We start from the raw sequence: 275,689 nt of genomic DNA on the forward strand, positions 1-275,689 counted from the left end.
AGCATTTTTTTCTGAAAGAAATAAAGGAATTATATGACAGCTCTCACGCTGGTCGGCTTACTGAATGTTTAAATCACCACCCACCACCCTCAGCCCCCCCTCTCTCTCTCATGTAGCCACATGTGGTTCAAACAGCAGCTCGGCTCCACAAACATGTGGTTTCATTTAGTGCTGTGGAAAGATTAAATAGGAAACTTGGAGAAGTGAAAAGAGCTGTGTCCTGTCACATTATGATATTGAACTGTGTCTCTGTGAAGCCCTTATCAAAGCTACAGCACAGTTTAGGCCTGAATACCTCCGGAGTCCGATCAGTCTCCTTAATCTGGACCATGACCTGGTTTATGTGGTGTTCAGGAGGCCTGGCCAGGATTAGCTGGGCAGAGTTTTCCTCTGTTTTAAGTGCATGATGCAATCGTCCATGAACAGTATATTCCAGTATACACTATTCCTGAGTAGTAAAATGTACTCAACATCATTTTTCATATTTGAATTGAAAATACATGGTGCACAACATTTGGTAATTTATAGAAAACGAGACTGGGAAGAGACGGTGGAGCTGGTGGAGGGAGAAGCAGAGCAACATGTGGTGGAGTAAACGTCATGTTCATGATGAAAATGTCTTATTGCCACACAGAAACAGGTATAAAATGGTTTAAGGAGGAGTTTCAATGTGGAACTAACTCTACTTAGTGTCAACATACTTTATTCTCTGCTACTAAACTGCATGTGAGCATATAACTTGTATAATTTCTGATTAGAAATGCCTGGCCAGTATTTTATGGGAAGCTGGAAACACAATCTAGGTAATGTTACTTTCACTTGGTCTACTATTAATCAATGAGAGAATGAGTGCAGGAAGCATTCTAGTCTTCTTCTATACGTTCACTGAAAGAATTCAGCGTCACTGAGTTGATGAACAGTGAATGCACATAATAGTTGTCGAGTTAAGAAAGTACAAATTCCTTTGTTGCATACGTTACACAGCGCAAGTCTGCTGTGAACAATACGACCTGCTCACATGGAAACAGCTGAAAACAGGACACGTGAAAATGCATAAGGAAATGATTCATAAATGAGGTGAATTGACTCAAACCACGTCGATGACAAGGAGAAGGACTTAAAATGACGCCCAACAATCAGTGGTTAAGAAAGAAAATATTTATTGGTTAAAATAGCTTTTCACAGATACAATTAATGGGTTTTTGTTTTTGCTATCATGCACTTACACTGTACAACAGTGGATCCCCATGGATTAGCATTGTCTGAATAACGGCAGCGAAAGACTGTAGAAGACATCTCTCACAGTACCAGACAATGAAACCACAGGTCGGATGTCTGATATTATGCACTGTAGGGATTTCTGTGTTATAAAATAAATTAGTAACATGTGTATCAGAAAACTCTTAACACTTACTGTGTGCATCATATTACATCTCTATCACCAACATTTCAGTGCAAATGCCATTGTAGCCGAAGGATCCATGACATATGTAAGTACCGACAAAATGATGGAAAGTTTTAAAATGACAATGAAAGTAAAAGAAGCCCAAATTTAGATTCATCCTAGTGTTGTGTAGTTGTGGAGCTACATTGGCATACATTTTAATATAACTGACTAAATATTAGTCCAGATCTATAAGCAGTCTTCTAAAAACTCACAGTTAGCTTGATGTACAGTACTAAATATCTATTTCTCAAGCAGCAATGGTTACATCAGAAAAAATGAAATCAAAACATGACCTACAGAACAAAGAAATCATTCACTCAAATATGTAAAACATCATTCTACTGTTCTTCTCTACCGTCAACAAAAGATGAAAAAAGAGAACGCAAAAGTGGAATGAATAACATAATAAAGCCGTTCTTTATGGAACCACGTACAAGCAGATCAGCCTGAACCCTCGGCCCCTCCCCCTCACACACCCAACAAGAGACATATAAAACTACATAAGACCACATAAATTCAAAGTTTATCAGGAAACACAGCCCATGTTACTAATGAAAAAAAACATACATTTGTTTACTGTCAATAAATATACAGTTGTTGGGGAGTTGATTTTGCTGTTTTCTGTCAGTAAGAAACTGGATAGTAGTCAATTCTTCTTCTTAGTGGTAGGGTGTTCTACAGATGCCAATAAATATTCACTACAACTGATATGAAGCGCTTTCCTCACAACCCTAACTGTTTCATTCTTCACTCAACGCGACGAGTCCAGGCTTGGTTGCGACTCAGAGACTACAATGTGATTCAAATTGAGAACTGGGTTAAGAAAGTTAGGACCTAAGTTCAAACAAACAAAAAAATATGACTTGTAATATTGATTTATACATAAACATCTCTTAATAACATAAAACAAACTGTAAGAACAACTGTAAGTGTGGTCGAGTTCATCGGACAGTGTCAGTTGAGATGGAATGTTAATTGAATGACGTTGCAATCGATCACACGGGTTCATATTAGAGCGAGGGACAGTCCTGACCCTGACCTGTTCACTAGAGGAATCCTATACTGGACACTAACCCTCCTGTCTGTTACATACAGAAGATCTGAACTAGATTGAGTTACCTTAACCACGGGCTGGGAGACAGAGCGCAAAGCTTTCACATGGGTCATTTTGGAAAGCACAGAAAAACAGTATGGGACTTGGGACGTTGGGGTATGGGGATGTCATGCAGAGGTGTTTCTTGCCCCACTGGACTTTATGTTTATGAATACGTTTATTTGACACGGACAATGTTCATTGAGAAAAAAGATGTGAATAAACTAGAGATAGAATTTCTATCTGACGTCCCTGTCCAGTTGTCAAACACATTTATGAAGGCACCCTGATGTCAGGCCGTCACCATGACTGCAGATCTTTGACCAGTGTGGCCCTGTGGGGTTAAAGTGATTAGTGGTTATAATTCATGTAGCTGTTCTGTTCTGTTCTGTACGGGTTAGCTCCACTCAGAAGTTATGGTAAATGTCATTGGAAAAAAACGACATGGAATTTGTACCTCTGATGTGTAACATAATACGTTTGGATGTCTCTTTCTTTGACTAAGAGTGCTAGGCTAGTCCCACCTCTTAAATGAACCTGTGTGATGGAGTGTTTCCTGATTCTCTGGCTGCAGCCATACATCCCATCAGCCAGGCAAAGGTGGGAGGAGGAAGAACCGGGGCTCACACGTCCAGGTCGTCAGGCCTGGCTCGGCTGCTCATCCGGCTGCTGGCCCGGCTGCAGGGCCGGGCGTCCATCAACGCCAGCGGCTGAAGCTCATGTCCTGCGGACGAGGACAGTTTCTTATGCTCGGTGGTATCATCGGGGAAGTCAAAGGCTTGTGCGTGGGAATTTGAAATAGTGCTTCCTCCCCCGGTCTGGCCAAGCCGGTTCTGCTCTGTTGAGTAGTTGGCCCAGTTCTGCTCAGTGGCCTGCTTATTGTAGTTACGACATGAGCCCGTTCCCCTCTCTCCTGTGGCCAGTTTGTAGCCTGGAGGGGACATGGGTGAGAGTGGGGCAGTCGGGGAGGAACAGCCATTATAGTAGGCATACTTGGTGGTGGACAGGTCTTTGGCGGTGTGGCTCAAGGTGCCTCCACTTGGGTAGAGAGTGGGTGGTTGTCTGCCCTTGACACGATCTTTGATCCTCTTATAAAACACATAGAAAAGCTCAATGATGTTGAGCAGCAGGGACACCAGTGACACCACCAGCATGAAGATGATGAAGACGGTCTTCTCTGTGGGTCGGGACAGGAAACACTCCACCTTCTGTGGGCATGGGGACCTCTCGCAGGTGTAGACTGCAGAGAGGGTGAAACCATACATGTACCACTGGATAAGCAGGAAGCCCACCTCGAACGTGGACTTGAAGAAAATACTGAAGATATAGGTTCTGAGCAGAGCCCCCTTCATCTTCACTTTGCCGTGCTCCTCAATGCCGTACTTGAGCTTTTTCATCTCAATTTTCTTCAGCGGGATGTCAACATCCCCTCCATCGTTTTGCACAGCTTTGAGCTCCTCCTCCTTCCTGTTGAGTTTCTGTTCCTTCCTATTCAGATAGAAGACGTGAGCTAGGTAAAGGAGCGTGGGCGTCGAGACAAAGATGATCTGGAGGACCCAGAGGCGAACGTGGGAGATGGGGAAGGACTTGTCATAGCAGACGTTGTCACAACCAGGCTGGAGGGTGTTACATCTGAAGGCAGACTGCTCATCCCCCCAGGCGGACTCCACTGCGGTACCCAGGACCAGGATCCTGAAGATGAAGAGGACCGACAGCCACACCTTCCCCCCAGCAGTAGAGTAGGCCTGGACCTTGTCCAGCAGACGACCCAGAGCACTCCAGTCACCCATTCTCAGGGGGCGTCAGCTGGAGAAAAAAAAGGGAACTGTTTACACAATTTAGATTATCTCAAGGCACTTTGCATACCGACCATTCAAACGTGTTCAGTATTAAACTGTATGCTGAACCTCAGCAGTCAGTCCCGTGATTACGCAGCATCGTTATAGGAGGAGAGCAAACTAGATATTTCAGGCTAATCCATTTACTGAGTGCAGCGACAGAGAACACATTTTAGTTAGTTCATGCAACTCTGCCCTTTATATGAAGGACACATTACGCAAATTTGAAACGAAAAACAAAAGGCTTAGACTGAAGTGACAGAACAATTCCAAAAAAAGAACTCTAAATCCCATCAGCAAAATCGTGGATACAAGTCAGTTCTCCAGTAAAGACTGACGGCAAAATAGTGACATGGAGGAGAAATGAATAATCAAATGCTGATAATGAATAGTGAATTATGTAAATGCCTGCAACACTCAACATCTTATAAGAACTTATAATCTTTGGGCCTTCATCTTTGTCCCATGAGAGGTTCCACCTACAGTCTGGTTCCGCTGCTGCTCAACCTCAGAATACCTGCTAACTTATACGCCATTTTATTTATCATCAGAGTTTATACATATCAACAACTTCTATGCTCCTGTTCTCATTGAGCAGAAGAACGTCTCTGCTTCAAATACCAACCGTCCTCAACTCAGTTCCCAGCAGACACAGAGCTGCTGGGCAGAAACCCAACCGGGCTCCAGAGAACCCCAGAGAGTCTACTGAATGCTGCTGCCCTAACCGAGCTGTTCAGAGTGAGGTTGCTGGAAATACGCCACTATGCTGTGTGTGATTGTGTGTACCCGATCTGATAAGTGTTTGTGGCAACACTCAGTGAGGCCTGTGGTGAGCCCTCTTTCCTCGGCGCTCACAGAGACGTCCTGCAGATCCACAGAACATTTCCTGTGGGAAAATCAGCCCATTAACTTCAGTATGGAATCAGCTGAGTTCCTGTTGACACCGTGTGACGCAGTTCAGTCCAAAGCTCCGGCGACTGGCTCCCCGGGACATTCCGCTTTCATCTCACAGCCATTAATGACCGTTTTCTCTGCAACACTGATCTCATCTGGACTTGTCTGATGAAAGGTACCCCAAACCATTCCCCTCCCCCCTTGGTCTTAATTAACTATGACAGCCTGGTGAAAATGCAGTGTCTGCAGAACAATAAAACCAAATTACTGCTGAGTTATAAAACTAAAAGAAATCACCCTGTACGACACTTGGAAATGAAGTGAACGTGTTATCAGTACAGATTTGAAAGTAAAGCTTCTTGAAGAGGTCCTCTGAGTCTCTTTGTGACTTCCTGGCCCATCTCTAAACGGAGACACGAGACCGATTTTCGAAAAAATAACCAGATTGTAAAACAGATTTTGAATCTAGTTTTAATCTACTCTCACCTTCGGAGCCCGACAATCCAATCCGAAATCTCATGAGGAATCTGATGACGTGTTGGGATTTTTTTTAAACTTCAAAGAGCCGTGACAAGGTTGGAAGAGGAAAAGGCGTGAAGACTTTATATGAACACGACCCACATGCTGCCAAACCAACTGCATGTGCTCCCACTTAGCTCATGATAAACTACATACACTGAATCCTGTGATCTGAGAAACACACACACACACAGAAATAACCTGCAGTGTGTGTGTGTGGATCTCCTGCCTCCAATGGTCCAACACAGTGAATAATAGATAGTTGTTATCAGACAGAGACTATCCCGCCACTTTCTACATGAGTGAGTTGGTGTGGATGGAAGATGAACAATGAGTCCAGCCTAACGCGCCTCTCAGCAGACCTCTCACTGAGGAGACGGAACGCGTCCTGCTCACATGGAACCTGGGACATGACTTTGGAACAAGTTCCAGAGTTTAGAGAGAAGAGGCGGCGCGGCGGCGCCAGGACGCGTCGGATGGAGAAGGGACGCGCATTACGCGCTTCAGGGGTTCATCCTTCATTTGATACGTGAGGCAGCAACAACTCGGCTGTCACACAGATGAGAGCCTCGACTCGTCTCTGACAAACTAGACAACTTCAGGAAAAAGTTCAGGGAACTTTTTTGTAAGTTTGCACCACACGCAGTCTGGAGCGCCCTGTCCCGCAGAGAGAGCGTGTCACTTACCCGCGGACTGAGAGGCGGCGGCAGCAGCAGCAGCAGCGGGGGCCCGAGGAGACTCTGGCGGGTTCAAATCCAGGGTCGGGACCAGCGGGTGGACTGAGTCACACTCCTCAAACTTCCCTTATAAGAGTGCCGGCGGAGAACTTCCAGTCACCTGATCCCTACGTCAAGACCAGAGCCCCCGTGCGCCCGTGCGCCCCCCCGCGCGCGCGCGCGTGTGAGAGAGAGAGAGAGAGAGAGAGAGAGAGAGAGAGAACCACACCAACTGTCTTAAAACCTACAAGACCTCATCACTTTTTTCATGGTTCCAAAAACGGCAGTTGGTATTATGGCTTATGATGAGTTATAACGACTCCTTACACTTTCTGTTACTTTACATGTGGTCGAGCTGGACTCGCTCTGTGTGATTCGCCAGTGAATGAGTCTGTTCAACAGTCATAACGTGCTCATAATGCTACGAGCAGATCTTTATGTTTTATTCATTAGTTTGATTAATGGTAATAATCATTATCCTTGGGTGTATTAGAGTAGGCTGCTCATGTGTTGAGTGATTTCCTCTGTTTCATTAATAATAAGTATGATATGCTCTATATAAAAGTCTTGTCGATCACAATCACGATTAAAAAGTTGGTTGATGTTATTATTATTATGAATGGATCTAAATACGTTCACCAAGCAACGAAGATGAGGTCAACATAAAATGCCCTTATGTCTTTTGTAACTTTCCACGAGGCCGCTCGTCCACGACACACTGCAGTTCACGGGCACACGGCGACACCTAGCGGCGCGAGTCATGTACTGCCGGTGTTTGTGAAGGGACAGCTGCATGGACGTCGTACCGTTACATGGTATTAAACAGGTTTAACAGATCATTGATTTAACAGGGGGAACACACACACACACACACACACACACACACACACACAGAGTCATCGAGTGACCTACTTGTTGTGCTGTGCAGTGTGTGTTCTTTGTGTGTATTTTGTGATGGCAGGCAAGTCAGGTGGTGCATCCGGTAAATGGCGTTATAGAGAGTTAAGCAAACCTGTAGCTCAAGGAGAAATGTGTCTGAGATGCCCGCATGTACATTGAAAAGATTTTTGTAATTGAAAGCACGGACCGGTGGTCTCTCAGTGTACAGCATTGATACCAGGAACTATTGTGTGGGACAATCAAATAACCATCCGTCGACCTGCTCTCCAAATTTGGATAACTGAGTCAAATTTTGATTTATAACTTCTAGGTTAGTTCAAGTGCTTTAGGGGCTCATCTGTGCTTACTGTCATCACACTGTACAACAGGATCTGTGACAGCAGGTGTTGTATCTTGTATGTACTCTTATACTTCTATACCTATAAACATATTATCTTTACGTTATATAAGCGTCAGCCCCACGATACACTAACCAGCCCCAAGCAAACCCTCAAAGGATAAGCAGTATAGATAATGAAAAAATGAATGGATGGATACTGTGGATATCCTTTTGTTTGACTCCTCATAAGTCACTAGAAAGCCTGAGGAGCTGCACACAGAGCATGTGTATGTACAGTATAGTTTATCCTTTTTACTTCTCTGAATTATTTGAACAGCAAATCTGTTAATTCACTCAAGAACATATGAAGCACCCAGAACACAGATCATGAACAGGAAGAGGACAGTGAGACCAGTCCCCATGGCTGGAAACAAACGTCTAAAGTCTTTTAGTTCTTTTATTCCACTGTTAGCAGTACCTTAACACAGACAGCAACTTTTTAATTGTGGGTTGACAATGAAGCAATTGCTATATATAAAAAACCTGAGAGTAACCTGTAAGCAAAAGAACAACAGGGGCAAACATCTACATCTGAAATGTATGAAGATAATGTATCAGTTGTCCTTTTCCTTGCTGACGGAGTCGACGTGTTGATCGTCATTGCAGACGTCTGTCAGACCCTGAGCAGGCGGAGGCAACAGTGGGATGCCTCCGTACTGTCTGCTCCTGCTCTCCCAGCCTGGGTTGTTGGGGTGCTGCTGAAAACCGGGCAAAAGCTTCTGAGCTAGAAACTGTTTCCTGCTGTCCCTCCTCTTGTTGCAGACTAGGTAGATGATCTCGATGATGTTCAGAAGCACCGAGACGCCTGAGACCACGAGCATGAAGATGATGAAGATCGTCTTCTCTGTGGGACGAGAAATGTAACACTGGGCGCCAGTAAAGCGGGCACAAGGTGGAGTCATAGTGCAGTGGAAAAAGGAGACCATGAATATGGGGCCATAGATGTAGAACTGGCCCACAGTGAATCCCACCTCTAAGAGGATCTTGAGCACCAGTTGGGTTATGTAGGTACAGAAGAGGATTCCTTTTATCTTCACTTTCCCTTTGTCATCTGTATACCTTGGTTTCTTCACTGCACCTCCATTAGAGAAGTCCTGCAGCTGTGCCATCTTCCTCTTCTCATTGTGGATGATGTGGATGGCATGGCCCACGTAGACCAACGTGGGTGTTGACACGAAGGTGATCTGCAGGACCCAGTAGTGAATGTAGGATATCGGGAACATCCAGTTGTAGCAGGCGTGCTCGCATCCTGGCTCCAGGGAGTCACAGTAGAACTCGGACACTTCGTCCCCCCAGACTTTGTCCGCGGCAGCGCCCAGAACGAAGATCCTGAACAGGAAGAGGACACTCATCCAGATCTTCCCCACCACGGTGGAGTGAGACTGGACCTTGTCTATCAGTGAGGACAAGTAAGACCAGTCCCCCATGGCTGGAAGCAAACGTCTGAATGAAGGAGAAACACACGGACAGCAAACATTCATTTGTGGGTTGACAAAGATCCTATTTTTCAAACTTGAAATATTAAAGTGTTTGTAGACAAAATGAACTCAAGTACATTCTGTCAGTAAGGTCTGTGTAAAAGAAATAAATAAATACAGTGGATGAGCTTAAATCTTCTTTAGACTTCCTTGTCTACCTTCAAGAAGCCAAACGTCTGAGAGCACTACAAATTCTCTTACATCAAGAAGTGTGTCACCTGTCAGAGGGCTCGATGGCAGCCCGATGCTCATACAGGGTTTATTGATTGGTCAGAACATCATTTTACATCAAGCCCACGTGTCATTATGTGTATCTATGAAGCCACTTACACCTACGTACAGTGAACCACAGGAGTATGCTTGAAGAGCATTTACCATGATTAATGACATATATGGCCTCCGAAGTTTCAAGTTCAAGTTCAATGCAAGTTCCAAGGGACAAAGAAGTGTGAAAAGAAATTGTAAACAACATGAATCCCAAATGCAAATAAAAACCCTTTTATTTGCAGCCAAAATGTAAAAGTGTTGATACAACTTTGAAAAAACAAAGAAGCAGCAGCTGTACCTGTTAAGATATTGCTTCAGATAAGTATATTATCATATTATTATAGACATAATAGCAGGTTACTCAAGATTTGCACCAACCGACACATGGTGAGACACTGACATACAGACACAACAACACAAGTGTTCTCATTCAAACTTTCAGAAACAGAGCATGTACTCGCCTGGCAGGCTTCAGATATTAGAACTCGTTTGCCATGAGAAGAGCCACAGTGCAGACAGGAGAAGGTGCGACGCAGTCACCAGAAGAAGACTTAAATACGGCCCAGCTCTGTGGGTTTGGCCTGAATGACTCCACACACACTCACAGCTCTCGTTTCTCTTTTTTGAGGATTTTGAGGAGCCTGATGAAAAGATTTCCTCACCCTCAGTTCCTGTAAAGGAAGCCTTCATGACCCTTAGCAGCACATTTTGATATCATTAACTGACACATCATGCCCTGCCTAACCTCCCACTTAGGCATGAGAAAGACTCATTGAGCTTACACCCAGAATATACGTCTGTGTTCATTTCATAGACAAGTTCATGTGCAGAAATGTGTCCAAAAGGGAATTTGATAGATCTGAATTCTCAGGCTATGCTAAAGTCTATACACATACTTTAGACATAAGTGATCTATTAGATATATACTGTTTTGTGAAATGTCTTACAATCAGATCAGGTACCACAGCCAGCTGTCCTCCATGTTTGTTTTTACCTGCTGACTCCAGCCAGCTCAGAATTGTGATGAATGTCCACCTTAACTTAAGTCTCATGAATTCTGATATGAGCTTGTCTTCCAAAAAAAATAAATCAAACCTTTGTCTATTTAAAGATCATATATGGACGTTTTGATTCCATGTGATCTGTGGTCTTAACATATTAATATTAATGATAATAATAATAATAATAATATGTGTAATGTGGTCTAGCTGCAGCTTTCTGAACCAGTTGAATACTCTTAGCACGAGCATGAGCAGGCCTGAAAATATGAAGCATTAAGTCTGGGATAAGTTTCTCAGTCTGTGCTAAAGATAGAAAAGAAACAATTTTAGCTGTTACAAAAGTGAACAAAGGTATTCGTGATGTGTTTAATATGCAAAATACTTCACAGTTATTGTCTGTGGCGATTCTCATTCATCTGGGGTCATCGAGGTATTTAACCTCTTTGGAGTGTGGGCGGAGCTTGTTAATGCTCCAGACTGTTGGAACCACTGTGGGTGAGACTGTTATAGCGAGGTCGTTGGAGTCACAGTACATTACATCACCCTACATTCATGAAGCAGACACTGTTGTCCCAAAAGACTTACAATAAGTGCATTCAACCATGAAGATATATCCCAAAATAGAGCACATGAACATTTATCAAATAGGCAAAAACAGCTTCAAGTGCTCATTTTAGTTTTTTTTTGTTATACATATAAATTCAGGGAGTAAGGTGCAGTCTGAACAGATGCGTTTTCAGTCTGCGACGGAAGCATTGATGGGATTCTGCTGTCCTGATGTCAATGGGGAGCTTGTTCCACCATTGATGAACCAGGACAGATAACAGACGGGATGTAGATGAGCGGTGGCTGCCTGCCCCTCGCAATGAGGGAGTAGCAGAGCGGAGTGGACGGGCTGGGGTGTAAAGTTTGACCATGTTCTAGATGTAGGAAGGGCCTGAGTCATCTGCAGCATGGTAGGCAAGTAGCTGTGCCTTGAATCGGATTCGAGCCACAACCGAAAGCCTTTGCAGGATGAGGAGGAGCGGTGTAGTGTGGGAGGATTTTGGTAGGTTGAAGACCAACAGGGCTGCTGCATTCTGGATGAGATGCAGAGGTCGGATGGCACAAGCTGGCGGACCAGCTAGGAGGGAATTGCAGTAGTCCAGGCGTGAGATGACAAGAGCCTGCACCAATACCTACGTCGGCTTCTTGGTGAGGAACGGGCTTATCCTCCTGATGTTGTGGACGATGAATCTGCAGGAGCCGGTCATCACTGCGATGTTGTCATTGAAGGACAGCTGGTCGTCCAGTGTCGGACCCAGGTTCCTTGCAGTTTGAGTAGTGGTCACCACCGAGTTCTCAATGGTGATGGAGAGGTTGTTGGTGGGAGGCGCCTTCCCTGGGAGGAAAAGCCAGAGGTTCAAGTCACAGGCGTTGTGGTCACAAGAGGTCTTGTGACCACAACGCCTGTGTGGACACAAGACCTCTTGTGACCACAACCCAACCACTCTAAAGACTGTCCTTACAACAGTTTCACCAACAGTCATTAAAAACAGTCTGGAGCATCAACAAGCTCACAGTTATTGAGAAATGTTACTAAGTATTACTTGATCATACCGGTTTCATTGCATCTCAATTTTAGCTGAATTTAGCAGCAGGATATTATGTGACATCCATCTATTCATAGCAGACAAAGGCCTCAGATTGGATGATGAGAAGAGCTGTATGTGTTGAGCTGATACTAGATGATGTGTGATACTGTGGGTAGAAGATTTGTGTGGCCTGCATACACTGCAGTGTGAAGATTTTAGATTATCTTGAGAGTTTTGTTTTAGGGAATTGACTATTCATCAGGGAATGTGAATAGTCAATTCAATTCAATTCAATTTTATTTGTATAGCGCCATATCACAACATACATTGTCTCAAGGCACTTTACATAGTGAGGTCAATATTACAATATTACAGGGAAAACCCAACAAATCCCACAATGAGCAAAGCACTTGGCGACGGTGGAGAGAAAAAACTCCCTTTTAACAGGAAGAAATCTCTGACAGAACCAGACTCAGTTGTGGGCGGTCATCTGTCTCGACCGGTTGGGGTGAGGAGAGAGAGGAGGAAGAGAGGAGAGGTGGGCAGAAAGAGGGTGGGAGGAGAGACAGTAGGAGAGAAGAGAGAGAGAGGACAGTTGTACAACCGCCGCTGTAATCTCTACCAGACTGATACTTATAATTAAAAAATACAATTATGTTGTTGTCATTATATAGTGATGATATTAATATTAATATTAATAATAGCAATAATAATAATAATGACGGGTTTGGGTCCTGCAGCTCTGGGGTCAGAGATACACTAGGAGAGATAGAAAACACAAACAGGGTTAGTGACATGTACTGTAAACATATCGGGGGATGGGGGGGGTAGTATAACAGTTGCTTTAATTTCTACCAGACTGATACTTATAATTAGTGAAAACTGATACTTATAAATACAATGATGTTATTAATAATAATGATAGTAATAATAATAATGACGGGTTTGGATCCTGCAGATCTGGGGTCAGATCTACTAGGGGAGAGAGAAAACAGAGTCAGTGTTTCAGCCCTGTGTACCAGTCAGTGCTTGGAGTTCAGAGGTTACTTCATAACTGAGTATGATAAATACGGATGGGACGATACCACTTTTTCATGTCCAATCGGATACCGATCCTGCAACCTTGAGTATCTGCCGATACTGATCCGATACTAATCTGATACAATCTTTTCCCCATTCGTAAAATAAAATATTAATAATCCATTGTTCAGAATGCACTTTGCTTAAACTAGCCATCTAAAACCTCATACTAAACTGTGAAACAAATAATCCACTCCCTTAAAGGAAGACATACATAGCCAACAACATTACTGAGTTATGGAATACTGGTGTTTTATTTCTCACAGAACTTTTGGCAGCATGTTTTATAGTCAGCACCATTCAAACGAGCAAAAAACGAATTGAGCTGTAAACTGTTAATTAAATAATAATAAATTAGCATAAAAATATGATGCTGGAATGTCATTCAAGGATTAGTAGATGTAAACAGGCATTTATGACCTGAGATGAAATTCTACCTGTTTTTTTGTCTTGGACATTGTGTTTGGTCACGTACACATGTCCCCACACGTTTCAATTAAACTAGCTCAAAGCGGTTGACAAAGAGGAGTGAGGTTTATTCAACATATTGGAACAGCTGATGGGGTGTCAGTTATTGTCAACAGTGTGTAACTAAGCTGTGATTTCCCAACATCTGTCTATTTCAAAACCGCTGAATGTCAGACAGTCATGCTGACGTTGGGGAGTGTTGGTGGCTCACTTAGACCCAGCTGAAATCTGATGATTATGCAATCTTGGCATGAATTATAAGAAGGAAGTGCGAGAATGCAAGCCATGGTGAAGGGACTGACTGATCAAGGCAGTGCTCCTCATTAAGGTAGGAACAGTTGTTACGCTGTGGAGACTTAATATTGTACAAATGCAATATCAGTTATTCATGTCAATTAAGAAAAGCCTGATGGGGAGCTGAATTATTTTTATTTTACTTCACAGCCAGAGAATGTTACATGTACACACAACATGCAACATGTACTGGAGGTGTTGTGTGTCCTGATGTGGTCTGAAATCTGATTTATTATGTGCCTCAACAACCCAGGGATATTAGCATCAATGCCAGCCAATCATGTAAAATTAAAAATCGATAGGGAATAGGAATATATGGCATTATGGAAAAATACTTTTTTTAAAAATTCACAATATGAACTATTTAGGATTTCTTGTATCCTTCAGTCTAAACTGCCATTTACTTTTTCAATGTGTTAGGCAGTCAGGATCTAACGTTTTAGAATAGGTGTCTTTCACGTGTGGTTTGTTTGACTCGTTCTGAATTATTTGTATGTATCTGGCAAGTTAGATGGGATGGGATGTATATCTGCATGGCTGCTGCTTTTACTTGCAGGACTAAAAAAAAAAGCTCCTCCATCTCTGCACTGGCTGCTCAGGTCCAGTCAGCTTAAATGATACAATGTTTTTTTTCGATACGAACCTCTCCCATGATGATCGATTGCTTTGGGGTTTCTTTGCTCCCCTGTGAGAGTAAACTAAATATATTTAGTGTGTGGACAAAACAAAACATCGTCTTGGAGTAACTAATTGAAAAGCGCTTTGAGTGGTCTATATGACTAAAAAAGCGCGATATAAATACAGTCCATTTACCATTAATCGAGAAAATAATCGACAGAATACTCAATTATGAAAATAATCGTTAGTTGCAGCCCTAGTGTGTTGGCATAAGAATGACTGTCAACAACAGTCCAGCAAAGTCTCGCTGCTTCTGTCCTCTCGTCATATGATTAATAAATCACTGGTTTGGTCTATAAAATGTCAGAAAATATGGAGTTCTTAGTATTTTTCCAAATGCATTAAATTCATATGTCGTGCAAAAAAACCCGTGACAGGTCTAGTTAATAGTGAGTTCTAGAACGTGTTTTCTGTTTTGGTGCAGCCTGTGCTGTGGGTTCATAAATGTGACTGTATTTGCACTGCCAGCTGACAGAACCATGGATGCTCTGTGCGCAGGGCTGCATCAAGGTACTTTGCCCTGATGTGTACACCAAAACATGTCTGTCTTAACAAAGTTTCTCCTCATCTGAATCAAGGGTCTTGGGGTATGGTGGGGTTGTGTATGTTGTAAAGGTGTTGTAAATGTGTGGCTGTCAAAGTACATACAAAAGTACATACAAAACGACGCTGTTAGAGGAAAACACACGATCAAAGCATTTGCCATCACCCAGCTGCCAGTGACAGGTTGATGAAAGCCATTCTGTCTTCTCTGGTGAAAACAGTCTCATCAAAACATGGTCAATCTGCTTTTATTAACTGTCAAGAATAATATTACAAACTGTTATTCAGAATACCAGATTCATATACCCAAAGCCTTACTCATTTTAGCGATCTATATGCATGGATTCCGATGCCATTGCCAATACAATTTTCTATCATATGACCCTGAGAATACATGCGATACGACACACTTTAATGTCCCTGTGGGGAAATTTGTCTTGGACTCAAATGCTGCACACATATAGCTGCCTCCATGCTAGTAGTAGTGGTAAACCCCCAAGTCACACATACTGAACACATTCAAAACCCAGCCATAACTTACACATATTGCACATTACGCATATTTAACATGACCCATATTGTACATTACACATACTGCACACTATGCATACTGCACGTATTGCACAACCAGTGATAGGAGTCAGCATGTCAAAGTGTCCTTAGGCAACACACGTAACCCTAAATTTCATCCGACAGCTATCGGACGTCAATAAATGGCGGCGCTGTATGAATGTGTGACTTTTGAGTGGTCGATAAGACAAGAAAAGCTCCATATTAATACAGTCTTTTTACTTAATCTGACAGTATCTGAACTATTCATCAGTGCTTTCTGTTTTCTCCCTCACAGGCTTTCATCATGGGGGAATGGTCAATCCTGTCTGATTTGTTGGACAAGGTACAGTCCCACTCCACGGTGGTGGGGAAGGTTTGGAGGAGCGTTCTCTTCCTCTTCAGGATCTTTATCCTGGCTGCTGGCGTGGATAAGATATGGGGAGATGAACAAGGAAACATGGACTGCAACACCAAGAGCCCTGGCTGCAAAAACGCCTGCTACGATCAGTCCTTCCCTTTGTCTCACACACGCTTCTGGGTCCTCCAGATCCTCATTGTCTCCACACCGACACTCATCTACTTGGGCCACGTCCTGCTGGTGATTCGCAGGGAAAACAAGCTGAGGAGACGCCTGGGGCAGAAATTTGGTAAGAATGGGATGATCAAAACTCCAAAGTATTCGGATGAAAATGGCAAAGTGGAGCTCAAGGGCGCCCTGCTGGTCAGTTACATAATTCAGCTGCTGGTCAAGATCCTGCTTGAAGTGGGATTCATCGTTGGCCAGTACTACCTCTATGGCTTCATATTCATGCCTGCTAAGATTTCATTTCCGCACTACCCCTGTCCAGCACCGGTGGACTGCTTCATAAGTCGTCCCACAGAGAAAACCATCTTCATTGTCTTCATGTTGTCGATTGCTGTCCTCTCTGTGATCCTCAACATTGTGGAGGTGTTTCACCTGATCATCTCAAAGATGAAAGGGAGGAAAAGACGGAGCAGCGGCTCTTTTTCTGCGGAGGTGCAAAGCCTCAACAAATCAGACCTCAGTGACAGAGTGACTTTCTGCTGAAGGACCGTAAATCGAGATGGGGACCCTGCAACCTCACTTTGCTTCTTTTACATAGATATTACATAGATATTACATAGATATACCAATGAGTCATATCCAGTTTTAAATTTGAAAGAGTCCTACACATCATGTACCTTGTGTATCTACAGTATTACTTGACATATTTTACATTTTACTTATGGGTTTGAATAAATGAGGTATGAGTAGCAGCAGGATGAATTGTATTCAACCCTTGTGGTTGATGTATACTGGACATTATCTGATACAAAAACTATTGAAGAAAGTTGTGCTTGTGTGAAACTTTAATACATGTCAGAGTTTTACAGTAAAAGCTGAGTAATATTAAATCCCTGATAAAATCAATTATTTCAAATGTAAATACGATAGAAGGGTTCATTTGGTCAGTCAGTGGTTTTGAATGGTTCTTTCCACATAAAATCAACCATTTTGCTGAAAGGAAATACACATTCTGACATAAGTCCCCTCTACATGTCCTGGCTGAAGCACTTTGGTTTCAATTTATTCTAAACTTCATCTGTAAATAAATGTTGTTTTTAGCTAAGCTTAATTAAAAGCGGATTACCTTATTAGGACTTTCTTTCTTAAAGTTTTTATTTGTTAAATTGTACTTGTGTATTTGTGTGATTTTTACATATTAAAGACATCTGTTGTACAACAAGGTAACACTGTTTCACTCAAGATTTTCTTGGGTGCAAACATACTTGTTTAGTCTGTACAGAGGAAAATTTGGAGATAGCTTGAAACCATAAAGCACAGTGCATGAGCTAGTCATCACAATTAATCCTAATGTTGAGAAAACATGAATTAGATTAAACCACTCTTTACTATGACTCTATTCATCAAAGACATCACAGTTACTACATCTAATATTTATTTTATATCTTTTGTAAAAATAAAAAGTTAGGGGAGTTCAAATGTTATGCCAGGAGCCCTGCATCATGAGCTTTTAAGAGATTATTTGAATGAGTTAGTGTAGGAGACCGAGGTGAGTGTCAGTCTGCTCTGGTCCACTGTCATCACATTGAATGTTTGCTCATATACAGTGTGTATGTGGAGCCAAATAAAGTGAGTGTGCTTAAGTGAGAGTCTCATGTGGGGTCTTGTGAACTCCTGCAGAACTCTAATAGTCAAGATGCTGGTGGAGTTAAATGAGCTCCGGCTTCTCGTCCTCCAGTGAGACAGAACCTAAGCTTCACTGGTTAATCCTCTCCATCAAACCAGATTAAGAGTTTTCACTACAGTACACCTCACATCAGCAGCAGGACGACCTGGATCATGATGCCTAGCATTCACAGTGGGAACTGCATCTGAGTATAGTAAGTGGCCCAAATGTAATTTTCATTTTAAAGCAACACAATGTTTTAAAATAACGGCTTCAAGATCACCTCCACGTGCAACCATGCGCCGATTGGACGGTACCAGCTATCAATTACATCGGCTTCAATTTCCGACCCAGTGACCATGTTCATCTTTATATCCAGTTTATGGCTGACACCTGCTGCCCACTCTACTTGTGCACCTAAAATGGAGACCTTTTGGAAACAATGACACATACATTCTTATCAGTCATTCGTCTGAGGTGACTTGAGTTTGCATTGCAAACTGTTTCTAACACTGTCTGGCTTGAGTTGATTGAAGCTGCTGTCTGAGAGAACAGAATAAACTCTTTGTAAGTGACTCAATCCGACTACAGTGAACTTCTTTGCATATTTTCTGACTCTTCAGAACTATTGAGGAACCCACTATTGATAGTGTTAGCACAGGAACCAGACCTGTATAGGACACATCTAGATTTCCATGGATTACAATGTGAATAGGCACATGATACTGTGGGTTTTCAGGATGGACTGGGTGATGAAATACTAGTGGCGATGTAGCATTTGTGTTGAATTTTTTGCTACTAAAATGTGTAATTATTGGCAACCAGGGAATGATGTACCTTTCCTGATGAGAAAGTGGTCTCAGACTTTTGGAGACCATCTGGATCTGGATACCCAATATTCTGAGAAATAAAAAACAACATGAACACCCGGACTCCTGGAGTAATTAATAAAGAGGTTTATTTTCAGGTTGGGGGGGGGGTAACATCAGACAAACAATTCAAATCATGTGCCTCACCACAAAATGTAACATCATGTACAATACTGCGGTGTACTTCATCCCTGAACACATTTTGACAGGAACATATGATATTAAACTTTGGTTTTCTTTAAAACCTCTTGATCCCAGTCAGTGTCAAGAACGTCATTACTGAATTCAACAGAGCCGAAGAGGGGCAGTCCAGAGAATGGACCCTTGGAACCACGGCCCAGTTCAAAACACTTTCTCTTCTTCAGATTCACAGTGCTCACAGAGTCACCAGGACAGATGGTTTTACTTGGTGACTGTGTCTCTGGTCCTGGTGTGAGCCCTGTGGCCGGAGACAGTAATACATCCATTACTTTGTCCATCATTACAGCATTTTTTATTGTCTTTCCCAAGGGACTGTGTTTAGGGGAATCTCCACTTTTCATGACTTCAGAATTTGTTATCGAGCGTTCAGCAACGGTTCTCCTAAAGGAACATTTTTCCACCTTCTTCTGAGCTGTGGTCGTGGCTTCAGGCCCGCAGGTAAACGAGAATCTTGAGAGTTTAGCCAAGGTCGAGGAGTCTATAATGGACTTTGTGTGGCCTGGTCGGAACGGTGCTGAATCATTGATCTGAGTGTTGGAATTTAAAGCCGGGGTGCCACTAAATCCATCTGCTATAGTCTCATCACCTTTGGTTTTTTGTTGCCGACACAGATTTTCTGTATCATTAATCCTCTTTATTCTACCTACAGTTTTTCCTTGTGCTGGTTTTTCCTTACCTGAGGAAAAATCCTCTGTATCCAGCTCGACTGATGTGAAACAAGGACGAGATCCATGCTCTCCCGCCTCACTGACACAGCTCACCGGTTTCCTTCTGCACCCAACTTCCACTGGGTTTCGGTACTGGTTCTGGTTGTTGTTCTTCTCTGAGTCTGTAGGTGGGCTGACGGACTCATCATGACTGACCAACATCTGTTTATCTACTCTGCTTTCTGTGGACATGTGAAGATCTCTGCTGCCTGGGATACAATCAGTTTGGAGCTCTGCACTGACACCCGAGCTGGCACTGAAGTCGTGGTTGTGGAGTAAAGGTCTCATCTTCCTTGGTTTGAATGTAAATTCTAACAACTTAGCATGTAACTCTTTATTTGTGTGAAATTCAGCTGCCATTTTTTCCTTTAGCAAAGTACTAATATTCCTATCCTCAGCCTGGTTCCTCTCGTCTTCTTTCTCAAATCTCCTTTCTTTGCAACAGGACTGGTCCTCCTGTATCAGTTTATTCGATTTGCAGTTTTTATCTAAGGACAGTGTGCTGCGACTTGTCACATTTCCACCTGCACCACCCGTAGACATCGCCCTGTCTCCTGCCTCTCGGTCACCCTGCTGATCATTGAGCTCCAGCTGCCGGATTCTTCTGTCTCTCAGATTCCTGGAGACTTTCTGGACCACACACCCTAACATCTCTGAATGTTGGTCATCTATCTGTCCCTCCAGCTGATTGACCTCCTCTTGGGTTACAGAGCTTTTTTCTTGCATGATTTCATTTTTCTTGTTTTGTTCTTCTAAGGAAACGGTAACTGTTCCACCATGGTTTAATGTTGAGCCTGTGTTACCTTGAATGCCCTCTTCAGTTTGACAGTTCGGCTTATCAATCGCTGGGACTGTTTTCGACCCACTGGAGTTTGGTTTTGTGGTTGTGTTGAGGTTTTGAGTCGATGTAATGACTGGTGAAGTCATATCACCTGGTGACGTGATGGAGTGGAACCAGTCCAGGCCACTCTCCACCGTGACATTAGCCCTGAAGTCACCGGTGATTTCTCCGAGAGGATGCTGGTTATGAGCAGTTGTTGGATCAAACTGGGAGGTGTTGCTCTTTAGCCTGGCAAACAGAGAGAACTCAGAGGTTATACAAAAACACATTCAACAAGCCCAGATGCATGAATAAGCGTCATTCTCCAGTTTGCTGTAAACGTTTGATCTATGTTTGAGCTCAGTCACATTGTAAAGTAAATGTCAAAACATGCTATGAGCAGTTTGATTTGTGTGTTTGCTACTAGGAGAGACACTGAACAAACTGAGAGAGAACTCAGAGGTTATACAAAAACACATTCAACAAGCCCAGATGCATGAATAAGCGTCATTCTCCAGTTTACTGTAAACGTTTGATCTATGTTTGAGCTCAGTCACATTGTAAAGTAAATGTCAAAACATGCTATGAGCAGTTTGATTTGTGTGTTTGCTACTAGGAGAGACACTGAACAAACTGAGAAAGCAGTCAGTTACCGACCTGGCCAGTCTGTCCATCTCCTTCTGAAGGAGCAGTGGTAGGCTCAGTCCTTCCAGCAGAACCTGACACTGAGCTTCATACTGCTGACCGGGCTCAGACGGAAAAGAGGTGAGCAGAGCGTTTACATTTCCCAGCAGAGCACCGCCCTGTAAGAGTAGAGGAGAGCCATTACTGATTGGCACAAAGGACAATTGCAGTACTTGAAGTCCTAGCCCCACTACAAGAACATGACTCAGTCACATCACATCACTGAGAACACCTGATCAACATCCCTCTCTGATCACAAGTGGACAGCTGGAAGTAAACGCCGACCCTATGGATCGTGGACGACCGCCTCTACCTGCTGAGCCACAGCCACCCACAGGTATGAATTTGCCAAAGACACATCGAAACATTTGTGGTCTGGGATACGTGGCCACTACATACAGTCTCATGTGCGTATTCTTATCCTAAATTCCTGACGTTCGTACGGACATGCCACATCAGATTGCAGGGTTAAACAGAATAATGTCAAAATAATGAGGTGAAATGTATATATTATCCACATCAATTTAATTTAATTTATATACCTATAATTCCTTCAAAGTGATGAAAAAAGGAACAGAAAGTAAAAAAGAAAAACTTGGTTTGATTAACAGCCGAGCAATACGTGACTGCTATGACAGGTCAGGACCACTCGTAAAATCTGTGCGTATTTAAAAGAAATCTAAAAAAATTGGTGTATGAAGGAAAAGTTTTCCTAAACCATTCGTAAGCACGGTTTAAGAAGAAATCTGTTTATACGAACGGTTCCTGCATGAGGCCCACTGGTTTATTTGTGGCCACCACCACAATATTAACACTGACCACCACAAACTAATTTTCAAATGGGCCAAATCTTAGAAACTGGAGACAAAACTTTTCCTTCATGTAGACCTGGCCTGGTCCACTGTGGTGGACACCCTGGTGCATCACAGCAATGGGCAGAAGCAGCCAGTGCAGCATCTATGTATGTAAGACTACAGTGCGGCTGTGGCTCAGGGGTAGAGTTGGTCGTCCACTAACCCAAAGGTCAGTGGTTCGACACCAAAGGCTCTTCCAGCAGAGTTGGAATGTGAAAGAAGAAACGTGATAAACAGCAGTGCGGTGTGAATGTGACTTGTGCTGTAAAGAGATGTTCAATAAGACTAGAAAAATTGATATATAAATATAGTTCATAGTATTGGTGATCATTATTTGTTTTTTCTCCTTACCTGCATGGAGCACTCCATGACAGAGACGGCCATGACGGCGTCCTGTACCGTCACCGTCTCTCTGTACATGAGCCTGGCATGTGCTGCAAAGTTAAAACAAGTCTTTATGAGTCATACTATGCTATTATGTTAAAATAAATACAACTAGTCGATTTAGGTTAGGTCCCTTGTTAAATAACAAAAATGTAGTGATGTGTGGATCCCAATGGATCTGAAACACAGAACACCACTGTGCATTCAACAACAGATGAGAGACAGTCAAACTACAGTATCCATCCTGAGAGCGACAGCCTCTTCACACCTTGAATGTGTCCTATGACCACTGACCAACATCTCACTTCCCTACTCTATATGCAATACATCTTTTTTTGGTTTTGGTGTTTTGCTTTTTTGTTGAACAAAAACGAAAACTGTGACGAAAAATGAGACATTGACGAGCTAAAAATAGATCTACGATTGTAAAAATTATGACAAAATGCTTGTTTTCAATGACGAGACAGGATGGGACCAAAAATGTCAAGTGTTAAGATAGAATTAGATTTTTCCCTGGCATGTATCTAGTGCAGCCCACGGCTCATATTACTTCAGCAGAGCAGCTCTCAGACAGCAGCCTCGCTCCGCTCATGTACGTGCACTGATGCGTTCACACGCGTGAATAGCAAACTGTTTTGGGGAAATATCGACTCAGTACACAGAACCTGAACAGGAGAATCAGTTGTTGTTGTGAACACACCATTGTCGCGGTTGATAAAGTCTTTACTGTCGCTGCTCCACATCGCTGATCAGCTTTTTATTTAACATGTATTAACACTGAACTTAACGCATGTCCAAATTCAACACTGCGCTTTCTTGGTCCCTAAACAACACACATGACAAGTGTGTGACAGATAAGATGAATGCTTCTTGAGATATGACAAACATGTAGTATGAAATTGTCTCCAGCAGTGGAGAGCAGTCTCTCTACTGCACTTATATATATATATATATATAATATATGAAATTACCTTCATTTCTTTGAAGAGGAAGACTAAGGAAATGAATCCAGATATTACATAAGTAAGTAGTGAAATAGAGTGAAATGTTATTTTATGAATTTCAACACTTGATACAAACTGTCACTTTGATTTCCATTTCTGACTTTTCGTTGACTAAAACTATGAAAGATAAACATGACAAAAATTTGACTAAAACTTATAAGCATTTTCGTCTAAAGACGAAGTCTAAATCTAATATAGCTGCCAAAAGGAACACAGGATGCAAGTGAGAGATGGATAGAACGGAAAGCGTAAGTGAATCAGTGCTCTGCGCGCAGCTGTACTATGGAATAAGATTTTACCCATTTGAAAAAAAAGAAGAAATCATTATGTGGTGGTCAGTGTTGGGAGGTGTTCGCACCTGTACTGAGAGCACTGGGTGCTCAAGGATGCATAGGGCCACAGTCTTACAATATTTTAGCAATGTTCATGCAAATGTCTCCTGGGCCACATCCAATTCATCAGTCAAAGACAGAAAGAGTCCTACCTGATTCAGAGAGTCTTTGTAGATTTGGTTTAAAATAAAGTGAGATGTGGTTTTATGGATGAGTTGATACGATGTACTACTCCAGGCTCTCCATGGTGTAATTTCACTTAATAACTGCTGAACCTTATATTATTTTGAACCATTTTAGCTAAAGAGAAGAGAATGTGATCCACCCTGACCTTCAGCCAGCCTGCTCAGACTCTCTAGCATGCGGATGGTGGTGCGAGCAGCATTGCGTCCATCACTTTGTCTCTGCAACTGGTAGTAACGTGTCAGGATGCTGTTGGCCTCCTCGGACACCTGCGGCTGCAGACGTTTGATCACACTGAAATACGCCTTCATCTTCTCCATGGGCCACAGGCTGGAAGAGTCGGTAGGCAGGCCTGACAGCAGAACAACAACAATGATATTTCATGACATTGAATATCACACCGAAGAAAAAACAATATGAATCATTAACGAATTATTCATTCCTGAACCAACATTCTTCAAATTTCAATTGATCTCAATTCATGGGTATTCAATGTAGATTCTTTTAAAACTGTATTCATAAATAATATTTATTTACTGATATACTAATAGCTATACACTGACTTCTACCTAGTATGATAATGTATATAATTTTCAGTCTGATTAAAGATACCCTCCAGTCACGTTTTAAAGAATATAAAAATAATCTGCTATGCCTAATATTTTGTTTCACATTGTTTACCCCCGAAAAAAAGTAAAAAAAAACAACAACAACCTCTGAAATGTGTCTTGAAACCATCCATTCTCTCTCCCTCATTGAGGAATTCTGAGACTATGAATATTCATGATATGCTAATAACACAGGCCCCGCCCACCACAGCTGCACGCGCTAGATTGACAGGTGGAAGAATTAGCGCAACAAAATGACTAGAGGCCACATCGGAGAGATTCAGCCATAAAACTCTCACAAACTGCTAATGCCGACGCTAACTGTCTGCTGACACCTGTCGTCCTCTCGTGATGCTAACTGCTAATGCTGACGCTAACAGTCTGCTGACACACCTATCGTCCTCTCGTGATGCTAACTGCTAATGCTGATGCTAACTGTCTGGTGATACACCTGTCGTCCTATCGTGATGCTAACTGCTAATGCTGATGCTAACTGTCTGCTGACACACCTGCCATCCTCTTGTGGATGCTAACTGCTATGCTAACGCTAACTGTCCTCTAACAAAACTGCCGTCGTCTTGTGAATGCTAGCTGCTAATGCTAATGCTAACTGTCTCCTGACACACCTGCTGTCCTCTCGTGGATGCTAACTGCTAATGTTATCGCTAACTGTGTGCTGACACCTGCCGTCCTCTCGTGGATGCGCTGCCTCTGCTGCACTGAGATTTTTCAGGTTTCTTTGCCTACAATTGCATATTCAACAGCGATTGTTTTCTGTTTTTGTGACGTACCAAATCTAGTTCGCCAGGATTTGTTTGAATTTCAAATTGCAGAGAAGTGACACAGAAATCTCCTCCTCCAGGAGAGGAATGTGAAAACACCCCTATAGTGACAAAATGTGCTCAGATAAAAGTCCCTACAGCTGTACCTCTGTCTTCCAGTATAAAAGAGGAGATGACACGGTCCCACTCAGCATTCCTGGTGTCCAGCAGAACCAGGACCAGGTCAAAGCGACTGAGCAGAGGACTGGCCAGGGCTACATTCACAGACAGCGGCTCATTTGGATCGTACTGGCCTTTGGGGTTGGTCGCTGCCAGGATGGTGCAGCGAGTGTTTAGCTTACAAACCATACTGCCGAGAGATGAGACGGAAAGATAAGTCAACATCTTCACCTTTCTCACCAACGAGAACATTGTGTGTGCATGATTTTATATATGAACCTTTTTTCGTTAAAAATGTTATTTCATTTTTTACTTTCTAGAATACTGTTGTAGAGGACTGGCTGAAGAATCTAGCCACATAATGCTGAACTTAATTACTATCATCGCTTCTTTCCACAAGACTATGTTGTTGAATGTAGAACGTTGAACTCAACTTTGTGGAAGACTGGCTGTAAAGAGAATGTGTGCATTCCTTTTTGATAAAGATTATAGTTAGAGCTGCTCAGGTGTTTACTGAACCATCTCTTAGTGATGCTGCTATAGGCCTAGACCGCTGGGGGAACTCCCATCATGCCTCTCTCTCTCAATGTCTCTATGTATTTACATTACATGTCACTAACTCTGTGTTTTCTTTCTCTCCTAGTGTATCTCTGACTCCAGAGCTGCAGGATCCAAATCCATTATTATTATTATTATTATTAACAATGTTATTGCAAGTGTCAGTATAAATATTGTAATCATAGGAATCAATCTGATACAGCCTTCTCTCTCTCCTCTTGCCCACAACTGACCCGGTTCTGTTAGTTAATAATAGCAGAAGATAATTTCTTCCTGTTAAAAGTTTTTTCTCTCCACAGTCCCAGAGCGGCTCATTATGGGAACTTTTGTTTCTCTGTAATATTGTGAGGTCTCCACCTCACTATGTAGGTGCAATGAGATAATGTATGCTATGATTTGGTGGTATACAAATTGAATTGCATGCAAGAGGAAAGCATATCAACGTGGGCATGGAAGTGGTGTGACTCTACAGATGAGAATCAGTTAACCACATTGGTCCAGACAAAAAAACATTTAAAAAACCATCAGATGGATTGCTTTTATATTTTTTTCACACACCTACAGACTTTAGGGATGAGCAAGTTTCAATGGGAAAAATATGTAAATTACATTGATAATCTGTTGAACTCATCCCAAATGAGAATCAGTGATGACCACATGGTTCAGGTCCTACTGCTCCGCTGCAACAAACAGTACAGTCCCAGCGTGCAGTAGGACTTGGTGTGAAACCAAACTTGGAACAACACGCAGAGAACACACCAATCCAACAAGCAGAACACAGTGCACACACACTCCCAACTACACTCTTCCACAATAATTGCTTTATTTGATGGTTAATGATGGGTATCACTTAGTTATTTTATGCTATTTATTTATTCCAAGGCTCTGTTATCAGTGCTTTGCTGATCAGTTTGACATGTTTTTGAGTTTCAGTGAGGGGCTTGGTGACAGCCAATAGAACTGCAGACAGAGCTCTGGATGAAAAAAGGCATCATGTGGTCATGACGTTTAAGAGAAAAAACATCAAATAAATGTGTTCAGAGCCTTTTCTTTTCTTCTGTTCTATGTTTTACTTATCTCTCAAGCCAGTGCGAGCTGCTGTGGCTCAGGAGGTGGAGACGGTCGATCGATCCCTGCTTCCCCCAGTCAGACACCTAACCATTAATTCCCTCTGACGCCTCTCCAGACAGTGTATGAATGTGACAGAAGTAGTGTGATAATGAATGCTGTATGAATATATGAATATGTGGCTTTATTAGTTGTACAAACATGAAAAGCTTCTTAACTACACCAGCTGCTTTCTGTACAGGGTGACCACCTTATTAGTGTTAACCATATTTCAGTCTCTTTAATCTGATAAGGGTAAACCCCGTTATAAATAGATGCTGGATTATTTGCTAAGACTAGAATACTTAGGAATGCACAAGTTTCTTACCCAGCTTTGGCCACACTGATAGACTGTTGCTCCATGGCTTCATGGATGCTGATACGGTCGTGTTCCTTGATGCTGTTGAATTCATCGATGCAGCACAAACCACCATCTGACAGGACCAGGGCACCGGCTTCAAGGTGCCAGTCACCTCCATCTTTCACTGCCGCCACGGTCAGTCCTTCATCAAATCACATCACGTGTCACCAAATCCAACAAAACATAAACTGATTGGTTAAGATTATACGTACAGAACGTGTGTTTAACTCCTTGTCTGATAAACTCAATGAAAACAGACTCTTTGAGACTGTGAGCTGACAGTGAACAGGGCTTACCTGCACTAGTTGACCCAATTCCAGCTGTGAGTACGGAGCGAGGCGTGATCTTAGCAGCGTACTTCAAGAACTGAGACTTCCCTGTGCCTGGGTCACCAACCAGCAGCATGTGACACTCCCCTAGAAAGGACACATGGAAGTGAGATAGCATTTCACAAAAGACCAGTTTAAGTTATGACAAAAAGGTGCTGCAATGCTTCCTTTCCTATCTCCTTTAGCATAGGGTACACTGGACCTTCCTATGCAAAAGGAAAGGAGATGTAGACGCCCCACAATTCATTTCGGCAGCGATATTTAACGTGACATCACACGCACCAACGTAAATGATTCCATCCAATTAGAAGAAAAATTGTATGAATATGACCCAGAAGAGACGCACATCATCATATAAGTTACTGTTACATATGAATAATTTACATCTGATGTGGTAAAACATGCTGATGGAGCCACTGCGTTTTTTGCAGTTCATCTTCAAAATTTGTAGTTTCACCACGACAGACACATCAATAATATCCGCCGTCGCATATTGACGTAGTTTAGTGAAAGTCGAGTCGGATTCTCTGAGCAGTGCTTTTCCTGAGTCCTATCAGTCCTCCTTTACACCTTTCCTTGACCTCATGACGTTTTCCACTGAGGTCAAGGAATAGTACATAGGAAAAGATGATAGGAAGGACATTTTGACCGTACCCCAGGCCTGCATCCTTTACTTATCTTATGCTGTGGCAGTGGCTGGTACAGCCATAGGGCTCAGTTACCTTAAAAAAAAATGTAACCAGTACTTCCTGAGCCATGACCTTTGCCCTAACGAAGATACAAACTTAATGGCTTGGAGGGTAATAAAAAGTGTGCCGAGATTAATTAAAAAGATTAAATTATAGCAATTTTTATCATTAAAAATGGAAAAGAAAACACAGAGGAATAGGTGACCTTTCTAAGGTGCTTCATTTTAACAGATAAGAAACAAGAGCCTTACCCCTGATCTTGGTCCCAGAAGAATCTATCCTCTGCACCCCACCGGCCAACACCATGGCCACTGCCAGTTTGATCAAATACATGCCAAAGACCTGTGGGCACAGGCTCAATAAGATCTGGTTCCTACCTACAGAGAGAGAAAAAAGAACTAAAATAAAACATGATACGAATTTTTGGTGTTAAGAGCCAAATTCTTACATACCAGCTACGGGATCATGTTTGTAATGATTCCAGAAGACTTCAAATTCTTGCTGAATGTCTTTCATGAGCACAGAAGCTGCTGCGTGCTGGTTGTTCACTTCTATGTTGTTGGCTTTGAGGACCAGCTCCACGTCACAGCGAGTAGCGTCACTAAAGGGCTTCCAGCGCTGGCACATCACCCCGTAGACGGTCACGTCATCTCCTGGGAGCACACAATACGTGAACATTGCACTGGACATTGTGGTTTCTTGATCAAACTGTGTTTTTTACTGGATTTAACTCAAGAGGCAATTCATCAGCCATCACACTGCAGACACAGTCTCTAATTCACTACATAGAAGACCTTCACTGTTCTGCCTCTGGTTACAGTCCTCACCAGATTTACAACTGTCAACCAGGTCATCCTCAAGGACCACCACCATAGAACGAGGAATACTACCCACCGACAGCCTCTGCACCTGTGATGAGCGGACAAGATTAGCAGTGACCAAAAGTACAATCCAGATTTTAGACTTGTTATCTCCACAAACAATAACAATACTAAGATAGACACATTATTTGATTATTTGCAGGGCTGCCCTACTTGTTCTTGTATCTTGATCTCCTGATAGTCCCTGCAGGCGGCCGGCTCAGATCCTCTCGACAGACAGCTGAATTTGTACGAGTTACACGCATCAGGATTAGGGCAGGCCACCGGCAGGACAAAGACATTGAACTGGTCGAAATCCGCCTGCATCGCAAAAACATGGCGACACTTTGTGCACATGTAGTCGCGCTCGTATTCCAGAACCTAGGGGAAGTGGAGAAGGCACTTATTGAATTTATGATTCAACAACAAAACAAATGAAGACATGGAACACTCACATGTCAGCCACAGGTTACACTCGAAAGTTCCTATTTGAAGTGGACCATCTGAATTACCAGTGATTTTTGGTTTCTATGGTAAGGAATTGAAGGAACCCTGCTAAGCTAAAAAACTGATATATAAATGAAATCTTCATTTTGTCAAAAGCTTTTTTTAAATCTAGATCCATATCAGCCAATACTATCGGGATAAAACATGCGCAAACACTACTGTGCAAACAAAACAAAACCAACTTGGCCTGCAACACTGCAACAAAATTGACAACACTTACTTTTTTCATTTCCAATTATGGCTAACTGCATGGCCCTTTTAAAATTTTGGCAGAGACTACAACTTTCTCAGTTTTGGCCTGGGTTGAATCTAATGCAACAAGGCTCCACGTGGTAAGGTAAGTGCCAGAACAACTAAGAAACCTAATGGTGTGACAGGCTTAAACACAGTTGCAGCAGTAGTTTGGAGAAAACCACTCTACCAATAACAGAAAGCAGAGTGGCCATCCAAAAAATTATGCCCTGCCTCCTGCCTCGAAGGAAGGCACGCGGGCGAAGGGTGTAAGTGTTGCTCACCCTGGCCCAATCGGCGATTGTAACATGTGACAGTCAACATTCACCAATGATGTGCCATGCTTTTACCTTTGCAACACTGGTGCGGATGACAGTACCAGTGACAGACAAAAAGTGCCCTACATCCCTGGACCTGGGAATGGTGTCTCTGGTCAGTTCTGGACAAACTGGCAGACCTGGACACATAAGGGTCAGGGGTTCAGGAGACGACATCAATTGGTTTAGCAGGCAATTCAGCACAAAGACTTGCAGTCTCCAATGAATTTTGAAATGTTTACTCTATACTCCTTTGTATAGTATGAGCTATGTACTATGTTGAGGTGACCCACCCCAAATGTAGCCATACATATATATATATACATATACAGTATACATACATATATATATATACATACATATATATATAAAAAATTAATTCCCCACTTGTCCCATCTGGACAGTCTTGTGTCTCCTCCCTCAAGCTTGGGTCCTCAACCAGAGGGAGCCTGAGAGTTTTGCACACATGGGCTGTGCCAGGGGGTAGTTTTGTATCCGATCACAATTCTGTCACCTTAAAAATGTAACTAAAATCACAAGAGAAAAAAACAACCTGGAGACTAAATGTTGGATTATTAAATAATAAAAAGTCTGTGGAAGAGATTAAAAGAATATTACGACATGATAATGATAATGGAGAGGTTAACCTCTTTTCTCAAAAAAGTCCAAGAGGCAGCATAAAAGGAAGAAAAGGGAAATCTGATAAAAATTAAGCAACAACATAAGGCGACACAACATTCAACACTATAGAAATATTAGAAATATACTATAGGTATAGAGAAAGCAATAGGCAGACTTAAAACAAACAAATCACCTGGCAGTGACGGTCGACTATCGGAATGGTATAAAACATTCAGTGAACAGCTTATACTACTTATACTTACCAAAACAGAAACACATTAAGAAAACATCTCCATCAAATTGACAACACGTGCAGCATTTCGAAAACGCACTGCAAACAGACCTAAACGAAACGGAAGTGTTTCGGGAGGACACGTAAAAGTGTTGACACGTTATTAAATCAAAATCACATACTTTTTATCTCATTTTCCAACACCACTGACGGATAGAGAACCTTAATTAGCGCTGCGAGTCAAAATCCGCAACAACAAGAAGCGTGTCCAGACTTGTGCATCACTGTTAAGTGAGATCTGGAAACATTTCTGTTTCGTTGCAGGCTATATGCAGCGCTTTATCTTGTGTTGTGGTCTTTGCAGCGCTTTTTGTAAATGCTGTGCATGTGTTGTGAAATTTGATGAAGAAGTTTTCTTAATTTACTTGTGTTTTGTCTATTTGCATTTGTTTTCTCAAGTTGCAGTGCTGTGAGCTCTCAGGGCCAACGTACTTATGTCTAAGCAGGACTTGGAAAAACTCGAGCAGCGGCTCGAGTCCTCACCAAGTCCAAAAAAGTAGATCATCCAGGCCTTAGATCTTTTCACTGGCTTCCTGTTGGTCAAATAATTGACTTCAAAATACTACTGTTGGTATACAAGGCCAAAATACATTTCTGAACTTCTGCTCTGCTACGAACCATCCAGACGTCAAAGGTCGTCTGGGACAGGTCTGCAGAGAAAGCATTCAGTTTTTATGCTCCACAGATCTGGAACAAAAAGCTGCAACTCTCAGTTCTTTCAAATCAAGGCTGAAGACTTTTGTGTTTCAGTAAATAAACTATGTTTAATTTCTTGTACTGCACTGTAACTTTTATCAACCGTCTTATTCTACTTTAGCATGTTTTTATTTTCTCTTTTTATTGATTGTATTATAATGTGATTTTCTAGTGTTTCTTCGCAATGCTGTCAATGTTTTATGTAAAGCACTTTAATTGCCTTGTAGTTGAAATGTGCTATAGACTAAAGTTTTCTTCTCCAATTTTTTTACCCCAGTATTGTTAAGTCTCAAAACTGGGTGGTTCTTTTCTCGTCTTACTACCCTGCCACTGAGAGTACACTTCGGATCATTCAGAGGAGATCATCCTATTAATTATTATTATTATTATTATTTATATAATCATAAAAGAGCAACATGAGTATCACCAGTGCAACAGGGACAATAACTTTGCTTATTGCCATTGTTGCCAAATAGCACTTTGATGCTTTCATGATATTTCATGGTGAGCATATAAAATACAATGTCCCCGGAAACGAGTCCCTGCACCGCCAACATCAGCAGCATGTCCTGTGTCGACAGCTGCATTATATCCAGGTTTGTCATTTGAGCAATAACCCTGTGATATCACGGGAGGCACTGGTGATCCAGCGGTCTGGGGAGCGACCATGGACCACAAGGTCCCCAGTTCACGTTTGTTGTGTCGAGAGAAATTTGTACAAATGAAAATTAAGATTTACAAATGTGTACAACAATTTGTTTGTACTTTTGGGTTCTCATAATGTCATCTTCCGTCATCATTTTCACTTTCAAATAAAACTTTACATAAATATTTGCGAAATGTTTCTGTATTAATTTACAGATAATTAAATGGGTGTGAAAATGTTGGTGGAAAATGGGAGACATTTGCACATTCAGTGAGTTTGTGTGTAGTTTCAAAGTGGGCAAGACGTTTTTCTAGATAGACAAAATTGCTCAAAACTCCTTGATTAGAACAAATACATTTACCATTTTAGGGTTAGGGTTAGGGTTAGTCTAGTCTAGGGTTAGGCTAGTCTAATTTATCTCAATAGTTGAATGTCAATCCTCATCATTCCCACCTCACTTGCTATCATTCATGTCTGCAATCTAATAAATGTTTAGAAAAAAGATGATGAGAACTATGAAAGGAGTCATTTATACAGTATGAGGTCCCATTTAAGTTCACTCTTGAACTGTCTTTGTCATGATCCAGCCAACTGTGAATAATCTATACTTCAGCAGGTTTGGGTTAAGAGGCAGACCTTTCTATTTAGTCCACTTTCCACGGTGGATGACCTACCTGTAATGCGGGCATGGAGAGTGTGTCTCATTCTCTGCTCTTTTGTTCTTTGTCCTCCACAGTGTTTGGGAGAAGCATCCTGTGATAAGTCCATTGCTGTTCTGTGTAACACTTTATCAAAAATCGCCAGGACATCATTGGGATAGGCGTTGAAATAGTCTCCAACCTGTGGACAAACATTTTACAGATATAGATGTCATTAATGAAAAACATATCAAATAATGGTGTGGACCGAGAATGGCACTTTCTCTCTTGTTTTGATCGAAGGTTCTTAATTACGATTCAGAATTATTGGCAATGACGTCTCAAAAAAGAGAACCTGAGAATACCTTAAAACTGTCACGGTTAATAATTGTGATTTCCTTGTGAAAAAGGGCAGCAATTATCAAAATATTAACAATGTAAACAGTCCTGTTGCAGCCTGTACACAGCTGTTCCAGTGTCAGAGCCCATTAAAACCCTCAGATTGAATGATGATGTCAATACTGTGGCTGTAGTCTGTTGATCTTTTGCTGGTCTTCTAAGAACTGTGCACCCTCCCTCTGTCTGTGCCCCCCCCCATCTAATAACTGCCACCAATCATCCAAAAATAAGATCTAGATAGGATCTAAACAAAATAATAGAAAGTGCCAACAACAATATAAATGCCTCATTTTTTTTATTTTTTATTTATTTAATTTAGTAGAGCAAGACACATCAAGTGGGACAAGATACATTGAAACATTTGGTGAAAAACATACAGGGCGAACTACAACAAGCACAGTGAGACAGGATCGAAACAAATAAGCAAACAAACAAAAAAAGAAAAGTAAAACTGATAGTAAATAAAGTTATGATAAATAACTAAATAAATATGATGGGCCATGTGAAGAGACATGGCCCATCAGGATCAAAAAACGGCCCTGCTATTTGCAACACACTCTGGTCCTATTTTTAAACCCAACAACACCAACCCCACCAAACCATACAGACTGACAAGAATACAGAAATTCACAGCACATTCAAATGACACGCACTAGCGCTACAGCCAGTCCCTGGTGACTAGGTTGAAAAAACACAAACAGAACCGACAGCTAGCGGACCGTGAGGAGATATTCGCAGATTTTTTCAAAAAGGGAATTGGATTAAAATCGCTTACTGCTCCATTAAAGCACAGTAGGCTACAGGCAACAGGCTGTGTCAGTCTGACTGTGTTTTCACTAGTGTTCGACCGATTTATCGGCCAGCCGATAATATCGGCCGATGTTTGCGTTTTTTACGTGTATCGGCATCGGCCAATGTGCGGCTGCTACGTTCGCCGATAGTTTTTTTTGGGAGGGCAGATCCGGTCGCCTATCGGGCCCGGCCGCGATCTCTCCGGAACCATTTACCAAGTGCCATCGCGGTGCCTCTGTCCTAGGCTGCCGCGCTGCACGCCCGCCGGGGACCCAACTCTCCCTTCTCCTCCGAAGAGCGGGAGGGGGATTCCCTCTGTGCTTCAGCAGGCTGGGACTGGCGGCGCCCCCCGTCAGGCCCCGCACAGAGTCGGGCGCGGCTGCCGGTGGACTTTTGTAGTCTCTGCGCTGACCGCGCCGCAGGCTTTGCGCAGGGGATCCCGTTCGCGGGCGGACGAGTCCCGGTGCGGTGGGAACTCCCGAGATGCTCCAGAGCGTGGCTTGCCTCCCTCTACCCAGGGAGGCCTTGGCCATAACCCCACTTTGACTAAGACCTCAGATCAGACGAGACAACCCGCTGAATTTAATTCTATTTAACTATTAAATTGAGGGAGCAAAAGTAGTATCGGCTCCAAATATCGGATCAAGAAAATCGGTAGTCCGTATCGGTCATTGACTAAGGCTGATGAAAAAAAATCGGTATCGGTCGATCCCTAGAGTGGAGACTTTTTTAAACGGTCCCAGTCTCAGACTTTACAGTGTCAACTCTTGCATCTTCATTAAGTGTAAAGCTGGAGGCATTTACTTATGTTCTGAAGTCCATTTGGGTGAACCATACGTTGGCTTTGACCAGTGGGAAATTACGAGGATCCACGCACGTTAGATCAGCATAAAGTTTCCCGTGCAGCAGGAACTGACGATGATACTGATGCTGTATGGAGAATGACATTGTGGATATTGCTTATATAGATTGCCAATGAGTCTGTAGCTGTTTCGGCTGACTCCCCTGGCATAGCGTTTCTTTTCTTGGTGTGTTTTGCTGCAGTTCTATTTCACATTCCTCACTAAGAAATCTTGTGTTTGCCCAGTTCACAAAATTGTCTGCCGCCTCTTTCACGGTGTCAAAATCTCTCACATAGTTTTTCAGTGGCTGGTATGTTTCTTCACCCATCTGATGGACACAGGAGATCATCTCGCTGCTCTGAGGAACTTTGACGACTCGAGGGCGAAGTCAGTGCCACAATGCACAGGAACACACGCACAGTCTCACAGTCACATACTTTAAAAGTGACTCCATGAAGTCGAGTGCACGCCAGCTTAGCTGGCGTGTGTTTGTGTGGCTGCATGCATAAAATAACTTTTTGAAATAATCAAATACAAAAAAAAATGTATTTTTTTTTTTTTATCAATACAATGACCCATTCTGAACGGACCATATAGCGGGTGGCCCTTCTGGCATTAACCCAGATGGCCAGTCTATCACTGACTATGTGTGACAATATTTAACGTGGGCGGCGGACTATTGTGTAAAGTTCTAAAAATGTCTGTGCGTGTGCGTGTGCGTGTGCGTGTGTGTGTGTGTAAATGGGGAGGACGGGTTTACCTTTCCACAGTCGCTCCCAGACCCTGGGGAGGGAGCTTGCTGTGGAGGGATGTGCTCCATTGTCCTCTCTTCCCTTTTAGAAAAGCCCTCAAGGGGGAGAGCCTGGTCAAGGTCTGACAGGTTTTATTTTACATTTTACTTTGTTTATACATAAATACATATATATATTTTTTTTGTTTCCTATTTCCCCCACCCCAACCAGGAGAGAGAAATAAATAAAAATAAAATACATTGTTTTTTGATGAAATTGAATTGTGGTATCCTGTCATTACTTTATGATGATATGATTTTATTTGAACTAAGATCATTTCACATGTGATTATATGTGCCATACAGTGATATATATGTGTACTGAAAACAGCCCTATTCTCTGGGCTTTAGTTCAACTGTACTCCATATCCAAGACTGACTTCTATTCATTTTCAATACAACAGATTGTGTTTTGAATTGTGTTGACATTACCTCCATATTGGCTTCAAACAACGTCATGGCGTTCACAACAACCGCTTGATGGGTCTCTTCGCTGGCATATGCAATGAGTTGGAGAATGTCACCATGATGATGCTCCGTCAGATAGGTCTCAAATACTCGGCCAATCAGGGCCTCCTGTTCTGGGCTTATCAGCATAGTGAAGTGATGTGACCTGGAAGAAGAGAAATGAATAATAACATTTATTTAGCTGGAGGGTCAGACACATGATCTATAAACTGTGATGACACTGTCCACCCTGTGTGCCTATTACTTGGGCTGCGGTCGAAAAGTCAATTTTGCTTAGGAAGTTTCCAAACTGAGTGAAATGATCTGGAAGTATTTCATAAGCAGCCATGATAACTTTACTAAATAATAAGGAAAGGTGTTTCAATGCTTCCCATCTTATCAGCTATAGCATTAGAAACACTGAACTATCCTTAAAGAAAAGGAAGGGAGGTAATGCCATCCGACAATTCATTGCAGGTAGCAACATTTAAAATGTTGCAACATCGTCGTTGTTCTAAAAGAGACGTTTTATTCTCCTGACATTGCCTGAGCTCCAAATTCATACCTATAGGTTTGTTATCTTTCATATCTGTGCAATCAGGAGGGATGATGAACAAGCATATTGAACTTGTAGTTCACAATATCATTCAGAACTAAATACGAATATAAATGTCATTTCAATTCCCTGATCGTGGAATGCACAAAAAATAACTTTCGCATCAAATATATAGAAAAGATAAAAAGGGTTGGGTGTCCCATTTCTGTCGAAGGTCAAGGGGTCAAACACCTGTTACGTAACGTAGGGCGGTCGGATGGGAGACGGGTCGGGCCAAGTGGGGAAAACGTGACAGACCCTTATTCTGCTCAGTTCTTTTTTTATTGTTCCTCCAGTCGTTACTTTCTCTTTCTGTATATTCCATCCAGTTTTTTTGTCTGTTTTTTATTTTCAACATCTATATTGTTGATACGTTCTAGAAGTAATTGACAGTTAAATGTACTAAGATGTTGTCTTAGGTGGTGTACTTCTGTTTAGAACACAAAACTTTCCTTGCATTGGAGCCATGCAGCCTGGTCACTGTACGTCTACCCTTTTGCAAATAAACTTTGGATTTCCCAAACTCCTTGTGATGTTTTCCATCGCGGGAAAGAAAAAAAAAAAGGAAAAACTTGTTTCAGCCCCCTGATATGAACTAGACTGTCAGCTTCCTGGGGGAGAGAGCTAACTTTTAGCTTCCTGGGGGAGAGAGCTAACTGTTAGCTTCCTGGGGGAGAGAGCTAACTGTTAGCTTCCTGAGGGAGAGAGCTAACTGTTAGCTTCCAAGGCAACATGCTACGTATAGCCACCATGGACAGTATATAAACATGGTTCGCCACAGACACGGACGCTGCTGCACGCTACGCTCAGTTCAGCTCAGCTCAGCTCAGCTCACCTCGCTGTCCGCACACATTACTTGAGCCTTATCCTACTCACCGAAAAGTTTACGCCATAGACATTCGTTTACTGCCTACCCCTCCCCGGTGTACACAACCCGTTTGAGTTGCGCGGGCAGCCACTTTGGAAACTGTAACAGTGTTCAACGGGCGCATTAGCGCCCCCTGGTGCTCCGGAGTGTGGACCTTTAGAACTGAACGGCGCCGCCATTTTCCATTCGCCATCCAGTTCTTACAATACATACAATACATGGAGTTCTTCTTCTTGACACCTCTCCTTGACCTCGTGAAGTATTGCGCAATTATTATACTTATTTTACTTCTTGACCGACCGTCACCATATTCAAATAATTTCCGGTCAGTCGGACTGAAGTGAAAAAATTCTTCCTGTGAGAATTTTCAAAATTAAATCCTCGAGGTTTTACTTTGAAAGGCAGTACGACTACTTCCCTGCAGCGATCGCACTGTCGCTTGTTTACGTCCTAACGTCCCACGTCATTGCGTTCGATAGATTAGTGCGTACTGCGCGTTGCGTTGCGTGGCGTGGCGCGCGGGAACTTTGGTTATCGAACGGCAGAGTGCAGAGGGAAACAAGAGGTAGCTGGCGAGCAGCACATCGGACAGAAGCCTGTTCAAGCTCAACAGTACACGACAATACAGTAGAGTACATTAGACAACAGTAGACAGGTGAGTGGTCGGTGCGACTTGGTGTTGACTGCGACGCTAACAGGCTAAAGCTAACAGAGCGCCAGTAGAAGAAGTGTTGTAAGGAGCACCTTCTCATTTCAGAGGGGGCTCCCAGACACTAAACGACTCATGTTCATGTGTGAGATCGTTCACGGCGGCCTTGTTTTGCACGTTGTGTTATTGGAAACCGAGTTTGGAGTTTAGATTCGTTTATGTCTCCAGACAGTAGCCTGGTGTTGTGTTCAGGGCCCCTAAAGTCCCGGTTCCGTCCGTCAGGTCTGCAGAGCAAATGTCTGGTCGTGACGTCACTTTGCTCTTGCAGTCAACAGAACCTGGTCCACTTCCTGTACGGCCTGTGGAGCAGACCTCACGTCGGGACCATGGCCATGAGGAGCGAGGCCAGGGCGGACACACAGGTGGAGGAGGAGGAGGACAACTTTGGGCCGCAGCCTCTGTGCAGACTGGAGGTGAGTCATCACGGTCCTGGCAACTATTCAACAAAAGAACCTGACAGTTGGCGTTGTCCTGCCCCGGGTCCTCATCTGGTCCTCGAAGTTGAACAGATGATTGGACACGTGTTGGATGAGGCTGCTGCAGGTTGACAGTTGTAGTGCAGAGGGACAGGGTTCCTACGCAGTATGGGAAAAGTATGGAATTATTTGATTATTGTAATTCCAGGTATGTATGGGAAAAAAGAAAAGCGTTTATGGGAAAAATATTTGTGTTTCAAGACTGAAGTCTAAACAGACCTATGATCCCTGATCCTAACGATCAGTGATGAACGTCGCCATGGCGACACCCTCTCTGTACCTTCTACTGTCGCGACTGTATCTACAGAGCCGGAGTTCACTTGTGACTAAGAGGCGGAAGGGAAAGTAGTGCCTACCAACCAAGCGTTATTCAGATTCCCCTGGTGACAACTAGTTACTTTGTACTGTTGATGATAAAATACACACTGATCCAAAATTGCTGATTGGAGATATCATCTTTTAATATGACAATTAGTCCTAAAAAAGATAACTGAAGGTATTGGAAGTATCAATATTTCAATATCAAAATTGCACATCACAATAACTTCCTGGAGAAACTGTGACTTTGTGTGGATGAAGTGCAACATGATAGCTACACAGTCAGAATGTAATGTCACAGTTTGATTTTAAAATGATTTATTTACACCATAATATTTACTTATAATAATATTATATAAAATAACTAATGATATAAATGTATATAATAATATTTACTTAATAAACATCTAGCTACTTGTAGTCAGATGTCAAATACGGTCTGAAAAATGTACAGAGAAGAAGGAAATTTGAGTCTGGAAAAAGTCTGGGGTTTAAAAATGGAACCCGGAGAGGGAGGAGGCTGGGACCTGCCTTTTCTTTATCAACTGGTGCAGTTCCTGTTGAAAACCAGCATTTATAGTCAAGTATTTCGTACAGTCAGTCACTGCTGTTTAAGATAATAATAATAGTAATAACAGACCCCACGTGTAATTTAAAATGATTGCTGTGACACAAACACTCACTTTGCCAGGTCAAGGCCTGTCACGATAACTACTTTTTGTTGCATGATATATTGTGCCAGAAATTATTGCGATAAACAATATTATCGTCATTTTAAGACAATTTATTGATACTGAATCGTGTGAGCTTGGCTTACACGAGTTGTGTCACTGCTGAGAGAAATGTTATCCAAAGTTTACACTTGCGTTTAGGCCTCAGACAAAACAAGCAATTTGAAGACATGCATTTGGAAAAATACTAAGAAATCTATATTGTCTGACATTTTATAGACCAAACCGCTGATTTATTAATCATACGACGAGAACAGATGAGAGGACAGAAGCAGCGAGACTTTGCTGGACTGTTGTTGACAGTCATTCTTATGCCAACACACCAGGGCTGCATCTAACGATTATTTTCATTATCGATTAATCCGTTGATTGTTTTCTCGATTAATCAATTAGTAATTTGGTCCATAAAATGTTGAAAAAAAAGGCTCTTGTGTTTCCCAAAACCCCAAGATGATGTTTTGTTTTGTCCATACACCAAATGTATTCAGTTTACTGTCACAGAGGAACAAAGACACAAGAAAATATTCACATTTCAGAAGCTGAAATCAGAGAATTTTGACTTTTTTCATAAAAACTAATTGAACCGATTAATTGATTATCAAAATAATTAGCAACTAATTAAGTAACCAATAACTGTTGCAGCTCTTCAACACACATGCATGGAGACACAACGGCTGTTATTGAGGTCAATAAAAATGATTGAGTTCATATTCATTTATCGTACGATAAGTTGATAATGTAATTATCGTGACAGGCCTAGCCAGGTTCTCATGTACACATAGATGAAACTGTTAAAGGTGTTGCTATGATTGACATTGCGTTTTTCATCATTCATTCATACTGTGGATGGTTTGATCATTAAACGTCTTTATAAACGTTGTTATAGTCTCACAAGCTGTCATCCCAACGTTTCCCGTTGCAGCAATGTGGCATCAGTGCGAGTGACATCAAGAAGCTGGAGGAGGCGGGCTTCCACACGATCGAGGCCGTGGCCTACGCCCCCAAGAAGGAGCTGCTCAACATCAAGGGCATCAGTGAGGCCAAGGCCGACAAGGTTCTGGTAAGAAACCAGTTTCCCACAGTCATCCATGACCCGGCAGCAAACTGGTTCTTTTTAGAATGTTCATGCCGACTTGAGTGACTGTGGACAACGTTCACGTCCGGGTCTGTAAACGAGGGCCTCACCCTCACTTACCATCCACTAATCCGAGATTCTGTGGTCTGATTCCCGGTCATCAGTGGGCAAAACTCTGAACCCCACATTGCCCCTGACGGATGTGCCAGCAGTGTCTGAATGAGAGGCTGTATGAATGTGTTTGAATAGAAACGCCTACATGAATGCAGTCCATTTCCCATTCACTCGATTCGTTAGACTATATCTACCATGCCAAGTAATAGTAGTGAGAAGTGTGTGCTCTTGAGACCTTTATTCATCTTGTCCAGACTGAAGCTGCCAAACTGGTGCCCATGGGCTTCACCACGGCCACGGAGTTCCACCAGAGGAGGGCAGAGATCATCCAGGTCTCCACGGGCTCCAAGGAGCTCGACAAACTACTCCAAGGTCTGCACGCAAATCCCGAAATCCTCCTGGTCCTTAGTTTGTTAAAAAAAGAATCCCCATGCCCGGGTGGTGTTAGTGAACCGCTGTGTCCCTTGCAGGTGGGATTGAGACGGGCTCCATCACAGAGATGTTCGGAGAGTTCCGGACGGGGAAGACTCAGCTGTGCCACACGCTGGCAGTCACCTGTCAGGTGAGGAGGCGTTTTATTTTCAAAATGGAAACAAACCACTTGATTCAATGTGTTTTGAAGATGGTGTGAACATTCAACACGACTCGTTGTTGCGCAGCTTCCCATCGACCAGGGGGGTGGAGAAGGTAAAGCCATGTACATCGACACCGAGGGAACGTTCCGACCAGAGAGGCTCCTGGCCGTGGCGGAGAGGTGAGTGGAACGTGACGGCGCTGCTGCTGGAGAGTCCTGGCTCTGATGCGTCACGTGACCCGGGATCTGTCTGTGTTCAGGTACGGGCTGGTGGGCAGCGACGTCCTGGACAACGTGGCCTACGCCCGAGCCTTCAACACAGACCATCAGACCCAGCTGCTGTACCAAGCATCTGCCATGATGGCAGAATCCAGGTATACAATATAAACTGTATATATATCTATATACACAAGTATTAGCCATTGTACAACAAAATATGGAAAAAAATTAGCCAGAACAAATTAAGCAGAATATAACTGCAGAGAAAGTAGAGCAGCACTTTCTAATCAACTACTATGACGAGGCTTTTATCTGCATCTTGAATATGTCCTGGGTCTGGTGTGTATACCTGCAGCTCATACACACACTCCTCCCCCTCCCCCGGTGTGTCAGGTATGCTCTGCTGATCGTGGACAGCGCCACTGCTCTGTACAGAACAGACTACTCCGGGAGAGGAGAGCTTTCGGCGAGACAGGGACACCTGGGACGTTTCCTCCGCATGCTGCTCAGGCTGGCAGACGAGGTAAGACTCGCCTGGGACACTCATTTAGACTAACTGCTCGGTTCATCACTTTCATGATGAACTGGAATGATTTTGTGGCACGCACACACACAGATAGATCTTGTGTCTTTGGTGTTCACAGTGGTCCCCTGAGAGACACATTATCGACTCATAGCTTCGTACCCTCTAAACAGGACCTGTGATGTCATGTGCTGTAACTGTATTTGGACCCATTCATTCGTTTTATGAATTTATACCAAACAATGTTTTAAATGATGCGATCAAAAAGCTGCCAGCGCGGGATGAGGTGCGCACTACAACATGTCTGCAGTGTCGAAGCGTTGACGATGTAGGGCTGGTATATTGTGTCTGCTGGAATGTAAAAACGAATGTTGAGTGTTTATTCATCATACTTTTGTAATTGATTTTTGTCCTTGAAAATCAAGATAAGAAAGTAAAAAGCACATTGAGGCTATTTAATTCATGCAATGGTGAAAAAAAACCCTGTAAAATACCGGTTGTTGGGTTTTGGCCAACACTTTTAATTTCGGTGCATCCCTAGCAAAAGTTAGAACTCATCGCACTTTTTCCAGAGTAAGGTCGAGACTGTCAGACTCACCAAGGTCGTTTCTGTACCGAGTATTTCTTGTCTGATATGTCCCAACAGTTTGGCGTTGCCGTGGTGATCACCAACCAGGTGGTAGCGCAGGTGGACGGGGCAGCCATGTTCTCGGCGGATCCCAAGAAACCAATCGGTGGCAACATTATGGCTCATGCCTCCACCACACGGTGAGTGATGGTGTGTTTGTCTCCATCATCAGGAGATGGCTCGTCTCCCCAGCAACCACCGAAGATAGATATAGATATATATGGAAAAGCACCACTACCCAATTAACATGATATGAATAGACATACTGACCACTTCTGAATGTCTGGTTAAAGCCGGTTTATGCTCGATGGATCATGCAATACTTCTTGCTCTTACAGTCTGTACCTGAGGAAAGGCCGAGGAGAGACGAGGATCTGCAAGATCTACGACTCGCCCTGTCTGCCCGAGTCTGAAGCCATGTTTGCCATCAACGCTGACGGAGTGGGCGATGCCAAGGACTGAGTGGGCAGACGGGGGTCCACGTCTGGTGGTCCACGGCGTTTAATGATGACGGCCCTCAAACCAAGCCACAGACTGATGTTGATGATGGGCTTTTGGGATTTTGAGTTGCTTCACTGAGGCTGAGTCGATGAGACGGTCCAGGCTGCACATCTGGACCTCGTGCTGCAGCTGCGACGTGTGAAGATTTGTTTCGTGCTCAAGAAAGTTATGACATAGACTCTCATAATTGTGAGATGCATTATAATTATGATGCAATATCTCACGAGTTCTTCAAACCTTTAATGTCACATCTCATAATTATGAGATGCTACGTCATGATGACGGAAAATGTATTTTCTTTGTTGAAACTGATGCAGTTTCATAAGTGGAGTGGTAGAAAAGAAACTATTATAAAAAACTATTTGAAAGATATATTTTCTTTTGTTAATTTGATAAGAGTTTCTGTCGAGTGGTGTCTCTTTTGGACGTCCGGTGGTGAAGCTTCTTCGAGAAGGCAGTCGAAACATAATTGACTCACATTTCTCTGCAGCCACTCCAACACTGTTAGTTCCCTTCTGTTTGTCTGTACCAGAACCTATTTAAATTCCTTTTATTATTAAATTCATCTGTTAACATCATCATGGGAGGAGTTGACACTGTGAGCCGTCACACGTTAGACAAACCAGAGGAAGGGGAGGGTTTGGTAGTTAAATACACACAACTACGAATTTATAAGAAATGCAGAAACAGATCTCCTGAGGTCTTATTTTTGTTATCAGTATATTGTGGAAACAATCACTTCTGATATCCACTTGTCACAGCAAAGAGTAAATTCCTCAGAATAGAAAAGTCATTAGTGCTACGGAAGTGAATCTAGATGACCGCATTAGGATACTTTTCACAACCAAACAGAAAACTGTACACATTATTTTACTGACACTGCACCTGGTCCAAGTCTGGTGCGTCACTTCACTGGCTCAATCATCATGTGATCTGAAGTTTGAGCTTCACTGACAGTTGATGAAGATACCAAACGGACACTACACCAATGGAGTGTCAATAATCACTGACCAGTGTACGAATGAAAAATGTACAATACAAATAAAACTTCATTTATTAAGTGTTAAGTGCAATACATGTATTTATTGTATCAATTTCTGTAGCGTGGGTTTATTCTAAATGACCGAAATAATAGTTGGGTGCCAGACCTGAGAATGAAAAAAAAACAACAACCCAATCTGGCACTTTAAAATATTGGATGTAAACAATTTGGCCCAACAACCAACCTCGCTACGAGAATACACAACACAAAGCTCAAAACATCGAGGGGAATCATTAATTCAATTACAAACTAAATACTACAATCAAACAGGTGAATCAACTTCAAATGACTCCATTCACAGAGCGGCAATCATTCAACTAAAAATAAGTCCGAACATTAATGCCTTGATTTGAAAAAATTATAAATACATTTAAATAGAGAGCTTAAATATTGACCAGTGTTAGATATTGATCAGCTTTAAAAAAAAATCCTGCCTCTAGATCATTTTGTGTGTAATCGTCGGTGTCACCACGTCTTCAGTGTCTGTGGTGGCAAGATTCCAGATGTGTTCCACTGGAAATCTTTTTTCTTGTGGCATACTACAGACGGTCCTGTTGATCCCCACGACAGGTACCGTGACAGACTTGTTGGACACGTTTTCCAAAACTCAACTCATAAAAGAATGAATAAATTAAAATTATCTCCCCTCTGGTATCTAGACATGCAGATACATAACGAATTATTTGTCATCTCTAAAGGGAAGTTCAAATATATTTGCTTGTATTGTTTTTATGGGCTGAACTGATCCCGTTAGATTCACCTGTTGCTGCTGGATAATAAATGCCCGTGTTTAATCAATGATTTTTAGTTAAAAAGAAATTGTTTTCAAAGAATAGACACTACACTACAATCTATATTACTCACTGATACTGACTCAAAGCCTGCAAAAAATAAACAACCAGTTTCATTTCACAGTGACAGAATAGCAAAGATATCCACCAATGAGGGGAAATAAAATTTGTCTTCCGTACAGTACATCTGATTGGACGACCACATATCAGTGTCCTGACTAGCCAGTCAGTGCCCTCCAATGAATGACTCCATCTTCCAGACCTCGGTCGAAATTAATTCTTCACTTTGTTCTGACAGGTAAGACCAGAATTTAAGCCTCCAGTGTAGATGTTTCTTCCTCCTTGGAAACAAAGAAAATACAATAAATAGGAATCATTTATCTATGTGTATTTAGTGTTGTGTATTCTGAATATTTCACTATCATCAACTTGTTGTTTAGATCCTACTCCATCAAGGCTGTTTAAGGATGGGACCAACATATCTCTATTGACAGGCTACGTACCAAAGGCCTTTAAGGTGGCAGTAGTTAAACCTCTGCTCAACAACCGTACTCTGGACCCTGATATTTGAGCTAACTCAGGATTTAGAAAACATCATAGTACAGAAACAGAACTGCTGAAGGTTACCAACGACCTTCTCATGGCCTCAGGCAGTGGACATGTTTCTATCCTCGTCCTTTTAGATCTTAGTGCTGCATTTGATACCATTGATCACCAGATTCTGTTACAGAGACTAGAACACATTGGGATTAAAGGAACAGTACTAGAATAGTTTAAGTCCTACTCATCTGATAGATTTCAGTTTGTTAACGTTAACAACAAAACTTCCATTCATACAAAAGCTAGTCATGGAGTTCCACACAGTTCTGTGCCAGGACCGATACTTTTGACTTTATATATGCTTCCCTTCAGTCGATATTATCAGAAAGTACCAAATAAATTTCTATTGTTACGCAGATGATATCCAGCTGTATTTGGGCACATTCAGTATTTTTTGTACTGTAATTCATTACTGTTAGGATGTTTCCCAACAAGTCTGTGAAAAGACTCCAGTTAATCCAAAATGCAGCAGCACGAGTTCTGACAGGAGCCAGAAAAAGAGATCATATTTCTCATGTTAGCATATCTGCATTTGCTTCCTATAAAATTCAGAATAGAATTGAAAATCCTGCTCCTCACCAACAAAGCCCTTAATAATCAAGCTCCATCATATCTTACAGAGCTCATAGTTCCATATTATCCCAATAGATCAAAGTGTGTAAAAGGAGAATGTGAGTCAGAGCCTTCAGCCACCAGGCTCCTCTCCTCTGGAATCAGGGAGGCAGACTCCCTCTCTACATTTAAAGTTAGACGTGAAACCTTCCTCTTTATAAGGATTATAGTTAGAGCTGCTCAGGGGTTTACTCAACCATCTCTTAGTGATGTTGCTATAGGCCGAGACTGCTGGGGGAAGGTCAATCAGTCTGTCTCCAACTATTATTATTAACAAGATTCATTACATCTATAAGTTTCAGTATAATTATTATTATCATTATAAGGATCGGTCTGACAGAGCTTAAAACAACGGTTACACAACTATTGCTGGTCTCGCTCGTCTGTCCCCCATTTCTCTCTTCTTGTTCCACTCACAACTGAGACCTCAGTTTCCTGTTAAAAGGGAGTTTTTTCTCTCCAGTCTCAGAGCTGCTCATTGTGGGAACTGTTGGGGTTTCTCTTTAACATTGTGAGGTCTCCACCTCACTATGTAAAGTGCCTTGAGGTGATGTATGTTGAAATTTGGCGCTTTACAAATAAAATTGAGTTTGAATATTCAAAAATAAATATTTTTTACCTTAAACAAGTCTATATATTATGTAGTTTCATAAAATATCTGAAAAAATGTATTATCTGCTTTCAATGTTACACTGTCAATATTGGACAGCTACTGTAGAAAAAGAAGCATTTGGATGAATATCCTGTATCTGGGACATGATTATGAATCAGAGTTCATGAAGTGGGTGAGGTGTGCTCTCACATCATCACTGCCCGTTGACATGTTCAGAGCCAGCTCAGTCCAGTTTGTGGCCTCAGATGTGTTTCCCAGCTCCCTGTGACACTGTTGGCAAGACATTATGATGGTTAGTTTCATTGGGCATCATGCGAGAACTGTTCGTACGAACAGCTTTGGTCTTAAATCGAGCGTACGAGTGATTTAGGAGAACTTCCCCGCATTCACCATTTTTTTCATATTTTGAGATTTCTTAATTTACACTTTTCTGATAGATAGAAGCGTTTGATGAATCTGACGTGGCCTGTTTGTACGAACTCACGGTACGAGCAGATGTCGGAGAAATTAAGGATAAGAATACGAACATGTTCTTGCATGAGGCCCATTGTCTTCATAACAACAACAACACACTTGACAGTGAAGTAAAAAGAAAGATAACACCCTGATATGTTGGTCTATATCTTTTCTTATCGTTTTCCTAGAATTGCAGGTCGGTGATGGTCATGTGATATTGTATGTTCAGAACTGACTGAATCTTGTCTTAAAAAAGAAGGGGTACCAGTTATTCTACCATGGGTCAGTTGTGTTCAAATAGTCACAGTTCACCTCCCCGTGTGGTGTAGTGAATGAGTGCAGAGCGTCAGTGAGCGGCTCATGTACCTTTGCAATGTAAAGTCTCATCGTCTTGGAGAAACCTGGACTGAGTTCCTCTGCCTGGAAGTTACAACAACAAACAAGATAGTGTCATGTCGAATATGAATACAAGTGAAAAGCAGAATAACAGTTTAGATCCACTGAACACTAAGCAAAGTTCACCTTTGCATTGTGGGTGATTTGAGGGTTTTAGGACAACTACCATGTCACCACCACGTCTCTGATTATATTCCTGCCACAGAACCTTTGTTACAGGCTGAATATATCACAAATGATATTTTAAAAGGACACAATTAGGACTGCATTTTTATTCCCCAAGAAGAACATTGCAGCTGACAATAGAAGAGTACTGCACTCTTCTACCAGCTGGATGTCTCATGTTCATCCCTCAGCTCCAACTACAGATTGTAGCACGAAGTCACATTCCTTGTTGTTTATCTAATCATCAACTTCAAACTTGGCGGGTGTATTTCTAAGGACACCGGGAAATGCAGTGTTTAGGACTTTGGTTTCTCCACTTGGTGATGAGTTTGGGCAGATGTGAACACAGCCATCGTTCTCCTTCGTAGACTGCATCAACACTCTTACAGGAAGTGGTGTATGTCGGGTCAGAAACATATTCTGTGTGGTTCATTTGTGGTGGGAACACACAACTAAACACATATATATTGATCATCTTGTTACAGTGGCACCTGTCAATTGGGGGGATATATTGGATATCAAGTGAATGTTGATGTGTTGGAAGTGACAGGGGTCAGATGGTGGTGGCTGGTCGAATGGGTCAAAGCATCTGTAAACCTGCAGGTCCTGTTGGGCATTCCCAGTCTGGACAACCAGTGAACCGCAACACGTTCATGGGCGCACGGGACTCATCGATGTGCGTCGGGAATTGTCAGATCCCACTGGAGCACAAATTGGTGAAAGAGTGAAAGCTTCTTCTGATAGGAAGGTCTTTGGACAACGTGCCCATGCTGACCCCTGACCACCACCAACAGCGCCTACAATGGACATTAGTGGTGCAACGGATCATCATTGATCCGTGATCCGTTCGGATCAATATCTTCGGTTCGGCGCACATGTGATCCACGGATTGATTTATGAAAAAAAAAAAAATTGTGCGCATGTTCAGTCCACACACAGCGTGGTCATGGCGAGCGGAGGAACGGAGGAGCTTGAACGCCCCGCGTCATTTAAATCCCCTGTGTGGGAGCATTTTGGCTTCCCTGTCAAATATAATGAAGGAAAAGGGTTAGTGGATAAAACCGTGACGTGTGTAGGCACTGTGGCACAAGAAAGCCATATGACAGTGGAAACACATCAAGCATGGCCATGCATTTGAAGCGACATCACCCTGTTGTGCCCGCAGATAGGGTGCTTTGCACATGTAGTGAATTTGGCATCACAGAAGGGAATCTCAGTCAATAGGATGGAACGCCTCCTTGGGAGGATCAGGAAGGTGGTTTCCTACTTCCACCGAAGCACAACAGCTGCTCATGTGCTTGAGACAAAGCAATAAAATGCTTAAGCTGCCTACTCATAAGCTCATACATGATGTCCCAACAAGGTGGAACTCCACTTATATGTTGGAGCGTCTCTTTTTGGAGAGACCTTTGCCAGCAAAGACATGGACAGCAAGACTCCTGCTGACATCATCAAAGAGGAGGTGGCATCCTACCTGGCAGCAAGCGGCATTACAGTGGATGGTGATCCACTTACATGGTGGAAAAGCAATGAGTGTAAATATCCTCATATTGCCAAGATGGCAAGATGTTATCTCGCTGTGCCAGGCTCTTCAGTTCCTTCCGAGAGAGTGTTCTCAACAGCAGGGGACATAGTGACTGCAAAGAGGTCCACACTCTCCCCAGACAATGTAGACATCCTTGTCTTTTTGAAAAAGAATTTGAAATTATAAGCTCAGGTATGCTTTGCTTTCTTTCTTTTATTCTTCTTTGATGATGTGGACATAGGCTTTATTTCACTATCCATGTTTCAAGGAAGATGATGTGCCTTCATATGTTGCACTTTAAGTTGTTTTTTATCAATGGTCATTGGTCCATGTTTAAAGGAAGGAGATATGCATTTTTATGTTGCACTTTAAGTTGATTTTATATATTTTAATTTAATAATTTTAAAAAGTGTTAATAAACGAAAAGACACAACTTATGTTTATTTGTCTTGTCTTTTTTTTTTTTTTTTTTTGCTGATCCAAAAAATGATCCGATCCGTGACTCTGATCCAAGAAACGATCCGAACCGTGAGTTTTTTGATCCGTTGCACCCCTAATGGACATGTGAGCAATGGAACTGGACCATGGACCAGTGGAATAAGGTGGCCTGGTCTGATGAATCAAGTCTGTTGCGTGTGTGTCGCTTGCCACCAGGATGTACTATTGGAAAATGGTTGTGTGATGCTTTGGACAACGTTCTGCTGGGAAACCTTGTGTCCTGCCTTTCATGCGGAGGTTCGTTTGACCGTGGCAGAGTTCACCCCTTCATGGAAACAGTATTCCCTAATGGCTGTGGCCTCTTTCAGCAGGATGATGAGTCCTGCCACACTGATATAACGCTTCAGGAACGGTTTGAGGAACACAACGAGTTCATGGTGTTGACTGGGCCTCCAGTTTTCCATGATTTCAATCCACTGGGGCATCTGTAGGACGGACTGATCTGATCAATGGAGGGATCACCTCCCAACTTACAGGACTTAAAGGGGCAGTAAGCAATCTTAATCCAATACCCTTTTTGTAAAAATCTGCAAATATTTCCTCGCGGTCCGCTAGCTGTCGGTTCTGCGTGCGTCAGAAAAAAAAATCAGTTTTTTCGGCTCAGCGCTGGTTCCTTGAAATTGAACACAAAACAGATGGTGCGGACCTCACCACACAACACTGCGAGTGTAGTCTGTAAACATCACTCGCTGACACCTTAACAGACCTGCTAGCAGGTGGGGCTACGATTAAGGGGGTTTGGTCTACTGGTCAGTGTTGTTAGAGGTCGGGAGTTTGAGGCCCGGTCAGTGCAGTAAAATAATCAGCAACGACAAAGAGACAAGCTTCCTCCAAAATCACTTATTGCCTCTTTAAACGATCTGCTGCTAACGTCCTGGTGCCAGATACCACTGAGTCCATGCCTACAGAGCAGGACTACAGGTTTGACCTGGATCGACACTGAAGCAAGTCTTCTTGTTGTTATTTGGGCCACACACATCTGACCAATGAATGAATTAATTATTCTCAGTGAGGCATTTTATTTTACCTGAATTCTTTTGGAAAATGCAACAGGTTAATTGCAGTCTGTGGACCTGTACCTTGAGGAAGTTCTCGAGGGCTTCATGTAGTGTGGAGGAGGGGGGGCTCTGGTAGAGGGCAGCAGCCGCCTTCCTCTCCAACCAGTCCAGAGTTGCTACCTGCAGAGACACAAACAGCTGAAACACTGACTTCAGACGTATTAGATGTGTTTACAGTTGGATATTAGGATGAGCAAATTACTCCTGGTAAGAGCAGTCAACGGATCAGCAACAGCACCGCCCTCTGTCTCACCTCATAGCACCATCGACCCAGCAGGTAGAAACACATGGGGTCATCATCTCTCAGTGCCATAGCACGGTCTAGATGCTCCTGGGGGGGAAACATATCAGTCAACTAAACAATAATGCCAAAGTTTAAACATTAAGATGATCATTCATCCTACAAATAAATCCAGATATCTCCACCCATCCATCCTGTCCGGGGTTTAGCTTGTTTAATGACAACTCGTCCAAAGTTAATCGGAGGACAGACCCGTTTCTGGATTCATTAGAAGGATGTGCACCACATTAACAGCCTGGATTCTGGATTGTTTTAGTGTCTGTTGATAAAAGTCACATCTTCAGGGAAGGTATAGATGGAGAGTGCACGTCAGACACCCAAAATGACAAACCCAGCACATGTGGTGCTGTTATCAAGGTGAGAGCATTCGGGCCAGTAACTCCCACATCGAACATCACACATTTCAAAAATGTACATCATGTGCTCCCTAAGTTGAGCTCAAACTCTTGATAAGCACACATCTGCCTTGTTTTTTTTTTTGCAAAATTGTGAAAAGTACTAAACCCCTTTCAAACTCTTCCCAGGCTGTTAGTCCACTCTACATGACTCATGATCAAAAATGATTTAGACTATTGTGTGAACAGTTAGGAACCTTCTTGACCTTTTATTGTGGCCAGCCTAAGGCACACCTGTGCAATAATCATGCTGTCTAATCAGCATCTTCATATGCCACACCTCTGAGGTGGATGGATTATCTTGTGCTCACTAACAGATTTAGACAGATTTGTGAACAATAATTGAAAGAAATAAGCCTTTTGTGTACGTAGAAAAAGTCTTAGATCTTTGAGTTCAGCTCATGAAAAATGGGGGCAAAAACGAAAGTGTTGCATTTATAATTTTGTTCAGTAGATATATACATATACACTGCGTGCACGATTATTAGGCAAGTTTTTTTTTTGAGGATTATTTTATTATTGAACAACTACAGCGCTTTCGCTCAATCCAACTGTTAATAAAGCTCAAACCTTAATATTTAAGAAAGTAAAAGTGAAGTTTTGTCTTTCTTAAGAGAATATCTCAGTGTGCAGAATTATTAGGCAAATACTGGTGCGCAGAATTATTACGCAACTAAATGAAAAATGAATATTTTCCCATCTCACTTGTTTATTTTCATCTGTTAAAGTGAAAATAATGAACAAACAACTCTAAACATACAAATAAACATTTCTAACATTTCCAAAAAAGAAATCAGTGACCAATATAGCCACCCTTCTTTTCAATAACCGTCACAAGCCTTCCATCCATGGAGTCTGTCAATTTCTTTATCTGATCTGACGATTAACTTTTCGTGCAGCAGCAACCACAGCCTCCCAGACACTGTTCAGAGAGGTGTGCTGTTTTCCTTCATGGTAAATCTCCCGTTTAAGAAGAGCCCACAAGTTCTCAATATGGTTTAAGTCAGGTGAGGAAGGGGGCCATGTCACGTTCCTGTCATCTTTAAGGCCTTTACTGGCAAGCCATGCAGTGGAGTACTTTGATGCATGTGATGGAGCATTGTCCTGCATAAAAATCATGGTCTTCTTGAAAGATGCAGGCTTTTTTCTGTACCACTGCGTGAAGAAAGTGTCCTCTAAAAACTGGCAGTAGTTCTGGGAATTGATTTTTAGTCCATCTTCAACCCGAAAAGGTCCAACTAGCTCATCTTTAATGATACCAGCCCATACCAGAAGCCCAACTCCACCTTGCTGGCGTCTGAATCGAAGTGGAGCTTTGTGCCCATTACTGATCCAGCCACGGGCCCATCCATCTGGTCCATCAAGAGTCACTCTCATTTCATCAGTCCATAAAACCTTTGAAAAATCTGTCTTCAGGTATTTCTTGGCCCAGTCTTGACGTTTCAACTTATGTGTCTTGTTCAATGGTGGTCGTTTTTCAGCCTTCCTTACCTTGGCCATGTCTCTGAGCACTGAACACCCTGTACTTCTGGGTACTCCAGGTGGGTTACAGTTCCGGAATATGCCAGCACTGGAGGACGATGGGTTCCTAGTAGCTTAACGCTTGACTCTTCGTAAATCTTTGGCAGTTAATTTGCGTCTTTTTTTCTCTACACGTTCCTTTCGACCCTGTTGACTTTATGCAACAAAACGTTTGATAGTTCTGTGATCACGCCCCAATATCTTAGCAATGCCAAGCGTGCTGCATCCACCTGAAAGATTTTTTACAATTGTTGACTTTTCAGAGTCAGTCAAATCTCTTTTTGGGACCATTTTGCCTAGGGAAAAGAAGCTGCCTAATAATTATGCACACCTTGATATAGGGTGTTGATCTCCTTAGGGCACACCCTCCCTCATTACACAAATACACATCACCTGATTTGCTCAAATCCATTAAGCACTCAAGTTTATACAGGTTGGAGTTGGAAAATATGCATAAAAATTATGATATGGTCAAAATACTCACTTGCCTAATAATTGTGAACGCAGTGTATATATGAACACTAGGGATGGGACGATACAGTGATCTCACGATTATTTTTTTTATATACAATGTGAGGTTTGCGATGTGATATCAACACGATTCGATATTAACAGTTCAGTTACGTATGAATATTCCGAACTGATATTTAATATTCAGCCATTTCTAACACAAAATAAATTCAAAGCCTAAATTAAACTGGCAGGAAACGGCCAGGGGCGAACCCATGGGCTCCAAGTGAGCTAACTGACGCCCCAGCATCGCGCTTATTTTTGTAGAGAAAAATCAAATAATCCACATTTTCTGGAGACAGCAGACCCTACCCTTGGGAGGTTACAATTTCCTCTGCGGTTGTGAAGATGCGCTCGCTGGGCACAGATGTTGCAGAGATCGAAAGGTTTATGGCTTTGGCTGTAGCGGCGAGCACAAGAAAGCTAACCAGAGTCACGTCTGCATACAGCTCGCCAGAATACCGACCGATGTCTTTCAGTATGGCGCGCTTCAAACTCGCTATGACGGGGGAATCCCCCACATGGGGGGTGAAGGCTCTGTTGCATACAATGCCAACTGCGCCCTCTGATGTCTAAAGTGTGTAATAATGACAGGGATATTTTTTTTATCGTCACCCCAGATCAGCTTGTTATACCAGGAAATATCGCTTTATCCTTTTCTGACTGACGAAATGGATCGTAACATTTTTGAATTGAACTTCGATTGTTTTTCCTATCCCTAATATACACAATTTTAGATTCTTGAAGGAGGGTCACAACGTTGTGTCCATCTGAATGAGGCACAAATGACTGTGCCGGATTTTACCTTCAGTATGTGGCTGCTCTTCAGTTTGCCATGCATGCTGTCATTCTGGGAGCTCAGTCCTGTCAGCACCGCAAACCTGGAGCCAAAAACACAAGAAGCGACACACCAAAACCCGAACCCCTGACCTCTATCCACATGGGCACTGGTGGGACAAGATCTACACAGAGCTAAATCCCAGAAAGTGTGACTTCATTATCATCTTACCACTTGTGACAGTCCGCGTTCAGGCCGTTTTTCTTCAGGGCCAGCTCCGCCTCCTCACGACCTGCAACACCAGCTCACAGTTTAATCCCAAACTCTATTGAAGGTGTCGTATTTCCCTCTTCAGTAGGGTCCCTGTGTTCTAGCAGGGTCTGCAAGCAGTTATGCACTTCGTAATGTGTTTTTTCTCAAATGTCTTGAGTGTTTTTTTTATCTACGTTTGTTTTACTCTATTTGAGTAAACAGTTTTTATAATAATCTTTATCAGGTTGTGTTAGTATGTGTGTGTGTGTGTATGTCAATTACCTTGTTGTGCATAGGTCCTCTTCTTTTGTTTGTCCTCAGTGGCCCCGTACATATCACTGTAGGCCCGAGCCAGTCTCCATAGAAACTCCCTGCTGTCTCCATACTGCAAACACGGAATCAGAAAACCATCCGTCACTTTCTCTGTGTGCGCGCTGGTGTGTGTATTACTATGATTGTAATGATAACAACCAGTCTGACACTGTCACTATGTCTGCTCATTGTGGTAACTGTGATACAGGACTACACCTTTTATTAGAGTGCCTTGAGATGATGCATGTTGTGATTTGAAAGTATTTAATAATCAATGATTCTAATTTCTATATAAACAATCATTCTTTGATCATGATTTTTTTCCCCATCACGTCAACAGTGAGTCAGGGTCCCGTTACTGACCTCCGTTCTGTTGTCCAGCAACAGTCGAAACCCCTCTGCCTTCAAACTGGCGTCTCCTGTGTGGAGGATGTCACTCTGAGCCAGGAGGAGAGCCAGCTCTCCACTTGGAACTGTGGTCGCCAGCTGCATCCTCCCTTCCACCTCCTCCTCTTCTTCCTCCTGCAGCTCCCTGTCTTCATCCACCTCCTCTTCCTGAGAGTCTTCCTGGCGGAGGGTCAGGACTGTGGCACAGCTCCGGTCTTCCTCCTCCTCATCAGACTCCTGCTCTGGCCCCGGCTCGCCCTCCTCTCTGTCTGTGTCCTGGTCTGTGTAGTCGGACTCAGCATACGCTGTGGAGTACCTGGAACATAAACGGACCGTCATCTGGTATTTATGGAGTATTCTTTTAGCTGGGGGAAAGATGGAAATGTTTTCATGACACCACATTTACCATGTCACACTTCAGATAATTGACAACGTTAGAAATGTGTGAAAAACATATATTTTTTATTTTCAAAAGATTCGACAAACAATGAATGCTGCTTTTAAAATCATACTGGTGATCAATCGTATACAATAAGCACTATCAATGCCAGCTCATACCCTCCTTCGCTGGTCTCCTCGTGTGCGCTGGCCTGGCCCTGGCTGGCAGTGAAGTAGAGGGAGCTGGAGCTGGTGGACTCGGTGCGCTCTCTGTGGACAAGATGGCGGCGCCTCCGTACCCGCTGACTGTCCTCCACTCCCTTTCTGAATGTGCATTACAGATGGAACATGAACGGACTGATCGAAAGACTCAAATACAAGCGAAAGACTTTTGATACCTACTTTAACACAATTTGTATATGAATATACATGATCATAACACGTGCACGTGTTTCCTCCTTATGTTGTTGTGTCTTCATTGTCTGGATAAATCTGAGTGTTTTGATGCAGAGCTTTATCTTTTAATCATCAAAAATAACTGGACAGACCTTGAATGAAGACATACTGTATGTCATTCATACTCTACATGTCATTCAAATAGCATTGAAAAACTGTTTCAATGTAAAAACGACAACATGCCAGCCTATAATTCAGCCTGAAACTGAACCACTGGAGATCATAAGAAGTGAGTAGTCTACTGTTTTAAAGAGAAACACTCTGGGTGCAGTTTTTGGATTTGAACCATGTAGTGAAAACTAAATATGATTTTGTTTTAATGATCTGTTAGTATGACATGCTCAGGAGGCTCAGTGAGGCAGGTTCTGTCCGGTTCATGACACGGTCTCTCACTTCACGTCCTGGATGATCTGCAGGGCGATGCCGTGCAGGCCGCCCCTCAGCTCGGCCACCTCGGAGCGCAGCGAGGCCACGCAGCTCAGCACCTGGTCCAGCTGGTTCCTGAGCTCCAGCTGCTGTTCTGGGGACAGGCCCTGCACCACCGCCTCCACCGCGGCCAGAGCCTGCTGCTGGGCCTCCGCCTCTGGAGACCGAGAGAGGGAACACATGTTCCTCTTACATATATATATATATATCTACAAGCACTCTGATCCCCAAACGTTCACCCACCCTCTTCACATGAACATCCATATGGAGGCAGTGGAAGCAGACTGAGAAGGTGCATTCAGACCCACTCACCTTTTCTCCACAATTTGTTGTGTTGCAGCCATGTGCTGACAAAGTATGGAGTTCAAAGTCTGAATACTGATGTGATATTACAGTTGTTCTTTTTTTAATATATTAAAATATAACGATGTCTAACGTTCTGTTTTGGCTCTGTCATCGTGGGGCGTTGTGAGAAGATTGGTGAAAGGGAAATGTAATTAAACAATTTGAGGCTGCAACATAACAAAATGTGCCAAATGTTAACTTGCTGACATAAACGAGCATTCATTAGTACATTTGACAGAAGCCATTACCAATCTTAATCAAGCATCTCACACACACGCACACCAGAGCTGCAACAGTTAATCGATAAGTAATCAATTACTAAATTAATTGCCAACTATTTTGATAATCGATTCAAGTAGTTTTTATGGGGGTTTTTTATGTTAAATGTGAATATGTTCTGGTTTCTTTGCTCCTCTGTGACAGTAAACTGAATTTATTTGGTGTGTAAACGAAACAAAACATCATCTTGGGGTTTTGGGGAAACACGACAGACATGTTTCACCAGTTTATCACATTTTATGGACCAAACAACTAATAGATTAATCGAGAAAATAATCGACACACACACACACACACACACACACACAGACTCTCTCTCTCTCTCTCTCTCTCTCTCTCTCTATCACACACACACACACACTCTCTCTATCTATCTCTCACACACACACACACACACACACACACACACACACACACACACACACACACACACACACACACACACACACACACACACACACACACACACACACACACACACACACACACACACACACACACACACACACACACACACACACACACAATCTCTCTCTCTCTCTCTATCAGTGGTGGGACCGGGGGAAAACTCCCATCAAGCAGCTTTGTCAACAGTACACTCTCAATGTTTCTCGGGACATTACCAAGTCTTTGCAAAATCTAGAAAAGACCATAGTGGACCAGCAGAGTTCTTCTGAGTCCGCGGGGAATCAGGGGTGTGTTGACGACAGTAGGAAGGGAAAGGCCGTCTTGGCAAACCTACTGGGTTTGAAGGCACAGGGGGCTCTGATTCGGTCCCGTTTCCAGAGCGCTGCGCTGATGGACTGACCGACAAAGTTTTTCTTCAGCCTGGAGAAGAAGAATGGACAGAGCAGAATGATCCACGCGCTGCGTTCGGCGGGGGGACAGCAGCTCACCACGGCGACGCAGATCAGGGAGAGAGCCATGGAGTTCTACTCCGACCTGTTCAGTACAGAGTACACAGAAGATGACGAGGCCTTCAGCGTGGGCAGGGGGCCTGCCCACAGTTTCTGGGGACGACAACCGGGAGCTGGAGGGGCCCCTGACTGAAGAGGAGGTTTTCAGAGCACTACAGAGCATGCAGGGGGGTAAAGCCCCTGGCATCGATGGTCTCCCGCCAGAGTTCTACAAGACTTTCTGGGAGGAACTGAAAACAGACATTATGGATGTGTTCACCGAAAGTTTTGGGGACTGCTCGCTTCCGCAGAGCAGCAGGAGGGCAGTGTTAACCCTCCTCCCTAAGAAAGGCGACCTGATGGACATAAAGAACTGGAGGCCGGTCTCTCTGCTGTGTTCGGATTAAAAACTGCTGTCCAAGGTCCTGTACTCCCGGCTGAAAAAGGTGATGGACCGGGTCATCCACAGGACCCAGACCTACTGTGTGCCCGGCAGGTCCATTGTTGACAATGTGTCTTTAGTCCGGGATCTTTTGACCGTCTCTGGTTCATTGGGTTTAGATGCTGGGCTAGTTTCATTGGATCAGGAAAAGGCTTTTGACCGGGTTGAGCACCAGTACCTGTGGAAAGTGCTTGAAAGGTTCGGCCTCAGCCCTGGGTTCATCCCCAAGATAAAGTTGATGTATGGGAACATTGAGAGTGTGCTGAAAATTAATGGTGGTTTGTGTGAACCTTTCAAAGTGACCAGGGGGATAAGGCAGGGCTGCTCGATGTCGGGTATGTTATACGTTTTGTCTATTGAACCAATGTTGCCCAATGTCCGCTCATCCATCAATGGCCTGGCTTTACCTGGGTTTGATACGCCTTTTACTGTGTCAGCCTATGCAGACGACATTATAGTTTTTACGAAGAGTCAAAACGATGTGGATAGCTTAGGACACATTGTTGAGGCTTTTCAGAAGATCTCAGAGGCCAAAGTGAACTGGGCCAAGAGTGACGCCTTGGCTGTGGGGAAATGGGCGGGAGGTCTCCCTCAACTTCCGGGTGGGTTGGCCTGGCAGAGAGGGGGTTTAAAGTACCTGGGGGTTTATCTAGGGGATCAGGGAACCACAGCAATGAACTGGGAAGGGGTGGTGGGCAAAGTGGAGGGAAAGTTGAATAAATGGAGGTGGCTGCTTCCCCACATGTCTTACAGAGGCAGGGTGCTTATCATAAACAACTTGGTAGCATCCAGCCTCTGGCACAAACTGAAATGTATGGAGCCCCCTGCTGGTCTTTTAAAGAGTATCCAGTCGATCATCCTAAAGTTTTTTTGGGACGATCTACACTGGACTCCTCAATGTGTTTTGTACCTGCCAAAGGAGGAGGGTGGGCAGGGATTGGTGGACTTAGTGAGCCGGACTGCTGCTTTTAGACTCCAGTTCGTACAGAGGTTTTTATTTGGGACTGATGATGTTGTATGGAAGCCAGTGGCCAGCACCATTTTGAGGGGGGTAGCAAGTCTGAACTCGATGCTTCATTGTTCTTAGTGGACTGTAGTTTTGTCCCTTTGTGTAAACTGCCTCACTTTTATCAAGGACTTTTTACAGTGTGGAGACTTTTTAAGTGGTCCAGACTAGGACCTGCAGCGTCTCTGTTCTGGCTCCTGGAGGAGCCCCTGGTGTGGGGGGCCCGGCTGGATCTCCACGATGGCAGCAGACCCGGACTCACCGACAGGCTAACGGGAGCTGGAGTGACGAAACTTGGGGGGATTGTGGAGGCTGCTGGTCCTGGTCTCCAGAACACGGAGGGAGTGGCCTCCCTGCTGGGCCTGAGGTCGGCTCGCCACACCAGGACAATTCTGAACGAGTGGAACAACAGACTGGACAGTGGGGAGAAGGAGATGCTGCAGGACTATTCTGAGGGAACTGAACCCCCCGACTCGGGGGACCCTTTTCCAGACATTGGTTTTTCCGTACGTCATGCTGACCCACCGGACACTGCTGCTGACTTTCACATGCAAACTGGGAAAGGTTTGTACAGACACTGTGTTCTGGCCACTCACAGGAAGTCGCTGGGTGGGAGGAAGGACATGGTCTGGAAGGACAGACTTCCACGGGAAAGAGCCGGTGTGGAGACTCTTGTGAACAAGAGATCTGGAGACCTGCAGTGGAGGATCCTCCACGGGGCTCTGGCGGTGAATCTCTTTCTGTCCAAGATAAATCCCACCGTGTCCTCCACATGTCCATTCTGTCCACACACGGAGACCATCGTTCACTGTTATCTGGACTGTCACAGACTCAAACCTCTTTTTAACATGTTAAAAACCGTGTTTTTCGACTGTGGGGAAATGTTTACGGAGACTGCATTTATTTTTGGTTCTCTCTCTCTCTCTCTCTCTCTGGCTACAGAAAACAAGATGCTGCAAAGTGGCAGTTGCTGAATTTTGTGGTTGGTCAGGCCAAGTTGTCGATTTATAAAAGCAGGAAAAACAAGATAGGAAATGTGTCCGGACACGAGTTGACACACATGTACGTGTCTCTGGTGAGAGCCAGAGTGAGAGTGGACTTCAGGTTCCTCTCTGATGAACGACATGCAAGAGTTTTTGAATCAGTGGTGTTTCACCACGTCTGTGTTCAGTGAAGGAGGGAGAGCTCATCTTTCACTCTGTGTTTATGACCTGATTTATTCTGGTTTTCTGTTATTTCATTTGTAGAGGACCGTGATGTTCTCTGGTAAATTTTAAATAAACATTGTGTTTTAAAAATCTCTCTCTCTCTCTCTCTCTCTCTCTATCACACTCACACACACTCACACACACACACGGTGACAGGCAGAGCCAACCCACCCTGATCATCCAGCGGCTCCTCCCGAGGCGGCCCGTCCCACAGAGGCGGCCCGTCCCCGTCCAGCTCCACTCTCTGTCTCTGTCTCTGCCATCGTCTCTTGATGAGCTCTCTGTAAACGATAAAGGCGATCAGGCCGACGCCGGCTGTGGCTCCGACAGCCAGCCCGACCAGCCCGCTCCTGCCGAGCGGCGTGTTCATCCCTCCCGGCCAAGCGGACACGTTAATGTGGCTCACTGGCAGACGCCACCGACATGCCTCCCGCCCTGACCGCCCGCGACAAGCTTCGGGCTAACGTGCATGCCCGCGGCCGGACTGCAGCCTCTGTCGACCAGGCCGACACACCGGGCCCGTTAGCCTAGCGTCATTAGCCTGTCGGTGTTCGGGTTAGAATACGGCACACGGACCACGGACCACCTTTAATCCGACGGACGATGTCAGCGATGCTACCCGTGATACCAGAGCTCCAAACTCCGAGGCGCGTGTCCACAAAACGAAACGAGCTTGTCTCGATCTATCGAAGTCACGTGACCAACGACGTCTGACGCTTCGCTCCACACACACCCACGTGACTGCCTCGAATTCAAATGTCTACAAATGCGCCCTCGTGCGTTTGTTGAGGTGTACTGCGTTGTGTTGACGTGTGTAGCGCGGCGTGAGTCAGGAGCTACAGTTCACCGCGGAGGACTTGCGGTGGTTGAGCTAACTGCAGCTTTAACTCTGCTTTTCCGTCCTACGAAGCTGCTTATCCTCTTACCGGGGTAAATCACCATGGTAACTGATGCTGAACGGCGAACCCGCTCCGGAACTGGTCCAGTTCCAGATAAGAGATCAAAGAAACCAGACCGACTACCGACCAATCAGAACACTGGAAACCAGAGTCAGCATTCTACGGAATCCCCACTGGGACAAAAGAGTTTAGACTAACGTCACAAATAATAAAGCGCAGCAGATATTGAACTCAACTCCGTTTCCGGTGTCGCGCCAATGTACAGCTGAATCTCAATGTCCCCCTAACCCCTGAGGCAGAGGTGCCCAAATTCTTTCCTATGAAGGGCCAAAAATATATCTGGATGGAAGGCCACAGGCCAAAAAGAAATGTTGATGTGATGTGAAATTACATTACATTAAAATGGATTATATATATATATTATCATTATTATTTTAGAAAATTAACACTATCTAAAATAAAATTTCAAAATTATACACTACTCTTTAATCTGCTCTACAGTATTTTGTATTAATTTGCAGAGATGATCCATATGCAACTCAAGGTGCTTTTCGAAAATTAACTGGAAGCAGCTGTATTGTCCACCTCTGTAATGAAGAGTGACTTCAGGTTGGGAAAAAACTCAGATTACAGTTTTTTTCAGAAGCGGGCGAAATGGAGAATAAGCATGAGCTTGTCAAGTGCCATGGCGAGCCAAAACAAATGGAGTACGGGCCAAATGTGGCCCGTGGGCCCCAAATTTGGCGGCCTTGCCCTACGGGAATATAAGTCATGGCGCGTTGGATTCTGGGTAGTGGTCGCCGTACTTTAGGACACGCAAAACAACAACAAAAGACTCTGGCGATGACGACCAGTGCAAGAAATGGTGCAGCTGTCAGAGCTGAGAGCTGATGGAGAAAAGCAAATCACAAATCAAAAGAGAAAATAAACACGCAGAAGATTAAGTGCAAGACCCCTTTGCATGCATTCATCGAAGGTGGAGCTACATTACTAGGCTTCGATTTCACATTAAGTAAATGAAAAATAGCAACATGTGGATTGTTTATCTCATCATTTTAGTATTGTATTTCTATCACAAAGGTTTTGCAAAGCAACACGTGGCTCATCCATCAAAATTAACACTTTTATTCTTCTGTACATGAACTTTGTATTATTCATTGCACTGAATTGTCTACTGAGAAACCAAGGAAATCATATATTTCTCCTCCTATAATTTGACAATGTTATAATGTAATAATGTTGTTGTACTATGTTACTGTTTGGAAGCTAGATCCAAACACGCTGTAATTCAACAATTGGTAAGGAATTTGTTCATTCTAATACCCGTACTGCCAGGATCATGAGCTCTCATACTTTTGGACTTGGTTTTTCTTCATGAACACTTTAGTTTTCTAGTGGACTTGTATTTATTTCCGATTTCCTTGTGTTTCTCTGTTAAGTTACTTTTATTATCCCTTTTGTGTCTTGTATTAAGTTTTCTATTTCCTGTTTTACTTTGTAGCCCCTTTCCTCGTGTTGCATCACTTCCTTTACCTATCTTCCGCATCTTTCGCAGGACCTAGCCCACGCGGACGAGGTGATACTCCGTCGTCGGCCAAGTAGATCGCGACGGGCGAACCGAAATGAGACGGTCTGGTCTACGGCAGAGTTCCTTCTTCTTCCTGTTTCACTGGCGAGTCGCATAATCATCACCAACTGATTTAATTAGGTATTACATATATCCTTGAGAGGAAAGCATGGCTAAAATACACAGGTTAATCTTTATAATATTAATTTACAGATTAATTCATTTCACTTTGATGAAATAATTCCACATCTAATATTTAATTTCAAATTCAAGTTACTTGTACTTTTACATTAGTTTCCATTTAATGCAAAGTTATACTTCTATTCCACTACATGCAAGACAAATGCACTCAAATTACAGTTTTTCTTACCCTTCATGTCCACTGAAACTTAATATGATGATTTTATAGAATATGTTGCATTGCTGTAGGATTAAGTACCAACAGAGTAGAAAGTAGTTAAAATCAGCTAAACTTCTAAACAGCAGCACCAGTAAATTGCAACATGATCATGAATGTATAAATAATATTATTAAAAAAACAATATATATTTAAACACTGAAAGGGACCATTAGAACAAGATGAGACTTTATTAATCCCACGACGGGGAAATCCACTTGTTACAGCAGCAGCAAGAGTCAAACGCTTCAGGGAAGAGGTGGATAATAAAACATAGCAAAAACAATAACCAACAAAAATAGATAAGAGCTATAAAGACTAAGAAGCTAAATACATTAATATTGGAAAAGAGGCTAAAATGTGCAGTCTGTTTAAAAATATGACTAATAGGGAGACTTCCGCTTCCGGCTGCATGGAGTAAAAACTTTTCTTTAAAATAGTTTCCTAGACCATCTTAAGACAAAAAATTTGGGGGGCGTTTGAGGAAGATATACGCAGAAACTTTTAACGCCACCGACCACGGCTGAGAAAGAGCAAAAGATGGCGGACGATAAGCAAGATTCACCTATTTCAGTGAAGACCCTGAGAAGCGAGCTATATTCGTACCAAAAGGGGATGAGGACCGACATTAAAGCACAGATAGAAAGCATGCACCGAGAGATAAGGAATGACATCTCCTCTCTCCGTGAAGAAGCCAGGGCGGATGTCGGCGTGCTTCGGGACGAGATCCTGCAGAAGATGGAGGCCTTACGTAACACACACACACACACACACACAGACGGCGAACGAACAGAAAGAAATGGGCAATTCACTCAGTGACGCAACTGACAGGATAGTGGTCTTGGAAAAAAGCCATGACAGGTTGACGAAGGAATATAAAAAGTTGCAAGAAAAATGCACAGATCTGGAGAACAGAAGCCGTAGACAAAACCTCCGTATCGTCGGAGTCACAGAAGGCAGTGAAGCGGGGAACCCGAGCCGCTTTGTAGCAGAGTTTTTCTCCACCGTGCTGGGGGAGGAAAACTTTGACGCACCGTTAGTAATATATCGGGCACACAGGAGCCTTGCCTCGAAACCACAGAACGGAGAGAGACCACAGGCGCTTATTGTGAGGCTGCACTATTATTCTGATGAAGAAAAGATCTTGAAACTATCCAGAAATAAAGGCCGCCTGATCTACAACGGTTCCCCCGTGCCCATCTTCCCTGACATAAGCCCTGAGGCTCCGAGCATTGTTCAACCAAGTGAAGGGAGTCCCCTACAGCATGTTTTACCCTGCGAGGCTGACGTTCACCCTGGACAACACCAGGCACTCCTTCACTGATCCCCGGGATGCAGAAAAGTTTATTAAGACAAACATCACACACCCACCTGAGGACAATTGAAGAGAGGATTTTCTTCTACACGCCTCCCTGAAACAACTCTGAGTAACTATAAATCATTACAAACAACAGTGTCAAAGATTAATGTTTGGCTGCTCCACACAGTCTTATTATCTTTAGGCATACTGTAAAATGTATTATTATTTGTTTGACTAATATTACGTTCATGTTATTTTATTCTTATTTGGGTAGAACCTCTTAATTTCTGGTTAATTCTGTTATACCTACCGGTACATGAATGCGTAGAAGGAGAAAAAAAAAGGGAAAACATTTATATACAAAGAGGGATTATCGGAGATGCAATAAGAATTATCATCATTCTACTTTAATCATTTATTTTCATCTAATTCAGATAAAGTGGGGCAAACCTTTGTAACCGAACCCTAAAGGAAAATAAGGTTAAAATGGAAATGAATAATACAATTTCTGGCTCTCTCGTTTTAGTTTGACCTTTTAAAGGAAAGAAAAAAAGAGGGAGAAGTCAAAATTACAACTAGCAGTGTGTCTCACTTTAAGAGAGCCTCCTAAGTGTAGCTAACAGTAATACTATTTATAATGCTTAGCTTTATTTCTGTTTCTTGTTTTTTTCTGTTTGGCTCATTCCTACATACTTCTCTACATGCAAAGGGGAGATACTGATGCTTAAAAAGGGATATATGGAGATGTATTTCCTCATGATCATTGCATACTTCTTTTTTTTAGTATTTCTCAGGAAAAATAGTACAAACCTTTGTATCTAATCTAGATTTTCCCCTCTTATCCAAAACTTTTTATTATTATTATTGTTATAATTATTATTATTATTTGTCGTAATTACCATATACTTGTTCATTTTATTCTGTTTAATTCTATTTAATTAATTTATTTATTTTCTAAGTTACACACTCATATTTTCTAAGTTACACACTCATACTCCTCCTTCTGCACAGGGTGCAGAAGGAGGAAATGAACAAAAACAGTCTAGGAAAAAACAAACATACTTAACACAGGAGCTTAGTGGAATGTCAAGAGACGAAGGTTTTTCTCGCTTATGTTTAAGGAAGCATGTCTCCTGGCACAGGAAGGACAGCAAGGGGTTTGTGTATAGTTTTAAAGGGAAAGTTCTGTTCCTAAAACAAGATTTTTTTTTGTATTATTTGTGTGAAGGGATGCCACAAAAGAAACATAATGTGTTGAAACACCAAGAATTTGATTTTCAAACAACACAATAATGGTTGATAAGGTCAATAACTCTGATGAAGCTACACCAAAAAAAATGGTTCAGTTTGTCTCATGGAACTGTAAAGGATTAAATGGAGCTGTAAAGTGAGGCAATGTACTAGCTCATCTTAAAAAGCTGAGAACAGATATTGCATTCTTGCAAGAAACACACTTAAGAAATCCAGATCATCATAGATTACGCTGCAAATGGAAAGGACATATATTCCATTCTTCATTTAATTTTAAAAGTAGAGGCACTGCAATAATAATCACAAACTCAATACCTTTCACAATGTCTGAGGTTATATCTGAGCCCAGGGGAGATTTGTGATGGTGACGGGAAATCTCCATGGTTACCCGATTGCTCTGGCTAACATATATGCGCCCAGTGTCGATGATGAGCAATTTATATCAACTTTTCTAGCCAAATTACCTAATATCAACTCTCACGACTAGTAATAGGTGGAGATTTTAATTTGGTTTTAGACCCCAACCTTGATAGGTCTTCGAATAAGCCTACAGCTTTATCTAAATCTGCAAGGAGAATTCACACGTTTCTTAACACATATAAATTAGCAGACCCATGAAGAACCCTGTTCTCCAACGCATGGCAGTATTCTTACTTTTCATCAGTCCATCACACTTATTCCAGGATAGATCTTTTTTTTAATAGATAAGGGACTTTTGCCTCTGATGAAGAACTGTGAACACAAGCCAATTGTAATATCTGACCATGCCCACTAACACTTCAATGGGCATTTGGACGGGAATGCGCTTCAAAGGTATGGCATTTCGTTAATAGCCTATTATCAGATAAAAAAGTGGTTGAGAAACTGAAAATTGAAATAGATCTCTATCTTTCATTTAATGACACACCAGATACCTCAAGATCTACATTATGGGAGGCATTGAAGGCTTACGTAAGTGGGCATATTATTTCTTAAAGCAGTGCAATTAATAAGCAACTTAGAGAGAGAGAAAACAGGATAACAGATGATATTAAGGCGATAGACCAACAATATACAATTAATCCCTCCCCGGACCTTCAGAAAAGAAAGCTATCCCTTCAGACTGAACTCAAGCAAAACATAAATACTATGAACATGGGGAAAAAGCTGGTAGAACTTTAGCATGCCATATTAAAGAACAAGCTGCATCAAGAACAATTACAGAAATAAGAACTGACTCAGGTCAGACTACCATTGACCCAAAAGAGATAAACAATATTGAAAAAAAAATTTACACTAAATTATACACCTCAGAATCTCTAGGAGATATATCATTGATTGAAACATTTTTTGAAAAATTAAAGGTCCAGACTATTAGTGTAAGTCATAAAGAGTTATTAGATAAACCCATAACTAGATCAGAGGTAGAACAAGCTATACAAAACATGCAAAGCTCAAAAGCCCCGGGCCCAGACGGCTACACCTCTGAATTTTACAAAGCATTTAAAAACCAAGTCTCACCTCTCCCACCTACTTGATGTACTTAACGATGCACTTATTAAGGGTCACCCACCACCAACTTTCTATCTGGCAAGTATCTCTTTATTACATAAAAAGGATAAGGACCTCCTGGATCCGGGGTCTTATAGACCAGTGAGCCTACTGAATGTAGATTTCAAAATATTTGCGAAACTTTTGGCAACACGTTTGGAGGGAATCCTCCCGACTGTAATATCTCAGGATCAGACAGGATTCATCAAGGACAGGCAGCTATTTTTTAACATACGGAGACTACTTAACATTATCTACACGCAATCCGCAAATAATGAACATCCTGAAATACTAATCTCTCTAGATGCAGAGAAGGCCTTTGAAAGGGTCCAGTGGGATTATCTCTTCTCGACCCTGTCAAAGTTTGGAATTGGCTCTGAATTCATCTCCGTTGTTAATTATTGTATGCTCGGGTGCCCCCTGTCACCGCTGTTATTTGCGCTTTCCATTGAACCCCTCGCTATTTCGCTGCGTACGGCAAAAGAATATGAAGGTATTGAAAGGGGAGGGTCAGAACACAAAGTGGCTTTATACGCAGATGATTTATTGTTGTTTATCTCTATACCCTTCAAAATCGGTGCCTGCCATAATGTCAACCTTGGGAAATTTTGGCATAGTATCTGGATACAAGCCTCAACCTTTCAAAAAGTACATTGTTCCCGATTAATCCAAAAGCCAGACAGAGCATACATACTCTCCACTCTCTGCCATTTGCAATGGGCAAATCTTCCAATCTCCCTTGTGGGTCGAATTAATATTGTGAGAATGACTATCTTGCCAAATATTTATTTCTCTTTCAGTGTATCCCTATTCTCATTAACAAAGCCTTCTTTGACAAATTAGATGCAGCCATATCTCAATTAATCTGGAATAAAAAACGTCAGAGAATTAAGAAAGCGTTTCTGCAAAGACCTAAAACACTTGGGGATATGGGGTTGCCTTGCTTTCGGCTCTATTACTGGTCTTGTAACATTAGATCTATGTCATTCTGGTTCCACACACAGGGGGCTGGTGGGGAAGGATGGAAAACCGAAATAGCTTTCCTTCCTCTTTAGCAGCATTACTTTTTTCTTTTACTTTACCTTCCCAAACAAACCTCTGGTTTCTTCAATGGGCACACTGTTTTTGCTTGACCCACAGACAAAAAGAGCTATTTCCAAGATCCATGATGATTTGACACAAATGGACTGCACAATCACACTGAATCATCTAAGAGAGGCCTGGATGGAGGATATAGGAGTGGAAATCACGGAGAGTCAATGGAAAAAAGCCCAAGAATTTGTCCACTCCTCTTCTGTATGTGCCAGACATGGACTGATACAATTCAAAATTCTACACAGACTACACTTATCAAAACTACAGCTGTCCAAGATGTTTCCTACAGTCGACCCCCTATTCGACCGGTGTGGACAAGCTCCGGCCTCTATAGCACATATGTTCTGCCCAAGACTAATTATTGGGTCAATATCTTCAAAACTCTGTCTGAAGTTCTTAAAATTCAACTCAAACCAGATCCAGGTTTTGGCTTTGTTTGGGGTGAAAGCGGCCACAACAGTTTTGTCAAATAACCAATATAATATGATACGTTACCTGACACTGTTGGCACGAAGGTTGATATTACTAAATTGGAAACAGAAAAACCCACCGGCCCATCCAACATTACTGAAAGAAGTGATGAATCTTTTACAATTGGAAAAGCTTAAATTCTCGCTCAGAGGGAATGTAAACAAATATATGGCAACCCTTTATATTTGAGAACACAGAACCATGACTGAGAGTCACATAACTAGTGGCTCCCTTATTCCTTTCCTTTTTTCATACGACAACCTGTAAGTTATTCATTCATTCATCGTCTACCGCTTTATCCATTTAAGGGTCGCGGGGGGGCTAATCACATTCCGAAAAACCATTTCGGATGTGAAATCTGCCAAGAGCCACCTCCAGAGCTTGAAAACAAAACACCAGAGACACCACGGACGATTAGAGGAGTCAATTGAGGGAGAGATTGTCCAATGTCAAGTTTATCTCTGTGATGTCAGATGGTTCCATGAATAGTTCAGTGATGGAGGAAGTGCCACTGCAGGGCAAGTCAAGGTTGATTTTACCGGCTTATAACCAGTCACAAAGCCAGATGCCAACCACATTACAGAAGCAGTGTACAGGAAGCAGTGAAGACAGCAATCACTGGAAGAATAAGCTTGTCGCTTTAACAACAGACAGAGCAGCAGTCATGACTTGTCTCAAGAATGGCTTAGTCAAGATTCTTGTGTTCCTTGTGTGTATGCTTTCCTCCTTATGTGTATATGGTTTTTACATTTTTATTTTATTCTGGCTATTATTGCATCTTGTGGTCTTGTTTGTTTTTTTGTTTTTTGTTTTGTACACTCCTACTGGTCTGTACATACTGTTGTCATCATCATCATCATCATCATCAACCGCTTATCCGGGGTCGCGGGGGCAGCAGCTTCAGTAGGCGGCCCCAAACTTCCCTTTCCTGGGCCACATTAACCAGCTCTGACTGGGGGATCCCGAGGCGTTCCCAGGCCAGTGTGGAGATATAATCTCTCCACCTAGTCCTGGGTCTACCCCGAGGTCTCTTCCCAGCTGGACGTGCCTGGAACACCTCCCAGGGGAGGCGCCCAGGGGGCATCCTTACCAGATGCCCGAACCACCTCAACTGGCTCCTTTCTATGCAAAGGAGCAGCGGCTCTACTCTGAGTTCCTCACGGATGACTGAGCTTCTCACCCTTTCTCTAAGGGAGAGTTAAGGCTTTTTTTTCTGGTTACACCGCCTAACAGCTGAATCATTATCGCAAACCGAGGTGGTTTCACCGGTTCACAGTGAGCTTGAATGCCTTTACTCTATCTGTGACGAATATCCATTTCTGAATCTCTCCTCGGATATCTTCAAGGCCTCTTTACAGCACAATCCATTATTTGGATGAAAAATGAAAATGGGGCTCAGAGCTACATTTGGCTGAGTAGGGTACTGATTAGCGTACTGTGGTGGTTATGATGTTGGGTTTGAAAAGGGTACGGTTTTGAGTGTGGTTAGAGAAACCTCACCCAACTCCATCCTTGTGGAAATCAACTACAGAAATTTGGACTTTGCAAAGGGGCTTGTGGAATAGATACTGGTGCTGATTCAGCACCGAGCGGCTGTTTCTGTAGTGTAAAAGGCCATCCTGTCCCCATTCGATTGATTCAAACAACTTTGGTCCATCTCTCGGGGTTTGCTCAAACAAAGTGGTGTCAAACTTTGTGTACCGTTGATTCGACGTATATATCAAAAGTTTCTATTTTTCAAGGCATAGTTGTGAGCAAGACAAATCAATCTCCATCGCAATGAATATCATTTTCAGAGAGTGGGGCTTTGCAGATGGGGTGGTGAACAGAGCCTGTGTAAGACTATTAGCTCACTTTTAAGCTTATTCATCTGATGTGCATATGAAAGCTCTAAAATCTCATAGCCCCCAGCGTAGAGTCCGATGCGGGCATTGTCTGATATGGCCGTACGCTAGCGTATTGGCTACTACTCTCCCTGAGAAGTCCTCATTAGTATAGTGGACAGTATCTCCGGCTGTCAAGCTGAAGACCGGGGTTTGATTCCCCAAAGGGGAGTTAGACAGTCTTCTTGACCTTTAATTTTCATGTCATATGCTGGTGTATAGTTGTGAATGTGTATAAATGCTTTGGGTATCGAAAGGTAAAGTTGTGACTGTGTATAAAGATACTTCATGCTCAGACACACTTTATATAGATGTCAACTTCATAAGTGAGGCGTAGAAGTTGGGGGTGGTGACCAGTATAGTGGCCTGAATCTCTGCTTATGCACAAGTTTTGTTTTTTTGCATAACTGCTGAACTGTCACTGTAGGCCTGCATTTTTAGCTGGGGGCAGGGTCACTGGTTCACCATGAGCTAGAATGCCTTTACTCTATCAGTGATTAATATCTTTGTAATTAAATTGCCTCTTTAGGTCACAATCTAGTTCTGCTTTACGCTGTGTCAGGCGCTGATTCAGCACACACCAGCTGTTTCCGTAGTGTAGTGGTCACCACGTTCGCCTAACACGCGGAAGGTCCCCAGCTCGAAACTGGGCAGAAACAACTATGGTCTGTCTCTGGATTCGCTCAAATGAAAGAAGAGTCAAACTTTGCTCATAGTGTCCTCCACCCGTAACCCTTTACATTTCAATTTGATATGTTGGGGTTGGAAAAGGAATACTTTTGAGTGTGGACAAAGAAACCTCATCCTCAGACTCCATCCTTGTGAATGTTGACTTCAGAAAGGGGGTCTTTGCAGAGGGGTTTGGGGATTAGAGACTGCTGAAAGGTAGCTGCTGATTCTGTATCATCGTCTTTTACTGCAGTTTGAACATTTACGGGTCATGGCGTTCGCCAAACTGACCTAGTGTGGATGGATGAGCCAGACTGGGTCAAAAGCTGTAAGACATGACAGGAACAAAGGCCAAGGGGAGATCCGTTCTTCCTTTGCAATGAAAGCAGCCGCTCGGTTTGATGGGGAGATCCACTCAGGATCAGGGATGACCAGCAGAGGTCAGTCTTCAATCCCACCCGGGGTGTACTCTGATAATATTGCACCTTTTGTAATATCAGCCAGTAGGCTTGACATTTACAACCAGAAAGGAATGCACAAAGACACAAACAAGGGCTGCTATTTGAAAAGGACATTAATGTCCTTGTCCTCTCGCTTACGGTTCAGAATTCAGATATTGATTAATAAGTAACTGTATGCCGCCAAATGGCTGCTAGGCATACTGAAATGTCCTTGGCAGTATAGTGGCCAGTACCTATGCCTGCACTTTTAAGCTTATTAATCTGATGTGCATATGAAAGCTCTAAAATGTCATAGTCCCCCAGCGTAGAGTCAGATGCGGGCATTGTCTGATATGGCCGTACGCTGGCGTCTTGGCTACTACTTGCCCTGAGAAGTCCTTGTTTTATTATCTCCCATAATCCACCTGCTCCATCAGCCATGTATTTTGGATTCAGTGGTAATGTTGGTATAGTGGTGAGCATAGCTTCCTTCCAAGCATAGCCGGGATTCAATTCCCGGCCATTGCAGTTGTCCTTTGTCCCCACCTTTTAAGTTTTATTTCCACAAAAGCATAGAGGGTTGACTTACCGGCGTCCTACCTTTGATGACAAAGTGGGTCTGACGTGGTTGGCGTGGCTAGGTGGTCAAGGCGATATACTAGAAATCCATTGGGGTCTCCCTGTGCAGGTTCGAATCCTGATGATAACGTGAGGCTGCTTTTCATGTGACATGTGGTTTGACAATTTACACACGATCCAAGACAACATTGCAGTACAATCCTTGCAACAAAAAGTTATTACCAGGGGAAAAGTTAATTTCTGAGTCCTATGTTTCGAGGACAAAGGTATTTGCTCTGTCCTTTGTCATATCAAGCTCTAAGTTACAAGCTACGAAATGGACTTGAGATCCCTAAGTGTCTCCCCACGCAGGTTAAAATCCTCTCAACAACGGCAGGTTGCTTATCATGTGCTTGATAGTTTGAGAATTTAGAACCAACCACGTTGGAGCCAACAAGACAATACCGCAGTGCAACCCCTGCTGAAATCACTATGTTTTGAGAGTATAGAGACTGACCAAGCCATCAGTGCAGCCAACAAGAGAATACCGCAGTACAAACTTGGCAATAGAACGTAATACCACCATCTTGTTTTCTTTGGGCACTCTTTTCATGGGATCCTCCTTCATTATATCCCATAATCCACCTGCTCCATCAGCCATTTGTGTTCAGTGGCGATAATGGTATAGTGGTGCGCATAGCTACCTTCTAAGCAGTTGACCCGCGTTCGATTCCCGGCCATCGCAGGTATCCTTTGTCCCCACCTTTTTAATTGAATGCCACAGAAGCACATAGGGTTGACTTACCGCCGCCCTGACTTTGATGACAAGTCCTAATATATCCGAACGAGGTCCTAACACAGATCCCAACATTGCTAACACAAGGGGTAAAACAGCCAATCAGTTCCTAAGAAACGATGTTGCGACGCATCCAATCAACAATTGCTGCCTTGACGCACGGTTGTCTGATTGGTGAGTGACATTAGCCATCATACAGTGTAAGTTTGTCATGCGAATCTTGTCACTTATTGGATGGCCACCGTTTAGTCACAGGTTACAACCTTTTCAGAGGGACAGAGAGACTTTTCTCGATGCTCAGGTATCATTCTACTTTACGTACGTGTTATGATAATAGTAGACTTCAGGGTGAATGTTTAAGTCTATGAGGCAGTAGGTTTTCCTAGCTCCTTAAGATTAACTCGGGAAACGATGTTGAAAGGGTAACGACTGAGATAACGTTAACGTTAGCCCCATACGTTAAGATGACCACTGTTGTGAACTTTTCTAATTAAACTGCAATACATTTAGTCTCTTTCTTTCTGTTACATTAACACATTTGGATTGTACTATGACATTGATTTGTGTAAGGTTAATTATTTTCAGTATAAATTAGATGTAAACCGTTTTTAGGTAGGCTAACGTAAGCTAGCCGTTAGTTTGTTTTTGTATGTTTGGTCTGTTAATGTCGTCGTTGTTTAAGAGATTTTTCTACGATAAGTGGTGGTCATCTTAAGCTATGTTTTGTGTCGTTGACCTGACGTGAAAACCGTTAACGCCTGTGGTGATTTTGTGTGCTTTTATAATAATCGAGTGACGTCAGCACGATGACCCTAGTTGAAGAGCTAGCCTATGCACTGTGTGACCTATGGATTAACTTTCTGACTAAAATAAATTGTGAAATGAATTACTGTTACCAATCAACATATTTGTCATTTGATAGGGTAGTATTTCCATCTGTTACCGTTCATTTTTGTTGCTTTCCATATCTTGTCCCTAATATCTGCAGAAATGACAAAGACTGGGAAACCAGATGCCTACTGGGCAGGTGTGATGTCCCTGTATGCCCAGGGAAAGTACAAATTTACAACTGGCAAGAGTCCAGGGGCCAGGAGATGGAGGGCGGTAATGCAGCGGATTGCTGATTGTCCTCTGACCCCCCTGAAAGGTCAAACTGCTGTCCCCAAACAATACATATTTGGGAAAAGGATCCCCTGCAAGTGTGGATACCACCAGGTAAGCGATCATTAAACCTGTGATGTAATGCAAATATACTGGAAAATGTAATGGAAAATGGTTTCTCCTCAGTTCTATTGTTTGTTTTTTTCAGTGTTAAACAGTGTGAGTATGTAATTATTTGAGTGCAGAGTATTGTTAGGCTAGTTATGTTTTTCCCAGTCAGCAGAGAAGGCAGGGACAGCAGCATCCAGTGCAGGTCAGCTGAGTGCTCCACAAGCCAGTGCTGCAGCTGGAACAAATGAGAGTTCACAGGCCAGTGCAGGCGCAGCAGCTCCAGGTTCGCAGGCCAGTGCAGCAGCTGGGGAAGCTCCTTCTCCACAGACCAGTGCTGCAGCTGGAACAAATGAGAGTTCACAGGCCAGTGCAGCAGCTGGGAAAGTTGTTAAAGTTCCAGGACCACAGACAGGTGTAGGTCAGAAAGCAGGATGAGCGAGGGGAAGTTTGTCACGTGCTCGCTCTGTAGTCGGAAGGTGATGTGCGAGGACTTCATGCAGCACCTGTCAGACTACCACGTCCAGGAGCAGTGTGAGCAGTGTGGTGCAAGGAGCTGGGGGGCTGTTGGATTGTTTCAACACATAGAGGAATGTCACCTTTTGACCTGTCCAACAGACCTCCCAGATGTTGCTGCTCCTACCACTCCCATAGCCCAAGAGACGACACTGGCGACAGAGCAACACCCACCTGATGTTCCTGCCCCTGTTCCTGCTCCTCCCACAGCCCATGAGACATCACCGGCACCACCATGACACCCACTCACTCTGCAGCCTCCTGAGGTAAACTGGGTGAGTTTTCTACCAAAGCAGTTCACTAGAGTCATCCAGCCAGCTGACCAGGAGTGGATTGCCAACATTTTATATTACAGTACTGGAGAGCTGAAACAAAACCTGTCTCAGAACTGGTTTCATCCCCCCAGCCCCACCAAATCCATTTCAATGAATTTGGGCAAGTGCTGAATTCTGTGCTGACCACTGGTGAGGGGGCTGGCCTTGATGACCTTTGTCAAGGCATTGTCCAAAGGTACAGAGATGCTGGTGAGCCACAGCCAGATGCCATATATGTGGACAGAGACTGCAGCAGTGAGACAGGTGTGTTGCCTTCCATTTGTGTTGTGATGTGTCTTATGAATTAGAGGCATTTATTTACTGGCTGTTGCTTATTGTATAGGGGTTGGTCCAGTTCTCACTTGGTTTCGGCCATGGACGTCAACGGTGAGACTGGATATATTCCATTTTATGAGGCGGTTCACCAAGGGCCTTTCGACAGAGCACCATCCACTGTATGGCACGTTCTGCTCAAAGTTATCCACTTGTATCTTTGAGTGGGACAAAGAGGACATTCACCTGTCTGCTAGCCACTCCCTCCTCATCAGGCCAACTCCATATCGGCTCTTGTTTCGAACCACCTGCTCTCCTGACTACGTCTCCGGCCTGTTGCCTAACGGAACCTTCGCTCTACCCTGAGCCGCTTACTGAGTACGGCGATTCCTCTCCTGATCTATTGCCACGTGTACTACCATTCGACTCGGCTGAGTCGACTCCCCGACTCACCTTGGAGGCTCCAGAGACTCATCGCCTGCAGCGTGCTCTGAACTCTATCCTGTGCTGCTTAACTGCTTTGATTCCTGTGTGTGACGTAAATAAAGGTCATTACCAACTATACCTGTATTCTCAAGGTACTGCAATTGGGTCCTAAACACACCCGTTACACTTATGGCAGGAGAGCGTATTGCTGTTGAATATTTGCTGGCGCAGTCTAACAGGGGAGATCTGCTGAGTGCACAGAAGGAAATTGGTGCCATTCTGCCAGAGATGCTGGATGAAGCTCAGGAGGATCAATGTCCTGATGTGACAGTACCCCAGGCCACCAATATATCTTTCCAGTCTTCATCTTAGGTAATGATGTGATAACAATTTGGAGGACGCTGGCACTGACTGTTGCAGCTTTTCCCTCTGAAATCCAATTTTTTTTTGTGTGTGTTTCTCTTTACACCCTAGAAAACTACTTTGCGACTAGTCATATTGTCTGATATGTACTATCCACCTTTTTTTTTTAGTTTTTTGCACGGATTTGTCCTGCCGTTTTTGCCATCATCCACCGACACCAGTACCAATACCGGCTTCTTCCCGGACAACACTCCGCTGCCCGGTTAGTCCGTGGTAAACACACACGGCTATAAACTCTGCATCCGCCCTGACCCGGCATGACATTAAAGTACTCCGTCCAGCAACTGCTCAAATTAAGAAACTACAGCACTCCAACATGTATCTCAGCCATTAAACAACTTGGACTTCTACGCCGACCCCGCTACATCCATAGAAGCTTCCGCAGAAAGTTTGTTTATTCCCAGTCTGGTGACTCCATCCCATCTTTTGTCTCACTACCACATCATCTGAACCTCCCATCTGGGACTAGTAGTATCGATGCAAACACCGCGAGACCTGGTCACACGAAGAGGGACAGAAAACGTGGAGTCGATTTCAGTCTACGACCCCATCCTCAAGCCTCAATATTGAACTGTTAAACAGTCTCTTACAAATAAATCCAGTGTCATACATGATCAGATCTTAGACAACAAAATGTACTTCATGTGTCTTACTGAGACCTGGCATCAGCCAGAGCACTATTTTGAACTAAATGAAGCCTGTCCTCCAGGCTATCATCATTTGGAAAAGCCTGCACTGATTGTGGGGGTGGCTTAGCAGTAATACACCCCTGTGACTTGCTACTCTCCCCTCTGTCTCTCCCTGAACTGTCCTCCTTTGAATGCCTTGCTTTCAAATGCAAACCCCCCTCCCCAGTGACTATTCTTCTCATTTACCGGCCACCCAGATCAAACCCAGCTTTCATCCCAGAGATAAGTGAACTTCTCACCTCTGAACTCCTACAATTATTGAACTGTCTCAACCTCAAACAGCATATCGACGTCCCCACACACAACAGAGGGCAAGCGCTCGACCTGGTCATTACTGCCCCCATCAAAAATCTGCTGGTGTACGATCTGGGAGTGCCGGATCACAAAGCCATTTCATTGGAGTTGAACTTATCTCACCACACCAAGCCAAAATGCCAAATTAATTTCAGAAACCTAAAAAACATCAACCTGGACAATTATTTTGGACCTCCAGCAATTACCCTCCGCAAAATTCACATCAGCAAATGAATCGGTGGATTTTTACAACAACACCCTGAGCAGTATCCTGGACCTCCACGTCCCTGTGAAAACACAAACAGTCACCTTCTCACGCTCAGCCCCCTGGTTCACTTCAGCTCTACGGAACAAGAAAGCAGCTGGGCGTGTACTCGATCGGCGAAAGTTACTCGAGTTGCAAAAACCGGATCACTGTGCACAAATTTGCTTATCAAGAACACCCAAAGGCCTACTCAAAGTACCTTAGAAAAGCACGGTCACAGTTCTACTCAAACATAATAAATACAAGTCCTGGAAACTCCAAGCAGCTTTTTTCTACTATAAATTATCTCCTCAAGCCTCAAATTCTCTCACACACCGATACCACAGAAGACCAGTGCAATAACTTCATCATCTTCTTCAGCCAAAAAGTCGACATCATCCGCTCTCTTCTCTCCGGCTCTCCTCCTCTGTCCCTACTGCCGACCCACTTCCTGATTTTTTTCAGCCTCTCTGCTGCTTCCCCAAGATCTCTCAGCGACAGATTGAGGACATCATCCGCAGAATGAAACCCTCCACCTGTACCCTGGACCCTTTTCCACCCTTGTAAAATCCAATGTCTGCGATCTAAGTCCCTTAATCACCCAAATCGTCAACCACTCACTTCAGGTTGGATATGTTCCATCTGCTCTCAAAACTGCTGTCATCAGACCCCTCCTCAAAAAACCCACCTTAGACCCAGAAATCCTCGCCCACTACAGGCCCATTTCGAACCTCCCATTTCTGTCCAAAGTGCTGGAAAAAGTAGTTGCCGCACATCTTCAGGACCCCCTAAATTCTCCCTCCCTATGTGAGAAGTTCCAGTCTGGCTTCCATTCCGCCCACAGCACCGAAACAGCCCTGGTCAGGGTCACAAACGACCTGCTGATGGCGGCTGACACTGGATCACTATCGCTCCTCATCCTTCTGGATCTGTCTGCAGCTTTCGACACGGTTGACCATAACATCCTCCTTCAGTTCCTCCAACACACCATCGGACTCTCTGACTCCGCTCTGAGCGTGTTCCAGTCCTACCTGTCTGGAATAACAGAATATGTCTCCTTGGGAGGAGCAAAATCGCAAACACTCACTGTCACTTGTGGAGTCCCCCAAGGGTCGGTTCTTGGCCCCACTCTGTCCACCCTCTACACTCTTCCCCTTGGCCGCATCATCAGTCAGCATGGAATGTCATTCCATTGCTACGCTGATGACACGCAGCTCTACATAAAAACCGACCCTATCTCATCTGCAGCTTCACTGTCATGGTCATCTTCATAACTGAGCTCCTGCCTTGAGGAGATAAAGGCGTGGATGGCAGAAAACTTCCTACAGCTAAATAATTCCAAAACAGAAGCTATTTTAGTTGGCACACTACACCAGGTCCAGTCGTCCCCCATAACCCAAATCACCTTCTCTGGTCAAAATATACCCCTGTCATCAACAGTCACCAACCTGGGTGTAATATTTGACCCTCATCTTACATTTGACACCCACATTAAACATCTGTAGAACTCCTTCTATCACCTCAGGAACATTGCCAAACACCGTCCCACACTCTGTCTGTCAGATGCCGAAAACCTTGTCCTCGCCTTCGTCTCCTCAAGGCTGGACTACTGCGACGCTCTCCTCATCGGGACTCCTGGCAAGAGCATTCAAAAGCTTCAATACGTCCAAAACAGCGCCGCTAGGATCCTGATGAGGATACGAAAATATGACCACATCACAGCCGGCCTTCACTCACTCCACTGGCTTCCTGTCTCTTTCAGGATTGATTACAAAATCTCCCTACTCACCTATCAGTGCATCCATGGCAATGCCCCTCCCTACCTGAAAGATCTAGTCTCACCACCAAACTCCAGGACCAGGCTGCGCACCATGGGGGATCGAGCCTTCTGCTCAGCCACTCCTTGCCTGTGAAATTCCCCTCCAGAACACCTGATGGCTCCACAAAGCACTCTCTCTTTGAAGAAGCGCCTGAAAACCTTTCTTTTTAAACAATCATTCCCCTAAAATTTTGTACTATTTCTTCCACCAATGTTTTTTTCTTTTTAAATCTTTATCTTGTTTCTACTCTGTAGCACTTTGAGATTGCTTTTAGCAATGAAAAGTGCTCTATAAAGAAATGTATTATTATTATTATAATTATTAACAATTTGATGATAAATCAAAACATTTTTACTGTAAACCTAGTTTGCAGAGGTTAAAAAAAAACAAAAAAAACACAACTCTTGTGGTGTAATAGTAACACATCCATCCTTTGGGTGGAAGATCCAGGTGCAAATCCTGGCAAGACTTGTGCACCTATCAGTATTTAATTAAAAATGAATTTATAACATAATTATAACATAAATAACATAAACTGTATTTTCTCCTTCTTTTCTCATATTATTATTATTATCATTATTATTATCATTATTATAGCAACAAAGCATTATTATTCTTACCAATCCTATTTATATCTGTTTTAAGCGATATTTGATAAATTCATAGCACTTTGTAAGAGTTTGCATTAATCTTTCCAGTCTTCATCTCAGGTTTATTACATATTAATACAAGATAAATTCCACACAAATAATGACTGAAAAAAATGTGTTCTTCTGATTTTTATTATCTCTAGGCTGCAGGATTGGCAGAAGAGAACCGACTGCGTTACTGCAAGGGGTGCAGCTTCCTCAGCAGGTCCATTTGGCAGAGGAATCCCTCCTGGAGGCCCGGGACCTACCATCCGAGCCTGTTCAACACGGTAATACAGTTATGGAGTTCCAGGAACCATGCTGTATTCCCTGCTTCGTCGGACCTTGCCTACTGCCAGCAGGGTCAACACTCAGCTCCAGCGTCTCACTCTCAGGGCTGGTCCCCTTACCCATCATCACCAGCTCCAGCATCTCACTCTCAGGGCTGGTCCCCTTACCTGCCATCACCTCAACCCCAGGGTGGGCTTCCTTACCAGCCAGCCCCAGCACCACTAGCTTCTCTCAATCAGTTCCGAGAATGGAGATTGCGAAAGGCATCGCTGGAGGATAAGGAGCGAGAGATGAGAGGTGAGCCCCCCAAGAAACAGCAAACCAAAGAAAGCTACCGCTATACGTGTAAAATATGTGGTCAGTCAAAGAGCAAACTTACTGGTCATACACTGTTACATGTACTCGCCATATGCTTGAAGCTAAAAGGAAAACTGCATGTGAAGGCATACCTATGTTTAGGTTAAAAAACTGCTAGGGACCGCATGTGGAGATCTGGCCATGTATAGGCGAGGATATGGGGAATGCAACATGTTCATGTAAAATTATGTTATTAAAGTATTGCCCCCGTCACACCAAGCCCCAAGGAGAAGGGAGGCGGCTGGGTGTGGCGCCTATAGGCTTTTAAAAAAAATACAACCACTAATGGTCAAGACAGGGGTATGTCTGATATTAGAAAGGTAATAGTGGAATGTCAAACCAATCACAATGTATGGAAAGAGGTCCAAGGGGTGTGGAAAACCCCTGGACCAAAAGAATATAAACTGGAAGATCAGAATGTGTATTTCAGTCTACCCTGGTGTAACTTATGGTGTTTGTATCCTATTTTGTGAAATAAACACCACTTGACTCGAAGACCGTCTGTTTCACCTCTGATTTGTGACTCCATTCGTGAGTTCTGTTTCTACCATAGTTAGTGAGTACCAGCACCGAACGGAAAAAAGTAGTTTAGCCCACTACACTCTTTATTGGAGGTGTTTGTGTTCTTTAAAAAAGAAATTTAAAAACACACCTTTGGTGTAACAAAAAAACAAAAGAACTCTTGTGGTGTAATAGTAACACATCCATCCTTTGGGTGGAAGATCCAGGTGCAAATCCTGGCAAGACTTGTGCACCTTGTTGGCCCAATCAGTAAAAATTAATTTATAACGTAATTTAATCTGCCTTTTCTCCTTCTTTTCTCATATTATTATTATTATTACTATCATTATCACAACAAAACATTATTATTCTTGCAAATCCTATTTGTATCTGTTTTTAAGTGATATTTGATAAATTCATAGCACAAAAAATTCGAATTTTTCCTCTCTTAGTTTCTTCCCTTACCCCCTTTTCCCCCCTTTTTTCTTTTTCGTTCCACCCTCCTACCAGTTACTTTTGCCCCATGAAAGGACGAGGTGGCCGAGTGGTTAAGGCGATGGACTGCTAATCCATTGTGCTCTGCACGCGTGGGTTCGAATCCCATCCTCGTCGGCATGGAGACTACTCTTGTCTGTCAAGTTCCCTTGACGGCTTCCTGTCAGATAACTGAACAGATCTGTTAAGTTGTTGTAAATGTTGTTGTCATTCACCCCTCTGGGCCACTAGATGGTGATGTTGACAATTTACAGAAGAATTTGGTTTGTACTCCAAAACAATGCAAAACCACTCTGTAGCAATATCGTTGCGGCGCTTAGACTTATGGTATCGAATCGTTAACTAATTACTATGGAATTTACAATTGTGAAATTTATCCATGGCTCCATCGTAACAGCTATCTTTGAATCAGTTTCATTGGCAAAAACATTGACTGCCCTACCTTTGCAAACTGATCTGTTAATTTTTTCTGAAAATGTTCTCCTTACATAAACGCAGCACTTTGTCAGCGCCATTTACTTGCTACATTGCTATAATGAAAACAATATGGGGAATCAGCTGAAATGGTAGAGCGCTCGCTTAGCATGCAGCGGGGAAGTGGGATTGATGCCCACATTCTCCAAGGGACATTTCATCAAATCAGACTTGGACTTTATCCTGAGTCCAAGAAATACCAAACAAACGGCTCCAGGCAACTCTGACTCGACAAGGTAAAAATGAAATATAAATTGCTGCACACGGCAAAGGGCAATTTAATCTTCCATTATTAAACTACCATTTTTCTGTCTCTAAGGCCACATTAAATTCCTGAATGTCCTGAATGCACCCACGTTCACGAGCACAGGTAGTGGGATCGATGCCCACATTCTCCACAAAATCTTTAATCCTTTGTCTGTCCTCATCACTGAAGTCCAATGTCTTCTACCTGAACAAGAAACCCATCACATCCCAGTATTGTAACTGCGTTAAAACCAACATCATTAATGACCTGGATTCCTTCACTTTTTAAAGTTGTACCCCAATTATTTCGATTTTAAAATCCATCCCATATCATCAATGATACGACGAGGTGGCCGAGTGGTTAAGGCGATGGACTGCTGTTCGAATCCCATCCTCGTCGGCATGCAGACTACTCTTGTCTGTCAAATTCCCTTGAATTTGACGACTTCCTGTCTGATAACTGATCACATCGGTTAAGTTGTTGTAAAAGTTCTTGTCCTCATTCTGAATGAGGACACTAGATGGTGATGTTGACAATTTGTACTCCAAAACTCCATTGGTTTGTACTCCAAAACAATGCAAAACCACTCTGAAGCAATATCGCTGCGCTTAGACTGATGGGATCGAATCGTTAACTTGTTACTATGGAATTTACAATTGTGAAATGTTTCCATGGGTACTTCGTACCATCGTAACAACTATCTTTGAATCAGTTTCATTGGCAAAAAAACATTGACTGCCCTACCTTTGCAAACTGATCTGTTATTTTTTTCTGGAAATGTTCTCTTCCTTATTGGGCCTTACATAAATGCGGCACTTTGTCCGCGCCACTGACTTCCTACATTGCTATATTGAAAAAAACATGGGGAATTAGCTCAAATGGTAGATCGCTCGCTTAGCAGGTAGTGGGATTGATGCCCACATTCTCCAAGGGACATTTTATCTGATCAGCACTCTTTGAGTGCTTTATCCTGAATCGAAGAGTTAGCAAGGAAACGGCTCCAGAAAACTTGACGACGGTTGTCTGATTGGTGAGTGACCTTATCCATCATACAGCGTAAGGTTGTCATGCGAATCTCGTCGCTGATTGGATGGCCACCGTTTAGTCACACACAGAGAGAGACCCAGAGAGACTTTTATCGACCCTCAGGTATCATTATACGGTAACGTACGTGTTATTATAATAGTAGACTTCAGGGTGAATGTTTAAGTCTATGAGACAGTAGGTTTTCCTAGCTCCTTTAGATTAACGTGGGAAACGATGTTGAAAGGGTAACGTAATGAGTGAGATAACGTTAATGTGAGAGAAGCTACTGGTGCTGGGGCTGGCTGGTAAGGAAGCCCGCCCTGGGGTTGAGGTGTTGGAGCTGGTGGCAGTTGATCAGGATGGCCACCCTGAGAGTGAGACGCTGGAGCTGGTTGTTGACCCCGCTGGCAGTAGGCAAGGTTCGACGAAGCAGGGAAGACAGCATCCCTAGCCAAGTGTTCTGCTCTAGGCCAGGCCTGATCTGCATTGGTTGAGCTGGCACCAGTTCCAGTGTCTGTGTGCACAGTGGGAAACACTGCTCTGGCACAGCGACGTTGACTAATCACTGCATCACCCTCAAGGTTTTCTGGTTCCTGGAACTCCATAACTGTATTACCGTGTTGAACAGGCTCGGATGGTATGTCCCGGGCCTCCAGGAGGGATTCCTCTGCCAAATGGACCTGCTGAGGAAGCTACAACCCCTTGCAGTAATGAATCACGGTCGGTTCTCTTCTGCCGATCCTGCAGCCTAGAGAAAATGGTGGAATTTATCTTCTATGAATATGTAAGTTTTCATATTGAAGTGAATGTGTCATGATCTTGTGTTTTCATTTCCTGTTTTATTTTGAATTAGTTCCTTGTCTTGCTTCACTTCCTGTCCTGAGTCTAGTTTCTGGTGTCTTGTTTTTCCTGTGTCTCCTGCCCCTGTGATTGTCTGCACCTGTTCCTAATGTGTCTCACCTGTGTTCTATTTGCCCCGCCCACCTTGTATGTATTTAGTCTCTGTGCTTCCCTTTGTCTGTGTGGGATCGTCTGTTTTTCTTGTTGTCTGACCCGGTCTGGTCTGGTCTGTTCTGTTCCTGTCTGTCGTGTTTTCCCCAGTCTGTCGTGTTTTCCCCAGTCTGTCCTGAGACGTCTGTTCCTGTTGTCTTCCTGGTCATCTTCCCCCGGTCTGTGTCTGCATTTTCCCCCGGTCTGTTTCTGTGCTTTTCCCCCTGGCTCCAGTATTTGGATTATCGTTTTTTGCTACATCTCGTGGACACCCTTGGTTTGACTCTGTTTTTGTTTTATTATTAAATATCCTTTTTTTCATCACCTCTGCATTTGGGTCCTGCTTCCTGCTCGGTCCTGACAGAATGATCCAACCACAAAATGGACCCAGCAGGTGATTTTTTTTTAAATTTAGATCTTTGTGAGTTAATTTACACCCTTACTTGTATTCATGGACAATTTAAAAAGGCCTGGCTAGCTCAAGGACTTTTTGAATACTCTGGACTCCCACCCAGTCTTCCAGTGTGCCTTCCAGCCATCACCCCAGTTGGCTAGCATCAGGCCTGTTAGCATCCAGCCAGCACCCCAGGTGGCTAGCGTCAGGCCTGCTAGCATCATGGTTCCGTGTGTACAGCCGGTCTCCACGTCGTCAGTCGGAGGACCAATCGTCACGTTCCCCGTCAGTGGTTGGCCGACGTCTGCTCCTCCTCGTCCTCAGTTGGTAGAGCAAAGAGTGGCGTTTCCGTTGAGGAGCTTTATGACATGATACGAGAACTCCAGGGATCTTTGGATTATTCGGCTCGAGCTAAGAACAGGCCATTAATGTCGGCAGGCCTGCGGCTTGCTTGCCTCCAGCCGTCCTCCACGTCTCCAGTCGGTGGTCCAGCTGAACCCTCCTCGTCCCCAGTCGGTGGGCTGATCGACATGTTCCCAGTCGGTGGTTCGACCAACGTCTGCTCCTCGTCACCGGTCAGTGGACCGATCGACACGTTCTCCGTTGGTGGTCCGGCCGACGTCTGCTCCTCGTCCCCAGTTGGTGGGCTGATTGACATGTTCTCCGTCGGTGGTCCGACCGACGCCTGCTCCACGTCTCCAGTCAGTGGGTCGATCGACACGTTCCCCATCGGTGGTCCGGGTGGTCCGACCGATGTCTGCTCCAAGTCTCCAGTCGGTGGGCCGATCGACACGTCACTCGGAGGTGGTCCAGCTGAACCCTCCTCGCCCCCAGTCGATGGACCGATCGACACGTTCTCCGTTGGTGGTCCGTCTGATGTCTGCTCCTCGTCCCCAGTCGGTGGGCTGATCGACATGTTCCCTGTCGGTGGTCCGGCTGACGTCTGCTCCTCATCTTCAGTTGATGGACCGATCGACACGTTCTTCGTCGGTGGTCCAGTCGACATCTGCTCCTCCTCGTCGCCCGTCGGAGGACCGGTCGACACATTCCCCGTCGATGCTTTCCTCTCTTTTTTTTCTTCTTTTCCCCCTTTCCCCCTTTTCTTTATTTTTCCCTCCCCCCTCCTAGCAGTCCCTTTAGCCCCATCTTTGGCCGAGTGGTCAAGGCGATGGACTAGAAAATCCTTTGTGGTCTCCCCTCGCAGGTTAGAATCCTGCCGATAACATCAGGCAGCTTTTCATGTGTGGTTTTCATGTGGTTTGACAATTTACAAACGGTCCAAGTCAACATTGCAGTACAATCCCTGCAGGAAAAAGTTATTACCAGCTGGAAAAGTGAATTCCTAAGTCCTATGTTTCAAGGACAAAGGTATTTGCTGTCTCCTGTCCTTTGTCATATCAAGCTCTACGCTACAAGCTACGTAATGGACTAAAGTCCCTAAGGGTCTCCCCGCACAGGTTAAAATCCTGCCAACAATGCTAGGTTTGCTTTTCATGTTCTTCATAGTATGAGAATTTAGAACCAACCAGGCCCATGTTGGAACCATCAAGACAATTCTGCAGTACAACCCTTGCTGAGGTCACTAGGTTTTGTGATGTTTTGAGAGTATAGAGACCGACCAAGCCATCGTTGGCGCCAACATGAGAATACAGCAGTAACCTTTGCTGCAGAAAGTAATACCAGGTGGAACATTGAAATGATAAGTCCTGTGTTTCAAAGACAGATTTATACAAAGGTATTTGCTCTATTGCCATGTCCTTTGTCACAACAAGCCCTGTGTGCATGTACTCAAAGGTTATGTAGAGACATTTATGAATTTGAACGCTTTTCTTCATGTGTTACAATACATTGTGTTAAACTGCTTCTTCTACTCTGTTCTCGCGTGAGACGACGTTGATGATCTGCCACTGATCTGGGAGAAGGTCCCTGACAAGATCCTCAAACACATTAATGACAGGTTTGATAAGTTGGAGCAGACTCTTGAACTGTTGGAGAAGGTAAAGTCTATCAAGGAGCAGGTGCTGGAGCAGAAAAGTCGTATTAGCTCCCTGGACAAGTCACTCTCTGGCCTGAAGGATGAGAACAGCGCACTCAACCTCAAGGTGGATGACCTCAAGGGTCGGTCACGCCGCAATATTATAAAAACTATCAGCATACCTGAGCTGGAGGAAGGGGGTAAACCAAAGGAATTCCCCAAGGGTCTGATACTGAAATCCATTTTTATCGGGAGAAGGAGCTCATACTGCGTCTCTGGAAGGCACGAGAGCTGGAGTATGAAGGCAACAAGGTTCTTATCTGCGGGAGCTCAAGGTGGAGCATAGTCTCCTCTTTCCAGCAACATTCTGCATCAAACATAAGGGCCACTTCAAGGTTTTCACTACACCAGGTGACGCAACATCATTTCTGAACACTGAGCTAAATGACATATCTTAAAATCTCTAATGTCACTCTGTGTGTTCAGAGGGTTGATGATGTTTCAACGTGACTCTTTGTAGTTCAGAGAATTCATTTGGTCTGTATGAGACTGTGAATAGATATTATTTAATCTAATTCAGCCGTGTCAGGCGGCGGAGTTGAGCTATCTGCTTGTAGCTTCATTCAGCTAGCTATTTCTCTTTTTTTTTTTTTTTTTAAGGGGTAGTCACCGCGTGCGTTTACCGGTCCAAGGCTTAGAGGGATACCCCTGCTTCGTTTGGAGAAGCACTCGATGTGTGGGTGGGTTGTTTGAGTGTGTTGTTTCACACCGCAATATGTGGTGCTTATGTGTCTTTCGCTGTATTTCTCAGGTTTTTCAAGCTCCTTTTACTCGTCAGGCCAGAGGGGTTGCTATTCTTTTTTGTAAAAATATTACATTTCACGTTTACTCTATGACAGCAGACCTTTATGGCAAATACTTAATGATTTTAGGTCACATAAATTAATTTCCAATAGCAATGCTTAATATCTATGCCCCAAATGTTGATAATCCAGATTTTTTTCGTAAACCTTTTGCTATGATACCAGCCTCTAGTTCCAATGTCATTATTGGAGGTGATTTCAACTGTTATTTAGACCTAATCCTGGACAGACTCTCAACAAAACTGGCTCGTACCATAGCCTCCGTGCAAACTGTTAATGATTTATCTAAGACTAGGATGGTTGATATTTGGCAGCACCCTACTAAAATGCTTCCACTGCTTGAGGAGACGTTTAGATCCTCCCTCTTACAGTCTGACTACAATAAGATCTTAAAATTAAAATATTAATATAATACTAACAACCAACCAAACCAATTACTGAAGCTCAAACAGAAATATTTTGAACTCGGTGATAAACCAGAGAAAATATTAGCAAGTCAACTTAGAGGTGAGCAAGCTCATCGTGCCATCCATTGGATTAAATCAGAGTCAGATATATTGGTTACCAGGGTCCAAAATTAACTTTTGGCTTTTGCACGGTTTGATGACTAACGGAATTACGTCCTAAGCATGTTACGTGCAGTGTGGCGGATCCAGCAGATTGAAGTGACAGCTTACGCCTGGGTGATATGGAAAAAATCTTATCTCGATATAAGTCAAATCACTATTTCTGTCAACCTCAAAGGTTGTGAGATGTAAATATATAATATTGAAACCAAAGTTAATTTTGGTTTAAGTATTATTTATTTTCTGAGAAGTTGAACATGACAAATGTATTGAAGAACATTATGCAACTGCTGCTGTATAATACAGTTATATAAATACAACTGCTGCTACTGCTACAAATGCTTTCGACACACTTTGCAGCGCACGCTCCTACTCTGCTTCTTGTCTGACTTTAAATATTCCTCAGACGCTTCTTTTAAACAATTTCCTTGTCTTTTGAGCCTCGTGTCCGTCGGGATGTCTTCTTCAAGTGCTCTCACTTTCTGGCAGTGATGCCACTCAAAAACCATGAAGAAGATTCTGGAAGTGAAAAAAGAAAGAAGAAAAAAGAGAAGAGGAGACAAAAAAGCAAGACAGTGGAAAATTGAACCGATAATAATGATTAAATATAACACTGCATGACTAAATGCTGCTAGTCTAGCCTGAACTCTGGAGGAGAGACACTTGAATAACTTAACTTCCACCAGCATCACATTCATTCTTTTGTTTACTTTGATGTTTGGTGAGTGTATTTAAATGTATTTTTCACGTCTGTGAGGAGGCCTGTGGTTTTATGAAACTGAAATCTTCGTTACACTGTAAATGTAAAAACCTTAGTAGCCATCGTGAAGGCTCCAGCAGCAGTTTAATCATCTGTATTGGAACTATGTTAAATGACATTGTCCCTGAAATGTAAATATTAAACAATGAATAGTTTTGAAATAGATAGATTATTCCTAACATAATGGTGATGAATGCTGGTTCGAGGGGCCCCAGGGCCCCATCACACTTCAGAATCGCCTCTGGCTGGACCAATGGGCTGGACCAATGGACTGGACCAGTGGGCTGGACCAATGGGTTGGACCAGTGGGCTGGACCAATGGGCTGGACCAGTGGGCTGGACCGGTCGGGTCAGTCCGCCCTCCTCTCTTCTCTCCGCCCTCTGCTGCTCATAAACCGCCGGAGCGGAGCGGAGCAGCGCTGCCATCCCGGAGCCGTCATCCCGGAGCCGCCGTCCCGGAGCCGTCATCCCGGAGCTCCGGTCGCAGCACGGTGGACCTGAGCTGGACCGACTGTCCGTCCAGAGGAGCCCGAGATGAGCCGACACGCCGCAGGTAGCAGACAAGAGACACACTCCTGTAGTGACGAAGTCTGTGAAAGGCGGCGAGGAGTTGGAGTCCGACCGGTTCCTCCGGCGGTGACACGACCCGGCCTCCTCCTGAAGAATAATACTTTCCTCTGTTTCAGACGCTCGGCCCCCTCCGCCGGACGGTGTCGCCCCCCCCGCGCTGCCCGGGGCCCACGTGCTCGACTCTGGAGCCGTGTTATTCCCTGGTATTTATCCACCCACCTCTCCTCCCGGTGCCTTCGGGGACCAGTTACAGTCTGAAGAGCAGGCCTTTGGGGACTTGTTCAGTCACGTACTAAATCTCTGTCCCCACTTGGGAAAAAGTTCATTTCATTTTGGAGTCAGTTTGGTAAGGTTAGGTCAAAGGGGAAATGGACATGGCCAGCTGTTTGTCTTAAACTTGTCATTATGATGTCAAAACTGATTGCCCATTTGTGATGGCAATAGACATCACTCCTTGGTTTGTGAGCGGCCCTCTCGAAGCCTCCAGTTTCTCATTCTGACCTGCGCCGCGTTGCTTTGTTTGAATGTGGACATTGAATTCAATCAAGCTGGCTTCAGGCACTTCTGCACTGGCTTCATTTTTATATTTAAAGACGGGGACGCGGCTTTCGCAGAAAAATTACTTGACTTCTTCTCCGTTATCGCCAACGTGGAGTTGACAACTTTCTGAGGACAAGTTTCTGCGCCCTTACCGGTCCTTTTAATGACGGTGACCAAACAACACTACCACCTGGAACCATCCGGGGTACCAAAGTTGTCTGTTGCCTCTTTAAGGAAAGGGTCATGGTTCGAGTGAGTCCCCAGGAAATGAATGTAAAGTCCTCAAAGGTGTGTTTGTGTGGTCTGTATAAATGTATGTATTTGAGCTTAGGTATGAATTCGAAGCATAAGCAGATGCGGACGGCACCTCACAACACTGCGAGTACAGTTCGTAAACATCACTCGTCGTCACCTTGAGAGACTCTGGGGTTTTGGCCTAGTTGTGAGTGCGTCGGTCTCCCGCACCATGGTCGCGGGTTTCCGGCCCGGCCAGAGCAGTAAAATCACAACAACAACAAAGAGGGGAAAAAAGCTTTCTCCGAAATCACCTACCGCCCCTTTAATGGTTGCGCTTCAGGTACGCGTGACACAGTCTTCACCTAAACGAAAGGTGTCGCTGCTGACAAAGGAATTTCCACACTGCTGGAATTTGTGCAGTGCGACTAAAATGTTTCCTTGGCCAATGCGACTAACAATCAGTGCATTCAACCATGAAGGTATTACACCTGACATTTAGCTGGTCAGTCTGTGTTTAGAGTGTTATGTTTCTTTTTCCCACCAGCATCCAGCGAAGAAGAAAAACGGTAGACGGTCTGTTGGACGCTGTCATAGTTGACGGTGGGCTGAAAAAAATTTAATTGCCAAAAATATTAGAATCTGAACAGAGATTCGAATCAGAATCGTTAAAAGGGAAACGATCCCTAGCTCTTCTTCTGGCAACATTGAGACCAAAACTTACTGCATCAAACACCAGTCCATGTGCTGTATGGTAACCAGATGGAACTGTTTGAACAGCCATTTTCTCCTATGAACCATGTGAAGTGTGTAAAGTTTGTGCTACATGTCTTTACAGGTGCTTTTGATCAACATGGCTGCCCTTTGATCGTGTTCCCAGTAGATGGACAAGCCAGACTCTGCTCGGAACTCAGCAAAGCAGAAGTGGTGGACTTCATAAATTACTTTCTGTGTCTGCACAAGTATGTGGGGTCAGACATACTTGTCATTCATATGTGCATGTGTGAGTGGGAGTACTTGATGTACTGATGGTTGGATTGTTCTCAACAGCAAGAAACAGGAGAAGGAGAGTTTGGTGTCAGTGGTGGCTGATATGCGTCATGCTTCGCTCCTTACGACCAGGCTCATCGCTGAGACCCTGCTTCTGCTTGAGGTACTGTTGTGGTAGATTGCTCTGTGTGGTGCTTTGGTTACTGGCCTGCAACACTTTAATTTTCACAACATTTCCAATGATTGTTCTGAAGCTAATTTTCCACCACATGCACAAAGCGACCACGCTGATGGCTGAAAAAATAGGTGGCCCGTGGACTCTGATATGGTGCTTGTTCACGTCAGTGAAAGCTGTTCACCAAGCACATCAAGCAAAACCTTTCTCTCCTCCAGGTGCGCTCACAGTGCTTGTGTCTCTGTAAGATGTCACACCGTAGAAGAGGGGCGAAAATTAGTAGTTCCTTCACTCCATAACTATTAATCTTGTTGTTTATTGGCTGGGTTCCAAGGCTCTTTGTATAAGCAATTTGAGCAGTTCAAAAAAGTGGCCAGTCACTGTTGGACTCAATATATGCTGCGCTTTATTGTTTGTCATGTTACTCTAAAGTCTTTTGTCCCAGTGAGGATCCTGTAGAATGATGACTCTGGTTCCCAGTGATCTGATTGGTCAGTAGTTTGGCTGGTGAGAGGTTTTGATATGTTATCTGGAACATAACCTGCTTCAGAGCAGGTTAGACGTTCAGCATCAGTTACCATGGTGATTAACCCCGGTAAGACGTGAACCAGCTTTCTAGCACAGGCCTCTGGAGTCAGAACTTGAGTATATTTTATGTGGTTAGGGAAGTAGTGTTTGCTCTAGCCATATTATCCATTGTTAGCAATACCAGCTCATACCAAAGCTTTATGCGATATTTTGTGCATCCAAACCCTGTAGCTCTGTATGTCCACAGATGGACAGTAGAGGACTCAACCAGGTGAAGAGTGCAGTGGGGTCTGTTTGAATTATACATAAACAGGAATTATGTTTGGTCCTTAGCACCAAGCAACGTGACATGCTCAGGTTGTAATTGGTTGACGGAATATAAGTACAATACTAAGTGTATCATGTCGGTGCTGCTCGTAGTGGAATGTCGGGAGAGAAGGGGGCATGTGGGGTCACATGCATGACTGGTCACATGTTGGGTTATTCAATAGAAAAGCCTCAATGAAATTACATTAAATTAGCAGAATTATATGGTGGATTTTTTTCCAGATCACTTACTCCCCACAAAAATTGTATTTGGTCGTAGTTGCAGGCCTGATCTCATTATGCATACTGACCGATTTAAACATTTAGTTATAAACTGCTGGGAGAAGGAAAACCTAACTCATACTTGGTATTTGTCTTAATCTATGTGTGGTGGTCTGCTGGAGCATAATGAAACTCTAATTTTTCTCAGTTTTGATTATCTTTAAAGATGCATTCATTAATGGCAATCTTTTTGACATGGTGTATTACAAAGTTAGAATTGCAGAATTTTTCACCGAGCATGACCAATACCCAGAATATTTATTTATTTATTTGAATCTGAATTTGGTTCATGAGTTGCAACAAGATTTTGAATGTCTCGCATGTGTGGGGAGTCAGCAAAAAGCCAGCTAGCAAATGTAAGAAACGACTTGAAAAACATGACAAAAGAAAACGTGGAAGCCAGAAAAAAATTTATTTTTATGTAAATGAACATCTTGGAACATTACATGCAGTCTGAGTTACCTGGTCAAGGATTTGGAGATCAGGGTAAAGAACAAGGGATCTGGAGTCTGAAAGATGTATCAACTATATAATTTATCAAGCAGGAGGGGTCAAATCAAAAGATGTTAATAATTTCCTTTTCGGTAATGTAGGGTTTTGTGGCTTGACCCATACAAAGGACTAAAATTGGCATGTCACCACTGCGTGAGCAGTGTGAGCAAACTAAATGAAAAAAAAAAAAATTGTCACTAATTTTTCTGTTGGCCTTTCTTTGTAGATGCACAAGCGGACAGTCCACAGTGTGTACGTAGTTCAGCCCAAAAAGAAAGATGTTGTCAAGCTCTGGCTAAAGCTCCTGGCTCCAGCAAAAGCTCACACCGCCTCTTTCAAGGTGAGTGAAAAACAGAAACACATCCTGTGTTGGTTTTTAGACTTTACTTCAGTGAGTAATGCTGATTTCCTTTTTTGCAGAAAGTCTTCTTGAAAGAAATCTCGGAGCTCTCCAACTACATTGATCGAAGCCAGCTAACTGCATCGTTGGGTGGCTACTTTATTTACTGTCATCAGAGCTGGGTAGCCTTCATTAAGGTAATTTATGTTTGGAAACTTTCCAACATTTTTACTATAGCTCAAGGAAACCATACTTCTATGAAATTGTTAAGTGTATGGGTTCAACGGATCACACAACTTTTAGAAATTTTAGAGGACAGACACAGAGACACAAGAAAAACATTTCTTTTGGGTGGAGGGGATCTTTAAGTGTTGCTTCAGCTTGTGTAATAAGAGAAAATATTCCTTTATTCTTCCCACAATGGGGAAATTCAGATGTCACTGCAGCAAATTGGATACTAGAATATAAAAAAGCAAGCAATGGCTTGAGCTCTGCCACTCCTTTAAGGATGTTCCTCTGTACTAATGCACATTCACACGGCTGTAGTCATTTGGGCACGTGGTCCATATGCACATTATTATTTATTATTTAGTATTTATTAAATATTATCCACCTGGTAAATAATGCAGGGGGTTATGGTGATGCATTTCTCAGTCTGTATTCAATGTTGTTTTCAGAGCAGTAATAGAAAAGCATGGATTTTATTTTATTTTTTTACATGAAACTGAGGTTAATCAGGGAGTGAAGTGGTGCCTTTTGATGTTTTCTGTTTCTTGAAATTTTAATTTCACCAGTAAGAAACAGACACCACACAGTGTTCTATTTTCAGTGCATTTCAGCTCTGCATTCAGGGCATATAGAGCAGTGAGCTAGTGGGTATAATTTGCCAGTTGGGGGGGTCTGGCAACATTTCCTCCCAGAGAAAAGAATTGTCTATAAAATTCAATGACCGGTGCACCACTATTCCATCATATACACTGATCTCAATTAGTGCTTGTTTTAATGAGTTTGTGTACCTATTCAGAAATATATAGTGAATTGTTGTTGATGAGAATTATGAATAGTCTGCAAGTACTGCTAGTAGAGTTTACAGGAATAAATATAACAGAGGGCTGAACACAAATTGTCATTGTTCTGCTCCCCTCAGCTGTGTGTGCACTCAAAAATTCAGTTATTCTGCCTATGTCTGAAGCAGCACACGCATGTGCTGCTCTCTGTTTATCTATTCATCTTTCTCAATATTGCCTCTTTGTGATGGGGAGTAAGCTCAGCTCACTCAGTCAAGAGAGGTTCAAACAGCCTGCATCTTTTGTTTGTTACCTTGGTGAAGCTTGTGCCAATGCCTCGTGAAATCAGCTGGCCTTATTAGCAAGTGAAAGGAGCCCCTCTTTCCATTAGATTATACATTCGCACATGTTTAACTGGGGCACTTGGCCATGATGACATTAGTCATTTACCATGGCAGCTCTCTATCTATAAGAGACCTGTTTTGGATGCAACTGCACAACCTCCAATAGATCAGATCACTTTTAGGTTAGGGGGATTGGGAAACAAATGTCCATAATCACTTGAATTTCTATTGAACTATAAAACATGTTAAAGGGGCAATAACCTTTTTTGGAGAAAGTTTATCTCTCTTTGTTGTTGTTGTTGTGATTTTACTGGTCTGGCTGGGCCGAGAACCCACAGCCTCAGGTATGGGAGGCCGACGGCTAACCACGAGGCCAAAACCCCTGGTTAACTTAATTTGCTAGCACGTGTCTTAAGGTGTCGGGACTGTGAGTGATGTTTACAAACTGCACACGCAGTGTTGTGAGGTGCAGTCAGCACCATTTTTGCTTGTTATTGATTTACAGACCTTGGACTGGATATTTTGTGAGGAAATATTTGCTGATTTTTACAAAACGTGTATTGCTTATAAATCCCTTGCTGCCCCTTTAACAGCAAGTATTGGGAAATTATGGCCTTGTTTACAATGTAAAAAAATTCTTTAACATTAAAACTGAACACAGTGTTGATCACACTGTCATGTACGTCGGGGGGTGCAGACAGGATGTTGGTTAATGCATCAGTGCACTTCTGATTATTGGAAACAAGTGAGGGTTAGGGTTACTTTAACTATTTCCCGTGTGGAGTGCGAGGCGGCACACATGACATAATGCACGTTTAGAAAAATTCTGAAGTATGAATACTATCAATCCTTTCATCTTTAAGGGGACACATCCTCTAGTGCAGAGGATGTAGTCTGAGGCGTCTCCCCTGGGGGGCGCAGTGACTAAAACGCTGTGAGAAAATCTGTCAAAAACAAGGAATGCTGTTACACAATAGTCATTTAAGAAGCCTTCAGAAGTTTGGCCCTGCAAAAAAAGTTTGAGAAACACTCCTCTTGTGGGACCTGTGCTCACAGCCCAGCACCGTTCAGCTCGACTGGCATTCAGGAGAGAAAACCAGATTGGCAGGTCTGCCATTGGCACCCTGTAATCATCACAGATGAGAGCAGGTTCACGCTGAGCACATGTGAAAGAGTGTGATTGTCAGACCTTACATTGGTGCAGTGGGCCCTGGGTTCCTCCTGGTGCAGGTCAATGCCCAGCCTCATGGGACCAGATTGTGCAGGCAGTTCCTGGATGACGAAGATATTGATGCCATTGACTGGCCCTCCAGTTCCCTTGACCCAAATCCAATTGGACCCCTATGGGACATTTAACATCGGTGCATCCGACTTCACCACAGACTGTCCAGGACCTCAGTGATGCCCTGATCCAGGTCTGGGAGGAGATCCCCCAGGAAACCATCCACCGACTCATCAGCAGAATGCCCAGATGTTGTCAGGAGTCCATACAGGCACGATGGGGCCGTACAAGCAAAAGAACAGCTGCCTTGGCAACAAACCCATGCGATTCACCATTGCATAATTAAATAGCCTCAATGTGCTTTTTCTTTTTATGTGTTGATTTTCAAGGAAAAAAACTAATTACAATTTATAAATATTTATATCACTGAACCTTTTCTTTTAACATTCCATAAAACATTATACCATTTGTGCCCCCTGCACAACACAGACACACAAATCGCTCCCCAGGATTGGGAATAGAATTGGAATCTTTCATAATTCAACGCCGTGGCCCATTTAATACCGGGTTTCTGTTCCCGTACATAGAAAAGACACAGCTCAATCTCCTCTTAAAATATAATAATTCAGCAGCGGATGTCACAATCCTGTAACAGTGTACCGCAGCTGCTGAATGCATGTAGGGGAAACACTGAGCTGTGTTGGAAGGTTCTGGTGGATGAATAGTTTCAGCGGATGCCACATAACCAAAATGTCAATGGTATGAATCTGGCCATGGAAATTTTGTTGCATTTCATACTTGTTTGTTTCCCTAATTTTCCTGTCTGCTTTCATTGATAAGTGTCCAGTCTTAAAATAAACCGTTTCAAGAAGGTCCCTGCACTGGCCGATTCTCAGGCCCTGCTAAACTCTTTCTTATGATGATGATGATGTGATTTCAAAGTGACTCTGGCTTTTATGCTATTCCCTGCAGGAGATTGATGTGTTCGTCCAGGAGTTCCTGTCTGTGGTCCAGCAGCTTCCCTCATATACCTTCACCTTGCAGGCCCTGTCCAGGCTGCCGCTGCCCACCACTCTCAGAGAGCTCCAAAATTTCTGCTACATCAACGAGGCCAAGTTCCAACAGCTCAGAAGGTCAGACTCACAACTGCAATTATTGAATTGTTATGATATAAGAATCAAAAAGGTTTTGTTTTTACTTAGCCTGAAAAATTCAACAGATCGTTCGTGTAGAGCTGAGCCTGAGCAGCTGAGTCTTGAAATGTTCTGAAATGGCTACAGGTGCCACTTTGATTTTTTAAAAACAACTTTTATTAAAATTTACCAGAAAACATCACGGTCCTCTACAAATGCACTAAAAAATTTAAAAATAAATAAATGAATCACAAAAACACAGAGTGAAAGATGAACACACAGCCGTGGTGAAGTGAACTGGGCCAAGAGTGAAGCCTTGGCTGTGGGGAGATGGGCGGGAGGTCTCCCTCAGCTTCCAGGTGGGTTGACCTGGAAGAGAGGGGGTTTAGAGTACCTGGGGGTTTACCTGGGGGATCAGGGAACCACGGCAATGAACTGGGAAGGGGTTGTTGGCAAAGTGGAGGGAAAGTTGAGTAAATGGAGGTGGCTGCTTCCCCACATGTCATACAACATTTGTGTCAGCTCTTGTCAGCACACATTTTCTATCTTGTTTTTCCTGCTTTTATAAATCGACAGTTTGGCCTGACCAACAACGAAATTCAACAACTGCCACTTCGTCACATCTTGTTTTCTGTAGCCAGCACCAACAATAAAAGCAGTCTCCGTAAAAACCTCCCCACAGTCGAAAAACACCGCCTGTAAAATGTTAAAAAGAGGTTTCAGTCTGTGACAGTCCAGATAACAGTGAATGATGGTCTCTGTGTGTGGACAGAAGAGATTTTTGAAAACAACTTTATTTAAAAAATTCTCTTGAAAAACCAGGGTCCTTTTTACAAATGCACTTAAAAAGAAAACTAAAAAAAATCAAAGAATGCATTAAATTAAAAAAAGTCATAACAACACAGAGTAAAAGATGAGCTCAATGTCCGGAAAAGGGTCTCCCGAAATGAAGATGGTCCCGCAGCATCCCTTTTTCTTCTCTGTCCAGTCTGTTGTTCCTCTCGTTCAGAATGGTCCTGGTGTGGCGGGCCGACCTCAGGCCCAGCAGGGAGGCCACTTCCTCCGTGTTCTGGAGACCAGGACCAGCAGCCGCCACGATTCCCCTCAATTTTGTCACTCAAGCTCCCGTAAGTCTCCCGGTGAGTCCGGGTCTGCTGCCATCGTGGAGATCCAGCCGGGCCCCCCACACCAGAGGCTCCTCCAGGAGCCAGAACAGAGAGAGAGAGAGAGATGCATGATGGGAGTTCCACCCCAGCAGTCTTGGCCTATAGCAGCATCACTAAGAGATGGTTCAGCTCTGACTGTAATATTTGTCAAACAGGAATGTTTTAAGTCTAACTTTAAATGTAGAGAGGGAGTCTGCCACCCTGGTTCCAGAGGAGAGGAGCCTGGTGGCTGAAGGCTCTGCCCCCCATTCTACTCTTACACACTCTGGGAACCACAAGTAGTCCTGAGTTCACAGAGACAAGTGATCTATTGAGATAATATGGAACTATGAGATCTGTGAGATATGTTGTATGCTATGTATGCTTGTTGTTTTATATTTAAACGGTCAAATATTTAGCGAGAAGTTTTTCACATTTGGTGCTATGGATGCATTTTTGTCAGTACCAGTCTCACTTTTTGTTGTCTACTCTTGTTATACCAAAGGATAACGGTGAAAGATGGCAAACACAATCATTCATCACTGTTACCAGTTTTGTAGCAATGATTTTCTCAGGGGTTTTAACCATTTGAATGCCAAACATATTTTGAACTTGAATGTTCTTGTGAAACAGAAAGTTCATTCAGAGCAGCTCTGAATTATATTCAAATGATAACCTACAGGTTTAGACCTCACTATGGCTTCTGTGATACACGGATGTGAAATCGAAATGAAGCCAATGTTTCACAGGAATAACATGGAGTATTGTTAGTGACATCACAAAGAAACAAAACTCTGAATTGTCTTAGATAATGTTTTATTTGACCAACTATGCCATCTTTAACTAATCTATATTGCTATTCATATGTACTGTGTGTTGATGTGCAGGGAGTTGGGGCTGGGTGAGCTGCTGAGGCACTGTGAGAGTGTGGTGGAGAAGCTGCGTTACCCTGAGAAAGAGCCGTGCTTCCAGGCAATGGCTGGCACTGCCCTCTTCATCCACACCAACTTTGACATGCTGCAGAAGCACAGCAGGTACTCTAGGCTGCCAGCTCGGTCCCAGGGGAATGCTGCTCTGAAAGGCCTTAATCCTAATCCTTATTAGAGCTGCAACTAACAATTATTTTCATTATTAAGGGTTCTGGCTATTCTTTTTCTCGATTAGTTGTTTTGTCCATAAAATGTTGAAAAATGTTGATCGTGTTTCCCAAACCACAAGATGATGTTTTGTTTTGTCAACACACCAAATCAGAGCTGAAATCAGAGAAATGTGACTTTATTTTCATAAAAACTACTTGAAACCATTAATGGACTATCAAAATAGTTGCCAATTGATATTAGTTGTCTTTTACTAATTGATTAATCGATTAACTGTTAGAGATCTACTTCCCGTGCCTACCATGCAAATGAATACATATACAGAATTACACCTACAGTTGATGTTAATTAAATTCTTCAGGTTTTTACAAATGTGACTGCTTATCAACATTTCCTAAAGAAAGGTACTTTTTATATTTTGTGGGATTTCTCCTTTCAGGTCTATGCTGATTTATTACAAAATGTATCCCCCCTCAAAGTGACCAATGCTACCTCACCAATAGACCCTATAAAATACCTAAAATAGAAATGTTTAAACTAAGTAAAACATTGTAATGTGAACAGTCTATAGTGCCACTGAACTTGATAAAATCCTAAATGGACCACCCACTGTCAGCATTCGTGTTCTTGAAACAACAGATGACATAGCGCCTAATTACCTAATGATCCTGGTTCCATCAGCCTCAATCAATGCTCGGCTTTTCAGAATTTCACCAAGCACAAATATTTGCAACGGGGAATTAATTCTTGCATGGTTTGTTTGGTTGTGCATATGTAACGTGGTCAGCCAGCGTGTGTCTCTTACTCACCGACACCTTAACAGACGTGCTAGAGACGGTCACTGTTGCTCATCGGTTTAGCGTCTGTCTCACATACCGGAGGTCGTGAGTTCGAGGTAACCACATGTTCCAATCATCCCCCTCCATTTATTCCACAAATCGCACCCTGGAAAGCTGTACGCTGAGAGTGATGGATTATTCCCATTTTCATTTATAATCTTTGTGAAATACACATCATTTTATTTTCAACCATTCTACATTGTCCTGCTACAGTCAACATTTTTTGAAAATTAGTATGGTATCCAAACTAGTAGTCCACTATATAGAGACAATCTGACCATTAGTTTAGCTTGGTGAGATCTAAATTCTAATGTCATGAAATGATTCTGAAAGTAAAGTCTTAAACAGAGTTTTAAACAGCCTTATTCTTCATCTATTAGATATGTAAATGACTCTGTGATCTGGATTGGTCTAAAAGGTACAGTTCTTAACTGGTTTAACACATTCTCAAACTGGCAGAAGATACTTTCTCAGACTCTGGAAAGCATGATGGCCTTTTTGGTATTCTCCAAGGTTCAATTCTCGGCCCTTACCATTATGTTTATATATCATGCCACTTGCAAAGATGATTTGGCAATTTAATGCTGATGGAAATCAGTTCATTTACCTGTAACAGCAGTTTGCCTAAAATTGCCTCCTCACCGTGGAACAGCGGATGAGCAACAATTTTCCAAAATGAAGTGAAGCCGAAACAAAAGTTGTCACTGCTAATGAATTTATAGTGCCAGCTATTGGTTAAAGGTCCTTCTTCCATTTTGCAGGATAACTGCAGCTGTGGAAACAGTGGAGCTGCTTTGGCAGCAGGCCTTTTCTCCGGCCCGTCTGCAGCTGCAGGCGTTCCAGCTGCGGGAGGAAGCACGGAAGGTGATACAGCTGACGACGACTCTCACTCCTAACCTGCTCGGTTTGCTTTCTCAATGAACTGTTAAAGATTCACCCCGTCATGTCCGGTGTGAAAGATGTCAATTTAATTGTGGTGAACAATAGAACCGTAGTGTCATGGTCAGCTTCCAAGTGGAAAACGAAAAAAATGTGCTGTTGACATTTCGTTAAACTTCAGGGTCTTTGCCAAGCAGCACAATTTGTAATTGGATGGTGGTTTTCCAGGTCACTTGGATCTCCACCTTTAAAATTCTGTGCTGCCCTTTAAACTTGTGTGATTTTATCAGATACATACATTGGGAATGTGAGCTAGAGGTGCAGTAAGTAGGTGAGGCACAGCAGGAAAATATGATTATTCTCCCCTGTAGTTTTCTTTAAAACACCAGTTTTCCGTTGACATAATGACTTTTGGGTCTCAGAGAAAATGTATTGCCTGAATATTATTTCATGAGAAACCGTGTGTAATATTGCTGTGACATGCTACTGTATTTGATTCTTGTACTTCCCATGAGGATTTTAACACTGCGGTTCTTCTCTTAAAGGAGACATAGTATGCATTTTCGGTTCATCCATTTCCTCTAGTGTGTTATATAGTTTTTTCGTGTATGTAAAAGGTCTGCAAAGTTAAAAGTCAGTGGTAAAGGGAGGTCCTCCCCTGACAGAAAACACTGCTCCTGAAGATCCTGACACTCCTGAAGATTCCGAAGATCCTGACACTCATGAAGATCCTGACGCTCCTGACAATCCTGATGCTACTGAAGCTCCTGAAGGTCCTGACGGTCTGAAGACCCTAAAGCTCCTGAAGCTCCTGACGCTCTGAAGATCCTGACGCTGCTGAAATTCCTGATGTGCTGAAGATCCTGAAGCTCCTGACGCTCTGAAGATCCTGACGCTGCTGAAAATCCTGACGCTCCTGAAGATCCTGACGCTCCTGAAGATCCTGATGTGCTGAAGATCCTGACGCTGTGAAGATCCTGACGCTCCTGAAGATCCTGACGCTCCTGAAGATCCTGATGTGCTGAAGATCCTGACGCTGTGAAGATCCTGACGCTCCTGAAGATCCTGATGTGCTGAAGATCCTGACGCTCCTGAAGATCCTGATGTGCTGAAGATCCTGATGTGCTGAAGATCCTGACGCTCCTGAAGATCCTGACGCTGCTGAAGATTCCGAAGATCCTGACACTCCTGAAGATCCTGACGCTCCTGACAATCCTGATGCTACTGAAGATCCTGACACTCCTGACGCTCCTGAAGATCCTGACGCTGCTGAAGATCCTAAAGATCCTGACGCTGCTGAAGATCCTTACACTCCTGATGCTCCTTGTAAAAAGTCTGGCCAATACTTCTGTATCCTTATTACGGACGTGCATAAAGCATGTCTTGTGGCTAGTCTGGCACGCCCCAACAAAGTTGGGTAGAACGAAAGTACTTCCTAAACGTCCTGGAACGGGTTGAACAATCGCAACAGAGTGGGCCAGTTGGCCAATCAGAGCAGACTGGGCTTCGTTGGGATGGAGGGGCCTTAAAGAGACAGTAGCATAAACCAAGTGTTACAGACAGAGAATGAAAAGAGGAGATGCAGGAGATGTTTTCGAACATTAGAGCATGTAAAACTTTTCAAGTAATGACCCGAATTTAAATTATGAATCGGAATATGAGCATGATATGCCTTTCATATTTGAGATGACCTTATTAGTATGATAGTTTGAGATCTTTTAAAATGTTGTCTTGGCAAGGCGTAATATAAGCAGCTGTGTTTAAAATGTCAGTCATCCTCCATTGAATGTGTTTGCTTGTGCCTGCAGATCACAGAGCAGATGGAAACGCTTCATCGAGAGAAGCTCCAATCTTACAAAATGGAGATTGCAAAGGATGCTGCAAATGCAGAGATGTCGGTGTCCCATTTTGAGGCATCCATTCACACTCCTGCAATGGTACTTATTAAGCAGATGTGTTCTGTTGTGTTGCTTTGTTTAACATGTAGCCTGTTTTCTTTCACTTTTTGGCAATGCTTCAGAAGTCTCTTTCCAGACTAATCAAATATCTAATCAGTCACATGGCCTCTCTCCTTCATACTTTCTTCCTCTAACTATTTTAATCAGTAGTTAAAATCACACTGCCATATTCCTTTTAATTTAATTCATGTCTAGTTCACTTGTATATTTAAATAACTTGAAAATAACTTCTCACCTTCCCCCTTTGAGGCCCTTGTTCGCAGTGCTGAAGATTTGATCCACACAGTAGCCGAGATCCTGCCATCGGATGGTCAGAGCAGGGAGTGTTGGGTTCTGGATCTTGAGAGGCTGAAGGACAAACTACGCTCTGCTGTGCACTTCATTCTCCAAACCCTCAGAGCGTTTTCCAACTACCATCATCTCTTCAACAAGGCAAGAGAAAAAAATATCTGTTACAATTCTTCTTAGCAACTAAGTAGGATAATCACATTTTGGAGGTGGATTAAGCTTTTTCTGAAGACATTTTTAAGTGTGCCCATAGTCTGGATATTGCAGGTGTAAACACTTAAAGGGGCTGTAAGCGATTTGGAGAAAGATTGTTTGTGGTTTTTCCTGACTAAACTGGTCGGGGCTCGAACCAGCAGCCTCGGGCATCGGAGAAGGAAGGACTAGCAAGGAGGCCAAAGCCCATGAGTTGTAGTGTCTGACGTTAGCATGTCTCTTAAGGTGTCGGGGAGTGAGGTTTACACACTACCCACATGGCGTTGTGTGGTGAGGTCTGCGCCATTTTTTTGTTTGAGGAAATATTCACTGAATTTAACAAAAAATGTATCGTGTTGAAATTGCTTACAGCCTTACCCTTTAGTTAAAATATTTTGAAATGTGAATAATTTGCTTGTTAGACGTAATTTGAGTTGCCATCTGACCTGAACTAAAAGCAGATGAAACGTGAAAAGAAAAGAGGTGAGGTGTCAATTGTGAAACAGCCACTAATTGATTAAGGAGTAAGTAGTAAAAGTGTTAGAAATGTTAAGCTTCAGATTTAAGCCTTGCTGGGTGTTTATTTGTCCTTAGAGCTCAGTTGTTGAGTAAGAACTGAAAGCAGATGAACTGTTTGTTAAAGGATATGCAATTGGTTTTATGAGTTTAGTCAGCTGGTATACAAGCAGTGGCAGCAGGTGAACTCTCAGTTCAAGCGTAGACCAGTTGGTGCAGTTGATTTGTACAGGCTGAAACCTTGGCATTATTTTTGTCTTTTTTCCTGACCGAGGTAATTGAGAAACGGAGCACAGGAAAATAAATTTTGCAAGCACAAAATTATATTTTGCAAGAGAAAATATATGCAAGCAAAAAACAATTACATTTGAGCAAAAAAAAAATCTATTCTGTGCTCAATAAATATATTAACATGTAACCATTATCCATATTGATGTGCAATAATAACCCCTCTCATGCAGTTTTATTCATGTACTCTCACACAAATCGTGGCTCTGAGCGTCTGAGCTGTGGTCAGACGCTCATGAGGTCAAGGAGATGTGTAAAGGAGGACTGATAGGACTTAGGAAAAGCTGACAACGCTGCTCAGAGAATCTGACTCGACTTTCACTAAACTACATTATCACGCGACAGCGGATGTTATTGACGTGCCTCTGCCGTGGTGAAACTATAAAATATTGTGGGGCGTCTATATCTCCTTTCCTTTCGCATAGGAAGCTTCAATGTACCCTATGCTAAAGGAGATAGGAAAGGAAGCATTGAAGCTCCTTTCCTATGCATTTAGAGAATCCAAACAGGTCTTATCATTACTGTGGATCAAATACTTCCCAGTCACCTCAAGATTTAGGAAACTTACTATGCAAATTTGACAATTCGACCAGGGTGAAGGAGCCAAAGGGCAGGGGTCGTCACATCATGCTCATTATGTTCGGATCAACATTTTGCTTTGGCCCAGCTAAAGTTCTTGAATTTGTAAACACTACTGTACGTAATTTGAACTGTTCCACTTACAGGCAAGCAGCTGGTACAGTCTGGTCCTCTGTGAGAACTTCCTCCAGGAGCTGGTTTCTGGTGTGAATGTGGCGCAGCAGCACAGGAGGATTTATGGATCGATTCCCGCATGGAGGCACAATCTGTCCACGTTCCTAAAGAAGAATCCCCCACCAGATATGGAGGAGCTGGTTCATCTGGCTCATCTGTCCAATGTCATCCCAGATGATGCAGTCCAACAGGCGGGCAAGCAGATGTCTCGGCGGTGAGAGAGAATTCATCTCTGTTTCAGTCTTAGTCTTTGTATAGTCTATATGTATGTATATTCTTATGGATATGTGAAATATTACATCTTGCATACAACCTTTTGCACCTTGTTTTCCACATGTAATTAACATCCTTTTAAATAGGCATCTGTACGGTTTGCCATGTCATTGTGCCTCCTACGTTTGTGCATAATAATTCAAATGAAGAATCATACAAACGCAGACCATGTACAATCTACATCTCTATCAGAGACTCTATATTCTCTCCCCTTTTCTGTGCTGTGACATCTTTCATAAGATGGCGGGGGTTAGGGATAGGGTTAAGTTTCACAAATCACGTTAAGTTTCATCCACAATCTTTTGTACAGGAATGTGGAAAAAGGAAAGTGACCTTAAATGACTTCTGCTTGGCATTATATGTTACAATACAAAAACAAAAAAGGGGGAGCGCCCCCCCCAATTCAATGGTAGGGGAAACACTGGATATTATTATTATTGTTATTATTGTTGTTAAATATTCCTTTACCACAAAAATCCCAATGGACAAGAAAACTTAATCGAAGTACATCGCTACTCTTGTCTAACACTGGGACAATTCTGGCAAGATGATGAAAAAGTCAAGCTTCTGAAATGACTATTTTGGAGGTCACCTCCACAGAAAGCTGAGATCTGACAGAGGAAACTAGAACATCCCAAATCGACGAGTTTAGCTCATCTCAGCCCTTATCTTCTGGTTGGTGCTCCTGTCAGTGTCTTAGCAAGCATACATGGACGAGCTAGTTACCATGGCGAGCACCGCTAGCACAAAGCCCATGGTCTGTACAACAATAAGGTGGTGGTGTTTGTCATTTAACATCTTTGTGGTGGGCAGGTGACCAGTGTGCCCTATGGTCCACTTCTCTAGCTTTTTATTCCCTGGATATTTCAACTGTATCACCTGGGGCCTGTTCCAGGATTATTTGAACCCTGAAAAGAGGGAATCTCTGAATTTCTGTTCCAGAAAGCGAGTGAACTTAAACTGTAGGTACCTGACGCTGTGAACCTAACCTGCTCGCTGGCAGGTTTTCTAGAAGAAAAAAAAGCAGAGTTTCTCGATAAGGTTTAAGTTTAAAGTTTTTTTAAACCCTGCTTCCTGGGATAGGCCCCTGGTCTTCATCAGCAGTTTGCCCAGTTGTCATGGATATAAAAATTTTGACATGCAACCTCAGTCTCTGTTATGTTTTTGCCCAAAGCTATTTATGCTTTTTGATACTACAACATGATCATCTCTTTTTTTTTTGTCAGGTGCATGACTCTGAGGAACCTTGTAATGTCTTCAGGGCCTGTGGCTGTGGGTCACCTCCAGCAGGCGTTACAGTGGCAGTATGAGTTGTTGCGGGGCAGCAATGTAAATAATTCCTGTGCTGACAGTGTTGCAGACAGAACGGTCAAGGATATTCATGACGGCACTACAGAGTGCAACCTCATTAAACGTGAAGTGTCTCCTTCGACTGCAGGGATCGTGTCAGCAGAGGGCAAACCCCCTGCCCTCAGCTCATTTGACTCAGGCATTGATGGAGTGGGGAGCAGCCACCTGGAGGCCTGGGGCGGGAGGGAAGGAGTGGAAGGTCTGTCTAGATTAGCTGGCAACAGGAACTCCGTGAAACAGGGCATGAGCCATCCTCAAATCCACAAAGAGAACATCTCCAGTGTTTCAAATCCTGAGAATCTCCGAGAGGAGGGTGACTTTGGCTCTGTGGGAAACTCCTCCAGGGCCTGCATCCAGATCGTCCCCGAAGTAACCAAGGATTCCCTCAACTTTGAGATCAAAGTGAAGCGCTCAGCTGCGCTGCCTAATAATCCTTGGCTGAGCTTGCCAGTAGACGACCTGGAAAGCTCTTATACTGTCACCATCACGCACAACCCAACACCACAACGGACAGACCTACAGTTCCACCATCCCTCAGACCCCTACTCCCACAGGTCTCAACATGAGCCCACAGGGACGGACATGTTGAGCAGTCCACAGAGCACGAACTGGATATTACATTCACAAAGCAGTTTTGAAGATTTTGAATTAAGTCCCATCTGCAACATACTCTCCAGCACTAATACAGAAGTAAGAGAGAAGTCCATCTGCACCACAGAGGGGATTCCTACTCTTCTCTGGGATTCATATGACCTCCATGACCAGGATCAGGATGCTGGGGACAGGTAATGACTATGTTTGGACATTGAATTACATTATGCATTTTATTTAATGAGACCCAAGTCATTCTTGCTGAGCAGAAGCCACTCTGGTCACGTGATGTGAAGTTCCCAGGTTACTTTTGCTACACCTCAGGCTGTACACTCCAATTCTTTCACCAGTATCCAGTGAAAGTAACTACATGTTCCATCATCGACTGTTGATTTTGGCAGAATACTATGAAAAATGTGCCAGGCAACACAGTGGTTGGATTTGTATGGATAAGGAATAATCTTAACTAAATTACTAAATTAACCTGTAACTCCGTCTTTGGCCCTTGACATGTCACAGCTGTGGGTAGGAAGCTAGATAGGCTAATTCATTCATTCTCAGTTTTTTGGCCTTTCTTACTTGAGCGCCATGTTTATCCCTGTAAATGCTGACACCCCTAAAGGTTGACAGGGCTGGCAGCTGTTCAGTCTGTATTCAGGGATGGTGTTTTAACAAATGGTCAATTATGAGATCGTAGCTCAAGAAGAGAAGAAATGAAGTTGGCATATTTTTAGTTTTCTATTTTTCTATTTATTTTCATTTATTCAATTCAATTTTATTTATATAGCGCCAAATCACAACATACATTGTCTCAAGGCACTTTACATAGTGAGGTCAATATTACAATATTACCTGGAAAACCCAACATTTTAAGTGGAACTGACTTAAGTCAGCAACAGATTGACATTACAGGGGATGATTTTTGAGTGTGGATTCTTAGATTTTTGATCATCTTTGTATTTGGAGATTGGTTTGTTTATTATAAATGCCACTTTTCTTGCTTTTCCACAGTTTGATTGATATCTCCCAAAAGGACTGGGATGAGAAGGAGCAGGAGGGTTTGATGGAGGTGGAGAAGATCCTGGGCCGGGCTGATGAAATTCTGGAGGTTAGAGATGCACACTAATACAACGGTCCGATGATGAGTCTTCATTTATCACTTCATCTGACCAGGAGTCACATGTCTGTCTCTACAGGAAGAAGAAAATGTTTTGGCCCAGGAGGCTGTGCTGGAGGCCCTGTTGAGGTCAGAGGACAGGCCCATTTGTTTGCCACAGTGGGACAGTGAGGACCAGCTTCCAATGGTATCAATCGAGGATTCAAACTATGATGTTCCCATCAGTGAACTTGAGTTTCATATTGCAAACAGAATTCACTCTTTAAAACAAGGTGTTGCTCTTTTGTTTCTCTATGTGGTTGGAACACAACAGTGTGGTCAGTCCTATAAGTCTGATTCTGACTGAGTCATGAAGTTCCAAGTCTGGCCAACTGTTGGATATTCTCGGTGATCATTTTACAAAAATATCTTCACTCACACACAGATGATTTCTGATGTGTTATAATATCTGGATATAGCAGAGCAGTTGTTAGGGGACTGCTGGTTGACATGTTGTCTGATGGACTGCTTTTCAGACTCTATTTCATACTTGCACAGTACTTGAAACCAGCTGACACTAGGCAGAATATAAATATGGCACATTGACGTGAACATGCTAATTGGTGTATTAAGCGATATAGTGACATGTAGTGAGTTTTTGGCAGGATTAAGACGTTTTTCACTGAAAGCTGTTTTTTACTGTAAATATAGTATTAAGTAAATAAGTATTTTCTGTCATTCCGAGACAGTTTCCTCTACACTAGGATTAGTCAGTGTCCCTAACCCAACTGCCATCGCCTCCTGGTTGGGACCTTTTTAACTCTGGCCTCTCTCCCCTGACTTCCAGTGCAGTTCAGGATTGAGCTCAAGTTGATTTTGTTAGTTTTTGAACCCCTAAATGGGCAGATCCCCTTCTTTTTCTTACCTTTCGAACCCTTAATCCAGCTCCAGGACCCTCAGTTTGTCCTGACTGTCCAATGATTTAAATCTTAGCTCAGGGGTGTCAGTGCCGCTGCTGTTGCAGCACATCAGATGTCAGACCGCCACCTCTATTGATTCCTTTGGGTCCAGACTCAATGCGCTTTTATTTTTTAGTATTTGCATCCACTTGTGTTTTTTTAATATTTTATGACTTTGAGTATGTTTGAAGATTTGTTCTGTGTGAAACTCTCCTGTATTTTATTTTATGTTAAATCTTTATTTCATGTTAAATCTTTATTGAATCTGCATTTACCAGCAGTTTGATTTATAATAATATTAGCTGGTGACAAGCAAGACATTTAATCTGAAAGTTAATCAGTGCGGTAGAAGATAATTTAGTTCATTCATGGTGACTGCAGCTTTTCTATTGTTTAGAGGCGAAAATAAATGATGAATGTACTTGGCAAAGAGTCAAACAAGTAACCGTGTGACAACAAACAGTCCCACTTGGCATCACATTTGAGTCATCTGCTTTCATAACCAAAGGTGGTGTGCTGTGTTCCTACACTCATATTTACCTACTGGATCACTGTCTTTTTTATTTTGTACTTTTAGGATCTTTTATAGATTTTTATCTTAATTAGGGGGGAAATCTCTTCTGTCCTAATAGACTGAATTAATATCATTTATTGTTTCTCACATATTCATACAGTATAATTATGGTGGCCCTTAACTTAATGGACTGCAACTTAAGAAAACAGACACAACACGCAAATTGATGAAACATTCATTGGAGAACAATGTCAGACTGTATGTATTTTGTGTATTTGCTGTTGGTGTGTTGTCAAATTTACATAGAATTTTCTGAATTTGCCTGTTTTCTGAGCTCAGTGCCACCATAGTATAGACTTTTGTTTTCAGTACTTTGGAAATGTGTGTTCCCATGCATCTTGTACAGAACAAATGTCTACCTTCGGTGACCCTGCTTTATCTGCTTCTTTTAAAGATGTCATCAGGTGAGTTGACTGACGCTGGTGTTCTTGGCCGTGAAGACTATCTGGACCTTGCAGAATCTGACAGCCTCATCAAACCCAGATCAGCTGGATCTGCAAGAAGAACTTCTGGAGTTAATGGGCACCTCACTGAAGATATAGGAGCATTTCCCAGCAGGCTGGATCTGCTGACGAAGCTAAGAACAGTCCACATTCTGGATGAGCTGATCATGGAGGAGAACCTGAAGATCCGTGAACTTAGATGCTGTGAAGAAAACCCCAACAATGAACTGCTGGGGAGGAACCCCTCAGATACAAACGAGTCGTCGAATGTGAGTAAAGAGAGGGAGGCTTTCCGGTTACAGGTGGAAAAGGAGAAAAGGGAGGTGGAGGAGCTTGAGAGGAGTGTGGTCAAAGAGAAGAAGCATAGAAACACGGCTCGAAAGGTTGTAAAATGTTCTATAATGAGCATTGCTAGAACTGAGAACATGGATGACCTGGCACTCTGTGATGAGCTTTTATCAAGGGGCTGTAACAGAGCACAGAGAGCACAATACACATCTGTGTGCCAGAATGAGGACACGTGTAAGACTGAAAAGATTCAAGCTGAAGTGGTTCCTGGTGTTGCTCAAGATTTTACAGCACATGACGGTGCGCCTCAATGTCAGGATGTTGCATCGTCTGTGGCTGATCCATGTGGATCTAACACAAGTACCTCAAAGCATTTGTCTGAAGGCTTGGTAATCCAACCTGAGGGACGTGTCTTTGAGAAAGAATTAGATGAGTCTGGGGAAAATGCTACAATATGTAAACCAGGAGCTTCTTTAACCCCTGAAATGAGGCCAGATGACGGAGCGTCGAACCCTGGTGGAAAATCATTTCTTTCTCCTGTGCCTGAGCCAAGAAGAGCTTCACTTCCTGCCGAGCAGGAAACTCTGCATTCCACAGAGCAGTTGAATACAGCTTTGTCTTCAGGAGCTCAACATTCTGGTTTGGTGCAACTTGAGCTACAAGATGAATCAGTGCCAGAGAATACGACTGCAAAGACCTGCCACGTGTTTCTCAATCCAAATGTGAAGGACCACAGCAACAACAATAACAATAACCAGGGGACATGCAGGCATACTCTGGGTGACTTGTCTGAAATAACCACTAAAGATGAAGAGGAAACAGCAGTGGTACCTGCTTGTTCACTACAGATACATTTACTCCCAACAATGGACATCCAGGCTTTACCTCCTACTGATGAGTGCCCATGCCAACAGTCTGCACCACAGCTGCCTCCTGACCAGCCTCAGGAGTTTCACCCTGGTGGAGGTGATGGGCCGAATGAGACCTTGAGGATATCAGGCACCGGGTCGCCTGGGATTCAGATGAGAGAGGTGCAGTATGATGCAGCCATGTTTTAATTTAAAGGGGCAGTAAGCAATTTTGGAGGAAGATTGTTTGTTGTTGTTTTCCTGACTGCACTGGCCGGGTCTGTTGCTTAGCAATACTGTTGCTAGGCAATACTCCAACAGCGCAAAAAACAACATCAACATCACAAGCTTTACCTATAAACCCGATGACTTCGCCGTGGCAGCTGACGTTACTGAAGCATAGTGATTTTGACAAAAGTAAACCGGGAGAAAAAGCCTTATTCCGATCATTTCCCCCGCTCATTTATACAGAGGAACGGGCATAACCATACCCCAGTTACTACTGTGCATGTAAACACACTGACTGTTATTATTATTTTTCGTTATCGAACAGAGCCAGGGCTGTGTAGAAAAATCGGAATATTTTCAGCGCACACACCGAATCGACAGCTAGTGGACTATAAGGAAAAATTTGCTTAATTTTACAAAAAGAATATTGGATTAAATTCGCTTACTGTCCCTTTAAGCCCATATTCTAGAGACAACATTAAGACCTGTCAGAGTCAACTAGTCCTCATCATTCATAAGAGTGCATATTTCGTTATGAAATGGGCATCACTCAGATTTAGCCAGGCCAGCTCTTTCTCATTTGGTGGCTGTCTTCATGTGAAGATGGACTTGTCATGTCCAGACTCCTTCCCTGTACTGTTCTTTTCACTATTTGTTTGCAGATGATGGATTATAAGACCCCCATAGTTCTGGACACAGGGTCTGGTTTGATGAAAGCAGGATTTTCAGATGAAGAACATCCAAATGTTATTTTCCCAACAATTATTGGGATGCCAAAATATGAGGTAAGCGTTCTTATTTCATTTATTAGCCCCAGATCATGTGGCATTTCCTTAAGCCAGCCTCTCTTATGTATTTTCAGGAAATAATGAATGGTTACCTTGAGAGGGATGTCTACATTGGACATGAGGCTCAGCACATGAGAGGGGTCCTGGCCCTGATGCACCCCATAAAGAATGGGATCATTCGTAACTGGGATGAAATGGAAAAGGTCTAGTATTGTGGATTGTTGGAAAAAAATGATCCATACAAGGAAGAGAAGGCACAACCCAATTGCTTTCATTTCTTAAACTGCACTTGCCTTTAGCAAGGCAACCATGTTTGAGATGACACTTTGATGATTTTTTTAAAAGAACAAATACACTCATCAGGTTGTGACTCAGGAGGTAGAGAGGGTCGTCCACTAACCCGAAGGTTGGCAGTTCGATCCCCTTTCTCCTGTCTGCATGCCAACGTGTCCTTGGGCAAGACACTTGACCCTAAATTGCTTAAATTGGTGTTTCTGACATTTTATGAATGTGACAGAAAAAAGTGGCAAATAGTAGCGCTGGATGAATGTGTTAGTAGTAGAAACTTGGGTTCCTGTGTTTGTCAATGCAGGTCCTGTTTCTTTCTGTGCGTTTGTGTATGAAGATCAAAAGACCATTGGAGAGAGGCACGGTTAGTTAAACATGCTTCCCTGGTTAAAACCAAGTGTCTTGATTTTAGATCTGGCATCACACATTCCAGCAGCTGTGTGTGGAACCAGAGGACCACCCTGTTCTCCTGACCGAGGCGGCCATGAACCCCCTGGAGAACCGAGAGCGCATGGTGGAGATCATGTTCGAGTGTTTCAACGTTCCCTTCACCTACGTTGCCATGCAGGCAGTGCTGGTGCTGTATGCCGCCGGCAGAACCACTGGTAACTTTTTGTTTGTTTGTTTGTTTGTTTGTGTGTGTGTGTGTGTGTGTGTGTGTGTGTGTGTGTGTGTGTGTGTGTGTGTGTGTGTGTGTGTGTGTGTGTGTGTGTGTGTGTGTGTGTGTGTGTGTGTGTGTGTGTGTGTGTGTGTGTGTGTGTGTGTGTGTGTGTGTGTGTGTGTGTGTGTGTGTGTGTGTGTGTGTGTGGGGGGGGGGTGTAAGAGACAGATTTAAAATGAAACCTCAATCTCTTCCTTGTAGGCGTGGTGTTTGACTCTGGAGATGGCGTGAGCCACAGCGTGCCCGTATTTGAGGGATACTGTCTACCTCACGCAGTGCATCGCTTCCCTCTGGCTGGTGTGGATGTGACAATGCAGCTTACAAAGGTATTCAACAACTCACTGCTTGTTCTTTTCACATTGTATATGCATTGGTGGGAATGATCTGGACAGAGATATTCCTGATCAGTAAAAGAACAGTATAAGCCTGGTGATTTTTTCTTTTCTTTTCTTGTTGGCAAATCCCGAGTGCAGAGGCGAACAGCCTGTAGATCCTGCTAACAAGAAGTTTGTGTATCAGAGCCTGATTAACTGTGTTTCATTCTTCTGAGCCATAGAGCTTCACTGTTTTCCCAAAAACAAATTTCAAAAAGTTTTCAGTGGGTGACATGGTCACACACACTTGAGGCTTATTCAACCACACGCACTGTCCTGCTAACCCAAATACTCACCAGAGTACCCAACGTATTGGATTCATCCGCAGCTACACATCTACATTTAATGTTTGGAGCTACACGGGGCAGTTGTCATTTAAAAAATGAAACCATATATTTGTCCTCAGTATGAAACCAACGGGGAAGACAAAATTATTGACAGATAGTAGATACTTTGTTTTTAGTTTTTTTCCATACATTCCTGACACTGAAGAAAATAGAGATGGCCTTATTCTTAAGAGAACATTCGACAGACCTGTTCCTCGGGAAGCTCACAGTAACAGTTGCATTTTGTGAGTAGAAGGGACATGCTGTTAAACATATCTGACAAGTACATAACAACATCCTGTTAAAATACAATAGCCTATAATATTATGCAGTGAGAAAACATGTAGGTTAATTCTGTGTTAGTTAAGTGTTTGTTACTCTAGATTATTTTCTTTGTGTTGAAATCTGATGTGCTCGAAGCTTCTGCAGGAACAGGGGGTGAGCATGCGCTCCACCGCAGAGCTGGAGATAGTGAGGGAGATGAAGGAGAAGTGCTGCTGCGTGGCCCTCAACTATGAAGCAGAGCTGAGTCGTGGGGGGTTGTCCTGCGGGGAGACGCATTACACCATGCCAGACGGACAGATAGTCACCCTCTGCACAGAGCGCTTCAGGTAACAGCACATCGTATCCGGCTTTATATGGACATTCAATCCACCGAATGGGTCGTAAAGGCAATCAATATTAACACGGGGAATTAGAGAACTTTAAATTTTCTCTCTTGTCATGTTTAACAATAAATCTGACGAGCTGTATGGATGGGAAATGACTCGCGAAATATAAAAATACATACAAAAGTGGTCTTCATCGAGCATGAGACCTTCACTAGACTGTCAGTCATTAACAACCATGGACTGTGTATAAATGAAGCCAATGCGAAATTGTCTGATGCCTGTATTCTCTGTGATGACCAACAGAGGGCGACTCCACTGGTTGTTTCAATAGAAGTCTATGAGAAAGTGACTCTGCTTCTCACTTGATTTTTAACGTCAGTAAACATTTTCCTGAGGAGTTCGTGGTTCAATCTCTAGTTTCAAGTCTTCTTCAACACAACATGATGTTCATTTTTGTAACTTGTGGTCTGCATTGGAGCATGGATACATCGTGATTGACAGCTGGTACCGTCCAATCAGTGCATGCTTGCAGGTGTAGGTGAGCGTGCAGTGGACAAGCTCTCAGACAAAAACAACATGCGTGGGTCAAAATGCTAAACTCGAGGCTTTGAAATGGCAAAACGGCAGTTCACAAAACCAATGGGTGATGTTATGGTGCCCTGTGTTAACAACATGTCAATGAATAAGCTTTTACATGTTATTTGTCTTTGCCTTGTACAGAAACCAATAATAAAGTCTTCTTGGCGTATGTGCTAGCAGTAACTGTGATGTAACTGCAGGTTTTAACTGAAGGTGCAGATGCTTGTCAAACTGTTTCTTTAAGGGCAAACAAGCAGAGATATTTGACATTCACCATATCGTGTTAGAGAGCTGCCCCCGCAATGCTATACACTTTTACTATTATGTTACTATTAGTCCATACTCCAAAGGATACCAAGCTCCTAACACCTGCAAGGAAAGGTTGTTTCAGTCGAGTGGAGTTTGTGGAAACCAGATTGAAATCTATCAGACACCCTGTGCAATTCTAATACTTGGGTCAGCTGCTTTTCAACAGCGCTTTCTAGAATTTTAGAGAGGAAAGGTAGTTTAGAGATAGGCCTGGGTTCAGATTTTTGAAGTAGCTGGGAACACATCCTGACAAAAGGGGGGAATTTATGACGTTGACTATACAGGAGACAGTGAAGTCAAAAATCTGTAAAAAGAGAGGTTGGAAGGACATCTAGTGTCCTAGAGGATGGTTTCAGCAGGGCTGTGACGTCATCCAGAGTCACAGGACAGAAGGAGTCCAAGATCGATGGTTTAGGGGAGTCACCAATGAGTCGACTGGAAGAGGGTGAAATGTTTGCTCTGATGTTGGCAGCCTTTTCTATAAAATAATGAAGAAACTTATTACAGTCACTGTTTGAGAAGATTTGTGAGTCAGGAGTGCTGGGAGAGACAGTGGGACTCATTGTGTCAAATAGGAGTTTTGGGATTTCTCTTAATGAAAGATATGAGATTGGTGATAAGTATGAGAATCAAGCCTTTGGGGCAGGGAAATCATTTCACGCTGCAGTCTCATTGGTTGGTTAGTAGATGATGGTCATAGCAGCAGTCACATTGTGAGAAGGTTATTCTGAAGTTATGACACTGTCAGAAAATTGTGTCTGGATATCTTTGCTAGCCAGACCGTTACAACGGTCGTCGCTGACCCTCTCACAGTGCGCCTTAGGTAGGACCATCTTTGTCGAGCCTCGACCAGCACAAAATCACAGTGTACACTTGCCAAAAGACACAATGAGAAGAAGTAAGTAAGACAAATTGGACATTTGAGACACTTCCGTCGTGTTGAATCATGTTAAATGCTGACTTCTTGTCCAGGGGCTGCTCATGTGTCAGACAGGTCAGTTGTCTCTTGTACTGACTCATCAGACAGCAGACTGCAGTTACATGAATGAGTCTCCACTTCTCCACTCATCCAGGGCCCCGGAGATTCTGTTTAAACCCGAGCTGATTGGACAGGACCATTATGGGATACATGAGAGCATATTCAAGTCAATCCTCAGCTCAGACATTGACTTGCGGCGCTGCTTGCTGGGAAACATTGTACTGTCAGGTAACAGTTGCTTTTTGTTAAGGTGTCCTACATCTGCTTTGGATTTGCTTTGGTCTTGTTCCAGTTAACTCTATGATCTTGCTCTTGCTGAAGGCGGGAATACTCTGCTGCCTGGGCTGCCTGAGCGGCTCCAGGCTGAAATCAAGAGCCTGGTACCTGCTGACATGGGGGAGAGTGTTCGCATCACCAGCCCCAAGGACAGGGACTTCTCGGTGTGGAGTGGGGGAGCAGTGCTGGCCAACCTGCCCACCTTCAGCTCTGCATGGATCAGTCAGGAAGAATACGAGGAGTTCGGCCCACAAATTGTCTTCAGGAAGTGTTTCTGAGATGGATTTCTGCGAGTCTGTCTTATGTGTAATCGACCACTTACACTTATTTCACCAAGTGCAATACACTGCTGTGTCTGAGCCTTTATGACCTCTGTATGTTTTTCTGTGAAGTCATCAGTCTGGATCTTGTGAGCTCCTATTGGCCCCTACTATTTACTTGCTGCTTGCTCTATGCCTTAATCAATAGAGAACCACCAATAAGCCAAAGGACGAGTGGCATATCGTTTCTGTCATTCTTAAATCCTCTTTAGCTGCCTTAACTTTCACGATTTGATAAAGGAGTTTTGTGTCCTGAGAATTTAAGCATGGGTATATTAATTGATTTAGGGCTGGCCTTTAATCGATGTCTGTCGACTCTGTTTCCAAACTGACGGCTGACAGTTAAATGACTGTGTATTTATATTACAAAAGTCAATTTGGTAACAAATGATCATTTTATGTGTCAGACATGACAGTTGCATAAATTTTTTTATACTTGGGGAAAAGCATCTGGTCACTTTGTTAATTAATAGCAGCAGTGAATTACCTGTATGATGGGGCATAAAGGACATTGTTAAAGAAATAAATAGTGATCCTAATAAATTTGTGATATTGTCATATTATGGCTGTCTCCAAGATATTTATTTCAGTTTTGTTACAATTAGGTTTGAGGAAGTTGTGAGGGAACCAGGTTTTAACTTCATCTACACAGTCAGAGAGGAAATACTGAGGAAGCATGGAAGTAGGTTTGGTGGACAGGTAGAGCTTGGTGTCATCCACGTAGCAGTGAAAATGAATATTATATTTCCTGAAAATATAACCAAGGGGAAATCATGTAATAATTATTAAAAAAGGAGGGGCCCCAGGACTGAGCCCTGGAGAACACAACTGGTGACTGGGGAGGGTTTTGACTGGATATTTTTAAGATGTACAAACTGCCGGAGAGGTAAGATGAGAACCAGGTGAGTGATGTGTTGATGATACCGATGGAGGCTAGAGGGTCAAGGAGGATGTTATGGGAGATGGTGTCGAAGGCAGCAGTCAGGTCAAGGAGGATGAGTATGGAGAAAAAACCATACAGCAGCTAACAGCAGGTCATTGGTGACTTTGACTAGTGCTGTTCCTGTGCTGTGGAGAGGACGGAAACCAGATTGAAACTTTTCATACTAGAGGTCATTGTTGGGATGAGTTGGGAACTGTTTTTTTCCAAGATTTTAGAAATGAATGGCAGGTTGGAGATCAGTCAGAAATCCGTTAGATCTGGGTGTTTTGCACCAGGTTTGTTATTGGAGTTACTGGAGTTATTGCAGTGGTTTTGACAGAGGAAGGAACATGAGCTGAAATAAGGGAGGAGGAGTGGATGATTTGGATTTTCGGATGAGATCAGATATTTTAGTGACAGTTGGGAGATGTAAACTAGAAAATAAAGAAAAGGGGGGGGCGCAGAAGAAAGGTGGATGAAGTGCACTATTGTCTGTATTATGTGAGGAGGGGAGTTGGTGGTGAATGTTTTCAATTTTGGTTTTGAAAAATTATTTTTAATACTCATTAGATACTGTGATTGGATGTTTGATGTTGTAATGATAACTGGAGGAAAGTACAGTAAGGATTTCTAGAAAACAGAAGCTGAGTCACGTCTCATCTGTTTATTTTCCTACATGTTTTTTCTTCAGCCACGGTAATGAATGTGAAGTACAGGAGTGGTCTGGTAATGCTTATCACTTACAGGTACAGTGTTTTTCTAAAGTTGAATGCAGTGTCTATCTTCTCATTTCAGTTGCCTGTGTGGGATTTGTGTCACTTGCACAGTGGCATTGGGCACTGTTTTCATCTAATGACCATGACCCTCTGAAAATCCTTCTGTCAACCCTCTGTACAGTATTTATACTTTTCCTGTGCCTGAAATTATTTGTAGGGACTTTTTGCATGTGTTTCAATGTATTTTTTGTAATATGATGGGGTCGTCATGTGACCTAAAGCTCTTAAGTGGCAAGAAGAGTCGAATGTGACAGAAGTGTCGTGGGGACGAGCAGACAGGAGCTGTTCAGGCTTTGTCTGGCTGTAGTTTGTAGTGAATAGGCCCTTTGTCTGGGCCGCCTCCTGTGAATATGTTTCATCTCAACCATGTTATTTATGTCATGTCTGTTTTTATAATAAATATTTTAATCATGATTTTTTGTGTGTGCCCTCTTGTTCATGTCATGTCCTTAGTATTCTTAGTATTTTTCACTGCAGTAGCTGAAGGGAAGGAGGATAAATACCTGTTAGAATGGATTTTTTAATGGTCCATTCACGTACATCTACTGTCAATCATTGGAAATGTTGCTAATTGTATTTGAAGCAATGGACCATGTGTTAAACGAAAACTGTTACATTCGAAGGCCTTCTCTTCATATGTGGCTTAATAATGGTGCCTTTGTGATAATTAGTGTAATATTAATATAATGTAACTGCAAGTAATACAGGCTGGCAAGAGTTGGCTCTGATGTGACAAAAAAGCAACACTATGGACTCTGCAGTCAAACTGTAGAGCTGTTTATAAAAAAGGTTCAAAGTTCACAACAAGTCGTACAGTAAAGATGTTTAAACACTATCCATATGTACAGAAGCATGTTGCTGCTATAGCAGAAAAAGAGAAACAGATCAGTATCACGTTACAATGTGAAAAGTTTGTAGTGTAAGAAAATATATTTTCATGTGATTTCGACATAAAAAACTCATCACGTTATAACAAACATTTCTGTTTATAACAAGAGATTATTCATCTTGTTATAACATGAAAACGTATTATCATAACATAAAATGTTTCACGTTATAACATGAAAATGTAATATGAAACGTTCCTGTTATAATGAGATAGATTGGCCAATGAGGACTGCCGTGATGTCGGAAAGATAATCACAGATTCAGATTTTCCGGCTCAATAACTAAAAAACCAAACATTGTTGAAGCACAAGCACAGCCTCTTCCCAATCAGAGTTAGGTACACAATGAGCTACAGCACCATTTTCATCCATGAGCAGTGGGCAGGGAGGTGAGGGAGCGTCTACAAAGTGTAACACCCGAAAGAGGGACTGCAAAAAAAATTCAACAAGCTCACTGTTATGCACTGTAGTGTAACCAACATCACCTCACACATGGATTGGTCTCCTCTTGGTCAGACTACATTTCTTATTGAGGAAAAAATATGTTTCAGATAATTTTTGTAATTTTTTTATCAGGAACAATATTGAATAATAATTTTTTTTAAACATAAAATTACATGACATTCATTTAGTAGATGCTTTTGTCTGAAGCGACTTACAATAAGTGCATTTAACCATGATGATATTAACCAGAAAGTGCAAGAATCAAGAGTCATAAATATTATTCAAATAGGCAAACGGCTTCAAGGGCTTCATTTTAGCTGCGTGTTTTTGAAAATTTTTTTTCCTGTTTTAATGATTCATGTAAGGTGCAGCTGAACAGGTGAGTTCTAAGTCTGAAGTGTTTCTGTCATGATGTTGATGGGAGCTTGTTCCACCATTGAGGAACCAGGACAGAAAAGAGTGAAAGAGGGCAGTAAGAAGAACAACTGACTGTCTGGATCATGTATTTACATTACATTAGTCTTTGAGGGTTCAGGATTCAGGGGTTAGGGGGCACATTGAGATCAGGGGTGAGGTTGAATTGTCAAATTGGCTTAAGAATGTTGTTTTTTGAACTGGTGACCCAATATAATAGATGTGTGGTGTATTTCTGATTCTTATGCTGCTGAACCAGCAGCGACATTACATCGATCGCTTCGATCTCAGCGCCTCTCCCTCCCCCTCCTGTCAGCCCGACAGGTCGAGGCAGACGCCCCGCACCCTGAATCGGCTTCTCTCCACTGTCGTAAAGTGTCAGGGCAACTGTTGGGTTTCTCTAAACCTCACTATGCAGAGTGAGGTTTCTCTAAACCTCACTATGCAGAGTGGCTTGAGGTAATGTATGTTGAGATTTGTCACCGTTTCGATCAAACTAGATTTCATTTGGTTTTGAAAGTTAAGATATCGAGAAAGATATCTATAGTAGCCATGGCAACCTGTGATCTTAAGAGAGCTGCTGCGTTGTTTGTAGTCCATCTTACGAAATTTGTAGTTTCACCACGACAGACACGCATCAATAACATCCTAGTCCTATGAGTTCTCCTTTCCACCTTTTATTGAGCTCATGGCGCTTTTTCACTGAGGTCAAGGAATAGTATAGAAAGGTAATTTCGATCGCACCCCGGGCCTGATTCTCTGAGCAGCGCTGTTGGCTTTTCCTATGAAGTCCTATGAATCCTTAAATCCTTTCCTTGACATCACGACGATTTCCCTTGAGGTCAAGGAGAAGTTGTTAGGACTTTCCGAATCCATCCACAGCTTCCAACTTCTGCTTCAACTTGCCTACGTCGACCGCCGCCCACTCATGGTGCGTTCCAGAGAACTCGGAAAAACGATCGCCGACTCAGAAATGAATTAAACGGTTGTCCAACTTGGGATCAAAGGTCGGGAAAGTGCAGGGGGGCAGGTGGGACAGATACCCCCGCGTCCAGAAGGAAGCGGTAATGCAAACCGCACTGAAGAATCATCACCATCAGAGGAGGAGGAGGCACTGTTATCCACTGCTCTCCCCTGCGCGCAGGCAGGCAGGAGTAGCTGCCTCAGATGCAGTCGGGTATCTGATGTAGTCACTTCCTGGTTAGACTGTTTTACCCGAGAATCGGGAAGCGCTTTTTTGTCAGACTTCGCTCCGCGAACCCGTTCCGCAGACCACTCGTCGGGTCCCGGTGATATGCCGAGTGTCTTTTGAGCGGCGGTCAACGGGCGGGAGATTCATTCACGGTAGTCGCCATCTAAGTTAGCTAACAAGCTAACGCTGACGGTAGGGCTGCGCTGCGCTTTAGCTATGTCCGCCTCGGCTGGATGCTCCCCCGCGGGCCACAGCTCGGGCCTGGGCCCCGGGATGTCCATGTTTCGCTGGCTGGAGGTGCTGGAGAAAGAGTTCGACAAGGCGTTCGTGGACGTGGACCTGCTGCTCGGAGAAATCGACCCGGACCAGGTCGACATCACGTACGAGGGGCGACAGAAGATGACCAGCCTCAGCTCGTGTTTTGCTCAGCTGTGTCACAAAACCCAGACGGTTTTCCAACTCAACCACAAACTAGAGGTCAGTAGTCCGCGGGTGTGCTGCGAGGTGGACGCTGGTGAGGATCACAGCCGCTCCTAAGATAACAGGTTGCCGTGGCTACTATAGACATCTATCTCAAGATCTTAGCTTTCAAAACCCAGGGTGAGCTTCTTGTCCTTACAATGGTATATTTGAACATGAAATCTCGTTTGATCGAAACGGTGACAAATCACAACATACATTACCTCAAGCCACTCTGCATAGTGAGGTTTAGAGAAACCCAACAGTTGCCATGACGCTTTATGACAGTGGAGAGAAGCCGACTCAGGGTGCGGGGCGACTGCCTCGACCGGTCGGGCTGACAGGAGGGGGAGAGAGAGACGCTGAGATTGAAAAGTGATCAATGGAATGTCGCAGCATAAGAATCAGAAATACACCACAAAACTATTATATTGTGTCATCAGTTCAAAAAACATTACATCACAGCAGCAAAACACACGAGAGAAACATAGACATTCATTTATTAACAGGGCTATACACATTGGACTTCACATTGGAAGCTCATTTACATATTCATCAGGCTATGGCTACATCTGAATGTCAGAGCATTCCGTTTTTCCTCTAAATGTAGTGGCTAGAGCTAGAAAGGCCGTCAGATGATCCCAACTGCAGAACAAATCCATAATTCAGAGCATCGTCACACAGCCAGTGTCAGGCAACGAGGCCATGGCTGCGGGCTGCATGCAGCTATAAGTATTATTGCAGCTTACATGTTCAGTTCTGTTAGATATATGTGAGTGAAACCATGAAAGCCGTCCCTTGTATACCAATGTAATTTTACAGGTGGCTTAAACGTATGCTGTGGTGTACACTGTCAAAAGCTGCACTCAGGTCAGAGTCGACAGGAATCAATATATCATTTACTGTACATATCTGGTCAAGGCAGTTTCAGTTGAGTGACAGGACCGGAAGCCAGACTGAAATGTATTGAAAAGGCCCTTTCAAGCAGTTTTGACATGAAAGGCAGATCGAGATTGGACTTTGGAGTCAGTATTTGTTTTTTTAAGCAGCGGGTTGATAACTTCGATTTGAAAGCTGAGGGAAAGGGACAAATTACTCAAATTAAAAATAGATCACGTTAAAATAGGAAACAGTTCTTCAAAAGGGTTAGAAGTATTGGATCTAAAAAACGAGAAAGGAGGGTTCATACAACAAGCGTACATCTGTACAAACAGATGTAGGACAAATTTAGGATTTAGAATACGATCATGTTCTTGCATGAGGCCCAATGATTTTTGGGAGTAACACTGAATGTAAATAGAACTTGTGAGAGGCCCCTCAAAGGGACTCCTGCTGGGACTATTCTGTATTTTCTGAAGCCAGGGCAATGTTGCTTCTGACCTGCCTATCGCCGGTGTCCTTCTACCACACTTCTTTCCCTCCATTCATCCATCCCACTCTTTTCTCCAGGCTCAGCTGGTGGACCTGCGTTCTGAGCTGACGGAGGCTAAAGCAGAGCGGGTGGTGGTGGAAAGGGAGGTCCATGACCAGCTTCTGCAGCTTCACACTCTCCAGCTGCAGCTTCATGCCAAGCGAGGCCAAGCTGAGGACTCTGACACCATCAAAGTTAGGCTGGTAGGTGGGAGGGGGGATGCTGTGCCAGTCTGCTACCTGCAAAATTAGTTCATTAAAGTTTTACATTCGGGCAAACAAATGTTTGGACTTTTGCTTTTTTTTAAGACAAATTGAAACCAATGCTGTACTAAATTGAATTGTGGGGAGAGCTTTTTAATGCAATTCAAATGCATTACGCATATTCAGCATTTACAAAACATACAAAAACTCTAAGACTTAAGGAAAGTCTTAAGAAATGACATTGTTCAAAAACAAAGTACAAAGAGTTCTCTCATCACTTTAATGGTGTCTTATACCAAACAGACCAACACTTATTTATTATTTATATATGTGCACATTACACAGCAGAATTTTTCATGATGGTAATGAAATGGACACCATTGCAGGAAACTGTATGCTACCTAGGTATACTGTGTCTCATTTGTCTGTATATAAAATCTGATGCGTATCAATGAGTGCTTGAAATAGGGAGGACATTTTTATGACATTTTTTTGCAAACAGACTTTTTTTACAGTGAAGTCACTTTTACAGGGCTGCTGCTACTTTGGTGCTACTGCTTTGTCATTACTTCCAATGTTTTCAATTCCATTTTTTCCAGATTTGATGTAATATTTCTTCTTATATGTCTGCCACTTGTATTAGATAATTAAGCTACTCATAATCTCTGTCGCCTGAATTTCTATAATCTCTGACTTCTCTCTGCTCTTCATCTGCCTCTTTTGCCCCAAAGCCTGCACCAACATTTGAAGAGATGGTAAGTTGATGTATGGGTGTTGCAGCAAATCCAATCTTCTGAGTTAGTAAAGTTTGGATTTACTATAGGTTGTGTAGCCTCATTTGACAGACTGTGATACTTAAAGGCGTAACATAGCCAGACACTTGTCTGTGCATCATCCTTGCAGTATTTGCAATTACGATGTGCCCTCTTTTATGATGTGCCCTCTTTTGTGAGTGCACATTGAGTCTACACTCTACAGTCTTTGAATTAGAAATCACCTGTAAACCTCCTGGTAATGGCCAGATTCGGGACGGTGGAAAGCATCTCTCTGACTATTTGCATCTTTAAGAACTTCACTGTCTTCTAACATGACATCCAGTGACATTGTATTATATGCTGCTTGACAACTCGGCGATTAAAATTTATACAAAGTCAGAAAAACAAACAAAAATAGTTCCACACACTGCTGATCTTGTCTGCTCATCTATTTCAATTCATTTTCTTAGTTTAATAAAAAATTGTCGATAGAGCACAAATAGTTCCTGCTGAAAGTGAGTTTTTAGGGCACCAGCTTCATCTCAGCCCTTCGGAAAAATGAAGTCTGTTTCATGTAGGGCTTCAACTAACGATTATTTTCATAATCAATTAATCTCTCGATTATTTTCTCGATTAGTTGCCAAATAATGGTCTGTTACAGTAATATACCTGCACCATCTTTCTTCTCATTACTTTTCCCAAACAGGAACACACTCAGCTCCAACTATTAATGGATTAGAATTTCTCAATGTATGTTAGATTTACTTGTCAAGCGTGTCTAGTGTTTTATCTCGTGTGAAAAACTTCTCTGCTGTGTTTGATAAGTTTCACTCATCCACTCATCTTGTGCTTCTCCTAGGAACAGGAGCTGGGCGCCAGTAAGAAGGAGAAAATAGTGGAGGCCAGGCTGGAGACAGAAATGAGACTATATAAGAAGGAAAACGAGGCCCTTCGAAGGCACATGGCAGTGCTGCAGGCCGAAGTGTACGGAGCCAGATTGGCTGCCAAATACCTGGACAAGGAACTGGCTGGCAGGTGAGTTGTAGTAACTGATTGTTAATAACTGATGATATTAATACCAAGTAGTGAGGTTGTGTACTGTACTTTTAGAAAAACAAGGGTTCATTAGTTATGTTGGGGCTGTTGTCCACCCATTGAGTGTTAACTACCCTTTTCAGTACACTCACTGGTAGGTTAAATCACATGATCACAGATGATCACTCTCTTTGTCCCTCAAACAAGCCTTGATACTTGGTAAGACTTACGTCAACTGTTCTAGGAGTTTGGTCTGGTACCTGTGCTTTTGTGAAATAAATGTTATGCCATGAGTACTGTCATGAAAACTAGATGAGAAGGAAAAAATGGATGGAATGCCTGAATTGAGGAGCAAAGTCGTTTGGTTTTGTCTTGTAGGGTACAGCAGATCCAGTTACTAGGCCGTGACATGAAAGGGCCAGCACACGACAAGCTGTGGAACCAGCTGGAGGCCGAGATCCACCTTCACCGCCACAAGACCGTCATTCGAGCGTGCAGAGGTCGCAACGATCCAAAGAAACCTCTCCCCTCTCCTCTGGGGCACGTAAGTGTACAGCTACAACGCAGGTGAAACAGTTGATACCCTTTTTATTTGTGCTTTCAAGGTTGCGCTCATGTAATTACAGCACCAAGACCTGCTGAAGAAAACCCAGGGAGTGGGCCCCATCAGGAAGGTGGTGCTAGTCAAAGATGACCATGAGGGGCTGGGAATCTCCATTACAGTAAGAAGTTTTCTTCCTTTAAGTGGCTGTGGCAGCCTCATGAAGTCACATCCAGGATGTATTTCATACAAGGAGTGAAGCAGCAGGGTATAAACGATGCTTCTTACCTGAATGTTGTGCTGCATTATAAAGTCTCTTGAGAATAGGTGGCAGTGAATGTTTCATTCAAGTAGCTGCTCCATTCAGATCATGTGAAAGGCTTTACTGCACAACACCAGCTACACTGACTTTTCTAATCCTTTAAGGATGTGCTTGAAAATCTGAGATCCTTTAAGAAGCTAGCTAACGGTGTGAGGGAGGTGAACTTCAGGAGGAGGTCACACACCACAGTCACCACCATGTTTCAATCAAGTAAAGTAGCAATGTTATAACATTTGAAAATTGTTGTATTTACCTCATTTCAATTCAAAAGTCATGTTATGTGATTTGCCTGTGGGTGCCCAAACTTTTGCATACATCTGTATGGTTATCTTAATCTACTTCCTGTAATGCAGGCATGAAATTCACTCACCTTTCGGCCAAATTCGCCGTATTTTTTTCCAAAAAAAGGCTGCCAGATCTTAAAGAATTTAGCTGAGGATCCACGTAGCATGTGCTTAATTTTTTCTAGCCTACTAAAATGGAGAGCATCTCTGATCCAGGATTCATATGAGGGAGATGAAGGAGACTTCCAGCGAAGTGAGATCAATCGTCTTGCTAGTAACATTAGGAAGGCTACAAAATCTGCTTTGATCCTTTGCAGGGTCACTGTGGTTGGCATGACTCCAAAGAGGGCTATCAGTACATTTGGGTCCAAGGTCACACAGAGAACCCCTGATAGTGTCCCAAAAATGTTTGACCAGTAACACTGTAGAGACGGGCACGACCAAAACATTGGAATAAGAGAGGCTGGAGCTAGTTTACACCGACAAACAGGGTCAATGGCGGGATTTATTTTAGAAAGCCTGAGTTTTGTCCAGTAAGTGCGGTGTATTAACTTACACTGGATCAGGCCATGTTTGGCACACAGGGATGAAGAGTGTACTCTAAGAGGAATATGCTCCCAGAGGTCCTGGTTAAGTTCTTCACCTATGTCCTCTTCCCATTGTGCTTTGATAACTGAAAGTTGGCTACTCCTGAGAGAGATGATTTTATCATAGCCATATGAGATGGCACCTTTTGATATCGGGGGTGGCCATAGCAACCCCATAGCTGGGGTCCTTGGTTGGAAGGGAAAATGCGAGCTAATATTTTTTACAAAGCTACCGATTTGTAAATATCTGGCAAAGATGCCCTCAATATATAAGTCCTTAAAGGATTTTATGCCATGATTAGACCATAGGGTAAATACTCCATCTCTCAGCGAGGGCTTGAAAGTGTGATTTTTACTTATGAGGGCCTTCATTGAAAAGGAGTTGAGCCCAAAATGGCGTCTAAACTGGTTCCACATCTTGAGAGTAGTCTTAACTAGGATATTTTTACAGTAATCTGTGCAGATTGAACCATTAGATGTGTAAACCAGAGCTGCCAGCGAGCATGGCGAACAAGAGGCCGCCTCCAATCTCAACCACGCTGGGGCATTGTGTGAACTGTCAGCATGCAGCCACTAGTGGAGTATACGGAGGTTGGTTGCTCAATAGTAATAGTTCAAATTAGGTAAAGCCATTCCCCCCAGCACTTTTGGCCTCTGAAGAAATACATTACGGATTCTCTGGGTCCTGTTGTTCCAGATAAACGCCGAAATAGCCCTTTCAAGTTTCCTGACGAACGATTTTGGAATAAAGATTGGGATACATTGAAATAAGAAAGAATTTCGGTAAAATATTCATCTTTACTGAGTTTATTCGGCCAGCCACAGATAAAGGAAGTAGTGACCACGTCTCAAATCTCAATCTTCCCGTGTTCTAGTACAGAGAGGAGTGAAATTATACTTAAAAAGATTTTAAAATTTTTTTGTCACTTGGACCCCCAGATATGTAAATTTGTCGTGGACTAACTTGAACGGAATTGTTTGGTGTGGGAATTTGTGGGCGGCAGCGTTTACCGGAAATAGTTCGCTCTTAAATTTAGCTTGTAAACAGAGATTGAACCAAATGAGTTAAGGAGCGAGAGTGCCGTTGGGATAGAAGTATTAGGCCTGGAAATATAAAGAAGCAAATCATCCGCATAAAGCGATACTCTCTGCTCAAGGCCGCCCCTACTCACCCCGGTAATGTTAGGATTAGATCGAAGCGCGATAGCGAGGGGCTCAATAGCAACAGCAAAGAGCATAGGGGACAGTGGGCATCCCTGTCTAGTGCCTCTAAAGAGGGCGAAATAGGTTTAATGATCGTTATTGGTTCGGACCGACGCAAGTGGGATGAATACAACAGGCTAATCCATGCAATCATTTTCTCACCAAGGCCAAACTTCCCTAGAGTACGGAAAAGATAGCCCCACTCGACTCTGTCGAAAGCCTTCTCGGCATCCAAAGAGATTACAAATTCAGGCTCAGTGGAGTTCGACGGGTTATACATAACATGAAATAGGCGTCTAACATTTGAAAAAGCATACCTATTCTTAATAAATCCAGTCTGGTCAGGGGAGATTATAGATGGCAAAACTGTTTCCAGACGCATGGCCAGTAACTTAGCTAGGATTTTGTAGTCCAGATTCAGTAATGAAATTGTTCGATAGGATCCACAACAAAGGGGGTCTTTATTCTTTTTTAATATTAATGAAATAGAGGCCTGTGACATGGTCTGGGGAAGAGAGGCAGTATCCACTGAATATTAAAACATTTTAAGAAGAAGAGGGGCTATCTTATCCATAAACTTCTTGTAGAATTCAATAGGAAACCTGTCCGGGCCGGGACATTTACAGCACTGCATTTTACCCGCCACTCGTCGAATTTCCTCCAGTGATATAGGCTCCTCCAGCTGAAGGTTGGAGGCAGGGTCAATACTAGGGACAGTAAGGGAGCTGAAAAAAGAATCAAAATCTGAGGGGTCAGTTGACTGTTCAGATACATACAATTAATGACGAATTTAAGCGCTTAAATTCGTCATTAATTAGCTTAGGATCAGTCGTTACCCCAGTGGGAGTTTGAATTTGGGTGATTTGGTGTGTTGAACAAGCCTGACGTAGTTGGTGAGAAAGCAACTTACTTGGTTTGTCTCCGTATTCATAGTGGGCATATCGTGACTGTAGTAGCATGTCCTCAGTTTGAGCTGATGACAAATTGTCAAACTCAGCCTGTAAAGACAAGCGGTCCTTATATACATTAGGGGAAGGTGATGTTGCATATACATTATCCAATTGTGATATTTGAGTCATCAGATCAGATATTTTCTTTTTTCGTTGTTTCCTCTCGTAGCTCGCATATGACATAATTTGTCCCCTAATATAGACCTTAAAAGTCTCCCAGAGAAGAGATGGTGAGACATTAGGTGCTTCATTTGTTTCTATAAAAAGATCGATCTGAGCATTCAGAAAAGAGACAAATTTGTCATCGGACAGCAAACGTGTGTTAAAGCGCCATGGAGACCGGGAATTCCGTTCTCCACCTACCGCGAGATATAAGGTCAGGGGGGCATGATCGGATATGACAATGGAGTTATAAGAACATGAGCGAACTAAGGGTATAAGTCTATTGTCTAAGAATAAATAGTCAATGCTGGTGTAAGTATGGCGAACAGGTGAGAAGTAAGAATATTCCCTATCTGTGGGGTTAAAGAAGCGCCAGGAATCGGTGACTGAGAATAGTAAGTTTCTAATAATTTCAGAAGATTTGAAGGAGTAGTAGGTTTAGTGGAAGACCGATCTAATGAGCCCAACCAGCAATTAAAATCCCCCCTGAGCACAGGCAGATGTGAAGACATATCAGGGATTCTAGCAAACAGATTACGAAAAAAGTTTGCATCATCCCAATTTGGTGCATATATATTAGCGAGAATCAACCTGGTACTATGAATGTGTCCTGTGACAATGGCATATCTACCATTAGGGTCTACAATAATACTGGAAGAGACAAAAGGTACGGATTTGTGGATCAGAATGGCGGCCCCTCTGGCTTTGCTATGAAAGGTGGAATGATAAAGTTGACCAACCCAGCCCCTCCTAAGTCGATAATGGTCAGAGACTTTTAAATGAGTCTCCTGAAGGAATGCAATCTGGGCGCCCAAGTGACGGAGATGGTGGAGTACCTTGCTACGCTTTATTGGATGGTTCAAACCTTTACAGTTCCAACTGCAGATTCTGAGCGTGTTCCCAGCTGGCTGCCCCATTGGACTAGTCTGAGTCATACTTGGAAACACAGAGAGAAAGGAGGATGAAATGAGTGTGGGACTTTGAGCATTAGAAGACCGGTTGTAGTGAACCTAAAAACAAACAAAAAAACTGATGAACATTTACCCACCCACTGAAGCATCTTCCCAAACAAGATGCGGGTGTCCCCCCCATTACAAGCCCCTGGGCTCTTCCTAAAAAACATAGAAGACCTAGTGGCTAACAAAGGCTCCATTACAGGCCAAGGAGGTGGCAATTTTCAAGCCGCATATGAAATAATTGAAAAAAATTTAAATAAAAAGAAAGAAAGGCACAGCAAACCAATATGTAATGCAATCGTCTACTGTAAAAGTCTACTAATAAAGAAGGGGGATATACAAATGAAATAAGTGGCTAAGTAAGAACTGACTTTTTGCATGGCATTGGGAATGTTAATTAGTTAGTAAATCAGAAAGGATGAAATATTACTTAACCATGACAGTGAAATAATAAGTTCTTTGAAGTGAATGTATCTGATCCCCTCACTCTGGGTCTGGAGAAGCAGACTTCCTCAAGTCTCTGTTAATAAAGTCGATTGCGAGAGCTCCACCCGGCAAAGTGATCCTCAGCTCAGCCGGATAGTAGAGGCTAAATTTGACGCCTGGCCAGGTGTGCAGGCGTCGCTTGGCATCCACAAACTCTAAGCGTTTCTTGGCCACAGAGGGGGAGAAATCAGGGAAGATTGATAGCCTCTTGCCATGGAGTAGCAGAGGGCTGGCTTCCCCCGCTCGACGCGGAATCTGGTCTCTGATGGGGAGATAGTGGACTCTGAGGATGATAGGTCGTGGTGGGGCCCCTTCGTTGGGCCTCTGTCGTAGTGACCTGTGGGCATGGTCAAGAAGAGGTGCCTCATCCAGATGTAGCATTGTCCTGTAGAAGTGTAGAAATGAATTCTCTGGGACATGGACCTTCCAGACCCTCTGGGTTACCCACCAGGCGCACATTGTAATCTTGATCTTCCCTCAAGGTCATCACATTTAGCTTTGAGTATGTTAATTTCACCTTTGAGTAAGTTCACTGTTCCACTGAGATTGGCTAAATGTCACTGCAGGTGGTAGCAGACCGTTCGAGGTCTTTTATGGTAGATCCATGTGAGTCCACTGTTGTCTGCAGTGTAGCCACGGATGATTACAGCTCCTCTTTAAACAGAGTAATTTCAGACTGCAGTGTACTGGAAAATGAGTCAATCTTTGAGCCCAGTGTATCATATATGTCTTCTTTCAATCCATCAAGGGCCTTAACAAACATTTCTAAAGTGAGTGGTGAGCCCACGGGTGCGGTCGAGGTCAGGGCCACACTGGGGGCCTGCTCTGTAGGATTTCTTATAGCCCGATGCTTGGCGGGACCTTTTTTGTCACACAACAGCGAGTTACCAAGCATGCAAGGGCTCAAATAAAAATATATATATAAGTGCCTGAAGGGAACCTTGAATTCGATAAAAACATTCACTCTACAACCGCGAGAGCATGGAAATATTAGCGCGAAGGGCCTCGCATCACCAGTTTTTTTTCTCTGGGAAGGTAGGGGAATACTGCTGAGGCGAGGGGACCGACTGGAGGATGAAGGTAAAGTTAGCGCGAGCTAACGACGTTCGCTTTTCGTGCTAGCTAGCTTTCCGAGACTGATTACCTAGCTAACTTTAACGTTGGGCGGGTCAGGGTCCTCAACAATGTTAATGTACAAGACAGTGTGAATGGTCAGGGTCCTCAACGATGTTAATGTACAAGACATTGTGAATGGTCAGGGTCCTCAACGATGTTAATGTACAAGACAGTATGAATATATAATAAAGTATCTATCTATAGATAGATACTTTATTATACATTCATACTGTCCTGTAATCCTGCTTGAATTTTCTCAAAATGCATCAGATTGATGCTTTTAAATATGAAATATTCAAAATTTTCTTACGGGGGAGCATGCCCTGACCCATTTTCATGCCTGGTAATGTGACTATGGCAGTGGTTGTCAAATTTGTTCCATCGTTCCCCATCTCAACAAAATGGTAACGAAATAGGCCAGTTTAAGTTCTAAATAAAGTAATAACATCAAATAACACAGTTCAAAAATAGAGAAAATAAAAGTGCAATCGTCTTATCACTGCTTCACTTTGCAATCTGTGCAAAAAAAAAAAAGAGCAAATGTATTTGGCAATCAATACGTAAGTCTTATCACTGCATCAGTGGCTACAATGAGCCGGTTCTGCACGGCACATCTTTTCAAAACACGGTTGCAGGCTTGACACGGCCTATCTCAAATAGTACTTGATGAAGCTCATCTCTCTGGGAAGTATTTTTGAAATAATCCTCTCAGGGAAGCGATGTGCTGGATCACTGGTTTCAGTAGCTTCACTGAGATTCTCAAAGACATCAGTATTTCCTTGATTGAGGCTCAAGGATCGGGGCGAATGCAGTGATCTTGTTTGAGAGGTAAGGGAGGGGCTTGTCTCCGTCTTGCAGCTGAAGATTTAATTCATTCAGCTATTTCCAAATAAATCACTGAGATGGGCCTTTTAAGAAATTATTGAAAAACAAAATGAAAAGTATTGACATTTTATTGCTGTTTTGAACATACCAAAACAGTTATATTGTGACAAAGGAAAACACCAAACTCTTAGGGAAGAGGAAAGAAAAAAACACGGGCATGTGTAGGGCTACTTTGAAATAAAAAGGAACTGCAGTCTTATTTTGTGGAAAATGAATCAAATAAAAAGCTTTCCGCGCCTTACTATCTCCTGAGCTGCCACAAAACTAGCAGCAGTAGTCGAGTTTGGAGACTTGATCCACTAATTGAACATATGTTTGCTCTGCTCAGCTTCCGGAGCAGTTCCGAAATCGCTCTTTTACGTTCATCTCCATCTTAGTACTTTTCAGCAAATGCTGTGTGCTTGTTCTGGAAATCTCTTTCAACATTACATTTTTTGTTGTTTGCTAATTTTTCTCCACATATCAAGCACACAGGTAAGCCAGCATCATTGGTAGTAAAAGCGAATGTATCTGTCCACGCAGAATTAAACTCTATGTTCCTCCAAGACTTTTCTTTTTTTGGATTTATCCATAGCTTACCGGGGCTCGGAAACTCAAGATTAGCCACCTGCAGGTGGCGGTGGGCTGTTGTCATGTATGAGTGGCGTAACTCCGGTTGTGAACGGGGCAGTGTGTGTGTGTGTGTGTGTGTGTGTGTGTGTGTGTGTGTGTGTGTGTGTGTGTGTGTGTGTGTGTGTGTGTGTGTGTGTGTGTGTGTGTGTGTGTGTGTGTGTGTGTGTGTGTGTGTGTGTGTGTGTGTGTGTGTGTGTGTGTGTGTGTGTGTGTGTGTGTGTGTGTGTGTGTGTGTGTGTGTGTGTGTGTGGAGCGACAGAGTGAGAGAGAGTGTAGCATGCTCGCAGCTGATCAGTAAAGGTTGCTGTTGATATTCAATAATACACTGTATGCAGCAACTCGTCGGTTCAGGAGTCTCTGTTAACCGCACTGTTGGTCCCGGAGCAGACAGCTTCGGACCTGGAGAAGCTGTCTCCCTGCTACCCGACTACGGTCCGGACGACGGGCAGGATTAAGGATCAACACTATGGATGAGACGCATTGATATATTAAAACGCTTTTGAGTTCAGTGTCACTGTATCACCCCGATCCCCCAAAGAAGAGGTGTTTCCTTTGAAATAAAAAATTAAAATAGCCGTTATTTTTTTCTATAGTACATTTTTCTTTAAATTCACAGGGAGCCACTGGAGAGGGGAGCCGCATGTTGCCGACCCCTGGCCTATACTTTAAGTTTTTTTTATTTGTTCCATGTCCCATCTGCTAATGTGGAGGGCGTTGAGCTTACACTATCCATTATCATGAAGAGGAACTATGAAGACATTGTCACGTCCATTTCAGAGTTTATGACCTATAGTGCAGAAAAGCCACTAGGGGGCGATCCAGATGTTTTGCGAGCTGTCATGTCATCATCTTTATAATCATTGGTCATCACATCTCTCACATTACTAAAATATTGCTGACATCATCATAAACGAGCCTAAAAGAAGGAGCAGACATTGAGTTAACTGTGTTGTTCTTTTCAGGGTGGGAAGGAGCACGGTGTTCCCATTCTCATTTCAGAGATCCACTCAAGTCAGCCCGCGGACAGATGTGGTGGTCTGCACGTCGGAGATGCCATCCTCGCCGTCAACAGCATCAATCTGCGCGATACTAAACACAAGGAGGCCGTCACCATCCTGTCCCAGCAGGTAAAACAGGCAAGCACACAAGTCCACTCCACACCACCGTGTCTCACAACGTTGCTCATCCTACATGTCTCTGTCAGCGAGGACAGATCGAGTTCGAGGTGGTTTACGTGGCTCCGGAGGTGGACAGCGACGATGAGAACGTGGAGTATGAAGATGACAGTGGCCATCGCTACCGCCTCTACCTGGATGAACTGGAGGACAGCAGCACGGCGCCCACTAGCAACAGCTCGGCATCACTGCACGGTATGAACGGTAGACAGACTGTATTTATACAGCACCATAATCAGACAGGCCACACAGAAACTGTCCATTTCACTCTCCTCCTGCTTTTTTTCACTGCTGTTGCTCTGGTTTCAAACTGACTTCCATTCAAAGGTAATGTGGTCAGTGTGCTGCCGAGTCACCATCTCTACTAGCGAATATTAGGACAAGTAGTTGGTCTAATGTAGTTAATTTTATTCTAATAAAATCATGTGTACTTGTCCAGGGCATCCACTTGAAAACGTACCTATACAACATACTTTCTGTTAGCACAACTCGCCTGTTCTCATGTGTCACCTGTCCAAACTGGGTTTCCAGATTTCACATGGAAAAGTCTCTCCTGCACAGAGTGTAATCTTTTTCCATTTTTTTGGGTGGAGCGAGTAGACGTCTCACTGTTTTTCCATCCACTACTTGGTCTAATGGCATCTGCCATCGTAGTAGTCCATCTTTGCCATGGAGTTCCAGCATCAGGGAGCTTCCCTCCGGCTGAACCAATGAGTCTTAGAGCTTGGAAAGTGATGGTTATATCAGAGTTAGTCCATTTAGTTGTTAGGGAGGATGTAGAACAACATGGTACCTAGTATACATGTATATCTGTGTCTGTGCCCCCCCTGTAGGTCTGGAGAAGATGTCACTGAGCAACGGAGCAGAGAACAGAGACACTGGGATCTCCAGTGAGACGGCTTCAGAGGAAACCCCTTCAAAGCCCCCCGAGACGGACTGCTCTCTCTAGAGGCTCGGCAAAACCATGGGTATCTGGAGGGATGAGAGAAGGATTGGTGGGTAATCCCTCTCAAAGAACTGAATCAAAGAATCCTGTCAACAGAAATGTCCGTTTTCTCTTTTTCCTCTCAGTTCTGGGGTGGGTGGGGGGGTTAAGCCTTGGCTTGTTGCAATGATTTGCCGTAAAAAGTCCAGCAGAGGTATGAGATGAGTAGACGAGGGAGTGATACTGAACAATGTGTGACGTTTTCTGTGATATTTTATTGAGAAAGTTTAATTTGTGTATGTAAAAAGAGCAGGAGGTGGTAGTTACGGAGCTGAGCTGCCTTAAAGGCGCCGTGACGTCTGGGAGGCCGAGGAAAAACGAAGAGTGTTTTGCTTCGGCTTGTCAACACTATTACAAGACTGTTGTGATGTCGGGACCCCACCCAAGAGAGGCAAGGAAACATTTAAAAGACTGTTTTCCAAAAAGAGAATACATTTGTTAACTAGTACTTCAGATGTACCAATGTACCAAGGCCATTCAGTCACATTGAAATGAGACGTTAACATATCCAGTATAGTATCAAATTACCCAATACACCTTTTTTTAAATTTTGACAGTTAATAAATCACATTAGTATTCTTTTTTTATCCCTCTTATCTAACAGAACTCATAAAAAGAAGTGTAGTTCCTTCATCACATCAGTTTAAGCACTTTTGTCCTCTGTCTTCTATCTGCTGTACTTCAACACTATCCATTATCATGAAGAGGAACTATGAAGACATTGTCACATTTCAGAGCTTATGTGAATGGAAAACAAAACATGCGGACCGCACGTCATTTCGACGAGTGATGGTTATGATGCCCAGTCAGAGCAGTGACATCACAAAAACCACAAAGAATGGCTCACTGCCCCTTTAATAAGGAGCTGAGTATAGGGAGTGGGTCCCACTGACCCATTATCCTGTTCATCACTTACATGTCACTGTATGTTGGATATACAGCGGGTGGGCACTATATCACTTGTATGAAATAATGTAAGTGAATACAGTCAGTTTTTAAAAATGGGGTCTTTCTTAGCGTGTGTGTGTTGCTGCATACTTTGTTACTGTTTTTTGTGAATCACACCAATGTTCTATTGTCAGAAACACCTCACAATATCTTACAGAAAACAAAACACAGTATTTTAAACTGGGTAAAGAGTAGAACCAGTCTCTCCCTGACCCCTGCCTCACCAGTGTAATGTTTCATGTAACATGTTCAGTTGAATATTTTCTCTGGTCCAAAGGAACAAGGAGCTGGAACCCGTAGTATGTTTCCTTTGTGTCTCTAAACTGTGCATCTTTATGTTCAAGATAATCATTTTATTTAGCCTTTAAATAAAGTTTGTTTTCAATCTGGTTTGTCTGTAATTCTTCAGGGTCCTTGCTCTCCCATGCTGATCTGAGAACAATCAGCAGCTCTGAATCAAGCTTTAAAGGTGACATATTATGCTCATATTCAGGTTCATACTTTCATCAGGTTCATAAGAGGTTTACATGCTCTAATGTTCAGAAAAGGCATCAGTGTTCTCATACTGCCGATTCCTGCAGCTCCTCTCTTCACCCTCTATCTAAAACACCTGGATTTATTTTAGCCCCGCCCCCCGTTAACCCCAGTCTGCTCTGATTGGTCAGCTGGCCCAGTCTGTTGTGATTGGTCAATCGGTTTCACAATGTGTAGGAAATGTCACGCCCCTTCACCAGAAAAGTGGAGATTCTCAGATTGCAGGCAGGGTTACCCCAAAAGAGTCCAACTGTGACATCACAGTGGGAGAGAAATCTGAACCAGTGGTTCAGAGCCAGGCTGTAAGTTTCAGGCAGCTCACAAAAAACTACAGGATGTCTTCGTTCACAGATACACATTAATGTGCACAAACACTGAGAAAGTGATTTTTGCATAATAGGTCACCTTTAAAAGGCAATTTAAGAAATCAGAGGAATCAGACGGAGCACACGAATGTGACTCAGTTATATGTTTGATGTGACTCAGTCATATGTTTAAATAAAATCCATAACAAAATGTGTTAAACATAAATATTCATTATACATTATAGATATGAATAAACAGATATATGCAGATACAGAATGTGGGAGAAACTGGCCACACTGCACCAGGACCTGGTTATTCCACAGACACTGGACCTCAGATGGATTGTTATGCCTTCAATTGATTGTGTTTTTGATATGAAACTAAATCTGTCATGAGGTAGACACGCCCCCTCACGACGGTACAGGTTTACATGGGAATACATTGAGTTCAGTGAATGCCCCAGGTACAAGTCTTCTCAAATTAGTCAGCTGATTTGACAGACGGACAAACGGACAGAGATTTAATTAATTCTTTTCATGATAAGTAATGTATGACTCACTGTATGTGTCAGCAGGCTGCCATTATAGTAGCACAAGAAGACATGGATGCATATAGAGGACAGAGCTTCCGTCATGAAGTCGTCCAATTTCTTTGTTTTGTTGTTTCATTCTTTATTCTGTTTGTTTCTTCTTTCATCCAACATTGGAGTTGTGATAGAAAGCCTGTGACAGAGTTGAACGTGACCGTCAGGTGTCCGTCTACAACATCAACAACACTATTTCTTCCAGTGGTTTGATCAGAAGGTCAAGATTTCTTGTTACAGACGACTGGCACCAGATTAGAGATATTACATTTGTGATGGATGCAATTCTTTTCACTGGCTCCATCTGTGAATGAAGTCAAACCCATACTCTCACAAACCCCCCGCAACACACAAGAGCCGGAACGCTCCCCTGACATCCGAATGTCCGACGTTGAATCAGTGTGTGGACACATTCAGCATCTGTTCCTCTGAACAACTGAAGAAGAGCCTTGTTCCCCCGACTGTTACTTCTCCATGACCTGTGTTTTGTTTGGTTAATTGTTTTTCAATCAGCTCATCGAGTGTTGTTCTACTGCGTGTAATCTTTTCACATTACACTTGGTGGAACCTGCTCCTCGTTCTCGAACGACTTAGTGCACACATTGAACTGCTGACATACGTACATGAGAAACAATTCTTTAGAAAAATATTTTATTTGCCATCTGAACATGATCAAACGTCCGTATTATCAAAATCATTTGTTTTCTAGGAGCATGACTTTTAATGAACAATCCTTTGGCATTCATAGATTCTGACAGTAAAACTGAAAGAGTATCAGAATGAGAACGGAGGAAGAAAACATCGGCGGGCTGGTTGAATCCGGCAGCAGCGTCCTGATCTCACAGTAAGTTACACATCTGATAAATCATGCATCATGCTGTCGGACTTCCAGCTTCTTTGGCTGCATGACTCAAGAATAACTGGAAACAATGAGAAGATGAGGAATAGAAATCATAAATGGCATGATTGAATACCTGATGAGAGTATACACTGATCAGTCTGAATTGTCTTCCCTCAGGTAGATATTGAATATGAAGATACAGAGATGAAAGTTTATAGCAGTTATCTAACAGTTTATTTACACTTCTAACCTCATTGCTGAGGTCGGAACTTGTGCTTGATATAGTTTCCCTTAGTTGTTTCATACTGCGTTGCATATTCATTACCATAGCACTGTATATGTCTGAATGTGCCCTTTCTCTTCTTATTCAGTCAAATAACATCTAATAATAATAATATTTCAAACCATTAAATAAACATACTTTGGGTCAGCTGACATACAACACTGACATGTAACCTTAAAAAGTTATGATACAGACACATCTGGCCAATACTTCATGCAGCTATAAGCATGTGGTGTTAGTAAAAGTGATACATGTATCTGTCACATCAGATCAGATACTAAACGAGGCTCTTTCTCCACAGGTTTCCCTTCAGGTTTGTTTATTCACTCTGTGTTTGGAGAGGACTTCACACTTTCTTTCTGCTATCAGGACAGTATGTTACAGTATGTGACACAGAAGACTGAGTGTCCCTGTGGTCGAGCTCTGGTGACATCCATCATCACGTTCAAACAACGCCACGATGGTGACAAAGCCTGAATCGGTCCGAACCTTATGATTCTAGTTATAATGAATATGAATCTCCATGTGGTCTTTAAATCTCTGAGGCATAGAGAGGTGCCGTCAGAGCTGCAGGTCACTGGGAGACGCAGCGTAGCGCTCAGAGATGCTCCTCCTCAGATCGTCGATGTCTCTCCTCAGCTGGCCGACCTCCAGCAGCTGGAACCGGAGCTCTTCTCTCACCTCCTCCCTGCAGTCGCTCTCCTCCGCTGAGGCGCTCAGTGCTGCAGGGACACACGGGATACACTCAGGAGTCATTTATAGACATGGAGACATTACAAGTGGGACTGACAGCTAACCTCAGCTCGCTCAGTCATAAATATAATGCTCGCTAATTCATATGTCGTGTCAATGTGTACACACATGGAAATGTAAAAACATCTCTTTTCACTTCATAGCCTTGCTCAAAGCATGTACAGTGTGTGTGTGTGTGTGTGTGTGTGTGTGTGCGTGCTCCCCACATACATTTCATGCCCAGGAGCAGCGACAGGTTGGGCTCCTTCCCCTGAGCCCTCTGAGCCAGGATGCTGCACAGAGCCTGGAGGTCCAGCAGACAACGGGACATCTCTCGCAGCAGCTGGTCCACTCCTGGCATCTCCACGTGGGACAGAGGCTGCACCAACGGGCCTTCGTTCACCTGCCGAGGCGTCTCAATGACAAACAAGAGGATGAATCGTTATAGGAACTCCACACCTTCCTCTGACACAGACGGTTCTGTCAGTAGGACAACTGGCTGAGCCGGGTCTCTAAGAATGAAATGTGAAACTGCAGTCAGTGATGCTGATCAGTAGCCAGCCCATAATCAGAGACAGATAAACAGAGAGGCATGAAGCACTGATACCTGCATCTCCTGGCCTCTTTTCTTTTGCATCTTTGTTCTGGTCACCTAACAGAGCACAGAGGGAGACAGGTTTATTCTTCAGCATGTCAATGATGTGAACATTTCTCCAGTGAGGTGAAGGTTGAGCGAAATATAGAATAATAAATGTAGGTCGCTAGATGAATGATGAAGCTGAATTGTCTTACAATATGGACAAATAATGAATAAAAATGTGCCGTTCAAGATGAAAGAAATTGTGAGACACAGAATCCAGACTTGTCATGTCACTGGAGACACAACAGAAAGAAACGCTGACAGCAGTGAGCTGTGAAACCAAAAGAATCTAAAAGAGGCTCCTCAGAAGTGCAGACCAGTGTGTGTCACCACAGGTAGCCCCTTTAACATCAACATTTTTTATCAACATATTGATTAGTAATGCAAAGTACACGGACTTTATTGATACGACTAAGGTCAACACCACTCGTATGCATGTGTTAAATGTCAGAAGCTGCAGGTGAGACTGGTCTGTAAACAGAAGATGTGAACAACATGTATCTTTTTATAACTTTTTAAATATGAGTTAATAAAGAAATGAAATGAAAATGAAAACAATGACTTGATGATGAGACACCTCACTGAGAATAAAGACTTTGCTGAGAATCGCCACCTGCTTTGTCAAACATGCACATAAAAGACATTTTACACTTTCTCTTCAGCAGTCATCTTGCACAGTAGCACTGGGTGGTCACATGGTGCAGTTGACTGAGAGTTTAGAGAAGCTGTTTTTCACCATACCGTCAGTTGCAGGGTCAGTTGCTCAATCTTGTCCTTCTGAAGCTCTATCAACTGTTGGGAAGCAGGATGACATGTTAATGGCTTTCTGACTTGACTTGAGTACATACAGTACAGTACAGTATAGTATAGCTCATGTCCGTTTGTGTGGGATGCTACCTTGCTGCTGTGGTCTTGCTGCTCCAGAAGTTGAGTATTTTCCACCTCAAGCTGCTTCAGGTCTTGCACGGGCAGCCTCACCCCGTCATCCAGACACTGCTGCACCTTCTGCTGCAGCCTTCAGCCAGAGAGACACAAGACATGGGACCTCGTTAGCAGCTCTGTTGTCATCTCATGAAGAAAGAGAATTCTATTGACAGCACAAGAGCAGAGGAACTGAAGTTCCTGGAAGTCCCAGCAGATATCTTCCCATGCTGCACACTAAACAACACTAACACACCATGAAGAAACAAAACACACCACCTGGTGATGTGGTGCAGGCAGAAAAACCTGGAGCTCCATGCTCTGAAGACCCTCCCCCATGCCCCTGTGTGACTCCCCATCAACACTGTGGAGTTCTTCCTCTTCTTGGACACCAGCATCTACCCGGGACCTCAAGTGGGAGCAAGATCACAGCTGACCCCTCCCAGCACCAGGTAAGATCGCAGCTGACCCCTCCCACCACCAGGTAAGATTTCAGCTGACCCCTCCCACCACCAGGTAAGATCCCAGCTGACCCCTCCCACCACCAGGTAAGATCGCAGCTGACCCCTCCCAGCACCAGGTAAGATCCCAGCTGACCCCTCCCACCACCAGGTCAGATCACAGCTGACCCCTCCCAGCACCAGGTAAGATCCCAGCTGACCCCTCCCACCACCAGGTAAGATCCCAGCTGACCCCTCCCACCACCAGGTAAGATCGCAGCTGACCCTCCCACCACCAGTTAAGATCCCAGCTGACCCCTCCCAGCACCCGGTAAGATCCCAGCTGACCCCTCCCACCACCAGTTCAGATCACAGCTGACCCCTCCCAGCACCAGATAAGATCCCAGCTGACCCCTCCCACCACCAGGTAAGATCGCAGCTGACCCTCCCACCACCAGGTAAGATCGCAGCTGACCCTCCCACCACCAGGTAAGATCGCAGCTGACCCTCCCACCACCAGGTAAGATCCCAGCTGACCCCTCCCACCACCAGGTAAGATCACAGCTGACCCCTCCCACCACCAGGTAAGATCACAGCTGACCCTTACCACCACCAGGTAAGATCCCAGCTGACCCTCCCACCACCAGGTAAGATCCCAGCTGACCCCTCCCACCACCAGGTAAGATCGCAGCTGACCCTCCCACCACCAGGTAAGATTGCAGCTGACCCTCCCACTACCAGGTCAGATCGCAGCTGACCCCTCCCACCACCAGGTAAGATCGCAGCTGACCCTTACCACCACCAGGTAAGATCGCAGCTGACCCCTCCCACCACCAGGTAAGATCGTAGCTGACCCCTCCCACCCCAGACACAATTTTGAGTTTTAATATGCTTGATATGCTCCGCTCTGGCAGAAGGCTGTGGTCCATTAGGACCAAAACCACTGGCCATAAGAACAGTTTCTTCCCAATTTGTCATATTGCACATATTCTTATATATCTTTTTTCTATATTTAATTTTCATTGTAGAGTTTGCTTCTATTATTGCTCTTCTCTTTGTACTTGCGGAACTTGCTTCTTCATGTGTTTTAACTGTGTTTGTTATGCACCAAATCACCAAAGCTTATTCCTTGTATGTGAGAACCTACTTGGCAATAAACACGATTATGATTGTGACTGATTGCTGCTCATCAGGGAATGATGTGTGAGTGGATGATGTACCTGTGGACAGATGCAATCAGCTCCTTCTCTCTCTTGGCCTGCATCTGAATCTTGACGTCTCTTTCCTTCATCGAGGCACAACCCTCCTGCAGGCTCTTCTGTAACTGACGCACTGTCTTCTCCAAACCCTTGGCTTTCTGCTCTACCTCCTCCTGCTGAGCACACACACACACACACAGTGATCACTACAGTTGAGCAAACTTCCTTCACAATGTGCGACACATCAGTGCTTGTAGACCCCGACAGGTACATAATACCACACACACCACATTTTTTTTTTCAGAAGTAGAATCTTTAAACTGACTCTACTCCTATAATGATAAATATCCAATTAAATTCTTTTTGAAGTGTACTTCGGCCATGTATTACTACACCAACTCGCGCGGGTGCAGAGAATCAGCGTATCACTCGGCAAATCAGCTGTTCGACGGTCTGGCAGCAAACTAAAGCAGTGAAAAAAATACATAGTTTAGCGTGTAATTGAACATATTTTTTTGCAGGTAAAAAAGTGGCGAAAAAGACGTTTTTTCGGTGGTCCCCTCTACTGCAGTAGAGCTCCGACTTTCGTTACATCCACTTCTCCTCCAAACTCCGTAAAATGATATCGCTGATCACCATTTCCATAAGGTATCATATTAACTATGCATAAGTAACTCATACAACCCCACTTCAAAATCAGTGAACTATCCCTTTAAGCTCTGTCAGAATTGGTTCTTATAATGACAACAATAATAATGACAGGTTTTAGAGATGTGGTCTGCCTCCCTGGGTCCAGAGGGGAGGAGCCTGGTGGCTGAAGGCTCTGCCTCACATTCTCCTTTTACACACTCTGGGAAACACAGAGACACGTGATCTATTGGGATAATATGAAACTATGAGCTCTGTAAGATATGATGGAGCTTTATTATTAAGGGGTTTGTAGGTGAGGAGCAGGATTTTTAATTATATTCTGAATTTTACAGGAAGCCAATGCAGAGATGCTAACACTGGAGAAATATGATCTCTTTTTCTGGTTCCTGTAAGAACTCATGCTGCACCATTTTGGATTAACTGGAAGCTTTTCACAGATTTATTGGTAAACATCCTAAGACTGATAACTATTCATTTTGGATTAGCTCATACTGTCCCTGTCTGCCCTCACCTGACTCCTCCTGCCTCTGCCACAGACACTCTTCTCTCTACCTTGTCCTCTTCCCTGGACTCCCTCTGTCCTCTGACCTCTAAACCCATCCAGCTCTGTGGTTGTCTGACTCAGTGCGGTCTCACAGAACCTCCCTGCGAGCAGCTGAAAGATAATGAGCCCTTAGGATCTTCTTGCCTCATTCTCTGCTTCCTCATCTGCTGCTAAATGCTCTTTCTTTGAATCTAAAATTCAATCTTCCTTCTCCAACCCCAAGAAACGTTTTTCTATTTCTCTACCCTCCTCGACCCCCCTGCTCCCCCACCTCCCTCCTCCCTTCTTCCAAAAGACTTTGTAAACTACTTTGCAAAAGAGATGGGCCCAACCTGTCCTATACCCTCCTCCTCATCTCCTTCTCTATCCTCTTATTCACCACAGTGAGGTTCTATCCTTGGTCACTTCCAAAATATTTTTGCATGGTGACGATTCTCTTGGTCCAGTTTTCCTCTTTGGCCGCTCGTGTCTCTCTTCGTCGGGAGTCGTTGGCATGACCAGACGAGGATGCGGTTGCTTGGCAGTAAGCCTCTTTCATTTCAAGGGAGCGCCCTCTAACAGTGGGGATTTGGCTCAAATGTGGTCAAATGGGCCGCTTGCTCCCAACGCCTGTGAAACCAACAATTTATCCATATTTGGAAATTGAGTCATGGCCCGCACTAAGTGACGACGGGGGCCGCATGCAGTCCGGGGGCAGCCAGTTGCCCATCCCTGCTCAAGTGTGTCTCAGTTTTGCCTTGTATTTCTCTTTGTTCTGCACTGTTTTATTTAGTTAGTGCCTCTGATATACTCACCGTTATCACATGTCGTGTAGTCCTGTGGAAAACCATTAGCACTGTGCCAGTACAGTGTATCTTCCCCCATAACGAAGCCAGACACACACCAGAAATACCTCTTCGTTGCAATGTGTGTGTGTGTGTGTGTGTGTATTTGTGAGTGTGTACCTGCTGGGCCTGGGCCTGCACCTCATCCAGCGTAGGCAGGTCAGAAAGGTATTTCTCCAGAGTCTCTATTCGTTGCTGTTTACCGTGGCTCTGTTCGCTCTCTCTCTGACACTTCTTTTTCAGACTAGTGATGTAGCGATCCCTTGTTTTTATCTGCGAAGAAACACACACACACACACACACACACACACAACTTCATAACACAGATGAATGTATGAGATCAAACTCATGATTCCATTAAGATGTCATCAAGATTATTTTGTGCAGCCGACATGGTAACTGATGTGACAGTTACCATGTCGGCTGCACAAAATAATCTTGAGATGAAATAATAGCTAAAGTGATTATAGTTTTGCTTTTATGGTCAGATGCATCACTATTCCCCCTTGTACCTTCTCCTCCAGTTTTCGGACGTCCTCGGAGTGCTTCTGTGTGACTTGCTTAAGTAACTGGTTCAGGTGGAGGACTTCCAGTTCGGCCACTGCCAGCTTCCTACCAAGTTCCTCATCACAGCACAGCCGCTCAGAAGGCTGGATGCACGGCATCCTCACCGCTGACTCCTGTTGGACAAACACAACTTGTGCTGTTCGTTTCATTAAGACAGTATTTCTTGTGTGATTTCAAATCGTTCATCAGAGATGGGTTACCTTGGTGTTTAGGATGTGGTCGTCCTCAGACCATCCTCTGTGGCTCTGCAGGACCTGTTGTGCTCTGAGCTCATTCTCTCTGATCCGGGCGTGGAGCTGCAAGATCTGCTGCTTCTGTCTGAAACACACAGTACCCTCCTGCTTACAACCACTGTCGTCCGTAGATATATATGTGTCAATGCATTTGTTGGGAATATACTGCAGCTTTTTATGGAGAAAGGACAACCAGCCAAAGTATGCAGGGCAAATATCAGCGCATTCTAACAATGGTGACATAAAGGGAACGAATGGAGGCATCTGTGTTTGGCACGTTTGACATTTTCATACTTTCATTTCTATCCATAGCTGAAAATACACCCTAATTTTAAACTCCGGAAAAAAGCAGGCATCCGCAGAGAAGGTGACTTGTACATGGACGTCTCCTTTGCAAAAAGAGAACATGTAAGGAAACATCTGCAACATTTTGTATATTGCAGTATATTTTGTACTGTATTGAAATATTCATCCAACCAACATCATGCTCGGAAAAATTCATTTCCTATATGATTCTTTACAATCTATCCCATAGGAAATGGGCATGAAAATGTCTGACAATGGGAGGAAGTATTTTCTTATTTTTCTTTTATTCTGATCGTATTTCCTGTTTTCAACTTTTTTCATTTTCAATTATTGCCATTATTTAATATTTTTATGTTCTGAAATCAAAAAGAGGAGGGTAGGATTTTGATGATGTAATAATTTGATTCATCTGAGTTTTTGTTTCTAAAAAATTGTTAAATGAAGATTAGTGCCTCCTGGGCTGTCTCTGTAGAGAAAACACTCACAACGTTTCTGAAGATTCTGAAGTCATGTCCCCTCAGTGATAAGGAAATGGTTCTGTTAAGCAGCAGAAAACTGTGATGTGTAAAAATTGTAAAACGTCTGGCTCACTTCGTCTTAATCCTTAAGGAGCCGGAGGCTTAAGTCCTCCTGCAGCGGCTGTGGGTTCGACCCCGGCCCTTTGCTGTGCCTCTTCCCCCACTCTCTCCCCCTTCACACTGAATACTGTCCTATCATTAAAGTACACACACAAAAATATATCTTTTTTTTGTAAAACCTCTATAAAACTCAAAGTAGCCTGCATGACAAACCTGAAACAGAAGCATGGGAGCAACGTGAAGTTCTCATAACTGTTTCTCCGGCTGAAGCGTCTACTTTTTAAACTGTCTCAATCTACTCTCATTATTTCTTCATGTCATTGTGTTTTTTGAGCCGTCATCAGTAATGAAGGTGCGTTGGTTGATGATTATAATGCAGTAGAGATATTTGGAGGCCATCTGTTAGGAAGGTCTTCCTCTACTCAATATCCCAATCCACCCTCTGTGTCATCGACTGTCGCTGTAATCATCTGCCAGAATGTTTTTATGTGGATATACAAAAAAGATGGTGACTTTTTTTTAATTAATTAATAAAAAATGGAGAAAAGTGAAGGGATCTGATTAGTTTCTGTTTCTGATTAGTTTCTAACCGCTGAATGCTTAAAAAGGAGAGCAGAGTGTGATGTCACTGTATTCCAGCCAATCAGAAAAATGGCTATTGGCAGAGAGATACAACAGTCCTGTATTCAATCCTCCAGCTCAGGTTGTGTTGACACTGTTTTCCAGGTGTTCATTCAAATGGACTGGGATGTTCGAGGATGGACTTTGTGGGGGGTTTGTACCTGTTGATCTCCAGCTCTCTCTGCCCCAGCAGCCCCTCTTTAACCTTCACCAGAGTGTTTATAGGAAGGGACATCGCCGTCAGCATCTGGTCGTTTACACAAATGCAGAATCATTTAATACATAGCATAATGACTTCCTACTGTTAAGAATGATGATTTCTTTTCATTTCATGGTGCGCACAGATTCCTGGAATTAGAGTAAAATACTACTCTCACCTGGTTAAGTCCTGGTTCCTGCTGATGTCCCTGTTGCCATGACAACGACCCATCTCCACCACAGCCCTCTATTCCAGGACCACAGGTCTGATGCTCTGCTTTGGGCCTGTACTCCATCTGCTCAGTCAGCCACATCTGGGTGCGGACAGCCGGCTGAATTGGGGAGGCTCTGTCAGGCTGATGACCCAGCGGTGAGTCTCCGTGTTTGGGTAAGCTGAGGCCATAAACCTGCCCACCTCCCGGACCCAGTTTAGCCTCTGGTAAAGCGCCATAGCTCATGTCCAGACTGTTGTGTTTGACGGGTGAGGACAGAGTTGAGGACAGGGACAGGCCTATTTCCAAAGCGCTGGATCTAGTACTGTGGTTGTACCGGTAGCAGGGGCCAGCACCTGGTGAGCGCTGCAGCAGGCTATGGCAGTGCATGGTAGAAGACAGCGGTAGATAAAGGTCCACATTTGTACCAAGGGGCTCCTTTCTGTACGCATGTAGCAGACCTCTGTCCAGGGAGCCTTGTGAATCTGGGTTGTACTTATAGCCTGAGGTGCTATTGGAACCCTTATCTGTCCCGGAGGACAACTTGGTGAGAGAGGACCACCTCCGGATTGGCTGATGGTCCTTCATGTCAAGATAGCTTGGAGCGCCCAGGTGAGAGACGGCTGGCCTCAGCAGCTGGGAGGGCCTGCTCCAGTGACCTGTGCTGCTGGGGGACGGAGGTTTTTTCACAGCGGTGCTGGATGAGGAGGACGGGGACGGCAAGACGTGGACAATGGGGATACCATCATCATCGTGGGTGAACACACGCTGAGACAGTGGGTGGAAAGACAAAGGTGTGGGACTAGAGCCGGAGTCGTCTGCAGGAAGGCACACAGATGGAGACTCATCATCATCATCATCATCATCAGTATCAAATTACTCAACATCCAAGTATGAAGTGTTTCATAGTCAGTGTGGTTTAACAGGTTTAATGTTAAGCATGATAAGCATGATTGCACTTTCCTCCCATTGCTTCCTGTTCTGTGCTGTTTTTGTCACTCAACTTTGTGGAGGTGCACCGACATTTTCTAAAAAACCATTAAACACTGCTTCCATCTTACCTATGGATGTACTGAAGAGAAAAATCCAGTATCTCAAAATATTTGAATATTTCCCAAGATCAAATTTTTTTTTTGTTGAGAAGTATGTTAATTTATGCGCTCAATACTTGGTCGTGGCTCCTTAAAGGGGCAGAAAGCGATTAGGAGAAAGCTTGTTTCTCTCAGTGTTGTTATGATTTCACTGCTCTCAAGCACTGTAATATCATGGTCAGCAAACCAGTTGGTGGCAGTTTTGTTACTGTGGGTAAGGAAGTCCTGCTGGAAAAGAAAATCGGCGTCTCATGAAGTTCCCTGAACCTCCTGGTTGACTGCTGTTGACTTATGACTTGATAAAACACGGTGGACATGGCACCTCAAACCATCCCCAACTGTGGAAACTTCACACTGGACTTGAACTTGGATTCTGTTTCTCTTCACATATTCTCCAGACTCTGGGACATTGATTTGCAAAAGTTACTTTGGACCAGTGAACAACTGTCCAGTCTTCTCCATAGCTCAGGTCAGACGCTTCTGACAGTTGTTGCTCGTTTCCTGAAGACATCTGTGCTGGGGGCTCTTGGTGCTCTGACTCCAGCCTCAGTCCTCGTGAAGCTCTCCCAAGTTCTTGAATCGACTATGCTTGACAATCTTCAGAAGGCTGTGGTTGTCCCTGTTGCTTGAGCACAGGTCAACTGCCATGAATATGCTTGGACACAGCTCTGTGAACAGCCAACCCTTTCAGCGGTGACCTTCTGTGGCTCCCCCTCCTGGTGGTGCGTGTCGATGATCGTCTTCTGGACAACTGTCAAGTCAGCAGTCTTCACTGGGATTTGTGGTTCCGTGTACTGAACCAGACAGAGAGTTATTTATATTGTATGAATAGTAATTTACTCGAAATACATTTTAAAAATAATTTCAGATCCAATTTTTGGGGCGGAGCTTTCGGCCATACTTATTGAAATTAAAACAAATAAAATGCTTGAAACATGCTTTCATGTCTGTCTGTCTGCCTGTCTGTATCTCCGTCTTTCTGTATGTTTGTCTTTCTGTCTGTCTGTCTGTCTCTCTGTCTGTCTGCCTGTCTGTCTGCCTCTCTGTCTGTCTGTCTGTCTGTCTGCCTGTATATCTGTCTGCCTCCCTGTCTGTCTGTCTGTCTGTCTGTATGTCCGCCTTCTGTCTGTCTCTCTCTCTGTCTGTCTGTCTGCCTATCTGTCTGTCTGCCTCTCTGTCTGTCTCTCTGTCTGTCTGTCTATCTGCCTATCTGTCTCTCTGTCTGTCTGCCTCTCTGTCTGTCTGTCTGTCTGCCTGTCTCTCTGTCTGTCTGTCTGTCTGTCTGCCTGCCTGTCTGTCTGTCTGTCTGTCTGTCTGTCTGTCTGCCTCTCTGTCTGTATGTCTGTCTCACTGTCTGTCTGTCTGTATGTCTGTCTGCCTCTCTGTCTGTCTGTCTGCCTGTCTGTCTGCCTGCCTGTCTCTCTCTCTCTCTCTGTCTGTCTGCCTGTCTGTCTGTCAGGAGAACAGGACCATCTTCCCTGTCATCTGTTATCATCCTCAGGACCCCCTGCCTGATTGAGTGCTGACATTTCGACCGGACTCTCCAACGTGTCCATTTATGGTTTTAGAAGAATGAAAACACTTAATGTATGGAGTTGTCAACATGTCCCACCTCTGTTTTTACTTCCCACCATATATTTTAATGTTCTTTATCATTGGTTTCTTGGGGGCAAGGCGACGACGTGTATGAACAGTTCCATGATCCAAGACATTCAGTCAAAAGAACTTTTCTTATACTGACTCTGAGAGCCCCTGACACACCTTGACACAGTTTGTCAGAGTTTGTTTTTCATAGAGCAGTATGACATGATCCAAGGGTCCAAAGCTGAACTGAATACCACCCTCACCTTGGCATCACTGTCAGAGAATATGGATAAGAAACAGAGGATGTGTGTACAGTGCGGAGCTGATGCAGCAGCAATGGAAGTGATGTTGTAATGAACCAGCAGAACTTCTTACCTTCCACACTGTCAGAGTAGTAGGTGCCAATGCCAGTGTCACAGCTGTCAGACAAGGTGCTGTGGCGGCGCCCACCACAGATACTGTTCCCAGGACCAGGGGGCTGATTGTGCCAGGCCGACTCGTGGCCAGGGACCCATGACGGAGAGCCACCACTGCTGGAGCCTGAACAAGAATTTGTGCTAATGTTATTCAGCTTGAAAAAAACTGGGCTCATCAGGTTTGAGTTACACCAAGAGAGCATGAAATCACTTCTGCTGGACGGTCACCAGTTTTCTTTCAGAGAAAGACATTAACATTTTTTGTTAATGTTCAGAACCTGGACTATCAGACACTTGTTCAAACAACACATCAAGCGTCATGTATTTCATTTATCAATGGCAATCTACCCAGCAGGAAGTGAAAGCCTGAGCTTCATTCATGTTGTTGTTATCAAAGTCACACACACACAATATCTACCTTATCTAGGAGATACGATCCTGCCCGAAGCCTTACAAGAAGATAGTAAAGACTTACGTTATGCCTGAGCTGAAGTTAGGGTGAACGTTGTAGTTCTGATAGTTACGTTGCACCAACTTAAAGCAATGTTTATGTATTATTATTCATTAGTTTAACTTATGCCGTAGTTTTATGTTGTGTTTAGGGTAAATTAATCTGATATTACTATTGTTTGTTTGTTTTTGCAATACTGAAAAATGTTTCTTTAAAACTCAGAATGTAATATGACACTTCAATGAACTGACTAGGTTCAGTTTCGACTGATAATATTATAATATGGAATTTAATTGCAATAAAGACATGTCTTTTCTATTTTGTATATTTACTTTCTCTTTAATAAGCAGAAAGTATTTTAGTTATCCGATTACTCCATTAATGGATGGAATAAACGGTAGTGTATACGTGATTACTAAAAGAATCGATAGCTGCAGCCCTAATGTACAGGAATGGAAAGTATACACATATAATATGAGGAAATAAGATCCGACAAAGTGAGGAGATGCTCAGTTTTATTAAAGTTGAATCTTTCCACTTGTTCTCCCTCGACAGACTAGAAAGACTCTTTGTCTTCATCTGATGAAGCTGAAGCTGCTGCTTTGAACTAATGGTGACTTTAGCCCCACAGTTAATTAGGGAATGAAACAACCTGAAGGTTGAGCAATAGAAACTGTCCCAGCAGCAGCAGAGTGTTACTGTAGCAGGAGCACAGTGTTACTGTAGCAGCAGCAGGAGCAGCCCATTGTTACTGTAGCAGCAGCAGGGGCAGCACAGTGTTACTGTAGCAGGAGCAGCACAGTGTTACTGTAGCAGGAGCACAGTGTTACTGTAGCAGGAGAAGAGTGTTACTGTAGCAGGAGAAGAGTGTTACTGTAGCAGGAGCAGTACAGTGTTACTGTAGCAGGAGCAGCACAGTGTTACTGTAGCAGGAGCAGCACAGTGTTACTGTAGCAGGAGCACAGTGCTACTGTAGCAGGAGCAGCACAGTGTTACTGTAGCAGGAGCAGATCGTTACTGTAGCAGGAGCAGCACAGTGTTAATGTAGCAGCAGCACAGTGTTACTGTAGCAGGAGCACAGTGCTACTGTAGCAGGAGCAACACAGTGTTACTGTAGCAGGAGCAGCACAGTGCTACTGTAGCAGCAGCAGCAGTGTTACTATAGCAGGAGCACAGTGTTACTGTAGCAGGAGCAGCAAAGTGTTACTGTAGCAGGAGCACAGTGCTACTGTAGCAGCAGCACAGTGTTACTGTAGCAGGAGCAGATCATTACTGTAGCAGCAGCAGCAGTGTTACTGTAGCAGGAGCACAGTGTTACTGTAGCAGGAGCAGCACAGTGTTACTGTAGCAGCAGCACAGTTTTACTGTAACAGGAGCAGCACAGTGTTACTGTAGCAGCATCAGCAGTGTTACTGTAGCAGGAGCACAGTGCTACTGTAGCAGCAGCACAGTGTTACTGTAGCAGGAGCAGATCGTTACTGTAGCAGCAGCAGCAGCAGCAGTGTTACTGTAGCAGAAGCAATACAGTGTTAATGTAGCAGCAGCAGGAGCAGCACAGTGTTACTGTAGCAGCAGCAGGAGCAGCACAGTGTTACTGTAGCAGGAGCAGATCGTTACTGTAGCAGCAGCAGCACAGTGTTACTGTAGCAGGAGCAGATCGTTACTGTAGCAGCAGCAGCAGCACAGTGTTACTGTAGCAGGAGCAGATCGTTACTGTAGCAGCAGCAGCAGCACAATGTTACTGTAGCAGGAGCAGCAGATCGTTACTGTAGCAGCAGCAGCAGCACAGTGTTACTGTAGCAGGAGCAGATCGTTACTGTAGCAGCAGCAGCAGCACAGTGTTACTGTAGCAGGAGCAGATCGTTACTGTAGCAGCAGCAGCAGCACAATGTTACTGTAGCAGGAGCAGCAGATCGTTACTGTAGCAGCAGCAGCAGCACAGTGTTACTGTAGCAGCAGCAGCACAGTGTTACTGTAGCAGGAGCATCAGAGTGTTACTGTAGCAGCAGCAGCACAGTGTTACTGTAGCAGGAGCAGATCGTTACTGTAGCAGCAGCACAGTGTTACTGTAGCAGGAGCAGCACAGTGTTACTGTAGCAGGAGCATCAGAGTGTTACTGTAGCTGGGCTCATCAGGTTTGAGTTACACCAAGAGAGCATGAAATCACTTCTGCTGGACGGTCACCAGTTTTCTTTCAGAGAAAGACATTAACATTTTTTGTTAATGTTCAGAACCTGGACTATCAGACACTTGTTCAAACAACACATCAAGCGTCATGTATTTCATTTATCAATGGCAATCTACCCAGCAGGAAGTGAAAGCCTGAGCTTCATTCATGTTGTTGTTATCAAAGTCACACACACACAATATCTACCTTATCTAGGAGATACGATCCTGCCCGAAGCCTTACAAGAAGATAGTAAAGACTTACGTTATGCCTGAGCTGAAGTTAGGGTGAACGTTGTAGTTCTGATAGTTACGTTGCACCAACTTAAAGCAATGTTTATGTATTATTATTCATTAGTTTAACTTATGCCGTAGTTTTATGTTGTGTTTAGGGTAAATTAATCTGATATTACTATTGTTTGTTTGTTTTTGCAATACTGAAAAATGTTTCTTTAAAACTCAGAATGTAATATGACACTTCAATGAACTGACTAGGTTCAGTTTCGACTGATAATATTATAATATGGAATTTAATTGCAATAAAGACATGTCTTTTCTATTTTGTATATTTACTTTCTCTTTAATAAGCAGAAAGTATTTTAGTTATCCGATTACTCCATTAATGGATGGAATAAACGGTAGTGTATACGTGATTACTAAAAGAATCGATAGCTGCAGCCCTAATGTACAGGAATGGAAAGTATACACATATAATATGAGGAAATAAGATCCGACAAAGTGAGGAGATGCTCAGTTTTATTAAAGTTGAATCTTTCCACTTGTTCTCCCTCGACAGACTAGAAAGACTCTTTGTCTTCATCTGATGAAGCTGAAGCTGCTGCTTTGAACTAATGGTGACTTTAGCCCCACAGTTAATTAGGGAATGAAACAACCTGAAGGTTGAGCAATAGAAACTGTCCCAGCAGCAGCAGAGTGTTACTGTAGCAGGAGCACAGTGTTACTGTAGCAGCAGCAGGAGCAGCCCATTGTTACTGTAGCAGCAGCAGGGGCAGCACAGTGTTACTGTAGCAGGAGCAGCACAGTGTTACTGTAGCAGGAGCACAGTGTTACTGTAGCAGGAGAAGAGTGTTACTGTAGCAGGAGAAGAGTGTTACTGTAGCAGGAGCAGTACAGTGTTACTGTAGCAGGAGCAGCACAGTGTTACTGTAGCAGCAGCACAGTGTTACTGTAGCAGGAGCACAGTGCTACTGTAGCAGCAGCAGCAGCAGCACAGTGTTACTGTAGCAGGAGCATCAGAGTGTTACTGTAGCAGCAGCAGCACAGTGTTACTGTAGCAGGAGCAGAGTGTTACTGTAGCAGCAGCAGCAGCACAGTGTTAATGTAGCAGCAGCACAGTGTTACGTATAGGACAGTATACAGCTCACTCGCCCGGAGTCACCTCAGACTCGGACCGTTACCTGTCTTATTGGGGTCGTATCCAGTCTCAGTGTCTCCTCTGGGCCACATCGTTACCGAGGCGGGCGTGACGTCACGGCCGGACGCAGGCAGTCCGACCTTAGGACAGAAGCGTCTCAGGAACGAGGGGGGTCCAGAGCTCTCACGAAACCATGGCTGAAGAGAGAAGACACAGGTAGTGGAACGTCTCCGGATTCCGATCGGCTCGTCAGATAACGGAACCACTACTCACGTCCGGAGCCCGACGTCGTCTGAGTGGAAGTGACTTCAGCAAACTCCTCCTCCGGCGCTCAGCCGCAGTGCTGCCAACACGGCACAAGGACCGAGGACGTCATAATATATATATATATATATATATATATATATATATAGAATATATATTATATGTATATATATTTATACACACACACATATATATATATACACACACACATATACATATTACATGTATATATATTTATACACACACACACACACACACACACACACGCACATACATATATATACACATATTATATGTATATATATACATATACATATATACGTTTATATATATATACACACACATAATACATGTATATATATTTATATATACACACACACACATATATATATATATACACCTATACATATTACATGTATATATATTCATACACACACACACACACACACACATATATATATATACATATGATATGTATATATACATATATATACACACATATACATATTAGATGTATATATATTTATACACACACATATATATACACATATTATATGTATATATATACATATATACATATACATATTACATGTATATATATTTATACACACACACACACACACATATATACATGTTATATGTATATATATTTTTATATATGTATATATATACACATATATATATATATACACACATATACATATTACATGTATATATATTTATATACACACACATATACATACAAATTACATGTATATATATTTATATACACACACACATATATATACATATTATATGTATATATTTATATACACACATATATATATATATACACAAATTATATGTATATATATTTATATACGCACACATATATACATATTATATGTATATTAGTTATATACAGACACATATATATACATATATGTAAATATATTTATACACACACACACACATATATATGTATACACACACACATATACATATTACATGTATATATATTTATACACACACACACACACACACACATACATATATATACACATATTATATGTATATATATACATATACATATATATGTTTATATATATACACACACATAATACATGTATACATATTTATATATACACACACACACATATATATATATATACACCTATACATATTACATGTATATATATTTATACACACACACACACATATATATATATACATATGATATGTATATATACATATATATATATACACACATATACATATTAGATGTATATATATTTATACACACACATATATGTACACATATTATATGTATATATATACATATATACATATACATATTACATGTATATATATTTATACACACACACACACACACATATATACATGTTATATGTATATATATATTTATATATGTATATATATACACATATATATATACACACATATACATATTACATGTATATATATTTATATACACACACATGTACATACAAATTACATGTATATATATTTATATACACACACACATATATATACATATTATATGTATATATTTATATACACACATATATATATATATACACAAATTATATGTATATATATTTATATACGCACACATATATACATATTATATGTATATTAGTTATATACAGACACATATATATACATATATGTAAATATATTTATACACACACACATATATATGTATACATATTATATGTAAATATATTTATACACACACATATATACATATATATCTATATATATACATATTATATGTATATATATTTATACACACACACGGCCCACCACGACAGGTCAGACAGCACCTACACAGTACCAGTACATCCTTGTGGTTCCCATATGTGCACCTACTGTACACACCTACTGTACACAACTACCATCAACCACTAGATTCCTCCAAACCACTACAGAGCCGAGTAGTAAGGTAAAGGTTTAAACAGGACCAAAAGTCAGGACTATGATGGAATATAATTCTTTATTATGGAAAAGTATATTTTGGTTAGATTAACATGGTCTAACAATATACAGATGGGCGACTAATGGACGGACAGACTCACCCAGTGACAGATGTCACGCCCCTTCGCCAGAGAAATGGAGATTCTCAGATTGTAGGCTGGACGGTGACATCACAGTGGGTGAGAAATCTGAACCAGTTGTTCAGAGCCAGGCTGCAGGGTTTAGCCAGCTCACAAAAAAAAACACAGAATAGTCTTTTTTCAGTTTGTGGGCCGTCAGGCTCCGCAGATACACACATTAATGTACAAAGACACTGAGAAAGTGACTTTTTGCATAATATGTCATCTTTAAGGCTGCCATAGCTGCCATGTCTGCCCAAAACGTCCGCACAGCGGGTTAATCCTCGGAGCTGCCTGGTCTTCGCTGCCTTGGACGACCCTGAACTTAGCTTCCCATTCGGCAGCTAAAGGGAAAGTTAAGAGAAACTCATCTTACAATGCTGAGCGACCCGTCCTCCGTATTGGACCAGCTCCAGATAGAAAACCACCACGTCAAATCTGGACTGGACCATCAGCTAAATGACTGAAATGTCAGTTTTTGCAAACAATAGAAATGAAAACAATACATTCAATTACATTCATGTAGCAGACGCTTTTGTCCAACGCGATTTACAATATGTGCATTCAACCATGAACACATTAAGTGCAAGAATCATGAGACATATACATTTATCAAAAAGGCAAAACTGCTTCAAGTGCTTGATGTTAGTTTTGTATTTATTTATTGAATGATTCAGGGAGTAAAGTGCAGTCTGAACAGGTGACTTCTCAGTCTGCGACAGAAGAAGTTTGACCATGTTCTGGACGCAGGAAGGGCCTGAGACATTCAAGCACCTTGAATCAGATTCAAACCACGACCTGTGTCCTACCAGAAATCTTCTCAAATTGAGCTCCTGTAATAAAGACCTCTGCTTGAAGCTCGATCTATGCTCGACGCGTTGGTCCGGCCGCACGGCGGCGTTGACGTCACTTCCGGTGTTGTCGGGAGCGCATTGGTGTATTGCGCGTTTGCATCGTGGTGCTTTCAAACGCCCCTTGGAAATTCATAAACCTGTACTCCATTTGCAAAAGAATTAAACGTATACATTTCTATATATTGATTTTCCTTCATTGAAATACATATATCTACGAGTATTTAAGGAGCTACCATCATATAAACTCATGATTTATCTACCTTGGAAAGCACTTTAATAAATCACTGCTGAAATCATAGTCTGCATATGTTTCTATGCAGGCGGAGATGAAAAATTCCATGAAAATATTAGATCAAATTTTTTTCAGTAAAATCCATGGTCAATAAGGATCACCTCTCTCTCTCCCTGTTCCTCTGCACCTCTCATCAGGCTAGGTTTTACATTCCTGCATGATTTCAGGTTTGCATGTATATGAAGTAAGTAAGAAAATATATAGAAACGTATGAGTTTAATACTTTTGCAAGTAAGAGTACAGATTTATGCATTTCTGAGGTGCATTTGAAGACACAGGATTTTAAGAGGAGATGGCGAGACCATATTTGAGCGTGTATTTGTTCTTTTAAACCAAGTGTTTAAATTGGAGACATCTGATCACCTTTGGCATTTCTATCATTTGTAATTTTGAAAGGAATGACTAGATTCTAACTTTTGTTTGTATCACACCAAATCACCTCACACGATCTCAGAGCACTTTACATGCGAGGTCGAGATTTTTTTTGATTGCATTTCATCCAATCCACTGTACTCTGTTGTGCTGCTGCAGACCAGAGGAAGCGTTTTGTGTATAAGTGGTTTTTGAGAAAGTAAAAATATATACAGTAAATATTCACAGGCATCCAAACGTGAGGCTTGTGACATCACGGATTGTTACACTGTGGGACATGTCAAAGTCCCGTGACTTCTATGGTTATCAAACCTGTCTGGCAAACTTTATTCATTACAGTATATATATGTATGATTACAGTCAGTGTCTTTTATAATAAGCCAGTTCCCATAAACCCTCTGAGGTATGACAAACGAACATGTGACAGTATTGTCCAAGAGATGTTTAGCCTTCAGTCTGTTTCTGCTTCATCAATCAAACCATATCAATAGCGGAAGGAAGTATTCAGCTATAGTGTCTCGTGTCTATTTTCTATTCGTGTTCATTAGAATTTAAAGTCACTGGACTGACATGTGAAGGAGACAGAGTTTATTAGTAATACGTTTAATATTCAAAGTGAAAAATGGAAAAGACAAAACAAAAACACAAGATGATAAAGGAAACAGAAGTATTGACAAGACAAACCATTTAAAAACATGGAAATATTTTACTGGGTTTTACACATGTCCTCTTGTTTGGGAGACTGAGGACACCACTCGTCTTTTCTGGCTGCGCCTGCAGCTGCATCTGCAACACAACACAATCTTATCAGACTCTCTGGCTTCTTTAGTACATTCAACCCAGTTCACAAACACCCACACGTGTGGTTCTCCTGACTCCAGTAATAGCTGCTGAACTCCTCGTTTATAATCACCTCAATCACTCCAGTGCAGGTTACCAGTCTGACACTAAGTAAGAGTGAAGCCTAAATGTTAGGACATTTCAGAAGCCGATGATTTTGATGTGCTGCCACAAGACATCGATCAGGGATCAAACCTCAGAGCAGTAATGATTGTAATGTGGAAGTCTATTCACAGCAGGACGAGTACACAAGAATATTGAGAAAAGAACTGATGAGCCTTAATAAACAATGTTAGATTCATTCAGATAGTCCGTTGATGATCTTGTAAACTGACCATGTCAAACTTCTGACTTGTCATAATTATATTTTGTATTTTTTAGTTCATCCTGTTTGAGCAACAGAGCAAATATCACAAACGCCTCCATTTAATAAAATGAGCATTCAACACATTGGCGTCTCCAATCTGTCTCACCGCGTGTCTTCACGTATGTTTAATATTTGTCAATGCGCTCATTTACAGTAGTCACTGAGCTGCTGCTCTGCAGACACGGTCACAGTTTGTTCAGGTAAATTCAAAAGAGAAAAGTAAAACCCCGTCACCCCGTGCTTCTGTTAGTACAACCCCAGTGATCCCACTGATGTTAAGACATTGTCCAGAACTTTTCCTGTCAGCCCCCCGTGAAACATCCTTGTGAGCACATGTGACAAGGCAGCAGGAAAGTCTCCAGAAGATTGACAGTGAGCGAGCGAGCGTGTTGATTACTAATCCATATCCAGAGTTATCTTCCTGCACGCTCCACCCAGACGCCACAGAATGATCTGAAAACATTCCTACTGTTGTGAAAATGTCTGGCTCCTGCTGCGCTTGTCACACGTGAACGGGAAAATATCTGGGTTGTCTCAAAACAGCTACAAAGTGATGTTCCATCATTTACCCTTCTCTGTGTCTGGAGAATCAGGAACGTGGGAAACCTCTGGCAAAACAAACGGCTGGAGTCTTTATAATGTTCAGAAACTCTTGGCAGTGACAGAAAAGCTACACGACGATGATTAGGGTGAACTCCACCTACCTGGAATGGTGCCGAGGCTAGAGTTGTCAAAGAACTGCCTGGGACAGCTTTGGGAGAGCAGCTCGGAGGTCCCGCCCACATCGAAGAATCGGCTTTTGGGGGAGTGGAGCAGAGAGACCTTGGGAGAGTCGGGCAGCTTCCTGGGAGAGTCCAGCAGCTTCCTGGGAGAGTCCAGGACATTCCTGGGAGAGTCCAGGAGATTCCTGGGAGTAACCAGGAATCTCTTGGGTGAGCAGAGGAAGCTGGAGGGGTCGGAGGTCAATGGAGGGCCCCTCTTGGTCGGAGTGCAGGGTGATAAAGGCTTGTCCACTTCATGTTTGCTCCTCGCCTTCAGCTTGATGGCTCGGTTCTTCCACTTGCCGATCTCCGTGTGCTGAGCGGACAGCGAGCTGTGGAGACGTGGACACAGATGTCAAGCAGGACTGAAGAATCATAGAAAACCACGGAGCAGTTCCGGCCTCGGACTGGTTCACTTTACCGTTCCAGCTCAGTTATTTTGAGGTGAAGCCGTTTGACCTCCTCCTCCAGTTTGGCCTTGTCCAGAAGAATGCTGCTCTTGATCACTAAACCTCTGGGGTTGGTCAGTTTATCATGAAGCTCCTGCCCCTGCAAGACTAGAGATTGTGTACAGTATGAAAATTTAACATCACAGTTATAGCAGCGATTAAAGCAAAAACAATAGTTAAATCCATCAATCTTCATGCTCTTGTAAACAATTGTGTGCTGTAGTAAAGAATTTAATCATAAACATAGATTTTAAGGATATGAATGATGATCACCACCATTCATATCCATACAATCTGCAGAAAAAAATAACAGCACAGAACAATTAACTGTAAAACGAACAGAAATTGTGAACTTGATACCTGCAGGAATTTTTAGTAGAAGTATTAATTTGTATACAAATATGAGCAGAGTATTTCCTGAGCGTATTGTAATGTATCAGATAAATTGTCCTCAGCCATAATTCTGTCTGTATTATGATTTTCATCTAATTCCGACTATCATACGTGTTTTGTGTTCTTTGAAGAAATTATGTTCAGACATATATTTTATATATTAGGGCAGCAGAGAGGCTACTCTCCACTACTGAACTACCTAAGAAACATTCTCAATCACAACAACAGCGCGTTCATGACAACAACAGCTGATTCTCCTGTTCAGGGATCAGTGAACTGAGTGGAGCTTCAGGTGAGAAGCTCTTTGATCAGAGGCTTCAGAGCTCTGAATCCGGCAGGTCTTCATTCCACAGACGCACTTTACTTGCTGTGGCTCAATTACTGCATGTCACTTTGGCAATGATAACACAGCAGAGGGATCACTCCGCACCCCCCTCCCACCCCGTGTTCCGCCTTTACTGGCAAAACATTTGTTACACTTGTGGCAAGAGCGTCATCTCCATTCATTTTGGTTAAGTACAACCAGACTTCTGACTGGTTCACTCTCTGCCAACGTCACATGGACCAGCTCTCTGTCTGCACTAGGGATTCGGCGATGGCTTATTTTGCCGTTACTGGTTCTCGGAAGAACTTCTATACCAACACCGGTAATCAAGCATTTAACAGTCCAAAAGTGAGTTGACTTTTATTTCGAAGGAACGTAACGTGTTACAGCCTTGCAGCGTTAGTGAGTCACGTTACCGGTGCTGCTGAGGTATTAAAGAAATTAATTCATTCGTCTATGATGAATTTTCACTATTCCGGATCCTGAGTCTGTGTGTCGAGGCGTGCGCTGTGCAGGGGGCGTGGCCAGATCTCACTGCGCCGATTGAAGACAGGATGGCAGAGTGCGAACGACTCTTACTTGGAAAAAACCAAATGGAGACAACAGTCGTTTCCACAAGTGAAGCAAATGTTTTGCAAATAAAGTCAAAACTCTACTTCTGCTGGTCCCAGTCAGAGACAACAGCTGCAGTTAGTGGGAGGAGCCTGAGGAGAAGTGACCGGTTCACAGAGAAAGACCTACTGCCCTTTTCAACAGTAAAGTCCGAACGGTCTGTCTATGTATATATATATATCTGCTACTACAACTCCATCCTAGGGGAAACACTGTAGTCTGTTATTTATTTTAGACTACATCAACGGTAACATTTTAAAAAGTTTTACTAATATTCATACTCATTTATTTTATACATGTCATGTTTTATAGTTTGGTTCAATAAAGAAAGAAAAGTTCCAAGAATGTTTGTGTACGCTGTGAATTATAATTTGTGTGTGTGAGAGAGACAGAGAGCTAGCCACGCCCCTTTCCCCGCATACACTTTGACACAGAGACACGGATCTCAGCTGTTGTCAGAGTCAGACCGCAAATAACCAACAACAAAATCAATGCGACATCGGTGGATGTTATCTTATTTGACGATAGCTGAGGGCAGTCAACAAGGTGACTACCTACCGAAACCGATGTACCGCCGATAAATCAGTGCATCCCTAGTTTTATCATCAACAGTACAAAGTAACTACTTGTCACCAGGAGAATCTGAATAACGCCCGGTTGATAGGAACTACTTCAGCCTCATAGTCACATGTGAACTACAGCTCTGTAGAAATTGTAGTGACAGTGGCAGGTACAGAAAGTGTGTCGCTATGGCGACGTTCATCACTGATACACTAGACCAGAGATGGAGGCGGTTCATTAGTCTGCTCAGACTTCAGTCTGGAAACACAAATACTTTTTTCATACCCTCTCTTTTTCCCCCCCATACAGACCTGGAAATTACTAAAATCAAATTCCATACTTTTCCTTACTGCGTAGGAAATAAGTGATCATTTTGTGTTGCAGGCTGAACTGAGGAATTGATAGAGGTTTCATCTTAATCATCCATTTTGTGATGACACAAAAACATGAAGTGACTCACATGACTCCTCTCCCTGCTGCTGTGATCTCCTCACGGTCTCCTTCAGCTTCCTCAACGAATCCTCTTTCTCATTCAGTGCCGTGGTCATCCTCTGGACCCTGAGAGGAAACAGAGTCTTGATGACCTGAGCCCGACTCTCAACAGCCATGTTAACGTGAGGGGAAAGATCCTCCTCCACCTGATGACACCTTTCGAAAAATACAGCTAAAGGTTTTTTTAATAAATGTTCAGCCGATAAATACGGAGACAGAGACAGAAGAAGAACAAAACAAAGGGCTCTTACTGTTGGTGGTGTTTATCAGATGCTGAACTCAACTCAGCCTCCATTTTGAACAGTCTAGTCTTGAGTTTCTCCAGCTCCGCAGCACTGGGTGAAGCTTTTTTCTGATATGGAAAGAAACAGTATTACAACATGAGCTGCTCAATGCGAGTCAAAGAACCAACATTTAAACAAAGTCAAACGAGTGCGAGACTTTAGCTCAGAGTCGGATATAACGATGAACAGGGTCAACCATCTTGTCTTGAGACCAACCTCAGACTCGCGCAGTTTGCTCCGGAGCGTCTGGATGGTGTTTTCCTTCTCCTCGCTCTGAGCCTGGCAGTTCTGCAGCTCGGTCTGCAGCAGCTGGGTGGCCTGTTTGTGGTTGGACACCATGTTGTGGGCTCTGACCTGAGCCTCTTCCAGCTGCTCACTGTGTTCACGCAGAGCCTGGAACAGGAAACACACCTGGGAGATCAGCTGGCCTGTATGTTACTCGCACAGGGGCATCATACATGTTTGGTACTCAAGTGAGTTTTTGGGGCAGCAGAGCAGTGTGTTGGAGTTAAGATAAACTACAATGTGTGTTCATGGTAAAGATGGTACACTGTGGCTCAGAGGAACAGGAGAAGACCTGACATAGACTCTGGAAACACTTATTACTTATGATTTCACATATCAAACAGACATACTTTGACTGTTTCCTCAGTCTGTTGGAGCTGGAGCAGGAGCTGCTGGTGGTCCTTCAGCAGCGAGAGCTCTGTCTTCAGAGCGGCTCCGTCTCGAACCTGCAGCAGAGTGGAAGTCCTGCTCTCCTCCGCTCGGAGCTGAGAGTGAGCCTGAGCCTCCAGCAGCTTCAGCTCCTCACTGAGGCCACTCTGCTCATCAGCGATGCCCTGCAGGACATCCGTCACACAGACGAGGAAGAGCTTTGTCATGAATACGTCACGGAACGCTGACATTTAAAACTACTGTAAAAGTTAACTTGGAATCATTCTGGATCAGGAACTTTATTGTTGTTTCAGAGGTAGCATTGACTGTGATGAGCTGCTGAACTTTTTAAATCAATATATAATATGTTCACAGGGCAGATGGTTCTGAAATACATGGATACCATCGCCTAAAAAAAAATCTGGGTCACTGGAGACATCCTGGACAATGTCAAGTTTCCCTAACATTTGATAATGAGGTGTGATCATTTGTGATGATGAGTGTGTGTCAGAATGAAACAATATGCAGGGAGCGAGCTCTGCTCCGTCAGGTCTGTCGCTCATGGCTTTAATCTGGGACATTTGAGATTCAAGAACCCACACAGTTCTGCTTCAGCCATCCATGACACATCTTCCACATTGTGTCACATCCTGTTGACTAACAGACTAAACAGAGGTGGATGTTGAACAATACCTGCAGAGTCAGAGTCTTGCTGTGTGCCAACGCGGCTCTGCGCTGCAGCTCGCAGCTCAGGATGCTGTTGAACCGACTGTAGCTGATTGGCTGGGTGGCGAACACGTCTTGGAGCTGCTCCTTGAAACACTTCCTCTCTGTGACCTCGGCAGACAGCCCACTGGGATGAGGAGCCACGTTGGCCCAGAGCTGCTCCAAAATGCTGGACATTTTCTACAAAGCCAGCAGAGTGGTCACAAGGTGAGGAGTAACAGTCACAGATCCTTATGAAGCAGTGTGTCACTGAATCCTTCTCCTGACGGTTTCTACATGAAATATTTCCTCACCTGCTGGTAGAGCTGCCTCTTGTCCAGCAGCTCCGTCAGTCTGGTTGCCCACACTGTGTGGAGGTCTGCGTCGCTGACGGAGAGGCTGGGCGCTTGCACTCTGCACAGCAGCACGTCCTGCAGCCGCCGCTCCTCGAACACAGCCAAGTCTTTCTTCACCAACTCCTCAAAGCAATTCCTGTAGTTCTGGGCCTGCACCCGTAGGCGAACCTGAGGAGGCAGAGAGGGGTTTTCAGGTTACAACCTGATCAAAAGAGTAAGAGCCTGGAGGATTTTTCAAAGGGAAAGACGGATACTCACCATTATGTATCCCAGAGTCTGAACAGTCTGCAGTCCCAGCTTACAGATAGAAGTGTAGGTGTCCTTGTTGGTTTCAGGAAGAGAGGGCAGATGAAAATACTTCATGGAACCCGGCACTCTCAGAATCTCGTCCATGGGTGTGGAGATGTGTTTGGAACAAGTGTCTATAAGTTGCTGGAACCCTACGAAGGTCTCCTGCAATCACGTCGGTTCAGCAGAGTTACATTCACTTCATTTGTTCTAATTTCAGAGAGAACATTCAGAGGTGAGCTTACCTGCAGCTGCTCAGTGGAGCGGAGCAGCCGCGATGAGGCGAAGCCGCCGTCCAAATTGCTCAGCTGCTCTCTGAGGGCTGAGATGGTCGTGTTGGCTTCACTGAGCAACTGAAAGCACGTGAGAAAAAACAATAAAGTTCACCCCTTATCCTCGCTCTTATAAATGTCTCCAACTACATTTTGTCTTCTCCAATTCAACACTGGTTCATCAGAGTAAATGCAGGTCCGTTCCCAGGTTTAGTCAATACTGACCTCAACGTTGTATTGTAATAAGAAATGTCAAAGGACTGTTAAACGTATTTTTCGCCACACTTTTAAATGCTTACCTGAAAAAAACCTTCAATTGTATGCTAAAGGATGTATTTTTTCTACTGCTTTAGTTTGCTGCCAGACAGTCGTTTAAGTTTGCACTTTTTTTTCAAGCGTACTTACTGTGCCAACTCGCGCCAAAGTACCCTTGAAAAAAAGGTGCAAACTTAAACGGCTGTGTGAAAATACATCCTGTAGCGTAGAATTGAACGGATATTTAATTTTTTTAGGTAAGCATTTAAAAATGTGGGGGAAAAGACCCTTTTCGGTGGTCCCCTCTGCAACAGTGAGACTCAGACTTACACTTATACCACTTCTCCTCCAAACTCCGTAAAATGACATCACTGATCACTATCACCATAAGGTAACATATTAACTATGCATAAGTAACTCATACAACCCCACTTCAAAATCACTGAACTATCCTTTAAGTTCTGAAAACCTAAGGAGTAAATCTCACGAGCATCAGAGAGCAAATGAGCGGCCTGCAGTATTAGTACTTTTACTAGGATCTAGTGATTGGTTATGTAAAATAACACATCGTAGAAGCAGGTAAAACTCTTGAACATGGAATAAACTGAAGAGGAGAGTACAGATCCTCTATGAAACTCTCCCCCATCAGATTTCCCCTCACCTGATATCAGTGCTATGACTAGGATTTAAGCAAACATGACATTTTGGCCAACTTGTTCATGGTTGTTTTGTTTTTTAACATTTTCGATTCGGATCATCGTTGCTCCAAATAAATGCAAAGCATAATGTTGCTGCTTTATCAGGTCTGATCCACGGAAATTGGACAAGGCATTCCTTCCAAATAGGGATGAGTATCGTTAACTTTAAAGATATATTACTCTTATCTATCCGTTAATTTAACGGTACTCTTATTGGTTCTTTTTAGATAAAAAAATTAAACAAAATGAACAAATATCTTGTTTCTCGTACTGTACACAGTACATTGTTGAACACTGAACAGCACTATTTTGAACAAATAACTAATATAAAGTACATGAAGTTGTGTGTTGAGTGATGGGACTAACATAAATGCCCATCAGAGGAAAAAAGTAACAACTCATATGTACAGACAGACTGTTGGACTCTACTGTTGTAAAGGGTTGTAGGCCTTTCACTTTGAACTGGGTCACTTTTCCTCAGTCTCCTCACATTAGCTGCAGCTGTTGTCTCACTTAATGTTAAACCAGGCCAGGAAAAACATTTGTTACACTTGTGGCAACAAGCGTGGTCTCCATTTGATTTTGATAAAGTACAACCAGACCGGTGTGTGGTTACCGGTTCACGCTCTGCACCATCGCCACTCGGATCAGGTTTGGAGTAGCTGTTTGGATGTCTTATATTCCATTAACTTAACTATAAATGTATCAATGGTCAGATCCAGTTACTTTCCAAATAATGTCTCATGATAAAAGACAGAGTCACATCACTTTCCAGGTTTAACCAAGCGGAGTTCACACCATCAGGTCCCATAAACAAAGTGTCATTGTTCCACTCCAATGTTTGTACAGATACAGATTAATGGAAGGATTGAATGAGCTTCAGAGGAGTGGGGGACAGACAACAACAGTCAATGAGCCTGTTATTCACTAATGTGGAACTAATCCTTCAAGACTTACTTCCTGTTGCAGCTTGGCCTCTTGTTCTACTCTCTCAGGTTGCTGCTGCTGTTCCCTCAGTTTCTCTTGAATGGCAGAGATCTGCAGTAGGAAAAGAGAGAGAGGATCAATTCAAGTGCTGCTTTAAGAAACTGCAGTCGGATGACCGATGACTAGAACAGCAGAACTGTACCGTCTCCATCTTGTCCTCCAGCTCTGCTCTGAGCTGCAGCAGTGTCTCCTGCAGCTCATCCCTCTCCTCGCTGACACATGTCACTCTCTGACAGCTGGCTTCCTCCTCGCACAGCAGACCGTCTCTCTCTGACTCAATGATCTCCAGCTTCTCTGTTAGAGTCTTTATCTGTGAAGAGAGGAGAAGTTTAAGTGTTTTCCTGCTCTGAAAATAAATGTTTCATAAAACGATCCCTCCAGGATTTCAAAGGCTTTTTGGGGATTGCTGATAACAAAGTGAGTGATCAGACACCAACCTGTTGATCTAGAGAACTCTCCTTCTCCTCATTCAGTCTCTGCAGGTCAGAGTTCAGCTGCTGCTGTTCACACAGCTCCTCTTGGACTGACTGTAGAAGCTCTTGTGTTGTAGAGGCCTGAAACAAAACGGTGACTGTCGTCAGCCTGACATACAAACTTCGACTGATGCACACCCACCAGGAAAATAAGAGCAAAACATCTGCTACCGTCACTGTGGTCACCATCTGCTGCAGACCATTTTATCAAAGACCAAAATGAAATACATTTCCCACCATCACTGTACATGTGCAGATATGGAAGGTGGTTGAAAATACGCTTTAATGAGCTGTGTATGAAAATACATGCAGCTCAGTGACAGACCTCAGTCTGCAGTGTCTCCAGCTCTGCTCTGAGCTGCAGCAGTGTCTCCTGCAGCTGATCCCTCTCCTCACTGAGACACGTCACTCTCTGACAGCTGGCTTCCTCCTCACACAGCAGACGGTCTCTCTCTGACTCACTGAGCTCCAGCTTCTCTGTTAGAGTCTTCATCTGTGAAGAGAGGAGAAGTTCAAGTGTCTCATTAACTTCAACTTTAAATATGTTATCATAACAGTTTTTAGACATACTGTAGATTAGGGTTGCAACAGTATGAGATTTCCACGGTACGATAACTGTCTCAGCAAAATCACGATTATCGCAGTATAAGGTAATTCACCATTATTATTATAATTGGGTATTAACAGTTGACACCTAAATGAATGAAAACAAAAGGTCTTTTTTGGTTTGGTCAAACAAATATTCTCTTTTTTGGAGGTATGTGTAAGTCTGCCTTTTGAAAATGAATCCATCATAAGATGTCCACCATTTGAACAAAAGAAATTAGGACATTTAAAAGTCATCTCTTTTTAAAAATTAATAAATCAGTGCATTTTTTGTAGTTCATCTTCAGCAATTTGTAGTTTCACCACAGAAGACACGTCAATAACATCCGCTGTGGCATAATGACATAGCAGAGTCGGATTCTCTGAGCAGCACTGTCCGCTTTTCCTAAGTCTTATGACTCCTCCTTTCCTTGACCTCATGACATTTTCCACTGAGGTCAAGGAATAGTAGGTAGGAAGGATATTTCAACCCATAGAGTCGGGATGCGCCCATAGAGTCGGGATGCGGAATCATATTTCGATAGCGCATGTTTTCTTCGTGATCAGTTGAAGTTATACACTGGACACATACTTTGATCTGCACGGAGGGATGTGTTCAAGAAGATGGGCCAACATGTTGGGTGTGTTCCTCCTTGAGCAGCCACATATCTCACATGTTGGAATTCCATCCTCCAGGAAAATATCATGTTCATTTTTTGGATATCCAAAGTAATCCCAAGCTCATGATTTTACTTTTATTGAGGGGGAGTGGAGATCAGTAGAGACGCCTCTCTCTGCCAAGTCTCTGATTGCTGGGTGAGATTCTCCTTTAGTTTTTTTTATTTTTTATAAAACAGGTAATTGGCAAATGTTTATGGTATGATAACCGTCAAATTTCATACCGTGGTATACCCTGAAACCGGATATTGCTGCAACCCTTCTTTAGATGCTGTTTTATAGACAGACCTCAGTGTGCAGTGTCTCCAGCTCTGCTCGGAGCTGCTGCAGTGTCCCCTGCAGCTGATCCCTCTCCTCACTGAGACACGTCACTCTCTGACAGCTGGCTTCCTCCTCACACAGCAGACTGTCTCTCTCTGACTCACTGAGCTCCAGCTTCTCTGTTAGAGTCTTCATCTGTGAAGAGAGGAGAAGTTACAGAGTCTCATTAACTTCAACTTTAAATGTGTTCTCATAACTGTTTCTACTCTGTTGCTGAGCTGCAACTGGAACTCACACTGTGCTGCTCTCTTCCTGCCCTGCAGATGCAGTGTGACCTCACTGTGTTCTGGGATGTAACTTTGATTACATAGACACACGTGCTAACAATACCAGAAGGACCAGGTTATTACCGTCTCTATCTTGTCCTCCAGCTCTGCTCGGAGCTGCTGCAGTGTCTCCTGCAGCTGATCCCTCTCCTCACTGAGACGCGTCACTCTCTGACAGCTGGCTTCCTCCTCACACAGCAGACTGTCTCTCTCTGACTCACTGAGCTCCAGCTTCTCTGTTAGAGTCTTCATCTGTGAAGAGAGGAGAAGTTCAAGAGTCTCATTAACTTCAACTTTAAATATGTTATCATAACTGTTCTCATAACTGTTTCTACTCTGTTGCTGAGCTGCAACTGGAAGTCACACTGCATCTGCAGGGCAGGAAGAGAACAGCACAGTGTGACCTCACTGTGTTCTGGGATGGAACTTTGATTATACAGACACGTGCTAACAATACCAGAAGGACCAGGTTATTACCGTCTCTATCTTGTCCTCCAGCTCTGCTCTGAGCTGCTGCAGTGTCTCCTGCAGCTGATCCCTCTCTTCACTGAGACGCGTCACTCTCTGACAGCTGGCTTCCTCCTCACACAGCAGACGGTCTCTCTCTGACTCACTGAGCTCCAGCTTCTCTGTTAGAGTCTTCATCTGTGAAGAGAGGAGAAGTTCAAGAGTCTCATTAACTCCAACTTTAAATATGTTATCATAACTGTTCTCATAACTGTTTCTACTCTGTTGCTGAGCTGCAACTGGAAGTCACACTGCATCTGCAGGACAGGAAGAGAACAGCACAGTGTGACCTCACTGTGTTCTGGGATGGAACTTTGATTATACAGACACACGTGCTAACAATACCAGAAGGACCAGGTTATTACCGTCTCTATCTTGTCCTCCAGCTCTGCTCTGAGCTGCTGCCTATCCTGCCTCAGTCCCTGCAGGGTCTCCTGCAGCTGATCGCTCTCCTCGCAGAGAGATGTCACTCTGCTCAGCAGCTGCTGCTGCTGCTGCTGCTGCTGCTGCTTCTCCTCCGAGGAGCCCCGGCAGCCAGCGTCCTTCTCACAGAGCAGGCTGTCCCTCTCTGCTCGAGCACTCTCCAGCTGTTCGCTGAGAGACTTTGTCTGTTTAAATGGCAACATAGCAACCAACAGTGAGAACACTCACAGATCAGTTTTAAACATACCCTTCCTTTACTTTCTCACTTTACTCACTTGCTGCTGTGAGTCACGTTCCCTCTCCTCACACTGTTTCAGCAGATCAGAGTGTTTGTGCTTCTGCTGGTTCAGCTCCTCCTGGAGAGACTGTAGAAGACACTGCTTCTCTGCAACCTTAGAGTAAGAAAAGCACATCAGAGGGTGTGATATTACTTCTTAAAAGGTTTACTGAATCAAGAGAATACTGGCTCAAGGTTGGTTGACTAACTGCACAGCTACGGTGAAACATGCTCAAACCTCTTGTTGGAGCTGAGCTCGCCTCTCCTCGCTTTGTCTTTCCAGCTCAATGCTGCTCTGATTTTGCTCCTGGAGCAGTTGTAGAAGACTTTGAGTCTCCGCAGCCTGAAAACGGGAAAGAAACATTTACACAGTTTCCATTCGCCCTCTTCAACATCACTGATTGTGTGATCTCACACAACTTCTCCCCACCATCTCCATATGATGCTGCAGCTCACGTTCCAGCTGGCTCCTCTGCTCACCCACTTCCTGGAGAGTCGCCTGCAGCTGCATTATCTGTGCAGGAAAATGTTTGTTGTATAATTGTTTTTGGAATATATTGTATATTTTGTAAGGTGTGAAGTGTGATACCCTGCTGCTGTTACATTCAATAAAGTACCTATCTTATCTTATTTACCATTAAAATGTAAAAAAAAAAAGTTAACAAAAAAAAGTTAATGTTTGTCTAAATGTGAAGAATGAGATGGAGGAACTCTTACATGTGTCTGTAATGGCTCCAGTTGGGCAGAACCGTCCTGTGTGGATGTCCGTGTCGTCTCCAGCTGTCTGATCCGCTCCCTATGCTCACGGTTCTTCTCCAGAGCCGTCCTCAGCTCCTCCTGATTCTCAATCATCTGTTTGACAAAGAGATAGTTTTTCTTTTGGGCTCTGCTGTCTGCTTTTTTGAGCCTCAGCATGTCAGAGGCCCACTACAGCCGACACAGTAGTCACATGATCACTGACCATCTCCACGTTCTCCTGCAGGTCCGTCTTGAGCTGGTCTCTCTCGGCAGTCACAGTTGTCAGTGCAGATAGCAGCTCTGCGGAGCTCGGAGCTCCAGTCGTCAGAAGAGTCTCTGTCTGAATCTCCTGTGTCAGACTCTGTTCACAGGGGAAGGTTTCACTCACTACTAAATAAAAGAACTAAGAGGTGAAATGGAACAAAGGTTGTGAGCTAAAAAACAACAAAAAAAGACTTAACAGAATACCAGTTACTACGTTGACATATTTTGAATAAAAATAACTCCTTAGTATGAATGGTTTAATAAAAGGTCCACGGTGTTTCTAAAGTGGGCCTGGACAGATGAAACCTTTCATGTTTCATATTACATAGCACATTGTCCCACACATGTGCCCCCTCACCAATAGATGCCACTAAATCCAAAACCCTGAACCTCTGAAGTTGTGAGAGGATGCTCAACAATTCCTGGCGTAGTCAGACTGATACCCAAATATTCATTAGTCTGGGATTGCTTGCTTCATTTTCGATTTCCAAGAGGCGTTACCAACGGACGCAGAGCAAAATGCCTCCGGCCGCAATAAGATAGCAAAGAATCATGTAACGCCTGTCGAGCAACGCGAAAATGTCAACAGATTAGAGCAGATGACGGGGCATAACAGAGGTTACACACTAAAATACACACACACACCCACACCTCTCTTCACGAACGCATTCCCCGTAATGAGAGCTACTGCCGCCCCGTAACATTTATAAACATACCTGTAAAATGTAAACAAGGTCAGGACCTGAAGCTGCACTACAAGGGCTGCCAAAAAGTAAATAATGGTAAATGGACTGTATTTATATAGCGCTTTTCTAGTCATATAGACCACTCAAAGCGCTTCACAGGAAAGTCACATTCACCCATTAACACACATTCATACAGCGCTGCTATTAACCATGCATTTTTCTGTCACATTCATACTCATTCATGCACTGTCGGAAGAGCCGTCAGAGGCAAGTTAGGGTTAAGTGTCTTGCCCAAGGACACAACGGCATGTGTACTGGCGGGAGGTGGGAACGAACCGCCAACCTTCGGGTTGGTGGACGAACGACTCTACGTCCTGAACAACAGCCGCCCACAAATAATGACAACGTAACTCAAAATAAAAGGGAATTTACAACAATATTGGTTACTTTAGTTGCATGCTCATTCATTAGCGGCAGCCTTGGTTGTTTCGAAGGTCGCTTCTGTCCGCGTCGTGGTATAAACCCCGCCCATTATCAGATAATCGTCAAGTTTTCTGCCGAGGGAAATCACTTCTCTATGAAGGCGATCCAGAATGATTCTCGCAGAGCAAATTAAATGATATCCCAGAATTCGTCAGGGTCCCAATTATATTATATTATTATATTATTCAACATTATAACATGATGGAAGAGACTACCACTGATTTGAAAGGAGTCACTGACCGTGTCTACATCGTGCTGCAGCGCCGTCCTCAGCTGCTCCGACTGCTCTGCAGCTTTCTGCTGCTGACACTCCGCTCGCACAACCTGAAGCTCCTCAGTCAGCTGCTTCATCTAGAACATATCAAGTTAGGTTTATGGTATGTGAATGTACGATATATACTACTTGAGCCAACAAAGAAACAACAATCAACCTTTAGATAGCTAAGAAATTAAAAAAGTCAACATCACAATTCCCAGAATATTAACTTCAACCTTAAAGAATATGATTTAACAAGAGGAAGCAACATTGGTGTCGTACTTGTTCTTGAAGCTCTTTGCCGATCTCCTCCTCTGTGCTTCTGGCAGCTTCGCTGTCGGCCAGCATCTCCTCCAGAGCCTGCACCTTGTGTTGCATCTCACTCAGTCGGTCGACCAGCGACGTTCTTTGCTGGTCACTCTCCTCCAGCTGAAATCAAAAACATTCACCATCACCTTGTCGTAAACAGTATGCTGCAGTGTTCTCCTACAACCCCAGACACAGGTGCCTTTTCACAGACGACTGAAATCAGTCACATCCAATAAAGATTGATTTGATAAAAGGTTCGGCGACTTTGTCTAGAACTATTTTCCATGGGTTATACTTCTAATTGAACGTAATGTCAAATCATGAGGGTGAATAATGAAAGCTGATCACAATGTTTGGTATGTTAGTTTGTTATTAAAGTATGGTCTTTATTTAGAGGATGTTGTAGGAATATTATACAGGGCTTAAAATGAAGCAAGTTAACTTGTGCTCCAAATGTTTTATACATTGTAATAATTATACACACCCTGGCGGTTTAATGGAAAATGTACACAGAACTGGTCAGAAGTGTGTGGAGCCTCAGGTTTCAGGCTTGTGACTGCGGGCCATGTGCACACCGGTTGGCCTGTTCAACAGCTCACACTGCTGTACCATACTGCCATGAAACTAGAAGCCTGTATTTCTTAACATGGCTGATAAGGACAACAGTACGTTTCTATCGTCACGTTCATTTCCTGTAGCTTACTTTGCAGCCTGTGTCTTCGAGGCGAGCCACGAGCTGACTCCTCTCAGCATCGGAGCGCTGTGTAACATCGGCACACTGCTGGAGCAGCTCCTGCTCCCTCAGAGCAGCAGCGACGAGGTCCGCTTGGACTTTCACCAGCTCGTCCTGAGATGTCTCCAGGAAGCCTCGGAGCTGCTGAGCCTCCTCCTGACACTGAGCTTGGGCTGAGAGCAGACCGTCCCTCTGAGTCTGGACAGCACACAGATCCTCGGTCAACTCGCACACCTGGGACAACACGCAAGACGGTCAGTCACATGACCACTCGGACATCCCACCGTCCATCAGACAGGATCCTGTGAGGACTCACCTGCTTCATCAAGTTGTCCACCTTCTCTGGCAGGGTGTGCAGTGAAGCCAGCTCCTCCAGCTGAGCTCCAAGAGCTCCCTCTGCTTCACGAGACACCGTCAGTTCTTTGCTCAGATTGGCTACCACGCTCTCAAGCTCCACACGGTCCAGGAGATCTGGAAACAGAACATCTTACAGCTCCAGACTCAGCGCAATCAAGGTGTCTAGAGAGCCTGGCGTTAGACCTACCTTTTGGGACTTTGCCATCGAGCAGAGCAGTTAGCTTGGTGTTCTCAGCAAATGCAACATTCAGCCCTTTTTGGAGATCGCTCTCCATCCCTCTGTAGCGTGACTTCTCAGTTGAGAGTTGAGAGCGCAGGCTGTTCACCTCGGCCTCCATTTTGTCGTGGTTGGCAGTCAGGGTTACCTAAAGAGGAGATCACAACGAGATAGTAAAGATACAGATATTGGTCTCAGTATCACTAGGACATCTGAGGGATGCACCGAATGTTTGGCAGCCGAATAAGTGGAAAGACAATTTTTTTTAATGACGCGATCAAAAAGCTGCCTGCGTGGGATGAGGTGCGCACAACAACATGTCTGCAGAGTGGAAGCATTGACAATGTCAGACTATCTTCTGATCTGGAATGAAGAATGGTTAGTTAATGAGGAAATTCTCTACGCGCCTCATGAGCTGCAGCACTAACATCTTCTAACCAAAGAGGCTGAAACAGACCACCGAGTGACCCTAAACCCATTTTTATTTTATTTTGAAAGAAGTTATATTGTGCTTTGTTGGTATAATGTCCGCTGGAATGTAAAAAAAAATGTTCACTGCCAAATATTTATAAATTGTACTTTTCTAATTGATTTTTTTCCCTTGAAAATCAAGACAAAGTAGTTAAAAGCTAATTTAGGCTATTTCATTTATGCAATGGTGAATAATTTGGCAGAATAAATGAAAAACTAAAAAAACGTGTTCGGTATTATTCAGTCTTCGGCCAAGTGTTTCATTATTTTCGGTTTCGGTGCATCCCTGATGTTTGGTGAAGAGCAGTGAAGCATGTAGCTTCTCAGTGTTTGTTCACGTAGAGCAGACGCAGGAAATATGCTCAATCTCCTATTCTCTTCCAGAGTTATGGTGTTAAATAATGAACATATCTCATAAATCTGACCTTTAAGATATAATATGTCATCACTTCATTTTATCAAATCAGATATTTTGTCTGAAACATGCCAAAATCAGTGCATTCATTCTTGGGTTATGGCCAAAGCCTTGTTTTTGGCGTCACTAAAAACCCTAAATGAAAGTCTCTGCCAAATGTGAAAAATTTTGCTCAAGGTGTTTCTGAGATATCACGTTTACAAGAGTGGGACAGACTGACTGAAAAAAAGTTATGTAATGTTGCTTTCAGAGGAATACTGAGGAAATGTGTAGCAAAGTCCCTCTACATTCTATGTTACTGTGAGTATATAGTGGAAAACAAGGGAGAGAGATAAAAAAATGTCCATAGTTCTAGACTATACTACTAGACTGGACTACTGTATTTCATTACTATTAGGATGTTCATAAAAGTCTCCAGTTAATCCAAAACTAGAAAAAGAGATCATATTTCTCCAATGTTAGCATCTCTGCATTGGCTTCCTGTAAAATTCAGAATATAATTAAAAATCCTGCTCCTCATCACAAAGCCCTTAATAATCAGGCTCCATCATATCTTAAAGAGTTCAAAGGTCCATATTATCCCAATAGATCACTTGTCTCTACTTGTGGTTCCAGAGTCTGTTAGAGTAGAACAGGAGGCAGAGCCTTCAGCCACCAGGCTCCTCTGGACCCAGGGAGGCAGAGGACATATTAAAACCTTCCTCTTTGATAAAGATTATAGTAAGAGCTGCTCAGGTATTTACTGAACCATCTCTGAGTGAGGCTGCTATAGGCCTAGACTGCTGGGGGAACTCCCATCATGCATCTCTCTCCGCTCACTGAACACTTAATTTGCCTTTGGGCCAGTCAGTTAACCCAGAGACAGAAGTCAGGTTGACCCCACTCACATTTGTCTCCTCCAGAGAGATGTTTTGACTGCGCAGGAAAGCCCATTCCTTCTTCGTGTCTCTGCTGACTCCCTCTGCGTCGTCCACGGAGCGACGCAGCTCTGCCACCTCCTGCAGCAGGTCCTTACCACTCTGAGGAGGCAACATGATAGTCAGCCTGTTCAGTAATTATTGATCACTGCAACTGATTTTAGTTCTTACTTTTTAAGACTCTTTCGTTGCTTCAACTTTTACTGATGCTCCCACACGTATATCACATGCAAACAATTAGGTCTAAAAGACATTTCAGTTAGACGTCTTTATCATCTAGGCCCAAGAACCCCCGATCTGACTGTGGAACTGTAGCTTACTGTATAAATGCTTTAACTGTCATTTCATGGACTGGCTTTGTGATACACAATTCAAATATTTACCCCATGATAAAAAAAAGACATTAAACACACATACCATACTCTGAAGTTCCTCTGCAAATTCACTTTTCTTCTTTAGCTCCACAGAGAGAGTCTCTACTTTGTTCTTGAAAAAACCAACAGATGAAAACATTTAACAGGTTTAACTTGTAAAAAATCACAGGAATGTAGATATATTAAAGTTATGTCCACTAAAGATTTAAAATAAAGTTGATATTACTGTACAAACTTACAAGTCACATATGTGAACTGTCTTAACCCCAACACACACAATCTGCTACTTTTTTTCTAACAAGAGATGTTCTCGTTCCGATACCAGTTTTGTAAATGTCTCGGATGCTGCTGAATTGGCCAATATGCAAATCTTTGTAACGATCCGATACCAGGTCTTAAATGAAAGGAGAAATTCCAGTGAAGTGGAAAAATCCAACTACACATGAACACTGCATACATTACTGTAAAACTCAAACCAGACAAAGACCCCACACTCCCACCTATCTCTAATCAACACAGACATAAAAATCATAAGTCAGGCCTCATCCACAAGATATAATCCACACCGATCAAACAGGATCATCAAAGGAAGACATGCATACAATAACACACGCAGGCTATTCAACATAATCCACCAGGTCACAGAAAAATGAGCTTCAACCCACTCATCAAAACAATAGAAGGCGACACAGAACGATGGATGACTCAACCAGTATCAGTAATTGGAAGAAGTGCTATAACCAAGATGACAATATTACCTAAAATAGTTTTCGTTCTTTCAATGATCCCATCACATCCACCCCTCACTTGGTTCAAATCTCTAGACTCAACAATAACAAAATTCTACTGGAAAAATTAAAACTAGAATCGCACTGACAACTCTACAAAAACGCAAGAACAGGGGCGGTCTAACTACAGCTACTTCCTGGCCAATCAACTAGAGCCTAGAATTTAGAGCAACAACGAAATGGATATGTCAACTAGGGATCGACCTATACAGATTTTCAGGGCCGATGCCGTTTTTTTTTTTTCATCAGCCTTAGCCGATGACCGATACGGACTGCCGATTTTCTTGAGCCGATACTACTTTGCTCCCTCAATTTAATAGTTAAATAGAATTAAATTCAGCGGGTTGTCTCGTCTGAGGTCTTAGTCAAAGTGAGGTTATGGCCAAGGCCGTGGCTCGCCTCCCTGGGTAGAGGGAGACGAGGCTCACGTCGCTCTGGAGCACCTCGGGAGTTCCCACCGCACCGGGACTCGTCCGCCCGCGAACGGGATCCCCTGCGCAAAGCCTGCGGCTCGGTCAGCGCGGAGACTACAAAAGTCCACCGGCAGCCGCGCTCGACTTTGTGCTGGGCCTGACGGGGGGCGGCGCCAGTCCCAGCCTGCCGAAGCAGAGAGGGAAAAGGCCGGGGAGGGAGGATGGTACGGGGGTAGAAGAGCCAGCCGACGAGCAGAGAGAGCACGAGGACGTGGAGGATGCGTAGAACAGCAACCATGGGGCGCTCCGTCCACCGCGACCCACGACTAAGCCGGCCGGAGCCAGCGAGAAGTCATCGGAGGAGCGGCGGCAGAGCGGACTGGGAGACATTGAATCCCCCTCCCGCTCTCTGGAGGAGAAGGGAGAGTTGGGTACCCGGCGGGCGTGCAGCGCGGCAGCCTAGGACAGAGGCACTGCGATGGCGCTGGGTAAATGGTTCCGGAGAGAGCGGGGCCGGGCCCGATAGGCGACCGGATCTGCCCTCCCAAAAAAAAAACATCGGCGAACGTAGCAGCCGCGCATCGGCCGATGCCGATACACGTAAAAAACGCAAACATCGGCCGGCCGATAAATCGGTCGAACACTAATGTCAACCCTGCCGGTTGTCACATCCTCCATAACACATCACAACTGCTTTAAAAACACACACACACACACACACACACACACACACACACACACACACACACACACACACACACACACACACACACACACACACACACACACACACACACACACACACACACACACACACACACACACACACACACACACACACACACACACACACACACACACACACACACACACACACACACACACACACCAGCTTGTACTGTCCAATATATGCACAGTTGCAGGTGTAGGTGGACGAGCTCGGTCAGGGCACACCCACACTCCTCCAAATATGGTTAGTTATGGCTTCAACGAAACCAAGGGAGCACCGGCCAGAATGCTAAACTCGAGGCATTCAAAAACCAATGGGTGACTTGTCGGTGGGTTGCCAGTTGGTTACATCATGATATGAAGTATATTGTATGTGGCACAGTATTATACAGAACCGATTGTTTCCAGGTGTAAAGAAACCTGAGAAGGAACTCTTGGTTAGCATGCCATCTCACCTGAAGCTCCTGGCGTTGGACTTCAGACGATTCAATGACCCTCTTCAAAGTGGAGATTTTATTTTGCAACTCGTTCTGTAAGTTGCCACAAAGGAAACGTTTAATTTCTGAACAAACGCAAACAAAGCCCAAAACACCTGACCCTTCACCTCATACTCCTTCCTGAACTCCTCCTCCAGAGATTTGAACTCATCCGTCTCGCTCTTCTCTTCCAGCTCGTGCGACAGAGCGTCTTTGTCCTTCTCCAGGCGCTCGGTCTGCTCGATGAACATCCCCAGCTCCTGCTTCAGATAGTCTCGCTCGGCAGCCACCACGTCCTTCAGACACACACGTCAGTCCAGGATTCACAAAGCATTTACACTTCACTTATCTCCTTTTTCATCACCAGCTTGAATAAATGTTTTCCCTTTTCCTGTTAAAGTAATTCCCTTACTTTATGGTTATAGTTGCACGAGAAAATAGAAATATCACAAATTAACAAATCATTTGTAGCTGAACACTGAGGAACCAGATGGAATACGTTTTGATTTCCTGGGGCAATTATAGTTTCTCCAGAACTAAATGATTCTAGATAAAAAAAAAGTTCTCCGGTCTTATTTAATACTTAGCCTAGGAAACAAAATATTTGAATAGCAGCAGATGCGCTCCATCAAGCATTACCTTCTCTGAAGCCAGAGTTTCACAGAGCTGGATGGTTTCGGCAAACTCTTTTCTCATCTGGAACAACAAAGTATAAAGATTAGTCCTGAGCCAGCCCAGCCAGTACAGAGAAGATGCTTCACGTGTGTTACATAGCAAACCTGTTCATTTTGAGCCTGACTGTGGCTCTGCTCTTCCAGCCGTCTCTCCAGGTCTGCCACTTTCAAATCCAGCATCAGCACCTTCTCCTCGGCCTCCAGCTTCTGCTGAGCTGCTGTCTGCTGCTGCAGCTCTGCTGCCCACTGTTCTGCTGTCTGCAGTTTCTCCCAGGCTTCCCGATTCTGCCCGGCCTCTGTCTGCAGCTGCAGCTCTAAACTTTCTACTTTTGTCATGGCCTCCTCTTTCTGTTTACTCTCCATGTCAAGCTGCAGCTGCAGCTCTGCCACTCTGCCATCTAAACTTTCTACTTTTGTCGTGACCTCCTCTTTCTGTTGACTCTCCATGTCAAGCTGCAGCTGCAGCTCTGCCACTCTGCCATCTAAACTTTCTACTTTTGTCATGGCCTCCTCTTCCTGTTGACTCCCCATTTCGAGCTGCAGCTGGAGCTCTGCCACTCTGCCATCTAAACTTTCTACTTTTGTCATGGCCTCCTCTTTCTGTTGACTCTCCATGTCGAGCTGCAGCTGCAGCTCTGCCACTCTGCCATCTAAACTTTCTACTTTTGTCATGGCCTCCTCTTTCTGTTGACTCTCCATGTCGAGCTGCAGCTGCAGCTCTGCCACTCTGCCATCTAAACTTTCTACTTTTTTCATGGCCTCCTCTTTCTGTTGACTCCCCATTTTGAGCTGCAGCTCCAGGTTGGTCACTTTCCCTGAAAGCCCAGGCATCCAGTCTGGACACGAAAAGTCTTTGGGACTGGTAAAGAAATAAAAACATGCAGATGACGAACACGTTCAACAAGTTTGAACAACCCACAAACACCCAAAGACCAGGGCTTGATTTTACACAGAGTTTACAATATCAATACCACAGAGTGAAAAAGCATTAAGTTCCTTTAGTCCATGATAGTGTGAGCTAGTGAATTCTAGTGACTAAACCACTGACTGACTGATCATAAACCAAATCAGAGTTGGTGGTATCACACATAAGTGTTTCATAAGTGTGTAAATGTATTATTATTATTATTTATTCCATGCCTGAGTCTTCAGATTTCACATAGTTATGATTCTGAAAATGGACTGCGAGTTTTAAAACAAGTTGTACTAATGGGATGCTCTGGGTTTTCATATACCCAGGGATTAAAGGAAGAAAAGAAAATTCTTTTGACTAGAATATTTTTTTCAACCCGTCTGATTTTTCCCAATCGACCTTTTTAGAGCGGAAAATGTTTCCCGCCATGCTTTCACTCATCTCTTGTATTAGAGTCATTACGCTATCCGCTCTCTCCAAAGTGGCGCTGAACTTTCAGGACAGTTTATCTGTTCATACAGTTTGATGCTCCGCAATACTACTTTGACCTCAGAAGTCTTATAATGGAGGGGAAATTCTAGTTGATGGATTTCCGTCGTAGCGACAGAAAACTTTAAATTCCTGTATACCTTAATTTCCCCCAGGAGCATTCACAGCCATTGCTTGCATTTGTGTTTTTGTATTCATAGCTATTTATAATAAAGTTAATGGTTCAATGGTCAAATATCAAGCCTCAATTACTTTCATTGTCATAAGGGTTGGATAACGACCTCCACCACGTTACACAGCCTCTGTATTAAATCATTGACAGCAAATCAATCAGCCAAAACCAAACATATAGAAACAGTCACCAAATCAACTGTCAGATCATTTCATGTATCACAATGAATACTTATATTGTGATATTAAATTACATAAAGTGTGATGCTGGTATTTATCCATCAGCCAATGAAACAAAGGAATACTAAACTCTTAGATTTGCTCCGTGTTGTGACAAAGTAACAACTAGCAGATAGACACTCACCTTTCTCCAAAGCTTCGAACAGTCACAGAGGTCTGACTCATTTCCATTTCATCAGACGGCCCGTCGGGAATCTCCCAGTGAGCGTCAAAGTCCTCATCATCTATTAAAATATACCATGTATGCATTAATTATCACATAATGCAGTTGGTGTGTGAAATTGAAATAATAAATATGCTTCATTCATGCGAGTGTTGCATCTCACCATCAGCCAGCTCCGTCAGACAGGAGCAGTCAGCTTTCCTCTTCCTAGAAGTTTCTGCAAAGCTGAGGTCAGAAGAACCAGCACCACAGGCAGATGGATGGGCAAGTCGAAGCAGCTTTCCTCCCCACGTAACTCTGCGCTTAGGCATCTTAAAAACAGAACAATCGTCAGAATGACTCTCATAAAGACCATATCGCTGAAATCTAACGGCAGCTCGATTGTGTGACGTACCTTTTTTACAGGAAACAGGTTGGAGCTGGTGACGAGGAGTTTGGTCAGGTTTCTGATTCGGTCCTCCTGTTCTATCCGGAGCTGATCCTTTTCCTGGAGCAGCTGGGAGAGAAACTCCTTCTCCGTCGCTGTGGTCTGTGTGACTGAGGAAACCTGCAGGAGGCATCCACAGTTCAGTGATGGGACTCGCAGAGATGGGCCCGACAGAACAGGACAAAGAGTGGTCACACTTGCCTCGTGGAGTCTTCGCTTCAGGTCCACAATTTCATTGCGGTACCTTTTGAGCAGAGCACCATCGTCAGACACCTCTGTCACATGGGGGTCGTTCTTCATTTTCTTCGCAGTGCTAGCAAACTAATACAATGAAACATGAATGAATGAACACACAGACGTGAATACGTCTAATGTTTGCTTTAAAGCTTCATGTTTTCTCACGCAACTGCACACCGGCTGTTCTGGATGTCAGAGGCACACTCAAAGAAACAAACCTCAAAGTAAAGGTTTACTTTCATAAAGCCGACCTTATAAAATTAACTGTACCACGTCCACCAACCTGTAAAGTGCTGAGGGTCTCATCCAGAGTGACAGGAGTGATGGTACAGATGATGACTGTTTTGGCGTTCCCACCCAAGGAGTTCTGCAGGATTCGGGTTAGCTTACTGTCTCTGTAGTTGGTGAAACCCCTGAAGCCAGAGAATGAGATTTAGCAAATGTCAGTCTTGAATTCAATACTTCAGATACAGAAGCTGTTGATAACAATGTTTAAAGTTGGTTTGATTTTACTTTGCTTTATGTAAATGTTGTACAGAATTTTACATCTCAGAAATTAGGCAAATAAGCGTATTTAAGTTAGTCTGGAGCCCTGTATACTCAAACAAACAACTACGAGATGTATCAAAGGTAGAATTCAGATGACAACAGACTGTAAGATACGACTGAAACTCACTTCTGGCTTTCATCAGTCAATTTCTTGATCACTTGGCCAAGTATGAACAGGCTGCGGTTGATGTTGCAACCTTCTTTGAAACGCGTTCCTGAGACGACAGAAAAGATGTTTACACGGTGAACTGTGACACAACATGACACATTCCTGGAGGCTTCAGTCAATCACACCACACGCACTCCGCCTCACCTTCAGCGCCTGTTTGACTTGCTCTCTCAGATCCCGCCAGATCAACTAAATTCTAAAAGATGAAGCAAAATTGATGGTGAACAAATAATAATTTCAACACAAACTATGATTCAGGAAACAAGACAGAAAGCAAAGTTAAGGGCTGTAAACTTCCAGTCGACTGGTTGGTTGGTTGGTCTACTGCACATTTACTTAGACAGCTGCAAACTAAATGTAGTGGTATTTTGTAAGGAAATCATCAGTTTTCATATCGCAGCTTAAACAACCAACAGATCATGTGAAATTGGTTGACTAACTTTTCTGTGTCAGGATTCTTCATCAACTTTTGTGTTTAACAATTGAAACTTTGAGAGTCATAATATCAGAATTAGAATACTTCAATGTTTGATTTTCTTTTATGCTTCTATTTGTATTTAGATTTCACTTAGGCTAATCAGACTGCCGGTTGGGGCGTACTCCCCACAATCAATATTACTGTGTTCAAGTGGAGGTACAATTTCAGTAGACCAAGACGAGGGTTGACAAAAGCCCTAAAGACAGAAATAAGGAGATAGGCGATAGGCAATATCTTACCAAATGAGACACAATAATAGCACCGTCCGCATTTTCACCTGATGCAGGGTCGCTCCTTTCTCGGCTCTCAATGATCTAAGGAAAAGAAAATCATGAAGAGTCCAGATTCCCTGTGAATCCTACATGTGACTGTTTGTGGTGGATCCGCTCACCATTCGGAATATGGTGTGTGAGCGGCTGCTTCGCTGGTTCATTTTTGTTTTTCCGTAGTGGCGATTCTCTAAGAAGACAGATTGCGCAGAAAAACATATTGTATGTTACAGACAATCTGTTATGCATGGCTTTGTTCTCTAGTCATATCCCCAGAGCTTACTTTCTCCTTTCCGAATCCAGGCTAGGGCTTGTGCAGGAGATGTGACCAGCTCCTCGGTCAGGTCGGCCACGTAGATGTTTTTCTGCACAGAGGAATCATGATCATGTTAAACAGGAAAGATTTATAAGAGATCCAGATCTGACAAATGGTCATTGAAAGACAAACCTGTAATAAAATATTCCACTCACATTGATTGCCTCTCGGACTTCCAATGGTTTCCGTTTCCAGCTGTCAACAAGCAGATCAGTCACAGTCTCGTTGTAGATTTCCATGTAAGACACCCTGAGTAGGAACTCCTTCTTTGGACACTGGGAAAAGAAAAGAAAAAAGCAATGGTTATAATAAACATGATTTACAAACTGACTACAGCATGTTACTCAATTCTTACATTTTTGATGGTATGGAAGACATCTTCCACAGCCAACGGTATCACTCCGATAATATGGTCACCCCCCATCATGGTGAAGGTCTTTCCAGAAGAAGTCTGCCCATAAGCAAATATGGTTCCTGTGGTACAAACACAGAACAGATCAGTGTTCAGCTGATCTAAGGATTGTCATGGTACTGCAATGGGTGGGATCAACGACATGGTGCACTTTCAGGACACTTTCTATTACACACCATTGTATCCCTCAACAGTGGAAACAACCAGAGGCTTTGCAATGTCCTGGTACAGCTGATTGGTTGTTTCTTCAGCAGTGAACACTCTGTCTGCGAACAGCAAACGAAGAAAGTCAATAGGATATTCCCATTACTTTAACTTTATACTGAATGACCAAAAGGTATCACAAAATACAGTATACAAACATTTCTTAATCTTGTAAAAGCTGCAAAGCTTACCAAAACTAAAGGTCTTCGTGGAATTCCCATCATCGACTTGATGAATCGAATTCTTATCGGCCTTCCAAAACAGATGGACAGGCTCGGTGTTCTCTGATGCCGTGCTTTCTTCTCTATAACAAAGACAAACATAGACTGTTAGTCAAGTATGGCAACATATGCATTGCTTTTGCCTCTGATTTCAATTTGTGGCCGATTCCTGGTGATTTTATGCGCAAAGGCTGTGGAGCATCAGCTTCAACACATGATATATTTGGTGGACAAATTAAGCGTCCCATATCCACAAAATCATCCCATTGAGTGACAAGTCTCTGGATTATGTAGTTTCTAAATAATATCATAGCCTTTGTTTTTCAAATGTGACATTTTACCAGAGGCAGATAAAATCATGATTGTTAATTCCATGACAAATAAATGGCAGACTGACTGAAAGTATTTATATAGCGGTTTTCAGTCTAATCGACCATCCAAAGCCAGTACAGCACAAGTCACATATGAAATGATATAATCAAAGTGAAATGAAACAAACCATACATTATTAAACCATTGTTAATTTATATAACAAAGATTAACCAGTTTATTTTAGCCATGCTCTCTTCTCAGCCTAAGATAAACACCAGCAGTATAGCTTCTCTACTTCTTCCACTTAATACATATTTACAAACCAAAGTAAAACAACATATCTGGCTCTATTTCTGAGAATTCTCCTACAGTGGAGCTGCAGGTCTGTTGAGGAACACACTGGGCACAAACAGGAAATCCAATCAAACACCTAAAAACTATTATTGAAAATAACTCCAGAGAGTCTGTTTTAAAACATTGTATTAATCTATTTACAAAATACAGGACTAATCTCAAGGATCAACTCTATCATGGTCTGTGGGTAAAATGCTTCTTGGGCCGCAGGGGATTTTTTTCTGCAGTACCATGAAAAGACCACTGGGGGAAAATGCAGCAAGGCTGAGCCATGGGCTGAGCGGGCAGCGGCCAGGCAGCTCCATACGTGAGAAGGTGGCCCAAAATGTAACCAGCATGTATTTTGTTAGGTTCAGAATGCATCACAAGTCAGCGATTACACACTTCTGTCATGGCAACAGGATCATTTAAGTGCTCAACACCGGAAGTGTTTGTTATAAAATAAAAATCTAGATTCACAGCAGTTAATCGCCACTTGCATTTCGATGTGAAGGGCGGGATGGCACGCACTCTTATTGCGGATGTGGACCAGGGGTTCTAATCCCTGTCATTACTTTAATTCACTTTTTAAAAAAATGCATTCTTAGTTCCTTGGATATGACGAATCTGCGACTCATAATATATGTCAAATTTGTTCCGATGGGGTAAAACGATCATGATCATCAGATAACTGGAACAACGGCCGCACAGCACAAACTCAGCTTTGGTTCATTCATGTTACATTTGAATCGTGTACAACAACTTTTCCCACACAACATGAACACAGTTATCATTTGCGTCGTCGTTAGCGTCCCAATTTTGAATAACGACAGATGATACTAACTTCAGTCAGTGAAGACAACAGTTAGCATTAGCATCAGATAAACTAACACTAGCTAGTTAAATTGTGAATAAAGTTACCTCGCAATGAGCGGACGGACCCGAACACACACTTTAACAGCCGACTCCTCCGTCATTTTGATGGTCAAACTGGGTCTTATCCAAAACGCGCCTGAGACTATTCCCTCTGCCGTCTTTTAAATCCTGTCCCTTGGTTTTGATTGGTACACGTCATCAGCGGACGGCACCATAATGGGAGGGCGTTTTGGTCATTTTGCTTTTTAAAATCTATCTTAACGAAATGCATGATATCATACGTAAATGGTCCCGAATCTGAGATTAGTAATAAAAAACATTTAACTACGAAAAATGTGGTTAGTAACCGCTACCGACTGTTGTCAGTAAAAAAAAAATGACGACGGCGTCATCAAACCGCCTGTATCACTCCACACCAGTTGGGGGCGGTAGTGTGCTAACTCGTTGTTTGCCAGACGCCAGTAAACGTCCCAGAAGAACTGCTACGGACGCTCAGAGGAGTGGCGGACACACGAGGCGGTGCTGGTCGTGCGGGTCGTGTTGGTCGTTCTGGTCGAATATACATTCAGCGTTGATGCTTCCTGTGAGATAGGCGTTGTCTCTCGCGGTTGACATGTCTCTGTTCGTGGTGAACAGGTAGGTTTGTTTCCTGTGCTCACTTTGCCCACATCGCTAGCTTTCCTTTAACCCTCTGATGCACAACATAGTCCAAACCTCTGAACACTCGACATGGGTCCAGAATGACCCGTGTTCCTTCTCATTCTCATGTGATGCATAGCCGAATGTTTCTTTGTAATATCTTTTTAACTAAATGATGTCATCACACAGGATTTTAAGAAAGAAATTCATTCTCTGTTTTTTTATTATTATAAGTAACTATATTAATTCCCCTGTCTTGCTATGTAGAGAGAAAAAAAAACGTTGTTTACACATCTAACTGAAACTTGCAGACATGGGTCCAAAATGTCCAGCCAGGATGAAAGTCAACAGTATCACCTGTTTTCTAAACTTAACCACACTTGTGTAAAAAAAAAAAAAAATCTCTGACTATACAAAAAGCAATGAAGACTTGAAATGTATTAATTTGGGACTGTCCCATTATAATACACAAAATCACACAACTGATTACAGTTAATACTGAAGTTAGTTCAGTTTACTACATGACCCTTGAAGTGACTCCACTGGTAGATAGATCTTTATTGTCAGTGCATATATACAACGGAACTCTAATGCTGCAATCCACTTTGCAGCCTAATAAAATCTATAAAAGATGTACACATACACCAGTACACACACATCTCACTCATACCCATGCCGATGACCACATACGCATTCATACTCATCATGGTACCATATGTAAATATTCTATGTAAGAGGTGTCACACTTTTGAATGGGGTTGGTTGATCAGGACTGAGCTTGAATGTTCATTTCTGCTCGTCCTCCTGTTTGCGTGGACTCTGGTCTGATTATTAGTAAATTACAGTCATGAATTAAATAATAACATGAATTCTTACCAACAAAGGTCAGAATGAGCTGGTAGTTCTTCACCAGGTCCAGACCAGATTCATTCAGAGTCATTCACAGTGTTTCTGATAGAATAATAAGGTGACTGATGCCGTCTGACGGAGACAAAAACCTTGACTGTTTCCCAGTTCTATGAGCATTGAAACGTTGTGTCTTGTCGCTCACAGGTATCTCGGACAGGAGGAGGATGGGAGCGTCTCGAAGGAATCTCGCTCTCAGGCGTTGCTGGCTAAACTGCAGCAGAAAGCCAAGGAGAAGCAGAGGCAGAGTTTGACAGAAGCTGGAGGAGACGGGTCAGAGGAGCAGACACTGCAGCGGGGTGCGACAAAAAAAAGAAGAGCGAATGAGAATGACAGTCAGGAGCCTCGGCACCACAGAAAGAGGAAATCCGAGGTGGTGCCTTCGTGTGAGCCCAACTCTGAAAACCATGAGGAGCCTGTGGAGGAGAAGAAGAATCAGGAGAGAGGTGTGACTGAGAGGCAGAAGAAGAAAAAGAAGATTACTACAGGTGTGTGCACAGACCTTTGTCTTTCAGCTCATTGGACCTCATGCAAAAACTGCTCAGATGTGTTCTTAAATGGCAGCTACGCGTCTTTAGCCTTCTGCTGTAGTTTAAAAGCACGTGTGACATTCACCTTGATGCTTCTCCTCCTGTCAAATGCTGAATCCATGTGTGGTCCAGACCTTTCGTGCAAGTCATGAACAGTCTACCTTCAGGATAAAACAACTGGAAAAAAAGGAGTTCAACACACCTAGGATATGATTTTGTTACCTGGCCTAACTAAACCTGACATTGATAACATGAACTACGAAGCTGGATATCGACTGTCTCAGTTAATCCTGGGTTTTCATATCCAGCTACGAGCGCGTTTGTTTGGAAGATGCGGGGTCGTTAATTACAAGTGACATCGTCAGAACCATGAATAAATATTTTAAATATGATACGAAAGGAAATGCCGATATGTGCAGGTCAATTCGGTTAGAGGGACATGTAGAAGTGACATTATACAAAGTGAAATTAAGATAATATGATAAAGATAAATAAATCTGTTAAAATAAAATGGAAAATAACCTCAAAATGTAAATTTAAATTTAAAGTCAGTCTTTGTTATTTATCAAGTTTATTAGAGTTGAAACTAACGATTGTTTTCATAATCGATTAATCAGCTATTATTTTCTTGATTGATTGATTAGTTGTTTGGTCCATAACATGTCATAAAATCAAAAAAAACAACAATATATTTGGATTTCTATCACAGAGGAGCAAAGAAACCAGAAAATATTCACATTTAAGAAGCTGAAATCAGAGAATTTTGACTTTTTTTTCCAAAAAAACTACTGTCCGATTAATCGATTATCAAGTTGGCGATTAATTTCGTAATTGTTACTAATCCATTAATCGATTAACTGTTGCAGCTCTTAAGTTTATTGTTGAATTGAGTGAATATTATGTCCCTTTTGTCTGACAATGATTATGAGGAGAAGCTGAAGTGATGTTTGTAGCTAAAGCAGAGAGTATAGAGGAAGGAAGTAGTTAATATTAATGTAATGAAGTTAAGTTCATAACAGGACACATTTGTGGATCATTGTTCTAATAAACATATAGTATTTCGTTTTTGTTACTACTCCTGGTCACAGTCTCCTCGTGTTGTTCCAAGCTGCAGAAAGTCAAATTGATTTAATTTTATTATATTTTGACACTTCTCATTGCAAAATAAAAGATCTCTAAAGTTGCGTTCACATCGAACACAATGCCGAACAACATACTGAGTGAGGCGGAGAGCTCCGCTGTGTTCTGATGAACGTTACAAGTGTAGAGCCTCAACATGTACGTTTGGTCCGCGGTGTGGCTGGTTTCAGTTTTCTCTTTGAGCCGCGGTGACTGACGCCGCGCTGCTGCACAAACAGATGTTTAATCAAAGTTTGGTTCAGCCCGTCCTCCCCAGTTACTGGTTGTTTCTTGAGTTCTTATAAAAAAACAGAGAGCGACTTCCTGCCCTACAGTCACATATGAGAGGCTGTAGTGACACTGCCTGAATGCAAAGTAATCAAGAAAAGCTGTTGCATTAGAGTTCAAGGCTTTATTTATTTCTATTGCTGCAGGAAAGCTGCAATTTCTTCACCCCTCAAAAAGACCACGGGCAGTTAACCACTGACCTTTGTACCAGTGAAGGTTATTCAGTGAACTGGAACCGCTTACATTTCATTCAAAATAAAAACAAAAACTAGCTAGCATACTTGCTTCATGCATAACAGAAATCTGTCTGTTTGTTTGGACCTCAGGAAGTCCAGCTGACGGTTCTCCAGAGCCTCCTGTGACTGGGAGAGACGGACATGAGGACACAGAAATGATCCCATCAGAGCACACCACAGAGACGACGTCCGCTCCGACAGGATTCACCATTGTGGGAGGATTTGAGAACAAACCTGTTCAGAAGGTGCGGTGACACATTGATGGAGCAGGAGGAGGGTCAGTGGTGTCATCATTAGCGTTCCCTGTTTTGGGAACCATTAAAGGTCCAATGTTGGTTCCTGTGTCCACAGGTGCACAGAGTCCTGCCTCAGTGGCTCGCTCAGCCTCAGGTCATCCACAGGGACATGAAGAACAACCTGGTGCCTGTCTCCGAGGTCGCCGCACTGTGTGAACCACTCGTGAAGAAGCTACAGAGTCATGGAATTCAGCACCTCTTCCCTGGTAACGCGACTTTGGATTACTGGGAATAGATCAGTATTATTTCTCATATACATATAGTTATAGTAGTTTGACTCTGAGGGGGTTGGGGTGTGAAATCATTCACTAGGAGGGGATGTTGTGATTTGAAGTTTAATACACTTGAAAAAATCAAAGTTGTGAATAATTACTGGGACGTTTCCACAGTGCAGGCAGAGGTGATACCGGCCATCTTGGAGAGCTTGCAGCCGGGGCTGCTGTTTGGCCGTGGTGGCTACCAGCCCAGAGACATCTGTGTGTCTGCACCGACGGGCAGTGGCAAGACGCTTGCATTTGTCATACCTGTCATACAGGTGAGCTCCAGCCTTCAGCAGGAAATGTGTGTGTGTTTATATATATATATATATATATATATATATATATATATATATGTGTGTGTGTGTGTGTGTGTACAGACAGACAGACAGACAGACAGACGGATGTTTCTGCCCACAGGTGCTGATGAGGCGGGTGGTCTGTGAGGTCCGGGCTCTGGCGGTGCTGCCAACCAAGGAGCTCGCTCAGCAGGTCAGAATGTTTACCATGCACCAACGCTGCGGTCGCTGTATATCTTCACAAAGCTCAGCGGAACATGTTGTATTCGTCTCCCGTGCAGGTGTGCAAGGTGTTCACGTCATACGCCGAGGGAACCACTCTGAAGGTGGTGATGCTGGCGGGTCAGAGGTCGTTCGCTGCAGAGCAGGCGTCGCTCTCAGAACACAGGTGACAACATTATGACAAGTATATTATACATATTTAAACACGTAGTAGAATCCAACATAATGTCAGGGTTTCATCTGCAGTCCCTGGCAAGTTGGTGGTAAAAATCATACAACTGACATATCCCTAACCATAAACAACTACTGACAAAAGTACATACACTTAGAATACCTAGTTAATAAACCACTGTATAACATATTAAAACATAGACATAGGCACAAAGCACATGCAAAACACAAAGTTGCTGATGATTACATACATCTAGTAAAACCACATAAATGATCCAACAAAGCACAGATCCACAACAACGAGTCAGACATGTAAATAAGAAATGATGACATGTTGGCTAACGTCTGTTCAAGATGGAGCTTTCATGATTCTTAGATAATACTGGATAGTTTAATATTTGATTTGTTTTACATTGAGTCAATTCTGTATCTAGTAGAGATTAAAGGCGGTTGTAGAACTGTCCTCTCTCTCTCTCTTCTCTCCTACTGTCTCTCCTCCCACCCTCTTTCTGCCCACCTCTCCTCTCTTCCTCCTCTCTCTCCTCACCCCAACCGGTCGAGACAGATGACCGCCCACAACTGAGTCTGGCCCGTCAGAGATTTCTTCCTGTTAAAAGGGAGTTTTTTTCTCTCCACCGTCGCCAAGTGCTTTGCTCATTGTGGGATTTGTTGGTTTTCCCTGTAATATTGTAATATTGACCTCACTATGTAAAGTGCCCTGAGACAATGTATGTTGTATGGCGCTATACAAATAAAATTGAATTGAATTGTAATGCTCACAATACAGTGTCATATCTTGGGTTCCAGGGGCGGCAGGAGATGCAGTCTGGCGGACGTGGTCGTGGCAACTCCAGGTCGACTGGTCGATCACATCAACAAGAACTCGGGCTTGTGTCTGGAACATCTGCGCTTTCTTGTGAGTTTGTACTTACTCGTGTGAACAACAGCGGACGTAACAGACGCTGAAGTCAATCTGCGTTTTTCAGATCATCGACGAGGCCGACAGGATGATTGACAGCATGCACCAGTCTTGGCTCAGTCAGGTGGTGAGGGCGGTTTACAGATCAGGAAGTGACTCCAGAGCCACGTCCATGTTCAGCAGGACCGAACCAGCTCAGGTCACAGCAGCCAGGTGAGTTGCCTCACAGTCTATGTCAGGACATCGTGAAAAGTAGTTTACAACCGATGGACACCAACCAAGCAATATATACTTATCAAATTATGCCTTGCCCAAGTTTCCCCAGGAGGGGGCGTAATCTGACTGTAATGTCTGTAAATACATGTATTTTAAATATAAATGCACTGGACATGCATTTCTCAGCCTCTGGTGATTCTATTTCATCTTATTCTCATCAAAAAGATCTGAATTCCAATGAGGTTAAATACAGACGGGTTAAAGATGCTATGTAACGTGTTTTCTTAATATTTTTCCGACGGCATATAATCTGATTGGTGGCACTACAATAATAATCAAATAATTACAAATAACAAACTAAGGAAAATAATTGTATTTCTACATTTAAACAAGGCAATGCAAAGCTTTTTACCTAAACATATTAATACAAAGAGTAAAAGAAACACATTTGAAATATATTATGGTATCGTCCACTTGCCGGCAATATTATCATACATCGTAATACTGTGACTATGAAGTGTAGGGCTGCAACTAACGATTATTTTCCTAATCAATAAATCTGTCGATTAATGAATTAGTTGTTTGGTTCATAAAATGTTGATGGTGTTTCCCAAAACCTCAAGATGATGTTTTGTTCTGTCCACACACCAAAGATATTCAGTTTACTGTCACAGAAGAGCAAAGAAACCAGAACATATTCACATTTAAGAAGCGGAAATCAGCTTCATAAAAACTAACCATAAAAAATACTTGAAACGATTAATCGATTAACAATATAGTTGGCGATTAATTTAATAATCAATTAATAATCAATTAACTGTTGCAGCTCTAATGAGTTGTTGGCGGTGTGACCAAAGTAGTGTGTAAAAGAGATCACTATGTAGAATATTCCCTAGAGAGTGAGTGAAGGACACAAGTGAATCTCAACAGTTAACAAAAGGTTCATTCATACATTTTTCATTTCTAAATTGGCTGAAGGTCAGATGGACTTCACAAGCAGACACAAACACACACACACACACACACACACACACACACACACACACACACACAGGGTGAGTTCTGATGTGTTGGATGAGGACGTGGCTGTCGACGTTAGTGACCCGGTGCTGGTTGGCTCCTCTTAGTTTGTCTCCCCCTCAGATGTTTCTACAAAAGCTGCTGTTTTCTGCCACGCTGACGCAAAACCCAGAGAAGCTGCAGCAGCTCGGCCTCCGCCAGCCCCGACTCTTCAGCTCCATCCACGCCACGCCAGCAGCCCCCGCCCACAAACAAGACCGCTTCGACTTCCCCCAGGGTCTGACGGTAAGACAGGACCTCTGACCTTCAGCAATGAGAACAGGTCAATGTGAAGGTGGAGAGAAACGTGGACCAGAGCTGTGACTTTGTGTTTGTAGGAGCATTATGTCCCCTGTACGTTGAGCAAGAAGCCTCTCCTCATCCTCCACTTCATCCTGCGCCTGAAGCTCAGCCCCATCCTCTGCTTCACCAACTCCAGAGAGACTGCACACAGGTGGGTCAGAGGAGTGGAAACACTTCTTATACAAGTTAGTTTTGAACTGTGGAGCCTGTGAAAACCCTGTAATCCTCCGCTCCGCAGGCTTTTCCTGCTGGTGCAGCTCTTCGGAGGAGTCAATGCTGCCGAGTTCTCCTCCCGCCTCTCTCCTGGTGAGAGGAAGAAGACGCTCAAGGAATTTGAACAAGGAAAGATCCAACTGTGAGTGAGTGTGAGTGTGAGTGTGTGAGAGTGAGAGTGAGAGTGAGAGTGAGAGAGAGTGTGAGTGTGAGTGTGAGAGTGTGAGAGTGAGTGTGAGTGAGAGTGTGAGTGAGAGAGTGAGAGTGTGAGTGTGTGTGCGCATTGGTCCAGCAAACCTTTGTCAAGCATTTCATTTAGCAATTCATTTAGATCAGAGCAACAGAAATCGATTATTGAAAGGAACATAGTCTAAAACAGTACATAATACTGACTTTCACCATTTCCGTTTAATTTGACCGCAATCTTGTCTTTTCTCAAGTAGCTATCGAGTCATTATGGCACATAGACATTATAAGTCAATACAGTCAGGTAGAGGATTATTATTTCAATGCTCTAAATGTGTACTTGAGTTGGAGCTCTGGTGTCCTCTCACAGGCTGGTCAGCACAGACGCAGCCGCCAGAGGCATCGACTTCGACGGAGTCAAGTGTGTGGTGAACTACGACGCGCCGCAGTACATCAGGACCTATATTCACAGGTGAGCCGTCCACCACAGCTGTTTAGAGGTACCGCCGTGTGCAAAAGAGTTAGGTGACCTGACATAAACAGTCCTCTTTGTTCTCTTTGTGAAGGATTGGAAGAACGGCAAGAGCGGGAAAAGCAGGCCTGGCCTTCACCTTTCTGCTCCAAGTGCAGGTGAAACACTTGTACACTGATATATAAATGCACGCATAAAACATGACGGTGTCAGCTAAGGTTTTATGTTGGCCCACTCAGGAGAAGAGCTTCCTTCAGATGGTGGCGGAAGCAGGAAGCCCCGGGATCCAGAAGCAGATCGTCAAACCTGAGAATCTGCAGACCATGGAGGCTCGATATGAACAAACGCTGCGGGAGCTGGAGAAGGTGGTCAAGGTACTGTCCCGCCTCAGGCACATTACGAAAACCAACAAAGGTCTGTTTAATCATAGACTTGTGCTAATGAAGCACTCATCCCCTCGTTATGACTTGTGAAGCTCTGTGTCTCCTTCCCCGTGTCAGATACACCCTGTCCTCTTTCTCTCCACAGGACCAGAAAGCCAAATGATGGAGCAACACAGATATTCACTTCTGCTGCCTGGAGTAATTTATTTTGTTTAATAAAATGTTGTTTGGTCATGCTGCCAATTTCTGCTCTACTGCGGTCATCACACCACGTCACCTGTTAAAAGGTCCATCAGCTGTTTATGACACATGATCTGTTCATCCAGCAGAGACGACGGTATGAAACACAAATCGTAGTTTGCGTTTCCCTTTAAGATTGTACAGTACTGTGAGAAGAATGTAGAAAAATGCCATGCTCAAGGCTACATAAAAACATTCATGCAGCCGGTACAGCTTAGTGGGTTACACCGTTGACTTGGGTACAGAAGGTTGGGGTTTGATTCCAGGTCATCCCAGTGTTGCCCTTAATGCTACTTTCCTCCATGACTGTAAGAACGTAATGTAAACTCATGTCAGAGTTCAGAAACTGTAATCACACGCCATGTGGTATAAATTCATTTTTAAATAGTTAGGATTTATTTAAATTTGATTCCATAATGTGAAGATAAAGAAACTCTTGGAACAGAACCAGAAGCCATGCTCCAAGTGTTTTAGTGGCTTCCAGGCAGCGTCTGCTTCACAGACAGACCACTGCTCAGGTTTGATAAAGACATGAATTAAGGCTGAATATAATTTATATCAACCACTAAATCATCATCAAAACAGCTGAGGAAAGTGGACTAGGGTTCCAAGTTGAGTCCAGTCCTCAGTCCCACTTGGACGTCTTCCTCCTCATGTATCGCTCCCCCTCGCTGTCGATGGCCTCATACAGCTGCTGGTCATTGTCCCTCATGGCGTGCAGGTAGCCCAGGTAGCCCACACACAGCGTGATGGTCACCAGTCCAAACGCCATCACTGGCTTGTTCTGTAAAAACGACAACGGGACACACTGCTCACACGCACTTGCCTGATGCAACTTGTGGACATCTCCATCTTCAAACCAAAGTTATATGTAAAAGAACGACATCAAAACGTGGACGTAAAGGCTTGATTCGATTATTATTATTATAATTAGTATTATGACAGAGGTGCTACAGTTTGAGACAATGATCAAGGTTAATTATTGTTACAACACTACATAATTAATGACGTAGCCACAATCAAACTGTGTGTGTGTGTGTCGGTCACACACAGGTTTGATGAAGAGCTCCGGGTTGAAGACTCTGAACAGGGTGGTGGTCCGAGCCCCCCTCAGCCCGGGGCTCTTGAAGCCTTTTCCCGCCGCGCTCTCCTTCGCGTCACCGTCTGCAGGTGACATGTTGTCTGCTCAGACACGCGCAGCGCGGCTCTGGTGGAGTCATAGGTGGAGGACGAAGGCTCGCGACTGCACGGTGCGACCTTCTGTCGGGTGTGTTGTCGGAGCTATGGCCGCGGCCGGGTTGTACAGCAACAACACGATAAAAGACCGCAATGTGATTGGTTGGATACAGGACAATCGTATTTCCGCTTCCTCCTTCTTCTTCTTCTTTGGTTTTAACAGCGGTATAATTGAAACTGGCACCTGAGTGCAGTTGCGCTGTCAATTAAATCACTGCCCCCCCCTAGTGGCCCCCCGGGCAAGTTGCAGTAGCAAATGCATAATAGCTACATGGTGATAAAATGCTTCTATCAGATATTTTACATCGGGTACTATTCATTTAAATCAATGAAGTATACTTTAATAATAGTTAAATAGTATGGTAAGGTCTAAGTACAATAATACATAAAAACTAATGCAGCCAGCCCAGCAGCTTTTATTTGATATATACCAGAGCAGCATAATTATATTAAATTCGGCTTTTATCTGATATTTTACCTAAGGAAAAATATTTTTTACATTAGGTACTATCTATTTGAATCAATAAAGTATATTTTTTATATAAAACAATTATTCACATATTTGACCCTGAAATAAAGATGTTGTTTAAAATGGTAGCCAATAAGTACCAGTGGCTACCAGTAAGTGAGGCCTTCTAGTAAATCAGTCAGTAGTCCACTTCGGCTGAACAAAGCCAGACCCATATAAAGTGAATGATGTATGACTTAGATGGGAACAGCACCTCTCAAAGATCCTTCGGTTGCTGATTGATAAATTCCTGCTACAAAGACAACGTCACAAACACGACAGATTCAGAGAGTCTGCTTGTAGTACTTCATAATAATAATAACTTGAACAATAACACAGTGAGGTCTCATTAGGGCCGACTCAGTACAACAGAAATCAACTATCATCATCATCAGAGGAGATATTCTGTAAAGACTTGGGAGGCAAACACCTGACAAATAAGAGACACAGGACTCAGGTTCATGTTTAATTCAGCCACAAAGCCATGTGATCTGCCTCTCATCAAATTTCCATGTGTCCAAGTGGAAGAAAGAAAGAAACAGGTGATGGTTGATGCTGTGTATTTGTATATTTGTGTATCCAGTCTTCTCCTCCCCCACAGTGAGCCTGGACGTCACGGGAAGCAGATGTTATTTGCATAAGATATATACCTCCATTGTGATGTTGTCTGTGTACACACACACGCACGCACGCACACTCCACCTGCTGAACCTTCTTGTTCAGCAGGTGAACTAGAGGACGGCTCCTGTTCAGTAAGTAATTCACAGTGAACCCTGTTGAAAACAGAAGGGTTGAGCACCGTGGAGTGAGCCGTGAGCTGTCCCCCCACAGGTAAGTCCACACCGCTTTTTTAACTATTCCTTCATTTATCTGTGAGACGAGCTGTTCAAAAATATGGATGTGCTCCGTCTAACTGTTACATAATCTTTTGAAAGAAAATGAGGACTCTGTATGGTACGAAACGTCCGTGATGGCAGAATGTCCTATAGTCCTGTCACCGAATTCGGTGAAACGCCGGTTGTATGTGCAGGACAGCGGTCAACACTCCTGGTGTTGTTTTTGTGCTCATTTGGATTTTTTGTAAACTAAAGCAAGTTTCAGATGACGTAATGAGTCCTACAGCATGACCTGACGTGTGTGTGTGTTCCACTGAACGGTCATACAGAGGAGGTTGTCATGTCGCTCATGACAATAATGATATCCCTTGTCCACCTCCCTGGGACCCTGTGATTTGCTGTCTTGTTTTTTTCTTTCCAGTTGGGACTTGCACTTCAGAGCCCCCGTAGTTCGAACCACGTGAAAACACCAGTTTATGTGTGTAAATAACCTTCTGTGGTTTCTGTGTTGCCATATCCAGCTCCACCTTGGTTGACTCCTCAACAGGAGCCTCAGGGGAAGATGAACTGGGGCTTCTTGGAGAACGTCCTCAGTGGGGTGAACAAATACTCCACTGTGATCGGGCGCATCTGGCTGTCCGTGGTCTTCCTCTTCAGGATCTTGGTTTACGTGGCAGCGGCTGAGCAGGTGTGGAAGGATGAGCAGAAGGACTTTGTGTGCAACACCCAGCAGCCCGGCTGTGAAAACACCTGCTTCGACCACTTCTTCCCCATCTCGCAGTCCCGTCTGTGGGCTCTGCAGCTCATCATGGTGTCCACCCCCTCCCTGCTGGTTGCCCTGCACGTGGCCTACAGGGAGCGCCGCGAGGCCAAGCACAAGAGGAAACTGTACCAGGACAAAGGGAGCATCGATGGAGGTCTGTTCTGCACCTACACACTCAGCCTGGTCTTCAAGATAGCCTTCGAGGTGGGCTTCCTGCTTGCTTTCTACTTCCTGTACAGCGGCTTTGAGGTGCCCATACTGTTCCGGTGCAGCCAGAGTCCTTGTCCCAACACCGTGGACTGTTACATCTCCAGGGCCAAGGAGAAGGAGATATTCCTCCACATCATGGGCTGCACCTCCATACTGTGTATCGCCCTCAACTTTGTGGAGCTCGTGTACATCACGTGGAAGCAGCTGTGGAGATGTTTCAGCAGGCGGTACATGCCCGTGGAGCAGAGCGCCCTCGGTCACGGCCGGCCACCTGTTTCCATCGTCAACAAGTTCACCTCGGCCGAGCCGACGGCAAACACAGAGGACGGCGGCACACAGCGGAGAGCCAGCCTGACCGGTCGCTCAGAGTGGAACCACAGTGGAACTGTGCTATAAACTAGTGTGGTCTAACCTGAGAGGAGCCTGGCTGCTGCTCATTCCCCTTCAGCTCCTCGCTGGATCAAATCTTTCCACCTCTATTGATTCCTTATAGTGGAGTGGATGCACAGTGCCTCGCCTTTGTTTGAACCGATGTCCATGATAAATATATCATTCACCATGATTCTTAATGACGTGTTACAGACCATTCGTCATGGGGTTATTGGAGGGAGAGAGGGAGTTAGAGGAGAGGGAGGGAAGAATAAACACTGTTAATGAAGTTCAAATTGAAGAATTGAATTGTTTCTTTGTACTTTTACTTTTGATACGCAAGTACATTTTTAATACCTGACAAATACTTTGACTCAAGCATATTCATGTGAGTGCTTCATACACCACTGCTGGGCATTGTGTGTGATGCAGAGGAAAGAAAACATCTTTCAAATTCAAAATGAGACATAAACATGAAGAGTAGAACGCCTGTTAGTTAACATTTACTTTATTTATAAATGCAGTTTCTTTACAATTGTTTGATTTTGTACACTATTCAAATGCTACAATTGTACTGTTTATGCATATGTGCAATAATTATAAATATTGATTTTAGGAAATCTTGATTCATATGATTTTCCATTTCAATCATAATTTGCTTTATTCCCCAGTATGAAATCACCTAAAAGTACAGTTTATCAAGGTTTAAATTTAAGTTTGATCCTGAATGTCTTCCTGTACAGTTTTACTTACCTCACTTCAATTCATGTTTATTGCCATTAACACATCATACAAACAAAAACTATAATTAAGTGAATTATGTAAATAAATGCACAAGAATTTCAACCTATTCACAAACTTGTGCAGCAGTGAATGAGGTAGTGTGTTTATATGTATGTACAGTGGTGTGAAAAAGTGTTCCTTCCTGATTTCTTATTTTTTTGCATGTTTGTCACACCTAAATGTTTCAGATCATCAAACAAATTTAAATGTAAGACAAAGATAACACAGGTAAACACAAAATGCAGTTTGTAAATGAAGGTTTTTATTATTAAGGGGGAAAAATATCCAAACCTACATGGCCCTGTGTGAAAAAGTGATTCCCCCCTAAACCTACTAACAGGTTGAACAACCCTTAGCAGCAACAACTGCCATCAAGCGTTTGCGATAACTTGCAATGAGTCTTTTACAGCGCTGAGGAGGAATTTTGTCCCACTCATCTTTGCAGATTTGTTGTAATTCAGCCACATTGGAGGGTTTTCGAGCATGTACCGCCTTTTTAAGGTCATGCCACAGCATCTCAATAGGATTGAGGTCAGGACTTTGACTAGGCCACTCCAAAGTCTTCATTCTGTTCTTCTTCAGCCATTCAGAGGCGGACTTGCTGGTGTGTTTTGGATCATTGTCCTGCTGCAGAACCCCAGTTCACTTCAGCTCGAGGTCACGAACAGATGGCCCAACATTCTCCTTCAGGATGTTTTGGTAGACGGCAGAATTCATGGTTCTATTTATCACAGCAAGTCTTCCAGGTCCTGAAGCAGCATACAGGATTGGATGTTGTTGTGGGGTCTTTTGTGACCTCTTGGATGAGTCGTCGCCGCACTCCTGGGAAGGTTCACCACCGTTCCATGTTTTCTCCATTTGTGGATAATGGCTCTCACTGTGGTTCGCTGGAGTCCCAAAGCTTTAGAAATGGCTTTATAACCTTTTCCAGACTGGGTGTGGCTAGAGAAATTGAACTCAGGTGTGACAAACCACAGTCAAGTTATGTTTTAACAGGGGGGCAAACACTTTTTCACACAGGGCCATGTAGCTTTGGATTTTTTACCCCCTTAATAATAAATACCTTGATTTAAAAACTGCATTTTGTGTTTACCTATGTTATCATTCATTCATCGTCTACCGCTTTATCCATTCCTATGTTATCTTTGCCTTATATTTAAATTTGTTTGATGATCTGAAACATTTAGGTGTGACAAACATGCAAAAAAAAAAAGAAATCAGGAAGGGGGAAAACACTTTTTCACACCACTGTATATAAATGCGTCAGGATTGACCAGAAACACCCTGTGCCTTGACTTGATCTCCAGAGGAGGTCAAGTCAAGGCACAGGGTGGCTGCAGGAAGTACATGCATCAGATGATGAGAAATTCAACCTGCCAAAGACACTGGTGTTGCACTTCTACACGGCCACCAGTGAGTCCTTCCTCACCTACTCTGTTAGTGACGCTCCCCTCTGGCTACGCACACATCATCCCTGCTTGTTCCACAACTTTGACTTTTTGCACATCTTCTCCTGAACATCCTGCACAGCTGTAAATCTCAGCAACACATTGCACAACTTGTCGCATTGCACATTCTTATATAGCTAAACTTTTTATATACATGTTGCTTCAGTTTATTGCTCTTCTCTTGTATTTACAGTGCTTGTTTTTGAATTTAATTTGCTTATCCTCCCTTATTTTTTTTATTGACTATGTTTGTTATGCACCAGTCACCAGAGCAAATTCCTTGTATGTGAAAACCTACTTGGCAATAAACACGATTCTGATTCTGGATGTTAGATGTTACACTGTATGACAGATTGAAGAGGATTCATCTCAGTGATCACCTGTGGGAAGAAACTCTTCTTGTGTCTGGTTGTTAGCAGACAGCATTTAGTTTAAACTTTCATTGAACGCAGACAGAAATGTTGCTTTTAAGTAAAAACCTTGTTTCACTTGATTTCATTTTCAAAACACTGGTCTTCTTCTTTTCAATATGAATAATATGTCAGATAGGGTTTTAATTAATTCCTGAATTCAACAGAATATCAGTTTTCATTATAAATATGATTATTTCGGTGTAATATTATATACTGTATTTTACTGATATCAATTACTAGGCTTCCCAATATACAATCTTCTATACCAATAATGATATATAGAAATATTTCAGACAGTCAGCAGTTACACCTGCCTCTTATGAAACGTGAATAATTAATGCAGCAGTTCAGTACCACTGACAGGGAAACTACAATTCAGCACAGAGGACAAAAATGCTTCAATCTGATTGGCTGTCAGTGAATCACAACTATTCACGGCTGGCCGACCGACTCTACCTCCTGACCCACAGCCCCACCAATTTGATTAAATGTGGTTTCTTTCTCGTCCTGATTGATCTGGAAGCAGCTTGCTTTGTGTTGACTGCAACCAGGCTATGATGCTGTTCTTCTTCAGATACTTACCCTACTTATTCAGATACACATCTGAATATCAAATATTTCAAGTACCTCTTTGAGAAAGGAACTCAACGGACACCCCACCACGAGCTTTCCAGCTTTGCCGTTTAACTTGATGTCCTCCTCATTCAACGTGATGCCATCTTCAACAGGGTGAGTGAAGACCAGGGTGAACTTCAGGATCTGCTTCTTCCTCTTTCCACCCCGTCTCTTAACCACATGCTTTCGAATCGGTGCCATGTCTGACACGTAGCCAGGTCTCACGGTCTACACTGACCATCATTAATGTTTCATTTCACTTTATATTTACTCTCATTAAGGAGCATGAAAGAAAACTACTGCCCATGTCGCCTTGCCTGCACCTGATAATAACTTAACATTATATCATTGTAGCCTACAGTGGGTTACATAAGTGTTACACACTGTGTGCAGAGTACATCATGAATGTATATATAAATATATATAGATACACACATATTTGTTAATTTCTAGCTGTTTTGGAAGTTGCAAGTGATTGAAGAAAGTGGAGGCTACACGTGGACAATATAGTCATAGCAGAAACCCCATGTAGGCTATAATTGTATTGTGTCATGTTAATAAGTTAACAGAACAAAATAGTTGTCTTTTCCCAGCACCCTCTCTTACACCCATCCATTTCATGCAGGTATATTTTTCAGTCTTTATGCCAAGTTAAGCTAAGCTAACCACAAAGCAAATAAGTGTATTTTCCAAAATGTTGCCATACTCCTTCATGGCAAATTCAACATCTATAAGCAGTAGAAGCAAAGAAAAGGGCTGGCATGTTAACTGATGAGATATAAGTATTTAAATGATAGCCTGAATTAATAAACATTCAAAATTACAAACAAACTGCTGATGAGCATTTAATGCAATAAAACAAACATGTCCTGGCTCAGAAACGATATCTCATTTGTTTTAAACAAAGCAAAATATTTTATTCACTTTGCATACAGTAGCTCCAACCTCTGCCCCATAGGAAAAACTATTATAAGTAAACAATGCAGTTTTCTGAACTAAATGGCAAATGATCAAAAACGAGTTGAACTGTTAAAAAACAAGTTTAATAGTAAGACTGCTGGTGGCAGTGGGTGATCAAAACAATAAACACATCGCACAGTAAATAACATCTTCAAATCACACAGTACACACAACAACAGAATTATGTCAAAGTCCGTATGTATGGAGTCCCACAGGGATAAGAGACAGAGACCCGACAATGATATCAGATCTTCATTATCAGCAAAATACTCAGTTCACTTTTCGACTAATCAGTCCCTAAATAAAATCATGCTATATACATTTTTATAAAAATTAAAAAAAAAGAAAAAAGATATTGTACACATATTACATAATTACTCTAAACAACTGTGTTTTTACAGAAGATGTGTAAAAACACTTATGAAGGTCACCAATCTGCAGCAGAGTTTACTCATTCACGTCCTGAGATTCTGCTTTCACTTCTTGCCCAATTCCACTGTGGGCTCCATGGACTGCAGCTGTTTCAACATCAGGTCGGAGATGCCTGAGAATGCAGCATCTATAATTATTTTAACCTTACTAAGTGATTTCAGATTCTGACGGTTGCTGAACCTGACACAGACGTCTCTAGTGTTCATGCCAGCTGTTTTCCTCCATGTTTCTGGGACATCAACCTTCCTCAGGGCATGTTCAGATTTATTTGACTGTTCCAGGAACTTCAAGAACGACATTTCAAACCCCATAGGTTTGAAGGAGGCCAGTGGAGCGCTTTGCTCAGCCGCCTCTTCCGGCAGTACTGCAGGACAAGAAGAGTCCGAGTCATCGTCCTTACTGTAAACTATGTCAATCTTGGTCGTGCGTGGAATTTTTTTGCGTTTAACCTTCTTTTCAATCAGTTTTCGTGGACGTCCTCGTTTGCGCTTTATCACCACAGAGCCATCAGAACTTTCATCATTAGATAATTTGCTATCAAACAATGCAGCAGGAATCTCTGCACTGGTCCTTTTGCGTAGGACAGGCTTTGAATATCCATATTCTCCTCCTTCCAGGCCAGCATCTGCTGCCAGCTCATTGTCTGACAGGTCAGAGGTGTTGTCTGATTTGGAATCATCACTCCTGATGGAACGGTACTTCTGCCGAGGGAACTTTTTGCAGAATATGAAGTGACTCCTTTGCTGTTCCAGGTACTTTTCTGACAGCCCGTGCCCCACGTAATGTTTCAACATGCTCCGCTCTGATTTCATGACTGACTCACAACCTTTGATCATACAGGGATATTGCAGAGGAAATTTCTTAGTGCACATTGCAGATGCTTCCACTTTAGATTTCAAGGAGGGTTTTCCATATTTTGTCCAATGATTGGATTTTGACTTGCCAACTCTCTTTGTATCCCCTGCCTTCTTTAGGATCTTTTTATTGCTCTCAATGTTTTCCTTCCCATTACTTGTCTTGGTAATTTGGTAATGCAAAGTTTTTGAGTTCTGTTTCATGCCATCTTCTTTATTTTGTTGACTTTTTAATTTAGACTGGTGCAAGTCCTGATGCTTCTTCATGACATGTCTGAGAAGGTTTGACTTTGTTGCATACGAACGGTCACAGCCTTCAATTTCACACATGAATGAGCCATTTGATTGTTCGGGTTTCGACAGCTTTATATCTTTATGCTGTTCTTTGACGTGCCCAACATACTTCCAATGAGTAATGAAGGATGCAGTGCATCCTTGGTGGCCACAAGTAAACTTGCCAAGCTTCATGTTGGACAAGAGACTGTCAACCTTACCAAGACTGAGTTCATGCAGCTGAAGATAGTGCTGCAAAAGGGTGGGAACCTCTTGGAAAACTCGAGAGCAGTCTTTGACTTGGCATCTGAATTCAGAAATTTGGGGAATGTCTGCCTCTGGATCCTCATCATCATGTTCCGATATGTCATCCAGTCCCTCCACCTGGTCCTGCTCCTTGTTCACCTCCAGTGCTGACAAAGCGGACTGATGTACAGCCCTGTAATGGAGGATCAGATTATGCTGGATGGTGAAGGCTGCCACACAGCCTTGATGAACGCAGCGATACGGTCTGTATGGACTCATGTCATCATCAGAGTTTGACTTCTTCTCTTTTGACTTCTTGGTCATTTCTATGTTTGGCTTAACTATTACCTGTCTGTTAGCACCCCTCATGTCGAAAGACGGGGGCCCTGTGGTGGTCTGGGCCTGTACTTGTGGAGTCAAAGCTTGGTTGCGCAAGGGATGAATGACTGTGGAACAATTGTCATCTTCAAATTTAACTTTAGGTAGGTCCATGTTAGAATTTGGTAAAAGTGCCTGCGATGGGATTTCACATTTTACTACATCTTGGAGTGGAAACAGAGGCGTCGTTAGAGCCTCTGGGGCCTGGTTTGTGCCAACGGGCCACTTTTGAACAGTAGCAGATGCGGGAGATTTGGCCAGCCTGCGCTTCATATCTAGATCTGAGATTTCTTTTGCTGATAATTTGTGAGCTGACTGATAGTGAGTGCGAAGGTTTGAGTTACGAGTAAATGTTTTACTACACCTTTCACATTTGAAGGGGGCATATAGCCCATACCTTTTTTTAACCACATTCACCATCTCAAGTGTGTAGTAGTGAGTTTTGGAAAGGTGTTTCCATAGCGATTCACTTGATATGGAACTAAATGTGCAGGTCTCGTTCTCACAACTAAATTGCTTGACAGGCTGGGACGATGTCAAACTATGCAAATGCACCACCGCATGTCCTGTCTGTCTGTTCATAGTTTTGTTATTATGTTTCAAGGAAGCTGACATCTGATCGGATATTTCTTTGGCCAAGCTCAGCCTCTCAAATGCACTTTGAATTCCTGTCATCCACAGTTGCTGGCTGGCAGACAACTGCATGGGTTCTGGATCTACATCATTTGTAAAAATTCCCATGGGACTCAGTACTTCCTGTGGCAGGGGGGTGGTCTCTCTGAAACAAGTAAAGCTGTGGGTGTTCAATAGTTGTTCGATTTCACCGGATGTTCCTGGTATGAATACAGGGTTTTCTTGAATGACTTGTCCTTGACTAGCCAAGTCAATCTTTGCATCAGGAGACATCTGATCAAGTCCAGGATTATTGGAAGGGCTGCACATTTGACCAAAACACATGGAATTCTTTGAATTGGCATTGGCAACAGTATTGCCTGAAACACATGAGCTGTTTCTACGTTGAAAGTTGGTGGCCAGAATCTGCTCCCGCAGTCTCTTTTTAATATCTTGCTCAGTAGCCTTCCTTTGTGTCTCAGCCTGCTTACCACTTGTTGCTGGACTAAGCTGACTATCAGGTAACTCTGTTTTCATCACTGGGTTTAAACCTGTATCTGGTATCTGAATGGTTGTCCCTGAGTGATACCCTTGACCGTGAATTGCCCCAGAAGTTACATGGTTTGTAGGAACACTGCCAGGAACATCAAGGGGAGGGTTTTCTTTGAACATCTGAGAAAGAAGTGGGTCAGGAAACGCACTTCCACCAAATGCATCAGTGGTTTGCTGAGGATAATGGGCTGTACTATACAATTTGTCCTCTCGCCTCTCCTCTCTCTTCAGCTGGATATTTTCTGTATGTTGTATAACTGAGCTACCTGGCAAACGCTCACTGGCTCCATAGGTAACACAAGGGTTTTGAAACAATGGCTGGGGAGTGTATACAAAATTGGATTCAGCCATGATTGGTTTGAGAATGTCATAACTTGGCTCATCATTCCCATATGCTGTCAAATTATCTTGCGGGTAACTGGTAGTGTGGTAATCTTTTGTGGCTTTTGAAGCACTTGTCCCTGACGGATGAGGCTTTTCTTGATACACAGCAGAATGATTATAAGACAACTGTGGCTGAGCAGTGCCAACTGTTTGATCTGAATTAAGGAGGTCAAGAAATGATGTTGGCAGATCTGTGTTCAGCTGAGACTCTTCATATGGTTTGCAGATTGTACGCTTGGACAAGTGGCCTCCGAGGGATTTTGGACTATCAAATTGTCTAAAACACCTGCGACAAACAAATTTGCCATCTTTAATAATAGCTGGGCATTTGGTTCTTCTGTTCCTTTTGACTCGTTTTTGATTGTCAGGATTGTTTTCAGTGATGACGGCATCATTTTGAGGTTGGTTGCTACTGCTATTGTGGCCTGCAATGCCTGGTGAGGGGAAATTGGACTGTACATGATTTTGCATTAACTTATCTTGTGCCTTGGGACCTGAGACTAAACTGCTTTGCATCTGTGATGTATATGCCGGAAGACGGTCTTCCGCTTGCTCTGACACTTCCTTTGCACCATCAATGCACAAGGGGAAAACTGACTGGGACTGCAAAGACTTGGCTGATTTGTTCATGGTTGAGTGCCAATTTTGACTACCTAAAACTTGGGAACGCATAGTTATTAAACTTGTATCACTTCCTAACTGAGAGAGAACAATAGGATTTAACACGCTTTCCATCAGGAGTGATGCATTCTGGTTGTGAGCAGATGAATGGGAATGCAGGTTAGTATAGTTTGAGCTTGTGCCCATGTTAGTATAAGGAGGTGATTGTATAACATTCTGCCTCTGAACCCCATGAACTGGTACTTCATTACCATGCGAATTTGGAAGTGAATCACCTAAACAGAGATTTCCGGCAGATGATGTGCTTGGTGCCAAAGAGTGGGTTATCTTGATTTTAGTTCGAGCAACTTTCCATTGCTCATAGAAATCTGGGTGAATCGTTTTCATGTGCTTGGTAACACTTCTGTGGGAGCTGTAGTGCCTTGTACACATTTCAAATGCACAGTGAAATCGGTCTCTCTGTCCTGGAGCAGGACCTTTGGAAGTTGTGGATGACACAACGTTCTCTGGTTTGTTCCCAGACAATGGTTGAGGAGTTACTGTTGGAGGAAGTGGTTGTGACATTGCTGGATCTATGGAATTTTTAGGCAGTGACACCATTAAACGTTTGGTGAAACACATTGGACGTTGCAGTCCTGGCAATGGTACACTGCAGTCCGAGTTGTAACTCATTGATCCAGTATTCACAGTACTAGGGAACATCTGTGATTGGCCCAGTAAAACATGTGTATTACAGCTAAGAGACGCTTTCGGTTCAAATTGATGTACAGGTTGATTCTGTTGAGGTGGTCTCATATAATCAAAAGAATGACCATCGCTGTGTCTATTAGGATCGGACATGAAGGAATTTGCAGGCTGAATCACAGAATGATTTAAACTCCGTGTCTTACTGGTTGAGATAGGCATATCTTGTGATTCATGTTTGAGTCTATGCTCTCCCAGGGTTTCCACAGGTACTTGTGAGGATTTCAGCAAACTCTCAATTGACACTGGCAGCCTTCCATGATCTGGATTAACAGCATTTTCAGTTTTCCAGTTCTCTTGGGAATTCTCTTGTAGTTGGGGAGTGTGATTTGAAAGCATTTGCTCAATGAGTGAAGGGCCAGCCTGCACATTTTGTTCTGTCTGTTCAGAAGATGGGCTGTCCTCTTGAGTGGCATGCTCCTCTTGGTGCAAATCCAGCAGCTGTTGTGAATGAAATACCTTTCCACAGTCCATAACTTTACAAGTGAAAGTTTTATAATGATGTGCTTCATGGTCATACAGCCGGAAGGCCTCATTGAATGTCTTTCCACAATTGGGAAACATGCATCTAGCCTTAAAAACAGCATGTGTTTTCCTGTGTATAAGGAGCTCAGTGTTGGACAAGAAACTCGCCTTGCAGTTTAACTGTATACAGATATACGGCTTCACACCACAGTGGACCTGTAAATGATCGTTGAGATGGGTGACATTAACAAAGTGGCGGCGGCAGTACTGGCAAACAACCTTCTTCCTCTGCATTTCAAGGAAAGTCTTTGCTTCTTCGTTGTCCCCATGGGATTTTACATGTGCAACAAGATTTTTGAAAAATTTAAAGCTCCTTCTGCATTTTCCAACAGGGCATACATTTTCCTCACAACTCTCAGTGCTGCATCTGCCCACTCTGGCCTGACTATTATTGACCAACGCCCCTTTTCCCCCAAGAGAATCACTATTTTTATATAGTTTGTTTTCTGTCTTGCCCTTTAAATCTGAAAAGATAGGGGAAGCTGTTTTGGGATGAGCCAATTTTTTGTTTGATTTCATTGCAGTTAGCCTTTCCTTGCAAGACTGTTTAACATGTGATGTTACATGGGGAATCAATGTATCTTTTGTGGAAAATGTTTGAGCACATATAGGGCAGCTGTATACTCCACTGCTCAGATGAGTCTGTGCATGGCGTACAATCCGGTGGCCGAGAAACTCTTTATCACACAGCACACAGTATTGCATATATGCTTGCCAGTTTCTGAACCTGGCAGATATGAAACCCTTTTCTCTAAGTTTCTTCATTTCTCTGTTCTTCTCTCTCTTGTCTGTGACATCTTTTAGTTCGTTAGTGCCACTGACTAAATAGTCTGGGATATTCTCCTGACTGAAAAAGTCTTCTTCTTCTTCAGGGCTCTCTGTATCATTCAGCAGGTCAATGGATGACACTATTGAAGCCTCTTCACCCATTAATGCTAAACAATGACGCTTTAGTGTTTTCCAGTCCCAGAACTCTGGATCAAAAGGCCACTGGGTTTTAAAAACCAGTAGGAGTTCACAGCGTAGCGAGTTGGGAATGGGCATATTCTCCTCCTCCAGCTTTTGATCTGGTTCATTGTAAAGAGTCTCCACAGCATAGTATGAATCCACTGTGGGCTCCAGGAGGAACTCAGTCAGCTGACAGGCTCGCTTGACCTCTAGGTCAGTAGGAAGCAAACAGGAAATAGTTTTACACACCGTGGCCTTGGTGTTTCCATCATCTGATTCCATTCGCAGAGCCCTTATGCACATTTCAATGCACACTGGCAGACCAATGCTGTCAATCTATAAAAAAAGAGAAGCTGAATCATTTAAAACTACCAAAATCATGGAACAAAACTATTCTGAAACTCTTTTAGGACTTTCAAATTTCACCCAAAGCAATTTCATTAAAAAGTAAAAAAACTATGATTTGTACAGGGTTATACCATGTTCAGCAAAGGAAAATTGCCTATACTGAACAAGCAACAAAACAACGTTAACAAAATTTGGCTGCAGGTAGATATATTAATTTCTCAAATTAATAAAAAGTGTTGATGGTAGGTCCCCCCACTGTAAATAACATTTAAATAGCTAACCATGGCAGATGTCTATGTACATATAGCCTTATTTATCCTTCATGTAAAAAACTTGGGCAAATACTATGTATTGGAGCACTATGTGGGGGTATATATTCAAACATTATAACTGAAAGGTAACTGGTGATAACTTCTGTTTTTTAGCTGGCCCACTTTTAATAATACCATCACAGATGGCCTGTCTGTGGAGTTACCCATTCATCCAGGTCATAGTTCTCCACAAGGGGGTTGGACTCCACTGGACTTGGTTGTAGATTATAGATTAGGAGGCTGCTCATTGGTACTCCAGACTGTTTCAACAACAGTCGTTGAAACTGTAATGATGGCCAGTCGTTGGAGTGACTTCTGTCCACACCTTTGGTTTTGGGGGTCACATGATGCTAGGTTTGAAAGGTTGTTAAGTCTCCTGGGAAGGGATGAAAGGTCAGCAGGTCCACCTACAGTACAATGATGGTGTCGCAAACCATCTCCTCTGTTGAGGGGAGTTTCTTTATTTTGACATAGATGGCCTCTTTCACTCCTCTTTCAAGCCAACTGTCTTCCTTGTATAAAATGTGTACATTTGTATCTTCAAATGAGTGCCCCTTGTCCTTTAAGTGTACCAAGACAGCTGAGTCGTGGAATGAGTTACTGGGATTGAAAAAGCACAAGGATATGATGTTTGTTGAAGATTTCTTTCCAGAGGATCCTCTTCCTTTCAGGAGGATCTTCAACAAACATCATATCCCTGTGATTTTGAAACCCAGTAACACATTAAGACAAAGACTGTACACCCCAAAGACGCATACCACACACCCAAAAACGCAACCTGGTATATGCAGTCCAATGCAGCAAAGAATACACCCACCTGTATATTGGAGAAACCAAACAACAATTAAACACATGCAAGGCTCAACACAGGAGAGCCAGCTCTTCAGGGCAGGACTCAGATTCCTTCCTACACTTTAAGGACAAGGGACACGTCTTTGAAGATACAGATGTACACCTTTTGGACAGGGAAGAAAGAAGGCTTGAAAGAGGTGTGAAGGAAGCATCTACGTCAAAATAGAGAAACCTTCCCTTAACAGAGCAGCCGGTCTCCCACACCATCCTTCTCCCACCTACAATGATGTCCTTTCATTCCTTACCAGGGGACTTTACATTTCAAATTTTAAGGTGTGGACATGGGTGACTCCAACGACTCTAATGACCATCTTTACAACAGTTTGGAGTACCAGTGAGCACTGCCCATACTCCACAGAGAATGTATACCTGGGTTTCCACAACTTAGTAAGAACTGAAGAGCAATGAAATGTTTTCAAGGATCTCAAACCAAGTCCAGTTGTTCCTTATTCAACGCCCTTGTGGATGGTGACGTTTGCTGACCTCTGATTGGATGACCTTGATGAGGAACAGGATGTGGTACACAGTTTTGGAAAGGGATGACATCTGGCGGCATCTGTCAAGGAAAGCCTGTTCTGATGACTCCAACCGCTTCAACAGCTTGCTCCAAAACAGAGTGAGCTCCCTGGTGCGAAGAAAGAGAATTCACGGCCCAATTATTGTCTGTTCATTGATTAGAAGGGCCCTCGGAGAGCGCATACCCCTGCCAAGGCTAGTGCCCTTTCTCACCATGATAAAGAAAGTGAAGAAATATTCCTGATCTGACCGTTTAACAACAACCTTCTTGGGAGAGGTTCTTAACAACTTGTGACATACAGTGACACAAATGCAACACAAGCCTAGGATACTGGGGGCATTGACAAATTTAGGCGCACCAGTGCAACCAGTGTAAAAAGTTAGTCTGGAGCCCTGCATTACGAATTCTGCTCATGAGTGTGATTTTTTTTTTTTTTAATTTCCCACTCAATTTTCTGTGAGGAACATAAAATAGGCCTACACAGGTTTTCAGGGTAAATGCAGTTTTATCATCTCTTGAGGCAAATTGTCTGTCGTCAGCTAAAATTGATGAGAGAATATTTGTACAGCATTTGCAAATAAACACATTGATGCTCTTGGGGTTTGAGAAATTCGCGTTTTATTAACTTATGATTAAAACATTTGTCTACGATGTATTTCCCTCTTTCCATTCCTGAGGAAAGATCTCGTTTTCTTTAGCAGCCTGTGTGCTATATACAACACAGATTTGTTGATTTTGTGCATTTCATTGTGTGCTGTGTTGATTGATTTGAACTCAAACATAGGCAGTACTTCTTTAATTCTTAAATACACTCCTTGATGTCTCCTCACATTTGCATCAAGTCACACTTTACTTAAAAAACATTTCATGGCAAATCGACAATAATGACATTTTGGCTAGCGGACAACCCTCTCTTTCTCCTGAACCACAGCCGCCAAAAAATATTTTTTTCTTACCAAGCACAGTATGCATCTCCTTGAATAAGCTGTCGACTCAGGAAGGCCGAACATAAGCTGAAGGCTGCCATCTCATCCCCGTCTGACTCCAGGTTGCAGATCATCTCCAATGCATCTTGGCAGTCCTCCTTTGAAAGCTGTAAGAGATTGTCATGTATACATAAAGTTTCAGCATATAATAAAAATATTTACTCTGGTAAACGTTGACAGCAATTTAGGGGCTAGATCTATAAGAACTTCATACTCTTGTGAACAATTGTGTGCCGTAATAAAGAATTTAATCATAAACACATATTGTATGGATATGAATGATGATCACCATTAATACCCTTACAACCTATGTGTTGTATGGACACTGTTGACCACCACCCACATTACAAAAAGGGGGGAAGTAGCTTCTTTTGAAAATATCATTCTTTGCATAAAAATAAAAGCACAAAACAATTAATTAAAATTAACAATTAATTAAAATGAACATAAATATTGAACTTGGTGGACTGCAGGTATTTTGAGTAAAATAGCAATTTCTATAAAATTATGAAAGATTGTTCCCTGAGGATATTCCAAAATATAAGATGATTTTTCCTCAAAATTTAAAGACCATAATTCTGTATGTATAATGATTTTCATTGAATTCCCACTGTCATACAAATGTTTTGTGTTCTTCAAACAAATTAAGTTAATTTTCGCGCGCATGAAATTAAATTAACACACACACACACACAATTTGGACACGCCAGGTTCAGTATTGATAAATTTTGAATAAACAGCTGATCAGCACCCTGGAGCTGTTGCTAAGATAAGTGATAAGTTTATTATAAGTCTATGGCGCAACAAATTAGACTATGGCGGGCCGCCATTGTCTCATCAATGTATGGGAAACACTGGACATGAAGATGTGTTGAGGGTGGGACTGTTATCATGCATGAGAAATTTGGTGAAGAAATGACAACGTGGAGTTATGGTATTCTGATGTTTCATAGTGGCATTAAAGAAAGTTGTGGGGGGGCGCTATTGAGCCAAATTTGACACAATTAGACTAAAGAGACAATTTAGATAGCAGGAATTGCCACTCTTTACATTCCTTGAAATGTTGTTTGTGACTGGTTTTTCATGAAGGCACATCGAAATTTGACGCCACGCAACGGGAGGGACGTCAGACGAAAACTCACATATCTCTATAGCACATCATTTAACTGGTTTAGCTTTTCCTGAGCAAGTTTGAGGTGGATCTAGTCAACCTGCAAGGCAGAGGATGTAAAATTATAGACCATGTCACTTCCTGTTCCAGCAGATGTTGCTATGATGTTCGGTCAATATTGCCAGGTACAACACTCAATGACATGAGGGGGCGCTATGGAGCCCATGGGCCACACCAATGGACCAAGCCTCTGTCCCTGAGTAGTTGGAGCAATTTTTGATATGCAGACCAAATTTAATGAGAATTCATTAGCAAACATTAGCGTTTCTTCAGATTATACACGTTTCAACAGATGCAACTTGCTCTACTAGGTATGAACACATCCTTTATCCAAAGTGACACTTGCATAATCATTTCTAATTGCAAGTCCATATACCAAAATATGGATGTAAACTTACCTCATCCATGAGCTGATCCTGTTCAGAGGTAGAACAGAGGCAGACAAGGTACATCTGCTTGAAAGACCCCTTCCCTTGGAGACCAGAACAGTCAAAGCACGTCTTTGCCAGCAGTGCAGCCTTCTCAAACTGCTTCTCCTTCATCAGCTGCTTCACTCTCATCTCCAGCAGGACCAGCCCCTCCTGCACCAGGAACTCCTCAACTGAAAACCAGTGGCAAAACATTGGAGGCAATTTGTGCTGATTTTATAAATTGCATTTTAATGGATTTTACATGTGAAACTCTATAATTTAAATGCTGGTAATGACTGGCGGTCCTCTTTTTTACAGCTCAATTTGAAATGGAAATTTATTCTAGCGTTTTCTCATTGTGTTCCCTACTATTATTAGTCAAAGGCACAGCACTGAAATCCAATGAACAGGAAACACTATGATGAGAGAGAGAAAAAAAGACGCAAGGAGGGGCTAAGAGAATCCTTTATGTTATTATGAGAAGTGAAATTATTTCAACAGGGCTCTAGACTAACTAACATTTTTCACTCTGCCTTTTGGCACCTCAATAATAGTGGTGCAACATTGATCCGTGATCCGTTCGGATCAATATCTTTGGTTCGGCACACACGTGATCCGCGGATTGATTTATGGAAAAAAAAAAAGTTGTGCGCCGCATGTTCAGTCCACACAGCGTGGTCATGGCGAGCGGAGGAACAGAGGAGCTTGAATGCCCCGCGTCATTTAAATCCCCCGTATGGGAGCATTTTGACTTCGCTGTCAAATATAATGATGAAGGAAAAAGGTTAGTGGATAAAACCGTGACGTGTGTAGGCACTGTGGCACAAGAAAGCTATATGACAGTGGAAAGACATCAAGCATGGCCACGCATTTGAAGCGACATCACCCTGGTGTTTCACTGAAAGGAGTGAAAACGAAGGCTGCTCAACAACTGCTTATCATTTAAGCAGCCCCTTGTTGCACAATCCGACCGAGCTAAAGCCATCACAAACGCTATCGGTGTGTTTATAGGTGCAGACATGAGGCCATATTCGGTTGTGCAAAACGAGGGCTTTAAACACATGCTGAAAGTGCTTGAGCCACGTTACGACATCCCATCGCGCACCCTCTTCAGCGAAAAGATTGTGCCAGATCTTGATGAGCAGGAGAAGAAAAAAGTTGTGGATGAACTATCCCGAGCATCCTCTGTTGCGCTCACGACAGACGGGTGGACGTCCAGGGGAACGGAGAGCTATGTCACGATAACCGCTCACTTCATCACAGCAGACTGGGAGATGAGAAGTCTGGTGCTGCAGACACGCCCCCTCTACGAGAGTCACACAGGCACTCATCTTGCGTAGGTACTGACACAAGCAGTGGAGGAATGGAAGATAAAGAGGCCGCGTACTTATATCCCAGTCACAACTGATAATGCCCAAAATCAAATAAATGCAGTGAATTAGGCAGGACTGGGCCCGCAGATAGGGTGCTTTGCACATGTAGTGAATTTGGCATCACAGAAGGGAATCTCAGTCAATAGGATGGAACGCCTCCTTGGGAGGATCAGGAAGGTGGTTTCCTACTTCCACCGAAGCACAACAGCTGCTCATGTGCTTAAGACAAAGCAAGAAATGCTAAAGCTGCCTACTCATAAGCTCATACATGATGTCCCAACAAAGTGGAACTCCACTTATATGTTGGAGCGTTATCTGGAGCAGCAGGCCGCTATATACTCTGCATTGACCGACAAGACCCTGAAGAAAAATGTCAAAGACATCATCACCCTGTCTGATGATGATGTGAGAGTGGCAGAGGAGGTCCTCCAGGTGCTTAAACCCCTCAAAACTGTTACATCTCTGCTGAGCACTGAAACTTCACCATCTGTGTCAATGATCCTGCCGCTGAAAACAAGGATTCTACAATCCATGGCTTCAAATGTGGAAGACAGCACCATCACTCAAGATGTCAAGACTGCCATTAGAGAGGACCTGGAGCCCAGATACACTTCACCCCCTACTCTACAGGACTACCTGCACAGATCCACTGCCCTGGATCCGAGATTCAAGTCCCTGTCTCACATGGACCCTGCCCTACGCCAGAGGACATACAGTGACCTCACCACTGAGATTGTGAGAAGTCTGGGCACTAAAGACTGTGCTGAGGTAAAGAAAAAGAATATTATTTAAAAATGATAAATTTAAATCTAAAGACATTTTTTTATTTTCAGTAATAATGGCTTTTATTAAATGCTATTGCCACATTTTTCATGTCTATGAAACATAAAAATAAATAATAGGTTTAATTAATCAACTAATTTTCTTCTGCAGGGTCAAGCTGCAGAGCCAACAGGAGCAAACTTGGACACATCTCCTCCACAAAAGAAGTCGGCGATGGCAGAGCTTTTTGGAGAGACCTTTGCCAGCAAAGACATGGACAGCAAGACTCCTGCTGACATCATTAAAGAGGAGGTGGCATCCTACCTGGCAGCAAGCGGCATTACAGTGGATGGGGATCCACTGACATGGTGGAAAAGCAATGAGTGTAAATACCCTCATATTGCCAAGATGGCAAGATGGCAAGATGCTATCTCGCTGTGCCAGGCTCTTCAGTTCCTTCCGAGAGAGTGTTCTCAACAGCAGGGGACATAGTGACTGCAAAGAGGTCCACACTCTCCCCAGACAATGTAGACATCCTTGTCTTTTTGAAAAAGAATTTGAAATTATAAGCTCAGGTATGCTTTGCTTTCTTTCTTTTATTCTTCTTTGATGATGTGGACATAGGCTTTATTTCACTATCCATGTTTCAAGGAAGATGATGTGCCTTCATATGTTGCACTTTAAGTTGTTTTTTATCAATGGTCATTGGTCCATGTTTAAAGGAAGGAGATATGCCTTTTTATGTTGCACTTTAAGTTGTTTTTCATTAATTATCTTAAAAAGAAGATACTATGCGTTGTGCACCTTAAGTTGATTTTATATATTTTAATTTAAAAGTGTTAAGAAACTAAAAGAAAAAACGTATGTTTATTTGTCTTGTCTTTTTTTTTTTTTTTTTGCTGATCCGAAAAATTATCCGATCCATGAGTTTTTTGATCCGTTGCACCCCTACTCAATAACACACCTATTATACAGTTTCCATATACATTGGTTATTTCTTCACATATTTTGTAAATGACTGCAAACAGGAATAAAGGTGCTTTTCAGGAAGATGATTTTGGACTTAAATATTGTAAATGGTAGCTCTTCTTTGGTTATATACTAAGCAGTGTTACATTTTATTATCATTTGAGGAAGTGAGGAGGAGAATGGACAAATGTTTTGTTTCTCGTACTGTACTCAGTACCTTGTTAAACACTGAACAGCACTATTTCTAACAAATAATTAATATAAAGTACATGAAGTTATGTGTGGGACTAACATAAATCCCTCCCACTAGCTGCAGCTGTTGTCATTGACTGGGAGCAGCAGAAATAAAATGTACTTTCACTTTCACTAAATGTTTCCACAGATTTCCCTGCATTACTGCCTTTACTTGGAAAACATTTTTTAACGCTTGAGGCAACGACTGTTGTCGCCATCGTTAAGTACAACCAGACCTTAAACTGGTTAACTCTCTGCGCCATCGGCACATTGTGCACTAGATCTGCATATGCGACTGGCGGTGGGAGCTGGTGCCGGTGCTGATGAGCCGCGCCGACTATGTAGCAACGGTTACGTCGGATCTTATCGATACTACGGTCTTTCATAATTTAGCCCGGGGGGCCAGTTTAATACCAGATTTCTGTATCCATCGCTTACTATCACAGACGAAAGCTCGCCCTTCTCTGCCTCTTATTGGCTCAGACCTTGGTTTGTTAGGCACGACGGTGCGACCAAGGAAAACTTTTTAGTCGCACTGCACAGATTTTTGGTCGCACTCTGGAGCCCCGTTCGATCCTTATGAAAAGGTGGCAGTACAAATTAAGAGTATGGAAGCACTGGAACCAGCTGGACAGTGGGTGTACAGAGACTTTCTGTAGCCGCATTTACAACCGAAACTTTCATTTGTACTGCAAATGTATTGGCTTTTAGTGTTCTTGATTACCAATAATCACTATCCCTGAAAAAAACACAAGTAAGCCACTATCACAAATTTGAGCATGAGAACTATTCCACAGACCAATCTTTAACTTTGAAAAACCAGTGCAGGAACTCACCTTGATCCATCTGTAGATGTTCGTTGGACAGAAGACCTCGCAAGACACTGTTTGTCCAAACACCATCATACTGGCCCAAAGCAGACAGCAGGGACAGCTGAGCGAGACCATTCTCCTGCAGCTTACTGTGGGCAAACTATGCATAACAGGAAAATCCTTTAATTAAAGTCACAATTTGATGTTTGACTGCTCCTAACATACAAAGCCCTTAATAATCAAGCTCCATCATATCTTACAGAGCTCCTAGTTTCATATTATCCCAATAGATCACTTCGCTCTGTAAATGCAGGATTACTTGTGGTTCCCAGAGTCTGTAAAAGTAGAATGGGAGGCAGAGCCTTCAGCCACCAGGCTCCTCTCCTCTGGAACCAGCTCCCAGTTTGTGTCAGGGATGCAGATACCCTGTCTACATTTAAAGTTAAACTTAAAACCTTCCTTTTTGATAAAGCTTATAGTTAGAACTGCTCAGGTGTTTAATAAACCATTTCTTTATTATGCTGTTATAAGCCTAGACTGCTGGGGGAACTTATATCATGAGCATCTTTCTCCCTCTCCCGTTCTCTCCTTCTCCCTCTTTCTCTCCCTTTATATCTCTCTCCTTCTCCCACCTTTTCAATCTCTCTCTCTCTCTCTCTCTCTCTGCCCCCATGTATCTACATTACATGTCACTAACTCTGTTTTCTCTCTCCCCTAGTAGATCTGACCCCAGATCTGCAGGATCCAAACCCGTCATTATTATTATTACTATCATTATTATTAATAACATCATTGTATTTATAAGTATCAGTTTTCACTAATTATAAGTATCAGTCTGGTAGAAATTAAAGCAACTGTTATACTACCCCCCCCATCCCCCGATATGTTTACAGTACATGTCACTAACCCTGTTTGTGTTTTCTATCTCTCCTAGTGTATCTCTGACCCCAGAGCTGCAGGACCCAAACCCGTCATTATTATTATTATTGCTATTATTAATATTAATATTAATATCATCACTATATAATGACAACAACATAATTGTATTTTTTAATTATAAGTATCAGTCTGGTAGAGATTACAGCGGCGGTTGTACAACTGTCCTCTCTCTCTCTTCTCTCCTACTGTCTCTCCTCCCACCCTCTTTCTGCCCACCTCTCCTCTCTTCCTCCTCTCTCTCCTCACCCCAACCGGTCGAGACAGATGACCGCCCACAACTGAGTCTGGTTCTGTCAGAGATTTCTTCCTGTTAAAAGGGAGTTTTTTCTCTCCACCGTCGCCAAGTGCTTTGCTCATTGTGGGATTTGTTGGGTTTTCCCTGTAATATTGTAATATTGACCTCACTATGTAAAGTGCCTTGAGACAATGTATGTTGTGATATGGCGCTATACAAATAAAATTGAATTGAATTGAAATTGAATGTTTGAAGCTTTTGAGTAATCATTTGGTGGGCTGTGAAAAGCAAGTAATTAGTTAAAGGAGACATATTCTGCTCATATTCAGGTTCATACTTTTAATTTGTTTTACCACTTGAAAAGGTTTACATGGTCTAATGTTCAGAAAAGCCATCAGTGTTCTCATACGGCCAATTCCTGCAGCTCCTCTATTCACCCTCTATCTAAAACACATGGATTTCATTACCTCCCTATGAATTCAAGTCTGCTCTGATTGGCCGGCTGGCCCAGTATGTTGTGATTGGTCAACTGATTTCAAAATGTGTAGGGAATGTCACTCCCATTCACCAGAAAAGAGGAGAGCTTCAGATTGCAGGCGGGGTTACCCCAAAAGAGTCAAACTGTGACATCACAGTGGGAGAGAAATCTGAAACAGTAGTTCAGAGCCAGGCTGTAGGGTTTAGCCAGCTCAAAAAAAAACACAGGTTTTATATTTTTTTCCCGTTTGTGGGCCGGCAGGCTCCACAGATACACACATTTATGTGCACAAACACTGAAAAAGTGATTTAAATTTAAATTAAAAGTTGTGAAACACGGATATGATAGTTTGGGTTTTTGTTTCCTTGGCTTGGTAGTGTCAAAAACAGAGTAAAAGCTTAGATATTTAAACTCCAAAGATTTAGGAGGACCAGGTTTACACTGTGACTTTCATACTCTACAAGTGAAGGAAATTGCGGGGGGACGTTGCCTTATTGTGGCATTTTGAAGTCTTACTTAACAAGAGAATCTACATCTTTACCTGCACAGATGACTGGAATTTTTTCCACAAGCCATCTGGAATATCCTCCTTCAATGACAGCAAAAGCTCCACAAAACTCCTGCAGAACAAACAGAAAATCAACAAAAACTTGACACTAATTCTAATCTGGATTTAAAATGTGATCACAAAAAATTTTAATAGACTTAACAGGAAAGCTGTAATGCAACTTTCATTTCAGGATTTGATTCAGCATTATAATTATCAGAACATTTATCTTGTCAGCAATTAATCAATATTTAAATAGTACTTACAGTGACAGCCTCTCAATCACAAGAGGAACATTTTCACACTGCAGGGAGAGGTATGGCGAGGCCTGCGCATAACTCAGCAATGCGACTATATACACTTCCACCAGTGGCAGAGGCTCTTCCTCTATCTTCCAACAGCCTGCATACTCCAGCAGTGTCTACAGAGAGGGAAGAAATTTCACTTCATCCATCAATCCATCCATCCATGATCTATACCACTTTATCCTTTAAGTGTCGCAAGGGGGCTGGAGCCAATCTCAGCTGACATTGGGTGGGAGTTGGGGTTAACCCTGGACAGGTCACCGGCCTATCACAGGGCAACATACAGAGACAAACAACCATTCACTCTCACATTTAGAGTCGCAAATTAACCTAACCCTAATCTTTATGTCTTTGGACTTTGGACTTTGGGAGGAAGCCAGAGCACCCGGAAACAATTCACTTCCTAAATCACAATTTAAAGAGACCCTGTTTGTACTGAGTGAGTGATAGAGTTTTCCATCTGGCCATGAGGAGGTTACAACAATGGTCAGCTGGCTGTTGGACTTTTCCCACTGGCCGCCAATTTGCGATTTAGTGCCAACAGTTTCTATTTTGTTTTTAGAAAATTTTGACCTTTGTTTTGGCTACTCTGAAACAGAATATCAGAGCTCTTGAGTCAGGAGTTTGCGTTCTTCATGTCTGCCAAGAAGTGCATGTCTTTCACAGGGACACACAGCTGAAGCTGAAACTACAAGTGTTACAAGGTATCACCACAGCAACCTGGCAGGAGACACACTCCCTTGTTTAGTGAGATTTTTAAATTTCGGAAGTCTATACACAGTCCAGCCATACACTAGGTTTTTAAGTCCTATTGTCATTAAGCTTTCATTTAAAATAAATACGATGATACTTCATGAAATTCAGTCCAGAGGTCATCAAATGCACCACTTAAATTCAATATAACCTTTTTTCATTGGGACGGCCCTTCCCCGCTGATGAAAACGTTTTTTTGTGGTTTTGTTCATTTAACTGCAGGGAAGACCCATATATTCATGGGATAACGTAGCAAAAGTCAGGATGCATGATAATCAGTTGTACATACTGTAGTTACAGTGTGAATGTTTTGTTTTGCATCATGGGTTGTGTTTAAAGATACACCGCAAAAACAGTTCTGCAACTAATTTGGAAACCAAAAGAGGCATGGTTTAACAATGTATAAGTAAACGCAAATGGAGGGTATAAGAATAGTTAGTTATAATGTTAAGGAGAAAAACTCTAAATGAGCTTAAACAACTTTAATGTACTGTAGCCTTTCTACAAGAAAGCTACTTATCAGATTGTGAGCGCATGAAGTTTAAAAGGTCGAGGCAAGCCGAGTGTATTTCTCATCCCATCCTTCAGGTAAGAGGTGTGGAGTGGCGATATCATTGCATAGTTCCCTACAGTTTTGCAATCATTTAAAATGAACTGGTATGGAGGGGAGATTTATCTTATTGAACTGATCAATCTCCCCAAAAGGCTCTATGTTGAATATCTATGCTGCCAACTAAAATATTCCTACATTTATTAAGATGTAGGAAGTAATCATTGAAAAGGCCAAGGGAATAATTTTAATTGGAGATGACCGATTTGGTCAAATAGGTTAGATAAAAATCCAACTTAACGTGCCAAACCTTTGAGTGAAGGCCAGGCTCTCAAGAAAATTAAAAAGTGGAGCAGTTCGAAAAATTTTAGTTTTATTAATAAAGTGGAAAGAAAGAAGGTGGCGTTGCCACCCTTTATTATAACTTTCTCCAGTGCAAATAGATTTGTTTTGGAAAGATTGCAACTTTTGAATATCTTGCTGTTGTACTGAAATCTTCTCGCACTTTACTTTTAACCGTTTACAGGTCACCAAAATAATCTGCCAACTTTATTGATGAACGTACGCAGTTGCTGTCTAACATTAGTATTGAATTTGACTGAGTGGCTATCGTTGGTGATTTTAAAATTCATGTGGATAACACAAATGCTAGTAGTCCCAAAGAACTGCACAACACTCTGGATAACTTTGGACTGACCCAGCATGTGTCAGGGCCCACCCACTGCAAGGGTCACACACTGTACACTGGACACACTTTAGGTCTAAATATTATTTATATAAGGTGTTGATTACTGATGTTACACTCTCTTCCCAATACTCTATTTTCTTTGACATTACTGTCACTGCTGAGATTCATAATAGGGCAGATGTAATCTCATAACAATACATCAGTGAGAGTATATCATTCATGCAGGCTACCTGCTCTCTGCCAGTAATCTTGTGGATCATTTTGATTCTAAAGTGACAAATATCCTGGATGCAATTGCTACTGCAAAACTTAAAGTGATGTCTGGAAAGAGACCATGGAGAAATGCCACATTAGTAAGGTTCCAAAAAAGCTGAGTGCTGGCAAGCTGAACCCATGTGGCAAAAATCCAAACTCAAGGTTCATCATATTCACAGAGAAATATTGGAATTGAAGTGAGCTAGACAATCATCTTTTTCTGACCTCATTGACAATGCACATCTTATTCTCCACTGATGAAAGGCTGACTAACCCCCAAGTTAAAGTATCCCCTGTACTGCTCTCCACTCAGTCATGCAACAACATTGCTTCATTTTTCACAGAAAAGATTCAGAGGATCAGACAAGAAGTCAGCACCTCCACTACAAGTAACATTTCTGGGTCTCTATTGTACTTACACAAAACAAATCTAGTGAGCATGTCACAGTTTAATCCAGTTGATAAATCCAGTTGATTAACACTAGAAGAAGTGGTGCTACATCTAAAGTCCTCTACCTGTTGCTTTGATAGTTTAACAACAAACTTTTTGAAGAATGTTTTTGATTTGTATTTCTTCAGATTTATTGCATTTAGTAAACAGTTCCATTTTATCTGGTGACTTCCCTAGGGCCTTGAAAACTGCAGTTATTAAGCCTCTCCTAAAGAAGAATAAGCTTGATGCCTTAATACTCAGTAACTACAGGCCGATATCAAATCTGCCGTTTTTAATTAAAGTCATTGAAAAGGTTGTCTTCCTACAACTTTATAATTTCCTAACCTCCAACAATGGTTTTGATGTCTTTCAATCTGGATTACGACCCAACCACAGCCCTGAGACCACCTTAATTAGGGTTTTAAACAATATTCATTTTAATACGGATTGCGTCAGAATCTCTTTTTTGCTGGATTTAAATGACAACACATTGAGTCACCACCATTTTTTTCAATCTTCTCCTGATCACACTCTTTCATGTCAGTGCAGATCACCACACAGAAAGTCATGTCTATGTTGGACATCTTTACTCCCAAACTGCTGTCCCTGTTTCAAGCAAATATGGGTGCTGCAGGAGAGCGACATCAGGCACAAATGAGTATCCTACTCTATCCCATTACTATTTAGTTTATCTTAACTAATCATAATTCTACCAATCTCACTCACATTTCTCTCCATTCACCTGTTTGTTGAGGTCTTGAACATTGCAAGATAGGGCATTTCTTTTTTGATAACATCTCTGGAAATAATGTACTTTGTGACTTTTGATGTAAAAATAAAAAGATGGTGTAGAGATGTATTAGTTACCACATTTTGGTTGAGTTCAAATCGGGATCTGTTGGAAGAAAAATCTTTTGACCTTTGCAGGTATCAACTCTACTGCTCTATAATTCTAGTCATTATAGATAATGTTTGTTATGATTTGGCGCTATAAAATAAAATAGAATTTAATTATAAATATTTGTTTATTCAAATCAGACAAATTTATTTTATCCCCTCAAACTTTCCCTCCTGTTCCTGATCCATAATCACTTGCAAACTTGTCATTCCTCCTCTGCTCCTCAAATTCTTTTTCTTCCTTTGTTTTCTACCCTTCAATCTTTCTAACTTTCTCAACGCCCAACCACAACTTCCATTTATATGCAACAATCTGCATTTTCTCCTTCACCATATACAAAATATTCAATTTTTTGTTTTATTCTTGTATCCCTTAACAAATACCAGCATTCTATACCATCAAATTTTTTATTTCTCTAATGTAAATTGAAACAGTTTTGACATTTAAGTTGGTGGTAAAGGTAAACTCTGCATTAATGTGAGAGCAAAACATTTTATTCGATGTTGAATGATCTACAGAGTGGAACCCTATTCAGACAACATGAGAGGTTGTCATCCGTTGTTGAAGAGACAAGTGCCTTGATCAAGGATTTTGAGGTTAGTACAATAAATAGTTTTGAGGATTTTTATCGGTGTTATCGGTGTTGAATTGTACTACTGTAATCATAGATAACTGTGAAACAAGAACACTACCCTGTAAAGGAAAAGCATAGTGAGTGAGCAGTCACTAGGGCTGTTGCAAAACCACACCGTACAATAACTACTTTTTGTCAGACGGCATATTAGGCCAGAATTATTGCGATAAACAATATTATTGTCATGTTTTCACAACTGAAACGTGAGCTTTTATTAAACGCCTATTGGCCATTGTATCTTCTCCTACACAATTTGTGTGGCTGCCAGTTTCCTCCAGGACTTTTTTTCAGCAGCGGGGACAGTCAATCAAAGCAGCGATAGAAGCAAAATGTGAACTAAAGTGCACAACATCTAACTGCATGTTAAAGAGCTTTACTGGAGGAGCCTGCAAAGAGCTTGTGCTGATGAGCAGACTGACACAGGACATCAAACACTGTGCACTGCTCCAAATCACTGTCATGCAGTTTGTCCAGATTCGAGGTGCGACCCGACTTGCAGCTAATAAACAACCTGCATTTACTACACGTTACCTTGTAGTCACTTTCTCTCAAGTACAGTCAGACTTTTGACTGTTTACCGCAGTGCATTTCACTCTGTGAGTAGCATACACGCTAACTCCTATCAATAGTAGGGCTGCAGCTAACGATTCTTTTCATAATCCATTAATCTATCGCTTATTTTCTTCATTAATTGATTAGTTGTTTGTTTTTTGACATAAAATGTCAAAATGGTGAAAAATGTTTCCCAAGACCTCAAGTGTTTTTTTGTCCAACCAACAAAGATATTTAGTTTACTGTCACAGAGGAGCAAAGAAACCAGAAAATATTCAAATTGAATAGGCTGAAATCAGAGAATTTTTACTTTTTTTTCCTCCATAAAAACTACTTGAACTGATTAGTCGTTTATCATAATAGTTGGCAGTTAATTTAGTAATCGATTACTAATCCATTAACTGTTGCAGCTCTAATCAAAACACAGGCGCCGGTACATTGATGCGTGACGTAGACAGGCAGGTCCTGGCAGATGAATAAAAACCTCCTGGCAAGTAGTCACGTCCTTGCTGATAATCGATAAGCAGAACCAAAATTCTACTTTTTCTCACGGGTGCCCGGTAACACTACTCTGTCCTCACTGTCTCTCTCCCTGCCTCTCCTCGGGGGGGTGTCGCCCAAAGATTCTACAGCGCTCCTTCGTTGTGTCAAAATAAAAGCCCTCGCAGAGTCGTGTAATTGCAACCTCATCACATTTAATAAAATTCTGCAGCAGTGGTGGCAATAATTTAGCAAAATGAACATAGAGGAAAGCAAGGCTGCGGAGAGAAATGTTATCTAAAGTTTTGCCAGTTTGTGAGAGAGGATTTATGCAGCGTGACTGGCTTTGTCAACAAACATGCAGGTAAACACAATGGTGATAATCGAGGTCAATAGAAACCATCAAGTTCATGTATCATACGATAAGTCGATGACACAGAAACAACAGTTAGCGGACCGTGTGGAAATATTCGCTGACTTTTACCTTGTTATTGGTTTCACCCATTTTAGGGTTTTGTGATACTGTATGCTTGTACAGTATACTGGTGGAATAAATGTTTGTTTAAATAATGTGTTGTTGATGTGATGTTTACATTTCATTTCACTAGATACAAGTACTACTGAAGTAAAGAGTATTTGTGGTTAAATATGTAAATGTACCATTCAATTTTGTTAAATAAAAGTCTATTATTTATTGAATTCATTAAAAAGATTAAGTAAATGTACAACATTTGATTTGTTACATAATAACCTCATTTGTAGTTAAATCTACCAACCACTTCAGTTATATCTACTATTGTTTTGTGTGGTTTTGACGTACAGCTCGGACACACCCCACAATTTTTAAAGTCGTAAGATCGCTGTACCGTTCATGCTAGACGACTTGCTATCTTGAAATCGTGAGGCTTTCAGTTGTTGTGCTGTTCACACTAACTGACTCATTGACATCAGGAGGTCACTCACTGCACGATCCTTCACCAGGAGAACGAGTGTCTCTGGTGTCCAAAGAATGTTTTGTCACAAAATCGCACAAGCAAGAAGTGACACGGGAAATGGCGCTGTATACACGTGGAACAGCACCACAACAACACCTCGTTGGCAGGAGCACCACATTTAGTAGGGATGTCACAGTCATAATTCGAAAGTTAATGTGTTTCGTGCATTAGTGTTCCTGCCAGAGTTCAAACTTCTGTTCTGTTGTGCTACAGTTTGTCCCCCTGGGTTTTGCAGTCGACGCACCCACTGCCAGTCACAGCTCACACTACAGGGTTTGGGCTCAGCAACAATTCCAGATATTTAGCCTGCTAGATATCTGGCAGACGTCGGTGAGGCCTTGGGGAGTCACTTTGATCGTGTCGTTGGCAGCTCACACACGGTGATCGAGTTCCCATTTGCGAGTCCTGATTTTCATGCCAATTTTTCTCTGATTGGTGGCGAGCTCAAAAATTTGTCGGCGAGCGGAAAATCTGTCTTAAAATCATTTAGTGTGAACTCGGCATAACTCATAGCCATGTTGCTGCTGCTGCTTCTTCTTCATCGAATGTTGTGTAATTGTGCTACAGACCCTCCCCTGGGTTTCCGCTCAGCCCGTGTCGTCTTGGGCTGTCTTTGGCTGTAGTGCATCAACGCCACTGATGCAGTAGTCTACATACTCACTGCCAGTCACAGCACAGTTCACACTACAGGATTTGAGGCGAGGACTCTCGGGCTGCCCATCCACAGCGACACCCTCCATTTCTGATACAATGACAGAACGTTTGATGACAGTAACGGAGGTAGGATCTCAATGCTAATTTAGTGTGAAAGTATTTCAACTCGAGCGACTGAAGCGAAATAGCGCGAAGAAGCGGAATTGGCATCTTTGCATTGACCATGTAAATCTACTGGGTGGGATCACTTGCACCAGTGGGGTTGCCCCATGAGGCAGTTTATTTACCTTGTAATAAGTCATCAGTCCGTATGTGGAACTGGTTTCAGTTTGCATCTGTGGTGGACAACGGTACCCACTTGACTTCTGCAAAAGCGGAATACAATGGATACAAATAAAGAAATCCTTCGCAGGAAAAAAGCCCTGTGCCGTCCTGTCGCCTTCGACGCATTTCACTGACTTTGAAAATGCAGCGCCGTTTAACACAGTTAGAGATCGGCTTCAACTTCAAAGTTAGTGGAGAAAGACTGACTGGTTTTCAGAGCCCGGAGGAACGTCGCCCCCGGAGACGATCTGCGAAATGACTCTCACGAGAACGCGCACGTAGACAAACACACGAGACCGAGAGCTAACAGCGGGCTAACTGCGGGACGCAGCTGGGCGGCTGGCGTGCTAACTGGGAGTTTCCACCACCCGAGGGCACGTTGACAAGAGGAGTGCTACGAGTCTGTCGGTACCGGTCCACAGGAGATGACTGGAGGGACACATTACACATTTGACCCCGACAACACACGGGTTGACTGACACCCTGCAAACACAGCCAGCAGCTGGCGTGTAGCAGTAGCTAGCTCGCTGAGCTAGCCATGTCTGCGATCAGTCGAGTTCGAAGTCTGGGCTCGACATCACCGGGTTTGGTTCTGTCACTAGCTCGAGCTCGACCCAGTCCGTTGTCCCGGAGTTCGGCTCTGAATCGAACACTTCACCGCATCCCCCCAGGAGCTAGGACGAACCGTTATTGTTAGTGTTAGTGTGAGGCGGCTAGCGTGTCGGCTAACGACGTGGTGGGGAAACTCACCTTACAGAACTCCTGGCAGTACTCGGACGATGAGTGGACCGGGGCGTCGCCGCGTCCACCCACCGCGTCTTGCAGTACCTGCAGCCGCTGTCCGAGTTCCCAAACCGTTCCGCCGACAGCGCTCCCGGGACTGCGGTCCTGCTCGGCCTCCTCGTCCGCCATCTTCACAGCCCGCTGCAGGGCGTACCACTACCGCGTCGCGACGTCACCGCGTGACGCGCCCGCTGTCAGTTGGTCCAGTGTGGTCCACTCACAGCGAGCCACTGGCCACAGACACAACCCCACACCGGAAGTTCTTCTGGACTGATGATGAACATTAATGTGGGACTGAGATGTTGTTATTGGGAAAACTGTGTGGACAGAATCATGTCTTTATTTTCAATCGGATCATTTTATATGCTAAGTTATATTTTCAAATGGCCTAAAAGTTGATTATGTTTGCAAATTTAATAAAAATATTAGTTTAGAATATTGCATGTTTTTGTATGATCTGCTATGGGTTGCTGTGCATGTTCGAGTAGTTGTAGGTATGACATCGATTGATAAATGGGATGTATTTGTCATCATGGGATATCCCGATTTCATACCTTTCCTGAGCAGGGCAGGAGAGCAGAGGATATGAGCGATGTGAAAGAGAATTAAATAATGTGTAAGACTGAGTAACTAGAAGTGCTACTGAAGAGGTGAAGAAGAGGACAGTATTAGACATAACGGACACACAGTTTGTCATTGTTAAAATTGTCACAGTTCTAAATGGAGCCCTTTATTAAAGCAGCAGCTATGTGACCTGGGTTGTTCAATTGTCTAAACTCAACCTACACCCGTAGCATAGGACTGCTTCATTGATGTCTAGGATCTTTTTTTAAGGCTTCATTCAAGCTGCTGAAAATGAATATAATTATGAATTTGAATGAGAACTAAGATTTCACAAATTTCTTGGCTCTTAACCGTAGGAAGGAGACCTCTGGTATGTAGGTAGTGCGCTTAATTTAGCCTTGACTCGTTGGTGGTAATAACAAGCAGAATCCATATCATCTATGAAGTATAGAAGGGGGAACTTTATTCCCACACTTTATTCGAACATACGCAGCCTTAATATTTGGTCATTCACTGCTCACAATGGCCATGAATAGTTTGATAACATGGATGGATGTGTGGAGCCCATTCTCACTGTGGCTGCATGTGATTTGAATACCTATTTAAGAGAAGTACAGAGCTGGAGAGTTTCTCTCCTGGGATTGAATAAACCATGAAAATGTATATTTGTTGCACTATAGAGTATATTACATCTTACACCAAACTAAAGACATTCAAAACATTAATCAATATCTTCGCAATGTACCAACCAAAATTTTTGTCATGCTTACTATTTCAAGAACTAACTTAGCAATGAAAAGCGTATATAAAATGTTGTTAATCCAACATCTAAACCAGTTAGCTGTCAGATCAGGTGAGAACCTGCGTTTCCCATCATGCCGTCTGGTCCCTGGCTCCAAAAACTGTTGTTGCTTTGATGTTTTTTTTTTACTTCTGTCTGCATGATATCAAAGCATGTCAGGATCAGTTTGTACAGAAATCTAATTGATGTGCTCAGTACGGTGATCACAGACCTGATTCCTCTCACACACTTTGCTTCAGTCCAAAAATTAAATCTCGAGATTTTAAATTAAATCTTCTTTTATAAATGCAAGGTGAAAGAATACAAGCTGTAGAGATATGCTGTCTTGTTAGAATGAGTGTAAAGACAGTGACAGTAAAGTCTTACATATATACAACACTGTTTCATTTACAACTTTTAGCCCACTAGCCAAAGTTGCAAATTCATTTTGCCTGGCAGATTGTGTGCATTGTAATGCTATCACCCAGTTTTTACCACCACTATAACTGTCACCATCTTACCTCATACATCACCAGTCACACCAACAACATTGATAAGTGCAGCTTAAAAATTAGAAAACATAACAAAATAGGTAAAAATATTTTTTTAGTGCGGAGATGAATATGTATGAATGGAAACTATGTAATGAATAGTTTGTAGTTATAAAGAATTATTTTATTGAGGAAAGCTGTTGAAATTTTACCTTTTGACCTATGAAGCAAAACATTACACAGATTTATTTCATTTTTTGGAATGCACAACACTTTGCCACACCTCCTTGCACTTCTGTTTATTCATTTTGCCACTCTTGCCTCATCCATCCACAGACTTTGGCTCTGAGCCATTGCACCTGACCAAGCCACAACCTTGTAGGCTGAGAAATCAAGCCAATGCGGAGGTGCAAAACACTGCAGTTCACTCGATGGCTGCTTGAGGCTGGCTCCAAAAGCAAATCAATCCCCATAGACCTGCATGTTAAAATGCCCAACTTTACAGCAGAATTAAATTTGTTTAAAACCTAGTGTTGTTATGGCCAGCTTGTTCCATAGCATAACAAAGAAGGGAGGTCCACACAGCAACCATTTAAATTAACAACAAATTTATTGGAAAAGTAACTTTACATGACACCCAACCAACACGAACAAAGGCCTGAACGCAATCAAATCAAACAAAACCAAGACCATTTCCTGAAAGTCACCAGCCTTACAGGAAGGAACTATCCAGTTTTTTTCCCCATATCTTTATCGTGTGTCAATCAAAACAGGCTTTCATTGACAGACGAGGCTTGTTTGGAATTTACTTCTTTTTTTTTTAATGAAACAGTACATACTTGAAATAAAGATTTTTTTTTAAAGGTTTTTTTTTTGGCCAGCATAATAGCTCCAAATTTAATGACGTGAAATTCCAATTTGGGTGAGTGAGTGTCCTTTTTGGTTATCCAATTTTGAAAGAGTTTCCAAAATGTTTTAGAATAAATACAATTAAAAAAAAAAGCTCCACAGTTTCAATGTCTGACTCACAAAACACACTATTTTTATCAATGTTAAATCTTCTTTTCAGAAAGTCTTGACAAGGATAAAGATCATTTATAATCTTAAAGTGAGTCTCTTTATTTTTTGGTGAGATAGGAAGAGTGAGGTATTTAGAATCTAATTTCTATTCTAGTCTCTTCAGGATAAAATCTTTTAACAGATATTTTCTTTTTAATGATAAAGGGAAAGATATTACAGGTAAGGGTACCTCTCAGAAATGTGTCCATTTTTTGTCCTTAAACTCAAATTCACCAATATAAAGTGAAGGTAACTGCGGGACTAACATATTATAAGGCAGCATGCCCTTTACCATATTTATCCTTGTGGGATTGCCTTTATAACCACAGAGAATTGTTTTTCCGAACATTTCACATTGAATATATCAGTAAAGACGCCATACTTACCTTCTGAATCCAACAAAAGTCAAATTGACCAAATACCTCACTCAACACAGTCACAATAAAATAAAGATTTTATTTGAAACTAAATATAACGATTATTCCAGATTGGAGAATTGTGTGGAGTACAATTATGACTGTAAACCAGTTTCCAATATAAGAGGAGGTGCTGATGAAATTTAGACACTTTAATGGGTAGTTTAGAAATTAAAAAAATCACACAAAATCACTACAATTTATACCACCACACTTCTCAAATATTTTAGATGGGAGATTAAACCATTTTAGTTTTATCATTCGGTTCATTGCTTCATAATCAATTGCATTTAAACCTCCCTCTGTTATCGATTTTACCACATCTCCTTTTCTAAGGTAATGGTGTTTATTTTTCGAAATAAAATTGAAATTATTTTTATTCATTCATTCAATAGTCAGGAATAGCTAATGAAAAAGCTGGATACATAACCCTAGACATAGAGTTTCAATTTTAGTAACCAACATACGACCAAATATTGAAAGATTCCTTTGTAACCAGGAATTAAGTTAGACTCTGCTTTCTTTATATCCAGCACAATATTCAGATCTTCTCTAGCTTTATCATCTTTACAAATCACTAAGTATTTCACTTGATTTTTAACTGGAATCTCATATAAATCTATTAGGGGGTGATCATGTATGGAAATAAATTCACATTTTTTTTAAAATTTAGGTGTAATCCAGAAGCTTTTGAAAAGTCATCTATTTTCTTGATTGCCACAGGGATCTGAACTGCCCTCTTGAGGAAAATTGTAGTATCGTCTGCTAACTGAGTTATGCTGATATGATTACCCAGTACATTTAGAGACTCAATATCCTCGCTATTTCTAACCTTAAATCTTTTAGATTATTCATGGGGAAGCGGAACTGAGCTATTAATATCAATACACATTATACTGATTATCTTAATACATTTTGGGGGTTTCAACCCCCAAAACCAAAACATTCAAGGGATTTTAAAATAAATAAATGTTCAACTGAATCAAAGGCTTTATAAAAACCTAAAATGGAATAAAACCATCTTCTTCAATCAAATAATTATAATCTAGTAAATCAAGAACCAGCTTAATATCATTATGTGTGGATCTTTCTTTGATAAAACCGGTTTGAGTTTCACTTATTATCTGTCCTATATCATCATTTAGCTGATGGCAATAATATGTGTGAACAGTTTATAATCAACATTGAATAAAGATTTGGTCCCAGGTTAACAATGTGTCTTTTGTCCTTACCAGGTTTAGGCAACAAAGATTTAATACCCTGTTTCATAGTCGATGTTAAATTATTATTGTCAATACCTGCTTTCCGGGCTTTGAATAATAATTCTTTAATACCTTCCCAAAAATAATAATTGTCTTCTCCTTCCAATCCAAAGAATAGGATTTATTCTTCCCCCTGCTCTGAACCAATTTCATTTCATTTTCCTTTTGTTGATGGCATCTAATTTTACTAAATTTAATGGATAAGCTTCTAACTTTAAATTTGAAAAATTCCCATTTCCTACAATATGTGTCAATTTCTGTCATTTTTAACTTCCACTAATAAAGACTTGACTTCCTCTATGTATTTTCTATGTTTAATAAATCAGCTGATCTTGCTTTGCGTTTTACATTGTCCTTCAGACCTCTTGCATTAAACGATAAGAAAGAAATTTCTGACTTTAGAGAAAACATGAGTAAAATGGAAAAAAACAAAAGCAATAGAGAATTATCAATTTAACTTCACAACCAGTTGTTATAAACAACAAGATAAGCCCCAACAACGAGGTGTAGAGAAAAAATAGAGGTTCCTCTGAATCAACAAAATATAGCCCCCCTCAAACATTAATTTACCCTAATTGAACCCAAAGGGTCCACGGAAATATCCCTAACCCTAACCCCTTTTTCCCGGATCTCCTCGCTTCATCGATCTTGGGCCAGAGAACTTCTCTAGCCTTTTTTTCAGCCATGGTTAAATCTTCAGTGAAGTGAACCCCCACTTGCTTGCAGATTTCCGACTCCTTTGTCAATCCCCAGATCTCCTTTCTGTGCTCATGCCCGACGAATTGGATGATCAGCTGGCGGGTTCTTCTCTCCTCCTTTCTTCCCACCCGATGCACTGTATCCACTATCTCGTCCATCTTCTGTGCCTGCTACGGTGCTATCTTCCTGAGTAGCTTGATCACCTCTTCCCTTATGTTTTCATGAGCCATTTCTTTCATGCCATCTCATGCCAGCGTCTCGGCATGAGATGGAGACCAGACCTGCCCGTTCTTTGCTGTACACTCACTGTTAGGATGGACAGGATCCTCATTGTCCTCTCCACTCTCAGAGGAAGGGTCATAGGCACTCACACAGTGGAGAACTCCAGTGAGCATTCCGTGTCAGACTCCCCCTCGAAGCTTGTGTCTTCTTCAGATGAGTCCTGCAGCTCACTGGCAGATAAAGGCTTCATGACCATTTCTGAATCCTCTTCTGCACTGAAATGCCTCTTCATTTTTGCTCCCTCTCTTTGCTCCAGGTCTTTCTCCTTCTCTGCTCACTAATGATGACCCCCTTAGGCAAGCTGCATGTTTATCTTTGGCTGTGAAAGCAGCCAGGTGCATATACACACTAACAGTTGTTTTTGTTTTTGAGTACAGCAAAGGCAGGAGGCCATGTTTTTACTCAAGCACATTTTCAAAGACACATGAAACACATCCCTCAAAATATTCCCTTTTTACACACACACACACACACACACACACACACACACACACACACACACACACACACACACACACACACACACACACACACACACACACACACACACACACACACACACACACACACACACACACACACACACACACACACACACACACACACCAAAAAAACCAGGGCCCCCTGGTAGTCACATGGCTCCATAATATAACTGGCAAAAATAATAAAATAAGAATTTCATGCATCGGCCTAAAATAGGAAAACGGTTGAATGCTGACATTACATAATGCTCAGTTTTAGTCAGTCTGTAATGGCAGTGAGATTTAAAAAATGTGGTTTTAATGGAAGTCAATGAGGCAGTTTTGGCCATGAAGGTGTCCAGAGGGAGTATCTGGCACTACATAAAAAATACTAATACAATCAAATCAATTTTGTTGCTAATGTTTGACATATCCAAGACTCTTATCACCACCAATGTCCCATCCCCCTACTATTTATTATATGGAAAATACATTTTTGGGCTATTTTTTGTAACAAATAATAAATAATTAAACTGGCATTTAGATTAGATAGGTCTGATAAATCAGGAGGGGGCTGTGCAACCTGTGAGAATACTGTGAGAAATACCTGTAGCCATATAGATTTGTCAATTGCTTCCTCAAGCTGGTAGGGACTTGAGAAGAGAAGTGGAAGAGAAAGTCCCAAGATATAACTTTTTGGGCCAAATGGGATGAATTTCAGGAGAAGGCACAAAGCTAAGTAGGAGAGGTTGATAGTGAGGGTTCTGTGGATAATTGGAATGCTGCCATTATTTCATGATACATAAGGCCACTAGCTGTACCATTCCTGTGAAGCAGAAACTAGGCCTTGTATGCTGGTTCATGTGTGGAATAAAGAATGTGATGAAGCTGTAAGATTAAAGCCTAAAAAACAACAATACCTGTGGAGAACTGGGCATGGGCTTTGCTGGGAGGTTCAGGACGACCTGGAGGTCGGGTGGCCGTGCAGGCGGGCATAGGAGCTCTGGGGGACGACTCAGAGGCTGTGCAGGCAGGTGTAGCTGGCAAAGCAGTTCTGGGGGAAGGCCCAGAGGCTGGGCAGGCAGGCGTAGCAGTTCTGGGGGACGGCTCAGATGCCCGGCAGACGGGCAAACCAGTCCTGGGGGACAGCTTGGAGGCCGTGCAGACAGGTATAATTAATCTCACGGCCCTGCGACTGGCGACGAGGAGCAGAGTTTGGCCAGCCACCAACGAGGGATGTGTCAATCGTCCCACCGACTGGAGACGAGGAGGGGGGATCGACCAGACCACCGACGAGGGATGTGTCGATCGGCCCACCGACTGGAGATGAGGAGCAGAGGTTGGCAAGACCACCGACGAGGTACATGTCGATCGGCCCACCAACTGGTGACGAGGAGCAGAGGCTGATAAGACCACTGACGAGGGACGTGTCGATCGGCCCACTGACTGAACACGAGGAGTAGGTGTCAGCCAGACCACCGATGAGGGACGTGTCGATTGGCCCACCGACTGGCGACGAGGAGCAGAGTTCAGCCAGACCACCGACGAGTGACGTGTCGGTCGTCCCACTGACTGAAGAGGAGGAGTAGGGATTGGCCAGAACACCGGCGAGGAACGTGTTGATTGGCCCACCGACTGGCGACGAGGAGCAGGGATTGGCCGGACCACTGACGAAGAACGTGTCGATCGGCCCACCAACTGCTGACGAGGAGCAGAGTTCAGCCCGACCACCGACGAGGAACGCGTCGATCGTCCCACCGACTGAAGACGAGGAGCAGGGATCGGCCAGACCACCGACGAGGGACGTGTCGATCGGACCACCGACTGATAACGAGGAGGCGTCAGCTGGGACCCCTGACGCAGGAACAGGTGATGGCAGGAGGATAGCAGGCCCGATGCTAGCTGAAGTGGAGACTGGCTGGAGACTAATAGGCCCGATGCTAGCAGACTGGGAAGCTGGCTGGATGCTAGCAGGCCCGGAGCTAATCGACTGGGAGGCTGGCTGGATGCTAGCAGGCTTGATGCTAGCAGTCCCGATGCTAGCCGACTGGGAGCCTGGCTGGATGCTATCAGGCTTGATGCTTGTCAACTGGGAGGCTGGCTGGATAGCACACTGGGAGACTGGCGGGGAGTCTGGGGTGTTCAAAAAGTCCTTGAGCCAGTCGGTCAATGAAATTCTCAACCAGGGCCTCAGGGAAACTTCCCCTCCCTTTTAAATTGTGCATGGATACAAATAAGAGTGTAAATCAAATCACGGAGATCTAAATTAAAAAAAAAACACCAAGAGAAAAACAAAAAACAAAGAGAAATAACAATGGGTAGAAATAACAAAATCAATCACTAGATAACAAAATACAAAACAAACCAGAAAACCAAGGCACAGGAGACAGAAGGCATCAGGAACAGACTGGGGGTATATCAAAGGAACCACATCACAGGTACAGTAACAGGGAAAATACCAGACGAACCAACAAAGACAAAGGGAAGCACAGAGACTAAATAGACACAAGGAGGGCAGGGCAATTAGAACACAGGTGAGACACATTAGGAACAGGTGCAGACAATCACAGGGGCAGGAGACACAGGAAAAGCAAAGTGAACAGAAACAAGATAGAGGAAAAGGAAGTGCAGACACCAGGAATGGGACTTCAGAATAAAACAGGAAACTCAAGAAATCACAGACAGGGGATAACAAACGAAACTAAACAGAGGAACACTAGGAATCTTAAATGAATAAATCAAAGTTCAGAAATAATTAAAACATGAATAACAGACCCTAAAGAAATACAAAGACTTCTCAAGCGTTGACAGAGTTCAAGGGGCACAATCGTGACAAAAGGATGCAAAGAGAAATAGTTTGAGAAAGTTTTGTGGTACTCTAGGCCCTGAGACTCCAGTAAGGCATTTGTGGTCAGTGGTACGTAGAATATCAGGGGTATATAAAAGAAGATTTTACCAGTGTTATAAAAGAACCAGAATGAAGTAGCAGTTTCAATAAGGAAAATGCAGACATGTTTATAGACAGTTTTCTAGTGGTGCACAGGTTAGGGAGCCTGGGGGTAGAGAGTTGTAGGAACAGGACTCAGTTGCTGGCGGTTAATCAGTGGAAGCTGGACTGGAGCATAGAAAATGATAATCCTATTAATTATTTTTTTTACTGTAGGGGGGAATGAGCAGGAGGATCACATTGCAAAACAGAGCTTAAGCAAGTACATGTTCATGTTAAGTAAATGTTCATGTATCCTTGGGGAGAGTTGAGCTGAGAGAAAGAACAAAAGAGGGTTTAATAAAAGAATGGCAGAGAGGGTGGGAAAAGGAAGACAGGGGTAGACACTACTTCTCTCTACAACCTCAAGTGAGGAAAATATGCTTCTGCACTTCTCTGTCCCGTTGGGATTAAGTTAAGCTGTGTAGATTGAGGCTGGGGCATTGTGGGCCAAAGCACTTTAGGAATTAGGATGCATTTTAGGAAAACATGTTTCTGGCTTGTGTGAATGTGGGAGTCCTGAGACAGTAAAGCATGTTATTCTGGAATGTAGGAAGTATAGGGTAGAAAGACATGGATTGTATGTTAGATTGTCAAGTTTTGGAGTTGAGGCTTTTTTCTATTTTATCTTTGTTTCAACACAGTGAGAACCATCAACTGATCTCCAAGGCAATTCTTCAGTTCCTGCACAACACAGGTCTGTATGTAAAAATGTAGGTTAAGCTTTGACCTGTAGAGGGCAGTAATACACTTAGCAGCGTCTAGCTGCTCGAAACGACCTCTGCTTGGTGCCTCCTGTTACTGGGAACATCAGCTGCCTCTGCTGCACCTTTGCTCAGTAGTTATCATCAAGATTTTACATTGAATATGCAGAGACTGCATCAATATAGTGTTGTAATAAACAGTGTTTGAATTGCAATCCATCCGTTCCACCTGTCTGAATTAAATCTTCCTCATTGAAATGAATCACCTCCCTCCTCTCCTCCTCAAGAATTAACTCTGACAATCTTTAGCCGAACCATCTCTGGACACCCTGCAGTTTTCCTTCCAGCCCTGGACTGGAGTGGAAGATGCCATCATCTTTCTGCTGCACAACCCTTATACTCACCTGGAAGAGGAAGGTGATGCTGTGAGAGTCATGTTCATCATGCCATTGAATGGGCGTTATCAACACACATCTTTCCCATACATATGGGCTACTAAACCCACAAGTAGGTTTAGGCCGCTGATGTGATGCCTGAAAACAGACCTTCTGGGCCTGCATTTTTACAATTACTAATTTGAACAACAGCTCTCTAGAAAGGTTTTCTTTGATTTAACTTGATTATTGATTTAAAATCCACATTTTCACCTGATAAGTGCCAGTCTTGGTCTCAGCTGGTAGATGTTGCATGTTGCTATTGTATTTGCCAACCAAATAGAATGGAATCAGCAGGGATAATCTATTTTCTGATAGCCATAGACTTACATTTTGTTGTAACTTAATCACCAAGAGTGTTCTCAGCCACTGTTATATCTAGATGATTGATTCTTGCACTTTTTGGGTAATATCTTCATGGTTGAATGCACTTATTGTAAGTCACTTTGGACAAACGCTAAATTAATGTAACTTAATGTAGATGTGAAAACAGAATAGTCAGCTTAAAAAAACAAACATTTTCAATGTGACTGCATTGGACAGTTTATTTCACTTTAATTGAAATACAATCAAGGCAGAAAACTTGGTTAATACAGATACAAAGGAGTTCATCTGATGATTATGTTGTTTTGTTGTTTGTTTCTTTTCAGTATAGCAACCAATAACACCCCCAAATCCCAAACCCTGAAGTTCAACAGTGAGCTAAGGCAACATTTGGGGTTGCTAATTGATGCTACAGCAGAATTTGTATGTATATATTAAACTTCAAACAAATACATTTCAGTATAGATTAAGTATGCTTCTAAAAATGGATACAAACATCTTGCAAAAGTTTTCAGAAATGTATCAGATGAAAACATTCAGGCTCTTAACTGCTTCAATTAATACCATATCATAAAAGTATCTAAAACTTTGGGACAAACATCTTGGGGATGAGGGAAGCAAGGGGATTGTGTCTGAATTTGAGAAAAATTCTAATCCACTCTCTACCCACATTATATTTCTCTTCAGAAAACCTGACTAACCACAGCTGGGCTGGGCAGCTGGACTTAAATCCAACTGGGTGTCGTCACCTGTCATCAGCCTATAGGAGAGCAAGAAGGGAGGAGTTTTAGTGGATGATTGGATTATATAGGGTAGCAGACAAAGGAGCTCATCTAATTTTAGGGGAGAGTGGGGTAGGAAGTGTAATCCAATCTGGATTAGGCCCAGTGGCTTCTCAAGTGGCAGGAGGTGAGCTGGCCACTGTGGGTGTACTTTTGGATTAGATAAAAAAAAAATGGAAAAAAGCTCTTTATGTGATCATGCTTATCTCAATTTGGGCTTAAAAAAAGTCGGCTTTACTAGTTGGGTTGTGGAGTTGGAAAAACAGGAAGGTTCTAATGAAAGATGCTGTAAAGTTGCAACCTGACCCATAATAAGGGACTGCTAAATGTTAGTACCCAGGGCTTGCTGACAATTGAACATTGTAAAGAGCAATGTACATGTTGTCTTATCCTATTGATACGTAATATTATTTGTTCTTCTTACAACATAAGTTGAAGTGATGAGTCAGGCTTGAACCAGTAATTTTTCAAATATGTACAATGACAAGATGCATTGTTTCACAAATATCAACAATGTTATTAAAAACATAATCTTGAAGAAAAATACTAGCTGCAGTGTAGCTGTATGGTTATTTAAAGACTTAGTGTAAGTGACACAAATTAACAATAAAGTAGGACTCCTGCTAATAGGGGTATTAGAAAAGATAAACCAGTTGTATGGTATCATCTGTTTTGTGTCTGCTGGAAATATAGATGTGTTGATGTCATTCACTTTAACAGTAAGAGAGAGGAGAGAGGCAGCTGATTGAGTCGGAAGCAATTTGTGAATTTAAAGCAAACAATCACCCATGGTCAAGCTAACCTTAATGGGTGATGGACAAGTGCTAATACTACTCAAGTCACAATCCTCTGACCCAATTAACAATTCTGCCAATCATTTCCACAGTAACAGACCTTTGGCTACATGGAAGCCAATGGAATAATCATGTTTTAGAAGAACATATAAAATAAACAGTATGGACATCAGATTTTCCTAACAGTATTTAATAGCTCTCTTGAACAATCAAGTAAATACTAAGCAACTACAAAGACCAGCAAGGTTTACCTGGAACCTTATTTTTGTGATATTTACCTATATTTTGTAGGTGGAGGCTTACTCCTATCGGCCTGAGTAGAGGCTGAACTGCCATCTTTGGAAAACTCTGAATCGGAAGTCAAACTAGGTCTCTGATCTGATTGGGTGCGACGGGTAGAATTGTTCATCACTCTCATGGGTAGCCTGCCTCGGGAGACCTCTTCCCATGATCTAGGAAGCACAGAACTTCCCAATGACAAGCAGGTCTGCGTGTTTTGGGACTCATTTTGACAGAAGACTGAACGAGCATCGTGAAAGGTCACAGACGGAATCATCTCTTCAATGTTGTTGTCTGTGGCACGTGTCACAGTTCTTGGAGAACTTGGGCGAGATGAGGGCTTAGAGGTGATTTGAGGTCTAACCACAGGAGGGCTTGGAAATCTGTGACAGACAGATGGACAAGATGGTGGTAGGCGGACTCTGGAGACAGGTGGTGCTGTCACAGGCAGGCTGCAAGGTGTCATCTCACCATCATAAAAATCTTTGCTTTCACATCTCTGGCCCATTCTGGTTTGAAGGGGTGAAGGCCCTTGGCCGCGCAGTTCTCCAACATTTCTCTTGTCAGCATTGTGCAAGTGAATGATCTTGCCTGTTGCCTGTTGGTAGAGGCAGTTAGTCTTCTCCATTCCTGGATCAAGATCAGTTTCTAGTTGCTTCTCTGCATTTTGAGATACTGGCAAGATACTGATGGATTTTGGCTTCAAACTGATTCTGTTTGGCAGCATTTCCACATTCTCCAAAGATGACTTCAGGCGCTGCGAGACTCCAGTCTTTTGGTTTATCATTGGGAGTCTTTGAACCAAATTTTCCTGCAACCCTTCTGCATTACCTTGTATGTTTTCTGTCCTCTGGAAGGAGTTGTCCAGCAGTACCTCTGGGGGTGGAGGTGGGAGGTTGTCTACATCCATGTCATCCCTGCTGTCAGGCCAGCTGTTGTTGTTATTTTTGCCATTGATAAATGTACACCCGTCATTAACATTTACTGTTTCAGATAACAGAAGTATCTCACTTTTCCTGGGCCTCCTGATGTAAAGTGGAACATTAGCAAGGCTCTGCCCTGGTCTACCATCAATCCCTTGGCTAAAAGTATTTATTAGCCTTCTGACAGAGTGGTGCTTTGGTCGTTGGGGTGCTAACATTGGTAAGCAACAAGGTGATTTTTGTGCACCTGCTGATGCTCTTAATGAATATCGTCTTAGTCCAGCTCTGTACAGATTATTAGGCCCTACTAAAGCTTTGTTTCCTTGGTTTTCAGCCATCTTTTTCATCCGCTGATCCAAGTCTCTCTGACTCTTTTGAAGCTCCATTATTATGTTTACACATTTGTTGGATGAAGATTCTTTAGGCTTGATTGAAGTGGTAGCTGTCAGGGGTCTTTTAATTGCAGGCTGCCGATCCTGCATATAATTTGAATGCATGTAGAGACGTGGTTGACTGGGGTCTGGAGGGGAAGAGTTCAACCTCTTCCTTACAGGCCTAACGACTTCTTCATCTTCATACTCTTCATCATCATTGTCATCCTCCTCGTCTTCTTCATCATCTTCATTTTGGCCTATGAGGCTGGGTAATTTATTTTGAGGACTATCAAATGCACTGCTAATGTTGACTCCAGACCCACAGCTTCCAGATCCACCACTCCCGCGGTGGCGGCGGTGCCTATCAGACCCTGTCAGACTTTCATTCTCTCCCCCAAAACCGCTGTCCTCACTGTGTAGTGAAATGTCCTCAGGGTTAGACTTCCTCATGGTAGATACCTCTACCTGTGCCAACACATGAGCCACCCTCTGCTGTGCTTCCTGTTTTGCATGGAGCTTGTCAACCAGCATTTGAGAGAGGGAAGAAAAATATTCCACTGCCTCCTCAAGTGTGGTATCACCCAGTGCCTGGACGGAACCCCCCACACACCTCATTTTTTCAATCGAATTCTGGAGGAGTTGTTGTAAAAGATCTGGAGGTGGATCAGTGTCAGTGCCAGGTTTAACTGGAATAACAGCTGGGCCCATCATCCCAGAAGGCAAGGCCATATAGACCCCATGTTCGTTCAACATCAATTCCCCCTCCTCAGCCATCTCCTCTAGTGCCTGGTTGATCTCCTCAAAGCGCAACACCAAAGCAGACATCATGGGCTGGAGGGTCAAATGTGTCTCAGCAGCCTGGTCCAGCAGGCCCAACAGGGTCTCATATTTGGAGATATTTGGGTTCAGAAAAGCATAGGCTGCCTGGTGAGCCCTCACCATGTGTGGGGGGAAATCCACCTTTTTCTGGAGAATGAAGGACTTCCTTTGCTTTTCAGTAGACCTTCTCCTGCCTTTATTTTTCTTTGTCTTTTCAGTCTTTTTAACTTTGTCTGTTTGCACTACCTCGCTGACTATTTCTTCGGTGGTCACAAGCACCCCTTCTTCCTTAATATCCTCAATATTTTGGGCAGCTGTATCAGAGGCAAACTGAGACTCCACATTATCTTTTGTAAAATGTTCTTCAATTGGTGGCAGAAGTTCATTATCTTCCTCATTGGTCCCTAAACATTTGTTCACCTCCTCTAAAGGTGTAGGATCAACACTGTCCTTTGATGGTTCGTCCAGCAGAGGTTTTTGAGGTCCATGGCCTTCTGGCTTTGAAAATAACTTCCCTTTGGATGGAGAACAGCCCATTTTTGCATTCAAATGTGACTCAAGAAAAACTTAAAATTCTCTTGTAAAGTAAAATGAGTCAGGAGAAAAGTGAAAGCAAAGTGTAAGTCCATAAGCGATCTCTGTAGTCGGTTAGTTGCGGTCCTCTAGAATCCTCAAACAATGGCAGTCCAGCCTCCATGTGTTAGTATCCATATATTCCATTGATCACTTGATTTCTTCTCCTCAAAATATTGGCCAAACAGTGCAGCAAAGACACCTATGAGTGAGCTGACTGCCTACCAGGGTTTGAAATGAGTTCAGAGGATGAATTGGATTGAAGTGGTTTCTTCCTTCTCTATCCTTTAGCACAAAAACACACACACACACACACACAGACACACACACACACACACACACATATGGTTAGGTAAAGTGCATCAACACACACAAGTACAGGCACGCCTGCACACTGACACACAGGCATTAACATGTAAGACTTTAAGCTCATCAGGTTAATCAGAGCTGGGTTTCACAGGTGGTGTTTTTAGCCTTCTCCACCCTGCTGTTGGTTAAGTTTACATGCAATTGTTGGGTTTGCTTGAGAGATAAACAACTCTGCTTTCAGGAATTATGAGATATACTTAAGTAAAATAACATTTTGTGAATTATTTATTTTTGCAGCCTTGAATGTGATTAAATTAGAGTCTTGAAATTTACCAAAAAAAAACCTCTGAATAGTTGACCGTTTGATACAGCGTATTTTAAACTCTCCATCTGATGTTAAACACCTACTTTTACAATAGAAATACCAAAGGCTATGGAACGTATTATTTACATTTTCAAAGTAAGCTGGTGACCCAAAGTTAATTTCAGACACTGAAGGCAGGCCTTCGTGAACAGCTGATCAACTATCCTGTTGATAAACTGAGTATATAAAATGCTGCACTATCAGATGGAGGGTAATCAGAGCACCACAGAAAGCCTGACCCAATGCTATTTGTCTCAAAGCATCTTTGTAATCCTTGCCACCCACGCCACGGCCAGGTGCATCACAACAACAGGAAGTTGTTGAAAGAAGAAGATGCTTGCCAAGAGAGCAGCAGGAGTTAAAGCCGCTGAAGGTCTGTTGTCTGTTAACTTAGTTATATCAGCAGTATTAAATCTGAGGTTCGTTACTTGAAATACTCTACTCCAAATCCTGTTTTGTTCTTCTACCCCCTTACACTTCAGAGGAAACTATTGTACTTTTAACTCCTCTAAATTTATCTGACTGCTATAGGTTATTCTTAATTAAGATCTAACTTATGAATTATGATTCTTTTTTTTTTAAGAATGTGGATCTCTGTATGTGGCGATACGCTGGCTACCTGTCCAGGGTGAACCCCGCCTCTCACCCAATGTCCGCTGGGATTGACTCCAGCCCCACCCCCCCATCATAGGATGTCCAGATTATAATCAAGACAGATCACATATGAAGGAAGGGTGTCGCCATGTTGGCAGGGATCGACTGCTCCCTTACCCGGCTAATCCATATATGGACATAGAGGTGGGCCGAATGCAGATCGGTCGCTGAAACGTGCCCACCTACATCGAAGCTAATAAGCTAATAAGCTAGGCTAAGTGCGAGCCGGCTAGCCGCGGCCCGAGGCTGCACCAGGTCGGTACTGACTGCGGTAACGTGAGCTCCGGTACCAGTCATCCCAGCCAACGTTACATGTGGTAAGTAACACTGGAACAACGTTTGAAATAAATATTTGTTACTGAAATTACAAGTCTTAAAAATTATGGGTTTTTTTATTTGTATTAGTGGTAGTTTGCGCCACTATATTTTGATTCTAATAAATTAAATTAAATAAACGTTAACTAAACAGAAGTTACATGTGATGGTTAGTGTTCTTGGCATACAGTAAATGTTTTATTGACACTGGCTTGTAGTCTTAGTTATTATTGTTGTTTATTTATTTATTTTGGCCTTAAGGGACAAACACATACACCAAACAAGAAACAGTTGTAAACAGTGCACAGATCAAGTTTTCCCACTGACATTAGTCTGTGGTACTCCTCCTTACCTTACTGCTATAGACATTACTGTATGAGATTATCACTTTGAATACGACTGTAAGAAAGGCACTTTTATATTTGTTACAAGATGTTTATTACTTCCAGCACATTGGTTGTTGCTCAGTTCACCTTTAATGCTTCGACTAGCTGCACAAAACAAACCAGTACCAGTCGTGGCTGCTTGACTTTACAGTTATATAGTCTGTCTAATAATAAAGTATTAGTGACTGTCTATATTCTGAGATGTAGCTCTTTAGTTCCATTTTATCCTACAGATGTGACATAACAGTGTTGTCAATATAAAAATGTGAGCTACAGTCTTTAGTGGACTTCACATTTTTCATTATCTGAAGCATTTATCACACTCATTTATTAATTTTAATCCTACAGTCACAATGTGGACGTGGTGATGAGTTTGTCTGTTGAGGTGTCCAGGGAGCTGCAGACCTTGGCGTGCTGTGTTTGGCTGGTGGACTGGGATGGAAAAGTCTTCTTCCACTCTGTTTCCACTCCGCGAGGAAGAGCAGCAGCTGACGTCCTCATCATCCACTGTGGTGAGGACAACCTGAGGGAGATCAGTAGCATCAGGCTGGTCCACATGAAGACAACCTGCAGCATACTCACCTCCAGCACCTTGTGAAGGGGACCTGTAACTGCTATAGTTGGCAGTGTCACTGCTATTGAATTTGGCCTTCAGGACACACTTTGTTAAGTCTAAACATGTCCCTGACTTTCATGGACAATGTTGAGTTTATTTTATGGTCATCAATGTTGATAAAAAATACCAACTATAGCTACAACGCTTATTACCTCTGCTCTTCCCCTCCCCTACAGTCCCACACTGTATCCCCTCCTCCTCCCACCACATGGACTCTGCAGCTCTGGGCTCATTCTGAGCTCAGCTTTTACTGCTTGCACAGGCCCAGTCTGTATATTAAATGTGTTCTATAATTTTAATTTTGTCCACCTTTTTGTGTTTTGTACCTTCACTAAAAATAAATCTGAGAGTTAATCAATAACTTCTGGTTCTGGTTAATAAATTATGTTTATATCTTAACTATTTGTGTCTTTAATACTGACTGAATATGTGAGATTTCACATTCAAATCTGACTATTAATTGACAAATAACTCATACACTACAGATAAAACCTGAAGCAATAACAGGTTTGTGTGATTTAAATATATTTCAAAAGCTGTGTAACAGTACATGTAATGATAAGAACTGAGTGATTATTTTGTCTTCTTTGCTCTTGGAGACAGAACATGGTCAACACAGTGGACTCCTTCAGGCAGGTCCTTCCCTAATAACAAAGACACAAATAAAAAAAAAGTAAGACACGTTTGTAAATAAAGAGGTTTGTGTGCTTGTGTTCTGTAGATATTCAACTGTATTTGAATGTAGTTTTAGATTTAACAGAGTTCTACCAACACAGTGAATTTACAGTACAGTATGTATAGAATATTTAATTGTCATCAAAGCTAACGGGCACCTTTGTTCTCATGTTTCACTTGGGAAAAATATGACCATTAAGTTATTCACAAACCATATGTGGACCTGGGGTCAGTGCTGAAGAGATGAGCCCAGTTCAGTTCTGCCTCATGTTGAGCTTCCACTGGTCCAGTTTGTCTGGATCATCTGGAGGAAAACTACACAGACAAACCTCGTCACAGGCGATCACAACAAGTCTGTTTCTGCATCCTAATTATCTATCGTGTCGGTTTTAGTAAAAGATATGAATTAAACTTGTGTTCTTCTGTTTCATTTTAAGTTACGATACAGGCGCAATAAAAAAACTCCATCACAACCCAGAACACACTGCATACTCTACGTTAACGGTGTCCTCTGAAACAATGCTGATATGTGACGGGAACACTTGCACCTTAATGTACCTTGACAGTTGCATTAATGTCACGTTAACATTGCATTGCTCGTATTTAACATGGTGGACCATATTTACCATCCACACGCTGTTAACCAGCTCATGTCGGTGTCGTGTTGATCCCACTCGCCTCGTCAGCAGAGCCGGAGTCTCGCTCAAGGCTAACCCCAGCTAGCTGGCTGAGAAGCTTTTTAGCGAGCTAAGCTAACAAGCAGCTACCGAGCGCAGACACCGACACCCGCTAATGAATGCAAACACAGAACAACACCATCATTTAACTGACGGAACAACAGGAGCGCAAGCTTCCTGGACTTCTCTGTTGGGACGACTGACTGCAGAGCAGGCGGATTATTCATCCGGTAGTAGCTTGAAATGTTCTCCGCAAGCCTCCGACAAGGCGGTCAAGAAGTCCCGTTCACTGAGCGGGGATTAATTCAGGTGACACAAAGCTGCCACCGAGCGACGAGCAAACAGCGGCGTCACCTGTCAATCAAGTTTACACGCCCCTAATTAAGCAGAATTTAAAACCTTAATATAATATAAATGGAGGAGTTATACCCCCCCCCCCCCACACACACACACAGTTGTCACGAAGGGGGGTTCAGCCATTGGGACCAAAACCGTTTTTTGAACCAGGCTGTAAACATGTTTAATTCTGCTGTAAAGTTGGGCATTTTAACATGGGGCTCTATGAAGATTTACGATTTACTCGCTTCTGGAGCCAGCCTCAAGCGGGCATCTAGTGAACTGCAGTTTATAGCTGTGATATCTTTGCAGAGTAATTCAAATGCTAATCCGCTGGTCCACTAGGTGGGCAGCTGCACCATGTGTTCTCCAGGAAGAAAATAAAAAGCCTTAAATGAGCAATAAGAAGCCTCCCGTGAGTTACTACATAAATGGCGACGAGGATAAACTACAGCTGATGCCTCGTGTGGATGCAAGAAAACAGTAAGACTCTGTTAAGTTGCTACGCTAGCAGGAACGAACTGGACGTTCTCCGAAAATAATCATGGCGACAGCCTTGGTAGGGAGCACCGCTCCGTTCGACAGTGAGACGCAGACGTTGGAAGAATATTGTGAGGTTCTCCACCATTTTTTTTTAAGCTAATGAGATCACAGATGCAAGTTGGCAGAAAGCTATATTGCTCAGTTCAATGGGAAGTCAGACGTACAGCCTCGTGAGGAACCTTGTCAGTCCCGCCAAGCCCGGAGAAAAGACATTTGACGAACTGGTCAAGATTTTGAAGGATCATTTCAACCCAAAACCCAGCAAGATTGTGCAGCGGTTCAAATTTAATTCCAGACATAGGAATCTTGAAGAAACAGTAATGGAATACATTGCTGTGCTAAGGAAATTAGCAGTGGATTGCAACTATGGAGACAAGCTGTGGTAGATGCTACGCGACAGACTGGTTTGTGGGATCGGAGATGACCGCATTCAGCGCCGACTGTTGTCAGAGCCGGATCTGACATTTGAGAAAGCACTGAAGCTCGCACAAGCCATTGAGACAGCCAGCAAGGATGTAAAGGATTTACAGTCGCACCTCAAGCAGCGCACAAAATGTCTACAAAGCAGTTCCTCACTAAGAAGCCGCACCAGTATAACGCTTGTCACAGGTGTGGAGGTGAGCAGCACAGGGCTGGGGACTGTAGGTTTATTAAAGAAACCTGTCATAAGTGTGGTAAAATTGGTCACATTCAAAAAGTGTGTAGGTCAAATGGCTCAGCTAGTGCTTCACAGGCTAGAGGGGGTGGAGTACCAACAGGGAAGCATGGGATCAAAGAGGCCCCCTCACCTTCAAATGTTGCAGAGTTGAAGGCATATCTGGGACTGTTAAACTATTAGAACAAGTTCCTACCAAATCTGTCTACTGTCCTTGCTCCGGTGCACAAACTGCTACAAAAAGACACACAGTGGCAGTGGGGAGACGCACAACAAGCAGCCTTTAAAAAATCAAAGGAACTCATGCAGTCAGCTCAGGTGCTTGTGCATTACGATCCATACTAGGACATTGTGCTGTCATGTGACACGTCACCATACGGGGTAGGTGCCGTACTGTCACAGATGGAACTGAAAGACCCATAGGTTTTACTAAACACAGCAGAAAAAAATTACTCACAACTGGATAAGGAAAGACTTGCGGTGATGTTTGGAATACAACGCTTCCACAAGTACATTTATGGACGGAAATTCAATATAGTGACAGACCACAAGCCCTTGTTGTCACTTTACAATGAGATGAAGGCAGTACCACAAATTGCGTCGCCAAGGATCCAAAGGTGGGCTGTAACACTGAGAGCCTATGAATACACAATAGTGTATAAAGAAGAAAAACACCACAGCAATGCAGACACTCTCAGGCACCTTCCTTTGCCAGATACACCTGAAGTGGAGACGTCGGAAGAGAGGGTTCTCATGCTGGAGAGCTCTGACATCACAATGGTGACAGCTGATCAAGTGGAAGCATGGACAGACAAAGATCCAGTACTATCGAGAGTGCGAGAGATGGTTCACAACGGCTGGTCAGAAAAAGAAAAAGGGGAGGAGTTGGCCCCTTATGAGGTGAGGAAACTTGATCTCAGTATTCAAAAGGGCTGTGTAATGTGGGGGTCGAGAGTGGTTGTGCCAAAACTAGGCCAAGAAAGTGTCATTAGACAACTTCATCAAGGCCACCCAGGAGTGTCCAGGATGAAAGCATTGGCTAGAGCTATGTATGGTGGCCAAAGCTGGACAAAGAGGTGGAGGACACGGTAAAGGCCTGTACAACATGTCAGGAGCATCGCAGCGTCCCGGCACCAGCTCCGTTACACCCCTGGGATTGCCCCGACAAGCCCTGGAGTCGTATTCACGTGGATTATGCTGGACCGTTCATGGGGAAAATGTTTTGTGTACTCATAGATGCACATTCAAAATGGATGGACGTGTATCCAGTGAACTCCGCCACTTCAGCCACCACAATCGAGTGCGTATCAGTTTCAGTAACCATGGACTGCCTGAGTTGTTGGTGTCGGATAATGGCACTGGTTTCATCAGCACAGAGTTTAACGTTTTTCTGAGTAAGAATGGTATCCATCATGTGACCTCTGCACCCTACCATGCCTCCAGTAACGGGTTAGCAGAGAGAGGAGTATGAACATTTAAGAGAATGATGAAAAAATGTCGAGAAGGCACGCTGACAGCTAAAGTAGCCAGAGTGTTATTTAGCTACAGAGTGACACCTCACACTACAACAGGCCTATCACCAGCAGAGCTGCTTCTCGGGAGGAAGCTACGTTGCACTTTGGATTCAATCCACCCAGACCTGAACAATAGAGTGCATAATAAACTAGAACGACAAATAAAAGATCACGACAAAAAGGCAAAAGGACGCTTAAGGACGCTTAAAACAGGAGATTCAGTGATGACCCGGAACTTCAGTTTTGGACCCAAGTGGATTGCAGGAATCATTGAGTCAGTGACAGGACCAGTGTCATACAAGGTGATGCTGGGTGATGAAAGAATATTGAGGAGACATGTGGATCAGATTCATGCTCACTACCTGAGACCAGAAAGAGGCAATGAAAAACAACAGACCGCTTCAGCTCAGCCCAACACAAAAGATGAAACATGGCTGGATGCTGAGGAGGTTGTGCTCAGTGGTGACCAGTTGGAATGGCCAGCAGCAACAGAAGCTGTAGGAGGTTCAGATGCAGACCAAAGAGCTGTGGCAAACAAAAGTCCAGTGAAGAGATGGGCAAAAAGGGAAACTAAGTTGCCCAGTTATCTTAAAGACTTCCAGTTGAACTAAGGGAAAGAGACTCATTAATAAGGTGGTCTTAATATTGACACCTAATATAACAGGAAAAGAAACTGATGTGTTTGTATTGTTAGAATGTTCCTAGGAAAAATTGTGTATAACCTACTTAATGAGGGGGGGATGTGACATCTGTGCAGAGTAATTGAAATGTTAATCCGCTGGTCCACTAGGTGGCAGCGCCCCCGTGTTGTTACGGTTGAGTTTCCCCTATAGACAAGCACATGTGTTCTCCAAGAAGAAAATAAAAAGCCTTAAATGAGCAATAAGAAGCCTCCCGTGAGTTACTACAATAGCACTTCCGCACAGGCTTCATTTCTCCGCTGTTGGCCCCTTGGATTTAATCGCTGTTGGCCCCTTGGATTTGATCGCTGTTCCACCCTCCGGAGCAGAAGGTGGCGGTAATGAGTCATTTACGTCAACCGCCGTTAGAGAAGAAGAAGAAGAAGACGACGACGGTGACGACGGTCGAGAAGCGAAGTTTGGCGTCTGTTTATTTACCGTTGGCAGTCGTTGGGAAGCAGCCGGGTCTCCATGGCAACAGCCGGGCCAGTGGAGGTGTATCTGGACCTCCTGTCGCAGCCCTGCCGGGCGCTGCACATCCTGCTCAACTGCACCGACATCCCACACAAGGTGCACACCGTGGCTCTGAGGAGAGGTGAGCAGCTGGGACCGAGGGGACCCGAGGGGACCCGAGGGGGCCGACCGACTGACTGACTGACTGACTGACCGACCGACCGTCCGACCGTCTGACCGACCGACCGTAGGACCGACCAACTGACCGACCGACCGTAGGACCGACCGACTGACTGACTGACTGACTGACTGACCGACCGACCGTCCGACCGTCTGACCGACCGACCGTAGGACCGACCAACTGACCGACCGACCGTAGGACCGACCGACCGTCTGACCGACCGACTGACTGACCGACCGACCGACCGACTGACTGACCGACCGACCGTAGGACCGACCGACCGACTGACTGACCGACCGACCGTAGGACCGACCGACCGTAGGACCGACCGACCGACTGACTGACCGACCGACCGTAGGACCGACCGACTGACTGACTGACTGACTGACCGTCCGACCGTCTGACCGACCGACCGTAGGACCGACCGACTGACCGACCGACCGTAGGACCGACCGACCGTCTGACCGACCGACTGACTGACCGACCGACCGACCGACTGACTGACCGACCGACCGTAGGACCGACCGACCGACTGACTGACCGACCGACCGTAGGACCGACCGACCGTAGGACCGACCGACCGACTGACTGACCGACCGACCGTAGGACCGACCGACTGACTGACTGACTGACCGTAGGACCGACCGACTGACTGACTGACGGCCAGGGAGCAGACTGGCCGCGGTTTCATCTCAGTTTTCCTGCTCTGTAGACTTTCATTCGTCGTGACCTTTGCCCCAGAGAACTTTGACCGACGTGTCAGTTGTGCACATGGACACGCTGTAAAACAACGCCCCGGTCAGGTCCAATGTGTTATAAATGTACCGTTGACATGTTTTTCTGTTGATTCTCTAAACGTCCGTGTCGTTAACGTGGTGTAGGACCCTCAGACCACGTGATCTCTGATCACTGCAATGTACAGTAGCGAAGTTATTAAAATGATTTCAAATAGAAATTCACCAAAATTGTCCAAAAGCATTTGTTGTCCAAAATGAAAGCTGTAGTGTGACCATGGGAAGGTCATCGTGTTTGAGGTGATTTTGGTGACTGCAATGTACAGTAGCGAAGTTATTAAAATGATTTCAAATAAAAATTCACCAAAATTAGGCTGCAGCATTTTTTGTCCAAAATACGCGCTGTAGTGTGACCATGGGAAGTTCATCTTTGTCTGTGGTGATTTTGGTAACACTACAGTAAAGAGCAGTGAACCTATTGAGTTTTTTGTGGCGCTTGTGTTTTCGGCGATGCACTTTGCAGACGGTCCCTGGGCACTCGGCTCACACCCGTCTCGCTGCTGCTGCACATAGAGACACATGTTATTCCTCCAGCCCGGAATTCAGGTCACTTGTTACTGTAGCTCATTGAGTACACAATTCTGATTGGGAAGAGGCTACGCTTGTGTTTATAGAACGTTTCGTTTACAAGTTATTGAACCGGAAAGTCCGAATCTGTCAATATCTTTCCAACTTTACCGGACTGATCTCTGAATGGTGTCTGACTTCAGCTGCTCACCCTCTTGTTCGTGGCTCTAGGGGAGAACAGGAGTCCAGAATTCACCAGGCTGAACCCCATGCAGAAGGTTCCTGTTGTGGTGGACGGGGGCTTCGTCCTCACAGAGAGGTACACGCTCACACTGTCCCACTCCTACACTTTGACTCACTCACATCAAATAAAAAGTCCACTGTAGTAGCATGAAGACATACTCACCACCGTCACTTTATCACGAGTCATTTATGATGATGATTCTGTATGTGCTGTTAAAGTGGAGAGACGAGGGGACGGTTGAGACACATTTGGATTGTGATTGGCTCCAGACTAACTTTTTCATTTAGGTGCACAAAATAATGTTTACTGTGCTTTTTGGTATCGCATAATTCACCTATTATACATTTACTTGACAGTTCCCATATACATTGGTAAGTTATTAACACATCATGTAAATAACTCTAAACAGGAATAAAGGTTCTTTTTCATGAGGATGATTTGGGACCCAAATTCTGTAGCTGTTCGCTCTTCTTTGGCGATATTATAAGCAGTGTTAAGTTTTATTATTATTTCTGACTCCGAGCAGCGAGGAGTAGAATGGACGAATGATTTGTTTCTCAGACTGTACACAGAACATTGTTGAACACTGAACAGCACCATTTTTAACAAATAATTAGGGATGCACGAAATGAAAATTGTTGGCCGAAACCAAAAATAATGAAATACCGAAACGTTATTTTAGTTTTTCATTTATTAAGCCGATTTTTTCACCATTGCATGAATTAAATAGATTAAAAAAGAAGTGCTTTTTAGTCTTTTGTCTTGATTTTCAGGGGGAAAATCAATTAGAAAAATACAATTTATAAATATTTATGTAACACTGAACATTTTTTGTGATGTTGTGATGCAAAGTGCTGCACTAGATGGTGGTGTTGTAAAGCATGAATACTGGACAATGCTCATTTCTCATGTGAGTTGATTTTGCAGTAACTCTCTCATATATGGAGAAATAACATAAAACCAAGCAAATAAGTCTTTCCCCCACGTAATTTAAATATGCACTCCAGAGGAATCAGGTCATTCTGAGTATATGAGGAATGTTGTAGAGGAGTTCCGGGGTTGTAGGGTACAGGGCTATTGTTAGATTTCTATTAAGACAGCTGAATTATTAGGAGAATGTGATGTATTAGCACAGTAACTGCTTTTCAACTGCCATTTAACAAAACTTTTTGGGAGGTTTCCTTATGTGAGAGATGTTTGAAGTGCTGTCCATCATTCCTGTCTGTATGTGTGTGTGTGTGTGTGTATGTGTGTTGCAGTGATGCCATCCTGAAGTACCTGGTCACCAAGTATGACGTTCCAGAGCACTGGTATCCACGGCAACCGGAGAGACGAGCCCGAGTAGACGAATACACAGCCTGGCATCACAGCAACACACGACCACACTCTGCTAAAGTCTTCATACTGGAGGTACACAGAGAGATGTCGGCCAATATATGTATTTCAAAAAAAGATGAAACCAAAGAAATTTAATTGAGGCTTGACATTTTACAGATTAACCATAAACTTTATTACTTTAAATAAAACACAAATGCAACCAAATATATAGAACTTGATTATATAGGTGTTTTTTTTACTTAAACATAAATGCACATCTTTTCTGCATTGTTTAATTAATTCACACGTGTAAAAATAAAAATTTCCACATCAGAGCCTATCTGCAAAAAATGCTGAAATGATGTCTGAGACTCATCGGATTGTTTTATATAGGTTTCTAACACAGACACAACATTTTGTATGACTTTCTGTTTTCACACATGAACTCTCACATGTCCACAAAATTGCATCCATGCCCTTTTTTGGACTTCTGCCTTTCACATATGACGGACGCTGTGTGAGATTGTCCGAGTCAAAAATGTTCACAGCAGTGTGAAAATCTCACAGTCTGTGGCGTCTGGGTTGGAGCACGAAGGAGGCAGGATGTGATGATAACTCCACTGCGGAGAGTAGTGTTTTTGTTTGCAGGACAATGTCCTGAGGACATTTGCCTTGTATGGATGTGTATAAAATGAAAGCAACATATTATAATTCTTACTTCAACAACTGCTTACTAAAGACAAGTGCTATACACTGTATGTTTTGTTGATGGCTGCAAGGTTGAATTCAGCCTAACTTTTTTATAAGTAAGTCATCAGTTATACTCTCCCTTTGTTTGGAATCTTGCATTTTTATCCTATAAGTTTGTAGCTGTATATGTATGCATGTATAGCCTGTGTAATGGATAAGTTGATGCAGTTGAATCAGGAAGACGGAGACCGTGGATGTCTTAAGTATTTATTATAAGAGCTCAATATCGAGGAGGCTTCTGGTTCGATACACAGGTCAACAGGTGGTCAGTGCATGGTGTCCAAAAAAACATCTGCCTATTTATGTCTGATTAATGTCGTCATCTCACAAACAAAATGGCGATCTCCACAGTAACGCTCTGTCTCTGTTGGAGTATATTCTATATTTACCACTATGTGTCTTACAAGACGTAGCCTCAATTCTGCAACTATGACGCCCCGACAGCCTTCAGCTACCCACCGACTGCTTGGCCTGCCACAGATAACATGACCTCACACAGAGCGTGAGAACACTCATGTCTGCAGGTTCTCAGGAGAGGAGAGAAATTCCCCGACAGCCTGTACTCTTCTTCATCTATATCTTGTATGACAACGTGGCAGCAAAGTAAAAAAAATCACAACAAAAAAACATGAATAAACATGAAAAGTCAGAATAGTCTCTTCTGAAGTTTCTAATACATGAGGTAAAACTCTGCCCACTTTTTCACCTGCTCACAGCCGACCAATCACTGAGCAAGGATTCAATCTGATTATCAATACCCAGTCCGATTGATTAGTGTTGAAGTGACGGGCGTCTCTCCCGGCCTCAGGTGCTCCTCCCGTCTCAGTCTGGCTCTCCGGTGGACGCGGTGCATTTGACACGCGCTCTGGCTCAACTCGATGACACTCTGGATAAACTGGAGTCCATGTTCCTTCGCCGGCAGCCTTTCCTCTGTGGTGATGACATCACCGTGGCTGATCTCCTCGCCATCTGCGAGCTCATGCAGGTCAGGTTGGTTGTGACGTGGATCAGGTCAGCTAACACAGTGAGCCCCGACCCCCCTTGTTGCTAACCCGTTGTAACCTGTGTCTCTACAGCCAGTGGGAGGGGGCAGGGACGTACTACAGGACCGTCCTCAGCTGCAGAGGTGGAGGAGCCGAGTTCAGTCAGCAGTCGGCGATGCCTTCGAACTGGCACACACCATCCTGTACGCTGTCAGAGATCGCCGCAAAGCCAAGCTATGACATCATAATGGGGATTGCTCATTGAATTTGAATTGAAATACTTTATTTGTTTGATTTCTTCCTCTAGTCCATTCCACAGAATCACCCCACAAACTAATATGCGCATACTTGTGTGAGTTTTGCACACAGAGCTGCAACAGTTAATCGATTAATCCATAAGTAATCAAATACTAAATTAATCGCCAAAAATCTCTGATTATGATAATGTGAATATTTTCTGGTTTCGTTGCTCCTCTGTGACAGTAAACTGAATATCTTTGGTGTGTGGACAAAAGAAAATATTATCTTGGGGTTTGGGGAACACAATTGACATTTTTCACCCTTTTATGACATTTTATGGACTGAACAACTAAAAACTAACTGATTAATCGATAAAAATAATCGAAAGATTAATCGGTTATGAAAATAATTGTTAGTTGCGCACACAGTGCTGTAATCCTCTTCGTCATGACCATCTGATGGGAAGAGGTTGGAGGTGTCCATGTGACGAAACTACTGAGATGATGATGGTGGAGTTCACAGGCGTGTCTGGTCGTTTGTCTTTCTGTTTTACTAAGTCTTTAACACAAACGACAAAACTACTCGTTGGAATCACTTTGATTGATTTGTGATCTAACTTTATTGATCTGATCGATCATGACACGTTGATAGGGTTATAGGCATCATGAGTCCTGGGTGTACTAGGCATGTTTTATGAATACCCCCTGATGTAATAAAAAAAAATATATATATATAGTATCAATATTTTTTATTTTCTACAGAAATAAGAATAATAATTTAAACAAAATCTGTCATTCTGGTCATTAAATCCCCTGAGAAATAATAGGATATTGTACACAAGTAGTTCAGCCGATCATCTCCTCACGTGTCGGCATCTGGTTGTAGATAGTGAACTACTTTACTGAAGCAAGAAAAAAAGGTTGTGGATATAAGAATCCATCCGTTATCTACACCGCTTTATCCTTTGGGGATAATATGCCTTGTGACTAACAAGACACCTCGAAGAACTCAATGACTGACTTTTCTATGTATGGAAGACGTCGTCAACGTTACAAACTGAAGTCTATCAGACAAGTAAGACTAAGTTCCTTTAATCCCAATAATGTGTTCCAGTCTCTGTAATTACATTGAATTCAATTTTATTTCTAAAGAGCCAATCATCACATACATCGTCTCATTGTCTCCAAATTACTGAGAAACCAAACAGTTCTCAGTAAGCAGCACAAAAACTCCCTTTAAACAGGAAGAAATCTCTTACAGAACCAGAACTTCTGTTGGTGAGAGGAGAGAGAGAGAGAGAACATTTGTATAACAGTTGTTTTAAAAGTGCCAGATTGGTTTTTTTAATGATAATACTGACATTACATATTATTATTATTATTATTAATAATAATAATAATAATAATAATAGTGTTAACATATATAAATAGGTTGGGATAAAAAGATCACAGTTAAGTAGTGTCGGATTTGGATCCTGAGAGAAAAAACACATTTAGTGAAATGTAATGTAAATACGTGGGAGCAGAGAGCGAGAGAGAGAGATGCATGATGGGAGTTCCCCCAACAGTTTAGGCCTATAGCAGCATCACTAAGAGATGGTTCATTGAACACCTGAGCAGCTCTAACTATAATCTTTATTTTTGCTGACTTAAGGAGAGAATGTAAGACATTTCTATTCAACCTTTTGTCACTGAGGGCAGGGAGTTTGTAGATTTCATCCTCATCGCAGATTGCAGCAGATAGTAGACTATAGACATTGACCCACACACCCGCAGGTGGAAGTTGATGTTTGACTGGAATTAAACTATTCCACTTTGAAAGTGGATCAATGCTCCATCCATTCTGTGGAGCCAGAACATGAAGGAATCTGAGTAAAAAAAAAAAGCACAACACAACAACAGCGAAGTCAAAACTAATGATAACACACTCATGAGAACCATCATCCTTCTCTTTATCATTTCTGGGCTGACGAATGACAATCTGCCCAATCCATTCTGATTCTAAATATGTTCACTCGGAGTTATGCGCATTCCAGGCCACTATAAAAAAACATCTTCAATTGAGCTCTGATACTACAAGTCACCATGGTGACCGGGGAGAAAACAAGGACCTCCTACGTCATGTCATTAGAGTTGGAGAAAATTAGCACATTGGAGAAAATTAGCACATTCTGAGAAAGCAGGGCCACGCAGTTGCAACTGATAAGAGACAGTTGGCGTCGGAGTCAATGTGTGTCCGAGTCAACACGTAAGACTGAATGAAACAGTGAATTAATTTAAAACTTAAAGACATTTTATCTCCCATTGCTCACAACTGGAATCAGTGGAATGTTATACGATTCTTTTTGTCCCAGTCACAAACAAGAACGTGGCTACAGCTAAAAGTGAAGTTTAAAAATATATAGTGCAAACAGGTAAGGCATATAGTTTTAATCATTTCACATATTTACAAAGTAAATATCAGTGTTTTTTTCAACTTGTAGTAGCTGTGTAACCGCCAGCCGAATGCTGCTCCAACACACAAATGTCCTTAAATATTCTGTTTTGTAGATTAACATTTGACCTAAATTCAGTTTATAGAAAGAGGGCAGAGGCCACCACCCCCCCCCCCCCCCCCTCTCACAGAGGCCCAGCAGCTTTGAGCCAGAACACTGGGAGACCGGTGGGAGAGGGTGCGTCCCTGGAGGGAGCTCACCTGGGCCAGTCGCCCCCCAGGAGGGGGCTACATAAACTGTGAGTGTTTGTGTCTTTATTCCATTTCCTTTTCTTTTCTCTCAACAGTCACTGATGGAGTTATCTACCTTGAGAACCCCTTGCAGTTGGAAGTACTTAATACTCCAGTGATTTTGCCAAATATGGTTTAAAGTATGATGACAAGGTATGGGGTCGTGGTGGCTGGCAGGGTGTTCCATAATTAAGGTGCCACTGATTCAAATGCTCGGTCACCACAAGGCCTGTGTGTGGAACAGAAAGCAGGTTTATCAAGTTTGATCTGAGGGAGCGAATTTGACTACAGGGGTGAAGCAATTCAGATATATGAGGGGGCCCGGCCGTGTACAGCTTGGTGAGTGAGGATTGTAAAGTGGATTCTAAGGGACAGGGGGCCAGTGAAGAGGTTTGAGCACAGTGGTGATGTGGGATCATCTGTTTGACCTAGTGATTAAAGGTGCGGCGGCATTTTGGACGACCTGAAGTTGGTCAGGAGCAGATACATTGAGTGAGGAGAAGAGTGCATTACAGAAGTCGATGCGAGATGAGATGAAAGCATGTGTTGGCATTTCAAGTTCTGTGGTTGAAATGATAGATCTTAGATTGCTTATAAGCTTGTAAGTGAAAATAACATGATCTGGTCAGCTGCTTAATGATTGGTCAAAGATTAGAATATAAATTGAACAAAATATCATTTCTAATATCATCATTAAATAAATTATTTCTACATCAGTCACATAAGAATTCCTCCTTGATGATCCCTGGGGACAAGCCATTGTTCATCAGCTGGTTCAGGTTCAGGAAAAGGGAGGAGATAAAAAAGACAAAACCCGTTGTCTGGAATACACCCCAGGGTTAAGAAACTCTTGAGTTTGAACCTGACCTCCAGGTTTTCGGTTTCAGACCAGGGCCCATCTTACGAAGCAGGATTTGCGTTTATTCAGGTAACTTCAGCTTTAACTTTCCGTCCTACGAAGCCAGTTCTCTTCTTACTGGGATAAATCACCATGGTTACCAATGCTGAACGGCTAGCCTGCTCCAGAGCAGGTTACGTTCCAGATACGAGATCAAAACCTGTCAACAGCCCCAATAATGGCCAATCAGATCACTGGAAACCAGAGTCATTGTTCTACAGGATCCCATCAGGGACAGAGTAAGGTCACAAATAATAAACTAATTTATGAATGAGTGGAATCATGTTGCTGTTGCATGACCCAGACTGAACTTCCAATAAAAAGAGGGAGAGATTACCACACTACATAACGTCTACATACAGACACACTCCATAGACGAGTTAGTGAAGACTTTGGGTTGTTGAAGTTGTCCAATAAATTGGATTTCATTGTTTTAATGGTGTGTTGTTTGTTTTGTCATCATGGCCTTAAGAGCCAGGTCGCGACAGTCTTGGGACTTACGCTTCTTCCACTTCTCCTCCAAACTCCGTCAAATGACATCGCTGATCACCATCTCCATAAGGTTACATATTAACTATGCATAGGTAAGTCATACAACCCCACTTCAAAATCACTGAACCATCCGTTTAAGGTCCACCTCTTAGCTCTCAGTCCAGGTACATGTGCTGCCAGTGGAGAGGAAAACTAATAACAATCTGTTGAGTGGACAAATTCCAAGTATGACCCCCAATATTTATGTCTTTAATAATTCATTGTGAAGGAATAATTATCTACAAACGTGTCCAATGGCATTGTAAGGTCAAAAAAAGGCCAAATGAGATCAACACTTGGATTCCTATTTCTTTCAAGTCCCCTCTCTTCAAACGATCTATAAGATTGCTGTCTTTCACATTGCTGTTGATGCAACTCAAATTAAAAATCTAAATCAGCAGCTCCTCTGAGACAGATCCATGCCTGGGAATATGGCTGTTGGTTCCTTCCAACTGTCCCTGCTGTCCAACAGCGCTACACCAGCCGCGGCTTGAGGGAGGAGGGGATGGGCAGCCCGTGCAGGCTGTCCGGGAAGGTGGCGGGGCTCAGCTGCTGCAGGACCGTCTGCATGGCGCAGAGGAACAGCGGTGCCGGGCTCCGTCCTGCCAGGTACTCGTACGTCTCCTCGCCGAGCACCTTGCCCCAGCGGCCCGGCTCTCTGCCCAGGGCCGCTTTCAGTTTGAAGTGCACCTTCGGCATGAACATGAGCAGGTTGTCCAGGCACTGCCTCCTCTCCCCTTCGTTCACCTCCACGGACTCTCGGAGCTTCTCCAGCACGACGTCCAGCGGGGTCCAGCCGATCTGGTCCTGCGCGTGCGGGGACGCCCCGTTCCCCAGCAGCAGGACGACCGCCTCCGGCCGCAGGAGCTCACAGGCCAGATGCAGGGGGGTCCTGCCGCCCTCCGCCGGGAGACACCTGGCCCGGTTCGTGTTGGAGGGCGAGCTGGGCATCCGGTGAGACTCCTGTAGGATGAGGCCGAGGATGTAGCGCCGGTCGTAGCGCACAGCCGTGGTCAGGTGCGACGGCGGGCAGCAGCAGACGCGCTCCCCGGGCCTCGCCAGCGCCTCCTCCGTGTGCCGGCTGAGCAGGAACCGCGCGTATTCCCGGTGGTCGTGGACGATGGCGTAGAGCAGCGCCTCCGACGGGGTGAAGTTCCTCTGTCGCGCGTCCTCCTCCGAGTAGAACGTCTCCATTGTCCGCATGTCCTCCAGCATCCAGACCGGCTTCAGGTCCCGCACGGCCCGGTAGAAGCGCAGGGAGCAGGACCTCCGATGCTCCTCGACGCTCCGGGCCGACGAGGTGACGGTTAAAGAGGCCATGGCGCAGGGACGCTGGAGGCAGCGCTGCAGCACCCCCTGCTGGCGAGGGGCTGCGAGGGCAGGGCGGAAAGGGTTACTACATCCACCCATCATTAATATGTATGGTGTGTGTCGAAAAGGCTTGTTAGATATAAACCCCCAAGTATGTTGTTTGTGTTCCTCATTCTAATTCTGATTAATTATGTTATCAGCGGTTTGGACGGGGCTTTGTCTTAAACTTAACCAGGCCTGGGGTTTTTGTACGAATGAACAAAAATAACACAGATAACACGAATAACAGAACAGAACAGGAATTATAACACATAACGATGAAAGAATTTAAATGAACATGTTAAAATGCATATATGCACGAAACGGCACAGTATCCTACATGAATAAATCTGTGTAGCCAACAGTATTGCCACAAATTAATAAACAGCTAAGAGGGAGTTGTTATGACGTTGTTTAATTTGAAAATGACGGAGGGAAATGAAACCATCACCGACATGGAGCCCAGTCGCCCAGGTACGGAAGCCAAGAATAAAAAATAAAAAAAAGCCGCTATCTCGATTCTAAAGGTAATCCACGTTTGGTAAAAATCAGCAAATATGTCCTCAACGTCAGCGGACCGCACCACACAACACTGCGAGTTCAGCTTGTAAACATTAAGAGACCTGCTAGCAGGCAGCGCTGCAACGCTGCGGTTCGGGCCTCGTGGTGAGTGCGTCGGACTCCCATACCGGAGCTCGTGTGTTATCACGTCATATAATATATACATTTGTGCCTTAACTTACTGATCAGTTAGTTGTGACTGAACCTCGTAAACCAAACCTAGAGTAAAACGCAGTCCAGCTAATCTGCACCTCTCGTGCGTTAACCAACGAAGACGACACTGGCCTGTCACAGTCGCCTGTAATGACGAGGACTTATCTGAATATTATCTTGAATGGAAAGAAACAATGCAGTTTCTGCCTGTGTTGAAATACACTCTGATGCGTTCATCAATGCTTACTTCTGACATTTTCAGCTACTGCTGTCAAGATATCATCTATGCTGGCGTGGCTCTCCTGTTGTCTTATAGGTTAAATATTAGCTATAAGTTATAAGAGGAAACAACCTTTTTTTTCTTGAGGTAACAAGTTAATATTTCGTTATAACAAGTTTTGATCTCAATATCACGTGAAAACTAATTCGAGACAAGATAATTACTCGTTATCTCCAGATAACGGCATTAACAGAATTGCAAGCACGGTCCTTCTCGGCTTCCGTACCCAGAACCTGTTCCAGGCACAACGCAGGAACACTGCTGCAGGTACCGGAAGGAGTGGGGAGGGAACTATCTGGCTCGTCAGGGGAGGCAACACTTGAGAAGACAAGTGTGTGTACTAACTGAATTAATATAGTGCACTTCCGTTCAGGTTATGACTGGGTGCGGTGGCTGACGTTACTGTGTGAGATCAAACCAGCCATCAAAGGCTTGAATCTATCATGATCAAAAGAGGCTCGAGACAGCTTTGCCTCCCTTGGTGAAAAAAGGAACCAATCAGAGTTAAGTTAATTGCGGTTGTCAGGTAGAATTCTGTATCTCTAACACAATAAAAACAAAGTTGAAGGGAGTGAGCCGACTCTGACTTTCCGACCAATCACAGAGACGTTGATAGCTAAGCACTGCTGTATCTGCTAGTGGAGCTATAGTCGAGGCCTGGGCACGAAAAAAGCATCGTACATTCTTCTTCGTCATTTTTAATAGCGGTTGGCAACCAGCATAATAGATGCATTATCTGCACCTTCTGCTCTGGAGTTTTCCCTTTTATTGAAAGAAGAGAGTTACCTATATTGATGTTGTAATGATTATTTAGTTTTAAACCAATGGCCTATCCCAGGAAGCAGGGTTTAAAAAACGTTGAACTTAAACCTGAACTCTGACGTGATCTACTCTCAGATCCCAATGATCCCTGGAGGTTTGTGGCCAGGGTACACAAGAGCCTTTTCAGGGCAAGGGACACCTTTCTGACCAGTGTGCAGGGCGGCCGCTTTGCCAACGCATTCTGCGTCCCCTACATTGTACAGAAAGCTGCCGTATGTGATGGACTGGGCGGAAAACGGTACCGTTCTAATAAGTAGTTGTCAGGGAATGACAGCACATCTAGACGGAGTCTCAAAATCCTCTCTTGACGTGAGGCTGGTCAAATTAAGTTTGCTTCCACATCGATCGGATCTAAGAGATAAGGACAAGCCATTGTTCTTCAGTTAGATCAGTTAAGTCAAAGGGAGGAGATAAGTAGGGTTTTTAAGCCAAAACCTGCCAGTGAGCAGGTTAGATTCACAACTGGCCACTGCAGTCTTTTAGGGGGAAAAAAACAAAAACTCAAACTTAGTAGACTCAAAACTTAACTCAAAAACGTGGACCCTGATGCATTACTTAAACATAGAGACACAGGGATAAACAGACGATCCAACAAGAATAAAGGAAGGCACAAAGACTGTATATATACACACACACACACACACACAGGCACAGGTAAAAATACACAGGGGACATACATTAGGAACAGGTGCAGACGATCACAGGGAATCACAAGAAATGTAAAGTAACAGAAAACCAGACACGAGTACAGGAAATGAATTACAAAATAAAACAGGAAATACAAAACTCAAAATGAACAAAACACAAGGGATCACAAGAAAGTAACTTTACATAAACAGAGACACACAAGGAAGGGAAGTCACTGAAATAATGCATGATAAAGCCCACAAAGTTATATATATATATATATATATAAAATTTAATTTAATTTAAATATGCATAATTGCTTGTGATGAAAGGGATGAAAAATGACTCATAAGTGGAAAAACTTGGTTTGATTAACAGCAGAGCAATTCCTACGGCAGGTCCCGACCACTCGTAAAAATTCTGTGCATATTTAAAAGAAATTGTAAAATACGAAAAAAAATGGGGAATGTGTGAAATTCTCCTAAATCACTCTTTCATGAGGCCCAGACAACTCAACAGATCTGATGAGTTCTCCCCACAAGGGGTCGTCAAGGAAACATGGCAGAATCCCACCCCATCTTGCAGAGCACAATGGATTAGCAGTCCATCTCCTTGACCATTCTGCCACCTTGTCGTATTTCACATAATATGGGATGGAGTTTAAAATCTAAATAATTGGGTTACAACTTAGAAAAGTGAAGGAATCCAAGTCATTTATGATGTTGGTTTTAACGCAGTTACAATACTGGGATGTGATGTGTTTCTCGTTCAGGTAGAAGACACAGGATTAAAGATTTACTGGAGAATGTGGGCATCGATCCCACTACCTCTCACATGCAAAGCGAGCGCTCTACCATTTGTCTACCAACAGACGCACAACTGATTCACAGTCCACCGCATTGACAAGGGTCTTGTCTCGCACTTCCAGCAATTGAAAGGAACCAAAGGTAATGAGAACCGCTTATTCTTAAATGTTTGACTTGCAGTTGTCGTGGAAATGAACAGATAAAGTGCAACAACGCCATCATTCCTCAGTGGTGCTTTTTCCCCTAAGTGTAACATTGACCCTCTGAGGACCATCTGTACAATGAAACACTGACTTATTTCGTCCATTGTGCTGGTGTAGAAAGGCTTGACGTTAAAGGCACACAATGCTCACACTTCATGCGGGCGCATTCAGGACATTCAGGAATTTAATGTGGCCCTTGAGCCAGAAAAATACGGAAAATTGGCAGTTTATTACTAGAAGATTAAATAGACTGTTGCCATGTGCAGCAATTTATATTTCATTTTTTCCTCGTCCCTTGTTGAGTCACAGAGCCCCTGGCCCCTGATCACGTCTGATATCTGGCCCAACAAGTTGTCTGGAGCAGTTTCCTTGGTATCTCTTGGACTCAGGAAAAAAAGTACTGAAAGAGTGCTGATTAGATGAGCAGTCTCTTGGAGAATGTGGGCATCGATCCCACTACCTCTCGCATGCTAAGCGAGCGCTCTACCATTTGAGGTAATTCCCCCATTATTTGTTTATCCTTCATAGTTTATTCTCGGTTTAGTCGCCGAAAAGTCATTAAGTTTTAGTCAACTTTTAGTCAAAATGTTTTTTGTCTTTAAAAGAAATTAAATTAGGCTTGTGTGTGTGTGTGTGTGTGTGTGTGTGTGTGTGTGTGTCAGTCATATCTCGAGAACCGTTCACCTTCTCAGTCTACCACTTGTCATGTGTGTTGTTTAGAAAGCGTTGAATCAACAGCTGATCAGCGCTGTGGAGCAGTAAAGACGGAAATACGTTGTAAACCGCGACAACGGTGTGTTCACAACTGAGTCTCCGGTTCAGGTTCTGTGCACTGAGTCTAGAGTCACTGAATCAGTTTGTTATCCGCGTGTGTGAACGTCCTACGTGAGCGGGGCGGAGAGAGGCTGCTGTCTGAGTGATGCTCTGCTAACAGGGCTAAACACACACACAAGCCACAGGAGCAGCCAGAGAGCCACATGTCGCTTGTGAGCCGCAGTTTGGCCACAGCTGGACTAGATCCGCGCCGGGAGAAAATATCATATTATCTTAACACACTAAACATTTTCGTCCAGTCTCGTCTTGTCAACGAAAACAAAACATACATTTAGTCATTTTTTATCATCGAAGATCTATTTTGTAGCTCGTCAACGTTTCGTCTTAGTCATGGAAAAAAGGTCATTGATGAACATTTTTCATCATAGTTTTCTTTAACGAAATTAACCAGCCAACTAGCCATGGAAACATGACACAATGGTAAAGTCCAATGCAACCAGTTGGCCCCCCGACAGTCTAAGCGCCGTCACGTTTCCGAGTGGTTTCATATTCTTTTGGAGTACAAACCTAATTCCTCAGTGAATTTTCAACACAACCATCAAGTGGCCCAGACATGTTTTTGTAGGGGTGAATGCATCCACGTGTGGAACCAGCTCCCAGTTTGTGTCAGGGAGGCAGACACCCTCTCTACATTTAAAGTTAAACTTAAAACCTTCCTTTTTGATAAAGCTTATAGTTAGAACTGCTCAGGTGTTTAATAAACCATTTCTTTATTATGCTGCTATAGGCCTAGACTGCTGGGGGAACTTATATCATGAGCATCTCTCTCTCTCTCCAACTCTCTCCTTCTGTCCGGACACGAGTTGACACACATGTAGTGTCTCTGGTGAGAGCCAGAGTGAGAGTGGACTTCAGGTTCCTCTCTGATGAACGACATGCAAGAGTTTTTAAACCAGTGGTGTTTCACCACATCTGTGTTCAGTGAAAGAGGGAGAGCTCATCTTTCACTCTGTGTTTATGACCTGATTCATTCTGGTTTTCTATTATTTTGTTGTTGTGTGTGTTTTTTTTTCCCATTTCATTTGTAGAGGACCGTGATGTTCTCTGGTAAATTTTAATAAACATTGTGTTTTCAAAATAAAAAAAAATAAAAAAAATCTCTCCTCCCACTTTTTCTCTCCCTCTCTCTGCCCCATGTATCTACATTACATGTCACTTACTCTTTTTTCTCTCTCTCCTAGTAGATCTGACCCCAGAGCTGCAGGATCCAAACAGGATCCAAACCCATCATTATTATTATTATTATTATTATTATTATTATTACTTTTATTATTATTAATAACATCATTGCATTTATAAGTATCAGTTTTCCCTAATTATAAGTATCAGTCTAGTAGAAATTAAAGCAACTGTTATACTACCCCCCCATCCCCCGATATGTTTACAGTACATGTCACTAACCCTGTTTGTGTTTTCTATCTCTCCTAGTGTAGAGATGACCCCAGAGCTGCAGGACCCAAACCCCTCATTATTATTGTTGTTGTTATTATTATCATCATCAGTAATAACAACAACAACTGAATTGTATTTTTTAATTATAAGTATCAGTCTGGTAGAGATTACAGTGGCGGTTGTACAACTGTCCTCTCTCTCTCTTCTCTCCTACTGTCTCTCCTCCCACCCTCTTTCTGCCCACCTCTCCTCTCTTCCTCCTCTCTCTCCTCACCCCAACCGGTCGAGACAGATGACCGCCCACAACTGAGTCTGGTTCTGTCAGAGATTTCTTCCTGTTAAAAGGGAGTTTTTTCTCTCAACCGTCGCCAGGTGCTTTGCTCATTGTGGGATTTGTTTGGTTTTCCCTGTAATATTGTAATATCTACCTCACTATGTAAAGTGCCTTGAGACAATATATGTTGTGGTATGGCGCTATACAAATAAAATTGAATTGAATTGAAAAGGGCACAATGGATTAGCAGTCCATCGCCTTAACCACTCGGCCACCTCGTCGTATTTCACATAATATGAGATGGATTTTAAGATCTAAACAATTGGGGTACAACTTAGAAAAGTGAAGGAATCCAAGTGATTTATGACGTTGGTTTTAACACAGTTACAATACTGGGATGTGATGTGTTTCTTGTTCAGGTAGAAGACATTGGATGTTAGTGACGAGGACAGACACAGGATTAAAGATTTACTGGAGAATGTGGGCATCGATCCCACTACCTCTCACATGCAAAGCGAGCGCTCTACCATTTGAGCTAATTCCCCCTCTTTAACTGTGCCATCTGTAGCATCACGTCCCAACCTACCCAGCATATGTTTTCTGTCCTTAAATTGACCTCAGCCTCCACAGAAGTGAATCTACTTTCTCTTACAGACGCACAAATGATTCACAGTCCATGGCATTGACAAGGGTCTTCTTGGCTTCAGGACACACTTTGTTAAGCCTTAACATGTCCCTGATTTTCAAGGACAAGTTGAGTTTATTTTTATGTTCGTTTTGGATGATAAAAAAAATAACAACTAAGCTACAACACTTATTACCTCTGCTCTTCCCCTCCCCTACAGTCCCACACTGTATCCCCTTCTCCTCCCACCACATGGACTCTGCAGCTCTGGGCTCATTCTGAGCTCAGCTGTTACTGCTTGCACAGGCCCAGTCTGTATATTAAATGTGTTCTATAATTTTAATATTGTCCACCTTTTTGTGTTTTGTACCTTTATTAAAAATAAATCTGAGAGTTAATCTATGACTTCTGGTTCTGGCTCATGAAAGCTAACATTTTCACTATTTCTGTCTTTAATACTGACTGAATATGTGAGATTTCACATTCAAATCTGACTATTAATTGACAAAGAACACATACACTACAGACAAAACATTAAGCATTAACAGGTTTGTGTGATTTAAATATATTTTAAAAGTTATGTTACAGTACGCGTAATAATAAGAACCTACTGTTTAATTTTTCTTCTTTCCTCTTGGAAACAGAACATGGTCAGCACAGTGGAGTCCTTCTGGTGTGTCCGTCCCTAATAAACATGACAAGACACAAATACAAAATAGTAAAACGAATTTGTAAATAAAGAAGTTATGTGCTTATGTTCTGTAGATATTCAACTGTATTTGAATGTAGTTTCAGATTTACATTTTATGTACAATCACTGTACATACCAACACAGTGAATGTACAGTACAGTATGTATGGAATACTTAATCGTTATCAACATTTACGGGCACCATAGAATCATGTTTTGTTCTCATGTTTCACTTGGGAAAAATGTGACCACAGTTATTCACAAACCATATATGGAGGAAAAGTGTAGTTCTCACTCTCCGAGTATTTGTGTTAAATGCATTGAGATGAGAAGTTGGAAAAAAAAGTGTTCTCATGCTGCTTGATTGGTAAAATCTTCATATGGCCTTTTGAGTCAGAGAAACATTAAAATGTACTATTGTGTCAGTAAATTCACCTTAACAGTGACAGCACATGATGTAATGAATATTAATGTATTATTTTCAATACTTCATCAGTTTAAAATTTTTACTTGATTGTTAGTGAGCTATGAAAACGTACCTGGAGTCAGTGCTGAGGTGATGAGTCAGAGTTCAGCTCTGCCTCATGTTGAGCTTCCACTGGTCCAGTCTGTCTGGATCATCTGGAGGAAAACTTTACACACACAAATAGATTTACCTCCTTAACAAACTTCAACATCCGGTATTTGCTTGAAATGTTCGCCGCAAGACAGCGGCTCCACGGTCGAGAAGACACGTTACCTGGCTGGGGATTAGCTCAGGTGACACCTAGCGTGACCAGCGGCTAAGCACCACCGTGCGGCTAACAAACTGACAAACTATGAAGGAACCATATGGAATTATGTAGTAAACAACATAGTGTTAAACAAACCAGAATATGTTTTATATTTTAGATTGTTGAAAGTAGCCACCTTTTGCTTTGATGACAGCTTTGCACACTCTTGGCATTCTCTCAATCAGCTTCATGAGGTAGCCACCTGGCATGGTTTTCAATTAACAGGTGTGCCTTGTCAAGAGTTAATTGCTGGAATGTCTTACCTTCTTAATGTGTTTGACAGCATCAGCTGTGTTGTGCAGTGGTAGGGTTGGTACAAAGGTCTACACAGTGAATAGCCCCATTTGACTACTGTTCTAATCCATATCATGGCAAGAACTACTCAACTAAATAAAGAGAAACGACAGTCCATCATTACTTTAAGACATGAAGGTCAGTCAATCCAGAAAATATCAACAACTTTGAACATATCCTCAAGTGCAGTTCCAAGACCCTCAAACGCTATGATGAAACTGGCTCTTGTGAGGACCGTCCCAGGAAAGGAAGACCAAGACTTACCTCTGCTGCAGAGGATAAGTTCATCAGAGTTACCAGCCTCAGGAACCGCAAATTAACAGCACCTCAGATTGGAGCCCACATAAATGCTTCACAGAGTTCAAGTAGCACACACATCTCAACATCAACTGTTCAGAGGAGACTGCGTGAATCAGGTCTTTATGTTTATTATATATTTATATAATGAATTGCTGCAAAGAAGCCACTTCTGAGGAAGAACAACAAGAAGAAGAGAATGTCATGGACCAAGAAACACAAAGAATGGTCATTCGTGGAAATCTGTCCTTTTGTCTTATGAGTCCAAATTTGAGATTTTTGGTTCCAGCCGCCATGTCTTTGTGAGTCGAGAAAAGGTTAGCAGATGGTTTCTACATGTGTGGTTCCCACAGTGAAGCATGGAGGAGAAAGTGTGATGGTATGGGGGTGCTTGGCTGGTGACACTGTTAGGGATTTATTCAAAATTCAAGGCACACTTAACGAACATGGCTACCACAGCATTCTGCAGTGACATGCCATCCCATCTGGTTTGCCGTAAGTGGGAACATCATTTGTTTTTCAAAAGGCAATGACCCCAAACACACCTCCAGGCTATGTAAGGGCTATTTGACCAAGAAAGAGAGTGATGGAGTGCTGCGTCAGATGACCTGGCCTCCACAATCACCGGACCTGAACCCAATTGAGATGGTTTGGGATGAGTTGGACCGCAGAGTGAAGGCAAAGCAGCCAACAAGTGCTCAGCACCTCTGGGAACTCCTTCAACACTGTTGCAAAACCGTTCCAGGTGGATACCTCATGAAGCTGATTGAGAGAATGCCAAGAGTGTGCAAAGCTGTCATCAAAGCAAAGGGTGGCAACTTTCAAGAATCTAAAATATAAAACATATTATGGTTTGTTTAACACTTTTTTGTTTACTACATAATTCCATATGTGTTCCTTCATAGTTTGGATGTTTTCAGTATTAATTTATAATGTAGAAAATAAAAAAATAAAGGAAAACCATTGAATGAGATGGTGTCCACACTTTTGACTGGTACTGTAGTTGTTTTTTGACACTTGCTTTGACATACATGTATAAAGAACGCAGCTGGAGATTGTCAGAGTTAGACACAACATGAGGATAAATCTGGCGTAGAAAGCAGTGTTTTTGTTTACATGGCCACTTGCTGGGAATTTTG

The 275,689-nt window shown here is 42.9% G+C and overlaps 18 protein-coding genes, 1 long non-coding RNA gene and 1 other non-coding gene across 42 annotated transcripts; 10 read left to right on the plus strand and 10 right to left on the minus strand.

Moving 5' to 3' along the window:
• Positions 1-1,143: 1,143 nt before the first annotated feature.
• gja1b (gap junction protein alpha 1b) lies at positions 1,144-6,640 on the minus strand. The gene is made up of 2 exons (XM_035618083.2): positions 6,478-6,640; positions 1,144-4,346 (listed from the first exon to the last, which is right to left on the minus strand). The coding sequence occupies exon 2, from the start codon at positions 4,328-4,330 to the stop codon at positions 3,164-3,166; it is 1,167 nt and encodes a 388-aa protein (XP_035473976.1). The 5' UTR covers positions 4,331-4,346; positions 6,478-6,640; the 3' UTR covers positions 1,144-3,163.
• Positions 6,641-8,165: 1,525 nt separating this feature from the next.
• LOC118289878 (gap junction Cx32.2 protein) lies at positions 8,166-10,138 on the minus strand. The gene is made up of 2 exons (XM_035617020.1): positions 9,993-10,138; positions 8,166-9,229 (listed from the first exon to the last, which is right to left on the minus strand). Exon 2 carries the CDS (start codon positions 9,211-9,213, stop codon positions 8,341-8,343), a length of 873 nt encoding a protein of 290 aa, XP_035472913.1. The 5' UTR covers positions 9,214-9,229; positions 9,993-10,138; the 3' UTR covers positions 8,166-8,340.
• Positions 10,139-11,234: 1,096 nt separating this feature from the next.
• mcm9 (minichromosome maintenance 9 homologous recombination repair factor) lies at positions 11,235-38,235 on the minus strand. 6 transcript variants are annotated; one of them, XM_047328398.1, is made up of 17 exons: positions 38,094-38,233; positions 36,608-36,788; positions 33,389-33,554; positions 30,493-30,599; positions 29,579-29,785; positions 29,372-29,453; positions 28,997-29,197; positions 28,796-28,921; positions 27,823-27,942; positions 27,494-27,668; positions 25,488-25,690; positions 24,100-24,303; positions 22,400-22,482; positions 21,168-21,313; positions 20,623-20,759; positions 18,751-18,813; positions 11,235-11,913 (listed from the first exon to the last, which is right to left on the minus strand). In XM_047328398.1, the coding sequence occupies exons 2-16, from the start codon at positions 36,770-36,772 to the stop codon at positions 18,773-18,775; spliced, it is 2,163 nt and encodes a 720-aa protein (XP_047184354.1). In that variant the 5' UTR covers positions 36,773-36,788; positions 38,094-38,233; the 3' UTR covers positions 11,235-11,913; positions 18,751-18,772. The 6 variants fall into 6 exon arrangements, 5 of the variants coding, with proteins under 5 accessions (XP_047184354.1, XP_047184353.1, XP_035472905.2 ...); XM_047328397.1 differs by lacking the exon at positions 11,235-11,913 and adding an exon at positions 18,233-18,343; XM_035617012.2 differs by lacking the exons at positions 11,235-11,913; positions 18,751-18,813 and having other exon boundaries at positions 18,854-20,759; positions 38,094-38,231.
• LOC118289879 (gap junction Cx32.2 protein-like) lies at positions 13,827-17,474 on the plus strand. The gene is made up of 2 exons (XM_047328400.1): positions 13,827-13,982; positions 16,017-17,474. The coding sequence occupies exon 2, from the start codon at positions 16,026-16,028 to the stop codon at positions 16,788-16,790; it is 765 nt and encodes a 254-aa protein (XP_047184356.1). The 5' UTR covers positions 13,827-13,982; positions 16,017-16,025; the 3' UTR covers positions 16,791-17,474.
• A 276-nt stretch (positions 38,236-38,511) lies between the features above and the next one.
• rad51 (RAD51 recombinase) lies at positions 38,512-45,020 on the plus strand. Of its 2 annotated transcripts, none has more exons than XM_047328399.1 (10): positions 38,512-38,740; positions 39,017-39,207; positions 41,242-41,379; positions 41,763-41,880; positions 41,979-42,070; positions 42,168-42,262; positions 42,343-42,456; positions 42,695-42,824; positions 43,471-43,592; positions 43,791-45,020. In XM_047328399.1, the coding sequence occupies exons 2-10, from the start codon at positions 39,121-39,123 to the stop codon at positions 43,912-43,914; spliced, it is 1,020 nt and encodes a 339-aa protein (XP_047184355.1). In that variant the 5' UTR covers positions 38,512-38,740; positions 39,017-39,120; the 3' UTR covers positions 43,915-45,020. The 2 variants fall into 2 exon arrangements, with proteins under 2 accessions (XP_047184355.1, XP_035472912.1); XM_035617019.2 differs by having other exon boundaries at positions 39,063-39,207.
• rmdn3 (regulator of microtubule dynamics 3) lies at positions 44,985-62,355 on the minus strand. The gene is made up of 12 exons (XM_035617018.2): positions 61,773-62,355; positions 57,393-57,582; positions 56,724-56,867; positions 56,142-56,481; positions 55,749-55,851; positions 55,446-55,506; positions 55,242-55,317; positions 51,963-52,040; positions 51,731-51,829; positions 48,434-48,487; positions 47,801-47,881; positions 44,985-46,127 (listed from the first exon to the last, which is right to left on the minus strand). The coding sequence occupies exons 1-12, from the start codon at positions 61,969-61,971 to the stop codon at positions 46,098-46,100; spliced, it is 1,455 nt and encodes a 484-aa protein (XP_035472911.1). The 5' UTR covers positions 61,972-62,355; the 3' UTR covers positions 44,985-46,097.
• Positions 62,356-73,949: 11,594 nt separating this feature from the next.
• Positions 73,950-82,431, plus strand: LOC118290261. Of its 2 annotated transcripts, XR_004786377.2 has the most exons (4): positions 73,950-75,672; positions 76,285-76,457; positions 76,589-76,760; positions 76,840-77,312. XR_004786377.2 is itself a non-coding variant. In XM_047328656.1 (3 exons), exons 2-3 carry the CDS (start codon positions 76,665-76,667, stop codon positions 82,047-82,049), a joined length of 687 nt encoding a protein of 228 aa, XP_047184612.1. In that variant the 5' UTR covers positions 76,073-76,457; positions 76,589-76,664; the 3' UTR covers positions 82,050-82,431. The 2 variants fall into 2 exon arrangements, 1 of the variants encoding a protein (XP_047184612.1); XM_047328656.1 differs by lacking the exons at positions 73,950-75,672; positions 76,840-77,312 and adding an exon at positions 81,459-82,431 and having other exon boundaries at positions 76,073-76,457.
• Positions 82,432-82,973: 542 nt separating this feature from the next.
• On the plus strand, positions 82,974-83,055 carry trnas-gcu. Its single transcript has one exon. It is a non-coding gene; the product is annotated as a tRNA-Ser (tRNA).
• A 7,573-nt stretch (positions 83,056-90,628) lies between these two features.
• LOC118283677 lies at positions 90,629-120,624 on the plus strand. 2 transcript variants are annotated; one of them, XM_047328633.1, is made up of 23 exons: positions 90,629-90,786; positions 90,920-91,006; positions 92,416-92,539; positions 92,628-92,730; positions 94,577-94,690; positions 94,771-94,887; positions 98,236-98,396; positions 100,429-100,575; positions 102,239-102,341; positions 104,165-104,293; positions 104,564-104,746; positions 106,324-106,565; positions 107,851-108,759; positions 109,577-109,673; positions 109,762-109,869; positions 111,589-112,956; positions 113,664-113,786; positions 113,864-113,992; positions 114,490-114,682; positions 114,940-115,064; positions 115,859-116,049; positions 118,011-118,144; positions 118,238-120,624. In XM_047328633.1, exons 1-23 carry the CDS (start codon positions 90,768-90,770, stop codon positions 118,468-118,470), a joined length of 5,139 nt encoding a protein of 1,712 aa, XP_047184589.1. In that variant the 5' UTR covers positions 90,629-90,767; the 3' UTR covers positions 118,471-120,624. The 2 variants fall into 2 exon arrangements, with proteins under 2 accessions (XP_047184589.1, XP_047184590.1); XM_047328634.1 differs by lacking the exons at positions 90,629-90,786; positions 90,920-91,006; positions 92,416-92,539; ... (2 more) ...; positions 94,771-94,887; positions 98,236-98,396 and adding an exon at positions 99,250-99,535.
• Positions 120,625-122,949: 2,325 nt separating this feature from the next.
• Positions 122,950-138,611, plus strand: gopc (golgi-associated PDZ and coiled-coil motif containing). Of its 2 annotated transcripts, XM_035605987.2 has the most exons (9): positions 122,950-123,624; positions 125,056-125,220; positions 125,952-125,975; positions 126,835-127,010; positions 127,389-127,554; positions 127,637-127,732; positions 136,077-136,241; positions 136,319-136,484; positions 137,123-138,611. In XM_035605987.2, exons 1-9 carry the CDS (start codon positions 123,364-123,366, stop codon positions 137,236-137,238), a joined length of 1,335 nt encoding a protein of 444 aa, XP_035461880.2. In that variant the 5' UTR covers positions 122,950-123,363; the 3' UTR covers positions 137,239-138,611. The 2 variants fall into 2 exon arrangements, with proteins under 2 accessions (XP_035461880.2, XP_047184586.1); XM_047328630.1 differs by lacking the exon at positions 125,952-125,975 and having other exon boundaries at positions 122,952-123,624.
• Positions 138,612-140,279: 1,668 nt separating this feature from the next.
• Positions 140,280-160,216, minus strand: cep85l (centrosomal protein 85, like). Of its 6 annotated transcripts, XM_047328451.1 has the most exons (15): positions 158,861-160,113; positions 156,792-156,861; positions 156,562-156,715; positions 152,486-152,650; positions 149,403-150,253; positions 149,187-149,272; positions 147,488-147,605; positions 147,233-147,400; positions 146,841-146,993; positions 144,723-144,877; positions 143,039-143,156; positions 142,883-142,933; positions 142,109-142,153; positions 141,733-141,916; positions 140,280-141,491 (listed from the first exon to the last, which is right to left on the minus strand). In XM_047328451.1, exons 3-15 carry the CDS (start codon positions 156,608-156,610, stop codon positions 141,331-141,333), a joined length of 2,304 nt encoding a protein of 767 aa, XP_047184407.1. In that variant the 5' UTR covers positions 156,611-156,715; positions 156,792-156,861; positions 158,861-160,113; the 3' UTR covers positions 140,280-141,330. The 6 variants fall into 6 exon arrangements, with proteins under 6 accessions (XP_047184407.1, XP_047184408.1, XP_047184409.1 ...); XM_047328452.1 differs by having other exon boundaries at positions 144,723-144,874; positions 156,562-156,861; positions 158,861-160,135; XM_047328453.1 differs by having other exon boundaries at positions 141,733-141,904; positions 156,562-156,861; positions 158,861-160,134.
• Positions 160,217-160,969: 753 nt separating this feature from the next.
• Positions 160,970-189,505, minus strand: cenpe (centromere protein E). Of its 3 annotated transcripts, XM_047328448.1 has the most exons (51): positions 189,350-189,505; positions 187,754-187,866; positions 187,535-187,624; positions 187,302-187,420; positions 187,102-187,221; positions 186,914-186,995; positions 186,753-186,820; positions 186,601-186,675; positions 186,028-186,079; positions 185,842-185,929; positions 185,449-185,578; positions 185,130-185,249; positions 184,896-185,048; positions 184,665-184,812; positions 184,463-184,562; positions 182,631-183,384; positions 182,491-182,547; positions 181,980-182,147; positions 181,831-181,905; positions 179,489-179,557; positions 179,042-179,173; positions 177,239-177,416; positions 177,011-177,165; positions 176,665-176,928; positions 175,935-176,081; positions 175,637-175,747; positions 174,187-174,324; positions 173,943-174,077; positions 173,656-173,739; positions 173,464-173,568; positions 173,224-173,340; positions 172,891-173,133; positions 172,496-172,663; positions 172,103-172,270; positions 171,720-171,887; positions 170,494-170,661; positions 170,133-170,249; positions 169,838-170,005; positions 169,666-169,746; positions 167,729-167,836; positions 167,454-167,648; positions 167,154-167,363; positions 166,828-167,040; positions 166,116-166,319; positions 165,697-165,873; positions 165,448-165,548; positions 165,165-165,262; positions 162,786-162,921; positions 162,308-162,696; positions 162,173-162,211; positions 160,970-161,182 (listed from the first exon to the last, which is right to left on the minus strand). In XM_047328448.1, exons 1-51 carry the CDS (start codon positions 189,403-189,405, stop codon positions 161,103-161,105), a joined length of 7,434 nt encoding a protein of 2,477 aa, XP_047184404.1. In that variant the 5' UTR covers positions 189,406-189,505; the 3' UTR covers positions 160,970-161,102. The 3 variants fall into 3 exon arrangements, with proteins under 3 accessions (XP_047184404.1, XP_047184406.1, XP_047184405.1); XM_047328450.1 differs by lacking the exon at positions 172,496-172,663; XM_047328449.1 differs by lacking the exon at positions 162,173-162,211.
• A 266-nt stretch (positions 189,506-189,771) lies between these two features.
• ddx51 (DEAD (Asp-Glu-Ala-Asp) box polypeptide 51) lies at positions 189,772-198,250 on the plus strand. Its single transcript, XM_047328457.1, has 16 exons — positions 189,772-189,940; positions 190,997-191,337; positions 193,113-193,267; positions 193,374-193,524; positions 193,708-193,853; positions 193,996-194,067; positions 194,156-194,262; positions 195,075-195,183; positions 195,254-195,399; positions 196,530-196,707; positions 196,800-196,915; positions 197,003-197,119; positions 197,534-197,635; positions 197,730-197,793; positions 197,875-198,009; positions 198,164-198,250. The coding sequence occupies exons 1-16, from the start codon at positions 189,918-189,920 to the stop codon at positions 198,179-198,181; spliced, it is 1,980 nt and encodes a 659-aa protein (XP_047184413.1). The 5' UTR covers positions 189,772-189,917; the 3' UTR covers positions 198,182-198,250.
• A 381-nt stretch (positions 198,251-198,631) lies between these two features.
• On the minus strand, positions 198,632-199,575 carry smim8 (small integral membrane protein 8). The gene is made up of 2 exons (XM_035618306.2): positions 199,310-199,575; positions 198,632-199,042 (listed from the first exon to the last, which is right to left on the minus strand). The coding sequence occupies exons 1-2, from the start codon at positions 199,433-199,435 to the stop codon at positions 198,884-198,886; spliced, it is 285 nt and encodes a 94-aa protein (XP_035474199.1). The 5' UTR covers positions 199,436-199,575; the 3' UTR covers positions 198,632-198,883.
• Positions 199,576-199,618: 43 nt separating this feature from the next.
• gjb7 (gap junction protein beta 7) lies at positions 199,619-204,061 on the plus strand. The gene is made up of 2 exons (XM_035605999.2): positions 199,619-200,833; positions 201,360-204,061. Exon 2 carries the CDS (start codon positions 201,401-201,403, stop codon positions 202,205-202,207), a length of 807 nt encoding a protein of 268 aa, XP_035461892.1. The 5' UTR covers positions 199,619-200,833; positions 201,360-201,400; the 3' UTR covers positions 202,208-204,061.
• Positions 204,062-206,460: 2,399 nt separating this feature from the next.
• znf292b (zinc finger protein 292b) lies at positions 206,461-232,399 on the minus strand. 3 transcript variants are annotated; one of them, XM_047328502.1, is made up of 9 exons: positions 232,184-232,398; positions 231,397-231,474; positions 224,179-224,333; positions 223,907-223,985; positions 221,738-221,873; positions 217,552-217,754; positions 215,953-216,089; positions 214,963-215,104; positions 206,461-213,304 (listed from the first exon to the last, which is right to left on the minus strand). In XM_047328502.1, exons 1-9 carry the CDS (start codon positions 232,343-232,345, stop codon positions 206,876-206,878), a joined length of 7,521 nt encoding a protein of 2,506 aa, XP_047184458.1. In that variant the 5' UTR covers positions 232,346-232,398; the 3' UTR covers positions 206,461-206,875. The 3 variants fall into 3 exon arrangements, with proteins under 3 accessions (XP_047184458.1, XP_047184459.1, XP_047184460.1); XM_047328503.1 differs by lacking the exon at positions 231,397-231,474 and having other exon boundaries at positions 232,184-232,397; XM_047328504.1 differs by lacking the exons at positions 206,461-213,304; positions 214,963-215,104 and having other exon boundaries at positions 215,778-216,089; positions 232,184-232,399.
• Positions 232,400-240,784: 8,385 nt separating this feature from the next.
• Positions 240,785-243,683, plus strand: LOC118283710. 3 transcript variants are annotated; one of them, XR_007030054.1, is made up of 5 exons: positions 240,785-241,148; positions 241,862-241,914; positions 242,209-242,428; positions 243,006-243,102; positions 243,367-243,683. It is a non-coding gene; the product is annotated as an uncharacterized LOC118283710 (long non-coding RNA). The 3 variants fall into 3 exon arrangements; XR_007030053.1 differs by having other exon boundaries at positions 240,785-241,914; XR_007030055.1 differs by having other exon boundaries at positions 240,785-241,914; positions 242,231-242,428.
• Positions 242,422-247,289, minus strand: pcare2 (photoreceptor cilium actin regulator 2). The gene is made up of 2 exons (XM_035605981.2): positions 244,534-247,289; positions 242,422-243,439 (listed from the first exon to the last, which is right to left on the minus strand). Exons 1-2 carry the CDS (start codon positions 247,185-247,187, stop codon positions 243,376-243,378), a joined length of 2,718 nt encoding a protein of 905 aa, XP_035461874.2. The 5' UTR covers positions 247,188-247,289; the 3' UTR covers positions 242,422-243,375.
• An 8,016-nt stretch (positions 247,290-255,305) lies between these two features.
• Positions 255,306-260,457, plus strand: gstt2 (glutathione S-transferase theta 2). The gene is made up of 5 exons (XM_035606003.2): positions 255,306-255,542; positions 257,114-257,201; positions 258,386-258,536; positions 260,002-260,178; positions 260,270-260,457. Exons 1-5 carry the CDS (start codon positions 255,419-255,421, stop codon positions 260,414-260,416), a joined length of 687 nt encoding a protein of 228 aa, XP_035461896.2. The 5' UTR covers positions 255,306-255,418; the 3' UTR covers positions 260,417-260,457.
• Positions 260,458-262,830: 2,373 nt separating this feature from the next.
• zgc:112001 (uncharacterized protein LOC550384 homolog) lies at positions 262,831-267,268 on the minus strand. Of its 3 annotated transcripts, none has more exons than XM_035618294.2 (2): positions 267,140-267,268; positions 262,831-265,939 (listed from the first exon to the last, which is right to left on the minus strand). In XM_035618294.2, the coding sequence occupies exon 2, from the start codon at positions 265,887-265,889 to the stop codon at positions 265,044-265,046; it is 846 nt and encodes a 281-aa protein (XP_035474187.1). In that variant the 5' UTR covers positions 265,890-265,939; positions 267,140-267,268; the 3' UTR covers positions 262,831-265,043. The 3 variants fall into 3 exon arrangements, with proteins under 3 accessions (XP_035474187.1, XP_035474189.1, XP_035474188.1); XM_035618296.2 differs by having other exon boundaries at positions 267,185-267,266; XM_035618295.2 differs by lacking the exon at positions 267,140-267,268 and adding an exon at positions 266,881-267,019.
• Between the last annotated feature and the right edge of the window lie 8,421 nt (positions 267,269-275,689).

Source organism: Scophthalmus maximus, chromosome 18, assembly GCF_022379125.1.
Source record: "Scophthalmus maximus strain ysfricsl-2021 chromosome 18, ASM2237912v1, whole genome shotgun sequence".
NCBI classification, from domain to species: domain Eukaryota; kingdom Metazoa; phylum Chordata; class Actinopteri; order Pleuronectiformes; family Scophthalmidae; genus Scophthalmus; species Scophthalmus maximus.

Coding starts and splice junctions, on each gene's coding strand:
- gja1b (XM_035618083.2), bottom strand. CDS start 4,330: ATGGGTGACTGGAGTGCTCTGGGTCGTCTGCTGGACAAGGTCCAGGCC.
- LOC118289878 (XM_035617020.1), bottom strand. CDS start 9,213: ATGGGGGACTGGTCTTACTTGTCCTCACTGATAGACAAGGTCCAGTCT.
- LOC118289879 (XM_047328400.1), top strand. CDS start 16,026: ATGGGGGAATGGTCAATCCTGTCTGATTTGTTGGACAAGGTACAGTCC.
- mcm9 (XM_035617012.2), bottom strand. CDS start 36,772: ATGCTGATAAGCCCAGAACAGGAGGCCCTGATTGGCCGAGTATTTGAG. Junction 27,943..28,795: donor TTCTGGGACCAAGATCAGGG/GTAAGGCTCTTG, acceptor TGTCCTTTCTAG/GGGAGTGTCACATGCTGCTG. Junction 22,483..24,099: donor TCTGAGCAGGCTGGCTGAAG/GTCAGGGTGGAT, acceptor TTAACTTTGCAG/CACATGCCAGGCTCATGTAC.
- rad51 (XM_047328399.1), top strand. CDS start 39,121: ATGGCCATGAGGAGCGAGGCCAGGGCGGACACACAGGTGGAGGAGGAG. Junction 39,208..41,241: donor AGCCTCTGTGCAGACTGGAG/GTGAGTCATCAC, acceptor TTCCCGTTGCAG/CAATGTGGCATCAGTGCGAG. Junction 43,593..43,790: donor GCTCATGCCTCCACCACACG/GTGAGTGATGGT, acceptor TTGCTCTTACAG/TCTGTACCTGAGGAAAGGCC.
- rmdn3 (XM_035617018.2), bottom strand. CDS start 61,971: ATGAACACGCCGCTCGGCAGGAGCGGGCTGGTCGGGCTGGCTGTCGGA. Junction 55,318..55,445: donor AACGCGGACTGTCACAAGTG/GTAAGATGATAA, acceptor TTTTGGCTCCAG/GTTTGCGGTGCTGACAGGAC. Junction 46,128..47,800: donor TGTCAACGGGCAGTGATGAT/GTGAGAGCACAC, acceptor TTTGTTTCCAAG/GAGGAAGAAACATCTACACT.
- LOC118290261 (XM_047328656.1), top strand. CDS start 76,665: ATGACCTTTGTCAAGGCATTGTCCAAAGGTACAGAGATGCTGGTGAGC. Junction 76,761..81,458: donor AGACTGCAGCAGTGAGACAG/GTGTGTTGCCTT, acceptor TATTATCTCTAG/GCTGCAGGATTGGCAGAAGA.
- LOC118283677 (XM_047328633.1), top strand. Junction 92,731..94,576: donor AGACCCTGCTTCTGCTTGAG/GTACTGTTGTGG, acceptor CTTTCTTTGTAG/ATGCACAAGCGGACAGTCCA. Junction 116,050..118,010: donor CTCTGCACAGAGCGCTTCAG/GTAACAGCACAT, acceptor CCACTCATCCAG/GGCCCCGGAGATTCTGTTTA.
- gopc (XM_035605987.2), top strand. CDS start 123,364: ATGTCCGCCTCGGCTGGATGCTCCCCCGCGGGCCACAGCTCGGGCCTG. Junction 125,221..125,951: donor ACACCATCAAAGTTAGGCTG/GTAGGTGGGAGG, acceptor TTTGCCCCAAAG/CCTGCACCAACATTTGAAGA. Junction 125,976..126,834: donor CACCAACATTTGAAGAGATG/GTAAGTTGATGT, acceptor TGCTTCTCCTAG/GAACAGGAGCTGGGCGCCAG.
- cep85l (XM_047328451.1), bottom strand. CDS start 156,610: ATGTGGCCCAGAGGAGACACTGAGACTGGATACGACCCCAATAAGACA. Junction 147,606..149,186: donor AGAGAGCTGGAGATCAACAG/GTACAAACCCCC, acceptor TGTGTGTTTCAG/ACAGAAGCAGCAGATCTTGC. Junction 142,154..142,882: donor AACTGACCCTGCAACTGACG/GTATGGTGAAAA, acceptor GTGCTCTGTTAG/GTGACCAGAACAAAGATGCA.
- cenpe (XM_047328448.1), bottom strand. CDS start 189,405: ATGACGGAGGAGTCGGCTGTTAAAGTGTGTGTTCGGGTCCGTCCGCTC. Junction 182,148..182,490: donor AAACTCTGGCTTCAGAGAAG/GTAATGCTTGAT, acceptor GTGTGTCTGAAG/GACGTGGTGGCTGCCGAGCG. Junction 173,740..173,942: donor TGGAGCCATTACAGACACAT/GTAAGAGTTCCT, acceptor TTTCCTGCACAG/ATAATGCAGCTGCAGGCGAC.
- ddx51 (XM_047328457.1), top strand. CDS start 189,918: ATGTCTCTGTTCGTGGTGAACAG. Junction 193,854..193,995: donor TTGTCATACCTGTCATACAG/GTGAGCTCCAGC, acceptor TTCTGCCCACAG/GTGCTGATGAGGCGGGTGGT. Junction 196,708..196,799: donor ACTTCCCCCAGGGTCTGACG/GTAAGACAGGAC, acceptor TTGTGTTTGTAG/GAGCATTATGTCCCCTGTAC.
- smim8 (XM_035618306.2), bottom strand. CDS start 199,435: ATGTCACCTGCAGACGGTGACGCGAAGGAGAGCGCGGCGGGAAAAGGC. Junction 199,043..199,309: donor CGGAGCTCTTCATCAAACCT/GTGTGTGACCGA, acceptor TCGTTTTTACAG/AACAAGCCAGTGATGGCGTT.
- gjb7 (XM_035605999.2), top strand. CDS start 201,401: ATGAACTGGGGCTTCTTGGAGAACGTCCTCAGTGGGGTGAACAAATAC.
- znf292b (XM_047328502.1), bottom strand. CDS start 232,345: ATGGCGGACGAGGAGGCCGAGCAGGACCGCAGTCCCGGGAGCGCTGTC. Junction 224,334..231,396: donor GACTGATGACTTATTACAAG/GTAAATAAACTG, acceptor CCCTCTCTGTAG/ACACTGCTGGAGTATGCAGG. Junction 213,305..214,962: donor TCAAGGTCATCCAATCAGAG/GTCAGCAAACGT, acceptor CTTTTTTTATAG/ATTGACAGCATTGGTCTGCC.
- pcare2 (XM_035605981.2), bottom strand. CDS start 247,187: ATGGGCTGTTCTCCATCCAAAGGGAAGTTATTTTCAAAGCCAGAAGGC. Junction 243,440..244,533: donor CCTCCACCTACAAAATATAG/GTAAATATCACA, acceptor GCTCTCCTATAG/GCTGATGACAGGTGACGACA.
- gstt2 (XM_035606003.2), top strand. CDS start 255,419: ATGGCAACAGCCGGGCCAGTGGAGGTGTATCTGGACCTCCTGTCGCAG. Junction 257,202..258,385: donor GGCTTCGTCCTCACAGAGAG/GTACACGCTCAC, acceptor TGTGTGTTGCAG/TGATGCCATCCTGAAGTACC. Junction 258,537..260,001: donor CTAAAGTCTTCATACTGGAG/GTACACAGAGAG, acceptor TCCCGGCCTCAG/GTGCTCCTCCCGTCTCAGTC.
- zgc:112001 (XM_035618294.2), bottom strand. CDS start 265,889: ATGGCCTCTTTAACCGTCACCTCGTCGGCCCGGAGCGTCGAGGAGCAT.